The following is a 288,358-nucleotide window of genomic DNA, read 5'->3' on the forward strand; positions in this document are numbered from 1 at the left end:
ACTGGTGCCAGGCAAGGGTTTCGACAATGGATTCCTATCTTGAATTCTTTGACTAATTTGGTTGGTGATATTAGGTTAGCCACATACCTAAAATAAGGAGTGCAATGGCAATCTCTAAGGTCTCTTTCAGCAGTTCAATATGGATCTGTGCAACTGATTTTTAAAGTTAGTTCAAATGATCCAATTCTAGCCTTTCTCCAACCCGGACAGACCATGTCAAGCGCCTGTGTCTTTGTACAGGCTGGTTCCCTATCTTCTCCTGCTCCACTGAACGTCTCCTCCTCCATGCTCCTCAGGCCCAGCATCCTCTCCCACAGAATACCATCCTGGCCGTGCCACACGGGACACATCACCGTGGCCTCCTCTGTTGAACATTCTTTGCAAATCACTACTGAACACGGCACTTTGTATTTGTTTCCCAGAGCTGACCTAACAAAGTACCACAAGCTGGATGGCATAAAACAACAGAAATGTATTCTCTCACATTTCTGGAGACCGAAGTACAAAATTAAAGCTTCAGTGGGTTGGTTCCTTCTGGAGGTCCAGAGGAAGACTGTTTCATGCCTCTCTCTCGTGTCCGGTAGTTGCCAGCAATCCTTGGTATTCTTTGACTTGTGATGTCTTCACTTCAGTCATTGGATTCAAGGCCCATTCTTGTCTAGTACGGCCTTTTAGGGGGCCGAATTGTATCCCCCAAAATTCACAGGTTGAAATCCTAACCCCCAGCACCTTAGAATGAAACTGTATTTGGAGGTACGGCTTATAATGAGGTAATTAAGGTAAAATGAAATCATATGGGTGGGTCCTAATCCAACATGAAATAAAATTAGAGCAACATGATGACATCTTGTTGCTTCCCTGCCAGCCAGGAGGAGACTACAACCCTATGGTTATCAGACTGAATGTAAGACACTTAATTAAATTTTAGTTTTAGATGAACTACCATTACTTTTAGTATAAATATGTTTCAAATATTTAATTTATGATATATATTATACATATCCTATATCATATATATGTGTGCCCTTATGCATATGTATATACATGTATAAATATGAATACCATGCATAATAGAAAGAACATAGACATTTGATCCAGATAGACAAGTTACAAATTTAGGCTCTCCTTTTTAGCTCAGGGAACTAGAAGTTACTTAACCTCTTTGCACCTCAAATTCTTCATCTGTAAAATTAGAATACGCTTACCTAGAAGGGTTGTTGCAGGATTAAAATGCTTGGTAGGTGGTGCCTCAGTAATTAGAACACTGATATGCAGAGATCAATGGCTCAACAAATATTTTTGAAGAAGTAAAAAAATACTTTCCCCTCTTTCCTATATGGAGTTCTCTAGAAACTTGAGATATTTTCTGGTCAGCCCTAAGACAGGATCCAAGCTAGGCCACCATGCAATCTATGGAGTAGCCCAGACTTCCACTTGGAAAACCCGCTCCACATCCTCTGTTTCCCAGAATAACCTAGTTCTAGGATGCAGGGAATTCTTTATGATGAACAACCAATTTGATACAAGCATTGTTTTCCTTCTAGAAAATGTGATTGTTTGTTACAGTACAATGGCAGCAACATTTTACATTAAAATTGGAAAGTCACCTAACCTTTCAGAACCTGACTCCAACTGCTCCCTTCTACTTGTGGCGGTGATCCTAACTAATTTAAGTGAGTCTAAGCAGTTAAATAGCAATACAGGTGGACCCCATCTCTCTAAAAAATCATTTGAGTGGCACATTTATTACCTAGAGCTGGGATCAAATTTTTCTATCTCCTTTCACAGTATGCATTTTTGTGTAGTCACTTGATAATAGTGAAAAATAAAGATGGAAGTACTGTTTATGGACCTGAGGCTGTTTCTTTGCAGAAATAAAAATCATCGTAAAAGAAGATATTTTTTCTTCATGTTTCTATTGCAACGAGGGGTTTTGTTCTTGGCTTGGATTTCTAACCATGAAATTCACATCAGCTAAATGTGATGGTCTGGGTAGTGTCAAGAGGTCTGGATTCTACTTTCTGTTGGTGGGCGCTGTGACCTTGGCAGCAATAGGTAATAGAATCAAACTACAGCAATTAAAAACCTCCTTCAGCATTTTACAAAGTTAGATTTTACTTTAACAACTGCACAACGGAAATAAGTATACTGTGGATAATGTTCTTACAGGAGGCCCAGAGGAGTGCACACTGAACGGAAACTCCCTTCTCCCTTCCCTCAAGCAAATTATTCTTGACCCAGAGAATGTTATTAACAGTCCCGGGGTTGTAATTGTGACCCTAAATTAATATGCTTCTTATCCGGACCAGTAATTCAACATCCAATTCACACATCTTGGCTTGCCAAATTAGAATTTTGGTTTGCCAAGTTAGACGTGATTGCATACTTTAAGACGTTGTAAAGCTAGTTTCTCTTAGCTGATCTATTATTTAAATTGGGTACAGGAAGTGCCAGGATGAGGAGGACAGCCCCCAAGAAATCATCCAGGCCTTCCACGGAGGAGGTTGGATGATTTCCCCCTTTCCCCAGCGGCACAGAGGCCCTTTCAAGGGCCAGAAATAGATCCCCTATTGAGCCTCTGTTTATCTCCTCTGACCATAAAAAGCAGCTGGCCCTGCAGGAAAGGCTGGCGGCTGCAATTAACTCCAGGAGGCCGTAAGCCGAATCCGAGCAACGGAATAAAGACTGCTCAAAGAACTTTAGGAGTCATGTTGCTAGCTCCTTGCTAGAACCATTCAGTCCTCCTCTAAGGAAATCTGTGACCTAAACCCCACACATCACTGTAAAATTTCCTGTGGCCACCAGAAGCGCTCAGAATCATTCCATTATTCTTGGAGCTGCTTCATGAGGACTATTTATTGACGATCCACTACACAGCTAAATACCAATGCCATTTGGTTTGATGAAAAACATTTTTGAAAGACTCCATTGAGGGGTCCCTGGTTGGCTCAGTCAGAAGAGCAAGCAACTCTTGATCTTGAGGTCATGAGTTCAAGCCCTATGTTGAGTGTAGAGATTACTAAAAACTAAATAAATAAACTTAAAAAAAAAAAAGGATTGATCCAGTTCTCACCTTCCATTACTTGGTACTTAAACTTTGCTCAGTATTAGGCTGTAATTAATAATTACAAAAATAGAAAGCAGAATCAGGGGTTTGTGGTTTTTTTGTTTTGCTTTGTTTTGTTTTTTAGATTTTATTTTTTGAGAGTGCACACAATTTGGGTGGGGCGGCAGGGGGGAAGGGAGAGGGACAAGCAGACTCCCTGCTGAGTGTGGAGCATGACTCCATCCCAGGATCCTGAGATCATGACCTGAGCCTAAGGCAGATAGATGCTTACCCTTCTGACTGAGCCATGCGGGCAACCCCAGAATCAGATTTTTTAAGGCCACTGAAGTCAATAAGAGGTTTCTATTGGAACACTTCACACATTATTGCTAAAAAATTATCAGGTCGTTAAGACACAGCGTTAAATATCTCTCATATCTTTGCTAAGAGCCCTTAAGAACACTCTTCTTGTTTATATTCCATACAAATGAATTAATATAGGTCTGAAAAATTGCAATAATCCAATTCATTAGACATACGACCAGGAGCAGAACAGAGAAGTATTAATTGCAAACAACCTGAAACCTATTTCTAGGTGGCCTCTTCAACTTGGTGCTATTACTCTTAAATAAACCCAAAAGGGTTTATCAAAAACTGCTTTGAGGCTGAACAAAAGTGCTTAAAGCTTCAGGTAGCCATGTTTTATTATAAAATTCTAGCTCTTTGCATCATACTTTTATTCCATCTACCTAAAGTGTGTTTTATAAGACAAAAGTAGGGGTGCCTGAGAGGCTCAGGTCTGCTCGGGGTCCTGGGATCGAGCCCCACCTTAAGCCCCCTGCTCAGCAAGAAGCCTGCTTCTCTCTCTCCCTCTGTTGTTGCCCCTGTTTGTGCTCTCTTCTTTCTCACTCAAATAAACAAATAAGGGATCCCTGGGTGGCGCAGCGGTCTGGCACCTGCCTTTGGCCCAGGGCGCGATCCTGGAGACACGGGATCGAATCCCACGTCAGGCTCCCAGTGCATGGAGCCTGCTTCTCCCTCTGCCTATGTCTCTGCCTCTCTCTCTGTGTGTGTGTGACTATCATAAATAAATTAAAAAAATAAATAAATAAAATAAAATTTTTAAAAAATAAAAATAAATGTTCTGAGGGGTACTAGTGTAAACCCCCTACAAGGGATCCTTTCTCGTAGAACACAACAAAAAAATCCAACCACTTGAAAAAGTTGAGAATAAACAAGATCAATCAGAATGTGGTGGGGAGTCAAAATGTGGATATGCAATCCTCACGGTGGAGAGGGTCTCAGTTCTTGTCCACTAATGATTTTGCCCCAAAGGCATGCTTGTAGAGGGCAGCTGCTGGCATCCCAGTGGAACTGTCTGTCATCTTTATCTGCCTTCAGAACTACAGAAAGAAGACAGGGCAAAGGGGATCCCTGGAGGGAAGAAAGCTGGAAAAAGAAGAAATGAATGAAAAGAGGAAGTCTCAGCAGAGAAACAGAAATCGTTAAAAACAGAACCAAATGAAAACTTCAGCATCGAAAAATGTGGTATCTGGAAAAATCTGCTGGATGAGTTCAAGAGTGTAATGGAAATAGCAAAGGGTCAGTAAACTTGAGGATAGGTTAATAAAAATTATTTTATCTAAAGGACAGAAAAAAAAGAAGATTGAAGAAAAATGTATAGAATCTTAAGGATCTGTGGGACAATATAAAAGTTCTAATGTATATGTACTTGGAGTTCTAGGCAGAGAGAAGAGTTTACAAAGGAACATGACAAAACTTCTCGGAAAATGTTAATTAACATCAGTGGTAAATGATACACATGTGGAAACTCATTGACTTGTATACTTTATAATTAAATATAGGGCTTTAATGTCAATTGTATGTCAACGAACCTGTTAAAAAGTTTTTAATTTACATATACCCGTAAAAAAAAAAAAAGAAATGTCTTTCTTTTGCTTCAAATTCTATTTTTTTTTTAATTGGGAAAAATTGGGGGCATCCGGGTGGCTCAGTCAGCTAAGTGTTTGCTTTTAGCTCAGGTCATGATCTCTGGATCCTGGGATCTAGCCCCTGGTCAGGCTTTCTGCTCAGCAGGGAGTCTGCATTTCCCTCTCCCTCTGCCCCTCCCTCCTGCTCATTCTCTCTGTCTCTCACACTCTGTCTCTCAAATAAATAAATAAAATCTTTAAAAAATATTTTTAATTGGGGAAAAATAAAATTATTTTGTTCTATATAAGTAACTTAAATATGATATTACTCATCTGGTTATGTATTGGGGTATTTTCCATTAAAAGTTTAAAGATTTGAATTTTACATTTGTCTTCTTTATTTTGTGTGGTTAAAGTATTTCCTTTTTTAAATTTTATTTGAATTAGCATGCCTCAGTATGAAGTTTTTGATTCCTGACTATTTGAAAGAGAAGGAAAAACACAAAAGTACATCAATCAGAAATAACTGTCTTATACTTAAAGGGTTCAAACCTAAGTCAAAAATTATATGACCCAACCTATAATCCAGAATGAATATGGAGTAATTCAAATACAGATGTGAAAATAGGCTTAATCAAAATATTTTGCTATTATAATATTATGACAATTGTTTCCATAACCATTTAAAACACTGTTTAAGAATTTTGTGTGTTGGGGCACCTGGGTGGCTCACCATTAAGCATCTGACTCTTGGTTTCTGGCTCAGGTCCTAATCTTAGGATCATGAGATCGAGTTCCTCAATTGGGCTCCACACTCAGCACAGAGTCTGCTGGAGATTCTCTCTCTGCCCCTTCCCCAACCTGAGTGCTCGCACTCTCTCTCTCTCTCTCTCTCTCTAAAATAGATGAATAAATAAATTCTTTAAAAAAAAGAATTTTTTGTGTCCTTAAATGTATTACCTCCACGATGTGAAAATAAGAACTCATATTTTGTGGATGTGGGTGGGAAAAATACAGTGTACTGATTAAGCATATTTTTGTTTGTCTTTGATACTTTGCTGTTATATAAACCTTAAATAGAAGAAGCTCAAGGCAATTAATTTTGTATACCTTATATCACAAATATTTTCTCTTTCTTACAGGAACCGTTTGGATTTTATCACATTTAACTGTCTTTTTCTCTATTAGAAGTTATAGTCTAAGACAAATAATCTTCATTTTCTGTTAAACCAAAAAAAAGCAAATTTAATATATTGTAGATAAAAATTTGATAGCCTTGTCAGTATTGCTGGTGCTAAATAAAATTCATCAAATCATCATCGGGTAGCCTCGGTAATAAGCCTAGTCTCTCAGGCTATACCTGGAAAAAAAGCAGAGCCCAAGATTAGATCTTCGGTAAAAGTTCTTGAAGGTAATTAGATCTTGAAGGTAATAGTTTGAGAAGTAAATCCAAGAAACAGAGGTGAGCGGCTGGTGGGATGACACAGGAAAGAAAGGAAAGCCTCCTATTCACAGACGCGTTGTCAAGGTGGTCGCCTCTGCAGGCGCTGTGCTCAATCCCACAGGACACTCTAAGGAGCCATGAAGAATGAGTTTCAGAGTTGCCCACCCAAAGACAGAAGAGGAGATCTGAGTTCACCTTCTCTGATCCCGATTTGTCGAGGGTTGCTCTCTGGAACAATAACTCCTTTATCCTTTCATGCTTGTACATGAATCTCAAGGGCCCGGCAGTCTCCACAGAGCATCTAAAGTAGAGACTCCCAAGAGAACTCCCAAGATGGAAACCAGGTTACGCTTGCCAGCAGCTGATTCCCTTTGGGTGGTGGAGGTGAAAGATGGGCTAAGGAGATGTGGGAACATGAGAGGCATCGATAAAGAGTTATGGGATGAATATACCAACAAGAAGGGAAAGAAGACAATTTTTCAGACATTTTAGGCAAGAGAAACTACACTAACCTTCAACACACACTCATTTGTGTGTTTCTGTGTGCATGTTCTGGAGCTGGCTTCCATCACCTTGGGAGAGTCGATTATTTCACCTTTTCCAAACTCCATGTTCGGTAACATCAAGTAGATAATTGGAAATCAGCAAAGATAGGAGTGTTTATAGTACAGAATTGGCAAACTTTGCAAACCAGAGCATTTTGGAAGTTTTTCAGAGGGTGGGAGTAGGGAGGTGGTGCAGAGAGCTGGTTTAACAGCACAGCACTGCTGTGTGTGTGTGTGCATGTGTGTGCATTACACATAGACTTACATGAAAAAGATGTAACTTATTTGTACATCGTATCTGGTAAAATAATAAAAACAAAAATTTTAAAATAATGATTTCTTGGTTCTGTAATAGAAATTAGCCATGGGAACATTTCCGTGAATAAATAGACTTGAAAATGTGAATAAATAGTAATGCTACCACCCACCAGCCCACAGATTAAATAGGAAAGAGAACAAGAACATTAGTTCAGATAATAGTCATAATTCTTACCCCTTATTATGGGATTAATCTAATCATATTCCTCTGAAATTCATATGTTGAAATCCTACCCCCCAGGATCTCAGAATATGACTGTATTTGGAGACATGGCCTTTAACAGATTAAGTTCAAATGAGGCCATTAGGGTGGGCCCTCATCCAACATGACTGGCGTCCTTATAAGAAGAGGAGATGGGGACACAGGTATGCACAGAGGGAAAACCACCTGAAGGCACATGGAGAACAGGGCACTCGGTAAGTCAAGAAGAGAGGCCGCAGTAGAAACCAATCCTGCCTATACCTTGATTCCAGACTTCAGACTTCCAAAACTGTGAGAAGATAAATTTCTGTTGTTTGACCCAGTCTGTGGTTTTTTTGTATGGCAGATCTTCCCACCCTAATAAACTCTTCCAGTCCACGTCTGCCTTGACAGTTGGAGGTAGGGATAGCACTTCGGGGCCAGCCCCACTCAGCCCTGGAGGGAAGGCCTGAGACAGTCTGTTTCTGCCTGACTGGTGCACTCATGAGAGTTACCATCCCTTCAAGGTGGGGACCACACAATCCAACTAGTCCTCCAGTCCTTTCAAGTTTCTCATTATATAGCAAGCGTATTGGGTGCCTGGGTGGCTCAGTTGGTTGAGTGTCTGACTCTCGATGTTGGCTCAGACCACGATCTCGGGGTCTTGAGATCAAGCCCCACATTGGGCTCTGTGCTCTGTGCAGAGTCTGTTTGGGATTCTCTCTCTCCCTCTCCCTCTGCTCCTCCCCCAACTTGAGAAAGCATGTGTGCTCTCTCTCTTGCTCATTCACTCTCTCTCTCTCTTAAATAAATTAAATTAAACTTAAAAACCCAACAAGTGGGATCCCTGGGTGGCGCAGCGGTTTAGCGCCTGCCTTTGGCCCAGGGCGCGATCCTGGAGACCCGAGATCGAAACCCACGTCAGGCTCCCAGTGCATGGAACCTGCTTCACCTTCTGCCTATGTCTCTGCCTCTCTCTCTCTCACTGTGTGCCTATCATAAATAAATAAAAATTAAAAAAATTATTTAAAAAAAGCCCAACAAGTATATAATTAGAGAAATCCAAACCAAAACCACAGTGAGATACCCCCCCCATGCCTGTTAGAATGGCTATTACCAAAAAGATAAGAAATGCCAATTATTAGTGAAGATGTGTGGAAAAAGGAGTACCTGTGAGTTGTTGGTAGGCTTGTAAATTGGTGCAGCCACTATGGAAAACAGTATGGAGGTTCCTTAAAGCATTAAAAATAGGACTACCCTATTATCCAGCCAGTCTACTCCTGGAAATACACCCAAAGGAAACAAAAACACTGCATCAAAGAGATATCTGCACTCTCATATATATACCAGAATTATTTACAATAGCCAAGACATGGAGACACAACTTCAGTGTCTACTGACAAACGGATGGAAAAATAAGTTGTGGTATATATATGTACAACAGAATATTATTCAACCATAAAAAGAAGGAAATCCTGCCATTTGTGACAACATGGATGGAGCCTGAGAACATAATGCTACATGAAATAAGTCATACAGAGAAAGACAAACCCTGTATAATATCACTTTTGTGCAGAATCAAAAACAACAAGCAGGTCATAGAAAAGAGATCCGATTTGTGATTAGATGAAGGCGATCAAAAGGTACAAGATTCTTCTGGTTATAAAATAAGTAAGTCCTAGGGAGGTGATGCACAGCATCATAGCCATAGGTAACACCACCGTAGGATATATTTGAAAGGAGTTAACAGAGTAAATTCCGAGTTCTTGTTGCAATGGAAAAAACATATATTTTTTTTGGTGTCGAGGGAGAGGATCTACATGAGACGATAGATGTTAACTAAACCTCTGGTAATCATTTTACGAAATATATAACTCAAATCTTTATGCCATATACCTTAAACTTACACAATGCTGTAGGTCAATTATATCTCAATAAAACTGGAAAAACAAAACAAGTATGCTTTTCCTGTGCAGACATAACCATATTTGGCCTAAATTCAAACAACTGAACTCATCATATTGTTTATAACTTCTTATAGCTTGCAGGCTCTTGCTTATAACTTAGGATCCGCATATTTCAAAACAATTTAGAGGACAATCTCATTAGCAAAGGTAGAAAGGCTTGTTACAGGGAAATATTTGTTCAGAGCGCCAGAACACGCAAATGGGACAAACCTGTGCAAAGGCCAATGCTTCGGTTCTATAGTGATCTTTGCAGTCAGGAACCAAGGCTGCTCTAGTCACGTTTTTTTCCCAGGCTATTTATTACTAAAGTAAATATTCTAATGTAGGACTACTATCACATTTAAAATTTTTAAATTTAAAATTCTTGCATGATATTTCTACTGTAATATAAAATAAAATGGAAGTTTTTGTGGCAAATACCCAAGATTCTAGTGAAATGCTCTTAGCAGCATAAATATTGGCTGAATCGAGACATAGTTATTAAACCATAATAATTATAGCTATTACCCTGGAATCTCTCTTTGGTTCATTTTCTCTCTTTTTTTCTTTTAATTTTTATTTATTTATGATAGTCACACACACACACACACACAGAGAGAGAGAGACATAGGCAGAGGGAGAGGGAGAAGCAGGCTCCATGCACCAGGAGCCTGACGTGGGATTCGAGCCTGGGTCTCCAGGATCTCGCCCTGGGCCAAAGGCAGGCGCTAAACCACTGCGCCACACAGGGATCCCTCTCTGTCTTTTTTTAATAGAGCACTCACTTTCTTGGTCTTGAGGCAAAGGTATTTAATCCTCGCATCTCTAGAATAACCCTGAGTCATGTGATCAACGATGGCTTTAGGTTTGTTCCAGTAGGAACACCAGAGGGCTCCCGATCACAAGCTAGTGGCTCATTCTCTTAATTATTTTTTTTCTGATAAATATATATAAATACAGACATTTTTCTCACCAGCTCTAAGCACATGAATTTGTGATGTAAACTGTAAAATTACACTGCCTTAACCATGTAATCCTGGGCAACATTAGTCTCTCTAAGCCTCAGTTTCTTCACCAAAAATAAGGAATGCAATATAATCCACAGGGTTACAGCAAATTACAATTGAGATTTCCTATATCAAAGCCTTCCTTAGCACAGGGCATGAAACAATGTGGAATTCCAAAGATCAGATCAAAACAAAACAAAAAAATAAACAATGTCCTTTATCTGAATTGCTTACCCATATGATGGAGGTGATAACAGCTCATTTTAAGGGGTATTGTGAGGAATACATGAGTTTAAGTATGTAAATTGCCTAGCAAAATGTTTTAAAACAAACTAGTAGTCAAGGAAGTATAGCTATTAACCCCTGCTGGATTTGTTTCCCTTGAGGTAAGGCCATCTTTTACAAGCATGTTTTCAAGTGCTTGTGATTGGGAGCCCTCTGGTGTTCCTACTGGACACTACAAATCTTGAATAGGGAGGTGTTAAGCTGATTTCCATCAGTATTTCCTCAAGGCCTTATCATTTACATGCTATCTTGCCATAACCTAATGAGCCGTTACTTATTTACTATTTTTTTAAACACATTTATTCCCTAAGGAAAAAAAAATCAATATATTTTTTCAAAACCAGTTTTCTTTTATCATAAATGGAAAACCAGTGTGCTTTAAGCACGTATAATTACACTTCATATAGAATTATTAATATAGAAGATTTCAATTTCAGTAGCAACCAGAATAATATCTCTTACAACAGTTTAGGGAACCTTATTTTTTATCAATATATTTCATTTATTGACAAAGGAAGGCTTCACAAAAGGAACCAGTTTAAAAAAAAAAAACAGAATCCTAAACAATTATGAGACATTAATTGGATGGACAAGCAGACAAAGACCTTTCCCAACACAGATTAAAATACAAGTGAAGTGGCACCTGGGTGGCTCTGTGAGTTAAGCATCTGCCTCCGGCTCAGGTCATGATCCCAGGGTCCAGGGATCAAGCCCTGTGTCAGGCTCTCTGCTCAGTGGGGAGCCTGCTTCTCCCTCTCCTCCTGCCTGCCCCTCCCCTTGCTTGTGCTCTCTCTCTCTCATTGTAAAATAAATAAGTAAAATCTTTAAAAAAAATAAAAATAAAATACAAGTAAAGATACAAAGTTGTGGAAACACTGAGCCATCGGGGAAGCTGCAAGATGTTACAAATGCACCCAAAGTGCAAGGGCACTGCACTTTGGCTGGAAGCAGAGGGCAGGAAGAGAGGGAGGGCCTGACCATAGCAAGGAGGGGCCCCTGTGTCATGCAGAAGACTGCAGACTTATTTCATGTAAAGTCTCCTTTTCCCAAGAATAGAGTTCCATGAGATTTTAGTAAATGTTTTCCCTCACCAGCCCCTAAATATGTATGTGGCCGGTGGGAGTGGGTGGGTGTGTGAGTATGTGGTGTCAGTTTGGGGAAATTCTGAGTTTGTCCAATTTAAGCAGCATTTTCAACTGCAGGAATTGTCACAGCACTGTAAAACTCTAAGAGGGAATTACAATATGCAGATTTCCCAATATGTTTAATCTTGGATTAGTTTTTTTTAATATTGTCTTATTTGTATGTATTTTTTTTAATTTTTTATTTTTTAAGTAGGCTCCATGCCCAATGTGGGGCTTGAACTCATGACCCAGATATCAAGAGTCAATATTCTACCAACGGACCCAGCCTTACTTGTTTTTATTTATTTTAGGGACAATGTATATAATATCAGAGGGAATAAATTTTGAGAAATGCCCCTACATGTTGGAGAGTTTTTTTTTAAATATAAAAACAGTAATAACATGGTTAGATTTGCATTTTAGAAAGATCATTGGTAACACTATGTTGGCTGAATGGAAGGAAAAAAGAGAAAAACCAGAGGCTGCCAAATGAATTAGGTTATGGTTGAATCACCAATGATCCACGTGTAGAAAACAACACAATCACTACATGTCATGAATTTTAAACTAGGAGAGCTAAACAGTTTTGGGGCATTACAAATTTGAAGGCAGCAATTTGTGCCACTAAAAGGAAAGAATACTTGTGAAATAAAATAATGGACCTCACTGGAAGCAATGACAGCCTTGACTTCTCAGAATGATGTAGAAAGCAAAGAAAGCATCGTACCTTCTCAGCAGGATGGCCAGCAGATCTGAGTGACAGCAAATAGAGACTCATGATGATAGAAACGGAAGGTCTACCAAATGCTCAACGGCAACACACAGATAATAGACAAAAAAAATTATTTCCTTTGTATCTGAATAACTATGTTGTGTCCTTCAAAATCTTCTTGCTGCTTCTGGAGAAGATGACAGATGTAGTAGGGGCAGCAGTTTAGCTTCCGACGTAGAGGACCGCAGTTGTGAATCTTCCCGTTGTGAGTGACCAGAACGAGAGTGAGCCTGTGAGTGTGTGCGTGTGTCAGCCTGGGGCAGCGCTCTGGCACAAGTGGGTTGGAGATCGGGGAGGTGGAGTGAAAAAGAATAATAAGGCAGAAAGCAAAACTCCTTGAATATAGGAGTAAAAAGGGGAGGAAATCTTCTTTCTTTCTCTTTCTTTCTTTCTTTCTTTCTTTCTTTCTTTCTTTCTTTCTTTCTTTCTTTCTTTCTTTCTTTCTTTCTTTCTTTCTTTCTTTCTTTCTTTCTTTCTTTCTTTCTTTCTTTCTTTCTTTCTTTCTTTCTTTCATCTCCAGGATTGTTCAAGCAGTTTGACGAACGCTGTTTGTTCTGATTGATTTTATTCCCCAGCATTTAGAGGGGCAGCTATACTCATTTGACAGTTAAGGGGAATAATTGCCCGTTTTCCTTACTAAACCAGTTTGAGATGGCACATTGCTTGAGAACTCCTTCGGCTTGTCAGGCCGTGTTCATTTTTCAAAGGAATACTTTAGCTGTTGACCCAGCTCATGGACACAGCAGTCCTCTTCCTGCTTCTCTGAAAAAAAGTGATTGGTTAACAGATAGCAATCTGTTAGATGCACAAGAAGCGAAGAATCATAGTCCAGATGTAAAGTCAGCATTTTTTTCATCAAATTCTTCAGCTGATAATACGCAACCCTTATTTCAAGTGAAGTTAATCCATTCAATTTGGTTTTCAATGTACATTTTATTGAGTATTCCTTAATATTATTCCAGAATAAACTTTGATAGTAATGTTTTGACGGTCCCCAGGAACGGAGAGTAAGAAGGTTAGAGGCTGTCTGGTATGTGTGTTTAGAACAGAGGCTAAGGAATTGAAGCTGGGTTCATATCCCAGCTCCAGTGTTAGTAGCTGTCTGACGTCAGCCAGCCAAATAACCCGAGACTCCGTTTGTATGTCTGTAGGTGAGGATAATAATAGCAGAGACAATAGAAGAGAATTGGTATTTAAAATGATTAATGACTTAGTATTCTCCAGGCTTGACTGAAGAATAGCATCACAAACCCAACCATAAACATAATGAAATCCAAACAGAGACAAATATTGAGAAGTCTCAGAACAAAATGTCAAAGAAACAGAGATTATATCAAAAGAGGCCAGAATAAAAACAGAGGTGACTTACCGAGAAATAAAATTAGTGTAGTAGCTAACTTTTCAATTGGAGCAATAAAAGCCATAGACATGGAATAATATTTTAATAGGCTGAAACAAATTGATTTTCAACCTGGGATTAAAAAACAAATTTTCTTTCAGAAGCCACTGAGAAAGGGGCTTCTAAAAATGTACATGATCGCAGAGGTAAGATCTGAGAAGCAAAAAAAAAAAAAAAAAAAAGAATTAAAAAAATGAAAAAAAAAAAAAACCAGCAATAATGTTTAACCTAAAAGTTAAAAATAACAAGACAAAGCTAAAATAATGAAATACAATTGATATAAAGTGGATAGAATTGATGGGTTAAAGCTTTCTAAATTCTCTGTATTATGCGGAAGGATAAAGGTATTACCTAACATTAGTTTTTCTTAAATATACGTGTTAAAATATGAAAGATAATCTCTAAAAGAGTAGAAATGTTGTGTATGTACTGAAAATGACAAGGAAGTGGAATAAATAGAAACAGAAGATTCAGAACAAAAATTAGAATAAAATGTATACAATAAGATGACAGAAGTAAATTAAAACATGAATAATCACAATCAACATTAAGGGAATAGATTCTTAGGTATAAAGAGAAAAGCATTTGGCAGCTGGGACAGCGCTCTGGCACAAGTGGGTTGGAGATTGGGGAGGTGGAATAAGAAAAGAATAATAAAGATTTTTTACAAGACACGACAGCAAAAGGTTGAAACTAAAAGTTGGAAAAAGTTATATCAAGTAAATACAAACCCAAAGAAATCTAGCATATCAATATTTGTTAAAACAGATTTCTGAAGCAAAATAAAGAACACTTATGTCAGGATAAAAGATTAAATTCACTGGAAAGATGTAACAACTCTAAATAGGAGACATTGGCCACTATATCACGATAGTGAAAAGCTTTAATACACAACTCAGTAAATGCTTGAATGCACAGAAAAGAATCAGAATATAAAAGATCTTTACAACGTAATGAACAAGTTTGATCTAAAGAACATCTAGATATTAATGAATGAGAGTACATACATTCCTTTAAACATATGTGGAAAATTTACAAATATTGACTATACATTTTTAGGTGATATGGTATGAGACAACAAAATTTCAAAGCAGTCAAGTCATAAAGACTACATTTGTTAAACACAATATAGTTACACTGGAAATAGAAAACACAAAGATCATTTAATAAGACCCCATATATTTAAATTTTAAAAACATAATTCTGAAAAAGTCTTATGTCAAAAAAGAAATAAAAATTAAAACTTAAGGGGATCCCTGGGTGGCACAGCGGTTTAGTGCCTGCCTTTGGCCCAGGGCGCGATCCTGGATACCCGGGCTTGAGTCCCACGTCAGGCTCCCTGCATGGAGCCTGCTTCTCCCTCTGCCTGTGTCTCTGCCTCTCTCTCTCTCTCTCTCTCTCTGTGTCTATCATAAATAAATAAAATTTTAAAAAAAATTAAAACTTAAAATGACTTAGAACTGAATCATAATAAAAACACTGGATAGCAAATTTCGAGCTATCAGTATAGTGATGTTTAGAAGGGAATACACAACTTCATTTGTATGTGTTAGAAAAAAGAAAAGCAAGCATGAAGGAGCTACTCATTCAAGTTGAGAAGTCAGAAATACAACAGAGAATAATCCATGATGTGGAAGAAAGCAATTCCTACTAATAGCAATAGTAGTAATTAATGAGGGAGATCACCAAAAGAAACACTCTATTTAGATAAAAAATATTCATGGAAATAAGCAGACTGATGAAATTTGTGCAGATAATTATGAAGATCAATACTGATAATATTAGCTCATTCTATTACCTTTTACAATTTATGAAGCATTTTTACCTGTTGGCACAGATACAGAGAAGAGTCTTAAACACGGTTAGAGAACATGAGCAGAAGTGAAAGCAATCTTTAAAGGAATTTAGAGGGTTTTTTTGGGGGGGGATAGGGGAAGGGCAGAGAATCCTAAGCAGGCTCTATCTATATCCAGCACAGAGCCTGACTCGGGACTGGATCCCACGACCCTGAGACTGTGACCTGAGCTGGAACCACTTCACTGACTGGACCATCCAGGTGCCCCAAATAATTTGGAGTTTTATCATCAAATTGAATATTTTATATCCTTCTACTCCTGAGTATACACTTCAACAACGTTATAAAATTACACCAAAATAAGTTTACAAAAATGTACATAGTAGCCCCGTTTTATGATAAGCAAAAATAGGAAACAAATGACATTGGAGTGGAAAAGGAATATAAAAATTATATTACATATTTAACACAACCAATATAACACCTGCTTCTTTCCTTAATGTAATTTTTAAAATTTAATTTAAAAATTAAAATTTTGAATTAAATAAATTAAATTTAACAAAATAATGTTTATTTTTTTCAAAATAATTTTTAAATTAATGTTTTAAATTTAATGTAATTTTCTAAGCTTTACATTGAATTTTTAAATTGCATTTTTATTTATTTAGTATTTTTTTAATTGGAGTTCAATTTGCCAACATATAACATATCACCCAGTGCTCATCCTGCCAAGTGCCCCCCTCAGTGCCCATCACCCAGTCTTAAATTACATTTTTAAATTAAAAATTACATTTTTTAAATTAAATTTATATTTAATTAAAGTTTTTAAATTAAAAACGAATATGTGTTAAAGCATAACTAGAAAAACACAGAACCCAAAGCACTCATAACACAAACAATCATGATTAACATGGACTTCCTTCAGTTGTTTAGACACATAGTTTCCCCAGCTTTCAACATGGTTGGACTACATTTTGGTTATAATTTTTATGTTGGTTTTTTTATTTAGAGAATCTCGTATCATATTCTTTTGCATGCGACCATATAGTTTTTATTGTATTATCAATTCCTTAGAATTGTAATTTTAAAGGGCATTCCTCTTGCTCTTCCTCTTGACACCACTATCAGTAGATCCGCCTCCTCTTTTTTTTAAGATTTATTTATTTATGATAGACATAGAGAGAGAGAGAGAGAGAGAGAGAGAGAGAGAGAGAGAGAGGCAGACACAGGAGGAGGGAGAAGCAGGCTCCATGCCGGGAGCCTGACGCGGGACTCGATCCCGGGACACCAGGATCACGTCCTGGGCCAAAGGCAGGCGCTAAACCACTGAGCCACCCAGGGATCCCCATCTGTCTCCTTCTTAAGTTGGTTGTAGGTGCTGGACGTCTTGTTGTGATGATAATTTGCATTTCCTTGATTTCCAGTGAATCTGAATATTTTTTATTGATTTGTTGGTCATTTTTATTTCCTCTCCTTGAATTGCCTTTTTGTTATGTCGGCCCATTTTTATTGGGCTAATATCTATTTGTTCTGTCTCGTGGGTGCCTAAATCATTCATTCTAACTCTAAGGTTTGATGGTGATTTTACTCTCTTCCCAGACAATGTAAGAAACTTAAAATGCTGAAACTCCTGACATACATAAGATTGTGTGCTATTTTAAAATTCCATACATATGTTAAACCCTGCAGAACATTATTTTTTACTATATTATGCAATGTTTATTGTGCTTTATTACTCTTATTCACCATTTGATTTTCATTCCATTCTACATTTATGACCTATCATTTTGATTCATTTTCTTTTTTCCTTAATAGCATCCTTTCCTATTTCCTGAAAATTTGACAGTCAGCTCCCATAGCCAGTACAAGCTAGCTCCAGCACTCCACTGGTTTCATTTCTATATTTTCTTTTTTTTTTTTTTTATTTATGATAGTCACACAGAGAGAGAGAGAGAGAGGCAGAGACATAAGGCAGAGGGAGAAGCAGGCTCCATGCACCAGGAGCCCGACGTGGGATTCGATCCTGGGTCTCCAGGATCGCGCCCTGGGCCAAAGGCAGGCACTAAATCGCTGCGCCACCCAGGGATCCCCATTTCTATATTTTCTGAAGTCCAATCATCCATGGATTCCTGGGTTCAATCTTGATTGATTAAGTATTACACACACTCACACACACACATGCACCTAATATACCATTGAATTTTATTTGCCTTCCTTTTATTTATAACTTTTACATTAATAGTAATAATTTTGCATACTTTTCTTTCCTAGGACTGTCCTGTTGGGTTTTGGTATCGAGATTATAGCTATATAGATCTTTTCAAGTCTAGAAAGTTCGTACCTTTTCCTATTGTCCTTGTTGTTAATTACCAATTTGCTAATTTGGCTTATTTTGATGATTAGAAGTTTTAATTTTTGAAGCCAAATATGTTCCTCTTTTTCCTTATAATTTCTTTCACATCTAACCTTTGAAAGTACTCCACAAAACTTAAAAGTTAATGAGTAGTCAGTTATATTTTCTTCTAGTTTTTCTTTTTTTTTTTTAAGATTTTATTTATTTGAGATAGAGAGTGAGAGAGAGCACAAGCAGCAGGAAGGAGCAGAGGCAGAGGGAAAAGTAGGCTCCTTGCTGAGCATGCAACTCAATCCCAAAACCCTGAGATTACAACCTGAGCCAAAGGCAGATGCCTAACTGACTGAGCCACCCAGTCACCCTCTTCTAGTCTTTCTTAGCTTAAAAATATTTGGTATTTTAGTTTCCACAGAATTAATTTTGATGCATGAGGTGGAAAAAAATGTATTAGTTGAAATTTTCAAAGCTCCTCCTCATCAGAACCTTAAGAAAAATGATAAAAATTTTTGGATTCTTTTTTTAATTTTAAAGATGAACTTTTAAAAATGTACTAAAAACCATTTCACAGTTTTTCACAATAAAACAGGATTATTTTATGCTTAAACAACTTTTCCCAGTTATGAGATTAATTTATAAAAATTCTGTATACATGAGCAATAAAATAAAATGTACAGGGGCACCTGGATGGCTTAGTCAGTTGAGTTTTGGACTCTTGGATTCGGCTTAGGTCATGATCTCAGGGTGGTAAGATCCAGCCTCAAACCCTGTATGGGGCTTGCAGCTCAGTGTGGAGTCGGCTTGAGATTCTCTCCCTCCTCCCTCTTTCTGGCTCTGTCCTTGTGCATGCTCTCTCCCTTCCCCTCTCTAAAATAAATAAATAAATAAATAAATAAATAAATAAATAAATAAATAAATAAATAAATAAAATCTTTTAAAATAAGATAAAATTTACAGATTTTTTTTTAAACCTAGAATATGTGCTTGACTGGAATTAGTAAATGTAAAACGTAGATAATTCCCGAGTTAGTTATGACTTAATACCACATAGGATGTGTTTGACTTACTAATTTTTCCCATACAATTTGCTTCAACTTATTGCAGGAAAGTTCTCTAGAGAAATAGATTTCCTCTCCCATATGAGGAGGATTACCTACCAAAAAACGAGAACTTCTAAGAAAGATCTCATGAAAATATTTTTTTCTCTGCACAATTCTGTAAGCGCAGTTTCCCTGGTGGCCTTCATTTAAAAGTGTAAATATTGGAGTATTTTTAAAAAGATTTTATTTATTTACTCATGAGAGACACAGAGAGGGGCAGAGACACGGGCAGAGGGAGAAGCAGGCTCCATGCAAGGAGCCCGATGTGGGACTTGATCCCGGGACCCCAGGATCACACCCTAAGCCGGAAGCAGATGCGTAACTGCTGAGCCACCCAGGCATCCCAAATATTAGAATATTAAATATTAAAATATCAGAATATTCGAGGAATTGATATTTATGGAGTTTCAAAATGATCCTTTTGAATATGGGTTTATTTTCTCTTCCTCCACAGATAACGTGAGAATGTTGTGCAATATGCCTTTCTTCAAATTCAACTTTAAGTCGTTTCATCCCATTTTATAGATTGCCAAACCAAATGTTAACATTGTTCACTTACTCACATCCCTCGCAGAGCTTTCTGACTGGGTCTCCGTTGAGACACGCGTACCTACCAGGTGCTTCCTTGACCTGGGCCTAAGCTGGTATAACACAGCTTATGGTGGTGGGTTGTTATCGACCTCCAGCATAGTTGTTATGATGAATTTGTATTGTCTATCCTATTTACTTACGACCCAGTTTAGATTAGTTCCCAGTGTGAAAGTCACTTTGACGTCTTGGAAAATCACTGTTGTGGCCACTCAACACTCCTTTGCCTTTTGCATTGCTGCTTGTCATCTATCCCAGAACTGCAGACGATGGATGCGTGTGCTGTCAAGACATCACCCCGACTTCTGCTTACCAAAATAAATGAGCCTCCTGGCTCTTTGCACTATCCCTGAGGACCTTATCAATAATCTTGGGGAGGTTCTACTTAACCTTTCTCTAATTTTTCAATGTCACTCATACACAATGAAGCCAGGGGTGCACATTGTGTCTGAAAAAGAATTGGAGAGCACCTGACTTCCTGTTGTTCTTGAATGAGAACGGTGTGGTAATACCCACTGATCTAGAGGTCAGGCTCCACGAGGGCAGCCACTAGGAGCACCGCCGCTAACCGCCAGGGCCCTCTGCTCACCAGCGAGCTGGAAAGAAATTGCACTTTTGAATAAATAAGTCAAAAATCTTCGAAAGAACGAGCAAACCGAGTGGTGAGGGAATTGGCTGCGTGGTAGAGGCCTTCAGCTTCTCTTCCTGACCCTTTGTGCGTCTCTCTTGGAGTTCTCTTGTCTCCATCACGCCCGCCAAGTGCTGTGCTGGTCTAGCCCTGCTGACAGCACTTTGCTTTTCTTTCTTCCCTTAGTGCTACTGAAAGAGTCGAACGTTTCTGAAAGGAAACATACTACATGCTAAGCAGGAAAAAATACCCAAAGGTAAACCAAAGTAATGCAAGCAGCCTGAAAAGAGCCAATTTTGCAAACTATAGGTTCTGGAACCTATGAAAGCCACGTGCTATTGACAAGATGACTGGTGCAGGCCTAGGCTTGTTCCTACGCTCTCGATTCCTTTTTTTTTTTTTTTTAATTTTTATTTATTTATGATAGTCACACACACAGAGAGAGAGAGGCAGAGACATAGGCAGAGGGAGAAGCGGGCTCCATGCACCGGGAGCCCGACGTGGGATTTGATCCCGGGACCCCAGGATCACACCCTAAGCCGGAAGCAGATGCGTAACTGCTGAGCCACCCAGGCATCCCAAATATTAGAATATTAAATATTAAAATATCAGAATATTCGAGGAATTGATATTTATGGAGTTTCAAAATGATCCTTTTGAATATGGGTTTATTTTCTCTTCCTCCACAGATAACGTGAGAATGTTGTGCAATATGCCTTTCTTCAAATTCAACTTTAAGTCGTTTCATCCCATTTTATAGATTGCCAAACCAAATGTTAACATTGTTCACTTACTCACATCCCTCGCAGAGCTTTCTGACTGGGTCTCCGTTGAGACACGCGTACCTACCAGGTGCTTCCTTGACCTGGGCCTAAGCTGGTATAACACAGCTTATGGTGGTGGGTTGTTATCGACCTCCAGCATAGTTGTTATGATGAATTTGTATTGTCTATCCTATTTACTTACGACCCAGTTTAGATTAGTTCCCAGTGTGAAAGTCACTTTGACGTCTTGGAAAATCACTGTTGTGGCCACTCAACACTCCTTTGCCTTTTGCATTGCTGCTTGTCATCTATCCCAGAACTGCAGACGATGGATGCGTGTGCTGTCAAGACATCACCCCGACTTCTGCTTACCAAAATAAATGAGCCTCCTGGCTCTTTGCACTATCCCTGAGGACCTTATCAATAATCTTGGGGAGGTTCTACTTAACCTTTCTCTAATTTTTCAATGTCACTCATACACAATGAAGCCAGGGGTGCACATTGTGTCTGAAAAAGAATTGGAGAGCACCTGACTTCCTGTTGTTCTTGAATGAGAACGGTGTGGTAATACCCACTGATCTAGAGGTCAGGCTCCACGAGGGCAGCCACTAGGAGCACCGCCGCTAACCGCCAGGGCCCTCTGCTCACCAGCGAGCTGGAAAGAAATTGCACTTTTGAATAAATAAGTCAAAAATCTTCGAAAGAACGAGCAAACCGAGTGGTGAGGGAATTGGCTGCGTGGTAGAGGCCTTCAGCTTCTCTTCCTGACCCTTTGTGCGTCTCTCTTGGAGTTCTCTTGTCTCCATCACGCCCGCCAAGTGCTGTGCTGGTCTAGCCCTGCTGACAGCACTTTGCTTTTCTTTCTTCCCTTAGTGCTACTGAAAGAGTCGAACGTTTCTGAAAGGAAACATACTACATGCTAAGCAGGAAAAAATACCCAAAGGTAAACCAAAGTAATGCAAGCAGCCTGAAAAGAGCCAATTTTGCAAACTATAGGTTCTGGAACCTATGAAAGCCACGTGCTATTGACAAGATGACTGGTGCAGGCCTAGGCTTGTTCCTACGCTCTCGATTCCTTTTTTTTTTTTTTTTAATTTTTATTTATTTATGATAGTCACACACACAGAGAGAGAGAGGCAGAGACATAGGCAGAGGGAGAAGCGGGCTCCATGCACCGGGAGCCCGACGTGGGATTTGATCCCGGGTCTCCAGGATCGCGCCCTGGGCCAAAGGCAGGCGCCAAACCGCTGCGCCACCCAGGGATCCCAACGCTCTCGATTCCTTGTGTCCGATGGTCTCAGTCCAGCCTGAAGGCCCACATAAGTAACGTCTTCCCAATCTTCTTTGATGCCCCTCTCTCAGGAAAAGAGTTTGGGCTCAAAACACTGTCACTCAAAGGTCAAGTGTATCATTGCGGGACGCCTGGGTGGCTCAGTGGTTGAGCGTCTGCCTTGGGCTCACGGTGTGTTCCCAGGGTCCTGGGATCGAGTCCCACATCAGGCTTCCCGCAAGGAGCCTGCTTCTCCCTCTGCCTGTGTCTCTGCCTCTCTCTGGGTCTCTTATGAATAAATGAATAAAATCTTAAAAAAAAAAGGGGGGGGATCCCTGGGTGGCGCAGCGGTTTCGCGCTTGCCTTTGGCCCAGGGCGCGATCCTGGAGATCCGGGATCGAATCCCACGTCGGGCTCCCGGTGCATGGAGCCTGCTTCTCCCTCTGCCTCTGTCTCTGCCTCTCTCTCTCTCTGTGACTATCATAAATAAATAAATTAAAAAAAAATTCTTTAAAAAAAAAAAAAGAAATCATTTAAAAAAAAGGGGGGGTATCATTGTTGGCAGAACTGATAATGGATTGGTTTAACCTTAAAAATAAACAAAACCTTCCAGTACTTTCCTCGTACAGAGTTACAGGGCATTAAGCACATCATTCCTCCTGCCTTCTCCTGCTCTTCTTCTTTCTCCTTAGGAATAAAGTAAAAGCCCTCTCAGTCCTTTCTCAGACAATGCATCTGTTTAGGCAGTAAATTAGGATGACTGATGGACGGAAAGAGACATTTCTTTGTAGAAACGATGGGCAAAACCCCTTCCTGGTGAAGCCTGGGGGCAGAGCTGTACTGTAGGCCTCACTGTACCACGCGGGGCAATCACTTTTATTCAGGATGATTCTGCATCTTCAAGGGAGAGTTGAAGCCATGGTTCTCCTCTGGGGATGACTTTGGAGGAGAAATTCGGCATCTTCTGGAGCCACGCTCCGTAGTCACCACTGAGGAGTCACTGCTGGCATCTAGCGAGGGGAGACCAACGATGCTCCTATGCAAATTCCAACCCAAAAAAGTGGGTCACCAAGTGTCAGCCGTGCTGCGGGTGACAAGCCCTGCGCTGAGATCTTAGAAAACTAATAATACGTTTCGGGGTGTTTTAGAGATCGCTATTTAAAACTGAGTCTGTATTTTAAAGTTGTAAAAGCCTCAGGAGTGAGCTTTAGTATTCACGTGTGGAGGATCCGGAGAGTACGACGAAATACTAGGCCCCTTCATAGCGAAGAAGAAGCGTCTGGATCCTCTGAGCGTCCACGCATAGCTTAGGGCTCCAGGGCCTGTCTCCGGAAATCCTGGAGGAACTTGGAAAAAAGCAGATGCGTCCAACAGGTTTCTGCGAAGAATTTTATATGGCGTAAGCGATTTATTGAGGGGTAACAAGGTTTTTGAGGGATAAACACAAAATGTTTGTGCTTTTCCCTCAACTGGCTTGGAGATGGCTCCTTTACAGGCAGCTGGTTCTGGTTCCTTCCTCTCCGTTAGCTGCGGCGACCAGAGCGCTCCTATGTTGGTACATGATCTTCTCTTCTTCTGAGTCTCTAAGTAAACCTCTTCTCCCCCCTCTCAGCCCTGCTTGGACCCCCCCCCACCCCCCCGTGTTGGAGAGTTATAGGGGAAAAGCTGGTCTGATGTGCTTGCCCTCCTGTCTTCCAGGAACCAGCTCCTCTTCGCAGAGTGTGCGGTGGGGACGGACCGGACGACCCACAGCTCAGTGACTCCAGACTTCAGCGGGTGAGGCTGCCCCATCCCCGGTGGCCCCTGGCCGATGGCCTCAGGCCGCACTCCTCTGAGGTTCACTTCTGGGCTCCTTGCTTCAGGGGTCCTGGCAAGACCACACCCGCTCATTTCCAGTGGCTTCCACGGCCAAGCCCTGGCAGGTGGACCAGCATGGGAGCCACAGGGCAGCCCCCCTGAGGCCTGGGGCAGCACGACGAGGGGCCGCCAGTGCTCCTCCGGCACGCAGAGCCCCCCCACAGCCCCTGCCTCTCCCCAGGGCAGCCCTAGAACCTTCCACGGGGATTTGGCTGCACTGCTTCCTTCGTTTGCAGAGTCTCTGTCTCTCCAATCTCCTGGGAATGGTGGCTCACTAGCTAGTTCTCTCTCCCCCAGCGCACGTTCAGAAGTACTTACTGGGTATATTCAAGAAGTAGTCAATATTCACACCCCCCATGGCACTCACGGGGACCCCGAGGGGTCTTCCTATACCACTGGGGGGGGGGTTGGAAGTTCAAAGTGACACCCACTCTGTTCCTAACACTTCTCACACTATGTGGCCATCGGATTTCAAGGCCGGCCTTCCTTGCTCTGATGAGTGTAGGGAAGGGAAGGGAAGACACAGCCGGGTCGAAACTCTCCATCGAACTTCTCTTCCCCCCCCCCCCCTTCCCTGGAAGCAGGGAGCAGGGGAAAAAAGAAAAAAAAAAAAAAAAAAGGAAAAAAGTCCTTGCTCCGCTTGCTCACATTTCTTTTTCATCATTTTCTGTTGAGCTGGGTGGCAACTTTTTAAATTTAAAAGCTATGAATTTCGTACCTTTCATCTTTGCGCCGTGGGCATTTTCTAAAATGGCCATTCTCAATCTTGGAAGCATATTAATATTACCTAGACAGCTTTTCAGAAAATAAATCAGAATACCTGGGGAGCAAGGCCCGGCTCTTAGAAATGGGTAGGAACCCCTCAAGTGGCGACGGTGCACAAGACAGTGGGAACCACTGCTCTAGAAACACAGAGGTCCAGGGGGCTGGGAGGGAAAGAAGGTATCAATGAACAGCTCATATAGCGTCCTGCCGCAAAATGCAGACGCCCAGGCACAGAGAGGCTAAGAAGCTTGCTGCGGGTTACACAGCAAGTAATTTCCAGGGCAAAGGTCTAAGAAAGGGCGCCCCGAAGCCCACGTTCTCCTCCAGAGTAGTAAGTGGTAAGGGGCACGAGCCAGAGGGGCACACTCCATCTGTCCTTTCTTCCTCCCTCCTCCTCCACCGCCCAAGCCCCCCCCCCCCCCCAGCGTCTTAGGCAACAGGGGACCAGAACTGGATCAGGCAAGGACTGCTGAAGACGGCTTCCCTTTGGGCATTTGAGACCCCCCAGCGAGTCAGCAGAAAGATTCAATTCTGGAAGGGCAGGCCAGCACGTCACTGGCTTAATCCAACACCCACCCGCTGTGTTCCATGTGGGAGAGCTACCAGAGGTCGGGAACAAGAGTCAGGATGGCTGTTTCACTACGTTTTAAGGGAGTTAAGAAAATTCACCATCACGAGTGACAAGGAAATGGAAGGACAAGCCATACTGTCCCTTGGTTAAGCCATTACTTGGGGGCTAGCACGGCCCGACCCGTTCATTCTTTCATCCTTCGAGACACCGCTGGCGCAAACATCCTCACCTTCCTCCGTCTCCCCACGGGCCGGAGTTGGGGGAACTTGCTCACCGCCTACAAGCACACTGGCTGACCTCCTGCTCACCACTCACCACCCGGCCCTGCATTCCAAGGTATCTGTCTCCCCTTCTCACCAGACCATGAGCGCCCTGGGGAAAAGGGAGCGTGTCCTTGACCCATCCCCTTAGCCTCTAGCACAGTCCCTGGCATGGAGAATATATTCAATAAGTATTTCTGAGCAACTATCAATATGTTATGATCATGAACGTGGTAAAAGACATTAAGCGGGTAGTAGCTTCCAACCTGGTGAATCAGAAAAATGACTCCCAACTTAGATGAAGGTTAGGTGACCCAAGCTTTTGAAAAAGCTCCACGTCACAATTGGAAGTCATCCTAACCTGGTGTTTAATTTCCAGGGTAGAGAGGACCAGAACAACCGGATGGACCCTAAAAGTGATTTAATCAGTGGTGCTGATTACTTGTTGCATCCAGGGTCACTATCACCAGAAGCCTGTGCTTGGTGTTCTGTAGAGCGATTTTTGTGTCGACCATTACAAACCAGAGGCTTTTTAACAAACGAAAGACAATGACATATTTATACATGTGCCATGAAGTCATGAGTGTACCTTTTTCCAAGTAAAAATGTAAGACTCTGTGTCTATTAGTCTGTACTTTCACAGTAACTTGAGCATGGAGGAAATAGAACCTACTAGCGAGTTGCTTATTCAATACACTTTTTTTTTTTTTTTTTTTTTTAGAGAGAGTGAGCTAGAGAGTAAGAGAGGGGGTGGGGGGGGCAGAGGGAGAGAGAATTGTGAGGAGGCTTCACAGCCAGCAGAGAACCCCTCTTGGGGCTCGATCTCTCAGCCCTGAGATCATGACCTGGGCCAAAATCAAGAGTCAGACACTTGCCTGACCCAGCCACCCAGGCACCTCGATAAATCTTCTGTGAGCTATGAATCTGCACAACACTTTTCGGCAGGAAACGGGGAGGGGTTGGTATAGGACACATTCTTAGCCCTGACGGACTTCAAGATCTATTTCATGGGGGGAAAAAAAATCTGAAAAAAAAAAAAAAAGGCAAAGTATTCAAGAGCAAAGGTCAATAAATACTACCTCTCGTTTTACAGATGGAGATTGTGGAGATGTGAAGAGAGCTTCCTGAGGCCCAAAGAAAGACCTGAAAAGGCCAGACGTGAGCTGACACTTCTTCCCCGCCGTGCGTCCTGCTCACACTGCCAGGCCGGGCGTGCAACACAGCTGCCAGTGTGCAGTCTTTTCTCTGAAAATGTGACTGCTTCTTCATCGACCTACAGGAACGGCTTATCGGTTTCGAATTAGAAAATACGCACGGCCTTAATGCTTAGTATGTGCGGACTCCACATCTGTGGATTTGCCTCATGATTAAGATTCATTGGTGACAGTAAGATCCGTGCAGAGCTTTCACGGCCTGCCACAGGCCTGGGCCGCACAGCCGCCAGCTGGGGCCACGCAGGGCAGAGCCCTCCCTTGCTTCAGCCCCACGGCGCACAGGCCACAGGCACACCGTTTTTTGGTGCTTTTATGGGGGGAGTGAGCTGATTTTGCTGTTTGAAAAATGGCTCCTGTGAAATGCTGTTCAGTTAAATCAGCTTAATAGGTTTCCCTGGGGGGTCAGTTCTTTTTTTTTTTTCTCTTTCTCTATATATATTCAAAGATTTTATTTATTTATTCATGAGACACACACAGAGAGAGAGAGGGGGGCAGGGACACAGGCAGAGGGAGAAGCAGGCTCCACGCAGGGAGCCCCATGCGGGACTCGATCCCGGGACCCCGGGGTCACGCCCTGGGCCGAGGGCAGCTCAAGCACTGAGGCACCCGCGGATCCCGGGGGTCGGTTCTAACGCGTGGCCTGCGCCCCGAGCCCGCGGGTCCGCGGAACATGGACAAGGGCGCTCTGAGCAGAAGCCGCGGAAGACAAGGTTCCGTGTTGGTCGCTGGACACAAACGGGGCGCGGCGGGTCCCAGGAGCCAGACGCGGTCTGTCCTACCGGGAGTGACAGCTCAGGGCTGTAAAGACACGGTTCCTGCTCCCACCCGGGGCGGGGGTGCCCGGGGCGCGGGGGGAGCAAAGTGCCAAGGGTGCGGGGGGGGGGTGCGGGGGCAGCGTGGGGGGAGCAGGAGGCGCGGGGGGTGCCCGGGGCGCGGGGAAGGTGGGGGTGCCCGGGCCTCGGGCGGCGCGGGGTGCCCCGGGCGCGGGGTCGCGGGCGCGCACCTGCAGGGCTGAGCGCGGCTGGGCCCGAGTGGGCGCGGGCGGTGTCGCGCGCGGAGCGGCCGGCAGGTGGCGCCGAGCTCCCCGCGTGGCCGGGCGGCGGGCTGGGCGCCGGGGAACCGCCGGGCCGGCCCCCACCGGGTCCACGCGGGCGCCCGCGAGCGCGCAGGGGGAGGGCGGGGGCGGGGGCGGGCGGGCGCGGCGGGGCCAGCTGCTCCCTGGGCTCGGGCGCCGCCGCCGGCTCCTCGGGAAGCGCCCGCGCCGCGGACTCGGAGGCGGCCACGATGGAGGCGCAGGCTCGAGGTGAGTGTCCCCGCGCCCGCAACTCCGCGCCGGCCCGCGCCCCGCGCCCCGGGCTGGGGGCGACCCGGGGCCCCGCTGGCAGAGCGCGCCCGGCCTCGCGGCCCCGGGACCTGTTGTGCGGCGTCCGGGGTCGGCGACGGGGCCCCGGCCTCGGGGGGGGGGGCGGGGGGAGCGGGGGAGCGTCCCGGCCCAAGTTGGCTGGAGGCTCCGCGGAGACCCGGGGTCCCCCCGTACCCCGGGGTCCTACCCGCCCGGGGTCCCCCTCCGCGCCGAGGTCCTCTCTGCCCCCCAGGTTCCCCCCCCCGCCCCGAGGTCGTCCCCCTCCGCCCTGGGGTCCCCCTCCGCCCCGGGATCGCCCCCCCTGCCCCGAGGTCGCCCCAGGGCCCTCCCCGCCCCGGGGTCCCCCCTCCGCCCTTGGGTCGCCCCCCCCCCGCCCCGGGGTACCCCCCGCCCCGAGGTCGCCCCCTCCGCCCCGGGGTCCCCCCCTCCCGCCCCGAGGCCGCCCCCCCGCCCCGAGGCCGCCCCCCCCCGCCCCGAGGCCGCCCCCTCCGCCCCGAGGCCGCCCCCCCCGCCCCGAGGCCGCCCCCTCCGCCCCGGGGTCACCGGCACTGCCCCCGCCTCCGCCCCGCGCCGCCGCGAGGGTCGCCCGCCGCCGACCTCCGAGTGAGAGCCGCGTGGGCCGGGATTGCCCAGGTCGGGGTCCCCCCCGCGCCCCGGGGTCGCTGCAGCAGCCAGAGGCGGCGGCGGGGGGGGCAGCCCCGCGGCACCAGCCCGGAAGCCCCCGCGGGCCTGTGGGAGGAGGGGGCAGGTGCAGAGAGGGGCACAGGTGGGCGGACTGCGGCTGCGGGCGCGAGACGGCCACTGGGGGGCCCGCGGCGGACCCGGGCCGAGGCCGCCCCTCGGGCCGGAGACCCTCAGCGCCGCGCCGCCCGCACCGCGAGCCGTTCTGCGAAGGCTCTTAAAAGAAGTAAAAGCCCATTTACAAAATAAAAAAAATAAAAAAATAAATAAAGGCAAGAGAGGTTCGGGATCCTCTGTGCTTCGCCCTCTAGGGGCGGAAGCTTCCTGAATGGGAAGGACTTGGCGGGGCCCGGACCTGGGCCTGGAGCCACCCAACAGGTTTGCTGCCAGGATTGCAGTTGCCTGAACAGGACGAACCATCCGGAACCATCCCGAACCATCCCGAACCATCCCGGCTTGTTCCATCAGCCAAGTTCCTGCGCACAGAGCTGCCGCTTCCAGGACCCTCCCCCTCCATCCCCCCTCCATCCCCTCCTCCATCCCCCCTCCAATCCCCTCCATCCCCCCCTCCATCCCCCTCCATCCCCCACCCCCCCAGGAAGGGAGAATTCAACCCGGGGTGGGGGTGGGTGGGGGGCTGTGGATCAAGTTGAGGCAGCGGCGGGGCTGGAGCCCTTCAGTCCTGAGCTGAAGCAGGTGCAATAACCCTGGGGCTTGCAGCCTGCCCCACACATTAGAATGAGTTGCAGAGTGTCCATCGGGGATCAGTCACTTGCGGATCTCCGGGGCCTGGGCGCCCGATTCGAGGCCTCCCGGGTCATCGGTTCTATACTGAGGTTGGAGACAGCGAGGCTGCAGGTGGGACCTGCTGGTGTCATGGGGTGGCTCGCCTTTGGAGGTTGACTTAACACATATTCCAGCGCTTTCTCTGCTTTTGCCGAGTCCTGAGCTGGGGAGAGCAAACACAGACTTGACTCCTGCTTCCTGAGGTTTATAGAAGAGGAAGTGACCGCCGTGAACTTGATAGTTATTGATAAATAAAATGTCAGGTGGCCGCGGTGTCAATGCCAGGGAGGCGGCGCGTGGCTCAGTGAGAGCCTGAGTCTGGCCCAGTGGGTGAGCATCAAAACAGCGAAGATGGTTTACTTTGCCCTCAAAGTGTCTGTTCTTTGGGCTTCACGCTGGTTGAGTGGCTTCGGCCCTGGGGTCCCATGAGGTTCTCAGGCCCCTTTTCCGAGGGGAAGCCAGCAGGGTGCGGGAATTCCTGGTGCCACCAGGTAGGCGGGGTACATGCGGGGAGTGCCCCACTCCCACTCAAAGCCTGCCACTTACCCACCTCCCCATTTATCTGTCCCCTACCCCCTCGGCCACTCTTCCCTTCCCCTTAGGAGTGGGTGGGATCTGAGTGGGTGGGGAGCCCAAGTTTTAAAGGGCAAGTGAAGTTGCCTAGGGAGATTTGGGCTAGGGTGATGGGCAGCCAGGAGGAGGAGAAAGAACAGATTTAAGAAAGACTTAGGGAGAAAAATCAGGTAACTTGGAACAGTTATGTAGGATGACGGTACCAAGGCTGACTCTGATTCTCTACTTTTACAATCAGATGGATGATATTTGCCTCTTAAGTCCTCATTTTCCCTGTACTTGGAGTTCTTCATTTTCAGCCTTTTTTTTTTTTTTTTGCGGGGGGGGGGGGTCATTTAAGAAGTAGACCTATTAGGTTCTTTGAGAAAACTTTTCACAAAATGGTTTATGCGGAGGGGAAAATGTTCTTACCACTTGGCACGTGTTTCTGGCCAAATGAATTGCCTCTTAGATTCAAAGAGACTCCTATGGTTTCCTAAGTGCAAGTTTCTATCATCGGCACGGTTTATTTTAGAATTATCCAGTGTGGGAGTGGCTTGTTTTGTTGCCTCCTGACCCAGGAAAAAGCAAAATTGAGTGAGATTGAGTTGGCACTACTCCTGGGATGTTCCCTAGTACTTTCCAGAAGACCGCATGGTTTGTACGCATAGCCCGATAAGTGCAGCAGCAGGTTCTTTCAGAAACTTTTCCATGAGTGAAATTCTGCAAATATGTTCTTAAGACTTTGTAAAATAATAGATTACTTCCAGCAAAATAAGAAGACATTCTCGGAAGTTGACAGAACAGAAAACATAAGAGGCAGGGCTATGCACCGAATGATTCTCTATGAGAAGTTCCTGAGGGACAATGTGGAATGAGGAGCCCACAGGAGGCCACCATTCCCAGTTGCTTTCCTGGCAGGAGAGAATTTTGCATTAATAAACTTGGTATATTAGAAACTTTGGTTAGGAATGTGGCATTTTTGCGAAACCTTGTGGTAATCCTTTGAAATAAAAATTCCTGATCTTTTTAGACTACTGTTCAGTATTCCATTAGGAATAGGAAATAGGAAATAACTTTGTGTGTGTCTTTCTTAGTGTCTTTAATGTGAAAAGGAAAATTTTCTGTCCACTTAACACTGATCTATATTTAGATTAATAATTGTGTTAGTTTCGGGGCACCCAGGTGACTCAGTTGCTTTAGCGTCCGACTTCATTTCAGCTCAGGTCATGATCTCAGGGCTGTGAGGTTCTCTCCCTCTTCTGCCCCCTCTCTCTCTAAAAAATGACTTTTAAAAAATTGTATAAGTTTCCTGTGACCGCTCTACCAAATTACTACAAATGTAGTGGCTTAAAACAATAGAAATTTATTCTCAACCGTTCTGAGGGCTGAAGTCCAAGATCACTACCACTGCACCACAGTTAAACTGTCAGCAGGGCTTTGCTCCTCTGGAAGCTCTAAGAATGGATTCCTTGCGTCTTCCAGGTTCTGGTGGCTTCCCGTGTTCCTCGGCCACATCTCTGCAGCCTCGGCCTTGGGGGACTCATTGCCTTCTCTATCAGATCTCCCTCTGTCTTTTATAAGAGTGCTTGTGATTCATTTAGAGCCCACCTGGGTAATCCAGGAGACTCTCCATATCCCAAGATCTTAAATAATCACCTCTGCAAAGACCCCTTTCCCACGTGAAGTAACATTTACGGGCTCCGAGGATTGGGACCTGATACCTTTGGCGGGGGGGGGGGGGGGGAGTCATTATTCAGCCTACTACAGTAACATTTTTTTATAGTCAGTCTACTGAGGAAGATTCTCAGAAATCTGTAAATGATGTAAAGTTATAAATGTCAGAGTAATCTGACCTGTTTGCAAGTTCCATTCAAGCGACAACGTCTTGTGTAACTTGGTTCACAGGACATTTATTTACACTCACCTCATTCCAGCAGGAATGTGTGGCAGTTCCTACACGTATAAAAGACACAGCGAGATCATGGAAATTAGGAACAGGTGAATGACAATAAGGATCAGAACAGAAAATGAGGCAAGGAACGAAGCCGTAGAAAACTGAGTACACTTATATCAGTTTTCTTAAGATTGCATGAAAAACAAAGTCTTGCTTTATAAACAAAGTAAGTTATTTTGTTAGAAAACAATAGAATAATCCCTCTTCTCTGTGCCAAATGGCAACAGGTTAAGTCTCTTAGGTTGGAGGGATCAGCTTACTCAGGGAAAAGATTTGTTTAGTGTATTTCAGGGACAATAATCATAAACCTCAAACTATGCAAGGTAGGTGTTACATCTTTTGATTTATGATTTTTTTAAAAAAGATTTTTATTTATTTATTCATGAGAGATACAGAGAGAGAGAGAGAGAGAGAGGAGGGAGAGGCTCCATGCAGGGAGTCCAAATCGGGACTCGATCCCAGGACCCTGGGATCACGCCCTGAGCCAAAGGCAGATGCTCAACCACTGAGCCCCCCAGTTTCCCCTAAATAAAAATTTTAAAATAGGTAGTATTGTATTCATTATTAAAGTCAGTCATTTGCAGCATATCTTATACTGTTATTTTAATTAAAATTCTTATAAAATCAAATCATAGAAATGATAATTATAGTATATTGGAACCTTTTTCACATCGTCTACCCAAATATACTTCTTGTTTTCTTAAAACTTTGGGTGGCCAGATCTGAGAAGTTGCTTGAAAAAAACGTGAACGCAAGAGAGTCCATTTTTGTGACCTGTGACAAGGTTTGTTACTTAGTGAGATGCAGTAAATAATAAGTAAGTGCTTCGGCAAATATTGATTTGTTAAACATTTCAACAAGCATTTATTGATTACTGTAGTAATTGCAAATACTGGGCAAGCACTTACTACTGAGAGGCAACAGGGGATGGTGGTTAAGATTCCAGAATCAGAGCAAACTGCCCTTAATTTTGTCATTGTCGCTTATCATGAATATGACCCTGAACAAGTTGCTAGGTCTCTCTGGGCCTTGGTTCCCATGCATTAAGTGAGAATAATAATAGTGCCTCTATGTTAGGACTGTATGGAGGATTTAAGGAGCGAATACCTGCAAGATGCTTAAAACAGCTCCCGGCCCAGGCTAAGTACCATATAAATGTTGGCTGTTGCTCTTAGTGGCATATACCAGGCGCTTTGCGTGCGTTACCTTGTTGAATTCCTACAGGAACACCGTGGGATAGATACCATTACGTTGAGCTCCTCTTGTAGAAGGGAAACTAAAGGCAGAAAAAATTAAGTGTGGAAGGAAAAATTCAACTCCAGGTCTGCGTGAGTCCAGAGCATGAGCTTCACCACCTCACCATTACACCGGCTCCGCAGTTACGTCCTGGACAGCATATGCCAGCGGAAGACAAAGATGAATTTGTCATCTTTCCCGGGAGGATAGCTCAGAAGAGCCATCCCCATGGGTAATGCACACAGAACTGATAAGCTTACATATTCCCATCCCAATGGGATTTTTTTCGAATACTAGACTGCTGAATACTAGAACTCATTCACATTGCGGGGCGACAATAACTGTAATATTTTAGTGGGGTTCTTTTTTTTAAGATTTTATTTATTTACTCATGAGAGACACAGAGAGAAAAGCAGAGCCACAGGCAGAGGGAGAAGCAGGCTCCCTGCAGGGAGCCCGATGCGGGACTCGATCCCAGGACCCTGGGATCACGGCCTGAGCCCAAGGCAGACGCTCAACCGCTGAGCCACCCAGGTGCCCCAATGGGATTCCTTTTTTTAACGCCAGATGCCATGTTATACGCTAAAAGACTGTGTTATTTAATGAATAAAATGAAATCCTGAGGAAGATGGTGTTCTTTTCATTTTGCAAGTAAGGACGCTGAATGACAGAGGAGTTACTCAACTTTCTCCAGTTCGTACAGCTTGGATGTGTTAGAGCCCGGATTTGAAATCTGGAAGTTTGACTTCATACACTGGGATTTTAACCACTGTTCCGTGCTACCTCCTTAAATTGGCACGCGTGAGCAGTCAGTGTGCAGAGTTACAAATAATAGATTTTGCTTCATATTCATACAGTCTGTGGGGGGGGGTGTTAAAGGGCAGGATTTAATGGCACTGCCCACATATGGGCAGGATCTAGGTCTGAAAGAATAGGACCAGAATTCCTGAGGTCTGCAAGTGTAAGCCCCATAGGGGCACCTGGGTGGCTCAGTGCTTGAGCATCTGCGTTTGGCCCAGGGCATGATCCCGGGGTTCTGGGATCGAGTCTTGCATCAGCTCCTGCATGGAGCCTGCTTCTCCCTCTGCCTGTGTCTCTGCCTCTCTATTTCTCTGTGTCTCTCATGAATAAATAAATAAATATTTTTAAAAAAATATAATATGGCCAGCTGGGAGTGGGGGGTGGGGTGGGGTGGTGATGTGCTCATCTATCAACAAGTTGCTGTTTTCGTTCTGTTTTCAAGATGAATTCTCTTAAGTCGCGAGCCATGTGGTTCTTAGAACCACTATAGAATTTTAATTACTAGCTGCAAGGAAAAGCCAGTTCAAAGGTGGGACAGTTCATATATGATACTGCCCTTGGTGTTCCTTCATATCGGTGATCTCAGGACTGTAGAACAAATAAAAGATGTTAGGATGTGCATTTCATTTCCAGAAAGTAGGATGTTGGCTGAAAGGACTAAGCTCAATGAGTACCCCAAAAAGTAAGGCTCTTTCTAGTCTCATGAGTATTGTAATTCTGTGTTAGCATGAATATGTTTCATTTATTTAGCTGTCTCCCAAGCATATTAGTGCAATACCTACCTTAACCAGGTACCTGGTAGGGAAAAAGGAAGAATCGGTGGGTTTGTCCTTGAGCTACCGTAGCGATTTCGATGCTAATTTTTTGTGGTCTAAAGTGGCAAAAAGAGGGCATCAGCCTCAGTCCTCCCCCTGGCTTGCTCTCCATGTATGCAGATGTTCACTATTCCTGCGAGTCTGGACTGTCCCCAACACCCTGAAGCCACCTCTTCGATTTACTGAGGATTCAGTAAAGAACACGTAAAGGGTGATCCCAGACTGTGGATGTTCAAGCCCGTCATTTTACCTTTCGTTGGAATATTTAAGAAATGCAGTGCAATGTATTTAAGATGTGTGTATTAAATCAAGAGTCATCCTTAATGCACCAGGGAAGGCAGCGAAACATATTAAATGAATCTGAGTTGGCTAAAAGAAAGCTGTGGGTCCTCAAGGAAGGATAAATTTTAGATGGTTTCTCACAACACGAGTCGTTTACAAGTGTTGCATTTTGACGCAGAGGAAATGAAATCCCAAAATACAACCATAAATCTTCAAGGATACCCTTCCGTCGCCAACATCTCGCTTCATTCTTGAAAGACAAAAATCTGGCTCTTCGCTATTAGTGCTACGGCCAGATAACATGCCACACACTGAAAATGTATGCGTATGTTATGCTTCCTCTCCAAATTTACCTGCGGTTATTTGCACCCTACAAAGTACATTTTTCTGATGTGTATCTAACATAAAGAATCCTGCAACCCCTTGGAAACGGCAAAATGCATTTTTCTTACCATGAGACATTTATTTTGTCGGTCACCAGCAAGTGCCTCGTGAAGGACCCTGGAACGTGAAGCAGATTCATTCAAAAGAAAAAGTTTGGGTGGTGGGAGGGGATCTCTTCAAATCTCTTTGATTTCAGAGTCTCAACCCATCAGATATTTGTTTTTTTCTCTGATTTTCCCTCTTGTACACGAATGAGCTGAAAGGAGCAATAATGAGAGCTGAAAAGAAACTTGCCTGTTTTCCAACATGTTGGCTTCCAAGGGGGATTCATTTCTACATGAAGCCCTCCCAGAAAGATGGGGTCCCCTTACTTAAAAGAATTAGAGCAGGCTGCGAGCAAAGTGCAGTCCTTGGTCCCTGTTATTCCATTTTTGATACCCAGGGCCCCACCTGGAAGTTTCAACACATCCATGCTTCCTGCAAGGTTTATTTCAAAAGATTGGAAGACTTTTACAAGGACTTATCGCTTCTGCACATTTTTCCCAGTCCAGGAAGCACGTTACTGGCAAGGAAAATACCTATTAATTGTGGGCCCACTGTGTACCAGGCAGGGTTCCAGTCATTGAAGAGATGCTCGCTGCACGGATTCCCAGAGTCCGCTGTCGATGACACTGTCCCTGAAAGAGGGAGGGAAGCATATGGTGAGGATGAGGGCTTGCATTTGTTTTTTTGTTTTCCCCCAACCGTGACAGTTTAGAGCATGTGAGGAAATAAGAACACACAATCAGAAATTTTTTGAAATGGGATCTTGCGATTTTGAAAAATCTGCATGCAGAAGATGTGAGGCTTAGGGCCTACCTGCGGGAAGGTGGGTGGTTACATCCTGGCAACACTCCACACGTGCACTTGACAAGATTCCTTTTGCACTTTGGAGAAGAGCTTGGCCCCTCTGGCCAGAAACTTGTGTTTGTAGGCACCAGAGAGGAAGGCCTCGCATTTACTAATAAATAGTCTAATACATTTGAAAAGCAAGTATTGTATAGAAAAAAAAGAAAGTGAGGTGGATTGGGTAAACAGTAAGCAGATGCCAAACGGATACCTGGAAAGAGATTCAGATATACATTCGAAAAGTATTGGGGTCACAGTATTGCCAGCAGTTCCCCCACTTAACTTCTTATGGGTATTGATGATGCCAGGTCGTCGAGCACAGTGGTCAAGAAAGAATTTTATGGTGCACGAAGGTGCTTTCATCGTAGCACAGGACGGGACGTGGGCGAGGAGTGGCCGATTGCATGCTTTAGAGTCGGGAGAGAGAACGGGTCTCTAAGGGGATTTCTCCCCATCGAAGAGGAGCTCTAGGGTCCCGAAGTCTGGACCTATGTCGAGCTAAAGTGGCTTGTAGTCCTCGCTGGCGAAACAACATCACGAAGGCGGCCGTGGGTTCCATGAGGGGTGTCCCGCTCAGCCTGTCGCAGGGGTTCGTCAGTGGGCTGCAGGTTGTGAGGAAATTTAATTTTCGAGACATTCCTCTTGCCTTTGTCCTCCTCGTCGGTGATGTTACGGGGTTGCTGCCTTCAGGGAAGAGTTCCGAGCCGATCACAGATCAGTGGTGTCCAGCACCTACCCTTTATTATCTTGCTATTGACGTGAGATGTTGGAGTCTGGGAGCCCACAATCGAGAAGGAACTCTTGAGACGTCTTTGTTGCCAAAAAAAGAAAAAAAAAAAGGTTTTATTAATGCACAGAGATGGGAAGTGCACCACCCCTGCACTGGGTTGGTGAGGAGTGGCTGATTTTATACTCTCAAGTTGGAAGGGAGCAGGGATAGTGTCTCTAAGGACTTTGGAAGTGGGTTTCCAGGGCCTGGAGGGGTCTCGTTTTCTCTAGTAAACTCTTAAGTCGTGAGACCCTTCAGATGTGTGTCAATGGGCTGGGTGCTTGGGGGAGGCGATTGCTAACAGCATCTCTTGGGGGTGGGGTGGGTAGAGATAAAGGAAGTTTCCAAAGAGATTTTCATACGTTGAAGGAGACGCCCAGGGTCTTGGAGGTTGGCCTAACGTCAGGCTAAGGTTGTCATTTGCCTCTGGCCAGGTGTTAAGGTGCAGGCAGTTGAGTCCCTGGAGGAAGGCCACGCTGCCTGTCCCAAATACTTGTCAACAGGCGCTAAGTTGTAAGGAAGTTTAATTTTTTCCCTTTTTGCCTTTGTTCTACATATCACTATCCCCCCAATCTTATGATTAGGTCCAGATACAACTTTTGATGACCTTTGCTCACGGAGGCCGTTATAAAAGAAAATTCAACCGAGCAAATTTGAAGGTGTAAGTGGCTGTTTCCAACACTTCATGAATTAGGCTGTATCCCAGTTAGCGAGTAGAGAGGGGCTCCGAGGGGCTGTGTAAAAGCCTTTGGAAGGCTTTTATAGACATAAGGGGGGGGGGGGCGGAGGAAAAAGGACATTTCGAGCAAAGAGTGGATCGGTTCAGGCAAGGTCACCTTCCCCATCTGTGGGGGTCGGAAGAGGTCCATCGGGCGATTACCCCACTCACGTTGACGTGTAACTCCAGACTAACTGGTTAAAGGTTATATTGGGGGAAGAGGCTGAAAATGCAATTTAGGTGAGGTAGTAAGTCCTGACGTGCTGGTGTGGGGCTTGGTGAAAGCAACTTCATTGGCGTTGTCTCTCTTTTTTAACAAGGGTAAAAATGCATTTACATTTGTCTTCATCCCACATTTTATGAACTTAGAGTTAAATATGCTTGTTTGCAATGATCCAGGAATTCACGACATGTACAGGTATGAAACCTACCTTCCTGTGGACATCTGAGCTCTGGGAAAGAAAGAACTTGGTGCCAGTGTCCTGTTTGATTCATGAGGGCCTCGATGTCCTCTGCTTTCCGGCAATGCCCTGTGCCTGACGCCGCGGACCTGGACTGTGTCCTCCTTACGTCTTTGTCTCTTCTCCTTGTCCCTTTTCCAAGGCTGAGGGAAGATAAATATTTTAGATTAATGTAATGGGACCTATTATATTTGATGGAGGCATGATGGTCCCATAATAACTTTGAATTTGGGTTCCAGTTGAGTTGAAGAAAGAGAAAATCAGCTCTCCCTCTTTTTAAAAACAAAATCAGTTTTGATTTATCTTTCCTTTTTTAAGATTTTTATTTATTTATCTGACAGAGCACAAGCAGGGGGAGCAGCAGGCAGAGGGAGAGGGAGAAGCAGGCTCCCGACCGAGCAGGGACCCCAACTCAGGGCTGGATCCCAGGACCCCAGCCTTGTGACTGAACCAAAGGCAGACATTTAACTGACCCCGGTCACCCAGGCGCCCCTTATCTTTTTTAAAAATTATTTATTTGTTTGAGAGAGAGAGCACGGGTGCACACGTGTGCCAGTGTGAGCAGGGGAAGAAGCAGCGAGGAGGGAGACAGAGAGGAAAGATCCTCGAGCCCAAGACTGGGCCCGATCCCAGGACCCTGAGATCGGGGCCTGAGCTGAAACCAAAAGTCACTCCACAGACTGAGCCAACCCAGGTGCCCCAGTTAGCTCTCCCTCTTAAAAAAAAAGAAAAAAAAAATCCAGTGATCACTTCTCAGTCCTCATCTTAGTTGACCTACCAGCACCACTTTGCATAGATGCCCCCTGCTTCTCCTTGAAGCGCTTTGTTCTCTTGGGTTCCAGGGCATCCATCGACCCCCTTCCTACTGCTGCCCCCAAGCCCAGTCTCAGTCTCCTTTGTGTTTCTGTCTGTACTTCCCTCCCTTGTGAGCTCTTCAGGACTCACACTTCTAAACTCCATCCAGACACTACCAGCTCCCAAACTTCTTTCTGATTTCCCTCAACCTCAGACTACCCACTTGATACGTCCGCGTGAGCCTAACAAGTATCTGGACCTTACATGACTGACACTGAACTTCTGGTCTCCTTCCTCCAACATATTGTTGGTTCTCCCAAGGTTATCCCTTGTCCATGGATGGCAACTGTGTGTCAAAGGCAGAAGCCCAAAGCCCAAGAGGTTTTTGTTTTGGGGGAAGGGGGTGTTCTGATTGTAGCCCATCCAGTCTGTCTTGCCAGTTCCAATTCCAAATAGTTGAACAGTTTCCCACCCCTCTGCCGACATTGCCATGGCCCAGGCCACCATCACCTCTCATCTGGTTTCCATAAGAGTTTCCTAGTTGATCTCCCTGCTTTGGCCCTGGCCTGTCTCTCCAGTCCATTCCCAACATGGTAACCAGAGGCATCCTCCCAAAACCTTTGGTCCCATGCCCTTCCTCCCTCGGAAACCCTGTGATAACTCCTCATTTTGTTCAGAATAACGAGCAGAGTCCTCCCATTGGCTGGAAGGAGGGCTACTTCGTGATCTAGATTTCCCTTCCTCCCCCGGTTACTTCCCTGAGCGCAGGTCCCAGCGCCTGCCTTGGTATTTCCCTTTGCTTGGTCTTCAGCGCCTCTTAATTTACTGATCCATCTGCCTCAAAAACTCCTCCTCAGACACCGTGCTGACTTGCGTGCTCCTCTTCTGGCCAGCACCTGGCCCCTGGACCCCTGTTGTCAGGAGACAGTTCTCCATAGCTTGCTCAAGGTTCTGCACCGCTGGTCCTCTGAGCAAAGGCATTAACAGCTAATTTTCTCTGCACGGTCTTTGCAGGGATGTTTTGCGTAGCAGGCAGCCTCGGAGAGCAGAGGCTGTCTCCCGAGGGGCAGATTGATTTACCGTCCAGGGTACTAAGGATCAAGTCCGTGTCTCGGGACCAGGAGTTGGGCAGACTTGCTAGCAGCCACTGTATGAAACCAGGGCCTCCTAATCTCAGTGTTACCTTCCCGAAACACACCCCGCCGTGTAAACAGGCAACACCTGACCCCCATCCTGTCACCCTTCTGGAATTAGGGCTCAAGGAGCTGATGCAGCGATGTTACTATGGCTACTGCTGTGGCTGTGAGTAATTGTCTCTTTCCTGTGATCCAGGCGTCTTGGGTCTTCTGCCAAGATCTGTGAAAACTGGCAGGCCCATTTCCTTGCTTGTGCAAGTAGGGGAAAATCTGACCCTTCATAATCCTTGACCCCTGTCCTGAGCCATTAGTTCTAGAGGGTCCTGTTGTAGCCTTCGTCTGTCTGAGCCTTGCTGAGTATGTCCATAGGCCCACCTAGAACCCATGCTTCCTCTTCTAGACCGTACTCTGGATACCTGGGCCCCCAGAATTCTCTGTGCAAAGAGCCCTCCGTGTTGTGCCACCAGGCTTGCATGTGCCTTCCATGGGCAGACCACGCTGTCAGTATGTACATTCGTAATCCTGAGGGACTGGGAGATGGTGGTGGGAGGGGCTTGGACATGCAAACTGGGGTACAGGGTCTTAAAGTGTGATCCCTTGACCAGCACCATCCCTTTTACCTGGGAACTTGTTAGAAATGCAAATTCCCACCCTAGACCTACTACATTAGAAACCTGGGGGTAGGACCCTCTGTGTTTTAGCATACCCTCCAGATGATTTAGCATACCCTCCAGATGATTCTGATGCACACTCCTCAATACCGGTTCCGTTGCTAACTCACTGGACTAGGCCATCCACATGCCTTTGCATAAAGGGTCTTTATGGTGGACAGACCCTCAGATAACCCCAGGACTTCTAACTTCTGGTATTCCCACCCGTGTCTAATCCTTCCCCCTAGATTTCAGACAGGACCTGTGACTTGCTTCTAGCCGATAGGACATGACAGACGTGATGGCATGATACCCTCCTCGCTCATGTTATTTTAATAAGACTTGGTTGGGCAGACTGGAGGCAAGACTCTTCTTGTGTGTTGATGAACTAAGTAGCCGTGCATTAAGCTTCTGTTCCTTGAAGCAAGTTTGCTCCCATTTCAATGGGGAAAGTTTGCAATCATCAACGTTTTTAATCTCAAATGTCAATCCCTGAAATTTTACTCCTGGAGCTTGGTACTTTGCATTTAGTCAGTGACTGTGTACTTCTCCAGGCTGAAGAGGGCCTGTGGTCCATGACGGGGAAGCCAAGAGGAATAAGCTAGATGCAAGGAAAAGAAAGGCTCTGTCATAGAAAGGGACCCTAGGCCACAAGGATTGGGATTCGTGTCCCGTTTCAGTCACTCCTTAGGTACGTGCTCTTGGCCTCCCTCATATCTCCACTAGCTGGCTCCTCCACTAAGTGGTGGAGGTGGTGGCCGCTCCTTGGGCTTTGGGATGACCAGACACAATGCAAGTGAGACGGTAGGGTGACAGGTGAATGAGCCCCAGTCCTTCCTCTGCGAGCTGACCGTCCTATTTTTGTTGTAGTAATTAGGTGTCGTACCTTTCATGCATTCTTTTCCCGGAAAACTCTCTGGATTTTTGTACACCACCTACCACAAAGTTAAAAATAGCCTGCCGGAGCTTCGGAGAGATGAGTAGGTTGGAGATAGAAATAACTATACAAAGTTGATAGAATCCGGACATCTGGCCCACGTGTGAAATTGTTTTCTGAAGGAAGCATCAGTTTTGCCCCCCAGAGTGCACTGACGGATGATAAATATTTTAAATGGTTGCTCTTTGGGTCCTTCTGCATTTACTTGGATGAAAGGTTAATGATGCACGTAGCCAACCTTCAAAGCAACATTTGTTGTTTGGACACAATCTGAGGATGAAGAGGTTAAAAAAATTTTTTTTTTATCTTCCCCTTGCTTCTTTCGTAACAATTTAATAAATCTTTGGAGAAGATGCTGCAGAACTCGTCTGCTCAGTTAGCAGATCTTATTTCTGGTGTCTGGTAGCTGGAAGGCCGTGGCCTGCAGCACAGGAGCCGGAGGAGCGCGGAGCGTGGACACGGGCGTGCGCGCTGCAAGGCAGCGCTGAAAAAACCCTGGTGTCTGTTGCTTAGCAGCGTGGGGTTTGAGATGTCTCCATCTTCTGCAAAGCTTCTAATGACAACTGTAGATTTCTGCTCTTGCTATTTTAATGTTTAAAAAAAGGCACAAATGAAAACTTGCAGTATACATATGTGTGTGTATATATTTACACATATAATATATAATAATAGTAATAATAATAATTTGAGGAGGTGCTGCTGACCCAAGATTTTCAACTGCACTGAAAACTGCACTTGTGAACGTGGCCCATTACCATCTCCTTTACTTTGCCTTATTTTTCTTTGTAGCGCTGTGGCCTTTTATATTATGCATGATTCTTTTCTTTTTCTCCCAATGAGCATTAAGTTCTGTGCAGTCAGAGACTTCGACTATGGTCTTTATGGCCATATCACCAGTGTCTAGAAAAGGACTCATTCGTGGATGGCGCTACATAAATACTTAGGGGGAAACAATGAATGAATGGTGTTGAGTAAATGCCATCATATGTGACCCTGGCAGGTGGAGATGGGGGGGAGGTGAATATTATAAATGTTGTTTTATAAGAAATTAATGTTTAAAAATTTTTTTAAAGATTTTATGTATTTATTCATGAGAGACCCAGAGAGAGGCAGAGACACAGGCAGAGGGAGAAGCAGGCTTCCAATGGGGAGCTCCATGGGGGACTTGATTCCAGGACCCGGGATCACGCCCTGAGCCCAAGACAGATGCTCAACCACTGAGCCACCCAGGCACCCCAGAAATTAATGTTTGTTTTTTTTTAAATTGTATTTTAACTTCTCATCAAAGCTCCCCAAATGCAAGAAGTGCTAGGGCGATAATAAGAGGTCTCAGTACTGCTCCAAGGTCAGCATCATTCCTGATGGTGAAATCTTGGAGATGATACTGAACCTTGGGAGTTGGGCTGTGCCAACCTAAATACGGAAGCTGGGATAGAGCTAAGTTGCACGTCTTAAGGAAAGGGGAGTGAGGGGGATCTGCAGGGGATCAGGGGAACTTGGGGGCACAGGGTGGAAGGGGCACACAGAAACTGAATCCTTCAGGGTCAAAGAGAGAGAGAGAGAGAGAGAGAGAGAGAGAGAGAGAGACCGTGGGAGGGAAGGAGATGCCTGAGGGCCGAGGGGGAGAGACTTGGAACCAGAGCTGCTGCCTCTAATGATGTTTGCCCAGGAGAAGCTATAAATCCCCACCTGGCTTCCCCTGTGATGTCTTTAGTGAATTCTGCATTGCTCATTCAAATTTTCTGTGTAAATAAGACTTTTGTTGTGGGACAGCTCAAAAGAAAAGAGGTCACTGGATACCTGATGTATATTTTACCAAGAAATAGGTGTTCCATTTCTCCCAACCTCTACCGAACAAATGGGGAGCAAATATTGAGACTCCCAGCGTGAGATGTGCAGGTGAACCATGGCCTTTGGGTGTCTGTGTTTTCCCGGCTGTCCTGGGGTGGGGGTACCAACAAGGTGGAAGAAGGGATGAGGAGGAGAGCTTCATTTCAATCCCAATGGGAGTGGTTTGCATGAGCAGATGATTATCAGCACAGTTGAAACTCTCGGGTCAGCAACACCTGTTCAAATTATTATTATTTTAAAAGATTTTACTTACTCATTCATGAGAGACACAGAGAGAGAGAGAAAGAGGCTGAGACACAGGCAGAAGGAGAAGCAGACTCCCTGCAGGGAGCCTGATGTGGGACTCAATCCCGGGACCCTGGGATCACTCCTTGAGCTGAAGGCAGATGCTCAACCACGGAGCCCCCAGATGCCCCCTGTTCAAATTATTTTAACTGGACAGATGAACGTCTCCTTTATCGAAATAGAAGCGACAATAATTTGGTGGCGTTTTCTCTTATAATGCACACGTGGCCTGCTCTGCTTGGCTGATTTCTAAAGATCGAGGAGAAAATACATCTGTATTCTTGCGTTGCTTGAAAACATTATCCTGCAGGCTGCAAGTGGGGACCGAATAAATCTTGAAAACGCTTCCCTCCTTCCCTGCGTGTGCCACCTCCCTCCCCCAAGACCTTGCTGACGGCCTGCCAGGGTTTGAAATATTGATGACTGTGATGAATCCATTCATCTCCAAATTTCACTGACCTTTTGGTGGAGAGTATTTTTAGCTTTGTGGGGAATTTAGGGCAGAGGAAATCTACAGAAATGTCAGGTGATGTGGCGGTGTTCTCTCAGTGTTCTAGAACCCACGATGGATTCCGTAGGATGAATACTTGAGTCATCCTTCACCTTGTGCCGATGAGGTAGGGTGGCTCATTTTTAAGTAAGATGCCAAGAAATGACTGAGTAACTTAACACAATGTTCTTGTAAAATCTGATCTTCATACGAACGGATGTAATGATCCTGGTAACTAATTGTGTGTTTAGGTCCTACGGGAAGGCTGCCAATGTGCTGTTAAATGGCTTCTGACATCCTAGCACAATGGTAAAGGTTGCTACGAATACTGTACATTTTGGAGCCCTGAGCCATACTCAATAGCACGTTGGTGGGTGGTGGCTAGACCTGGGGGCTGGCTCACCACCGGCTGTTTTTCACTGACTCCCTCCTTTCCACTTCCCACGCGAGAACGTTCGCTCCCATTCGCCTCGAATGCTGGTTCCCCCACCTTTTGACTTGGCAGGTCCCTCTCCGCTGATGGCCTCCATGTGCTCTCCCCATGCCCGTAATCCCCTTCCTCTCAACCCCTGCAGTGTTTTGAATCTGTCTTGCGTCCTGAAGGCACAAGTGTCATAATCTAGGGTTCCAGAGACTGTCGTGCAGTCTCATCTTGTAGATGAAAGTGCTCCAGGGGATTAGGGGATTGATCGGCTGAGGCTGGTTTCTTTTAAGTGAGGGCACGGAGCAAGAGCTTGGGTGGTCTGTGCGCCATGTGGCCTGCCACCTTCTGTGGCGCACTGGGGTGACTTGTACCTCTGTCCTGTTGAAAAGACTCCTTTGAAAGTTTATTGTTAATGTAATAGTTAGTATTTTATTTGTTAAAGTCAGCTTCTGAAATCTTAATTTTATTATATTTTTAAGATTCTTAATGTATTTATTCATGAGAGACACAGAGAGAGGCAGAGACACAGGCAGAGGGAGAAGCAGGCTCCCTGTGGAGACTCGATCCCGGGACCCTGGGTCATGACCTGAGCCCAAGTCAGATGCTCAACCACTGAGCCACCCAGGCATACGAAAACTTAATTTTTAAGTACAGCTTGTAAAGTCTTATTCTCTTGATAAAATTAGCAAATGTCAATACATTATTTTAAAGGAGCTTTGTAAAAAAATAAAATAAAAATAAAAAATAAAAAACTAAAGGAGCTTTGTAACTGCTATACAAATTAAGCTCATGTGCTCCATTTCGTATTTAAGTACTTGAGTTTTCTAATTGACTAGCCTTCCCTAGTACTTAAACCTCATAAATCTAAAAATGCAAGCTGTCAGTACAGTAAATGTAGAATTCTCTTCAATGTTCTGACATTACTTACGAACGTAGCCAAATTTCCACTTAACCGTCACATTAAATCAGTTGACCTACTCAAACCCTTAAAATTGTGACTCTAAATCAGACGGTCTCTCAATAGGCCAAGGTCTTTCATACGTGATAGAAAATACCAAATGTTCGGATGCATTTCACAAAAACGCTAGTTCTTTTGGGATTTCATTCATCTTTTTTTCATCCATTCATTGCTTCATCCAGTAACCACTGAAAGGATCTGCATGCTGGCGTCCTTCTCGGCCAGGAAAGCATGGGCCAGAGGATGAGAATTTCTGCCCCCGGGAAGTTCCCCTTCCTGGGAAGAGGGCAGAGAACCAACAGCACAAACGAATGAAGGACGGAGTAGGACAGATGTCGGCCGACGCTAAGGAAAACGATAAATGGATGAAAGAGGGGCTGTGGAAGGGGGGCAAGCATTGGGGTGCTGTAGATGGTCCTGCAGGGCTCATGCTGGGCACCGAGCGGGGGGTCAGCGGAGCGACCTTTGCAGCCGAGCGAGGGGCCTGTGGGCTGGCGCAGGCCTGGGCTCCGCCGCTGGGCCCCGAAGGCTGGGGCTGGACGCCAGTGACTCCCCCAGGGAAGGCCTGCGACCCCTGCATCCCTTGATTGATGTCGCATCGCTGTGGCTCTTCCCGAACAGGTGACTTCCCAGCAGCCGGGGAGCCCTTTGACGTGGCCCCGGGCCCTTGGCGTTCCTCAGACCACCGTGTCCTAGCGGTGTCCCGATGGTACCCTGGTGGCCCTTGTGCTTGGGGCCCGCGGCCTCGGTGGGGGGGGTGGGGGGGGCTGGGGGGCCGGTCCCTCCCCCAGCGCCTCCGGGCCCCCCCGGCCCTTGGCCCACCAGCACTCGGCGGTGCTAGCCTTCCTTCGTGTTAGTAGTTGAAGATTCCTTGGAAGATCGCCCCAAACATTTCACGAGCAGATCATCCGTTTTCCCCTTTCTATTTCTATTCCTGTCATTTCCCTCTGTATTTCCTTTTTTTTGCCTATTTAGTTATTTATGATAGTGAGAATTCTGCTACTGTTTTGTTTTTACGCTGCTGATAACGTCATTGTCCTTTGATTGTGTGTATTTAAGGTTCGGGCTCTTTGTCACAGGATAAGCGTCAGGGTAGTTGAATGATCTTTCATTCCTTTCTTTTCACTCTTGTACTAACTTCTTTTTTTTTCCTATTCCTTCAATTTACCCACTCTGAATACCTGTGATCTTCCTATGGACAGAAATGCCGAGAAGGCAGCTCTTACTTAAAGTGAGTCTTGTCTTTCTTTTTTTTTTTTTTCTTTTCTTTTTTTTAAAGATTCTATTTATTCATGAGAGACCCGGAGAGAGAGGCAGAGACACAGGCAGAGGAAGAAGCAGGCTCCCTGCAGGGACCCCCATGCGGGACTCGATCCCAGAACCCTGTGATCATGACCTGAGTCAAAGGCAAATGCTCAACCGCCGAGCCACCCAGGGGCCCCTAAATGAGTCTTTTTTGCTCTCCTACATGATACTGTTAGTTAAGCATTCTAGGAAATATTTGTAAATGGTTTTAACAGGGCTGTGCTGCTCTGGGGAGAACCATCTCATGCACAGTCTGGTCGAGGTAGGATGTCTGAAGCCATTTCAGTAAGGAAAGTCACCTTCTACCTGGACTTTGAGCACACCTGAATCCACCACTGGCCGAAACTCGGACACCATCCTGACACCACCTCTGTCCCCACCTTGAGCCCATAGCTCTGGTTAGTGCTGTTCCTCAGTTTATCCTCCGTCAAGTGGGTGACCGTTATACTGAGGCTTTGAGAATCATCAAAGTCTCCCTCTGTCTTTTAAAATAACCACCGTACAACTCCTGTTTTATTCGTATGTAGTTATTAGTTCATCATATATAGTATTCTAAGCCAATTTGACTCCTTTAGGGATGAAAGGGAGAAAGGAGGAAAGGAAGAAAAAGAAAGCCAGGCTGTACTAGTACATTTTCAAAGATGGATTTATTTGCAAGTGAATATTTTTCTGCAAGTACCTACCACCTGCCACGGTGGATTGGCACAGTTAGTGCCAAGCGTGCTTTATAACTTTTTTAAATTGAGTATAATCTTACTTTAAATTTCGAAGGTCCTGAAATTACTGACACATTAGAATATGCTAATTAAATGTGGTACATGGTTTTTCAGTAAATAAACTTTGTGCGTGTCTCTCTCTCTCTCTCTCTCTCTCTCTCTATGTATATATATATATATATATATATATATATATGGCTATAACCATTCAGTTGTTTCTTGATCAGAGAACATTAAGGAGAGTGTTAATTACCATGTTCTGGATAATTCCATTTACAGCTGAAAATGCAAAATTAGACTGTTTAGCATCTACATAAGATTCTGTTTCCTGGTCCTCCTAATGATATATTCAGGTATCAAGAAGGTTTTGTATTTTCTTGCTCAGAGTTCTTTTAAATAAACAGAATCCAACCAGCTTCCTGCTCTGGGAGCCCACAGAGTCACAGCCAAATGACTAGCTGTTAGCATAACCCTTTATATTAGCTGAATGCTTTTTGGTACATCTAATTGTGAGTATTCCTAGTACCTTCTGGTAGAGTGGAGGAGGCTGGTGTTGCTCTTGTGCAAATGAATGGCTAGAACCAGAAAAGGGGAGAAGGATGGCTTAGAATAATCTTAGAAGTTGGGTTCAAGTCTACAGTTGGTTTTTCTCTTTAAGATCTGGAAAGGTGAGGAGCGCCTGGCTGGCTCTGTCCATGGAGTGTGAGGAGGCTCTTGATCTTGTCCGAGATCAAGCCCCACTTTGGGTTTAGAAATTACTTAAATTTTTTTTAATAATAATATTTATTTGTTTATTTATTTATTTTTTAAAATAATAATATTTAAAAAGAAGATCCAAAAAGGTGAAGAAGCTGATGACAGTGAACCAAGTAAATAAATAGGTCATAATTTTTAAATTTATACCCTGTAGCAATTAATTAGCAAACCTGATAATATATGATCTAAATGACCAGCAGACTTAATGATACCAAGCAGACGTACTGAAAGCAAGATCAAAATTCGGGAAAACAGGGAGGTTAGAATACAAGTATCTCTTCAGGAGATCTTAGGAATAATAAAAAATAACAAACCCATCTGTCTAAGAGACTCAAGAAACATTTCATTCAGTCAAGATACAACCAAGAACTAAGGCAGTTGGGGAGTCCAGCAATCGTGTTGAGGCCAACAAGCTATTTTTTTTTAATTTTTATTTATTTTTATGATAGGTACACAGTGAGAGAGAGAGAGAGAGAGGCAGAGACACAGGCAGAGGGTGAAGCAGGCTCCATGCACCGGGAGCCCGACGTGGGATTCGATCCCGGGTCTCCAGGATCGTGCCCTGGGCCAAAGGCAGGCGCTAAACTGCTGCGCCACCCAGGGATCCCCAACAAGCTATTTTTACCTAGTTATATACCTGCTGTGTAGTTTCTACAGGAAAAAGAGTGAGAAGAAACTGAACCAAGATTTAATCAGCATCATGGGATTTAAATATTAGAACATGGATAGCTATAGAATTTGGTATTTTATGCTAGCCCTGAAGGCAGACCTAGTTAGAAGCATATGTTATTTTATGATATTTTTTTACTGACAAACATTTGGTGAATGTCTTCTGTGTGCTGTGCAACGTCTAGATTCTGGGGAGATGATAATGAATTACAACAGATGCTAAAATGTGTCAGCGCAGATAACTGAACATCCAGGCCTTAACAGTTTACCTTGGAATCTTTCGACAGACTCTCTCTTCTTCCAACTTGACAAAGGCCAGGATTTTCAAGGAGAACTGGAGTGAGTCAATATTGGGTAGTCTACTGATTCCAGGGTCTAAGTCTCGGGGACATTAGGAAGTTGGGCTTCATTTGGAAAGTTGATTCTGGACTGCCACTCTCCCGGTGACTCCTGTGTAGATCACCCATTTGAGGCAGTTCTTATGGACAAGGCTGCCTCTAGGACACTGGTGTAGGAGGGCTTCGGAGCTAATGGCCAAGAAAGGATTCTTGAGACATCTTCTGTGCAAAAAGGTAGTTTCATTGAAACACGGGGACAGGACCCATTGGCAGAAAGAGCTGCCCTGGGGTCATGAGGAGTGACTGATGATATACCTTTTTTTCTTTTTCCTTTTTTTTTAAATCCACGAGAGACACACAGAGAGAGGCAGAGACACAGGCAGAGGGAGAAGCAGGCTCCCTGTGGGGAACCTGCTGTGGGACTCGATCCCAGGACCCCGGGATCACGACCTGAGCCAAAGGCAGACGCTCAATCACGGAGCCTCCCAGGTGCCCCTGCTTATATACTTTCAAATTGGGAGGAAGTTAGGGGGAGAGGTGAGTCTCTAAGGGATTTTGGAAGCAAGGCTCCCAGGACCTTGAGGGGGCTAGCTATTGTTAGGAAAAGGTCATTTATTAGCGTCTAATAAAACCTTAGTCATGAGGCCCTCCAGATGTATATCAGTCGGTCCTGTGTTTGGAGAATGGGTGCCAACGTGTATCTTGAGATGGGGATAAAGGTAATGGAAGTTTCCAAAGGAATTTTTATATGTTAAAGTAGACTTACAGGATCTTAGGGGGTTGGGATAATGTTAGGCTAAGATTGCCTTTTGCCCTTAGCAAAGTATTAACATGGAGGCCAGTTTAACATGTATCAACATTCCTGGAGGAATGTCACCCTGCCTGTTTCAAGGACTTACCAGTGGGCTGCAAGTAGTAAGGAAATTTGATTCTGCCTTTCGCCTTCTTTTTTCCCACATCAGACAGTACCGGGTTTAAGGAGGTACCGTGGTGCTCCTCTGCAGCTGTACCTTATGGAAACCAATTAAGCGTCATGACCAGCATCCCTCGGAAGGTTGGTAGTCAGAGATGCTGAGTCACTGCCAGGGACCTTTATTTAGCCAATATTTGCAAATGTGTGTTACTTGGCTGGGCGTTTTCCAAACCAAATTAAATAGCAGCTGTGACTTCTCCAAGGCAGATGTGCAAACATCAGAAGCACGTAAAGGCACGGGGGAAGTGTGTAAACCCTGAACAAATGCACAGTGCTGTGTCACTTTGGGCCACATGTAAGTACAAGCTGCCTTATTTTGGAAGTCGTGAGCTGAAGTCGTGAGCGAGGTGTTGTAGGAGTTGCATTTTTTAGAGAGTGAGGTGGAAAGAAGTGGCTCCCTCTGTAATAGGGGAAGATGGTTGAGGGGGTGGTTTCTGAGAGTTGGTTGAAGGTAGAAAGGGAGGGGACCTGCCATCTGGATACGTGATGTTGTTCCAGGTGTTGGGATGGGTGCTTCTTAAAGTAGCCTTTGCTTTGGGAGTACACCAAGGAGACATAAAATTCATCTGGCTGAGAAGAGCTGAAGGAGTGAGGGTGTGAGGAGCACTGACTTGGCTGTCAGGCATCATCAAGGTTTCCTCACCTCAGGGCCCCGGACAGTGGCTAAGTAAGCGTTGCCATACAGGATCCCATTTAATCTTCTCCAGAACACAGCTGCACGGTAGTTGACAGGGTCTCTGCTTCACAGATGAGTAAACGGAGGCCTAGAGAGTAAGCATCTTGTGCACCAAGGACTTCAAATCATCATGGGGATCCCTGGGTGGTTGAGTGGTTTAGCAGTGCTTTCCACCCAGGGCATGATCCTGGAGACCCGGGATCGAGTCCCACATTGAGCTTCCTGCATGGGGCCTGCTTCTCCCTCTGCCTGTGTCTCTGCCTCTCTCTCTCTCTCTCTCTCTCTCTCTCTCTCTCTCTCTCTCTCTGTCTCTCATGAATAAATAAATAAAATCTTTAAAAAAAAACCATCATGTGGGTACACATGCCACATGGAGTACACACACACAAATACATATTGTGGGGATTAAGCATGTAGGGAATGTTATATTTGAGTACTTTGTGCCTATCACCATGTTAACAACTATGAGCACAGCCAAAAAGACAAATTCCCCCCTTTCTGAGGAATTTCCAATAGAAGCCAGTCCTTATATGATAAGTGGGAATGAAAAGAGAATAGGAGTGAAAAGAATACTTGGAAAGTATTCTTAAAGGTACATGTGAAACAGTGGAGCATCCCAAAGGTGCAGGTTGGCCAGCCTGGGTCAGGACTGTGCAGGAGAACCTCTTGGAGGGGTGAGCTTGGACCCAGGTTATTTTAATTAGAAACGACGGGATATAAATACCTGAAAGAAGCATAGGGGAAGGGTGTCTAGTAAAGGGCCCTGAATAGAGAAGCACATCGTGATGTTGTTGAGATTTCTCTTTGTTGACTCCACTAGAAGATCTTCAGGGAAGTACTTTTGATGAAAATCATGGGAAAGTATCATTGAATTGTATGAGAAGGAAATTGGAAAGAATTTTTGAAATCCGTGAAGGTGATTATAGATCAGTAAGACAGGGATCAAGTCTTTTTTTTCCGCAAAGCCCATTCCCTGGCAAGTTGATTAACGCTCAACTGTTGGTTCAACGTAACAAATATTGATAGTGCTTGGGAATGTTTAATATGGGAGCTCAATAAGGATTCTCGACATAGAGGAGACATTAAAAAGGAAACTGTCTAAAACCAAAAGTACTAAACTAGCATTATCTCAGCAAAATTTGGAAGCTGTATGAGGAGAAAGATCCAGGAAGTATCACTTGAGGTCCAATTGCAGAAGACAGAACCCTTGTGTTTATTTTAAACAGGAAGGAATTTGCTACCGAGTCCTTATCAAGGGCCACAGAATCGTTGTACGGTTGAAGTAGTAAACTCTCGACTTTAGGGAACAACTGTTTAAGCTGCTCCCCAGGACTTGGGCCCAGTGTTGCTGCTGTTACAGCTACCGTTAAAAAGCAGCTGGGATCAAGAAACCATGGACATCGGGACCTGCCTTGTCGCCAAGCTGCAGCTCCTGCCATTGGTTCTGGAACTACTGCACCTGCTGCTGTCTATACCAGTAAAGTGGATGGGTCACTCCATGGCATTACGGGGGAGCACTGGGACCTCAGCCACAGAAAGCTGATGACTCCAACACTGTGTTTGGCTGCAGCAGCAGCAGAAGTGGCCAAAAAGTGGCGTCTCCCTTGCTGTTCTCACAAATCTCCCAAGAAAGTTTCGAACTGACTGAACCAAAGTTACAAGGGACCCTCTGGCTCTGAGATTGTCAGCTGCTGGGACTTTGCAATAGAGGCCGGCATATCCACATGCAGAGGGAGTCCGAGCTCTGTCTCACGAGAACAAGAGGGAAACAATGTAGGAACGATATGTCTGGAAGGAAGAAATAGTTGGCATTTAGTTTGTGTAAGATAGCAAATATTTGATTTTCCCTGATTCCCAGTATTAGGTGTTTTGTTTTCAGGTATCTGAAGGGAAAGCAACAACTTGCAGAATTGAAAAAATTAGTAGAACTTTTAGATTAACAAGGAAAAAAAAAAGGGATGAAAGAAATGCTATCAAGCCAGCAAAAGAGTAAAAAGAGAGAGAGAAAGAGAGAGAGAAAGGTGACCTAAATTGTAAATACAAAATAAAAAAAATCAAGCACACCGTTGTTATATTAAAAACTAAAAGGTCTAAATAAACCTATGTAAGGACTGTTGAATTAACAATAAAAGTGTGGATAAGAGTTGCAAGAAACACACTTAAGCAATATTTTTTAAGAGTTGAGAGGGAAAAGGGATAAATACATGAGGCAAAATATATAAGGCAAAGAACAAACAAAAGTATGAAGAACAATAATTATGTTGGAAAGAAAGCACGGAACCCTAAAAAGAGGCACAATTTGTAAGGTCACAAACCATCCCCACACTGCAGGGCAACTAGAAATACATAATCAGAAGCTGTACAATTGCAGAGAGAACTGCTTACTAGTTCTGTTTCATAGCGGTGTATTTTAATGAGTAGATAGTAGGTTATAGGCAAAGACAGAAAGCCCTGACCTAACAGGATGTATTATAGGACTTTACGTTCTTTCCCTAACTCCCTTAGTGCCACGAAACACTTAGAAAAATTAGTGAAGAAAAAGAAAATGAGTGAAGTACTTGGCCCAAAGAATAGCTTTAAAACTTAAGAGCTTTTGCAGACCATATTCTTTAATTACTGTCTGACAAAATGAGAAATAAATATTAAAACATAATGCCGATTTTTAACAGCTTGGAAATTAAGAAGCACACTTGAGTGAAAGGTAAAATCACAATGAAATTGAACTGAACTACCTAGAAAAATAGTAATTTTTTTTATTTATTTATGATAGTCACAGAGAGAGAGAGAGAGAGAGAGGCAGAGACACAGGCAGAGGGAGAAGCAGGCTCCATGCACCGGGAGCCCGACGTGGGATTCGATCCCGGGTCTCCAGGATCGCACCCTGGGCCAAAGGCAGGCGCCAAACCGCTGAGCCACCCAGGGATCCCCTAGAAAAATAGTAAAAGGAGAACCCTCCAAAATCTGTGAGACACAGTAACTACAAATAATGAAAGTTAATCGTTATGAAGCTAGGAAAAAAAAAAACATGAAAAGAGAGAATTTTAAAACGTGGAAGCAGAAATTAGTGAAATAGAAAACAGCTACACCAATAATGGTATGAAAGGTTAAATAAATCCAAAGGTGAATTTTTGAAAAGGTGAAAGCCTTTTGAGAACCTGCTTCCAGAAAAGGGAGAGCAAAGTGAGAAATGAAGAAAGAAACATAACTAAAATACTGAAGACATGTTAGAAGTAGGCGAATACGATGTCTCAATTTTTTGGAAACTAAACTTGAAACATAGAGCAGGGATCTGCAAATTTTTTCCATAAAGGGACAGATAGTACACATTTTAGGTTTCCGTGAGAGCTACTCTGTCCTGCCAGAGTAGCACAAAAGGAGCCACAGACACAAGTGGGTGTGGCTGTGAACCAATAAAACTCTATTGATAAAAAGAGACAGTGGAGGGCGCGTGGATGGCTCAGTCGGTTAGGCGTCCAACTCTTGGTTTCCGCTCAGGTCATGATCTCAGTGTGGTCAGATCGAGCCCAGCAATGGGCTCCTTGTTCAGCGTGGAGTCTGCTTGAGATTCTCTTTCTCTCTCAAATAAAATAAATAAATAAAATCTTAAAAAAGAAAAAAAGGGCAATGGGCCAGATTTGGCCTGTGAGCCATAGTTTGCTGAGCCCTGAACAAGAGAAAATATAGCAATATATAAATTACTGAAATCGATCCAAGGAGAATTTAAAACTTCAATAGATGAATGAATAACTGGATTTAATGTAAATCCATTGAAAGTCCCAGCAAAGATATTTTAGATTTAGAGAAGCTGCTCTTAGAGTACTTAAAAGAATGAATGTGTGAGGTTAGATGAAGCATTATGATAAAGACAACTGGGTGGAGGTGGGAGTTGCCTTATGGGCTATTAATATATACTATAGAGTCACTCTCATCAGAGCACCATGGTATTTTTTTTTTTTTTAGCAGCATGGTATTGACACCATAGATTAGCACCACAAATGGAGTCCAGAGTGGATCTTAGAAGATTCTAGAATTTCCTATATGCAGTTTCAGTGAGAACTATGCTTTATTTAATAACAAGTGCTTGTACGATTGACTGTCTCAAAAAAATGAAGCTTGGTGCTTATTCTGCGTTTTCCAAAATTTATAGAGATGAGAAGTTTTACTAGGAAAATAATATAATGCAAGTATTAAAAGGAAAGTGAAGTGACCGTGTACCATGTAATAACTAGAGAGGCTATTTTAACCAAGAGAGGAAACCTAGAAGGTCAAAAATAAAAAATTAAAAAAAAAACCCAGAAAAATAATAATCATTTTATCCCATATAAAATCTAAAAATATTTGCATGGCTAAAGATATCAAATTCAATAGGCAAAAGTGAGTGAGGGAAGAATTTCATCACATATAGCAGTTAATTGATTAATATAAAAAAATCTAATGACTTGATATGCCAATAGAAAAACAGGATGGAAAGTAATTGGGATGGAAAATTTATTGGAAAAGCAAATCCAGTTGGCCAGCTGCATGTTATAATGCCAATTATCGGTGCTTACGTTAATCATGCTAGGGAGGGGATCCCTGGGTGGCTCGGTGGTTTAGCGCCGCCTTTGGCCCAAGGCATGATCCTGGAGACCTGGGATCGAGTCCCACGTTGGGCTCCCTGCACGGAGCCTGCTTCTCCCTCCTCCTGTGTCTCTGCCTCTCTCTCTTTCTCTCTCTATGTCTATCATAAATAAATAAATCTTAAAAAAAAATCATGTTAGGGAAACGTGGACTTCGGTAATGTGGTACTGTGTTACATACCTTGGACAGGCAAAAAGTTAAAAGCACAGTAACGCGAATTGCTGAGAAGGGTGGAAAAGGGGAATACTTGCACGTGTCGCTAGTGGAAACGTGAATTGTTCCGTCTCTTTAGAAAACCGTCGGGCAACATCTACTAAAACTTAAATTCTTCTCTCTCAGAATTTTTGGAATTAAAACTCTTTCCTTACGTAATGATCCGTGATGCACAAATATATTCATTGCAGCACTGGCGATGGTAGGCACCTCCCCATCCAGAAAAAAGTGGAATGAATAGATGTCCGTGAACTGGGCAGTGATTGAACACCCGCCGTCTTTGCTCGAGATTGAATGTTCAGCCGGCGCGTCGAGAGGGAGTCACAGCTGCGCCGTCGGGCGCACATAGTCCTTATGAACCGTTGACGTAAACATAGCAGGATGCAGAGCATGTAAATCACGATGCTCTTTTTTGTCAGGCCCTTGGCCAGAAAGTGCATGTGTTTGTGTAACTGCATATATGCACATGCACTCACACACACACGCACATGCGCGCGTGCACACACACACTTAAGGTGTTACTGTAAGTCCAGAGACTGTGCGGACACCTTGGTATGTTCGCCTCCTCGTAGACCAAGGCTTTTGGCCGAGTCGAGGCCCACGGGCTGTTAGCTGGGCGTGGAGGAGGGACTGAGGGGGGCATCTCACATTTAAGAAAACGCAGTGGAGATTTTGCTCGGGAAGCTTCCATTGAGGACGTGGCCAAGGTTTCCCGGCCTCGCCTGCGGCCCGCGACCTCCCGGGTCCCCAGCCCGGGCCTTCGTGGCTGGGGGTGCAAACCGTGGCTGGGGATGCAAACCGCGGTGCCCCGGTGCCCCGGGTCCATTGAGTAATGCATGTCGTTGACTTGTCGTCTGAGGGGAGAGGCGCGGCGTTCATCATCTTCTCCTGTGGCCACCGGCCACCGGGCCGCCACCTCCTGTTTATCCCCACCCTTGCCTCGAGGGGCGGCGGGGAGCGGGTCAGGCGTGCGGGACACGCGGCTGAGGTGTGCAAACCCAAGAATTCAATGGCCTTCCTAGAAGTGTCTTCAAACCTTAGTGCAGAGGAACAGACACGTTCTGCTACGCTGGGGGTGCATGTGCATGTGTAGCAGGTCCATGTGTAGCGTGTGTGTGTGTGTGTGTGTGTGTGTGAGTGTAAGACGAACTGCAACAGGATTTCCTGAGACGTCCCTTGCCCTTATTATGTGCACGCCTAATAATTTTCACTCTGTTCTAGTCTGTTCTGTTTCTTTAAAAAAATGTTTAAAAAAAATGTTGGTCATGGCCCATCAGGCTGACTTAGCGACCCACCTGCAGTTTGGGAAAAAAAAAATTCCATCAGGGCATCGCTGCCAATCCTGCAGGCATGGCCTTCCATGGCCGGATTCCCCTGGCGCTGGGAGGCGGCCTCTGGGGGGGGGGTAGTCCGAGGACGAGCCTCCCCTGACTTTGTTCGCCGGTGGGGCTAGCTGACGCGAAAGACGATGGATTCCGATAGATTCCGTAACACGGTTGCACGTCTCAGGCAAAGTGTTGTGATAACTTGAAGAGAATTAGCTTAAAATGGGCACATTGATTTTTTTTTTTTTTATTATTGCAGTGAGAGATGCCTTAGGTGGCTGACTTGCCCCCAGCCGCTGGAACTGTCACGCGAAGGCTGGTCATCCTATTATTAATAGAAGTCCTCTCGGTTGATATCACCCCTGCCCTAAGCATTCTTAGGTTATCTTTGCCAACTGAGATTTTAAAATTCTCTGCTCCGATTAGAAAAAAAAAAGAGGAATTTCCCTATCAGACTGAAAAACAAATAGTTACAGTCTTTAAAGTAGCTACCCTAGGTGGGCCAACTGCTAAGTTAATCCTTCCTGGGGACCAGGAGAGAGCAGGTGTGTGCTCTGTTCCGGATGCAGGACTTACGTGCCCATGAGCACAGGGGTGGCTTAGGTGAAGGCACGTAGAAGCGAAAGCGTTAAAGTAAAACCTGACTTGTATTGTGACGGCAAAGAAACGTGTTGTTGCATCTACCGGGGTTGGGAGCAAAGAATTTCCAAAAGGAGGTGGAAAATGGACTCTGCATCCTATGGCATCCTATGGCTTCACCTGATCTAAGAGGGTAGAGAAAACATTCTTAGGGATCCATTAAGAAAGAAAGGCTGTCCTACAGCCGCGGCCTTGACTTTGCAATCTGCCTTAGGTTTTTTCCTCTAGTGGTTGCCACTGATGCCTTTGATTTTGCGGGTGTTGTCAACAGAGCAGAGGTGAGGACTGGCACCCTCCCTCTTCTTGGGACTTTTCCATGGTCTCCTCTCACCCGTGTCCCTGGTGTTCCCTTCTCTCCGTGGAGCAGCACCGCATCCGGTATGGCAGGAGCGTGGTTTTAACTCCTTACTTACATGAGTATTTGAGATACACTGAGCCACTTTTTTGCTTTGTTTAGTAAGCCTCGCGGAGAGAAGAATGTAAGGAGACGCGACGGCCGCAATCGTGTACGGCTGACAAAACACGGAACAGAAAGAGTGCGCTGAGTTACGGGAAGTCGCGGTGTAGGGCCTCCTAGAATTTCCCTTCCTCTTTCCTTCCTTCCCTGACTCCTTCTCCCGAGAGTGGGGGGTTAGGAGAGAAAGGACGTATAGAGAGAGCTCTCGGCGCCTGAGACATGCGGCACTTTTTTTCCATGGCTGAAGCCCATTAATGTCAAAGTCACTGAAAGTGCCAGACTGGAAATAGTGTCGGTGAACTATATATTGGTCAAGAGTCGAACTCTCTTCCAGCCGTGACGTTGTAAATGGCAAGAATTAATGTGCTTTCCTTGGTTGGTAGGGCTGCCAAATAATAAGACACCAAACGTGGGAGCCGTTCCAGGTGAAGCCGGCGGTTAGCCCCGGTGCTCCGGTCTGCAGGAGGAGTCCAGGTCTTTCTCTTGGAAAACAGCGCTGCAGTAGCTGGCACGTGGGGGTCACGGCCAGCCCCAAACTGACGGCAGGAAATCGATGAGACCGAGAGCCATCAGCGGTACATCAGCGTGCTTTAGGGTTTTCATGATGTACTCAATGTACTCTCTTTCATTGTACACCAAGGGGACAATCTGGAACCATCCATTACTGCTGTCTCCAGTCTACTTGTAGATTAGGGATTTGTATTATATGATGTAATATGGAATCTTGATAGGATTTTAAATCCAAATGTCTTCCAAAACTATAATCGACGTTTTCTTAAAAATCGAGTATTCCTCATTGACCTGGACGGTTTTGTTCTTGGGGTGTGTGTGTGCACGTGTGGGTGTGTGCGTGTGTTTGGTTATTTTGTTCAAGTTCTATTTTCTCCATTTCTTTACTCCCGGTAATACTCCTAGTGGGCAGTTTTGCAGAACAAATTGTCCTTTGACACTTGCATCTCACCCATTGTCCACTTGGTTCTTGTGTTTCTGAGGGCACAGGAGGCAGGTTTTCCACAGGTTCCATCAAAATATTGATTTAATTCTTTTTCTTTTGTTCCAAAAGAAAATGGGGAAGGGATCATGATGTGGTTAAGGCTGGGTGAATGGTATTATTTCTTCCAACTGAAATGGAGTGGAGGATCCCAGCTGCCATCGATATGACCGGTGCAGCACGGGAGGTGCCAGAGAACCGCAGTGTCTTCCATGCCGCTGGCTTGTTGTCAGATGTCGTTTGTCAAAATAGAGAAACAGGGTGTAGGTGCTCAGAGCGTGTCTCTCTCCCTGCCATCTGAGGAGGGAGGAAGTTCTGGACAAAGGAAGAAATGAACAACTGTGGGACATCTCTGTCGTTTGTCCTCTTGAAATAGCAGGTACCTGATTTTTTTTTCCTCCTTCTGTTCATTAGACGGTAGCAGAGCTCGTCGTGATGAACACTTTTTTTTTTTTAACAAGGCACGTTCAGAGACAAAAAGAGCCACTATTCACATGATAAAATAACAGATGGAACTTGCTACTCGAAGTCAGAATTGAAGTAGAATCATGAAAGATTTAAGGCGAATTATGAATGGAGGCGACTGTGTAGCCACCAGCTTTCCTGGTGACTCTTGGAGGAGAAAACCGTTCCTCTGGCCATTGTTCCCTTGGGGCCTCTGTTGTAGGAAAATAGTGTGTTTGTGGCAGAGTGGGCATGGCTTTTGACTCCCAAGTGGAAATTCTTGTCTTCCTGCTGAAACTGGCTCAGCTCTCAGGACACGAGACATTTAGCTCTAGGCATGTGACTGTCGCCTCGTCATACTGACATCTGGCCTTAGTGCCAAAGGTTTCAGGACACAGCTGGTCCTACCGCCATGAAGTTCCCTTGGGTTAATCCATAGCAATCAGAATTTTGAGAAAAAGAGAGAAAGAAAGAGAGAGAGAGAGAGAGAGAGAGAAAGAAAGAAAGAAAGAAAGAAAGAAAGAAAGAAAGAGAAAAAGAAAGAAAAAGAAAGAAAGAGAAAGGAAGGAAGGGAGGCAGGAAGGGAAGGAAGGGAGGGAGGGAGGGAGGGAGGGAGGGCAGTCCTGCTTTCCCTGAGCTGGCAGGGCTGTGAACTCTGCTCTCCCACGGGGCGGGGAGATGGACATGCCATGCGATGCGGCTCATTGGGGCTTTGGGGGGACCCCGCTGCCCGGGGGGGACCCCTGCGCAGCGCCCTGTGGGGAGGGAGGGGGCTCCTTTCCTCGGCGGCCCCCCTGCTGCCGTCTTCCTTTCTAAGGGAATCAGTATTTGTCTTCGCTGCCTTCGTGAGCCGCTCAGGGGGGCTCACCCCGCTTCTGCGCTTCCCTGGGAGCCCAGAGAGGGGGACTGTGGACGGCGGTGCCCTTGCCCCCAGCCCTGGGCCGCGGCGCCTCCTGCGGCCTGCACCTGCCACGCTTGTGTGCACGTGCCTCCGGAGGCAGCCGGCCCGCATGGCCACGGCGCCGAGAGCCACTCTGTCACGAGGTCCCACCCTGACTCCTGGGAACGTTTTATTAGTGTGCACGTTGCTCGTGGCAGACGTGTAAGGAGGAGGCCGCTGCCGGCGGGCGGCTCAGGGTGTCGCGGCCACATCTCCGCTGTCCCCGGTGCGGGGCGACGTCCTAGTGCCATGGGCCCGAGCGACCCTTACAGGTGCTTTCTGTGACCTCCTCCGTCTCACCGATGAGGGAAGGGAAGCTTCAGGAAGATCATAAATAAGATGGTCAGGATCATGTTGTTAGGACCCGATTGGGGCCTGTCGTGCATCCTCCGAGGCTGTGCTCTCCAGTCATCGGGGGGTGGCGGGAGGGGGCGAGGTATCCCCGGGCTGTGTGGCAAAAGGACTTGGGGGTGCTTTCTCCAGCTGCTGATGCTTACAGTGCCCTTCCCCGTGCCCCCCCCATTCCTCATGCTCCCCCGGGAGGCAGGCTGCGGGCCTGTCCCCGCCACCGAAGGTCACTGCCACATGGCGCCTCTGCTCCCGAGGGAAGTGGCTGAGACCCTTGGGCCAGACGACAGCCCACGAACCCCAGACCGGATTTCCTGCGGCCTCCTGGGTGGAGCCCCCTCTGGGATGGCACGACTTCGGGTGGCCGCGCAGCTGCGGGGTGACACAGCCGGTGGAAGGTGGCTCCCGTGGGCGTGGAAGCCACGTGGATATAAAAGATAGGAAACGTGTTTGTCAAATGCACATAGAGAGACTTGTCTGTACGACACGCATGCATGAGGACACATACGTGCGGGAGAAAACACGTGTTAAAAGCACGCTTACAGTAGGCCCTAGGCGTGCGGTGCCTGCCCTAGCTGCAGCATCAGTGCTCCGGGGGTGCAGTTATTCTGCGTTCACTCCTGGGGGCTCTTCCTGGAGCCCTAGAGCGAGCTGGGGGGCCTGGAGCGAGTGGCCTCCAAGCAGCCCGTGGCCCAAGGCCTTCTGCTTCTCCCGAGGATAACGTGGGCAGTTCAGTTGCACAGGAGTTGGCTTGGGTCGTCCTGGTTCAACGGACGGGAGAATTCTGTGGGGCAGGGAAGGAAAAAATTCCTACAAGGCCTCGTGCTTTTTCGTCCCCACGAGCTGACTTAATGCCTTGGCATTAAGGGCAGATGCCAGTATGACGAACTGACTCGGAACCACCTTTGGAGTTCAAGGCCATTTACTCCGTTCCAGGGTTCATGTGAAGTGGGCCGGTTTCCCTGCCCTCAGCAACTGCGAGGTCACCATCCATTGGAAAGGGCGGTTGATAGCGGGGAATGACTGGGAAGAAATAGTAAGTCTGCATTCTTGGCATTCCAGGGCTTTTTATTTAACAGGACAGAGCTCTGGAACTCAGTCCCTGAAGTCATCTGTTAAGTACATCCCAGCACCAGGAAGTCCTGGGGTTTTTCCTGTAGGCACACCCCTTATCCTGTCATTCCCCGGCTCAGAAAACCTCCTGTGCTTCTCCGTTGCTCCATTCTGTCCACTTGACATGGAATTCCAAGCTCTCCTTGATCTGGACCAAATGTCTTTTTGAGCACATTTCTTACCACCACCTTCTAGAAGCTTCGCTCCAGCTAGTCAAGCAACTCAAACCACACCTGAGCTTTCTCACGTCTTTTTTTTTTTTTTTTAAAGATTGTATTTATTTACTCATGAGAGACAGAGAGAGAGGCAGAGACACAGGCAGAGGGAGAAGCAGGCTCCCTCGGGGGAACACGATGTGGGACTTGATCCCAGGACCCTGGGGTCACGACCTGAGCTGAAGGCAGATGCTCTACCCCGAGGCCCCCCCCCCCTCCCCCGGACCTCCCAACCTTACAGCTTTGAACTGTTGCCTTTCCCTGGAAATTTCTTTCTTTTTTTTTTTTTTTCAAGTTTTACATGACAGCTCTTTCTTGGAGTCAGCACAGCTGTCCCATATAAGAGAGGTGTTGGTGGTCTCGTGTTTTGACAGAGACTCTGTTTCCGGTCACTGCCCCCCTGTTGTGCCACAGGCACGACCACAACCAGGGAAGTTGCTTGTCTGCCGTCATGGGTCTCAAGCTTCCTGAGAGCAAAGACCTGTCTGTTCTGATAATCATTGTATTTCCAAGGCTCAGAATGGTGCCAGACTTGGTGCCACTTTGGTCATACTATTTTATTTAAAATCAGTGGTTTTCAACGCTGGCTGCCCATCAGGGTCACCTGTGGGACTTGAGAAAAGCAAAGATGTGCAAGGTTGACCTCAAAGATTCCAACTCATTTGGCCGGGAAAGAAGCCCTTAAATTGGGCTATAAATGTATGAACCATCAAAGGCTCAGGAAAACAAGGAAAGATAAACTTTCCATAGCTTCCAAAGCTGTGGTTGTTGTAAGACTTTCTACATTTTATTTTAAATCCTCATCTCATGCCCTTAATCCTTGTGGCTGTCACAGAGAGATAATAAGAAGATCCAACATGAACTGACATGAGCCATGGGAACATCTGGGGCAGTTCCAAAGTTTTAATTATGGTTTCAGTAACGTGAGAGCTTAATTATAGTGTTAATGTTAAAACAAGTTTGGGTATGTTGCCCTACAAATAAAGGGATTGTAAATAACTATCATCTGGGCTTTAGTCTCATTGCAAGACCAACAGTTGCCAGATTATTTTAAAGAAACGTACTACATGTTACGTGGTTATTTTTCTTCTAGCTCGTATAAAGCACATAATATTGAATACCTTGAAATTATACTTATTTTATCTGTAATATCTTCTACTTCAGTATTTACCAAAGTCTATTAAAACTGTACCACAGATTTCCCTGAAAATAGAATTTTTCTTTTTCCCTTGTATTTGTGCTTTTGATATCAGACTTTACTCTTCAGCTCCCCACCTCCCCCCTCACCAGAATATCTTAACACATTTGTGACATGCTGTCCCTCTGATTTCACATATGAGACACCGAGGTGAGAGTGAATGAGAATCTCGCTCAGAGCCACATAGTCGGTTTGGTGGCAGGTTCCAGCAATGGAGTTCCTCCCCCTTCGTATCACAGGTGCTGTCATATTCCTAAATCATTAGGCAGGGAAGTTGAAACAACTGAATATCAATTTTCATCAATGTAGAGATAGAAATTAGGGACAGCGATACCCAACCATTCGAATTAATGTACCTAGAACCCCTGGCCTAGTGCCTGACATGGGATGAACGCAAGTGTCCAGTCTCTCCCATCAGCCAGAACTGTGGATGTTGACTGTGGTTTCCTCGTTCCCCACTGGACATGGTTTTGCCCTGCTGGGGACATTGGACAATATCTGGAGACAGGTGTGTGTGTGTGTGTGTGTGTGTGTGTGTGTGTGTGTGTGTGTATTTAAAGATTTTATGTATTTGAGAGAGCCTGTGCGCATAAGTCGGGGCAGGGGCAGAGGGAGAGGGACAAGGAGACTTCCCGCTGCCAACATGGGGCTCGGGGCTCGATCCCAGAACCCTGGGATCATGAGCGGAGCTGAAGTCAGACACTCAACAGACTGAGCCAGCCAGGTGGCCCTGGAGACAGTCGATAATCATGACTGGGGAGAAGGATCCTGCTGGCGTCTGTCTGGCAGAGGCTGTGTGTACTACTACTCGGGCCACAGTGCACAGCAGACAGTCCTCTGGCCCAAAATATCAGACAGTGTCGGGGCTGAGAAAGCCATCCAGCTGGAGGTCAGAGCCAAAAGGGACGAGGTTGGCTTCATCTGTAGGAAAAAGAACATGTTAACCTACTAACATAACCGACCTCTCCTGGCATTTAGAGACAAAGAGCCTGTAGAACCTAGACACTGCTGTGAAACTAAATCTTAGAACCTGATGAAAGAAGACGTCTCCTTAATTCTAAACAGAAAGTAAAGGGGTTTTTTTGTGTGTGTTTTTTCATTGAAATAAGCAATCCTAACCACTCAACTGGGGTATGGCGCTATGGATTGGAGGATCTACAGCTGGATTTTGTGGGCTTTAATCTTGACCAATAATATAGCCTAAAAACTATTTTTTTTTACTAGATTTGAATGATTTACTATAAATCATTATGATGGCTGCATGACACCCAGGACCAAAAGTCAAGTGTTAAATTCTGTGTTTAGAGACTTATTTCAATTCAACTGGAACTCTCAAGGAAAAAGACACCAAGTTGAGCTTGCCTTATATATACCAGTAAAATGTGCTGGACTCTCTTACGTCACAAGAGAGTGGAAATGAGATGTTGATGAAAATTTTAAAATGACTTAATTTATAAGAAGGCTTTGGAGTCAAAGGCCAGTTTTAAGGCTCGACTTTCATTGTGTTTTTACGTTGTTCTGTTGTTAGGGGAAGCCTCCTTGGTGGGGGGATCACCACCCAACGGCCTGGTCAGGCTACCAGGAGAGCCTGCAGCCCCTGCCAGGTGAACAGGTGCTGGTCTGTGTTAACTTCTGAGATCCCACCTTTCTAAAGGAACATACATTTCACAGCCACTGATTATCATTAAAACCCTTTTTGTTTTCAGACTCTAGTTTTTTAGTTTTGCTTCCCAACTGGGAAGGATTTTAAAAGCAGACCTGGGCCGCTTCATGCTTCTGTGTTTTTAGCATGCCATAAATTCCATTAATAAATTCTTAGAGTTTGATCTATTTCTTAAAAAAAATAGTCCTAGTTTTGTTCATCTGTTAAAAATATGTTGAAAATGGATTGCATGTGTACAAAATTGTACTGGCCACAGATCTGGATACATTTTCTTTGAAAAAAATGTGCCGTTATCAGCAGTGTTTTCAGAGAATAGAGACAAAAGGTGTACACAGTTTCTCAACATGACGTGAGCAATTCAACATGACCTCATTTTTAAATGCTCCTCAGTGATCCTACTTCTATTTCCAGAGTGAAAAGGCTGTGTGTGTGAGGGTAGGACAGTCCAGAAGCTTCCGGTGACTTATGATTACAGTGGGGATGTGAGCACTGTCTGAGACAGGAGGGCAGGAACTTTGGGACTGTGTGCCCCTACCTGGCCGGTCACCAAACACACTGTCTCCTGAGTCACCTTCTAAAATCTGGGCCCACTTTGCCTGGGTCTGTTTTGCTTGGTTTGCATAGGTTAAGATGTATCCATTCATTTTCCTTCACTCACTTTGTATTTTAAATAAAATCGCTCATGATTTAGAAGAGTGTGCATTTGCTCATGATTTATTTTTTTATTCATAAATTTATTTTTTATTGGTGTTCAATTTGCCAACATATAGCATAACACCCAGTGCTCATCCCATCAAATGCCCCCCCTCAGTGCCCAGCACTCAGTCACCCCCACCCCCTGCCCACCTCCCCTTCCACCACCCCTTGTTCGTTTCCCAGAGTCAGGAGTCTCTCATGTTCTGTCTCCCTTTCTGATATTTCCCACTCATTTTTTCTCCTTTCCCCTTTATTCCCTTTCACTATTTTTTATATTCCCCAAATGAATGAGACCATATAATGCTTGTCCTTCTCCAACTGACTTATTTCATCAGCTCATGATTTAGAAGAGTGTACATTTGCCTCCCGTTCCTACCAAAACTCTTCAAAACGAATTAATGAACAACTTACACAGTACACATGTTGTCCTTTGGTGATAACATTGAGACTTACAAAGACTCATCTATTCTTTCTACCCTTGTCTGTATATAAATCTATCTTTTTTGAGTATGGATTTTTTTTAAATGGCCTTTGACTTCAATTTTTAGTTGCAATTTATAAGATAGTTTCTCTTCCAAACCTGTGCTACTCTTGCTCAGAAAGAACGTACTGATCCCACGATCCTTGTTTTTTTCCTATATTTGGCTGGAGGGTCCAATAATACTCGATGAGTCACAGAACATAAAATTGTCCTTCATTTTATTCGATACTGTATTCACTTATTCATCAGTAGGTTTGAGCACCTATTACATGCCACAACTGTGCTAAGTGCTAGAGAATCTGACACGATTAAGATGGTATCTCTACTCTTGCAGAGTTATTTCATAGGTGAGGCCTCATCGGTGTTCAACTCAGTGTGGTACATGCTACAACCAGTGAGAACAGGTAAGACCCATGAGGAAGCAGTTACTTGAGAGAAGAGCTTCCCAGTGTAGGAACTCTTTGATGACTTTGAGCATGAAGCCAAATTGGATACATGAAGATGGTGGGAAAAGCTGTGACTTGCCAAAGAGTGACATGAGTAGAGGAATGGGAGCAGAAAGCCCCCAGTGCTTTGAGAACGATAGTGAACTGGTGTCGCTGGTGAGGAGACTCCATGGTGGGAAAGGCTGAAGGGCCCTGTGCACAAGGGCTCAGCCTAACATCAATGCTCTGCCAAGAGGGTTATCTTTCACACTTTGCCAAGTGAAAAGCCACCAAAGGCTCTACTGTGATGTGTTAGGCCGGGTTATCTTTCAGCAGGATAGAGGTGACATCGTGGCCCAAAGGATCCTGATCTAGAAAGAACTCCCATTTTTTTTCTTAACATGTTTACTTTAGAAAATTTGAAGTGTAAGGACAGGAGTTGGACGTGAATGAAAAAAAATCACCTATAAGTTCACTTGCCAGTTATGTTTATTATAAAGATTTTGTGGATTTTCTTCTTGTCTTTTTCTATGCATAGAAAAATATGCATCTTATATAATATTTGATACAAAATTTGAAACTACAGACTTGCATCCTTTTAAGTTGACATGATACTTTGAGCTTGTAATGTTATCATTAATTGTTTTTCTGGAAAATGATTTTTTTGTGATGCATAATGTTCCCGTTTGTGGACTTAGAAAGTATGTGAATAGTCCACCGTTTCGGGAGATATGACACATTTCACCTCTTTTGTCATTGTCTGTCTTCAGTGTTTGTCTTCAACGTGGTTAGCTGAACATCCCAGTTAATATGGGTAAAGCGTAATAATACCACATCAGTGATATAGTGTATCTGTTTACAATTCAAGAAGGTTATCTTCAGCTGAAAAATAATGATAATTAATAAATGTTAGTTGACTTGAAAGGAGATGCTTTGGTGGTTAGGGTAATTTGAATTAGTTATTAGGAAGGACTCCTTTACTATAATAATTGTGACACAGGGCACCTGGGTGGCTCAGTGGTTGAGCATCTGCCTTTGGCTCAGGTCATGATCCCTGGGGTCCTGGGATCAAATTTCGCATCAGGCTCCCCAGAGGGAGCCTGCTTCTCCCTCTGCCTGTGTCTCTGCCTCTCTCTCTGTGTCTCTCACGAATAAATAAATAAAATATTTAAAAGAATAATAATTGTGAGACAGTATTTGTGACCATGGGACTCCTGAACCTATAGTCTCATTTTGCAGATATTTTGAAAATAAAGAACCAGGCAGGATTTAAGTACTATCTTTCTTGCCATGATTGAAGTATGATAAGGCAGTATCTTACGGCTGTCCTTGAGATTTTCAACTTGTGTAATCCTTTACATTTTTGTTTATATTTAAAATTTAACTCAAAATAGAAATTTTGAAAAATGTCACCAGTTACATGCTTAGTGCTTTCAGGCTGCTGTAACAGAAATACCATAGACCCCATGTCTTAAACAACAGAAATTTATTTCTCACAGCTCTGGAGGCTGGGAAGTCCAAGATCAAGCCTCTGGCAGATTCCATGTCTGGTGAGAGCCAGCTTCTTGGTTCATGGCCAAAAGATGGCCATCTTTTCTCTGGAGAGCTCTGTAGGTTTTCTTTATAAGGAATTAGTCTCATTCATGAGGACTCCCCCCACATGACTTAATCATATTGGAGTTACGATGACAATGTATGAATTTTGGGAAAACACATTCGGTCCATTGTACATGCTCACAGTAACCAGTCAGGTAGTATAGAGGTCTGTAAAGCAGACCAGTCTGCTTTTCCCTATCCAGTCTCACCAACGTATCTTTTCTCACCATTCTCAGTGCTCATACAAACACAAAGACGGTCATGTTTACATGGATTGCATACTGGCTATTAGTCCCAAGGGAGCTAAATATTGTGCAACACTTTACCGACAGAAGAGACAGAGCAGGAGCAGCTTCAGTAGTGTGCCTTCCACCCTCAGGGCTAGCACCCTCCCCCCACCACCTGCCCACTGCAGCTGACTCAGGGTGTGTGGCCTTGTGTAACCCTCTTGTTTCTACCACTACCAACAATGAAGTGAAATACTCTAACACCCCCCCACCCCGCCCATGGAGTCTGAAATACTGAAAGCTCGGTGCACCTGAGGGTCAATGATGTATACAAAAGGGCACTCACTGAGCCTAAAATAGGGGAAGGTGATAAGCCCTGGACAGGCCTAGTGGACTATTTACGTCTTGGTAAGCAAAGGTTTCAGGCCCAAAGCCCTTTCTTAGGTGGACAAGTGGGGGTCCAAAGACTGTAAGAGACTGCCTTTCCCAACAATTTTTATTGCTCTCTCTCCCCAGATGCAGCATGTGTAAACATGACTCGGATGCTTGCTTTACACAGTTAGCAATACACAATGGGCATTCCTTCTGGTCAGTGCACATCCATCCAGTTCATTATTTTTAATGACTGAGAAATAGTACACATTGTAGGTCTTCTGTACGGGGTTCAGTTGTTCAGCTTCTGATAGATATCCACAGTTTTGTCTTTTTCTACCACTGCCAACAAGGCTACAGTAAGTTTTTGAAACCAACCTAATTAGGTCTGCTTTTCTTTTTCTTTTCCCCCTGTAAGATTGATTCTCAAGAGTGGGATGGTAGGGTCAAAGGCTCTCCCAATCAGCTGCACCTTCCAGAAGCCAGTGATGATTTAGAGGACCTAGGTCTCCACAACCTTGCCAACACAGGCTGTTGTCCAACTTTTGCATTTTTGCCAATCTCTTAGATGAAAAATGGCATATTTTTGTGATTTCAATTTGCATTCTCCTTATTCTTGTTAAAAGGTTGTCTTTTCATGCTTTATTTAGCCATTGTATTTTCCTGTGTGTGACTTCCCTTAAATTTTTCTAATTCTTGCATATTTTTGCTGAACACTGCATGACTCAGAAACACATATTTCTATCTTCTTTAGCATTTATTTTCCTACCCAGATTTCAGGAGAAAAAGATTTTTCTCCTGGACATTGTCAATAGCAGCTATTTGAAATGTTAAACATTTGATAAGCAAACTTGGAGAAATGTGGATGTTACTGAACTGGTTGCTTAAAGTAAAGGGCTGCCCATACCTCTGAACAGTGCTTTTTTAAATGACCAGGCTTCTAACAAGAATGTTCAGTGGGAAAAGACAGACTCTTCATAAATGCCTGGAAAGTTGGACAGCCATATGCAAAAGAATGAAATTAGACTACTTTCTTAAACTATATACAGGAAATAAGCACAAAATGGATTAAAGACCTAACTGTGAGACCTGAAACCATAAATCTACCTAAAGAAAACATTGGCAATAATCTCCTGGACATTGGCCTTAGCAACATTTTTCTAGCTATGACTCCTCAGGAAAGGGAAACAAAAGCAAAAATAAACTTCTGGGACTACAACCAAAATAAAAAACTTTTGCACAACAAAGAAAACCATCAACAAAACAAAAAGACAATGTCCTGAATGGAAGAAGATATTTGCAAATGATATATCTGATAAGAGATTAATATTCAAAATATGTAAAGAACTTACACAACTCAATATTAAATTTTCCAAAAATCTGACTAAAAAAAATGAGCAGAGTACCTAAATAGATATTTTTCCTAAGAAGACATATAGATGGCAAACAGACTCATGAGAAAATGCTCAATGTCACTAAGCATCAGGGAAATACAAATCAAAACCACACTGAGGTGTGACCTCACACCCTTCTGAATAGCTAATATCAGAAAAATAAGAAATAACAAACATTAGCAGGAATATGGAGAAAAGGGAAACCTTGTGGCCTGTTGGTGGGAATGTAAGTTGATACAGCCACTGTGGAAAACAGTATGGAGTTTCCTCAAAAAATTAAAAATAGAAATACCATATGATCCAGTAATTTCACTACTGGATATTTATCCAAAGAAAATGAAAACATTACATCAAAAGGATACTTACACACCTATATTTATTGCAGTGTTGTTTACAATAGCCAAGATATGGAAACAATTCAAGTGTCTACCGATAGATGAATAGGTAAAGAGGATGTGGTATATATGTGCGTGTGTGTGTGTATGTATAAATATATATATTTATGGGTATATATTTATATATATATACTCATAAAAATGAGATATTGCCATTTGTGACAACATGGATGGACATAGAGAGTTATTAGGCTCAGTGAGATACATCAGACAAGAAAGACATACCATGTGATTTCACTTACATGTGAAATCTAAAAAACAAATGAACAAACAGAAGCAGAATCATAAATACAGAGAACCACCCTTCTGGTGATTGCTAGAAGGTAAGGAGAGAGGTGGACGGGATTAAGATATACAGACTTCCCTCCAGTGACGTGTCTAGTAAGGAGTGCTGCGGCCAAGGTCAAAGAGGTTGCTGCCTGTGTTCTCCTCTAGGATTTTGATGGTTTTGCATTTAGCTCTTTCATTAATTTTGAATTTATTTTTGTGCTTGGTGTAAGAAAATGGTACAGTTTCATTCTTCTGCATGTCGTCATCCCGTTTTCCCAACACCATTTGTTGAAGAGACGGTCTTTTTTTCCCATTGGGTATTCTTTTCTGCTTTGTTGAAGATTAGTAGACCATGGAAGTGTGGGTCCATTTATGGGTTTTCTACTCTACACTTACAGTGGTAAGAATGACTTAACGTGGGTACCTGGGTGGCTCAGCGGTTTAGCGCCCGCCTTCAGCCCAGGGCGTGATCCTGGAGGCCTGGGATCCAGTCGGGCTCCCTGCATGGGGCCTGCTTCTCCCTCTGCCTGTGTCTCTGCCTCTCTCCCTCTGTGTCTCTCATGAATAAGTAAATGAAATCTTAAAAAAAAAAAAGGGTGACTTAATGTACACAAGTGCTGAATTACTAGGTTGTATACCTGAAACTAATATAGCAATATATGTCAACCATACTTCATTTAAAACTAATAAATAAAAGGTATATAAGTAAAAATAAAGACCAGGGCTCTGAAAATGACTGAGGTACCAACAGACAGGGGTCTAGCCTACACCCTAGCCTCACCCTCCTAACCCTCGTGGTAGACTTGATATTGTGTAAGGACTAGAGACCCTTAAGAAGCTAAGATCTGTCTGAGGAGGACTTTCTTACTCTCTACTCTTTTCTTTAAATATGCCTTGGGAATAAAAGTTATACTTGGCTCTGTCTCATGTTCATAGCAGATGTCTTCCATTGAAAAGTAATGGTTTTTACTCCTTTTCCTGAACTCATCCTATAAGATGTCCCAGCGCCTTCCAAAGCCCAGAAGACAATCAGAGAATGACGGAGGATGGGACTGTAGTTAGTCCAGCAAAGCTGTCCGCATGTGCAGCTTGTGTCGGCCTCACAGCCTCACGGATTGGAGGAGATGAGAAACTGGTCCCAGAGCGCTGACTGTCTCTCAGGACAACTCACCAAGTGAACGAATATTTCTGATGATGTAAGAAGAAGAGAGGGGGAAAGGGAGAAAAGGAGAAGAAATTGCTTCTGATTTTTTTTTTACATGAGTGTACCTTTCTGATGATGATGATGATGGAGACTTTCTTACTCAAGACAAAAATCTAAGGCTGGATGTACAGTTCGGAGGTTTATCTTCTGTCCAGATTGGCTTTCCTTTCCCACATTCCCTGAGGGGTAGATTTGAATATGTGTATATGAGTGGCAGAGGATGAAATGAGGATGGAGATACAGAGAAAAGGATGATTTAAAGCTTAAGAAAGATGGTGTACCAATTTGTGGTTTGTCTGTACACATTCCTGCAGTAATTTTATTTTTCCTCATGTAATGTAGGAGTTTATTCAAAGGAGGAAGCTCCTAGAGTCTCTCCATCATAAATTTAGCTGTGTTTTGCTTTTTCATAACTGTTTGTTTAGGTTTTTTACCCACAGATTTGTGGCTGCTGTGACTTTATTTTTGGATTGTTTTGGTCTGAGTTCCAGATTATCCTGGGTGCATCTATACTGTGGTGCGTCAACCTGTGCCTTTAAAGAGTAGCAAATAAAAGTTTGAAATAGGAAGAACTTCTCAAATGCCTTGATCTTACACTTGAAATGTAGGTGATTGGAAAAGCTGAGGTCTGTGATAAATATTTTACATCTTTTAATTCCAAATTGGCTTAATGTTTTCCTCTGTGGTTTTGAAATGCTCATAACTAGCAGGAGCCATTGGTGTGGACACGGCCATGTGACCTCATGTGAGGCATAAAAGCTCAGGTCTGTGCCGCTTACCCTTTGTGCTTCATTTTGGCTCCACTTGGAGTGAAGTTCAGAAGCAGCCGCTGGGAGGACCCCATCCACCCCGTTTTCTGTAAGGAATTTATACTTCTTTATTTCTGGCTCTCATTTCAGAAAACCTGATGTCTTCTGTACTTGTTTTCTTGATCTACTTACAAAGCAGTTTTTAAAACTTTTTCTACAGTAGTCACCATTAATAAAGTTTTCTTTCATTGACGTGCTCTAAACATAAGTGAACATGGAGATTGGAAAGTATAACACAACTGCATCCTGGTGCCTTGAAGAGACGCTGATCTACCACAGACAGTCCCAGGTATATATCAGTTTTCAACTTGTCAGGATGTTGGATAAGATTCTGCTCCGAGTGTCCGTTAACCAAATTCCAGCAAACATTCTGGCGTCACCTGTCATGTATTGAAGATCCTAATTCATCTTAATCTTTCTCACTTAACTCTACTGTTTACAAGGAAGTAGACTTAGACTTTCCAAGGCCTTCGGATTTGTTTTATCTGGAAATATAAAGGTATAAACTCAGACAGAACATTGGTAAAATGAAGGCTGGCCTTTGGCTTAATGTGTTCCTTGAAGGGACAAGATGTGATGACAAAATGGAATGACAGTACGGGTACAGCTGATGTGTGCTGATTGTGACTTCTCTCAGGTGTTATTGGCTACTCCTGTCAATGGCCATTGTGTTACTTGTAGGCCTTGGCCATTCTGTCTTCAATGCTACAAAAAGAGAGATGCTCCCCTGGCTGAGTGATGCCAGCTCCCCCTCCACTGACCTTGCAAGATCCATTACACTGAGAACATCTGTTGGACACATCCATTTATTGAGCACCTACTGTATGCCTAGGTATTGCTCAAGCTGGTGGTAAAAGGGCAATTCTAGCTATTGATAATGTACTTAAAGTAATAGTATTTTAACAAAGAAAAAAGGAAAAAAAAACAAAGAAAAAGGGTCTTTAAGAAAAAAGCTGAGGTCAAATTCTTAGATTTCAAATATTAAAAACTGCAGGTCTAATTATCCCCTCTTGGAAGAACCAAAGGAGTTGGGGTTCCCTTAATCTGGCCCAACCATTACTGTAATTATTAGTATTCATACTGGTCTGAATCAAAATAAATATTCATTGTACAAACAACTCCCTTTGTACTGAAAAAGAGTGAAACATTCCGGCCTCAGTCTATAGCCAGTGAATCTGGTCCTCCATCTGTCCTATTTCCTGCCCTTTTGTGCTAAAGCTGACCCTCCTCCATTGCTGTCTGTGGAGATTATGGCCCACCACCTGTTTTTGTAAATAAAGTTTTATTTTCTGGATCCCAGCCACAAAAAAAAAAAAAAAAAAAATCTAATTTGTAGGCATTTGAATAGTAAGGTCATGATAGCTAGTTAAAGTATTCCACAAACATTTGCTGAGCATCTAATAATAACAGTGTGTAAAGTACCTCATAATCTAGAGGAAGAGAATGACAATGAATCATACAATGAAAATACAGCATAGGAGCCACAATATCTTGAAGCCACAATATCTACCTTTCTTTACTCTTCTCAATGCTTACCAAATAATCTTCTGCTGTTCATTTGGTTTCTCAAGGAGATTTTGTTCTGAGGAAGTAAAGAACAAGAGATTTGTCTTAAGACATTGGGCCTACTTGGGAAGTCAGTCTTCCAAGTGATTTGTTAGTAGAGACTCCTCTAAGAGCCTGATCACCCACTATGTGAACCAGTGGAAAATTTCTGGACCTAACAAACCACAGATGACTAGAATATGACATCTCTAACTCTGCCACAAACCTGGGGATCCCAACCTGAATGGCCAGCTGATCTTACACAAGAATTGAAGCTGTGTGTGTCAGAATGCAGTGACATTTTCTGTAGTTAGCTCAGTAAAATGATGCCATGAAGCAAGCCACTCCCAGAACCTTAGATGGTGCCACCATAGCCATAGGACAAGCACATTCTGTCCATTGCCCCAAATTCCCACAGTTCTCCAGGCCTTCAGGAACACCTTAAAGGCATGGGTTGGGCATGAGACCAGGAAAGTCTTGGATAAGTGGGGCCAGCTCTCTGACAAGAGTAGGAGTCCTTGTCAGATCTTAGCCAGTAATTTAGGTTATGTGGATCCCTAATTGGTTTGAGTGTCTTGAAGATAGCCTGCCCTTCAGGGTCATGTACCTTCTATACTTTATGCTGTCTTTAGAATTCTATTGAATTTTGGTGACCTCATCAATACACAACGAACCCGAAAATTTTATATCAATGGTGTATTTCCTTTTGCAGTCAGCATTCACCTTGTATATATGGATGAATGAGAAATGGAAGGAAATGTTGCCATATACTTGTAGATTCTCTGTCTGTAATGGCATATCACGTCCATCTTTAGCCAAAGTTAGGTCTTGGCCAGTCACAAATTTTTCTTTAGAGATTGGAGCCAATTTTAATCAGCATCTAATTATGTGGATTATTAGCTAAGTAGCATATTAAAAAAACAATTCTGGAAGCATGAAGTAATAGGGATTCAAGTTACTACAACCTCAGAAACATCTTCAGATAAAACACTTAGTAAAAAGCATAAAATCCTTATGATTAGTAGACTCTCAAGCTGAGCATTACAGATGACTTCTTTTTTTAGGGACATTATTAAATGAAACTAAAGCTTTAGAAAACAATGCTATTAATAGTGGTGACTCATATGTTCTTCATATTTAAGAAGGACAGTAAACTTTTATAGGACAGCATCTGAGAGATTTTCTTTACAGAATTGTTTAACTATAATTATGATTAAAATATCATATTATGTATTTTAATGTAATTTATAATGCAAGTCATAATGTAGCTTATGCTTCACACAGTACTTCGTAGTAATTTATATATAGTGACATATAGAATGATATATATAGAATGCAAAAAAAGTCAACATTTGAGATCAATTTAAGACACACAACGTGTTACTTGTTCTCCTAGTGTTGTTGGCAACTTGGTAGGATTCTTAGAAGGGAAACAGAAAGGAGGAGAGAGAGAGAGAGGCTTTTGAGGGTGAAGGAATAGCACAAAAGTATAGGACTGAATAGAGTGTAACGGAGGGACACTGCATGTGACAGCCTGGCTCATTTCAAGGCCTTAATGGGAAATTCCTAGCCAGGCTAGTTGGAATCACCACTTGCAGCCAGCCGTGGGAGGCTTTGGATGCTAGCATAAGAATTTTCAATTTTAGGCTGGAAGCAGTTCCATCCATTGAATATTTTTTGAACTAAGTTTTGACAAGATGAAAGTAATGTGTTCAAAATATTAATTTGAGTGTTGTGTAGATTGGGTTGTGTTTAAAGAGTGCAAGCAAGGTGATAAAATTTAGCTAAGATTGCAGTAGTCTGAGTGTATAGTGATAAAAGCCTAAATCACTGTCATAGTAATGAAAGTGTAAAAGGATAGACAAACATGACAGACGATGAAGGATGTCGAAGGGGCATCTAGAGGACTTGATGGTTTGACTTTCTGTCCCAGGGGATTGATTCGACAAACATTAGTTGAGCAACTCCTCAATGAGAGGGTTTGGGAGATGAAAACCCCCTGGACTCTTCCCAGTGCTCAGCAGTGGGGTGCCTGTGTATTTTAAAGCTTCAGACCTTGGCCGTCAGCAAACCTCAGTCTTGCTGAGCAGAGGTTTTCTGGAGAGTTTTCTGGGATGGGTTAGAGAGACATCTTAGTTCCTGTCTGACTTGTGCGTGAAGAGTTGTGGTCAAGTTGCAAAAGCGTGAACTGCGTAAACTGATGGATTCACGTTCAGATCTTAAGTCCCTCACTCATCAACCATGTGAGGTTGGATACGTTATTTAACTTCCTGAACTATCATTTATTAATTTGAAAAATGATAAAGTACTACCTGTGGAAGATTCTCCATATGTCTTGCATTTCTGCCTGTCTTGCAAGCAGAGATGTGCATGTGGCCTTTTTTCTAGACGATTCTTTTTGGGGATATTTATAGGGAACAGTCTTGGAAGGTGGAGATGGTGTCTCTCTCTAGAGCAGAAGTCAGGTTTGCGCATTGTCCAGTAGAGTAAAGATAATGTCTCCCTCCAGGGCAGAGGTTGGGCAGGTTTGCTGACTGCCTATTATAAAAGATTTGGATTCCCTGAGCCCAAGGTTCTTTAGCTACAAACCCATGCTGTGCCTATTTTCCATACACGCCCTTCCTTGTCACCCCCCCTGGGGACTTAATGGCAAGTGGCACAAACCTGAACATGATGTTTGTGCTGCTTATTGCACTCAGAGCTTCTGATCAGGAGTCATAGGTCTCCTGCTATCATCTAGAAAATTAGCAGGCTCACTTGTTAGATGATGAGTTGGATGGCATATGAGACCTTTTTAATCTCAACGCCACCTGCCTAGTGTGTTTCTGGGGAGGATGAGACAAGATACAGCATGTAGCGCACCCAGCACCTACCATGTGGTTAAGAAGAATGCATTTATTCTACTTTTTCCCTTAAGAGAGTCATTGACCAGCTGCTGAGAGAAAGTTTTCGCAGTGACAGCAGCATTTATTGCCTTTTTGATATGGTTTCAGGGTCAAGGCACATCCTTCATGTAGTCTCAGGATACGTTTTGGTGTGATTCTGTGAGAGGGACCCAAAAGTGTTTGAGAACAGATTAGTGTGGTGCCTGGTTGCAGCTGAGCATCTGTTGTTATTCACTAACTTCTCTCAAGGCCAAGAGGTATCATAGAGAGCAACAAGTGCAGCTTGATAGCAGTTCTGTATACCTTTTGTTAGGATTGCACTGGGATAAGGAAGGGTAAATGTGGTTCATCTAAGATGGTTATCTGTGAGGAAGGAAGGGGTTGGGACGTGAGGAGGAGGAGAGAAACTGCTGGCTCCTCAGAGAATCCAAAGGAGAAGATGGAAGAAGGTGGCCCTGCAAGAAGAGTTGATGGTTCCCAAGAGAGGTTGGCCATCCTTTGAGCATCTGTAGTCACTTTTGCACGCATGAGTGTGATATTCAGTGATCGATCTTAAGTCACTCTTTTGAGAGATGTTCTCTCATCAGTGGCTCTAGGCACAGCTAGTACACTTCGCTCTTGGCTGTGGTCCACCGTCACATCGTCATGCTAGGAATGCAGGGCTGCCAAGGTGAACAAGACTGGCTCTCTGTCATTTGCTGGCTTACCTTCTGGTACAGGAGGTAAAACATGTAGCAGAATAGACCCAACACCGGGGGACAGTGGCGATTGCCTGAGGGAGGTATGGACACTAATACTGTGCAGTGTGATGACTAGACCAGTGCTGACAGCATTGCCAGGCAGGGGTGGTGCTGGGGGACAGAGCCCTCAGAGTCTTCAGAGTCCACCCTGACTCCTCCTCCAGGCCCTTTGGTCTGATCAAAGATGGCAGGATGCTGTACAGAGTCCGGCCCTTGGACCGTAGCTCAAAACTAGTAGGAGCTTGCACAGAGCTGCTGCGGGTCACTGCTGAGAACTTCCTCCAGGCTCTCAGAATCTCCTCTCTACCCTGTGCCAGCTTTTCTTATTTCCCAGACACAACCTTGAACTTTGAGACTGGACTTTACCTGTGTCAGGCTCCTTGGAAAGCAGCCCACTTGTTTTAGATACTTTCCTTTAGGCTCATCCTCTGGTAACCCCAACACCACCCACGGCCACATAACACAATGCAACCATGGTTCTGACTTGGCCAGTGCTGTCAGGAAGCACTAGCTGTGAAGAGCTAGGCATGGTGAGCCTGGCCCCAAACATTAGAGTAGAGAACACCCCTCTGTCATTTCTCAGGCCAGGTAAAGAGAGAGCACACTCCTAAAGACAAGCCCACAGTTGTGGGGTAGACCACTCAGGAAACTCTAGGAATCCAGTCCTGTACCCTCACCTCTGGGAAATTCCTCATTAGCCTCTCCAGTGTGTTTAAGTATTCCCAAAGATGTCTCGGGCCTTTCTGGTTAGCCCAGATTCTTGTTTTCTCTGTGCATGTATGTAGATGTTTCCAGATAGACTATGGAAAAGCCAAACCTTATGGACCAGATCAGCCTTCAGAACCCAAACAGAGACCCTAGTCCAACAGTTGCTAGTTACAGTTGCATCTATCTCAGAAAATCCTATTGCCTGGAACAATGCTGCGGGTCCGTAAGTGGGTTGAGTGTAGCTCTGTGACTGCTGCCCCCCCAACTCTTGCCCTTTGAGAGTGAAGGGGGCTGGGCTCTGGGCTTGCAGCATTTAGCCTCCTAAACCATTTACATAGAGAAGATCTTAAAGACTATACAAATGACAAAGTGACTTCACGTGTAGAGGAAGTTTGGGGCAAAAATGATTTATCAGACTTCTAATTAATTTGTTTCAAGGTCATTGACTGCACATAATTGAAGTCATGGAGTTAAAATTTGGTAGAGGGTTCATAATGATCTCTTTGTCCTGAATCTCATAATATCACTGTCTCTGTTTAACTTAAGTGTGTGTGTGTGTGTGTGTGTGTGTGTGTGTGTGTGTGTGAAAAAGAGAAAGAGACATTCGGGCTAGCTCAAATGGAACCGAAGTTTATTTTAATGATAAGGAGAAAGCTCATGGAAATTCCGAAGTCAAACAACTGGCCTCAGGACAGGTAGGTTTGTGAGTTCCATGAAAGCAAAGACCTGTACGGCATGCGGTAGATGTTCGATAAACATTTGTTATTTATTTATTTATTTATTTATTTATTTATTTATTTATTTATTTTTGATAAACATTTGTTGAATGGATGAGCAATGGACAAACATGGGACTGAAGGCAGCTGTGAGGAAGATTGGGGCCCACACTCTACTAATTCTGCTAGTACCTGGTGTAACCTCGTTCCACCAACCCATCCTTTGTCTCATAGTTTAAAATCTCAAGAGAGGAATCCAGAGGCTACTTCTGAGTCAGGAGTTCATCCCCGTCCATGAAGCAATGGCCAGACAGGGTAGAGCCATAGGAGCAGAGGGCTCCTTCTAGGGAGGGGACAGAGGATAAGCAGCATGAAGGTTTGGGTTTCTGCAGGACATCCGCTTTGCGTGTCATTGCGTGCTAGCTCTACTGGTGTTACTTCAGGTAGAGATGTGAGTGAGTAGTCTCTATAGTGAAATTCTTTTAGCATCTTGAGGACAGAGTAGTAGCTTCTATTTTTTTTTTCTCTGAGAGCACTTGAGTTTCATAAATAATTCTGATCAAGGAAGAATTCACTCAAGTGTGACCGGATTGGGTGCTATAAGATGTGCTAACCGATTACTATTTACCAGGCACTGTGCTAGTATTTTGCAAAACTGTAAGTCCTGACAACCTGCTTGTGTGTGTAGACATTATTATCCCCATTTCACAAAAGATGAGACCAGGTTTCCAATGATCATAGTCATAGAGTTTAAAAGGGTGGAGCTGGAATTCTTCCTAAGACTAGTTTCCCCCAAAGGGGTCTCTTCCCAATATGCTGTATTCTTGCAATCACCTGAAGAATTTTAATCAAACTCTTGGGATGAATTTGCCAAGACAAAGCCTGGGTTCTTCCACAAGCCATTAATTAGTCAGCTAGAGGTAAAGAGGCTTAAGGAGCATGACGAGCAGGTTAGTGTGCAGTTGTGGTTTGGATATGGGTTTGGGCAAACTAGCTCTAGACACATTACGGGATCAGCTGAGGACTTTTTTTTTTAAGATTTTATTTATTTACTCATGAGAGACATAGAGAGGCAGAGACACAGGCAGAGGGAGAAGCAGACTCCCTGAGGGGAGCCTGATGTGGGATCGAGTCCCAGGATCCTAGGATCACGACCTGACCCAAAGGCAGATGCTCAACCACTGAGCCACCCAGGTGTCCCAGTTGGGGACCTTTGATACAGTCTGGTTTCAGATGAGATTTTAAAAAGATGAGGAGGGAAAATTTTCTGGGGCACCTGGCTGGCTCAGTTGGTGGACTCTTGATCCCGGGGTTATGGGTTCAAGCCCCCACATTGGGTGTAGAACTTACTTAAAAATAAAATCTGAAAAAAAAGGTCTGAAAAAAAATCACGTTGCAAAATAGAATGATCTCATTCTTTTAAAAAATATTTATTTAAGGGATCTCTACACCCAACGTGGGGCTTTAACTCCTGGCTCCAAGATCAAGAGCTGCATGTCCCTCTGACTGAGCCAGCCAGGCACCTTTGATCTCATTTTTAATTATATGGAGATCTCTTATTTAGAGATACATATATAAGATATATTTGATTTTTTATATGTATATATATCTATGTATCAGATTCTTAAAATCTAAGATATCAAAGATTCCAAGATACCTATTGTTTTATATGCCACCACAGAAAGAAAATGCTGCTAACACTGATTGTAAGAGACATCCCGATTTCAGAGATGCTAACATGTGAGGGGGCGTGGGAAATGGGCTGCAATGGAGGAAGAGATCTGGAAAGATGTACATGAAGGTTCCACAGTGGTGATCTCTGGAGAGTAGAGAGTATTATTTGTCTTTCATCATTGCTTGTCTGTGTATGCAAGTTTCGTACATGCCACTCCGTCCCTGCTCCGTTCTTCACCCCTACTCAAGGGCTAGAAGAAGGTGGTCTCAGCCCCGGCAGAAGCAATTATAAAATCTATTGGCATATCACGCACTAGGGTTCAAGCCTTGGTTTTATGAACTGGGGGTATAAAGCTCCCATTATTCTTAGCCTTTGAGGCTACTGCCAAAACTCCAGGACAAGAGGAAAAAACACATGTAAAGCCTTATATACTGGATGTGTGATTCAGTAATAGGCTAGATGCAAGTTGCTAGTATATGAATGGGAAGCAGTCCAAAGATGGGGGTGCATAAGAAATATCTAGGTTTGGGCGGTAGGTCTAACGTGCAGAGAGGATTCTAATAAATAAACTTGTTTAATTTATATCTTTAATTTCCACCCTCCTCGAATTAACATGTGGTTAGTTTTTGTGCACTTTAAGATAACCATAAATCGGGGGATCCCTGGGTGGCTCAGCGGTTTGGCGCCTGCCTTTGGCCCATGGCACGATCCTAGAGTCTCGGGATCGAGTCCCGTGTTGGGCTCCTGGCATGGAGCCTGCTTCTCCCTCCTCCTGTGTCTCTGCCTCTCTCTCTATGTCTGTCATAAAATAAATAAATAAATCTTTAAAAAAAAAAGATAACCATAAATCCAAGAGTGAGATTAGCTCAGGAGTTTTTCCCAGAGAGAATAAATGGAGGTATTTTGAAGTTTTATGCGAAAAGAATGTCTGCAGTTATTTTCACCAAATGTCATGGTGAAAATATAAGTAATAAACATTACAGTCTTAAATTTATTTTGCAAACAAGGGTGAATTTTCATTTGTTTTATTGCATTCTTTCTTTTTTTTAAGTCCTGGAATAATTTTTTCAAAATTTTTTTAAGTCCTGGAATAATTTTGTATTCTTTTTGAAAATACACACTTTTCTTCCTTTGCTTGGTTCCACAGCCATATTTATTTGTTAATTCCTTAGTGTGGGTGTACACACCAATACCTGCAAGATTATTTTGCCATTTAAAAGAAATTCTGCGACTTTTATATATTTGCCACAATGCAGGATATGGGGTCATTCATCTGAACTCATGGTTTGTAACCATTTTAACTCCTAGCTGTCTGTGCTCCTTCAATCATGTGCATGAAGCCATAACCTAATCCACTGGAGAGCTCAACAGGATGCATTGAAAGTATATTGATACTGGGATGCCTGGGTGGCCCAGTCAGTTAAGTGTATGACTCTTGGTTTTGGCTCAGGTCGTGATCTCAGGGTCCTAATCTCAGGAATCTCAGGGTCATGAGGTCAAACCCTGTGTTGGGCTCCATTCTCATCACAGAGTCTGCTTGAGACTGCCTCTCCTTCTCCCTCTGCCCCACCCTGCATGCCAGCATGCTCTTTTCTCTCTCCCAAATGAATGAATAAATCTTAAAAAAAAGAAAAAGTATATGGATGCCAATGAGCAATTTCATTTCAAGGTTGAAGGAGGCATTTTAATCCAAAGCTCATTTCTTGATTTGTACTTGTCAGCATTTGTTTCCTTTTCATCATATGGTTGTAGGACAGGGAAGGATGTAGGCCCTGGAGTCAGACTAGCCTAACTTTGAAGGCAGCAATTTGCAAATGAGTCAGACCCTGAACCCGGGTTCATAAGTGAGGATCCCCATCAACAAGGCTGGGACCAGCCCATCGTCACTTCTCTGCTGTATCTGCTTTGGTATGTTGTGTCATTCAGCCCTACAAGTGGGACTTGAATGAGTCATCATGGCCAATTGAAGGTGAAAGCAGGCATTTGGTGGCATTTGACAACTACCTGGGATCTACCTGTTTCCCAGAGATGTGCCTGGCCAATGAGAAGCACAACTCCTGCCTTAGAGTCAGACCTGTGGATTTTCGTTTACCCTTATTAAATGTCTACATATTTTATTACATACAAATGAAAGTAAAATGGCTGTCTAGGTACAAAATACTCCTATAGCAAGATCACAAAATGTATTCACACTATGCCCTTCCCCCACCCTTTTTTTTTTAGCGAGCCTGAGGGAAGGGGGGCAGAGGGAGAGACAGGGTCCCAAGCAGGCTCCATGCTCAGCACAGAGCCTGACACAGGGCTCGCCCTCATAACCCTGAGATCCTGACTGTGAGCCAAGATCAAGAGTTAAGAGTCGGATGCTGAACCAATTGAACCACTCAGGTGCCCCCAACCCTACCCCCAATATGTCTTGGTGTACAGACATGTGCTCCTTTTTTTTTTTTTTTTTTTAAACCTATGCTTTGGGCTTTGGGTAGTGGAGAAGAAAAAAATAGGTTTAGTCCATTCCAATGGACTGCTTTTTAAAACCTCTTTTAAATAATATTCATCTCCTCAGTTAAATTGTCCTGCAGCTCAGATTTCTCCTTTTTCAGCTCCCCCTTTGCCTTGTCCTGATTAAGGAGGCATCTGGTATGTGGAAACAGGAAGGGTCCAGGTAGTATTTTGTTTTCTCTGCTGGCCCTTCAGCCAGGACTATGACGTCCTCTGATGCCGACATCTTCTGTGGATATTATTCATGAGCTTCTCTTCCCTCGGTTGGGGTTGGGCCCTGCAGCCCTTCCAAGCTGAGTTAGCCTCAGTTTGGTTCTCGGTGGCAGATTCTCTCCACCTCCCCAGCAACTCCAGCCCGAACTGCAGGGGTGCCAACCCCGTACCAAGGTGACAGTTTTCTCCCTGAGTCCCTGTGGGGAGTCCTGGGCCCCAGGCATGGTTAGCTGACTGCAGAAATGGGAATTGGGGAACTAAACCACAAGGGCTGGTGTCCAACCTCCCAGCCCCTGTCGCTTTTACAGGGATGTGGCTGTGCTCCTGGTTGGTGTGGGATGGCCTGAAAGATTTTTCTACCTAGAGCCCAAAAGGGAGATTGGAACAAGCTTCTCAAAGCAGATGAATGGCATGCTCAATGGGGGTGCTTCATTCAAGGGAGTTTAGTGAAGGCACCACTGGAACGACAGGAAGAGTTCAGGGAAACCAGGAGGGAGTGTTGAAGCACATCAGGACAACAATGGCAGGGAGTCCCCACAGTCCTTAGGTGGGAGGAGAGGGTCAGGTTCTGGGAGCTTGATAACAGCTGAGCTGTGGAGGAGGACCACCTAAGTGCAGGTGTGGTCCTTGGTCGTGAAAAAAGCCAAAACTGCACCATGCCGCCTCGCAGGGAGGGAGGCAGCCCCTAGCCCTTCTTCTCTTCTCCAGGGTCCCTCTGCGGTTCCCCACTGGCCAGTGCTGGGTGGGTGAGAAAATCATATTGATGTAATCCTCAGGTGGGTCTCCAGGGTGCAGAGCAGAGCGGAGAAGAGGAAGGAGTGGAGTGGGTCTGTAGGGGCAAACAGAACCTCCAGAGCCCAACAAGGAAGGCTGAACATGCACATCTCCCAGCATCCCTCTCCTTCCCTCTCCCTTCCCTCTCCCCACCATCCTCCTAGGATGGACCAGGAGGCACATACATCCTTGGTAAATCCTAATACACCGTGTACCTATGGGGAGCCCCCTGGCCTGGGTGTCCTGGGTGTCCTGGGCTTGGCTTCTGCTATGTGAAGAGGGAAAGGAAAATGTGAAAAACATCCCTTCCTTAGAAAATTGCCTTTGTTGCAAAGTATTTGTCTTTCTGACAAATCCAATTTCAAATGCCAAGAATTTCAATATAAATCCTTTTGTGTGGGAGTCTTTTGCTCCTCTGCCTCACCTCAGACAGGTGGATGCCTTAGACCAGCTAGGAAAATATTCTTGCAGACCCAAAAGAGAAGATAGCACATTAATATTTTTTTAAAAGATTGATTTATTTTAGAGAGCACAGTGGAGGGGAGGGGGACGGTGGCATGGGGAGAGGGAGAGAGAGTCCCAAGCAGACTCTGCACTGAGCGTGGAGCTGGACACAGGCCTCGATCTCAGGATGCAAGGTCACGACCTGAGCAGAAACCAGTAGACCGCTTAACTGACTGCACCACCCAGGTGCCCCAACACGGTAATATTTTGTAAAACGATTACCCCCAGTTTCACCAATATGCTACTGTGGTTTGTATGGAAATTGAAGACATTTAGGACATTTTCATATGTCTTATCTGATGTAACATATTTAATTTTAACAACAGTTCCACAAGGTATCAGTTTTACAGATGAGATCATTGAGATCAAGTGTATTCCGCCGTTAGTGGCAAACCCACAGATAGGTAGGAGCCCAGATCTCCTGCCTCCCAGACCAAGGGGGCATAGTTTGCACATCGGGAAAGGGAACCAAATTCATGAAGTTGCGTGCATGCATAGTGTACTGCTGTCTGCCAAAAATTTTGTCTCCAGAGTGATTTTTGCCCACTAATAATTGCTTTTATGAAAACTATGTTTTTAATCTCCTTGAGTACCTGCTTCCATAGGGACTAGGTCATGTTATATTGATTGTGCTGTCCTCTCACGTTCTTGTCTCTCACTTGGTGTCTCTTACTGGTGGCTTCTATTCTCCCTCCCCATCCTGACTGACTTTCACTGGTGAATCCCATCTTTCTTCAACTCCTCTTTCATCTGCTCCTTGATTCTGGAATTATCCTCTGACCCCATGGTTGGATGACTGCTTCCCTAACCCAGTGAGTGGAGCATATTCCGCTGAACACGGCAGGCCGTGTTTTCATTTTGTTTGGGTTTTTACGGTCCCCCCGGGCTGAGCTGTGTGACTCAGAGAACACTCATCAGAAGAGGCTGATGCAGGGAAATTGAGGTGTTAAATAGGAAAAGAAGATGGGGAAGTGGCATTTCATTTCAAGAATAAGAATGAAGAAGGTAACTGGTCCAGTTAGACCTCATCTCACCAGCAGCCTGGCCTCCAAGCAGATTTCCTGAATGGCTGCTTTCTGGGAGCGAGACTTTGCAAAGATCAGTGATGTTGCCTTGGAGGGGCACATGCGGTGGCACATCAGAGCCCCAGGTCAGCACAGGATATCTCACCTCGTAAGCTTTACGTTGTTTTCCCCTGAAAAGAAGTTAACCTCCTGGATCTGGGTCTCTGCCTTTCCCTAAATTCATTAGAAGTTTCCCAACTCACTTGTTACCAACTAAAATAGATTCTGAATTATTGTTTTGTCCTAGAATATAAGAAGGTGCTAAAGATGTTTGATGTCGTCTTAAGTAACTGCCCACGTCCTCTCACACTGTCAAGAGAGGGAACGATGGAGAATTTGCATACCAGCTAAGTTTAAGCAGTATTTGTTCAGTTCAGTTCCTGGGCCCAGCTGAGTTAGGGAGCCAGAGTACCTTAGAGCTTCCTCCCGTGGTTGGGGGCAGCCTACCTTCTGTGTCCATCTCTTAAATCTGTGCTTGGACACATGAAAAAGTGCTCCTCATCACTTGTCATCAGGGAAGTACAAATCAAAACCACAGTGGGAAAAATTAGAAAGACAAACCATAAGAGACCCCTAACTCTGGGAAACCAACAAAGGTTTACAGAAGGGGAAGAGGGCGGGGAGATGGGGTGACTGGGTGACAGGCACTGAGGGGGGCACTTGATGGGATGAGCGCTGGGTGTTATACTATATGTGGGCAAATTGAGTTTAAATAAAATATTTTTAGAAATCGGTGCAACATTATTGTCCTGAGTCTACAGGTAGTCTCACAGGTTGCTGATGTCTGCATAAAACTGACGCAGTCTTTCTGAGTGAAAATTAGGCAGTAGTTTTCAGAAATGTTCTTGCCCCTTGACTCTATGATGGAGTGTATAGGAAATCATTAAGATTTTGCTTGATGGTTTATTTGACAAGGCGATGTTTGCTGTGGCTTCCCAGGAAATGGGGTAAGTTATCAATCACACACGAGACAAAGTGACCATCAAAAATATATCAACGCGGCTGTGTTTTTAGACATAAGGGATGTTCACGATGCCCTATTGAATACATCAGATTCACAACAGTAAGTGCACATAAGTATATACAAGAGAACGTATATGTTTGCATAGAAGAAATAACCAGAAAGGACAGACCAAAATGATACTTGTTTCTGGGCAGTGCGATTAACAGTAATTGTAGTCCATGACGGATAATTTTATTTTTCTGTCTTCTGCAATGAAGAAGCATTACTCGTGGAAAAGAAAATTATCTTAGCATCGAAACTGGCCTCCGGAGTAGAGAGATGGGACAAGGTGTTGCTGAACTTGGATCAGCGAGGCCAGCAGGGTGCCGCACTCACTGATGTGGCCAGTGTATCAGCAGGTGCTGATGGCCCGTCGTTGCTCCAGAATAAGGATGTGCGAGCGAGGGACTCAAAAGTGGGGCCAGCCTGAGAAGCACTTTGCAGATTGGTTCATCTCCTTGCTCTCTTTACCTCGAATGTCCTGACACTGTAGGCTAATTGCTTACCTTTAATATTGACTTTAGAGAAAAATCTATTTTTTTTTATAATAGTCACACAGGGAGAGAGAGAGAGAATGACAGAGACTCAGGCAGAGGGAGAAGCAGACTCCATGCACCGGGAGCCCGAGGTGGGATTCGATCCTGGGTCTCCAGGATCGCGCCCTGGGCCAAAGGCAGGTGCCAAACCGCTGCGCCACCCAGGGATCCCGAAAAATCTATTTTTAATTGTCTTATCCCATAATATACACAGACAAAAGAATATTTACAAAATAAAAGGTAGAAGAAATACTCAGATGCAGAAATTCAGAGTCCCAGAAGTGGAGCGTGACCGTCAGATCCTGGGGAGGCGCCCGCTGCCATCTGCACCCAGCCCGGTCCTGGATCATTTTGATCGCAGTCTTGCTTTTCTTTATGATTTTATTTGTAGACAATATTTTAGTTAGTTTTGTCTGTTTGGGGTTATACCTTATGATTCTTCTGCAACTTGTGCTTTTCACTCTGAATCTTGTTGGTGAGTTCCGTCCCCGGAGCGTGTGGGGTCGTTCACTCCCTGCACGTGGTCAGGTGCTGGGAGGAGGGGGTGCCCAGGGGGCTTCTGTGCATCCTCCTGGTCCTGGGCTTCGGCTGCCATGAGAGTTCTTGCCGGTGACCTCGGTGCCGATTTATACGTAGGTGCGGATGGGCTGGATGGAAGGGGGTGTGCACCCCACAGATCACGGTAGCTTATTTTCCAAGTTACTCGTCTCTCTTTAGGATTCTTGCCAGCAGCGTATGAGAGTTTCCATCCTCCACGTACTCATCAAATTTGATAATGTCAGCCTTTGGACTTTTTACTAATCCAGTGGGTGTGAAATGATTTAATTTGTGTTTCCCAGAACATCGGAGAGGCTGAGCATATTTTCTTGGGTTTGTTAACCATTTACGATTTCTTCCTACAGCAAATTCTGTTTTGGGTCTATTGGGTTATTTCTGTGCTTTATTTTTTTTATGTTTCTTTTTCTTTCTTTCTTTTTTTTTTTTTTTTTACTTATGATAGTCACAGAGAGAGAGAGAGAGAGGCAGAGACACAGGCGGAGGGAGAAGCAGGCTCCATGCACCGGGAGCCTGATGTGGGATTCGATCCCGGGTCTCCAGGATCGCGCCCTAGGCCAAAGGCAGGCGCCAAACCGCTGCGCCACCCAGGGATCCCCCTATTTCTGTGCTTTAAACTGGTCTAAGAATTATTTTTTTTTTCTGGTAACTTGTCCTTTGCTAGTTATACACATGGGAGATATATTGCTTCTTCTAATTAGTAACGTGTCTTTTAATTTTCCAGTGGGTTTGATGAAAAGACATCTGTAATTTATTCACCCTACTTTTTTCACGATATGCCTTTTTTTGGTGTCTTGTTTAAGAAGTCCCTTCCGACCTAGTGATTCATAAATCCTGTTGTCTTCCTTTTTTTTTTTTTTAAGATGTTATTTATTTATCCATGAGAGACCCAGAGGGAGAGGCAGAGACACAGGCAGAGGGAGAAGCGGGCTCCCTGCGGGGATCCCCATGGGGGACCCGATCCCAGGACCCCAGGATCACGACCCGAGCTGAAGGCAGACACTCAACCACTAAGCCACCCAGGCGTCCCAATCTTATTGTCTTCTAAAATGTTTATAATTTAATCTTTGTGAATCATGTGAAGGTGTGTCCAATCTTAATTTTTCTACATGGAGGGCTGTTTGCTCCAGGACAGCTTACTAAGAGACCTTCCTTTCCCCATGGATGTGTAGATGCCAGCTCTGTCATAAGTCGTGTCCTGCAGGAAGCTTCCACGTATGGAGGCCTGTTTGCTGGATCCTCCAGAAAACATAGGTGTTTGAGTTCTCCAGATGCCAAGGGGCTCTCCTAGAGAGCATCTTTTTTTTTTTTTTTTTTTTTTTTTTTTGACCAAAAGCCATTTTTCTCACTGGACAAGTTAGAAGTTGTAGTGCCCCGGGGTTGGTCTGGGCCACAGTGATGTCCCCGAGCACCCAGGCACTTCCCTTGTTCCATCCGCCAGAATCAGCCTGCACTGATTCCTCACGGCTGCTGCTGCCCCAGGTTTCACATCCACATTCCATCCACATCCAAAGTGGGAAGGTTGACAATGCTGTGCCATCTCCGGGTCCTCATGGACCACCCAAGTAGTGTGCACTCGGGTTGTCAGCTCCCACGCAGTCTCCCTCGGGAGTAGGGACCCAGGGAGGCCCTTGCGGCTGCGCATTCAACAGCTGAGGCTGCTTTGCTTGCCCCCCGGATCCCCGTGGGGAGTGACGCTCTTGATTTTCTGTTCTCCTTGCTCTCAGGGTGCAGCCCCATGGGGATGCGGGTTTATGGGAATGTGGGTTTATGTACAAGTCCCCCACCTTAAACCCTTCTCCTTGGGTGGCCCGAGGCTTTGTCCTCTGCACCCCAGGGGCCAGTGAGCGCCAAAGCGGGAAGTCATCTGGGTGGCAAATGCGGAACCCATGAGAGCTTCTTCGGTTTGCACTTCTGGCTTCCCACTTGGACTTAGTTCTTGCGCTTTTTAATATTCCTTACTTGCTTGGCAGCTGATCACAAATTTAGATAGTCGGGTTGGGGATCCCTGGGTGGTTCAGTGGTTAAGTGTCTGCCTTTGGCCCAGGGTGCGATCCTGGGATCCTGGGATGGAGTCCCACATTGGGCTCGCTGCAGGGAGCCTGCTTCTCCCCCTGCCTGTGTCTCTGCCTCTTTCTCTCTTTCTGTGTTTCTCATGAATAAATAAATAAATCTAAAAAAAATAAAAAAGAAAGTTTTTTTTTCCTGGAATTTTTAATTATTTTTTTATTTTTTAAAGATCCCATTCATTTGTGTGTGTGAGAAAGAGAGAGAAAGAGAGAGCACACACAGGGGTAGGGGAGCCAGAGAGGGAGAAGCAGACTCCGGGCTGAGCAGGGAGCCCAATGCGGGGCTCCATCCTAGGAGCCTGAGACCATGACCTGACCCACAGGGAGACGCCTAACCGACTGAGCCACCCCAGTGTCCCAGGAGATTTTAGCTGTTTTTGAGCAGGAAGGTCGGGCTGGTTCTCCAGATTGTGGAAACAGGAGTCGGCTAATTTTTTTTAATTGCATTATGTTTTATCAATCTTGTCTAAAGGTTTGTTGGAGACCGAACCATTGCAAGGACGAGATGAAGACACGGTAGCCAGTGCTGACTTCTCTAGCATGCTGTCCGAGGAGGAAAGAGAAGAGTTAAAGGCAGAATTAGTTCAGGTATGTTTAGTCATCTTACTGTTGTTCTGTGTCTATCAGGATCTGAGGAGTTCATGTGAGTTTTGTGTGAGTCCCATGGTACAATTATGTTGTCTTTCCTGCATTTATTTGTTGAGGAAGTGCCAGCGGGGGTGGAAGGGGCAGAGGGAGAGAGAGAATCTTAAGCAGGCTCCATACCCAGCCCAAAGCTCCACAGGGGGCTCAATCTCATGACCTTCAGATCATGACCTGAGCTGAAATCAAGAGCCAGCACTTAACTGACTGGGCCACCACCGTGTTGTCTTTCATTTAATAAAATTTAATAAATGATATATTGTAAGGTGATTCATTTTTTTTCTAGGGTGTTTTTGTACTGCTAGTTGTCCATTACCCACTGGTTAGAGTAAAAAAACAGGATAGTAATGTTGCTTAAGCAACAGTGGCAAGTAGCTGTAAATATGCACCTCTTATTCTTTTTTATTTTAAGATTTTATTTATTTATTCATGACACACAGAGAGAGAGAGAGAGAGAGAGAGAGGCAGAGACACAGGCAGAGGGAGAAGCAGGCTCCATGCAGGGAGCCTGATGCGGGACTCGATCCCAAGACCCCGGGATCATGCCCTGAGCCAAAGGCAGATGCTCAACTGCTTAGCCACCCAGGTGTCCCTGCACCTCTTACTGTTTTTAATTTTGCAGTATTATGGGAACAGTACTCACTCACAGAGCTGATGAATTCCTCCAAGACCTTGGTATAGGTCCTGGTGCAAGCTCCTATTTAAGAGCAGTTCTTGCTTTAGGTCAGCAACTTAGCTCAACAAATACTTTGAAGTGGTTTATTTTTTGTAATGAAAAAAAATCAATCATAGAAGCAGCTGGATTTCTTACATTGTGTGCTTGTCTGCAGAAGAATCCAGCACTGGGGGCAGCAAGGAAAGCTGTGAGGAATCCAGGTTTCCTTAGATCTTGTGTCGTCGCTTCAGGCATCTGGACTTAGAGGTGGGGAGGATGCCTGGCCCACCAGGAATACAGTTGCTAAAGCCATTTGTTGGCAGCACCCACTAAGCCTTAAATACTTTGCTAAGGAACAGTTATGTTGTAGGAGGAAAGCACTGGATAAAGCAAGCTTTTCGAATAGGGTAAGCAGTAGGGCCAGAGAGAGGAGGCCCATATCCCTCCCCATTCTGCATCCCTGCATCCAAGGGCACAGAGCTCCTGGTCCGGCTGGAAGCAAGTCTCTGGGCTCGATCGCAGGCTGAGGATACAGCTTTGAGCATCACCGTATCCTCACCCCGCTTTGTCTGCTCCAGACTCCTCAAGCTCTCATGTTCCAGTGGTGTTTGTTTATGATAATATTAAAGACTTCTCAGGTGTCCTCGCAAAGCACACCCGAAAATAACTGCATTGTGAAATGCAAGAGCAGCTTGTTCTCCTGGTACAGCAGAAATGATTTCAGTAAGCGCAGGGCCTCCAGGCAGGTAGCCTGGTCCTTTGGCTGGCTGGGCCTGCAGCTGCTGATCTAAAACCACCCAGTGTACTTCCAGTTGGCCACACTTGCCGGCACATGCGGGCCGAAGTCAGCGGCGACGGACAGCATCCTAGCTCTGTGTTTTCATAAGGCCCGGAATTCTGGTTCATGCTGTGTGTGGTGTCCGAAGTTAGGCTCTGCTCAGTGGTGTGAGCTCACCGATGCTAAGCTAACATTTAATTCCTTCACTGTTACAGTCCAAGTTTAAGTTCTGTACTTAAATCTCTGTAGCAGGCCAACCTTTATAAAATGCCTTCGGTTTTCTGGGTTCTGGGACTGCTGGGGTCTGCATGCACATGCACGCACACACATATATATTTAAATTACAAATTTTTATATTTTTATTTTTTTAATATTTATTTATTCATGAGACACAGAGAGAGAGGCAGAGCCACAGACAGAGGGAGGAGCAGGCTCCCTGCAGGGAGCCCAATGTGGGACCGATCCCAGGACTGTGGGATCACGCCCTTAGTCAAAGATGCTCAGCCACTGAGCCACTCAGGCATCCCCACACCTCTGTTTTCTGTGTGCGTTCTTTATTTTATAAACATTCAGCAGTGAGCACACGCATTACTTTCTAGTCAAGAAAAAGTGAGCCTTGGTTTTAAGTGGATGCCTCTGTGATACAAAAAACCCAATGGTACTTCCAGAAAGTCCTGTCTGGTTTGGCCACATTATTGAGTTTCCAGCACCTCTCATTACTAGGACTCTTCAGCCTGACTTCTGAAAATAACACAGCCCTCGTTCCTATGTTTAAGCTACCAGGATGCATGTTCTCATCCTTTAGGATGCTTCCTGTCTCTTATTTCTGGGTTGTTCAGAGATGAAGAAGTACCGCATAGTATTGCCAGGGTGGCATCGTGACTTCCAGAGGCACGAGGGTGCAGCTGTGTGCCCCCAGGCCCAGTCCATCGCACGGGAAGTGTATCTGATGTTTTTTCTCTTCACGTTTCCACTGCTTCTCCCTCCGCTTCGGTCCACCTCTGCATATTAATTCTCATCCTTTCCTTGAGTTGGCTTTCCCTGCCCTCCAGCAAATGCACGCTGCAGCTGCTGTGTGTGTGTGCCTGCGTGCCTCCACGAGCGTGCACACACACACGCACACGTTCACACACATGTGCATGCATTCTCATACTCATATACCCACTCCAAACCAGGTTCTTTGCAGATCAGATATGCATTCAGACACGCTCGGATGCTAGTGTTTCATTACAACAAGGACACACAGAGAGCAATCTCGGCAGTCCCACAAGTGGCCGTCCAGAGACCAGAGCCATCTGTTGGATGGCCCAGCTCCCCTGCCTCAGCTCTCCACAGACATCCTTCCTGGGCCCCTGGTCGCAAGCAACTGCCCTCTGTGCCTGAGGGAAGATCCTACTGGATCCATTGGCCACTTGGGTAACAGGACACCTCACAGGCCAGCCTCTTAGACTGGCAGGCAGTCGTGATGGCCATGACCTCAAAGCGAGAGGTCTGCGTCCAGACCTCTCTGACTCCTTTGCTTACAAGAGGCCTTAGGGCGTGCCAGGGATCCAGTCTCCTCTTCAGTGTCCTCTGAGTCCCCCACCGGCTCGTGCCTATGCTGGATTCCTCCCCACTGCTTTATCCTGCACTGTTTTGTTGTTCGATTCCCGTGAGGTGGCCCTTATACTTGGAGCAAACTCACAACTCCACTCATCCACACAGCCCAAGTATTGTCGTGTGCTACCAAGTGTTAGCAAGAGGAAGATCTGTCCTTGTGTTGGAACCATAAAGTAAGCCAGTATTGCCCAAAAGGCTACATCTTAGATGGACTCTGTGTTGTGAAAGAGGAATCTGTTAACACAGTTTAAACTTTTATGATTATGGTCATGCAATATGTGTGTTTTTAAGTTTCTTCATTGTGAGGCCAGTATTACCTCTGATTTAGTGCAGTGGTCTGTGTACAGAAAGTATGCAATTAAGGTTTATAATTAACTTGAATTATTTTATACGTTAAAGAAATATTTAATTTTTTTAAGTTTATTTATTTATTTATTTATTTTTTTAGCAACCTCTGTACCCCACATGGGGCTCAAACCCATGACTCCAAGATTAAGAGTCACATGTTCTATCAACTGAGGCGACCAGGTCCTCCAAAATATTTACATTTTTAAATACTGGAAGTTGAATATGCATTCTTACACACCTTACCAGTATATAAAGAAGTAATATTTTGTTTCAGCTGTTTGTTCTCATTAGCTCCTGACATGACCTCATCATGACCTGAGCCAAAGGCAGATGCTTAGCCAACTGAGCCACCCAGGCGTCCCTGCAATTTGGCTGGGCTTTTGAAAAGGATGAAGTGCTAGCATTAGCACTGTAAATTTATGATTATATAACCACCAAACACTGCCAACATCCTCCAGATAAAATGACTCAAGAAAAATAAGCATTAATAGGAGTTGGAAAAATACCAGGCAATATTATTAAGTAGGCAAAGCCTCTTTTCAGGCTCTCTTCATCCTTCTTTGGGTTCGTCTCCCTTCCTGTGGCGTGAGGTGCCCTCAGAAAGAACACACAGTTCCCTCAAGCCACCTGTCTCATAGACTGATAGAGAAGTGCTTTAGGCTCTTGGTCTTTCTCTCCTAGTTCCTTCTTCCAAGGCCTTCATTCTTTCTGGACTGAATCGTGAACAACTGAAGTGTTAATAATCAGCAATGTCTTGCTGTAATACGCTTCTGTGTTAGAGCCCTCCAGAGAAGCAGAACCAATAGGGTATATGTGTATGGAAAGAGATTTGTTACAAGGAATTGGCTGATGTGATGATGGAGGCTGACAATCACCAGATCTATAGTCAGCAAGCTGGAGAACCAGGGGACCTGATGGTGTGGCTCCAGTCTGAAGGCCAGCAGGCTCAAGGCCTAAGAACAGCTGATGGTACAGTTTAAATATGAAGGAAGAAGAAAAACAATGTCCCAACTCAAATACAGTCAGACAAGAAGAGTCCCTATGAACTGAAGGAGGGTCAGCCTTTGTCTTCTATTTAGGACGTCAATCCACCCACTTTGGGAAGACAGTCTGCCCACCCAGTCTCCCAATTCTTCCAATTCAATTGATAATCTTATGCAGAAACACCCTCATGGGCACACGCAGCATGATATTTGGCCAGATGTCTGGGCATCCCACGGCCAAGTCAAGTTGACACATAAAAATAATCACTGCCCTCTCTCAAGGAGTATCTGGATTTTAATCTTAGTTTAGGAGTCTCAGCCAGAGGCATGATTACCCAGGAGAGGAAGCTGGCATTGAAGTAGTGTGTGCAAGAGACCAAATAGTCTTATTACTAAGCATCATACTGATGATTTAATAGTTTATGAAAGTATTTCTTTATCCAGATAGAAGATTTTTTTAATGTAATCTAGCATAAAATAGGAAGGTAAATTTTCAATCTTCTAACGTAAATTTCATTTTGAAGGTAATTCATTAGCTAATTCAGGTTAAGTCATATGTTTTTGCATTTTTTATTGAGGTATAAAATTAACTGTTTTAATATAAAATTAACTGTTTTAAAGTGAACCGTTCAGCGGCATTTGTTAAACTTACAATGTGGTGTAACTACCACCTCTAGTTCCAAACTATTTTTAACACCCCAAAAAGAAACCCCATACTCCTTGTGCAGTTGCTTCCTATTTTCCCCTCTGCATTCTGTATCTCTGCATTTACTGTTCTGTATATTTTGTGTGATAGATGGCCTTTTGTGTTTGGCTTCTTTCATGTAGCCTATGTTTTGGTTTTTTTTTTTTTTGTTTTGTTTGTTTTGTTTTTTATGATAGTCACACAGAGAGAGAGAGAGAGAGAGAGGCAGAGACACAGGCAGAGGGAGAAGCAGGCTCCATGCCCCGGGAGCCCGATGTGGGATTTTATCCCGGGTCTCCAGGATCGCACCCTGGGCCAAAGGCAGGCGCTAAACCGCTGCGCCACCCAGGGATCCCCGTGGCCTATGTTTTTGAGATTCTTCTGTGTTGTAGCGTGTCTCAATACTTCAGTCCTTTCCGTGGCTGAATAATACTCCTTTTTGGTGTATACTGCAATAGTTTATCTCTTCATCCTTTGATGGGTATTTCGGCTATTTTCACATCTGGCTGCTGTGAATGGTGCTGTTATGAATATGTGTCTATGTGTACTTGTTTATATCCTTTGGGGAATATACCTGGGAGTGGAATTGTTGGGTCATATGGTAATTCTTCGTTTAACTTTTTAAGAAACTACCGGATGGTTTTCCACAGTGGCTGAGCCATTTTACATTCCTACCAGCAGCGTATAAGGGTTCCAGTTTTGCTACATCCTCACCAACATTTGTCATGTGTCTGTTAATTCATATTTAAATAGCCAAGTCTAAATATGTAGTCTTGGGTGTAAATATTTGTCATACAAGGAGATCTTCTAGGGAGTCAAGAAACCAAAGAACCGGACTATTAGTTTATAATAAAGAAATGATTAATTTAAAATTAAGGGAGAAAGGATATATTCAATACTTTAGTTAATGACTTACCTGCACTCCACCTCATCCCAACAGGAATTCGATGTGGCTTACGGAGGTACTTACAGTATTGGCTTTCCATACCACCTGCATCACAGTATCTGGGAGCGCTTGTTGAATAATGTAGATAGCCTGACCCTACAACATTGAAGATACCAGAATCTTCGGGCATTAAAAGGGGCATATATCTGGAATCTGCATTTTAATACGCCCTATGAGTGACATTTATGTAAACTGAAATTGAGAACCATTGGTGTAACTAGGCCAAAAAAATCTCATTAGTCAAATGAAGGGTGGACTCTCACCATGAGCATCATTTAAAATATTTGTGATTAAAGACTTTGCCGTGAGGCAGAACTGTCTGCTCTGTGGAAAGAGATATGTGGTTCTCATTTTCATTCTTGCAAGCTAATATAATTTAAGATTATGTGTTTTTTTCAATTTCTGGATTTGCTTACAGATTTTTTTGGCATATATTTAGATTGCCGGTAATTATACTGAACGCTTCAAGAAGTGTGGGTCTCAACATTTCATTGAAATGATAAGAATTTCATTAAAGAACCTGAGAATAGACCCACCTGAGTAACTGAGTTCATGTTTCCATCATTAGAAGTCTGTTCCTTATAAATGCTTTTTAATCTATGCTTCTGTATTTAAAATATTAGGTGTGGGACTTCATTGTTCTTTCTTTAGGTTGGTGTTTGGTAAACTGGTCACTTCAGTGTTTCTACCTATCACTTTTTTGGGATCAAGGATTTCATTAGAAAACTCTGAGTCCCTTATTCACCTCCCTCAAATAACTAATGAATCTCCTACTGCTTCCCCCAATTTTGAATGAATTTCTAGGGTCCCCTAGATATGAGGTTGAGAGTGTCAAGATCTGTAAGCCTCTTTCCTTTTCTCTACATCTGTAATTTCTTTCTACCAGTTAAAAATTGTCCGATTATTTTTATTACACGGTGAAAACTGCAGTCATAACCAAGTCGTTAAAAAATCCAAGACTCTCAATAATTTCAGTCACCCAATACATACTATTTATGCAAAAGATAGCAGAAAAGGTCTTTTCTACAGAATTAAAAGGCTGACATGAAGCATGACATCTTCTACAGAAAGAGAGTCAGAGATGCAACCTTGAGAAATACTAGGCCACAGATTAAACACAAAAGGACACATTGACAAAGATGAAAAAGTGGAATGTGACATGATTGCCAAAAGAATAGAGGGTTTAAAATAACTGTGCGTTCTCATTTAATGGGGAGAGTAAAAGCACGACCCCCTTTGGTGGTCCCCGAGTAGACTCCTCTCGCAGTAATGAGTATATGTCTGCATACCGAAGCCCCGCGCAACAAGAAAGGGTGGAGCGCTCTTGACTGTAACATGTTCACCGAATGTGTAATTCATTTTAGAAAAGTTTCTGTGAAGCATTAGAAAACTGTCCCATAAATATAAAAAAATGAATAATGCTAGATTACTAGGACATTTGCTGATATTGAAAACTCCAAGAGATAGTTCTTTTCTACCATCCTGTTTAAGATGCTTCTGACTCCGAATTTTGCCCATTTTGCTTAAGTGATCATTTGTGTCTCTGACACTTCACAACGCTATTTCGATCTGTCCACCAGTGGGGTAAAATCTTCCTTGCACAAGTAAAAAGGCTAATATGTGCAAAGATACTTGTCTTTCTTGAGATGCTTTTCCAACAGCTATGTTTCTGCTGACCCAAGGAACACATTTGCATGATGACTGATGGTGTTAGTGTAAATGTGGTTTATGGTCAGAAGTAGAGCGATATTTTGAATGTAAATGAGACACAGCTGCCACGTTTTTAAAAATAAGAAATCTAGTAAGAATGTCAGGTTTTTTATGACCTCTATGCTTGTGGGATACTAAGGAAGTACTAGGAGTTCTCTTCTGGCTTCACAAAGTCACAGTCATTTATACTTTTCAGAAAACAATGATGTAAAACCTTAAGTAAAAATTTAATGATGTAAAAACTTATTACCAGGGCAGTACATTATAAAATCTGACAATAAAAAAAAAATGTGACAATTGGAATCGAAAACTTTGTGGAGTTTCAGATTGATTTTCACAGGTTAGAGTAGCACTCTCTAAAATCTGGGCATTTTACTGAACGGCTTTGTTAAAAATTACATTGCAAGAACAGTTTTTTTTGTGTATGACTTATTTTATAACTGTCAGTTTGTACCTTTTGACCTTCTTCACCCATTTCACCCACCATCACCCCTACTCCTTACCTCTGGTGACCACCGATCTCTTCTCTGTATCTATGAGCTTCTTTTCATTTGCTTTGGGTTTTTTTTTTTTTTTATTCCACATATAAATGTGGTATGTGGACCTAGAGAGAGGACCTACAAAGAGGACTTAGGAAACTTTTGGAGGTGATGGATACGTTTGCTTTCTTGATTGCGGTGATAACTTCACAAGACACAAGTGTCAAAACTCTCAGACTATACTCTTTAAATGTGGGCAGTTTATAGAAATCCATTACATGTCAATAAATTATTAAAAAGAAACAAATCACATTCTTACATATGTCCTGTCCCCCCTCGTCCCTCCCTTCCTGAAGTATTAGCTTGGCCAAACCGTGGTGTCTGGCCTGTCTGTGCCTACAGCACTGCAGCTATTGTGAATGTGTGATTGGCAAACAATAAACACACAGTACTGACTAGTGACACTTGAAGTTGCTTATGGGAGAAAGGAAAACAGGACAAAACCAATATTTTTTGTTCAAAAATTATATCTAAGTGCAAATTTTATTAAAAAAATAAAACACTTGGGAGGATGCCTGGGAGGTCCAGGTGGTTTAGCAGATGACTCTTGTTCTCAGCTCAGGTCTCAATCTCAGGGTTGTGAGTCCAAGCCCTACTTTTTTTTTTTTTTTTTTTTTTTAAACGTTTGGAAGATTAGAAGCCAAAAAAATTAAGTGGTGGCTATTTCCTAGTGGATTGTAGGTAATTATTCTTGTTTATATTTTGCTGTATGAATGAGTTTTTTTATAAGGAGCAGTGATTACTTTTATAATCATTAAAACTAAAAAAACCTAGTTTCTATTTTAAAATGTCAGACTGTCATCTCTATGGGATGCGTTTGCTATAGGCAGGCATGGGCCTGGTAATACAGGGGTGCAGGGGGTTGCTGTGGAGCACCGGGAACTTTTCAGGTGTATGTTTCAGCGGGTCTCACATCTTTCCACACCATGTTCCTTCCCACCTGTAGCTAGAAGACGAAATTACAACGTTACGGCAAGTTTTATCAGCGAAAGAAAGGCATCTGGTGGAGATAAAACAAAAACTCGGCATGAACCTGATGAATGAATTAAAACAGAACTTCAGCAAAAGCTGGCATGACATGCAGACCACTACCGCGTAAGTATATCAGTAGAATTTTTTTTAAAATCACTTAGCCTGCTGTCTCTCACCTCTTCTGTTTTTTTTCCCCCTATGAGGCTGATTCAGTACTTGTGACTAGGAAAAATATTTTCTCTAGAAGGAAAATAAATATGAATAATCATTAAATATGTTGTATGATGCAGACTCTACGAAGTAGCTTCCTGAAATTAAATTGTTCACAAGTCGGCTTTTAATGGGTTTGTTTTTTTTTCTCTGTATTGTATATTTTCAAACATTTGTTAAATATATGTCTTTTCTTTGTGTTTTCTCATGCAGTTCTAAAGGGACAGGTGCTTTTTCCTCAGGTTACTTGGCATTCACTATTCACTACAGATTCTCAGTTTCTAAAATGAATGGTTGGCAGTTGTAGTACAGACTTGTTTGTCCCTTACTTCGAAAAGAAGAGCTTGGGGGCAGCCCGCGTGGCTCAGCGGTTTAGCGCTGCCGTCATCCCAGGGCGTGATCCCAGAGACGCGGGATCGAGTCCCGCGTCAGGCTCCCTGCATGGAGCCTGCTTCTCCCTCTGCCTGTGTCTCTGCCTCTCTCTCTGTCTCTCATGAATAAATAAATAAATAAAATCTTTAAAAAAAATAAAAAAGAAGAAGAAGAGCTTATACTTTGGGGATGTGCTTTTCATCCCTTCTACTCTAGGGAATATTTAGAGCTGGGGTAAGGCCATGTGAAATGATAGAAAAATGTGTGTGTGTGTGTGTGTGTGTGTGTGTGTGTGTGTGTGTAATGCTCTCTGTCCCTGGTTCTTGATACCGAGTCTCTAAATCCCTTGGCATTTCCAGGGTGGTAGCAGTATCCTTTGTTCTACTGAGGTGATTCTCAATGGCTCTGGGATGGGGGCGCTGGTCACCAGCAAGACCATTCCATGATTAGAAGCTTGGACTTGCAGCCGTCTGCCCTGTCCTCCAGAGGGGGAAGAGGGTGCTAGAAATGGAGTTAATGACTGGTCAGACCTATATGATGAAGCCTCCATAAAAATCCCCCAAAACATGGTGTCCAGAGAGCTTCCGGGTTGAGAAACCCATGAAGGTGCTGGGAGAGGGCGCACCAGGAGAGAGCATGGAAGCCCCACAGCCCTCCCCACATGCCTTGCCTTGCCCTGTATCCTCTCGGGTCTGTATCCTCTGTCATATGCTTTCCTAATAAACCAGTCATCTAGTAAGTCAACCGTTTCTCCTGAGTTCCGTAAGCCGCTCTAGCAAATCAGTCAAACTTGAGAAGGATGTCATGGGATCCTCCGATTTATTACCCCCTGGTCAGAAGCACTCAGCTGACACATAATGGCATCTGAAGTAGGATGTGGGGGGGGGCAGTCTTGTAGGATTGAGCCCTTAACCTGTAGGATCTGACCCTGTCTCAGAAAGGCAGTGTCTTAAGTGCTAGGGCACCCAGCTGGTGTCACAGAATTGCCTGGTGAGGGAAAACCCATGCCCCTGGTGTCGGCCGCGTTGTGAGTGTGGTGGTTGGCCTGGGAGCAGAGGAGACACCGGAAGAGGGAGTTTTTCCTGCTCACACCCCCAGAAATGTTTTTGGCTTTCCCGTTATCTTTTGGTCTGATATCAAGCAAAGTTACAGAGTAACTTCGGGTGTTCTACAATCATACTTTTATTGGATTACTTTTTAAATTACATGAGATATTCAGCTATTGTGGTGCTTTTCTGATGATTTAGGATATTTTGCACGTCAGGTGTTCTTGTATCAAAGGGAAGAAGGTGCCCACATCATGATGTAATATTTCTTGTTTTTTTGTGAGGCGGGGGGGTGGGTAGGGGCTGCGGGAGAAAGTTCCTATCTTGGCCCTAACATCCGCCCCCAGTTTTTAGCTCTGTGTTTTGCGTTTTCTTCCCTGCCATGAATCCATTGGATGGTAAAGATACTACATTCCCCGTATTTTAGTGGAAATCAACTTTTCTCCTTGCGGGTCCTTGTGTCCCCGACGCAGATAGGCCGGGCGGTCAGCGTGAGTGCCAGTGATGGACAGCAGTGACTCAGGTTTGCTGGGGGCTGGCTTTGCCTGCTGGTTCCTGGAAACTAAGACCTAAGACCTTCCGTGAAGGTGTCCTTCGTTTTGGGAGTTCCATCTAGAAGGAACGTGACGTCTCCCCATTCTGCTTCCCCTGGCTTCCGTGGAAAGGAGAATGTCCTTTTCCCCTGTCACAGCCTGGTAGTCCCGTCTGCTCCTGTGCTAACCCGGGTGCCCATCTGGACGGCGTCAGAGCACGGCCAGGGAAGGGCAGGATGAGCCAGGAAGCCCATCACATGCTCTGCAAAGGCAAATGAGCCTTCCCCGGCCCGAGGGTGACAAGTACAGGAGGCGACAAGGGACCACACGGTGTTATCAACGTAGTAGAGCGCAGCAGTCTGTGAACGACCTCCCATAACGGACAGCTGGATTTTAGGCACTAAATTAAAGGAGCCTCCCTGTCAGTGTTGGCTTCCACCTTGGCCCTTGGGTGGCTTCTGTTGAGTTGACGGCCCTGACAGGGTGAGGCCCAGCGAGCTCCTGCACCCTGGCCCCCGGCGCCTCCTGTCGCACTGATCTGAGCTTCCTCCTGGGTGCAGGCCAGGCGGGGTCCTGTGCGTCGCCTCCCTGAGCTCGCTGCGGGGGAGTGGGCGGACCAGAGGGCAGGCCGACCCCCAAGGCTCTAGCTACTGAAGGGAGGGAGGGCAGAGGGCACGGCAGGCCTGCCTGACGCCCCAGGGGACAGGGTGGGGAGCCACTCACAGTCCTCCCGACACATGGAATCAGTGAGGAGGGAGGGTGGCCAGCCTCCCCTCCTCATGTCGTCTCTGGTTTTCTTATGTTTGAAAAACAAGTTGGTTTTCTAGTCAGAAGGTGTAGTTAGTGTCAAGCCTTTTTTTTGTTTTGTTTTGTTTTGTTTAAGATTTAATGTATTTATTCATGAGAGACACACAGAGAGAGAGAGAGGCTGAGACCCAGGCAGAGGGAGAAGCAGGCCCCATGCAGGGAGCCTGACGTGGACTGGATCCCCAGACCCCGGGGTCATGACCTGAGCTGAAGACTCAACCGCTGAGCCCCCAGGGGCCCCAGGGGCCAGTTTTTTGTCAAATGGACAGATTATTCCCCAGGGTTATGGGGCCGAGAGACTAGTCAGGAACACCGTTGGGTTTTTGTCTTCGTGGATTTTGCAAGTGGTCCCGGGGAGCGCCCTCCATGGCGAGTGTGAGGCCTGAGGTGAAGGACAGGCCAGTGGCCTGTGGTGGGGGGGCGCCCCTGGCCGTGGCCCCGGGGGTTGTTCGCAGAGCTCCGAAGGCCGAGTGGGAGTTGCATGAGCCCCCCGCAGGGGGCACCCTGTGGTGCCGGGGAGAGGAGGCCCCCGGGGCCTAAGGGTTTCTGTTAACAGAGTCACCAACTCCACAGGCGTGACAAGGCCGTCCCAAGGGTCATGCGGTCTCTACGAGTCATGATGACCCGGAGGCTCGCAGGGCCCTCGGCTGCAGGCTTCCCCCGGTGCATGGAGCTCCCACCTCTGGAGCCCTCGAAAGGAAAATGAGGGCAGCCCGGGGGGCTCAGACGGGGAATGGGCCTCCTGCGCTGCCAGGCCCCACCGTAGTGAGGGACAGTGAGGGGACGGGCCTGGAGGCCTGGGGTTCCCCACAGGTTGGGGGGTGGCAGATGAGGGCTGCCGAGGGATCAGGCAGGAGCAGCTCGTGGCACCTGCCTGGGATGGGCCAATTGGGACTGTCTCCAGCGGTGGGCCCATAGCATCTAGGCCGAGCCCAGGGCCTGGACCCAGTTGCTTGGATCGAAGTCCTGGGTCCCCGGCGTCAGTGAGGGGAGATCAGATTGGTGTCTGTCTCACGGGTAGTGAGGGCTCCGTGAGTTCGTACTTGGAAAGGAGGCAGAGCGGTGTCTGACACTTCGTAGGCCTGTTGGCTATTGTAGAAAACGAATGTGGTGGGTAGACCCAAGAGCTGCGTTTTGGGTTTGTGTGTCAAGAGGGCAACTTGGAGGAGGAAGAGCCAGAGATGAAAATGGACGTGGGGAGTCATCTGCATGCTGATGTCACTGAAAGCTCCAGGGCTAGCCTTCCTCAGAGAGAGTATTTAGTAAGTGGACCCCTCGCTCTTTTTTTCCTTTGTAAGGAAAAATAAGTCCTTCAGAGGGAGGCACAGGTGTATCAGTAACATAACTTCAGGGGCACACCTTTCCCCGCCCTCTTCGTGGCCACTGAGAGAGGAGGGAAGCCTTACTCCCGTGGTGGTGGTGGTGGGTCTTGGTTGCAGGATCTGTTTTCCCCCTTGAATTCACCAAATCCCTGCTGTTTGGGCCCTGGTACCATTCCAGGACAACGTCTACACCTCACAGGATGAAAATTGTGATGTGAGGGAATGAAGAGCTGGGTGGGGTTCGGTTGGGTAGAATTAAATTTCAAAGCACTAAAAAGAATTTCAGCTGTCAGAGGATTGAAGGTGATTCCCAGAGGCAATACTTTGCATACTGATTAAGCAATCATGACCTATTTAGTTTGATTTATACTGAAAAGAAAAATCTATGATATGTTAATGAAGGATCTTGGCATATCTTAGCCTGTGGTAGGATTCAAGTAGAAATAGGACTGTGTGAGTAGAAATAATTACACAGCATACCTCTTTATGGAAAAATACAGTAGCAGGTCCAAAGATTATCTGTTTCCAGGAGTTTGTTGTCGCCATTGTTTTTGTCATACTTTTATATTGCTTTGATTTGAAAGCAGCTAAGAACATACACTAAAAATTCCTACCACCTCCTTTTTTTATTGTTGTTTTTGGGGGGTTTTGTTGTTGTTTGTTCTCTGATGCTCTGTGTGTGTATGTTGTCTTTAGGCTTTAAAGAAGCATGGGGAGGTGGGTGACCTCGGGGTGTTACAGGTAGGGAGGCCACAGGAGGAGAAATGGAATCTCTTCTGTAGGTAGAAGGAGTAGGAATTCAGAAATGCAACATTCCCATGGGCTATTCAAACTGATAGGCTTCACTGTAGTAAGTGTTCAGCCTCTGCGAACCCAGGTCATTCCTCGACTAATTACCCCCCCCACACACACACACACACCCCGAGCTGTACCACAGACCACATGATAGGTCTGCCAAGGGGAGAACGTTTTGGAAAGGAATTTAAACCACTGCATCCCTTTGGAGCTATTAATAACTTCATCCTGTATAAAGAAGAGTAAAATGCAGCATTAAACAAAATGCACACGCCTTGAAAATGGAAGTTTCGCTTATGGTTATTTACCCTTTGATTTTTTTTTGTGCTCCTGTGACTTCCAAACCATTCTAGTCAGTCATGATTGTTACCTCCTTTTTACTAGAAGCCTGTTGCAGCACCGTTGAGTTTGGAAGTACCAGTGAAGATTAAAGACCTAATTTCAAAAGATGCACATAGTCCATCTCTCCTGCAGCTGCTTATTCTGCTTACCTTTAGGCTTTCATCTTACCACACAAGGCAGGAAATAGACTCTTCTTTTCCAGGTTCAAGACGTAAATCTGTTTTGGTAACATGTGCCGGGAACCTTCAGAAGAAAATAAGCCCAAATACTTGTGTATCTTTGGTGAGATGCTGCAGGGGCACCTGTTATAAAATAACCATCTTTCTAAAGTCCCTTAGCAGAAAATGGATTTGTGCTATAAAACATCTGCTCATAAAAAGACTTTGAATTTTTAATTTTTCTGTGTAAAAAAAGTTGCTTTAAGTCGAAACATCTTAGAAGATGTGCTTTCTCCTTTTGATTATTAACACTGCTTTCAAATCAGTAAGTCATGACAAGATGAGCTGCATGAAAAGTCAATAGAATGCCTTTTATTTGGCTTGCAGAGAACCTAACCCCTTATTCCCAAAGATTCCCTTGTCAGTGTGCCGGCCATATAGTTAACCTGTCCTGGCCCTTGAGTGGTATCCGTTCCTTAAAGAAGATGTGGCTTAGGGGCGCCTGGGTGGTACAGTTAGATAAGCATCCAGTCCTTGGTCTCGGCTCTGGCCCTGACCTCAAGGTCATGAGATGGAGCCCCACACTGGGCTCTGCACTCAGCAGGGCGTCTGCTTGAGATTCCCCTTTTCCCTCTGCCCTTCCTCCTTGTGCTTTCAATCCCTCTCTCTCTTTCTCTCTCTCTCAAATAAATTTTTTAAAAAAAGGAAAAAAAGAAAAAGATGCGGCATATGTACGCATATCATTCAGGCATGACCAGGAAGGGAATCCTGCCTTTGAACAGCATGGACAAACCTCGAGGGCATTATGCTAAGCGAGAGAAGTCATACAGAGAACAGATACTGTGTGGTATCGCTCATAAGTGGAATCTTAGAAAAAAAAATTTTTTTTAGAAAGTCAAATTCTTAGAAGCAGAGAGTGGAAGGGTGGCTGCTAGGGGCAGTGCACGGGGGCCGTAGGCGAAGGTTGAAGGTCAGTCAATGCAAACTTCCAGTTATAAGATGAATGAAGGTCCGAGGATCGAATGTATAGAGGGTGGCTCTAGTTGATACCTGTGTTGTATAATTGAAGTTTGCAAAGAGAGTAGCACTTAAATGTTCTCACCAAAGTATATATAAGAATGTGTGAAGTGATGGGTGTGTTAATTAACTAAGTGGGAGGAATCCTTCCACAATGTATGCATATGGCAAATCATCACAATGTACACTTTAAATATCTTACAATTTTGTCATTCATACCTCAGTAAAGCTGGAAAAAAAAAAAGAAATAAAAAAAAAAAAAACAGACTATCCATTCCAGCCAATCTCTGGAAAGTAAAGCCTAGGTTCTCATTGACTTTCATCGAAATGTAGGAAGTTTACTTAGGCCCTAAATAAAAAAATCTCCCAGTAAGAAGTCTTCAGTGAGTTCATGCATATAAAATAGTAAGTGTGAGCTACTATTAGTTAGCACAGTTAACACTTTTGCCAGAAAAAGGTTCAGCCCTGAACCAGATTCCAGCCTTCTTGGGAACTGCAGATGCCCGGAAAAGCCGACGTTTGCTGGAATTGCCTGTGAGCCCACAAGGACAGATTCCTTCCCTCGCCGCCCGGCTCCGTGGTGCTCCTGCAGAGTCCTCCTGCCTCTACACCTGTAGCTGGACTCGGGCAACCAGCCTGGACTCTTGTTTCCTTCCTCTGGCCTCCTGTGGCTCTTGCTCTGGCATATTCAGGCCCCGGGGACCCACAGATGATGAACGAGATGCAGCCCCTGACTTCAGGAAGTTCGGGCAGGTCACAGAGACAGACTCGAAAACCATAATTGCCACCAAGTGAAAAATGTGTCTGGGAAGAGCTGTGCAGAGTGGGTCACAGGAACGCAGAGGTGAGGCACACAGGGCCGACTCCTTGGAGCATCTTGTCCCATCGTTCTGCCTCCCCCTGCACGGTGGAAGCCACCTGAGGGTGCCAAAGCACTTTGACTTTTATTGAAGGAGAATGTGTCAGCCTCCTATTTCATCAATTATGTAACTTGGGCAATGGTGTAATTTTGCATTTAGCTTAAAAGAAGAGACATCATCGAAAATGCTAAATACCGTTTCCATTTAAGTGACAAGGTTGTCAGGTCCATCAGAAGGTGGGTGTCTAAGTTGTTTTCGTTATTTGAATATTATCCAATGTAATTTTATATGATAGGCTTGAAAAAGAGTTTTAAGTATTAGTACAGACCGTGTGGCAAATTCCATGGCACAATGAAGGGAGTAAGATGGAAATACAGTGACATCCTTTAGGGTCTTCAGTGGCCCGACTGGAGGGTCTTTCTTCACGACGTGGGCGCCCAGCCTCTAGACAGGGATGGTGGATAGTTCCTCGTTCAGTTTGCAGATCGAGCCCAATGAGAACGTCGCGTAAGGTTACACGGTCTGTGCAGTACCCAACTCCGGAGGGCCCTTCCCTTACCCCGGGATGTGAGTGGTGCTTCTTAGAGCTTTTAAGTGCTCTGAGCCCAGTGGCCTATTTTCTCATCGGATCCCCAGTTACTTTGTTCTGGGAAACCCACTTCTTCACACATAACCCTTTCTCATCACCCACCCCTCTCAATCTCTTTCCCTCGATGATTGGTCTGTAAGTGTTCGTAGGGTGGCTAGTAGTGGTTTTTGAGAAATGTGGTAGTTAGTCTAGGAGGGAGAGATGTAAAAATGGGGGAACAGAGGTGCATCTTAGAGATCTTAAAACGCAGTCCTATCACTTTTCTCGGCAAATACTCGAGCGAGAGACAGCTGACCTAACTCCCCTTCAGATGTCTGCCATCATCTCCAAGGCAAGGAGTCCCAGCCCTGTCTTTGTCTTGAAAGAGTCACACAGTTCTCCTGGGCCTCAGCCCCATCATCTGCAGTATGAAGAAATTGGACTCTAGCGCCTTTCCGATTTAACATGACGTAATTCTCAGAAATAAAGAGTCACCAGGCCTATAAATCTCTCTCTGACGCTCCTTTGAGCTCTCTGTAGGATTGAATTCACACTTGGAAATTTCACGCAGGCGTAGAGTTGGTGTTTTCCACAGTGAGGCCTTACTGACACTAATACTTGACCAGAGTAGCCAGATGCCTGTGTGTACCCACCACATACTGTGCTAGAGGGGTGTGTTCAAGCATAAAGTAGCCAGCGCTTCCCCCTTACCATAGGTGCTTCTCCCTGCCCAGCTGTTTTTGAATTAAGTCGTGGAACTCAGAATGTGCTATGCCCACAAGGGTTCGAAAGTACCTCATGTCAAAATTCACAGCACTCTCAAATATATGAAGTTAAACTACGGGGAACAGTTCACAAAGGAAATTAAATATTTGCTCTAATTGCAAGAAATTCCTTTAGAAATGCGAAAGCCACGCAAGAAGGATTTCTCTGATTAATAGCAGGTCCCAGTCTCATGCAAAGGTCACAGATGTTTCAGGGTCCTTTCTTTTTTTTTTTTTTTTCCTTTCCTTTGAGCCGCCTTTTAGGCCAAACAGAGTCAGCGCTGGGTGGATGCTCAGTGCACTGTCTCCCCTCTCTTTTCTGTGGTTCCGTTTTCTACCCACGTTCCCCCACCCCCTCCAGAGCTCACCTGGATTTTGCCGACACCCACTTGGCCACGGCTCCAGGCATCTCTGGCCCTGGTAGACAGCAGAGGGTGGCTTTCACAATCTTACTAGGGGCGCAGGCTTCGGTCTTTTTAATTTTTCAAAGTGGGGGGATTGCAATACAACAAAGCCCTTTTCTAGCCAGATTTGATGGGGGTCGAGTGACAGCAGCTAGAGCAGAGGTCTTAAGGCCGTTTGGGGCTGAGTATGTCCGTGGACTGGCGAGGAGGTCTGGGTGGCCGGAGCAGGGTGAGCAAGTGGGAGGGAGACAGAAGAGAAGGGCAAGAGGACCAGCCTGTGTGAGATCATCGTGAGGCCTGTCGTATGGACTTGGACTTTGACTCTGAGTCCTCAAGGAGTCAGTCTAGTGGGAACGTAGGCCTATGAACGGACAATGGCAGTACTGTATTCCTAGAACTGTTTTGAAAAAAGTCACTAAGCTAAGATCATGTGCCCTTCGTAGTCCCAGCCATAAATATTAGAAAAACAAGCTAAATACTAGTTATACTTGGCCCTTTTCTGGTAAATTTTACCCACTTGACCAGTAAAAGCTGAATCTTCACATTGAGATATACATTCTCTAGTTTCCACGTTACCTTCAATGGCTAAACTCTTTCCTTGCCAGTGTCTCTTCATAGAATTAAAACACTTCTTTAAGAATAACTGTGCTCAAAAAAAAAAAAAAAAAAGAATAACTGTGCTCTCAGAGCACTGCTGCTTGTGATTGCACATCTCATCTGCACATCGGATCTGCACATCACACTTGCGTGTGAATATCTTTCCTCATCAATTCAGATTTAATGGTCCGACTTTCCCACTGATGAGCAGCAGCCCACCCATCATCCCCAGACAATGAAATAGAACCAGTAACTTCTGTGGATCGTCTTCTTCCTAAATCTGTTTAGAAGAGGAATTTTCAAAGTAAGGAGGGAGAAGGATGGCGAACGCTCTATGGGTGATCGTGACATACAAACTGTGTTTCTATTGTTCTGTTTTGCTTCTAGCTACAAGAAGACACATGAAACCCTGAGTCACGCTGGGCAGAAGGCGACTGCAGCTTTCAGCAACGTTGGGACGGCCATCAGCAAGAAGTTTGGAGACATGAGGTACTGCGGGAGAGAACCGTGGGGATGGTGCTAGTAAGCCTTGGCCTTCTGAGGGAAGGGGAGCTTTCTCTATTGGCTGGTCTTCCTAATGTATCCTTTTTTCATTGGATTAAAATTCTATGTGGCTGATTGTGATTAGTGAACTGAGATAAATTTTTATGATGGAGAATTTTCTGCCAGCAGGTCTGCTTAGTGAGCCTGGTCCCAAATATGTGTCCTTTCCAGTAGGACATGACCTAGTAAAAATGGAAGATCCAGGGCTCCTTTAATTCCCAGTAATAAGGGGTGATCTCAAAAGAATGCAGCACATACTGAATTTTATTCATGAAAATTTAAACAGTAAGTTAAAATATGCATTCAGCGGAATATGCTCTGATAAACTATTCTAGGTTACATTTTTGTATACATCCACTTAGGGTATTTTTTTCTATGCTGAATACATACATATTTATTCTTTTATTCCAGAAAGCTTCCGTGGTATATAGTCCTTGCACATTTTGGTTATTTTCAGTATTTCATTATTATATAAAGTTAGGGTGAACATCAAGATTTTGAACTGAGAACCAAACGTCCTCATTATAAGTGCCCGAAACACAATGCACTTTTGGCCATTTTTATTTTTTATATTATGTTTTAGTAAGTTATCTCATATGGAAGTGTTAAATCTTTTTTTGCTTGTTTAAATACCTATCTTAGTTTATTTTGAATTTGGTGATATGCATAGGAGATTTTTTGTTACAAATGAACCTTATTTTTCTCTCTAGAAATCAAATTCATTTTTTTCTAAAGATTTTATTTATTTATTCATGAGAGACACAGAGAGAGAGAGACAGAGACAATAGGAAGAGGGAGAAGCAGGCTCCCTGCAGGAAGCCTGATGCGGGACTTGGGACTCAATCCCAGGACCCCAGGATCACCGGGATCACCCCTTGAGCTGCAGGCAGACGCTCAACCACTGAGCTACCCAGACATCCCTCAAATTCATTTTTTTAAAAACTTCTGAAATTTCTTCCTTTTAAAAAAACTGCATATAAAAAAAATTAAAAAATTAAAAAAAAACTGCATATAATTTCACTGGATTCTTAAACTATTTCTTTATTACCCTACAACTTTGATACCTAGAGGCAAATCTTTATATTGTGGTTATTTTGGGCTTCATAAATTACTGGATTGTGCCCATGTATTATCTTAATAAGTTGGCTTTCATGAGGCTGGAGTTAAGTAAGTACAGGTGCATGAATCTGAGTACATTCTTTTATCTTCATATTTATTAATAATACTATAATGAAAAGCAACTGAAATTTTTCAGTGGTTGCGTGGGATGAATAGGTAAACCTTCTGGATTATTAAATAACCCTAATTTTATTACAGATAAATTTGCTGTCATGTCAATGGCATTAAAGCATTTACCTAAACTAATAAAATAATATCTGAAAACAGAAAATACCCTATTACATCCTATTACCTCTTATATACAAGAAACTATATTTAGTTTCTTGTTATTTATTATATTATACCAATATATTTATATTTACCAATATATTTAAATACCAATATATTTAAATATGCCTTATTATACCCTATTACCTGTTATATCCAAGAAAATACATTTTGCCATGTTTATAAAACTTGCTCTCCACATGCTTGGTTGAAACCTTTCACTGGAACACTAGGACCACAGCATGATACTGAAGTGTTATTTCTCCCAATTTAGGGGACTTTAACAAAACATCTCTGAAGCTTTTTTAAAGTACATATTTCCAGATTCCACCTCTCTGAAATCGTGCCTCAGTGCATCTTGGGTGGAGCCTAGGAAGCTGCATTTGTTGTTTTGTGTGTTTTTAAAAATATTTTATATGTTTGGCAGAGAGAGAGCACGCAAGCACAAGCAGTGGGAGTGGCAGGCAGAGGGAGAGGGAGAAGCAGGCTCCCCATTGAACAGGGCGCCCGATGTGGGGCTCCATTGCAGGACCCCGGGATCATGACCTGAGCCGAAGGCAGACGCTTAACAAACTAAGCCACCAGGCACCCCTAGGAATCTGCATTTGTAACAAGCTGTTAAGTGGTTCCACTTCAGGTGGTCAGGTTATGAGGCTGCGTGTCACTTAGCTCACCTGTACCCAGGTGGTTTCAGTCATGAAATGGGGATAAAGCTAACAACATCATCAGGTTGTTATAAAAGTTGTAGAAGAGAGCCTGCCATTTATTAAGCACTCAATAAATGCCACTTTTTGTCCTTACTAAGTGACTGTCCCAGTTACAAGGTGACCCCACATGTTGGAAATGAGGGGAATGTCCATTAACAGGAGTGCACTGTAGTACTTCATAGAGGTTTTTTTGTTCATTTTCCTAAGTGGAAAAACGTGAAAGCTGTTTCACATATCCACTATGTTAACATATCCACGTTCATACACCAATTGGTTAGAACATCAAGATTGTGTTGACTTCTTTTTCCTTAGTTTTAGCGTGGCTTTATTTTAGGGTAATGAATGATCTATTTTCCAAAAGTTTCAAACTTCTCATTAATTGTTTCTCTATGTGGAGGATACAATACTTTCATTATAAACTGTAGCTAAAAATACTGAGAAGTGTAGCCTATGTTACTGGAGACTCCAATACGGTCTTGTAATATGTTGTAGAATTTGCAAAATTCAGACTTACATTTTTCTCAGACTATAACATCTAACATATATCACTAAGGATAGATCTCTGTGAAAGCAACAAGTTTTGCAAAAAATCTTTAGTTTTAAATCATGCTAGAACAAGTGATGTATCTGAAAATCAGATTTGAAAAGTACTTAAATGTAGTATCATAAAGATTCTTAAATGAGAAAACTGTAAGTTTTTATTTTTTATTTAAATTGATTGACCAGTTTATAAAATGTAGAGAAATTTTAAAATTCTATCATATTTTACTTCGAACTCCTTGTTAGTTTAAAACATCGTATTATCCTATATTCTACTATACTATACTATAAAATTATATACTATATAATTATAGTTATACTATAAAATTCTTTTGTGTGTTCTGAGAAACGATTTTTGAACTTGTTCAAAAAGATTGCCAGCAAAATTCAGGTACCTGGAAGGAAAAACCATACCTCCCAGTTTTTCTTTGAAATTATTACAAGTTAATACTTAACAGACTTTAAAACCCTAGAACTTGAGCCTTTTCATAAGTTAATGAAAAGCACTGTGTGAGAATTTAAACTGATAGGTTTTCTAAAAACACGTCGTATTTTTCAAGTGGAGTCTCATTTTCTCCTGATTGCCATTGACTGAAGTCCCCTTTGTCCTGTCAAGGGACTGCCCCCCTCTCTTTCTCTACCTGTAAAATCACATTTTTCACAGCTGCTGAACTGAAACTGCAAAGTTAAAACGAGGACACATGAAAGTACTCTGCAGACCTGCAAGCTCTTGGAATCGTTTTTTACCATAATACTGGCATCTTCTTGGAAGTTCTCAGGCATTTGTTCCAACCACGTGTGAACTAGTGGAGATGAGGGTCTTTGGAGGAGACAGAGACGTTTGTTAGGGACGCCTGGGGGGCTCAGCGGTTGAGCGTCTGCCTTCAGCTTAGGCGGTGACCCAGGGGTCCTGGGATCGAATCCCGCATTGGGCTCCCCGCAGGGAGCCTGCTTCTCCCTCTGCCTGTGTCTCTGCCTCTCTCTGTGTGTCTCTCGTGAATAAATAAATGAAATCTTAAAAAAAAAAAAAAAAAAAAAAAGAACCTTGCTAGAGTCCAGGCATCTCCATAGAGCCATGAGAAGGATAGTTAGAAGCACAGCTTATAACAGGTTGGTACAGTAATTATTAAGACACATTGAAAAGGAATAAGAAACGGAGTCCCGTCCTCTCTGCTCTGGGGCTCTGGGGGGCAGGTGCACCGCGGCCCTGCTGCTAACTCTGCTCCTGCTCTCTCCTGTGCTGCGCTGCGCCGGCTGCAGGTCTCACTCCATCGGGTAAGCGCTGCGTCTGCGGCCCGTGGGCCCCTTGCCGCCCCCTTCCACCCCAGAGCCCCCAGCTCCCTCCACTGTGGGTGTGCCTCAGCCAAAACCCTAGATCCCTTTCCCGGAGACCGCCCGTCACCAGTCACCAGGGAGTTACAGACCGTAGGCCATCGAATGTGTGTGGATTTATTTAAGCCTGTATCTCTCGCCTTTCCGAATCACGGATACCGGTTTCACTTGCTGAGCAGTCTCTTAGGAATCCCTTCCTACATCCTCAGTCCTTCCTGCATTGGCAGAGGTCCTTAGAATTGAAAGAAGTTAAAAAAACGGAAACCGGAAAAAAAGTTGAGAGTTGTGGGGTTTTCTGAGACTCGTGAAAAGTGAGCTGGAGACACAGAAAAATATTTTGTCTAGATTGTCGTGTTTTTCTGAACTTCTTGTAACTGTTTCTTAAGTTGGATGGTTCACCTTCCCCTTTCTGTACCGTCTGAAGTGGAAGAGGAGAAAGGTCCCGAGAAGACCACCCTTGTTAGGAAGTGTGCCATCGTCCTATTAAACCTGCCCTTTGCTGGAATCTTATTCTATACCTGGGGGTGGGGGTGGGGATTTTTTTTTCCCTAAGAAAATTGCCTGTATTGAAAGAGATGAATAGATTGATAATGCTGATGAATTTCTTTTAGTAATTCGTTTTTAAATGCCATTTCTGAGAAACATTTGCCTAGTGTCTGAGTAAGACCATAAGGACTCCCTGAATTTCTCCGGCCTTCTCTTTCTGAGTTCTAGTAGAGTGCTGCTCATACGATGACCTCAGTGGCTATGGCTGGGGAAGGGTGAGGAGTTTGATCCCTTGCTGTGAGCTTCTTGGGAGGAGAGAAGCAGGCATGGTGTTGGAAAGGGTGTTGGGGGGCAGTGCTCTCCCTGCATGGACCCCATCCGTGGTGCTTCCTCCCTCTGCCCGGCCTGATTTCTGACGGAATTCTCAAAGACATAGCAGGCGATCCATCAGAAGAGAGATGCACCAGCCACCGTAGGACTGGTACAGTGAGAAGGCTGAGCCTCTTAGGCTCCTCCGTAGCGTTGGTGTATTTGTCCCAAATGTCCTAGAGAGGAGAAGTGCCTGGCCCCGTGTTGGACTGCGTGGGTTGTGGTGACCTCCCTCCTGTTTCCTTGAATGTGTGATGTTAACTGCATGCATTTGTCTGGAGAGTTGCTCTACCCTGGAACGGCTAGCTCTTGCCTGCCAGGCTCTGCTTGGCACAGCCCTCCCCCCCTCTTCCTGAACATGAGGGAAGGGAGCGGGAGTGGGACCTGGGGAGGACATCCACGGGCTCCGGGGCACGCCTGGAGAACCCAGACATCCCCCCCACGTCTCCTGGCCTGCAGGCAACTCACAGGAAGTCACGTACCATCCAACTCAGACAGTGTGCTCCTCCTTGGGGCCCTCGAAAGCTGACCGTGGCCCATCCTACCCAACGAAAGCAATCGTCGCCTTGGTGGGGTGGGCGAGGACTATTTCAGTTGACACTGCTGTTTTAGAACTGCCACTGGCGAGTTTCTCGTGTACTTATGTTGTGCTGTCTTCTTTTTTCTTTTTTTTTTCCCTTCTAATCTGCTCTTGCCCTGAAGCTACTCCATTCGCCATTCCATAAGTATGCCTGCTATGAGGTAATGTGTACAAATTACTTTATCTAATATCAATGCAGAATGTGTATGACGTGTTACTTTGTTGATATTTACTTTGGGGGGTTCCCCCCCCCACCTCCCACCTGCAGTGTGAAAGGAAATGCAGTGACTGGAATGCCTTATTCTCTCTCCTGATGGCCTTTAGGAGAACAGGCTGACATTTCTGTCGCAGCAGGTATGATAGGCCTCAGCTTTTGACCACACACACTGGTTTAACTCCAGGGTCTCCTGTGACCAGAGACAAGCTACTTACCTGTCTCAATGTCCACTCTCTTACCTGTCATGTGACATCAAGTAACCTGTGTGAAGCACTTTCTTAGCCAGCACACCTGCAGACGCAGAAGTACGTGCCTTATCTCAGCAGAATTAAGCGCAAGCCTGGGAGAAAGGTTAAATGAAAGGAATCACAGACTCCCAGGATGACAGTCGTAGGAAGGATAGCGCCAGGATTTGTTAAGGTAGATGTTAGGGTGAGGTGTCTGTTAAGCATTGAGAATGTCGTTAAAATTACCAGCTGGATGAAAACTCCTGAGAAACACATTCCCCCCTCAGAGTTTGCATAGCTGAGTGAGGCCATCAGATCAAAGCACCCTAATAATAGTGATAGGATATGGAAGGATGAATGTCAGATGAGGGGGTCAGGAGATGCTGATGGTAGCCCAGCTGTGCCAAGAAGGAACTCTGCAGCCTTGGGAACGTCACCTCAGTGACATCAGTTTCATTATATTTAAAATAAGAGGCTAAAACCAGATTTATGCTCTTCCCATTGCTCCTGCCTTGGGCTGCTTGGGGGGACGCAGGGGGTAACTCATAGGCCTGCATCAAGCCTCCAAGGCCCTCCCGCACTTCAGTCCGACTTGTGCCCCTTTTCCCTGCTTTGTAGAATATAATTGTGCTGTGATGTGTTAGAGGAGGGGTTTGGGTTGCTCTAAATAGCCTGAGATCACTGCAGCCAAATTCTTTCTACGGTCATTTGTGGTTGTGTGTGATCTGATTAAATCTGAGTAAACAGCTTCTCCCTGTTCCCCAGCACACATTCTGGTGTAGTTTAATTCGAAGAATGTCTGTTTTATTATCCTGATGATGTTTCTTCCACCCTGAGGTTATATGGTGACTTTGGAAATTTAGCCACAGTATTTGATTCCCTAACTTGGTGGTAAATCAGGGAGCAAAGATTCAGGATTGCACCGCCCATCTTTGAATGACTGGCACCCCCTAGCATAAAAACACTCCAATTGAGTAGTGCAGCCTGCAGCTCTGAGCTTCTTTATTTGTGAGCTTTGAAGTCTGGGTGTCCAAAGAAGGGCTTGCAAAAAATTAACATGGTTTTGCTCTGTGAATCCATCTAGTGGCGTAGGAGTCAAATGTAGTCCTCATGATCTTGCCTGAAATTAACTTTAAAAAAAAAGCTTTTACTCAGCTAACAGAAGCCCATGAACCACTGGGCCGAACTGATCAGGGATAAGCAGGCATGTGAGCGGGCTTGCCCACATAAAACCTGCAGGGGAAGTAAAGGGCCAATACATATATATAACCTTGAGTCATTCAGGTGCAAATTCACTAATATTTCATCATGAAACAGGAATATTATGGAGGATCACTCATAGGAATTTGACTCACGCTTGCATTGTTGACAAGCTGTGATGTCATACGTGGGCTGTCTGAGCTCACCACTCATAGGAATCTGACTCACGCGTGCATTGTTAACAAGCTGTGATGTCATACGTGGGCCATCTGAGCTCACCGTTGTCAGTTCGTACAGAATAACGCAAATGCATTTCTGACCATCTGGAGTGTCAGAGTCTCTAGAGATCATCTCTAACAAAACCAAATTCAGTCAAAAAACATTACCTACCTTAGATCCTCTTGGTAGTGTTAGAACCGTGCTTCATTCCGCACCATACCAAGAAGCCCATATAGTAGAGCCAGTCTTCCTTGTAAAATTCCTCCAGGCCATTCCTCCTGTTTCATTTTGCCTGCACTCAAGAGAAAATAACAGGTGGCTTATCGAATATCATCACATTCAGTTGAATTATTTGACCTGAAAATGATGGCAGTCATGGTTGCTGAATGCTGATGAATGCTGATATGGATGCGAGATTCAAGATACAGTTTTAGTTCCTTCGTGGTTCCTGTTTCTTTTGTTGGACCCAAGGATTATCTATTTTAATGGTAATGATATCATTAAATCATGTCATGTGCCCAAATCCAGTATAGGAAACCAAAAAGCACCAGATGAAGCATCTAGTGCTTCAAGTAACAAGATGATGTACGTAGAGTATTTAACACAATGAATGAGTCACAGACAAAAATGTCAGTAGACTGCAAAGATTTTGTTTGGTAAGAGAACAAAACATATATCCTCTTTAGGAGGAAAAATAACATGTGCTCCTAACACCATTTTGATCAAGCATTAGACAAGTAATAGGTGTATTTCCACCTAAAATAATGAAAGTATTGACTTTCAGAAGCGCTGCTTCATGGAAATTGACAAAATGATTACTTTTTAAGGCATGGGAAAGAAAAATTTATGAACCTTTTTTTCCTTAGCTCTTTGGTCTCACATTTACTGAAATAAATAACTTTAAAATTCCAAGTGGGAAAACTCTAACATGACATTCTTCAGATAGACTTTCCATTGCTTACAAAATACAAAAACAAAACCACAAAACAAACGAGTTGGGAATGGAGTGATGTGATAGAAACAGTTAATTAGCAAATGACAAACGCAGCTATCATTCTTTTGACTCATTGGAAGTGATTTCCAGTGCACCTTGCAATTATTAACAGCTGTGTCATTAACAAAGGCTGTACTATTTATTTTATGACTATTTTACTTAGAAAATTTCCATGTCAGGTTATGGTTTGTGGATCTAACCTAGCAGAGATGAAAAATACACTTTAAAGTGTGGTTGGCGAACCGACAGCTGGCCCTGGTGCAGAGATGATGTTTACAAATAAGAGCAGAAAGCCAGGCAGCTCGGTTGCTAAGACAGCTGTGTCTCTGGAGCTGACCTCTCTTTTTTTGTTATTTTAGGAATTCTCCTACTTTCAAATCATTTGAGGAGAGGGTTGAGACAACTGTCACAAGCCTTAAGGTACAGATGAAGTGAATTTTGTGTCATGGGGTCTGTGAATCAGGACAGCTTAGTCATGGTGGTGGTTAGTTCGGAAGGCGGGGCCGCCAGCAATTGGTGCAGCCAGGAGGGCAGCCTTGCACAGAGTCCATCTGTTTCTTCACGTATACGTCTGTCGGTAAAACCAGTACTGGATGGTGTTGCTGGACCCTCACAGAATTGTTCACGTAAACCATCCAGGGTGATTACCTGTTGAGAATGAACTGGGATGTGTGTTCACATGTTCTCAGGTTAGAAAAACTCTCTTCGTGCTGTCCCCTGGAAAACATGGGGTATGTGAGAGAGGACTGTAGGGTAGGATCAAGGATATGGGAATTCTGAATTCAGAGTGTAGGTGAAGGGCCCGTAGCCGCTCACAGCCTCTCTGGTTTGCATGTGGGCTAGCAGAAAGCGAAGCCGGCTCCATGCATTCCAGCGCCCCCCTCCTCCCCTCAGCTGCCTGGGCCTGTTTACTCTGTGCACATACTGAGCACAGCACAGCACAGCATGACCATCGCCGAGGGAAAATAAAACTGAGTCACACCGTGCATTCTTTTGTAATAATGCATTTGATCCCCCAGGTTTAAACTGAAAATATGCCTCTTTGATGGGAGGTGCTAAAAAAATATTCATTGAATTTATTGTGTGAGTGTAGATATAGATGAGCTCATCTGCAGAAGAAGAAAGCCCAAATAAAACTAGTCTTAAAATGTATGGAACTTTCAAAACAGGGGAAAAAAATCCTTGAAACTACTAAGATAATGTTTTTGAAGGTATCACTTACACAGTGACTTAAATACATCTTGATGTTCTTATCCGTATTTTGTGGACAATCCATTTCTGTATTTCCCTGTCTGGGAAAATGAAAAGTGCAGATGATCTTTAACCAGATCAAAAGCAGGTGCACGCACACGCCGGGTCTCCAGCTGCTTCTGAATCCTCTGCGGTCATGTGCTGCTCATAAGTCTGTGAGGTTGTGAGGTATTCCTCACTAGAGGTCCTGTGTGCTCTTACTGATTTGGACTTGGAGAGTCTTTCCTCTTAGGGGAGGCTCTTTCACAGAGTCTCCTACTTTTCTACAGTATCAGGCCTGTGATTAGATGTTTAAGACCAGGAATGAGGTTCTTACTCAGCCCCTACAATGCCTTGCTTTCCTTTACCAGCAGTTTGTAGTTGTGCCGTTTCGCCAGCCTGCTGGTCAACACGACTAATTGAGGATTTAGGGACCAGTGGGAGGCACTGAATTGCCCCCGTGTCTAGGGAAAACTTTTGAGAAAAGGAGGGACATGCAGGGCCTCGAACACTTCTCCTGCTAGAAAATTAAGTTTCAAAGCTTGAGGGTTCAGAAAATCCTGCGAGTTAATTTCTCAACATTTGGTTCTCAGCCTTAGACAAAGGAAGATGGATTCTGTTGCTCGTTAGACCAGTTCTGACATAGGAGAAGTTGTACTTTTTAGCTTTTCTTTAGAAGAAGGAGATACGAAGAAGCAAAAGAAGAATAAAGAACAACCTATTTCCCTTTGCTTTTAGGAAGCGCTGGTAAGCTCACAGCTCACATGTAATTTAAGTGTTTGATCCACACTCTGAGCTTCTCTCACTTTTCTCACTTTGTTGGGATGGGAGGTATAGAGCCTGCCTCCTCCTTCAGGCATGCACTAAACTAACTCAGCTGAGCAGATTCTAGCTTGTGTCAAGACTTCCTTCAAGTGTCTGCATGATTGTCCCCGGGCTTAACAAGACTCACATCCCACCCACCTCCTGTGTCACAGTTGATGCCTACTTCCTCTTTTTCTGCCCACCCAGGCAATAGAGAATAAATAGCTAATAATTGTGCTTTGTGTAAAACTTCCCACTCATTCAGTAATTGCAAAGTTCTCATTTTTTTTCCTTCCAGACTAAATAATAGATGGTTAACCCTTCTTTCTATAGTTTATTTGCCGCATAGTTTTGTGTTCTAAATTTTCTCCAGAATTTCTATAAAGTTCTTCAGTTATGGGTCCTGAGGCCATTTCCAGCTGACACACACATCAGTGAGGATGAGTCAGTAAGGAAATGCCTCGCACCTACTGCTTTAAGCTTGATTTTTAAAACACTGCTCGCAAGGAATCATGTTCGTATTTGTGTTCCATTATAAATGATGTTCTCCGCGAAGGGAGGTCCGTTCTTGCCATCGTCTCACACGATCTGTCACACACCATGTGGCATTTCTACCCAATTGATTGTTTTTCCTTTATATCCAGTTCTGTGGATAGCTTGATGTTCCATGAAAAATTTTCCATTTCATCCTAATTACCTAAAATTTCATCCTTTTTTGCCTATATCCTTGGAATACATCACTGTCTTACCTGAAGGCATCTCAGCTGGCTTCACCTATACTATACCCCGTGAGCACACTTTCTATTTTATCTAAAACAAGCAACCACACTAAGAACCAGCTCCTGTCAAACCATATGTGTTATGTGCTACCATGTTCCAGGGAATCATCGATAACTACATCCTTTCCAACCATTCTGATCATTCAACCTTCCAGTCATTCTTCGAACCATGTCAAGCAGACCACATTTTAAGTGTGCCTCTTTTTGATGAATACTTTGCATGGCCTGATTTAAAACCTTAAGAAAAAGACAAGATACACTTAATTGTTCTTTGTGTCCTCTCTGCCAGCCATATTATTACGAGAGATTAGGGGGGCCAACTCAATAATTCAAATCGCGTGTTATGTAAACCACAATCATAGTTTTGGGGATAAAGTGACAAATGCTTGGATGAAGAGTCATTATGAAGGGAAGGGTCCAGAAGAGGTTTATTGTTCACATCTTTCCTGAAGCAACTCCTCACCTAAAGTATTGCTGTGTACAGTCATTCAACCCACATGGTTAGGGAACCAGGAAACCTCTTTATTCCACTCAACCCACTTGGCTAGAAAGCCCCTTTATTGCACTCACCTTTAAATTGCTTTATTTTAAAACAATTCCCTCCTTTATTCTTCCATTTTGATTTGAGAAAAATCAAGAACTGGGAGAAGAGAAAGCAACAAAGCCCAAAAGAAAACAACAGTAATTGGAATTCATTTGATTCCAAACTGTGTGTGGCTTCTGTTGCAAAACAGAATGCAATATAATAAAGAGAAGAATGGGGACTCTTAGTAGATTACATTGAATTAATCTTGTTTCTCTCTGGAAAGAAAGAAATATAGTGAAAAATCACAGAGTTGAAAGGAACCCCTGCTTCTTCCTGGGGCTGAGATGACACAGAGTGGAGGAGGAATCAATGCTCAGTGGCAGAGGTCTGCAAATTAAGGCCTGTGGGCCAAATCCAGCTGGTTGCCTACTTTTGAATGGCATATAAGCTAAGAATGATTTTTATATTTTTTTAATGGTTGAAAAAAAATCAAAGGAAGAATGCTATTTTGTGACGTGTTAAGTTAAAATTAAATTACATGAAATTCACATTTCTGTGTCCATACATACGGTCTTCTGGGAACACAGCCATGCTCATTGACTTGTGTGTTGTTTTTGGCTGCTGTGTACAATGGTTGATTTGAGTATTTGTGACAAAGACTGTGATTCCTAAGCTGAAAATATATATTATCTGTCACTTTCCAGAATGAGTTTTCTGACCCTAAGCAGAGTGGAAAATTCGACTTTAAGAACTGAATTTAAAGAGGCAGAGAGGGATTTTAGTGACAATCAGAGTAAAGTGTGTGCTTGTTTTTAATAAGACTTGCAGGAAGCATTAAATATTCTTTCGAAGGACTTTTTAGTAAGGAATTTTTCAAAACATTTTAACCGTATTCTTATAAATTGATTTCTTACTGATTCTAATCCTTATTACCAACGACAAGTGCACAAAAAGCGAGCCTCCTAAAGCATCATAACTTTGTATTTCAAGGCATATCCCTCCTTTAAGGGCAACTGCCTAGAAAGATCTCAACAGAGACCAGAAACTCTGTTCAATTGAGCCGCTCAGCCTTTTTTGAAAGACATTTGTCAGGAATCCAGATAGCCTTTCTAAGTCCCAGCAGAAATCCCAAATTGCAGTCGCTTAAGATGTCTACACCCTTTAAGCCGAGGGAATTTGTCGAAAATCCAGTTCTGTTTCAATTACATCTGTTCTCAGGGTCATGTGTCGACAGTGCAAATCCACAGATCTGGACACACTCACGGAGGGATCGAGATTTTTAGATGTAGGAGGCGTAAAGGGAGCCCGCCAAAATTGCACAGAATCGAAGTTTTGGATCCTACCCCAGATGCCAAACACGAATGGCATTCTAGCACCCTGCCTAAAGGAAACTAACTTCTCGACACCCTTTAGGTTCCCTTTCAAGAAAAGCAAAACTATCTCTGAACCTGAGAGCAGTGCGTCTTGCACCAGCACATCGGGGACCTGGGGAACTAATTGCACGTTTGCATCTCTGCCCTTTCAGACGAAAGTAGGCGGCGCGACCCCCGGCGGAGGCAGCTTCGAAGAGGTGCTCAGCTCCACGGCGCAGGCCAGCGCGCAGAGCTCGGGGGGCGGGCCGCGGCGGGCCGAGGAGGAGGAGCTGCAGTGCTAGGACCGCCCCCTGCGGCCCGGCCCCGCCCCCTGTGGTCCTGGCCCCGCCTCCTTGGCCCGGCCCCGCCCCCTGTGGTCCTGGCCCCGCCTACTGCGGCCCCAGCCCCGCCCCCACCCCGGGAAAAACCCAGGCCTTGACCTCGTTCTTCCAATGGCCTCTCCGCGGAGTTTAATAAAAGCATTTCCACTTTGAATTTGTGTTAATGATGGACCACGTGACCGTCACATGCAGCATCCGTAGACTGATGTCAGCATGTCCCCACCTGGGCAGGTACACAATGGGTCGGAGCCCTTGTCTGTGTGTCATTCAGCCTCCTACTTTCCTGACCGTAGCTATGAATGATCGGCTTCGGTGTTTGCTCGGCCCCCTCCAGGACGTGCTTGCCTTTGAAGGCCGAGCCTGGAAGCCCCCTTCCAGGCCAGTCAGTGGGCGGGATGGTGGTTTTTGTGACCCTCTTCCAGCACCGGGATGGGCTCGCTGCAAAGGCCCTCAGACTGCCTGTGGTCACCCTCACTTGCACCAGTGATGTGTGTTTGTTTGAGCAATTAAAGTAATCGGTTTTAACGAAGATTTTGAATTCTTCATTTCTGCGTGTCTTCAGGGCTGGTAATGACTTTAAAAGGTGGTAGCTATGAGTCTGCAGATGCTATTTTATGTTTTTAAAAGATTTTTATTTGAGAGAGCACGAGCGGGGAAGGGGAGGGTGCAGAGGGAGAGGGAGAAGCTGACCCCCTTGCTGAACAGGGAGCTCCCGCCCTAATGCAATGCTTTTTTTTTTTTTCCTTTTTAAGATTTTATTTATTATTTATTCATGAGAGACATAGAGAGACACCCAGACATAGGCAAAGGGAGAAGCAGGCTTCCTGGAGGGAACCTGATTTGGAACTCTGTCCCAGGACCCCGGGACCATGACCTGAGCCAAAGGCAGATCCCATCCCAGATCCCACTGGATCTCAACCACTGAGCCACCCAGATGCCCCTGCAATAATGCTATTTTAAATCAAGGTCTACTGCTAACTTGGTGAACATAAGAGGATGCATAAGTAACTATAACCTCAGCGACCCTACCAATTCTAAAATTCTAATTTAGGTAGAGTAGTAAACTCAGGGAAGGGAGATCTGAAAGGGGGTGGCCAGAAAATGGGAGAAACAGAATTCTGCATCCCCTTTCATTTTGCAAATTGTTCACATAAATAAAAAAGGCATCCTATTAGTACGATCAGATTTCTGTAGAAATTTTTACCTTCTACATCATATGCTTCTCTTTTCTTCTAAATGGGACCGTACATTTGTTACCAGGTAGTAGACACACATCCTATAGATGCAATTTTTCAATGAACACAGAATTGATCTACTAACATAAAGCACGATTTAATATATATGTTATATATATATAATATAATATATAATATATATATGTTATATATATATGTTACCCATGGAATATATATTAGTATTTATTCATTTTTTAAATTTGCTGTTAGAAATGGATAGGTAGTGAGTGATACAGTGAAATAAACCCAGTCTAAGAAATTCCATTCAAATTAATGGAGCAGACAATCTACACATCTAACTTAAAATCTAATTAGTTCAAAGCCACATAATCTCTGAGGCTAAGATTTTAACAGAGATAGGTATGTGTCTATAATCTTGAACCAGGGTGGACAGTGAAGCCCTGCCAGTAGGATCATTGGCATTCTCCCTAATTTAACCTTCCATCATGTTGGTGGAAGCCAGACCCTGTCATGCTGGCTTGTGACTTGCTCTCCCACTGCTGCAAGTTGGTGTCAGTATCTCTGTGCTCAATCTGAGGTTGCCTGGCATGCTGGAAATGGTCACCTTTTATGAACTCACTTCCCGATCGCGTCCTTTGTGACTCCACTCAGCACACCTCGCCATATAAAAAAAGCAGAGTCACGGTGCTGTGAACAAGTATCTACATCCACCAACTGATTTCTGCCCAGATAAGTGTCAGCCTTACCATCTGAAAACATAGTATTAACAGTGGATAGAAAAGCAGTCAAGATAATTAGTGCTAATGCCTGAAAGCTTCAAATACATTTTGGCCTCTTTATCTTAAACCATTCTTCAAAAGTTTGAATTTCATCAGTTTTATAAAAACGATACTCATGTCAGCTCTCTTAACCAAAAGGGTTTCATTGATGATTATACCCTCTGATCCGGGAGTGAGATAAAGGACCATGACATGAGTGATCTTTCATCCGACTACATGGAGAAGTCACATTCCTGCAGTTGCTGGTAGGTGTGTAGTCTTGGCGTAGACATTTCCTTTCCTCTGTGCCCGGTCACTCAACAGCTGCCAGTTTCTCCCCTGCTTGGCCTGTGTGCAAGCTCATCCTGATTTGACTGTCCCTAGAGTCTCCCTGTTATGTCCAGCTGGGCTCAGTTCACATGCAGTTTTAAAGTGTTTCCCCAAGTGCTAGAAGGTATTTGCATGCCACAGGCATAACCATTTACTGAAAAATCAAAATGACATCAGGTCAATACCACGTACCCAAAATTATTTCACACACACCCCCCCCAGATCTCAATACCCTAGAATTCCAGTGTGAATTGTGATTACAAAATGAGCTGGCTTAAAACAAACAACTAAGATCTGTAATGTAACCATTTGCTGCTTTTTAAACACCACTGTTTGACAGAAAACACTCGTAAATTTACGCTACAACTTTATCTTACAACTCACATCTCCCGAAGACTATGTCTATTGGTAGGTCATGTCAGCAAAGCAATCTGCCCCTTACTCTGAATTACACATTTTCTTTTTAAATATTTTATTAATTTATTCATGAGAGACAGAGAGAGAGAGAGAGAGAGAGAGAGAGGCAGAGACACAGGCAGAGGGAGAAGCAGGCTCCATGCAGGGAGCTGGATGTGGGACTCGATCCCAGGACCACTCGATCATGACCTGAGCCGAAGGCAGACGCTCAGCCGCGGAGCCACCCAGGCATCACAGAATTACACATTTTCTTATAAAGCTGTTCTTGAACCATGGAAAACAAAACTGCATGCTTTATTACAGAACGTCTCCATAGACCATGCCATTCAGTGGTCAATGTGAAGAAAACACTGGAAGTCTAAGCTGCTGCTCTGTCACTGTTCACTGTTCCAAAGTTACCTTGTTGGCCTGAAACCAACCTCACTGCGAAACAGTGCGTAAGGTGGTCGTGAACTTCAGCCACGACAGTCCTCCCTCTCACTTACCAAATGGAGTGTGGGTGGGTGCGTGAAAGGATGGCCTTAGGGTGAAAAAGTGATTTCAACATGAAATGTAAAAAAATGGCTCCGACCCTGGTGTTCAGATACAATTTCAAACAATAATATTTAGCAAAAGCTTATGGTTACTTTTGATAACCTCTAAAGAATGGTAAAATTCTTTATTTTTCACATCTGACTTTTAGTTCGTACCATGAAGAGTATGTGTCAAGATAATCCAAAAATAAGATGATCATAAGTCTCCCACAGGATTCATCCCAAGCTCACTTTGAGTATGAAGACTGGCAAATTACTTATATAAAACTGCTGGTAGGGAGGATGCTTTTCCACGAGGCACGTCGTCAGTCATCTATCCCAGAGCACTTAGCCCCACCAGACTGGGATGAACAGGTTGGACATTCTGTGAGAATCGACATTTTTCAAACGCAAGGGCATTGAGAATTGTGTTAACAGCTGATGAAATGCCAGACCCCGAGGGAGAAACAAGGAACTGTTTGAAAAAGAACACCCGCACCCCAATCCCAGCCAGCCCTGGGGCCAGACGGGGGGGGGGTGCCAGCCTGGGCTGTGCCCCCCTCCATCCATCCTTCCCTGCAGCCCGGCCTTTCCACCCTCTCCTTTTGAGTAGGGGATGGTCTCTCTCCCTCATTGCAAGGAGGTAAATTCTTTTTTGTGGAGTTCAATCCAGTAATATTTTTTTTGCACCACATCATAATTATAGGGTTTGTTATTCAGAAGCTCCATTCCAGGCAAGTAACAGGTATCTTCCAAGAGAAAAACAAAAAATTTTTAAGTGATAATGCGGAAATATTTGTGGACCTGGCTGGTGAATTCAATGGCTGTCTTTTTCTATTGATCGTCATTATGTTCTTTATTAAATGGTATTTACAGCACCATTACATTTTCTTTCTTTTGAAACCTATTACCCCAGTAAGGAAGGTTTAGATTTTTTTTTTTATGATTTTATTTATTTATTCATGAGAGACACAGAGAGAGAGAAAGGCAGAGACACAGGCAGGAGAAGCAGGCTCCCTGCGGGGAGCCTGACACGGGACTCGATCCTGGGACCCGGGGATCACACCCTGGGCCGAAGGCAGACGCTCAACCGCTGAGCCAACCAGGCGTCCTGGAAGGTTTAGAATTAACTCTGACCTTGGTAGGTAGATGGAAAGCTGAGATAATGACCAGTAGATGACCAGTAGTATTAAGTCTGACCCAGTAGAGGCTTCTTAATCTACGGATTCATGAAAATTACAGCGGCCAAAACATCCCAAGCAAAACTCTAGGGCCACAGGAAATCTGGTTATAAATATTTGAACTTTTATCTGTGATTATCTTAGGTATATTTTCATGCCAGGAGGGAAAAAAAAAAAACCCTGCAAAATTCTGATGGATGCAATGGTATTTTGAAGCAAAGCAGCACTGCTCATTTCAACACAGAGCAGCTATACGTACACGTGTGTTGCTTCTGAAGAGATCATGCACTTTGCTTCCTGCAGATTGGGTCTCCATGGATACTGTGAAGAGTTTCCAAAGAAACGCTGCCTAGAATATTCCCACCATGCCAAGCTAGCAGGTCTTCACATGGAGATTGACATTCGAATTAAAGGGACCGGACTGATGGCTTCCCACCAAAATACCGGGCAGGTTTGCCTGGATAGTGTTCTTCTCACCACCACTGAGTGGTTGTGCATCGTTGAAAGGCAAGCAGGGCAGGTTACTTACCCGATGAAAGGAAACGAAGGGGAGAAACTAGGTCTGATGTGGTCCCCACATAAGGTGCGGTGACCCCAGTAATACTCTTCTTCCGATTACAGATTTCTTACCTGGTGATCGATGTTCTTACAAATCGAGATCTGAGAATTTACAAATCGGGGAAAAAATGCACAGAGAAGACAAGAAAAATATACAGAGAAAGACACTGTATACCTGAATTTATATCCCCAAATGGAGAAAAGGATTAGGGGCAGAGGCAAGTTACCTGCTACCAGGTTTACAAATCTCTGATCAGGGGCCTGAAGCAGGTCACAGCGAAAAGAACAATGTGGCTCCGCGGATGATGCGTTCCTTTCCTCAGCACTGTGTCAACTCAAGAACCTGTTCTTAAAAGGAATCATAATTTTCCGTCATTCCATGAATCTGGCCTTCGGGGTGGTAGGTTATAACTTTAGAATAAAACGATTTAAAATCTCCAATGAATAGTCCAAAGTTTAAGGTTTTAAAGATGTATTTATTTAGTCCATAAACAGCTCCCCCACTGCCCCCCAGTCTTCATCCAGGGAATTTTCCAGGACCACATCCTGCTCGCAGCTTCTTTTATCATCCAGACTGTATCGTGTTTCTTGCTGGAGTCCAGGCAATGGAAAACAAACGGACTCACGTCTGCGGGGAATCAAAGCAAAAGCAGCAAAACACAACACGTGAGAGGGAAAAACACGACACCCGTCGCAGGAGGGCTGCAGCAGGGAGCACACGTCAGGAGCTTGGCTCACGGGCGGCAGCAGCTATGCTGGCGTTTCTTTCTGCCTCGAGTTCAGAAACCAGCTGGACTATCTCGGGGTGACTGAACTTTCCTGCAAGGCAAGAAGACAGGGAACGAGGTGTTGACACGGAAATCCATCCGTGCATCCAGCTCGATCCCAGGCTTGGCTCCACCCCGTGACTCAGTCCAACCATTCCAGGTCCCGGCGAGGGGCTCACTCGGAGCTGATGACCCCAGAGGCCACGGGGCACTGGGGATGAGAGCCCGACAAAGGAGTGGCCCATGAGGCAGAGCGAGGGGAAGCCTCCCCGGTCAGCCTGAGTGCTCCCAGTGGGGGCCAGACACTCACGGAGGACAGCAGCCAGAGCACCGAACGCAGCCCCTGCCGCACCTGTGGTCAGGAGGGACAAGGCACCTACATATAAAAAGACTAGCGGGAAGACAGACGGCCTAGGCCATGCCCGGATGCAAACGTGCCTCATGCAGACACTTGTACACGACAGCCCACGGATCCGGGCTGTCCCCGCCACTCAGTGCTCCCAGACTTCTGCCCCAGGCAGCCACCAACCTACGAGCCACCTTGGGTTGAAAGTAGCTGGCCCAGGGGAATACCAAACTCACCATCTCTCCCCTGGTTTGGATTTGGTTTGGGCTTTTTTGCCAGTGCCTTTGTTTAACTCTGTTCAGTTACTCCCTATGTTCGGCCTCCTCTGAACGTTCCCTTCACTTGTTTGTCCTGAGGTCTGGCTCATCCTGAGGACACGGCTCTCCCCGCAGCCTTGTCACACAGTGGCTCTTGTCCCTAGGCCTGGGTCTGCCCTCCGAGCTCCCCGCTGCCTCCAGGCTGCCCTCTGCCCCGTTCTGGAAAGGTCAAGCTATCACGACTATTCCCACGGTCCTACCAAAGTGGCTCCCATCAAGGACGCAGACTTAGCTCCATGCGGCTGAATCTGTGGACACCTAACTCCCTAACTCCCCCCATCCTCCCCATCTTCCCCATCTAGTGGCAATTCCACTCTTTTACAGGTGCTCCGACCAAAATCCTCGGACGTCTCTCATAAACACCCCCCCACAATCCTGTCCACCTTCATCCTCAAGATATATCCAGAATCTGACCAGTCCTTCCTTTCTCTACCACTACCATCCTGGCTCAAAGCACTATCATTTCTCACTAGGATACGCCAATGGCCCCCAGCTGGTCTCCCTGCTTCCAGCCCATGTGACCCTTCCAAGACACAAGTCAGATCACACTGGCCCTGTGGTCCACCTTCTCCAGGGGCTCCCCATCTCGCCCAGAGCACAGGCCAACCTCCTGAGCTGGCCGCCGGGCCTCAGCCCACTTCTCCGTGACCCTCTCTTCTCCTCTACCCTCACCAGCCACACTGGCCTCCATGCTGTTCCTCCACACAACAGTTTCAAAAAGAAAAAGAAAAAGAAAAAGAAAAAAGCCTTAAGTGGTGATTGAATTAGAAAAATAAAAATGTGTTATCAAACTAAAGCCTTTAAGTCCCCTTCAAAATCCTCAGAAGCCTGGCACCTGGCTCGGTTGGTAGAGCGTGCAATTCTGGATCTTGGGGTCGTGAGTTCGAGCCCCACACTGGGGTACTGTCTACTTAAAAAAATAAATCTTCGAGGGTCACAGTGTACATCTTCCTCTCTCCCGAACGAAGCTTGTTTTTTATTCAAGCGTTATTGGGATGACTAAGAAACCACTCCTTACACCAGCTGCATTACACGCAATTATTAATTTCCTAATAGAGGCGTGCACCACCGTGGAAAGTAAAGTGAATTTTCATCTCAACTCAGCGGCGGGCACATCACCTTCTTTCTCAGCTCGTTTCTTCCTCGATAAGATGTGGAGTTTGAACCAGAGGACCCCTCAGGCTCCCACATTTTTTTGATTCTTCTAGTAGTTTCACGTTTTATTTTTTTCTTTTTCATTGTGAGTGTGCCAAAGTGGAAGATGACAGTGTCAAAACGCAAAGCACCACGCAAACATGACTGGTACTTTAGTTACGTTATTGGTGACGTATGCTATCTTGGAACCCAGCCGGTGCCTACGATGGGTTGGCAAACCTTTTCTGCAGAGAGTGAGACAGTAAATACTTCAGGCTCTGTGACCTATGTGGTCTGTGTTGCCAACTACTCAGTTCTACTCGATTCTGTTGCTGTGGTTTAAAAGCAGTAGAGACAACACACAGAGAATGAGTGTGGCTCTTTCAATAAAACTTTACCTACACAAACAAGCAGCAGCCCAGCCTGGCCCATGAGCCATAGTCTGCTGCTCCCTTGTTCACAATGCTCTTCTATTTAACTGAGGTCAAATACTCCTGAGCACCACCTGTATCAAAGACAGAAGAGACTAACCTGGTCTTGGCCCCCAAACAGCTTACTCTGGGGTAGGGTGAGCTATTGGGGGTTTTGGGAAGGGCCCCAACAAGGAACACTGCTATGGAGAAGGCAAGTCAGACTGTCATGACCCTACGGCAAGTTCTAGACCAAACGCAGATTGAGCAAGTAGAAGGGAACGCCTGCCTAATTTCGACAGGGAGGATTAGAAAAGGAGACCGGAGAAGCGAGTGGCCGCAGACTGCAGAGCCTTTTGGCCACTCCAAAGTGTCAAGGTCTTACTTTTTAGGAAGGGGAAAGCCACAGAAGTTTAACAGATGGAGGTGTGATAAGACCTGTGTCTGCAGACATGCGGGACAGACACGGACGGTGAGCCTGGCTGGCTGAGTTAGGAGGTGACAACCACCATCCAATGCAGGAGTGACCGGGGCCTTATCTGAGGCAGAGGCAGGGGGCTGGAGAAGAGGGAAGGGAAATCGAATCAACCTCCCAACCAGGCGCATAGTATTCTGAAGCACAGTCTGAGCCAGGGGCCCTGCCAGATCCGGAGAGGTCCCAGACGGGCGCCCTTGGGCCATGCTCTCTGGGGACCTGGGGCCCGGGAGACACGGAGCTGTGCTCAGGGAGCAGCCCGCGCCTCTGCAGTGCGCTCAGCCTCTCTGGAGGCTCTCTGGAGGCTGTCTGGAGGCTGTCTCAGAAGGGAGACAGCGAAGGCCCACCGCCCGGTATTATTCCAGCCACGTCACAGGAGCCAACCCCCTGGATCTTCAAATGCCCCCATAAAGTAGATTCTGTAGTTATTCTTATTTTTGTTTTCATTTTATTTTTAAATAAAGATTGTATTTATTTATTCATGAGAGACACAGAGAGAGAGAGAGACAGAGACACAGGCAGAGGGAGACGCAGGCTCCATGAGGGGAGCCCAATGCGGGACTCGATCCTGGGATTCCAGGATCACGCCCTGGGCCGAAGGCGGCGCTAAACTGCTGAGCCACCCAGGCTGCCTGTTATCCTTATTTTTAAAAGATTTTTTGAATTTAACGTAATCTCTATACCCAACATGGGGCTCAAACTTACGACCCTGAGATCAAGAGTTGCATGCTCTACCGACGGAGCCAGCGGGCGCCCCCTAGAATTAGCCTTATTTTGAAAAAACAGGAACTAAGGCCCAGAGCAAGGTCAAGTCATTAGCTGGAGGTTACGTGGGTTGTATGTGGCAGAACCAGAACCAGCTGGGCTCCAGGGCCTGCTAGGGAGCACCATAAAGACAATGGTGGCCTCGACGGTGTGGGGTTCTCTACTTTTACATCTTTTTCTACCTCCGTCTTACATCACTTGGCTTCTGTAAAGCACTTCCATCTACATTCTCTCTGTCTCTGTCTCTCTCTCTCTCATCTCAAAATCCACCTATGACTCAAGTAGGGTAAGCCTTATGGTTTCTGTTTTCCAGAGAGGCCAGGAGGCCACCCGAGGGCACACAGGCAGGTGTCGATGTGAACCTGGCTCGCTGCTCAGGCCCCAGGGTGGCGACGCTCTCACCACCAGGCACCAGGCTGCCTCCCACCAAGAAGCCCACCATCTCCCTCTTAGGTGCTCCATGGGAAAGTGTCATTGGACGGCACCAACAGCGGATCTCACGAAGGCGACATCAGCCACCGTGCTAGGGGTCAGCCCAGCTACGATGGTGTTTACTGAAAATAGCACAGAGTACCTGCCGTGGAATCAAAGAAGTCCTGCAGCCTCCCAGGTTTGTTCTCGGCGTCTTCATACTCAGATGCTTGCAGGATCATCTCACATTGGTCCAGCTGCTTCACGAATTTAGCTTCTGCGCTAGATTGGGTCTCATACTCCTGAGTAAAGGTACAATGAGAGCAACATGATGAGAGCGGCAGGGCAGGCATTCCAGAAGATTCTTATTCTGGTCCTGAAGTCAGAGTCACAGCTAAGGGCACATTTTGTACTGGCCAGCCCTCCCGACCACACGCAAACCCTCCAGAGATATGCTCGTCTGTGCCTCCCCCCTTACTATCAGCACCCCGCTCAAGGATGAACTCCTGATTCCATAGAGTCCTCCAGATGCCTGGAAAGTCTCATCTGTTCACAGCAACACTCCCAGCATTTTTCTTCCCATCTGGTACTTTGTCTTCCTTGCAGGATCATTATTACTCCTTCCACCTGAGTTGTGGAGGTCTTTTTAACTTCAAGTTACTATTTCATCTCCTGCTTCTCCAATGATTTCCCTCCCAGTTCAGAAGGGTCAGGCTTCCTTTTCCTTTTTAAGTGAATGTCTAGCCTTCTCATTGAATTTGGGCTGCCCCTTTACACTGGAAATCTCTGTCCTTTCTTTCCAAACAGAGAAGATTTCACCAAGTCCCCCTGGGTCGTGATTCTGGAGGACATGGCCAGGATCTATGGGTTCTACGTGCAATGGCCTGTGTGCATGCACGTGTTGGTGACAGGGAGGTGGTGAAGGCCGTGGATGGGGAGCAGCTTTTTTACCTTTCCTCTTGCTTTTGGTCCCTCTCCCCTCAGTGCAAGCCTGAAACAAAAATCTACAGGAGGGCTGCTTCTTAGAGCGTGACACATGTCACATAACCGCAAGTCCCAATTAATACTATATAGAATCGTTTTTCTATTAAGACCAAAGTGTTCCCAACTGGCTTCCCTGCAAAGCTCTCATTTGTAATTCCACCCCAGATGTGTTTGGATAATGAACCTGTCATGCTTTCTTGGCAGGGGGATGTGATGTGAATCACTTAAGGTTTCTCGGTTTTTATTAGATGCCTTATTCTTATAAAGGCAGCTATTTGGATTTTGATAGAGCTGAAAATTGTACAGGGAAATCATTTCAATATGAAACCAAATACATTTTATTTCATTTCAAAGGCACTTAAAAATAATTGCTTTTATTTAAATGCTTATTCACATTTATAATTATATATTTATATTTAATAAATTCAAGTCCATTGCTCAGCAAAGAAGTGGAATATACTCTATGCATAGCAGCCCAGGATTTTTCTCTATTGAAAGTGAGAAAAAAAAGATTTCAAGACCATTAGGAAATGACCACACACTGTATAACAAATTCCAGTGAAATTACATGTTTCTTTTAAAAATATAAATTGTTGGGTTTTTCCTCAAAAAATAATGGTACAGGCATCTCCCAATTTCATTTTCCACCAGTGAGGCAGCACCAGGAAAACAGTGCGGCCAATAGAGTTCTAGAAGTAAGATGACCCCACGGATCTTTGGGGAACGTACTGCAAGTGGTTTCTCATGACAGGATGCAGAAGCAATGGCAGGAGCAAGAGGAGAGAGAAGAGGCTGAAGGGGGGAGGACGAGCCTTGCAGTTTGTGATCAAGGGTTTCAGCTCCTCCTGCAGCTACTGGACATCACTGAAAGGTTTCAGGCCAGAAGGGTCATGATCAGATTTGTACTGGGGAAAGATCATTCTACCTTCAGAGTGGAAAAGAGTAGACTGGAAGGAGAGAAATCAGGCTCTGAGACTGTAGCACCAGCAGAGAAGCCAGGAGAATCTGGGCCTCATCTCGTGGCAACGAAGATGTGACAAGTGGGAGGATCTAAGAACCACTAAGGAGGAAGAAGTGAACCAAAATGTGAACGGGAACAAAAGAAAGAGCTGAAAATGACATTCTTGTTTCTGGCATGCATAACTCAAGAGGGAGCAGAGGGGGGAAAGGGACCTCCAAAACTGACCGAGCAAAGAGACAATAAAACCAAAACCTAATGAACAGCATTTATAACAAAACTATGTAACATAGCGTTACCATGCATCGCCTCCAGCCCCAAGCCCTGGCTTCAATCAGCAGGAGCAACAGGGCATCTGATGGATTCGAGACTAGGAGAACCCCCCAACAGCCAGCAGGGGTGCTGCACTAGCTGCTGGTACAAGCCCAGCCCTGGTGGGTGCACCAGCCTGACCTGCTCTGCTGGGGCTCCCCCTGCCGGGACAGGGGCCCCCAGGAAGAGAAACTGCTGGAGGTGGAACCAAAATTGAGTAGGGTTGGGGATCCCTGGGTGGCGCAGCGGTTTGGCGCCTGCCTTTGGCCCAGGATGGGATCCTGGAGGCCCGGGATCGAGTCCCACGTCGGGCTCCCTGCATGGAGCCTGCTTCTCTCTCTGCCTGTGTCTCTGCCTCTCTCTCTCTATCTCTCTATCATGAATAAATAAAATATTAAAAAAAAAAAAACAAAATTGAGTAGGGTGAAGGTAACAAGAAGAAAAGAAAAAGTCCAGATAGAAGTGAGGAAAGAGGGGCACCTGGGTGGCTCAGTGGCCTTCAGCTCAGGGTGTGATCCCTGGGTCCTGGAATTGAGCCCTATATCGGGTTCCCCACAGAGAGCCTGCTTCTCCCTCTGTCTCTCTCTTGGTGTCTCTCATGAATAAATAAAATAAAATCTTTACCTCCCCCCCAAAAAAAGTGCAGAAAGAAGACAAAACCAGGGAAATCTCTGAAAGCAAGCCACCATACAATTTAACACCACATTTAAAAACAAAACAGATGAGGAAGCTCTGTGAAATTCAAAAAAGTTATCTGGGGGCGCCTGGGTGGCTCAGTTGGTTAAACATCTGACTCTTGGTTTCAGCTTAGGTCATGATCTCAGGGTGGTGTGATTGCGCCCTACGTTGGGTTCCACACTCAGTGCAGAATCAGCTTGAGATACTCTCTCCTCCTCCCCTCTCAAATAAATCTAAAAAAAAAAAAAAAGTTATCTGAACCAAGTTTTGTTCCAAAAGTTCAGGAATACTGATTAGGTATCAGAATGAGCAACAAAAAAAGATCAGAGGTCAGATCTCATACAAGCCTACCAGAAGATAAAGAGAATGAGGAACAAAATGACATCTCTACAGGTGATTCACATCAGAAAGACATTCTTAATTTTTTTAAAGGACCAAATCTGTAAGAAAACTACTTCAAAAAGAACTATAAGATGCTAAGCAAATGGGAAGACATGAAAGAACCATATAAAAAACATCAGAGATAAAAGACAAAGTCATTTTCACAGTGAAGGCTAAGCAAATACACAGGGACTTTTAAATATGATAAATAGTAGCTTAAGAGAAATGGAAATTGAAAAGGAAGTTAGGTTTAAAAGTTTAAAAGTCAAAAAGAAAAGATAATTTAAAGGATCCGAGGGAAGGTGACAAATATTCAAAAAGGCAAAGGAGAACCAACACACAGAGATGTTGGAGTTTTGGAGGAAAAAAAAAAAAAAGAAACCAAAGTGAAAGAAAAACTATATTCAAAAACATTTTCTTGAAATTAAAATTTTTTTTATATATATTGAAAACACACACCAAGTAGCTAAGGATACTAACCCAGAAGGACCAACACCAAGACACATTCTAATAAAATCATATCTATGAAAAAAGTCCTTTGGACACCTATGCAGAGAGAACATCTGACATGTAAGGGAAATAAAATTATCATCAGACTTTGACGATAACGCTTTGTGACCAAAGAGAATGGGAGTAATGTACTGACCTTGCAGTGTAGAGAACAGAGACAAGACTTAGAGCATATTGTTCCTGTGAGCCCTTCTTGAAGAATTTATAAGAGGACAAGTTTCAGCCAGACCAAACGATCAGGAAACCTGCCATAAGGACTGGGAGTGAGCATCAAAGGTGCTTGCAGAACTAAGACTCAACGAGGTATAACAAACAGTATATAATAGTTCAATGTCCTGACAATCTGAAGTACAATCTAGATAGAGTACAACTATAAAAAAATACAGGAAGAAAACAGGATAGGAAAAACAATTTTTTAAAAGATTTATTTCTTTAAGAGAGAGAGTGTGGCAGAGAGAGAGAGCACGAGCAGGGAGGAGGAGGAGAAGCAGATCCCTCCCACCCTGCGCAGGGAGCCTGATGCAGTGATGCGGTATTCGATCCCAGGACCCTAAGCTGAAGGCAGACGCTTCACCGGCTGAGCCACCCAGACAAAACAATTTTTTAGGCTGTTTTCAGTACCTGGAATTGATGATGGTGGCATATTCACAATTGTTATCCTGAGACAGGTACGTGTATAGAGAAGGACCAAGCCTACACAGTCAGGATTCCTTGAGAGGAAGAAAGGACAATATAGAAGAGGGTAAGACACACCATAAAGGAGGTTAATAAGTAAACCCCGTGCAGTACTGTATTCGAATTGGAAATGTCACCATGAACCCACGAGGCGTACACACAGATACCCTAGCTATCCCAGCTCTGTCCAGTAAAAAGCATAAAGACCATACCCAACTCAGTAGCAGCAAGGCCCCCGGGCGCACACCGTGGTCTTGAAGTAGCGCCGCCTACTGACACAAGGAGGCCAACCTGGACGTCTGGCCGAAGTGTGTTGGAGATGAACGAGGCTGGACTTATCCTGTCATTCCCACCATCGAGGAAGCAATGACCAAAGTCAAGCATGATTCCCTCATCTTTCCGATAGGAGCTGCAACCAAAGACTAGATGACCAAGAGGCCTCTGCTAATACAATTACTTCAGCTACTAAATGAAAACAAGATAAACACACGGGTATTTTACAATTGTGCAGCCCGAAAGGATGAAGGGACGTTAAGCATCGAGAAACCCCAGCCATTCTGTGGCTCGTGATGAAAGAATCCAACAGCATCTACAGTTTTGCCAGAAAAATCCAACATGAGTCTGATCCAGCCTCTGGATCCAAGTGCGCCAATCTGCAGAAAGTAGAACACAGGGACATGCCCTGCATCGTGAGTGTGCAACTGGCAAAACCCAGGCTTTGGACAACTCTGCGAGCCAGATGGTCTGGATTCTTCAATAGATAATTTGCAAGAAAAAGAAAGAGGTGGGGTGGGCATCGGGAGCAGGGAAGGAACTGGATTAAAGGAGATTCCAGGGGCGCCTGGGTGGCTCCATGGTTGAGCGTCTGCCTTCGGCTCAGGTCTTGACTCCAGCTCAGGTTGTGATCCTGGGGTCCTGGGATCAAGTCCCACATCAGGCTCCTGCAGGGAGCCTGCTTCTCCCTCGGCCTATGTCTCTCTCTCTCTGGGTCTCTCATGAATAAATAAAATCTTTAAAAATAATAATAGTGAAAATAAAGGGGATTCAAAAGGTATATTAAACTTTAAAAAAAAATGGGCAGGATTGAACTAAAATGTCTTGGACGACCGCTTGGGTGATAAAACCATAAAGAAGGTGAGGCTGTGCCTGTGAACATCAGTGGTTACCTTTGGAGGAAGGGAGGGCCTGGGCTTGGCCTGGGCACGGGAAAGGGCTTCTGGGCCGAGGGATCCTGATGCCAGATGGCAGTTACGAGGCCGTTATCCTTCCGGTAACTCACCTGCCATACACAGGTGTTGGTGTCCTCTCCTGTGCTTTATTTTTCAATAAGACAGTTTTAAAAATAATAAAAATGGCTGAAGAAAATGAGGATGTGATGAACCTACTGAGTAGGCTATTTAGGTGGCGCTGTCCGTTAGGCTGTGGGAGTCTAAGTCCGGAGCCCGGGGGGGGGGGGGGGGGAGACTCCCAGGAGAACATACGGCACTGTCAGAAGGTGACCAGTGAAGCCCGGGAGGAGCGCGTAGGGACAAGGCCAAGGCCAGGCCCTGGGAAGGGAACCTGGGCTCGGACCAAGTCAGCCAAGGAAGAGGAACCCGCACACAAACTCAGAGAGAGGAGCCAGACACTTGATGTCACGAGCACCGGGCGTTACATGCAAGTGAGGAGCCACTAACCTCTACCTCCAAAACTAGTAATACGCCCTATGTGAATGAATCGAATTTAAATTTAAAAAATAAAAAAAAATTAAAAAAAGGAAAATAAGAGCCAGAAAGGGACAAAGAAAATCAGGAAGGCACAATGTCACAGCCCTGAGGGATGAGAGAGCTTCACCAATGCACAGCCACAGGTGTCAGGGGCACCGGGCAGAGAGGGCAAGGGCCCTGGGGACAGTGGGGGAGGCCATCATCCTGGGGAGGCCGAGAACGGAGGTGGGTAATGTGGTATCCAGGGACATTTATTTCAAAACAAGGTAGGGAAACACCCTTCCAGAGGCTGAGAAAGTTCCCATCTGGACGCTTCTATTTCTCATGGAAGGAGGCAAGATTACCTGCCATAAAGTTGGGGGAGGAGAGGCCAACTGGTGAGTGAAGAGAGGGAGGGACAGTGGATGTGGGGCCCCCGAAGGGGTGCTGCGGGCCTGGGCGCAAGTCTAGGCCCACCTGGGAAGACCAGCAAGGAAGGGGGCCAGCAGGCCCCTGCAGCAGCCCTCTGCAGCCCCCAGCTGAGACTGGGGAAGACAAGGGGCCAAAATGGCTGGGACTGGGGTTCTGTGGAGCAACACAAGAGGGAGTTCAAGCAGCAGAGAGACACAAGTCTGGGTCCCTAAAGGGAAGGAAGGGACAAGGAGGCCACAAGCCTCCTCCCTCTTCCTTGGGGAGGGGTAGGCCCCACGAAGCCTTACAGGAAGTTTCTGCCTGGAACCTTCCACTGGCCCGGCCTCCCAGGGACTCTCCCTCCGTGACCCAGGATCCTCCTGTTGCTCTGCACTGCGCCTCAACTACAAAGTATCCTTTGTAGGGAGACTTTTTTAAAGGGTGCCTTTTTTTTTTTTAAGATTTTATTTATTTATTTATTTATGAGACACAGGCAGAGGGAGAAGCAGGCTCCATGCAGGGAGCCCGACATGGGACTCAATCCCGGGACCCCGGGGTCACACCCTGAGCTGAAGGCAGATGCTCCACCCCTAAGCCCCCCAGGTGCCCCTAAAAGGGCATCCTTAACCCACTGTGTCTCCAACTGGCTGAGCTTCGGGCAACGTGGAGAGAAGCTGCCGGGCGGGAAAGGCTCCCAGGCCAGGCGGGGTGCCAGGCATTCTGCACAGGGAGCTCCTGCTTTGCCTTGGGACTCACCGGGATGGTTCTTTCAACTGAAAGGCAGGTGGTGGGGGGGAACATCTTTCTGTGATACTCGGGAGAAAAATGAAAATGTTTTCTCTTGACTTGCTGAAATATGATTTTGCACTTCCATGACAAAGATAAATTATAATCAAGGATGTTTAAATGCATTAAAGAGACATGACCCTGGGGGCCGACAGCTATTTATAGCGGTGAACAGCTATGATTAACATTTCAGGAATCAATCAACTGGCATTTTCTATGTAACTGGTACTTAGTTCTAAGTTTCCTGGATACAGAAGGACCATATTTTCTTAAACCCAAATCAGAACATACAGACTGGAGACCGGAAGGATACAGCCTACCATGTGTCAGGCAATATTCCGAGTGCTTTTACATGTATGCATTAATTCGACTGCCATTCGACCTATAAGATAGGTATGTGTGCTATTACTGTTGCCATTTTATAGTCGAGGATATTGAGGCGCACAGAGGTTCAGTATGTTGCCCAAGATCATGCTGGCAGTAAACAGGGTATGTGAATCCTGGAAATTGGATATTGAAGTCCACATACTAACACCGAACATGAATTATAAAAACGCAGAAGTGAAAATGAGAGTCTGTATACAGGGTTGCACAGTGTTCTCCAAAAAACTTCATGTCTACCTGGAATCTACGAATGTGATCTTATAAGGTCTTTTACAGACGTAATCGGATTAAGATAAAGTCATACTGGATTAGGACGGGCCCTAACCCAATCAATGACTGGTGTCCTTATAAGAGGAAAAATCTGGGCACAGATACAGACCCAGGGATAACACCACCTGACTACAGAGGCTCAGGTTGGAGCGATGTGTCTATAAAGGAGTGCCAAAGCTAGAAGATGCCATAAACAAACAAACAAACAAACAAACAAATAAATATAAATAAAAACTGAAGAGGCATCTACCAGAAGCCAAGCAGAGGCAAGAAAGGACCCTTCCCTGGAGCCTTCAGAATATGGCCCTGCCGACACCTTGATTTTGGACTTCTAGTCTCCAGAACTGTGAGACAATAGATTTCTGTTGTCTAAAGCCATCCAAATTTCTGCAAATTTCTGCTGCACTGTTACAGCAGTGCCAGGACGCCAAAAGAGTCTCTTACTACATATAAGTAACCAGCGAGGTGTCCTAAACATGGTAAAACGGTAAATGTTTGCTCAGTGAACCACCACACCACATCACCATACGAAGACAATGCTGAACTAGGAGGGAGGCGTTGTCACCTGCTACCTAAGAGACCCTGGGCAAGGTACTACTCCTTAGGCCCTGTCTTCTTGTCTGTAAACTAAAGGAGTCAGACACAGGTTTTCTTCCAGTTTTAAATTTACAAAATTTTAACAGACACAGGAAAGAATCAAAGAGAATACAGAGATAATTTAAAAATAGATAAGAATACAGTAAAGTAGCCACTACATAGTACCAGAGGTATCAGAGAGAGAGGGAAAACAGCTACAGAGAAACAGAATTAGTGTTCTGGGGCTGCTATAAAAAGAACCACAAAGAGGGGCTTAGGGAACAGAAATTTATTGTCTCATAACTCTGGAGGCTACAAGTCAGAGATCAAGGTATTGGCAGGACTGGTTCCTTCCAAGGGCTGTGAGAAAGAATCTGCCCCAGGCCCTTTTCCTTGGCTTATAAACAGCTTCCCTCATGTTCACATGGTGCTCCCCAATACATATGTGTCCGACTTCCCCTCTTTTTTAAAAAAGATTTTATTTTTTTATGAGAGACACAGAGAGAGAGGCTGAGATGCAGGCATGTAGGGAGCCCGATGCAGGACTCGATCTCGAGACTCCGGGGTCATGACCTGAGCCAAAGGCAGGAGCCCAACTGCTGAGCCACCCAGGCATCCCTCCGACTTCCCCTTTTTATAAGGACACCAGTCATACTGGATTAGGACTCACCCTAATGATCCCCTTTTGAAGTGGTTACCTCTGTGTAAATCCTATCTCCCCCCAAAATTTTTTGATCCTATCTCAAAAAGAAAAACTCTTTGCAGTTACCACTTCCTATTTAGAGAAGACATGAAATGATATATTTCCAAAAAAATAAAAAATAAAAATTAAAAGAATTTAAAAAATTAAAAATTAAAAGAATTTTAAAAGATTTAAAATTAAAAGAATTTAAAAAAGAATTTAAAAAAGGATATATTTCAAGATGAACAAAGTCTGAAATAATGATAAAAAAAAAAGAAACCTCCTTCACAGTACCCATAAAGAAGTCCTGTCAATTCATGCAACAAATATTTATTGCCTAATTGTGTATTATATTTTACTAAATATTGAGAATAAACTATGGAATGGAGCAGGAAAAAAAATCCTATCTCCAAATAAGGTCTTATTGGGAGGTACAATGTGAATTTTAGGGGGACACAATTCAATCCACACTAGAAAGAGAAGAGGGGAGAGGACTATCTTCTGAGAACCACCCAAAGCTAGGCCTTTGTGTCAGAAGATACTGTGGGCTCTGAAAAAACATGTATTGTGGAGAGTGACACTCTCGTTCTTGAAATAGAGTCTTTAATAAGCACAGGACGGGGAGAAATGGCCAAAGAAGTTAGGGGCAAGTCTAATGTCTAACACTCTCTTTACAAAATAATACTCGATATTAGGGATGTACATTTTTTTTTGAGTATCTAAATAAACTTATATACACTCGTGCCCACCAGCATGGGCACACGTACATACTCATACGGAGACTTAAATATGTGCTCAGTCTGTGCCTCCGGGGCCCTGGTGACCTTACCTCTTGACCTGAAGCAGCTACTGCGTTCATAGGGGTGTACGAGCTGGTAAAGGAGTTTAAGAGCCAAGCATACTATTCTCTGTGAATCAATTTCTATACTTATGTCTGAAAAACGTGCTGCTGTTTATATGTATGTTCTTCTGCGCCCTCAGGCTCTTCATAGGAACAGGAGCTCCCAACCTTTCTGGAGCATGCAAAGATGACGTTTGTGTCAGAGAGTAAAGAAGCTCACAGTTTTCCTCCTGGGCACCAATCAACATCCCGCAGGATCACCAACAAAGCAATTTGATTCCTTGCTCTCTTCTTTTAAGCTCTAGGCCGCCAGGCAGCAACAATTCTCAAGGACAGTCGCATACCAAGGCGGCCAGCTGTGCACCTGTCCTGAGATCTTGGACTTTTACCAGATCATAAAACTGTCACTCGTTTTGGGGTTATCAAGTCTCTTCGTGCTCTGTATTTTATGGTTTGTTTTTTTGTTTTTTCCCAAATCCAAAGTCTTTCTGTAATGTTTTCACTTGGAAGCTAATTAATGAAATCAGAGAAGATTTTACGGTGAATTTCAAGTCAATTAATTTTTGTAAAGTAGATTTTGCAGCGTTTTTTAGCCGGTTATTGGTGGCTAACTGAGAAAATAATGTAAAAGATAATGCCACTGTGTTTACGATAATTCGGAGACACAAGGGAACCAATTCTTTTTTTTTTTTAATAAATTAATTTTTTATTGGTGTTCAATTTACCAACATACAGAATAACACCAATTCTTATAAAAGGTTTTCGAATTACGCAAGTCCCTCCTTAAAGACATGAGATTAGTTTCGTAAACTCAGGGACTTTTTTTTTTTCTTTCAATGTACGGCGTGCAACCCAACTCCACTCCATTATTCCTCAATTCATCGTGTTCCAGAAGTTCCCTTGAAAGTACATTCTTTGGCACAAGGGGCTCTTGTCCCTGAAGCAACCGTGTTATACCTGGTAACAGAAACCACCTGAGGGAGGCTCCAGCTAGACACCAGGTGTATTTTGCCAAATTTAATTATCACAATTATTCGGCCAGGCAGGCATTAACGGCCCATGATATTTTACCTTAAACCCTGTTTCAGTTTTCAGCATCTTTTTAATTTAGGAAAATAATATGGTATGTAGAGTACGTATTACGGAGAAGTCCTAGTGGGGCCTAGGGCAGACTCAGCTGCCAAACAGATGAATATTTCTAACATCAAAGCATATTGATTTTTACACCACGAAGGACAGGTCAGAGTGGGGGACAGCCTGAACAGCCTCCTGTGGACTCCGGTAAGATCCTGCTGTGTGCCGTCAAGTTAGAACAAGTGTTTTTGTTTTGTTTTGTTTAAACTGACTCCCTGAACTTTGCAGACTCCCTAACTGTGGCTAAGGGCCTGTGGAGCTTATTATTCTCATGTTCTGGGAGCAACAAGCCAACTAGAGCCAGGTACCTGACCCAAGGGAGCTGGGATTCACATCCAGGTCTGTCTGGCAGCAAGGCCTGCTCCCTGCATCACGGCCTCCTACTGCCTCCCGAGGGAAGGATGCTTCTTCCATCCCTGAACCCAGCGACGCCCCAGAAAGCACAGCACACCACAGAATCCGGCCACTGGGTAAACGGGCCATCTCAGGAGAAACGTGCATTCGGGGGTCGACCCCGACACTTCCCTACCTGGCCCTGGGTCTTCCCAAGTCAAGGGAAGGCCTGACCCAGCATGCCAGGCAGTGGGAAGGGAACTCTGGAGGCTCTGAGGCTCAGGGGAGAGCAAGGCTGGGTGGTGGGGGGACCTGAAGACTTGGAAGGAAAGGAGGAAGATCAGCCTTGGAAGGCAGCACGGGGGAGTAGGGCTGGGAGGGAACCCTGGAAAGTAAGCGTGTGAGGTGGAGATCTTCGAGGCTAGGGAGCGGGGTCTGGGGGCTCAAGTGAACGAGGGCCAGAGTGGACCGCAGGGGAAGGGAGAGCAGTGGGGGCACAATGGCTTTCTTTGCTCTCTCCACTCTTCTGCCCTTTCCGTCCAGCCAAGTGGCCTCCCGCCCTGCTGTGCAGCACTGGGAAGGGAGGGAGCACCCACAGGGCCCAGGCTCTGGCCCGGCATCACGGCAGCACTTCACCTGGCCCCAACTCGACTCCAAACAAGACTTCAGGCTTTCCCAGGTGGACAACAGACTCGGAGAGGGGAATACGCCCAAGGTCCAAGCCAGGGCGTGGTGAGGGCCCACGTTCTTCCCAAGGACCAGAACTGGGTGGGTGGGTGTGGGGTGGGCAGGAGAGTTGGGGGGGGGGGCGCGGGTAACAGCAAAGCGACAGGAAATCCAGGGGGCTGTGGAGTCCAGATCTGTGCCAGGCACTGTGGTGTCTGGGGAAATGGGGACATTAGGAGGGAGAAAATTTTCTTTTAGCATGAGCAATTCCTGCGGCAGCCAGGAAGCAAGAAACAGACACCCAGGGGAACCGACTAAGCTGGGGGCTGCCCGTCAGGGCGCCCTAGGCCACCCGAAACCTTGGTGAGCCAGGTGCAGTCAATCACAACACAAAAAGGTCAAAAAGCCACGCGTCCCACATACTTACTTCCCAAAGTTCATAAAGTTCCTTCCTGAGATCCTCGGGGAGGAGCTGGCTTAGCTGCTTCATGGCCTCCTGGAATAGCAAACAGTTCTTGGGATCATGAGCACATTTACCTCCTTAACAGCCCCTCTAAGAAGCCGAGAAATGGGGCTCAACCGCTTACAAATAGCAGCTGAGTGCCCGACCCCCCCAAAGGGCAGCTGAGTGCCCGATCAGCTCGCGGCTCCCAAGGCGGCGGTGGGTGCATGTGAGGGAGACGGTGTCAGGCCCCTGCGCTTCGCCCAGCTTCCACCCTGCGGCCTGCGGTGTGCGGGGCCCCGGACCCCGGACACCTACCAGGACCCCGGCCACCCACCCAGACCTCGGACCCGGCCACGCGGCCACCGGCCACCCACCAGGACCCGGGCGGGTGTGCGCCCATCGCAGGCAGCGGGAGCGAGGCGGGGGTCGGCGTCTGGCGGGAGGACCGCAGGGGCCCTGTGCATTTCCAGCACAGACACACGGAGGCCCAGGGGACCTGAGCGCGGGCACAGGTGCCACCCCCGTGGCAAAGCTCGGGAAACACTCTGCATACCGTCGCCCTCGTTTCCGACTGTCAACGTTCTGCCGTGGAACACGAAGCACCGCACGCAGGGCGCTTACTGGCCTATGGAGAGGGCCGGCCTGAGTCTCCCGTGGGCTGAGGACGCACAGGCGGGCAGGGGCAGGCGGAGGGCAGGGGGGGGGGAGGAGAGGGACAGGGGGAGGGGATGGGGCAGGGCAGGGACAGGGGAAGGGGAGGGGGAGGTGCACGGGGAGGGGCAGGGGCAGGAGGAGGGGCAGGGCAGGGACAGAGAGACAAGGGCAGGGGGAGGGGAGGGGCAGGGGAGGAGGAAGGGCAGGGAGGAGCAAGGTCAGGGGAGGGGCAAGGGCAGGGGCCGCACCACCCAGGGCGAACGTAAGCCATCCCTCGCCCTCCCTCGTCAGTCCTGGGGTGGGGACCTCGCACGTCCCGGGGTGAGGACCTCGCACCTCACACGTCCCAGGGTGGGCACCTCGCACCTTGCATGTCCCGGAGTGGGGACCCCAATGGGCGTCAGGCAGAGCTCGCAGGCCTTTCCCCAAGGAGCTGAAAACAGGTGCACGTCATCCGATCGCCCTGCCGGACCTCCCGGCCTCTCCTGCACACGCAGGCCCCATGGCCAGTCGGTGGGCAGTGGCCCCACTGGGCCAGGATCTCTGCGGCCACACAGCTCACAGCCGCCACCCGCGGGCCATCTGCATGATTTGTCCAGCAGACGTTAGGGAGGAAAATGTCACCAACCACTTCGGAGCAAACTGCAATGGCCAGTGTCACCAGGCTGCCCTCCTAAATGCGGTCACAGCCCCGGCAGCCTGTGTCTCCAGACCGCCCGCAGTGGTGTCAGACGGGCCGTGTTTGGTGTCTGCATCCACCCCTGTTTCCTTTTCGTCAACGGTGGTCAAACACTTCGAGAAAATCCTTGCACTTCCAAAAGTTAAAGGTGTCTTTACAAACGGATCGCCTTTCCCGACGTTATTCCAGAGACACGCGTCTGTCTGTTGCTTTTGTTTGAAAAGAATGAACTAATGTGTATTCGCAGGTATATGAAAATCTCCACGCTGGGGTGACTTTATTCCCTTTTGGGTGTCGCACTGGGCACCAAACACAGTGACTGGCGCGTGGCCTGACCACAGAGCAGGGATCGGACCCGCCACCTGTCGTGCCAGATACTCTATTTCTACAAAGGTAGCCTGCGGCTGAAATCAACTTTTTGGGGATCACAGCGGATTATGACTTACGGGCAAAGCACTCGTTGATGAAAACCATCACTTCGTTTAAAAAGAACAGGTAACGAATATGTCGTTGGTCTCTTCTTAAAAACCCTACGTGGATTTTCTGGATCTATACTCATTTGCCGCCGTTGGTTTGATAGGATCCGATGGCCTTTCGAGACCTGTTAGGTAGTCGACGTTTCCAGATTCCTTGTTTGGCAACACACGCCGCAGAACCGTGCCTACGTGTTTTACACGAACCATTGGAAAACGACTTTGCCAAATCCCAGGGTCCACGGCTGTTCTCCGGGCAGAGAGCCCTGCCCCGGCCTCTTCCTCTCTGTGGGGTTTCTCTCCTTGTCCACAGGGACCCAGGGTGCTCATGTTCCTTGCTGCCAGCATGCGGACAATCTGCCCCAAGTCCTGAGCTGGGTCCGCCTCAGCCAACGTCCTGGGGCGGTTTTGTGCAGGCAGGAGGCACCCAGAAGGCATCCCGCAGCCTCTCGTGAGGCCGAGCAGTATGGGACCTCTCTGCACGCCCTGGGTCCTGTGGGGTCTGAGGCCCGACCCACCGAGGACTGGGGGTCGGACCCTGAGCAAGTTACATGGCCTCGTGGCCTTCGGGCTTCACTTCTGTAAAATGGGGTCAATGGTGGCATCTCCCTGGAAGGGCTGGCGTGAGAATGAAAGAGGTGACCTATCCGGAGCTCGTGCCCCGGGGCCCCTCATCTACACTCTATTCATCGTCCGCTACCTTTTTCAGTTTCCCTATTTTACCACGTTCACTCCCCCAATAAAAGCTGGGTTCTTCTCCTTTTAACCTCATGGTCCTTCAGCGACCTTCAGGCAACTCGCACCCCGCAGACACACATCACCCACGATCCTGCCTCCAAGCACATGACCTGCTGCTGCTGCAGCCCCGCCTCGGGGCCCTGACGCTCCCCACGAACAGTCACTTGCCAGCTCGGGTTATAACATACAAGTCTGTCTTTTCTTGCTTAGGATGAGGATCAGACAATGGTAGTGCTTTGGCCCTAAATTCTCTCTGCCAGGCCCTCGTTTCCCTTTGCTCTCGCTACCTCCTCTCCTGCCCGACAATCAGCCTTGAGCCAAGGAACCCTCACTTAATTATCTTACTGCACGGTTCAGACCTCCAAGTCTAGCTCACAAACGCCGTCTGCATAAAGAGCTGTTCACTTTCCAGACCTTTCTCTCTGTTCCCAAATCCTAACACGTGGCAGGAAGAGGCAAGGGGGGTATCAACACTCTTCCAGGCCTTTGGTTTCCTGTCTCGGAACCTGCGCGAGTCCTCACGATGCTTCCCCTGTCCCACCAAGTCCCCCGGGACACCCAGGAGGTACGAGGAGGCCCGAGAAGTTCTCATCACTGCCAGGATGGCGGGTCCCTCTGTCCGGGGCCCCACCAGGCCCCTCCGTGAGGTGTCACTGGCCAGGCCTCACTCCTGTCCAGACAGTAGCCAGTCTTCTCTCATCTTCACAGGCTGGGGAGCCTGCCCACGGACTCTCTGTCTCTCTTTTTTTTTTTTTCCCCAAAAGGCTCTGACTTGCTCCTCTGTAGAGGAAGCCTCAAATTCATTATGAGCCTTCATGGGGCCAGTTGGTCTTCTCACTCTGTGTGTCACTTTACGGTCTCCGAGGACCCTCTGATACTTCACTGTACCACGTCTTCTCCACAAAGTCCAGATTTATCCTTGAAAAAAACCATCACGTGTCCTGAAATGAGCTGTATGATTAGGGAGTTTTGTCCTCATCCCTTTCTTCTACGTCGGGGCACCACTCAACACCCTCTGGGCCAGGGCTAATTCTTCCTGCCACTCAGGATCTTGAACTAACTGCGTCTTGCATTCATTCTGCCAATCAGTCTAGGGCCTCTTTATTCACCAAGAGTCTAGACTCCCACAGAGAAGCATTTCCTCAGCTTTCTCCCTTTTACAGGCTGTCGTGATGCGGAGCCTATATTCTGGGTCTGTACATTGGCAGGAAGAACACATTCCTTACACCGTTTCCCTTGTTCCCATAATGTCAGAATTCCTAAAGTGGAGGGAGATCCCTTGTCTCTGGAGGGATAAAAGTCCTGCTGCCTACGGAATGGCCGTCTCCCCCAGCTCTGAGAACAGCTATTCAAGCCCACCTGCCCTGTTAAACCATTTTGATGAAGGATCCGGCCACTTAGCAATTTAGGACCAATGTCCTATAATAAAAGTACATTGCAATAATCCCTGAATTGAGAACCAGCTATTCAACATTAAAAAAAAAAAAAAAGGTGAAACAAAAACAAAACACCTTCTTGGATTTTCCAACTTCTGTGTCAAATATGTCTTCCTCGTTGGCCCTGGGCTCTGGATTTAGAGCCCAAACTGATGCTGATTTACTTTTTTTTTTTTTATGTTCATTTCCTACTATTATAAATGTTTTTATTCTAACCAATATGCTAAAGGACTAATTGGAAACTCACAAGTAACTATAATAATGATTATATTTGGGATTTGCAGAACTTTCCTCCAAAGAGCTCAGCCAGCCTGGAGAATTCTTTCAAGTTCTAGCAACTGCCCTCGTGCTAATGAAAGCCGTACTATCTATGTCCGTACGCACGAGAACAGCAGCCAGCAGCTTCCTGACCCGGTGTCCCACGAGGCAGGCAGCAGGCGTACTTTCCTGATCTTGTGTTAAACAAGGTTGAGAACAACCCACACCAGTGCTCTGCTCACTTCTGGAAATCCCTGCTTCTAGAAGCCAAGGCTGTAAGCCACCCAGAAGAGAGTAAGCACCAACAACGGATTCCTCAACACCCTGGGGTGACTCCGCCTCACCAGTCCTACCGGTCCACTCCGAGGCTCTTTTGTCCTGACCTCTGTGCCACCTAACCAGCTGCCTGTCCCACGAGATCCATCTGAACGTTCTCCATCCCAGGCCCTCAAACCCTACAAATATCCTCCCCTGATTTCCCCTTTCTGAGTCACTATCAAAACTCTGTCAACAGTTTTGCATCAGGTCTAATCAACAGCTCGGTGTCACCAACGGGTCCCTCCGGTGGTCCCTTGCGGAACAAACAGCACTGACCTCTTCTCGCCTATGTTTTTCTTCCTTGGGGATGTTATCCGCTGGTGCTATGTCCCCCACGATGCTCTCTGCCATATCATGAACCAGGGCTAGGCGTACACATCTGGCCAGGCGAGAAATATTGAACGACCACACAGAGTTAGATTCACTGCCAGGACCTTCTCCTTTACCTGTGAAGCTGCAATTTCCTTTACCCCTCCATCCTCACAGGGTGTTTTAATGCAGTACTTTCTAGAGTAACTCTATCCCCCTCGCCCACAACAGCTCCGATTTGAAACTGCTCGTTAATATTCAACACCATAATACATGAATGCAGGAGAAACGGTTAGCATGCATTTTTTTTTTTAATGACCAGTTTTTCAAATATCACTTTAAAAGGTTGATGACTTCAGATTACAAAGCCAAGAGGAGAGGATCTGGTCATAGCATTTACTTCCTGATACAAAATTCAGAAACAATCATTTCCCCAGTATGCTAGCCAGATGTCAACATGAGGCTCCTCATAGAGAGATGCGTGCACTAGGACAGTTGTGGTTCCAAACCCAGCAACCACTCATACACTGTGTGACCTTTGCCAAGCTACTTAATTTCTTTCAAGGCTCCAATCTGTCAGCCTTCGTTTTATCATCTGTAAAAAAGGAATAGTAAGGGACACCAGGTGGCTCAGCGGTTGAGGTGAGCATCTGCCTTTGGCTCAGGGTGTGATCCCGGGGTCCCGGGATCAAGTCCCACATGGGGCTCCTTGCTTGGAGCTTGCTTCTCCTCCCTCTGCCTGTGTCTCTGCCTCTCTTTGTGTCTCTCACGAATAAACAAACGAAATATTTTTTTTAAAGAAAAGGAATAGTAGGGATCCCTGGGTGGCGCAGCGGTTTAGCGCCTGCCTTTGGCCCAGGGCGCGATCCTGGAGACCCGGGATCGAATCCCACGTCGGGCTCCCGGTGCATGGAGCCTGCTTCTCCCTCTGCCTGTGTCTCTGCCTCTTTCTCTCTCTCTCTCTCTCTGTGACTATCATAAAAAAAAAAAAAAAAGAAAAAGAAAAGGAATAGTAATACGCCATAAGGTTGGTATAAAACTCAGTTTGATAATGTGTGTTCCTGGCACCATGTTGATCAATAAGCAAATGGCTATGGTTACCGGTGATAATGATTAACTGATGAGGATAATCACTGTCAAAGTAACAAAGGCAGGTCATGATATAAATGCCCCGAAGGCCAGTCTGTTTCACGTGTCCACTATGTCATAGGCAGTTCACAAGACTGTCTCATCCTCAGCCTGTCTCTGTCATCCAGTTCAAACCTCCAGCTACTCTCAGGTTCGTTATCTCTTTCTGACACCACGTTCGTCTTGTACTTTTTGCCAAAAATCCCACTTCCACACCATCTACAGAGTAACAGGGCTCCTCAACTCTAATGAACCTTTGCTACCATCAAACTGACGATTTACGACGTATCATTTCCAAAACATAGCCTTAATTTCCTACACCAGGGCTTTGGTGGCTATACCCTCCTCTCTGCACTCTGTGTCCTCTCCTTTACCAAGTCAACTCTTCAGAGCTCACCCGAGATTCCACTCTCTCTATGAAGATCAGCCAAGGACACCTGCTCTCTTCTACTAGAATACCTTGGTGGGTTTTCTTAAACTCTTAATTTTTTTTTAAAAAAAAAGTAATCCCCAAAGGCAATGTGGGGCTCGAACTCATGGCCCCAAGGTCAAGAGCCACATGCTCAACCGACAGAGCCAGCCAGGTGCCCCAACCTTGCTAACTTTTGAATATAACTTCTGTGCTTTTTTATAGAAGCCAGTTGGGACCTGTGTCCTTCATGGGAGATTTATCTACTGTCCTATGTTGCTAGGAAACTTTGTCCTGTGCTCACAAAACCTTTTAAACACTTGTTGACTTTAAAAGGAGATACCTCTGGGATCCCTGGGTGGCGCAGCGGTTTAGCGCCTGCCTTTGGCCCAGGGCGCGATCCTGGAGACCTGGGATTGAATCCCACGTCAGGCTCCCGGTGCATGGAGCCTGCTTCTCCCTCTGCCTGTGTCTCTGCCTCTCTCTCTCTCTCTCTCTCTGTGTGTGTGACTATCATAAATAAATAAAAATTTAAAAAAAAAGTTTTAAAAGGAGATACCTCTTTCTCAGCTACGTCTTGCACATACCCTTCCGAAAAATCACCTCACAAACAGGTGATAGTGTTCATGAAAGGGTCTAGACTAAGGCACAGAATGTACTAACACAATGACAGGATTTGAGACTTATCACACTCACTCTCAGGCCTGGAAATCCTAATATCACACTTAGGTCTGCTGGAGACCAAGGCAGGCTTTATCACTTGCCAAAAGAAAACCAGAATGTTGTTTATAACCGAAGCAATCAACACATGTAATTCCCCTTCCTACCCCCTGAACCTGTATGGGTCGCTGCAAATAGTCTCTCATTTATTTTCTCTAAGTAACCTCCGAGAATTAGATACAGGCCCCGGTCACAAGAAGCGGTGCCGAACCCACAGACCGGCGGTCCTAACAGGTGTCAGCGTCCACAGCAGCTTACCTGTCCTTGTTGAGGTGTTCATCTTTGGTCACCAGAGCCATAACTGCCATTCGGTACATGTGATCCGATACACTCTCAGGCCTCTCGACGCTTCTGTATACCCAGCCGGTCCGGGGGACTCTCTGATGAAAAGAAGAGAAAGAAGTTGATAAAAATAAATATTTAACGTGTCTGCTGTGCTCTTCGAGAGAAATCTACGGAGTAGGGTACAGAAGTAGTGTGATGGGATCCCTGGGTGGCGCAGCGGTTTAGCGCCTGCCTTTGGCCCAGGGCGCGATCCTGGAGACCCGGGATCGAATCCCGCGTCGGGCTCCCGATGCATGGAGCCTGCTTCTCCCTCTGCCTATGTCTCTGCCTCTCTCTCTCTCTCTCTCTGTGACTGTAATAAATAAATTAAAAAAAAAAAAAAGGATGGTTTCAGAAAGTATTACAGGCGGCCTCACCACCCGAATGGTCCACATCTGGAATCAAATAAGCCAGTGGGGTCAGAGAAGGAGAAGGGGGGAGGGGAGTAAAAATAAAAATACAAAATACAAAAAGAGAAAGAGGAGAGGGAGAAATAATTCACATGTAAACACTGCAAGAGTCCAGCAGTCAAGTTAGCCCGTGTTACTGGGGTGGGAATTATGGGCCATACAGGAGTTCTTCAGGCATTAAAAATAAAACTGTAAAGTACTGCGTTTCTCGAACTCCCAGAGTTGGGACTTTTTGCATTTAAAGAGGCAGGACGGGGCCTGTGGGGAAAGCTGCGAACCTAAGGAGCCACAGGCTTGCAGATTTGGAAGCGCAGAGGAGAGGAGCCTTTCCGGGGGCTCCTGCTGCCCCCTGCGGGCTGCGGCGCGGCTGGGCGGGCGGAGGGGGCGCCGCGGGGCACCCCAACCCCACCCCCGCCCGGGCTCGCCCCGACACCCCGACCCCGCGCCGCCTCGGCCCCGCAGGGAGGGGGAGGCCCGCAGGCCCGGGAGGGGGGGAGGGGTGCAGCCTCCGCGGGCTGGAGCCCCCCGCGCCCCCGGCCCGCCGCTCACCTTGAGCTGCCCCACCTGCCGCAGGAACCGCAGCAGCGCCGCCGCCGACCCCGACCCCGACCCCGACCCCGACCCCGAGGCCATGCGTCCCGGCGCGCCGCGGGGCGGCAGCTCCTCCCCTCCTCCTCCTCCCTCTCTCGGGCTTCTTCGCCTCTCTTCCCCTCCTGACTCCTCCCCCTCCTCTCTCCTCCTTCCTCCTCCCTCCCTCCTGACTCCTACCCCTCCTCTCCTCCTCCTCCACCCTCCCCTCCCTCCTCTTCCCTCCCCTTCCTGACTCCTCCCCCTCCCTCCGGCTCTCTCCTCCTCCCCCCCTCCTCCCTCCCAGTCTTTCTCTTCCCCTCCTGACTCCTCCCCCTCCTCTCTCTCCTCCTTCCTCCTCCCTCCCCTCCTGACTCCTCCCCCTCCTCCCTCCCTCCTGACTCCTCCCCCCCTCCTGACTCCTCCCCCTCCTCTCACTCCTCCTTCCTCCTCCCTCCCTTCCTGACTCCTCCCCCTCCTCTCTCTCTCCTCCTTCCTCCTCCCTCCCCTCCTGACTCCTACCCCTCCTCCCTCCCTCCTGACTCCTCCCCCCCTCCTGACTCCTCCCCCTCCTCTCACTCCTCCTTCCTCCTCCCTCCCTTCCTGACTCCTACCCCTCCTCTCTCTCCTCCCCCTCATCCCTCCATCTTATGACTCCTCCCCCTCCTCTCTCCTCCTCCCTCCCTCCTCTCCCCTCCTCCCTGATCTCTCCTCCCCCCCCTCTTCCTCCTCCCTGCTCCCTCCCCTTCCTGACTCCTCCCCCTCCTCCCTGCCTCTCTCCCCTGCTTCCCCTGCTTCCCTGGGCCAGGCCAGGCGGCTCCCTGACCCTTCTAGGAAAGCCCATTCCCTCTTCCTGCCTCCGTGGCTGCCCTCCGGCGCGGCACCGTCCCAGGCGGATCTCGTGAAGCTGGACCCTCGGAGTCTATAGGGATTGCAGTTGGGGGGGAGGGGGCAGACCGGGGTGCAGGCGAGGGGGGAGCAGGAGGAGGGCTAGGGGCCTGCAGGCTCAGGTCTGATGCCTGATGCGGGAGGACGGGGACGAGGACGAAGTACTTGGGCAGGAGAAGCAAGTTAGGAGGGTCCCCGGGCCGGGCCCCAGCCGCCCTGAACCTCAGCTTCCCTAACATCTCCACCGCCAGGTCCCCTCACCCCAGACGCTGGTCTTGGAACACCTGGGAGCGACTCCCTCGGGCTCGGGGTGTGATCCCGGGGTCCTGGGGTCGAGCCCCACAGAGGACTCCAGGCCTAGTGGGGAGTCTGTGCAGTGGAGGTGCTCACAGAAGGCTCAGAAGGCCGGGGGGGGGGGGGGGGCGAAGGTAATGATGAGGGCAGATTACTGGGGCAGGGAGGAGGAGGGAGGCCCTTAGGAGACTACTGACTCAGTTCCGGAGGAGATGCTTGGGCTTGGGCCGCAGTGGTAGTAGAGCCGGGGGTTAGGGGTTGTTAGTTTTATGCACAACTCCAAGGTGGGACTAATGAGATTTGTGACAGATTGGACAGGGAGCATGAGAGAAAGAGAAGGATGACCCCACAGAGTTTGGCCTGCCCAACTGGAAGGATGGGGTTGCTATTTAGCGAGCGAGCGAGCGAGCGAAAGAAAAGTGCAAAAAGAGTGAGTTGCGGGGAATCACAAGGTTGGTAGCTGGGGTCACCCAACATCCAGAGTTCGGGAGATGGAGAAGAAGCAGTCAGTGAGGGGGGCCCCTGGGTGGTCCAGTGGTTGGGCATCTGCCTTCAGCTCCAGGCGTGACCCCGGGGTCCTGGGATCGAGTCCCCCCGGGGAGCCTGCTTCTCCCTCTGCCTGTGTGTCTGCCTCTCTCTGTGTATCTCTCATGAATAAATAGATGAGATCTTTAAAGAACAAGAAAAAAAGAAGCAGTGAGTGAGGTAGGGAGAAGACTAAGGGATCACTGTGTTCTGGGAGCCCAGAGACGAAAATACCTCGAGAAGGAAGAACTATGGTTGTCGCGTGTTGGTTTGTTATGATTTTTCAAATCAACTTGTTTATGACAAAAATGATTTTTTTTTTTTTTTAAAGAGTGATGTTGTTTTGGTTAAGAATGAAGTAAGGGCAGCCCGGTGGCTCAGGGGTTTAGTGCCACCTTCAGTCCAGGGCCTGATCCTGGAGACCAGGGGATCGAGTCCCATGTCCTCCCTGTATGGAGCCTGCCTCTCCCTCTGCCTGTGTCTCTGTCTCTCTCTCTCTCTGTGTCTCTCATGAATAAACAAATAAAATCTTAAAAAAAAAAGAATAAAGTAAGCAGAGACAGGATATTGTCATCTCATCTGCGGTTGTGTATAAGCCCTCAGAGCTCGGCTGCGGAGGGGCTGCCTGAGAGCTCCTCAGTAAAAACATACAAAGAAGCAACTGCGGCAAGTGGCCGCTGAGACCATAAACACCAAGATCCTGCAAGGACCCTCGGAGAGCACTTGGCCTGGGCAAGGTGATTTTCTTTGCTGATCTCACCAGCTCCTTAAGACCGTGGAACAATTAGCTCCTGCTGCTGTTTGGACAATTGTGAGCCTCAGTGGCAATAGCCATTCATAGCAAAACCTGAGCCAAGTGGCAGGTCAAGGAGACCCTCTTGCCCATCAATAGGGGCCTCATTGTTCCTAGCAACACGGTCTAGCAACAGCAGACATCAGCGCTTGGTTGAGGAAACCGGCTCTCCTGAGTATCAGCTGGTATAAAGGGACACTTCAGGTAAATTTGGGCTTTATTTCTTTCATCTTCACAATAGTGTGATTAACCAACCTATCATTGGTTTGGGGTATGTTGTTTCTTTATTGGGCTTTTTTTTTTTTTTAAGATTTTATTATTCATGAGAGACCCAGAGAGCAAGGCAGAGACACAGGCAGAGGGAGAAGCAGGATCCCTGCAGGGATCCCATGTGGGACTCGTTCCCAGGACCCCAGGATCGTGACCTGAGCCAGAGGCAAATGCCCAACCACTGAGCCACCCAGGTGTCCCTCTTTATTGGGTTATTAAGAAATATTATCCCATATGCTGTTGGCTTACAAAATTCCTACAGTGAACTTGTGATAAATGAAGAGCTGACACAGACAAGACCCAGTCTCTGAAGATAAAGTTGCCTCCCCTCCCCCCGAAGTGGTCAACCGAGTCAATGTTATGTCACAGAGGATTGAGATTTGATGACTAGACTTAGCAAATTCAGTGTCATTTGTGATGGTGATGAGGGTAGCGTCAATGTAGAAGGGCACGCAGTATCCTACCTAGAGATCATTCCAGAGAAAACAGGAGTGAGTATTGCGACTCACTTCAAATAGAATGGGGCTACGAGAGGAGACGTGGATCTTAAAAAAAGAATTTTTTTTCTTTTTTTTTAAGATTTTTTTTTAAAATTTACTCATTTATGAAAGAGGGCGGGGGCAGAGGCACAGGCAGAGGGAGAAGCAGGCTCCATGCAGGGAGCCCGACGTGGGACTCAATCCCAGGACTCCAGGATCACGCCCTGAGCTGAAGGCAGACGCTCAACCACTGAGCCACCCAGGCATCCCAAAAGAAATTTCTTAAGAAAGGAGATATTGTAGTATGTGTATTTACTGACAGAGGTAATCTGGTAGCGAGTGAAAACCTGATGATGTGAGAGACAAAGGAGAGAGATGCTGGAATGATGGCCTTGAGTAGATAAAAGAGGATGCAGTCCAGTGTACAAGTTGAAAGATTAGCTTTAGGAATGCGGAGAATTTTCCCAGTAGTACAGGAGGAAGGAGCGTATAAAGGGACTAATTAATGGCAGATGCGGTCTGGGGGGTTGTAGAGGTGTCTTCTGGTTGCTTCTATTTTCTCACTGAATTAGGAAGCAAAGTCTGTAACTGGGTTACGTTGTAGTAACACGAAGCCTCTGTATTGCAGCCCTTTGTCACCTCAGAGGCTTGTTTCTCTCTTGCTAAATATCTAGCCCTGCTGCTGAGCCCCGGGGGTGCTGCTCTAACTCATCCAGGAAGCTGGGGAGAGCTCCGTGCTCCTCTATGGTAGAGACTGGGGGTGGGGGAGTGTGCCGTCAAGCCTCTTGAAGCCTGTCCCTGGACATGACATAGCACCTTTCTACATGTCATCGGCCAAAATAAGCAACCCCGTATCTGACTCTAAAGTGGGGCTGTGGTGTGCAATCTTACCATGCTTCTCGGAGGAGAGGAAACCAGAATATCTGTGAATGGAGGAGAAGGCACTGCATGGTCATGAAGAGTGAGGGCATAAGATTCTTGTTGTGGAGAGTGAGGCACCAGGAGTAAATATGACGAAGCACCAAATGAATGCCAAGGCCAGTGGGGCGTGTATTGAAAGTGGTTAGGATGAGGAACGAGAAGCTGTTTTTATGGTGCTAGGTGGTGCTAAGTGAAGGAAGGATCGGAGACCAACCGGTCAGGTCCCCTGGAGGAGAACAAAGACAAACGCAAGGTCCAGAGGAATAAGAAAGATGAGGGTGTTTGACTTGCAGAAGGATGTAATGAGGAACATTCTAGAGATGGCACTGCAAGCCAGGTGGTAAATGTACGGTGAAACCTGTATAGTTTCTTTCCCAGTGGCCTTGTCCCCTTCTTTGGCCAGTGGTGCCTTGATTTCCCCATTCGTGCCAGCTTTATTTAGTCTTCATGGCTTGCTCTCCTGGTGTGTGCAATGTGCTTTACAAAATACGGGGCAGTTCTCTATACCTTGTGTAGTGAGCTAAAGGAATGTCTCCAGCTGCCAAAGTTTTCAGGAGTTAGAAGACATTAAGGTGATGAGAAATGATGAACTGCGGACGTGTAGTTTCTGAGAGGCCCTATTTGAGAGATGATGATGGGTTTTTAAAAATATTTTAAGATTTTACTTAAACTCAATTAATTAACGCAATGGATTACTGGTTTCGGGGGTAGAGGTCAGCGATTCGTCCGTCTTATATAACACCCAGCGATCAGATAATGGATTTTTGAGGGGCTTTCAGTATCCAAAAATAAACGGTTATGACAATTCAAAAAGTACTGTCAACGTGTTGCTTTTCTAAGCTCCAAAGATTGATCAGGACCTGTAACAGGGTTTGTTCTTTTCCTGTCATCAAAACTACCAGGAAGGAAGTGACTATAGCACATGGACGAGTGGCCTCCCAGGGATGTCTGTCCACTGATGCCCGGAGCCTGCGAATTACACGGCAAAAGGGGAATAGCAGCAGTTGGAATCCAGTTTGTTAAGCAGCTAGATCTGACATGGGGGGTCATATTGGATTATCCAGACGGGCCAAATGTAGTCGCAAGGGTCCTTGAACATGGGAGAGACAGAAGATTAAATACTGGAGCGATGCCCTGCGATTGTCTACTTGGCCATTGCTGGCTTTGAAGATGGGAGAAGGTCATGAGCCCAGCAGTCTGGGCAATCTCTACAACTCAGAAAAGGCAGGACCATTAGATTCCAGAAAGGAACGCAGCCTGGCCAACACCTTTATTTTAGCTCCGTGAGGCCTGTTTTGAACTTGTGACCTCCGGAGCTGTTAGATAATGAATTGGTGTTGGATTCAGTGTTCTAGGTTTGTGGTGATGCGTTATAGCAGGGATAGGAAACCGATAGAGCGACTAATCATGTTGGATGATCTTGACCCCTTTTTACCAATTACCCTTTTGCTCTTTCTTTCTTTCTTTCTTTCTTTCTTTCTTTCTTTCTTTCTTTCTTTCTTCTTTCTTTTTTTCATTAATTTTCTTGAAGGGAAATTGGCGAGGCTGTTTGCACGCTACCAAGCCAACGACTTGTTTTAAGGACCTGTTGGCCAATCTGTAGCATTGGGGGGAAATAGGCATCAATTTGCTCCTGCAGAAGGGTTGTCCATTTTAAGCCATGGGCAAGGAAAACTATTTGGCACCATGTGCCCAAGTCAGTTAGAAGAAGAGATGAAGTTGGTAGACTCTCCCTTGGGCTCAGTGCGCACTTGCGGCGAATCCGTGAATATCCTGAAATTGTCTGCCAAACTGGGTCACCTCTGAGGATGTTTCTAGCGATCAGACCCTTAAAGGGCAGAGTGAAGATGTTGCTTTGGTGTAGCAGCAGCACACGACCCTCCGGTCTGGGTGTTCGGCACAAGCTGCCGTGGGCCAGGCCTCCGCGAGTGACATGCGTGCAGCAGAGCTCACCCCGCTTCAGTCCTCTCAGCCTCCCTCCGAGACGAGTCCCACGTTGCCGATGAGAGCACCGCACTGTGCACGAGCTGAGCAACTGGCCTAAGGCTCGTAGCCAGTGAACAGTGGCTGCAGACTGTTGCCCTCCACATCTCTGTCCCCCTGGGACATCTGCTGCCCCCCCCCCCCACCGGCAGCAGGCCGTCGGTCCCTGCTTCCCATCACCGTGCGGATAAGTGAGAGCCTAGGTGTGAAGCAGCTTCTGCAAACCGTTATTTAGGTAAAATACTGGGGAAGAGAACGGATGGCGATGGATCGATTGAGAAAATTCGCCCTGACAACAATCATAAGGACGCGTTAGGAGCTGACAAAGAGCAGAGACACCAAAATCCAAGGTTTTTTGGTGCCCCCCCCCCCCCGGAGATATTCAGAGAGGAAACACTGCTTCTGCTTGCTGTATTTTTACGGATTAAAGGGAGTTAATAGTTGATCGTTACCAGCGATGCCAAGCCTCGGGGTGATTTTGCCCCAAGGGAACACATGGCCAAGTTCGGAGATGTTTTTTTGGTTGTCACAGAGTGGGGGTGGCATGTAGTGGGCAGAGGCCAGGACTGCTGCTAGATTCTACAAGCACAGGCCAGGCTCCCAGCACCAAGGGTCACGAGTGCTGAGGTTAGGGAGCCATGGCCTATGTGGCCAAGGAGAAAATGCTTATAAACAAATTCCTTATTCCTTTTCCAGTAGCAGAGAACCGATGGTATGTTTATATTAAAACAAGTAAAAAAAAAAAAAAGAAAAGAAAAGAAACAAGTTTTACATGTAACCCCTCTTTCTTCTTTCTCCCTTTCTTTCTCCCTTTTCTTTCTTTCTTTCTTTCTTTCTTTCTTTCTTTCTTTCTTTCTTTCTTTCTTTCTTTCTTTCTTTCTTTCTTTCTTTCTTTCTTTTCTTTCTTTCTTTCTTTCTTTCTTTCTTCCTTCCTTCCTTCCTTTCTTTCTTTATTCTTTCTTTCTTTCTTTCTTTCTTTCTTCTTTCTTCCTTCCTTCCTTCCTTCCTTCCTTCCTTCCTTCCTCCCTCCCTCCCTCCCTCCCTCCCTCCCTCCTTTCTTTCTTTCTTTCTTTCTTTCTCTTCTTTCTCTTCTTTCTTCTCTTTCTTTCTTTTCTTCCTTCCTTCCTCCCTCCCTCCCTCCCTCCCTCCCTCCCTCCCTCCCTCCCTCCCTCCTTTCTTTCTTTCTTTCTTTCTTTCTTTCTTTCTTTCTTTCTTTCTTTCTTCCTTTCTTTCTTTTAGTGGCATAGGAAAGCTCCTGAGTGTGGCCCTGACGGAGACTCTGGATGGACGGGGGCATTAGAGGAAGGTGTTGACCCTTGAGGTGACCCGGCAAAAGCAGAGCCAGAACCCAGCTCATGCCTGGAAGGTGTGGGAGCGAAGGAACGTCACAGAAGGAACGTTGATTCAGGAGGAGGGTGGGCTTCGTCCTGCTTTGCCGCTTCTCTGGCCCGTGGCCCAGGGTAGCAGTTGCCACAAAGACATCAGGGTGGGCTGCTTGCCCCGGAACCACAGGCCCCGAAGGCTTCCTGCTGAAGCGGCCTGTAGTGGCCGCGGGGTGGCCCTGACGTGGCCGGGGGATGTGCCTTCTTCAGCCTTCTTCCAGCGTGGCTCCAAGCCACTGGCCACTACAAGCCGTGACAGTCACCTCTGCATGTCCCCGGGGTGGCGAGCGGGGGGCGGGGGGGTCTCTACATGGCCTAGGACGACATCCCCGTGTTGTTCTGCTCTCCACGGTCGGAGCAAATGGTTCTTCCCGCTGGTCCTCCCGGGAGGCCGCAGGTCTCCACTGACGTCCGTCTTCAGGGCCCGGAGCTTTCCACAGCTCCACCGGGACCTTCAGCCGCTGTGTCGCCCCCATCTCGTCCTCTGCGTCCGGCTCGAGCTTGGAAATTCTCCGACTGCAGCAGTTTGGGCCTGAGCTCCTGAGCCGGTTGTCGGTTGGTTTTCTGAGGATGGGGACACCGGACGGAGGGGTTCCCAGAGAGGTTCCCGGAGGGGGGACACGGTGTGAGCCGGGGAGGCGAGGGGGGAGCCCGGAGTAGCGAGGCTGTTTGCAGGCTACCAAACCAATGACTTGTTTTAAGGACCTGTTGGCCAATCTGTAGCAGAGTGGCCCAGGCCAGGAGCTCGAGGCGTGACTCGGGGGGCCCGGGCCCGAGCCTGGGCCAGCGGTTTCCAGCCTGGCCCAGTGCCCTCTTGGTCCCCACAGGCTCTCTGGGCCGCGCGGCCTGTGCTGGGGGCAGGTGGCAGCGCGGCTCAGGGGCAGTGGTGGGTCCATGCGTGCCCGGGGGCTCCCTCGCTGCCAGGCCTGCTGTCCCCGGGGAGCACCCATCCAAGCATCTCTCGGCTCGTCCAGCCAGCAGGCCGACGGGGTCCGGCAGGGGGGTGTCCTGCCGAAAGACGGCAGCCCGGCTGTTGCATCCTCCCAGCGCCTCCCGGTCCAAGATGCTGAGCCACGGCCGACGTGGCCTCGAGGTTGCAGGACCCGTGGCCTGGTCCTGGGGCGCCCGGGTTCCCCCCAGGGCTGGGATCGGCTTGTCCTCCCGGATCCCACCCGGGACGGGCGAACAAAGGCCAGAAGGGTGGTGGCTCGGGACTTGCTGTGTCCCAGGGATGCGGGACCCTGCATCTGCACCACCCGACGCCTCCACCCGTTCCAGCTTGGGGATCCTCGGGGGCGCCTGCCCTCCCCGATAATCTGTCTTTCTTTAGGCTTCCACCAATGGTGATCCTGTTTTTCCTGATTTTGAGGAGAGGAAAAAAAAATTCTCCATGCAGGCCGAGGACTCGGTTCAACGTGCAAGTCTCAGAGCATCGTGGCGTGTCCTCTGCTGCTTCGGGATCAGCTCGTTCATCGCTGCCTAGGAGCCATTGAGCTGCTCTGCAAGCACAGAGGGCCTCAAGCAGCCACCTGGCCAAGGGCTGTTGAGCAGACCGGGGTGCACACCTCCTTGTTGGGGGCACGGGGGATGGAGGCCCATTTCCAGCCTCCGGGTGGACCCAAGGAGAGCTTGCTGCAGGTGCCTTTGGCCACGACTCCCCGCCTCCCACAGGTGTCACCTGTAGTCTCAGGGGATGGGCACCAGGGGGCACCATCCCACCAGTGTTCTTTCTGGTTCTTTCTGGATCTGGGAACCACTGTCCTGTGCTGGCTAGTTTCCACTGAGGGTCAACTTTCTGCTCTCCCCAGGCCTCCCTGGCTTTTCCTATCTCCTTTCCCGTGTTTTTCTTTGGTTCTTGGGAATCTGAGGTACAGAGTTGATGGCCTCAATGACGGTGGTGAACATAATGCTAGTAGAAAACCTACAGAAACACTGATAGTGACCTGATATTGGAGGCTTATTATGTGCTAAGGGCTTTCAAGATATTATTTATTTGTTTAGTTGTTTATTTTTATTTTTTAATAAAGATTTTATTTATTTATCCATGAGAGATGCAGAGAGAGAGGCAGAGACACAGGTAGAGGGAGAAGCGGGCTCCATGCAAGGAGCCCCATGTCAGACTCTATCCCAGGACCTGAGGGTCATGCCCTGAGCTGAAGGCGGACACTCAACCGCTGAGCCACCCGGGTGACGCTCCAGATAGTATTTAAAAGTCTCACTGCAACTCTGCAAGGTTGTCTTCATTTTATGAACAAAGAAGCTAAGGTTCAGAGAGCTCCAGCAAACTTCCCAAGGACATACCCGCAACAGGGAGGTAAAGAGGGGCAGCATGAAAGCAAGTTGATGCAATGTCAGGGCATTACTGATCTTTGGAGCATTTACAGAGCTTGCACATGGGTATAGTGGAGGGAAAAAACTAAACAGGAGTCCAGCCTTTGTGAAGTTCATGATCTAAAAGAGGATATGGAGTAAAAATAAAGGGGGAAAGAAGTAAAAGCAAAAATAAAGGAAATAGAGCAAGTTATCTGTGATGAGAATGAAAAAAAAGGGACACATATATATGACATTTGTAAGACTGTACATTTAAAAAAGGTGTGAGATTATTGGGAACATTTTCCAGGTGTAGAGTCGAGAAGACATCCTTAAGTCGATTCTTCTCTTGGAGTAGTTCTGAAGACAAGAGTGATAAGGTCAGAATAAAGAGCAGCTATCCTTGGGTTCAGCTCTCAAACTTGTGAATCCTTATTGTTAACTGTGGATTTTTTTCTTTGTTGTTTTTTTGTTTGTTCATGACACTCGAATTTGCTCCATGTCCTTGGAGGTGAAGTCTCAGCTACAGCTGTATGCATATGTGACGGAGACCTAGATAAAATGTTTTGAGAGTTTATACACCCAAATATTCCAGGTTATCTATCCCATAGAACCGTAAGAACAGCAAGAGTCAGGAATCTCCTCATACTAAAATACATGAAGGTTTATTTGCTGGGGGGCTGAGCATTCCACCTGGGACCTTGGATGTGTCGCTGCATTTAATCTTAACACAACCCCGTAAGATGTGCATTAATCAGTATTCCCTCAGGACGTCGAGCTTAGGCAGGTTGTGCAAATTCACCAGAGAGTAATACTTTTTTTTTTTTTTTAAGAAAAAGATTTCATTTATGTATTCCTGAGAGACACAGGTGACACATTTTCCATTACTCTTTATTATGCTTGATGTCTTATGGAAATTTTTGATGTTTTATGGAATTTTTTTCCATAGGTTCCCAGGAACCTAAGACCTGGGCACATCACATAAAACCAATTTCTGGCGGGGGCAAAAACAAAACAATCAAAACCCACAATAGGAAAAAAAAAAAAAAGAGGAAGTTAACACTGTCTGGGGCCATCATAGCAGAACCCAGAGAATATATTCTTTTAAAAAAATTTGGGGAGGACACTTGGGTGGCTCAGAGGTTAAGTGCCTGCCTTTGGCCCAGGGCGTGATCCTGGAGTCCCAGGATCGAGTCCCACATCAGGCTCCTTGCATGGAGCCTGCTTCTCCCTCTGCCTGTGTCTCTGCCTCTGTGTGTGTGTGTGTGTGTGTGTGTGTGTGTGTGTGCGTCTCATGAATAATTAAATAAAATCTTTAAATTTTTAAAAAAATATATTCTTTAATTGAGACATTCTAGGCACTTCCTAAAAAGATGGGACACTTCACGAATTTGCGTGTCATCCTTGCGCAGGGAAGATGCTCATCCTGTATTGCTCCAGTTGTAGTACGTGCACTGCAGAGGCGGGTACCCATGGACCTTATTATTTTTTTTAAGATTTTATTTACTTATTAATGAGAGAGAGAGACAGACAGAGACAGAGACAGAGAGGCAGAGACACAGGCAGAGGGAGAAGCAGGCTCCCTGCAGGGAGCCCGACATGGGACCCAATCCCAGGTCTCCAGGATTACACCCTGGGCTGAAGGCAGGCGCTAAACCACTGAGCCACCCAGGGATCCCAGGCACTCTACCCATGGCCCTTAAATGGGGATTCACAGATGGGGACAGAACATAGGGACAGAGGGAGCCCAGGCTTTGTTTCCAGAGCACCCACCTCCTGTGCGCTCCCCCTAAGGCGGGCAGGATGGGATGCACAGTGTCAGGGACTCTCCCGCTGTTGGTGGACAAAGTCATCAGATGCTGTGCAAACAGGGAAAGTCTGGTGGACAGACAGATCCACTGGTCCGGGGACAGGTCGTCAAACTCCGGCCCACGGACAGCCGCACGGGTCCCCAATGAGAGGTGGCGCTCTTCCCCAGGAGATCACCACGGCCACCTGCGGGCTGGGCCCAGGCCTGCCCCTCCTCCTGCCACTCGGCTACTTGCCTCTGATGGGCGGCAGATGTTCCGCATTAATGAGGGCGGGATGCTTCCCTCGGATGGCAAACTCCATTCAGCAGGAAGAGAAGAAGAAAGGGTGAAAAGGAGAAGAAGGAAGAAGGCAGAGGGTGGGGGGGAGGGAGAGAAATCCCTAGAACCTTCTGGTGTTTCGAGAAATGGTTGTACTCTCCTGGGGGCCGCCCTTAAAGCTAATTTGAACCGTTGGCTTCGGAAGGAGTGTGAGCAAGAGGTGCGCTGAGCTTTTGATTCTGCAGGTAGAAGCAGTTGGGTTGTTCGGCTAGGCTGCCGCTTTGGGCTTCCGTGCATCAGCTTCCTACGGGGCTCTAGAGGAGAAGGCCACATTCGTGGAGACTTTAAAAGGTACGAATGGTTTCTTAGTTTAAAAAAAAAATCTGGGAGTACTGTAAACAGAAATTAAAAACTTAGGATTTAATAAGCTGTGGTTCAACATCAACACAGAACTCCCAGAAAAAAAGGCACAAGGATTTGGTCCCCTGGTTTGAACGGATGATTTTACAGGATGCGTCTTTTTATACCTTTCAAGTAATGAATCTCTTTGTGGTCACGAAAGAAGGCTTGGAATTTTTTCCCTTGGCCTTGGAGCCAAGTTGGCTGCCGCTCTGTTGGCTTCCCAGGCCCGGTCAACTATCCAGCTGATGTATCAGAGTCCCCAGCTTGTGCTTGAATTCCTCCATAGATGGAGAACTCACTGTCTCTCCTGACGGCCCGCTTTGGACAGTGCTTCTTATTAGATCATTCCACTTCTATTAAAATGAAATTTGCTTCCTGAAGTCATTTATTTTTAATTCATAAAATAAAACAATACTTAAAAGAGCATTTTGGAGCATCTGCCGCATGTCAGGCCCTGTGAGGCCTTAGGAATAAAACGATAGGAAAATTATATATAGTTTAGCTGATCTTGTGGGATGTTTAGTCCCATCTGACGGATCTCAATTTTTTGCATCCTAATATTCCTAAGAAATGGGTCATGCTCCTATGGACAGCAATGGCGCTCAATACAATCAGCCCCTGGCGAAGTCGGTATGTGGTTGATGTCCTAGCAAGTGAGTGTCCCTGCAGGCTGGTAATCCTCAGCATCTCAGCAGAGAAAGGGGTCCCTAAATGACTCGACTTACCATCACGCCCTCATTGAAGAATTGCTGCTCTGAGGGTTTTAGATCTGTGGAAGTCCAGTCCCGCTTCAGCAGGAGGTCAGATCAAATATCTGAAGAAAACTGTCCTCTTCCCTCCCACCGTGATCACTTCTTCCAGCTAAAGCATGCCACAGAATTCAAACTATGATTATCGCATTCCTGAAGGAAGCTATGGGCTCAAAAAACGCAGTCGGTGGCAGCTGCAAAGGCATCCACACGTGTGCAAAGTGCAACTGGACCCATCAGGCCAAACCAACAGCTGAGGAATAAGAGAGGTGATGTGCAGGGGGAGGCCTGAGCTTCCAGTCGTGCCCCGTAGATGCGATCTTCCCCAGAGAGCATCGTCTCCAGTGACCAACCGAGAGCACAGGGAACACGGATAGAGACGGAGAGGTGGAGGTGCATAATGCCCCACCTTCTCACCTGCCTTCATTCTAAGGCACAACCGATTGTTCCTCGAGGGGGGTTAGAAAGCAGGTAGGGGAAAGCATGTCCTGTACCGTGGCAAAGTTAGGATTTAGAGACAGAGAAAGACAGAGGTTGGGGGGGGGGGGAGAAGAGGAAAGAAAGACAAGCTAAGATAAAAATCGTTCCAGCTTATATAGCTGGAATGTTTATAATGTAAAGAGACAGCTGCATTAAAGGATTAGACCCCACTGCCTGATTAACATCATTTGATCTTTTGCTATTGAAAAGACCCTGTGTATTTTCAAAGGCAGTGGGCTTCTTAAATAAAACCAGGAGTCTGGGCTAGCAGAGAGCTGTTAAAAAAAACAACTCACTTTTAGTTTAGCCATCTTTTTTTGTCCTACCTGCCTCATAATGTTTGGTTTCCTGCTTTTGTATTATTGGGGGGTTGCACCTAAGTCTGAAAATTGGGGCTCTGGGAAATTCGATATGGCAAAAAATAAGCATGAAAAAAATCACGATGACTTAAATTGGTCAGATCAGATTTTTCCCTGCCATGAATATCATCCTGGGGAGCTTCTTTTCGGTTTTGTTCTGAGTTTATTTTTTGTTTTTTATCCTTTTCTTTTCCATGGCCAACAATCACCACACAATTTCAGCGAGAGAGATTAGCACATCATTATACCATACCATTTTCATGTTATACTTTTTATACTTTTTATCTTGTTAATCTGTGTTTTTTGGTTTTTTTTGGGGGGGGAGTGAGTTTCTTTTTTCTTTTCTTCTTTTTTTTTTTTTTTTTTTTTTTTTTTTGCAAGTTTCAAGTGAGATCAGAACTCTTAGGGAATTAGAGACTGATCGTCAGGAAGCCAAAATTTTCCATTAGCCAACATGCGACACAACGTTGGTGGGAGGATTCGGAGCATCTCCACATCCACGCTGTCATCCCAGGGTGGCCGGGCAAAGAGGTGGGAGGGCCTCTGGTCATTTGAGAGGACCAAGCAGTCGTCATAACTGGTTCAGTCTCTGTGGCCCATTCAGCTCTTGGCATTGCTGCCAAGCCAGCCAACAAAGGAGCATTGTAATCCTGACAGTTTCCCAGCATTGACTGGACAGGCGCAGACCACCAACCAGCTCCCTACGCTTCTACTGTTCACAAGTGAGACCATGAATGGAAAAAAGTCAGTGGCAAAAATCCCACATCCTGCTGAAGTTGGTGTGTAGATGCTTTTCTAGCAAATGAGTCTCCCTCCAGGCTGGTAATCCTCATACCTGTTTCCTTTTTCTTTTGTGTTTGTTTGTTTTTGAATATAGAGTTAGCTTGAATGATAATGGATAATCTTCATTGAGGCCTACCAAAAAATTAGGTTTTGAAAAAATAAGCATAGGGTATGCAATAATATGGAAAGTGGGAAGTGTAACAAAAGTGAAATGTCATAAATGTAAAAAGGATAAATTGAGATGAGCTTCTGAGTTAAGAAGTTAGCGGCAGAAGCCACAATGATTCTTAAGAAATTGAATTTGAGGGTGTAAGAATATGGTTTTCAGGTATAAAATGGAATTGTTTTAACTCAAGTTCAAATTGTGACTACGCACCATACAGTCTGCCCTTTTTGTACACCAGGCCAAGGACATCTCCAACTCTGATTAAAAAAAAAAAAAAAAAAGAATAAAATGTTTAAATGCAGTGTAAATTCAAAGATATTATCATGTATTTACCACTGATTGTAAGTCAGGAAGTATTTTTAACAATCAGATAAAATGATCTTTTCATACATTCCATGGTAAATGTGGCAAAATTTTACTTGTTTAAATCACCTTTTCAAAAATGAGTACGGATTCCAGCAATGGGATGCCACGTTTACTTGCCAGTTATCATGATATTCAAAGAAATGACAGTGCACCATGCTGGTGGTGGAGGTGAAATAAAAATTTGGTGTTTAAGCTGAACCCACAGTTTTAGAAAGCAACGTAGTTGAACCATCGTAGTACATCTGTCCCTTAGATTCAGTTATCCTACCTCTTACAATATTTTTGTGTCTATTTATTATATACATATATGCATAATATAACATTGAAGGCAAAATAAGAAAATAAAGGCAGTTTTATTCATCAACCAAAACAAAAACAAAAACAAAAACAAAAGCAAAACAAACAACTGGAAGACACAAAGCCCACAAGCAAAATGAGAACAATAGAGTTACTTTGTAAGTGAATTGCTATCCCAAAGACCTTTTACATGATAAGATACTATGTAGCTATTAAAATGGATTGTGTCTGAGGATTCTTTTTTTTTTTTTTTTAAGATTTTATTTCTTTATTCATGATAGAGAGAGAGAGGCAGAGCGAGAAGCAGGCTCCATGCAGGGAGCCCAATGTGGGACTCGATCCCAGGACTCGGGGATCGCGCCCTGGGCCAAAGGCAGGTGCTAAACCGCTGAGCCACCCAGGGATCCCATGTCTGAGGATTCTTAATACTGTGGGAGAATGCTTATAGGAATGTTAGGTGCTGTGATTGAATAATTGGTAATGATCTTAGTGTGCAAAAGTGCAATGAAACACTGTTGGTCATTGTCTTGGTCGGCAGGATTATGGTTGATTTTTCATTGTGACATTTCCATATTTTGAAAATCACTGCCAAAGGACATAGACCATCTTTTGTAATCATTTAAAATCTTATTTAAAAAAACCAAAACACCTTTCTGCTACTGTAAAAAGACTCTCCAAACCTCTAAATGTCCATCTCCTTTATCCCTACAGATTATTTTACTAAAACATGATACAAATGACTCGATACTTTGACATGTTACCAGGAAGTCCTGCCCAGACAAATTTGGGTGCTGAGTAGACTGACTTTGCCTTCCTTTATTTTCTTCTTGAACCACCCCTAAAAATGTACAATAGGTTAAGCAACATAACCTGGGGTTATTCTTCTCCTGCTACCCCAGGATTGCCTCTGGGCTTGTTTGAGATGGCTTATCGTGGAGAGAATGCTGAATCCCACACTGTGATAAAAAATCCAGCATGCTGGAACCTGTGCGCTGGGAAATAGCTGCCTTTACGGACAGTGGAGCCACAAGATGCCCCTCATGGACGGTCTCAACAGATGTCACATGTTTGAAAACATGATGACAATCAGAGTGCTTTTGCTTTTATAACCCAGCCTTTTTTCAATTGTGTCTCATGGATAATATGCAAGTGTTTTTCTACTAAACTCCAACATGCAATCATTTGTTCAACTAGTAATTTTCAAACATTTGAAATGCTTGGGTTCTACGAAGCTATTTAGCCCAGTGGGTAAGAGCATGAGCTTTGGAGTCACATCCAGTCTGACAGCACTAGCCTCAGGCCAAGGCAAGGGGTGGAATGATCCCTGGGGATCTATACCAGGCTCTGCACTGAGGAGTGTGCAGGGTCAAGGGGCACATTCTCCTGGAGCTCGCGCTCTTTGCATCCATCCTGCAGTTTAGGCCATCATCCAGGTACCAGGGACCTTAGAATTTTCTGCCCAACAGCTCAAGCCTAATTCCATCCTGCTCAGGCTACTTGCCAGGTCTATTTCTCTGAAAGTGCTTTATAATGCAGGGGAATCGCTTGGAGGCTCCGAGAGGGCCAAAGGACACACCTTTTGGGGGGTGAGGATGGAGACTGGCTGTACAGATGGGCACAGAGTCATTGTGAAAGTGGAAAATGTTCAACACAGTCCATACCACTCAGCGGATGCTTAGCAAATGTCATTTCTGACATACTTCCTTAGTATCTTATTATGTGGCATTTCTGCTTGGGGCAGGGGGTGGGGGGGAGAACGCAACCATGAGAATACAAGCTTCTATAGGGGAACACCATTTTATTTTATTTTATTTTATTTTATTTTTATTTATTTATTTTTTAAGACAGGGAATACTTTATTCAAACCCATCAGAGAAATGGACAGCTTGGGTCTGTAACAAAGCGTTGTGTTTTAAAGCATAGGTCAGTAATTGTATATGAGAGTATACACTACTACATACAAATTAACTGATCAGAGCACAACTTTTCAATGTTCAAAACAGAATAAGCTAGGGAAACACCATTTTAATTTTTGGTATCCAAAATAGAATTCTTTCTTTCTTTCTTTCTTTCTTTCTTTCTTTCTTTCTTTCTTTCTTTCTCTTCTTTCTTTCTTTCTTTCTCTCTCTCTCTCTCTTTCTTTCTCTTTCTTTCTCTCTTTCTTTCTTTCTTTCTTTCTTTCTTTCTTTCTTTCTTCTTTCTCTTTCTTTCTTTCTTTCTTTCTCTTTCTTTCTTTCTTCTTTCTTTCTTTCTTTCTTTTTTTCTTTCTTTCTTTCTTCTTTCTTTCTTCTTTTTTTTGAATCAGTTACTTGACTGTTGTCCTGGCCCACTTCCAAAACTCTGTATTCAAGCTAATTACATTCCTCCCCCACTGGATAAATTATTCTTCACGTCCCCCATAAAAACCATCATGTTTTACTTGTGAAACAAAATAGCTTCTGTGTCCTACCACACAGGCAAAAAATGGTTGGATTTCAGTCCATACTGTATTTCTCTGTGTGACTCATCTGGGGGCTGCACTGGGATTTATTACTGTGAGATGTGAGTTCAGTTCGATGATGCGTCCGGATAACGATGGATTCCCTGCCTCACGGAGCACTATCACAGATGCGTCCTCCTGGTGACTTAATATGCGCCAGTTTTTGAAAGCATTATTTAGGTTGAGACGAAGCGGCTGTGAGCTATTGAGCCTACCTCTAAGTCCTTACTCTTCAATTTGATTTTTTTGATGCCAGAGGCCTGAGCATTTTGGGGAAACGGCTTACCAAGTGTTCTACTTTCATCCTGAATAATTAAGAGACGTGGTTTTTTAAGATAAAGCTGTTGAAACCGGAGACAAAACCACTGAGGATCCTTAGGAAGTCACCCTCCTCTTTTCCTTTGCTCTGAGCTCAGCACCACTTAGGTCCAAAATCCTTTCTTTGTTGTTTGCTTTAGGAACGCGAGCTTCATCTCTTGAGATCAGGGATGGGAGCGGCTCAGTCACGGTGGCACATTTTCACGAGGGCCCAGAGGCGGGGGACTCAAGGCAGCAGGGCTGAGAGCACAAGGGGCTCCCCTTTGAGGGACATCCCTGGAAACTCCATCCCTCAACCTAAACGCTTCTGAAGCCAGGTGTGTCCCCCCCTGTCCCCCACCACGAACTCTGCGCCTACAGCGTGTCACTTTGCTTTAACAAGACCTTTTGTCGATGACTTAAAGAAGTCTGCAGAGGATTTTCCCATTTAGGATTTCCCATCTTAGGGGGGAGAAAAGCGCAAAGCAGAAATATCACTCAGCGTTTGTTTTGCAGAGAAGCGGCGGCCGGGCTCCCCCAGGGACAGCACCCTGGGCATCTCCCAAGGACGCCCCGAGCTCTGAGCTGCATCTGCAGACATTGGCGCTTTATCTTCTTTTGCGCATCCATTAGCCACACGCTTCCCAAGGTGTCAGAAAAGCCTAAGGGGGATTATTTCTCGGGACTGAAAACACTTCACAATTTTTCCATCCAACGTAGTGGCAGCGACTGTCTTCACGTTAAGCCATGTCAGCTTGACAAGTGTGTTTACAGGGACCCTCTGCCTACGGGTAGTGGGGGGCCCATACTTGGTCTTCGGGCTTCAAGCAGGAGACAGCTCTCAGGAAGAGTTAGCCTTCCTGCGGGGTCCTGGGGGGAGGGGACCCTGATGTTATGAATCGGGAGTTGGGCCTGAAGATGTGATGGTGCAGCCCCGGGGTGGGGCGGGGACCACCGTGCATCTCCGCCCCCGAGGACCTACTGAGTTAGTGTCCCCGCTTAGGGCCGAGGTTAGCCGGCTCCGTGACCGTCCCCGTCCAGGCTTTACTCTCTACATGTCCAGTCTGAAATGTGGTCTGGAATGTGAATAAATCTTTTTAAAAAATAAAAAATAAATAAAGTCTTAAAGTTACTTAAAAAAGGAGCCACCGCTTCTCTAACAACTCGCTGCAAAACAAAGGCAATCACTTTAAGACTTTTTAAAAAAGTCTTAAAGTCTCTTTGGAAAGATTGGCAGTGGAAATAATTTACATTAGATTATCATCCCAGTTATTGGCATTATTTTGCATGCCAGATACAGCCATTTCTCCATACTGGACTCAAATTGGTGACTCCAGAATAGAATTCTTTTTTTTTTTTTTTTTTTAGGATTTATTTATTTATTCATGAGAGATGAGAGAGAGAGAGAGAGAGAGAGAGAGAGAAGCAGGCTCCACGCAGGGAGCCTGATGTGGGACTCGATCCCAGAACCCCAGGATCACGCCCTGAGCCAAAGGCAGATGCTCAACCACTGAGCCGTCCAGGGGTCCCGAGAATTCTTTACTATGGTCCCAGAGTAATTGGTCGTATACGCAATGATGTTCCACAGGGTTTGGAAATGCTGTACCTTACTTCGCAAGGTGTGTCTCCCCACAGATGATAGACCATAGACATGGAAGGAAAGTTTCTGTGTTCGGATTCTTTGGCAGATTGATGTGCTTGGCACATGGGAGGTCTTCAATCCACTTCATGCTTTACCAAGTAGAGAAGGGATTGGGTGCTTGGTAAACCAATCAGCAATCCACTTGAATGACCAGTGAATTAGGATCCAGGTCAAAGAACACCTGCTAATTTTGTGGCAACTACAGGAGCAACATGTGTGGCAGGGGAATGCTAGATCCTAGAAAAGTGAAGTCCGAGCCGGTGTGAACACCGTTTGTAACCATGGATGAGACCTGTTGAAATTAGACCCCAGTCTGGGACGCGTGGATTGATCACTTACTAGCCATGTCCTTTGGAATAAGTTTCTTAGCTCTTTAAACTCCGTGCCTAAATTTCCTAATCAGAAGAATGAGGATGATCGTAGGCTTCATCATGCTGTGGTGAAGATTTATTACCGCAGTGCGCACAGAACGCTTAGCATAATACTGGGAACAAAATAAATACTTCAGAAATAGAAACTTCTTTTTGTTTTTTGCAAGACTTTATATATATATTTGAGAGAGAGAGAGTGTGTGCTCAAGAGGAGGGGAAGGAGAGGGAGAAGCAGACTCCCCGCTGAGCAGGGAGCCCACCGTGGGACTCCATCCCAGGACCCTGAGATCATGACCGGAGCCAAAGTCAGACGTTCAACTGACCTGAGCCACCGGGTGCCCTGAAAGTTATTTTTATTAAGAAACTCATATCACATTCTTTTATACCTCATAAGAAGGAATATGAATAGATTGTATATACGCTCCCTTTCTAAAAAATAAAAAAGAACCTGAAGGATAACTTATATATTGTGTTTTTAGCATTTGTTCAGGCCTTCAAGGAAGAGCAGCAGGAACTCGAAATTTCATGAGTTTCGCTGTTCTGGGATGCTTCAGGAAGAGATGGAGAATAATAGTCTCTTCTGAGCAAGCATCTCTTTCTGCTTCCCATGGTTCTCTCAGGACCATGACTGTCACTGTTTGGGCTCCAAACTCTCATTTTTAATGGTCGCATCCCTTTATCCCATGACCTATCAGTCTCTGTGATCTCCTGGCAGATCCTTCCTTTCTGCTTGCATATCCACCACCACACCTGGGTGTTTAGATCACTTACATTGACCTGTGCAGTGGTGCCTGCTGCCTGCCGGTGCAGCCGGGAGCCCTCCTCCCCCCGGTCCCTGTTCCCGAGAGCCGGAGGGGGAGGAGTCGAAGTGGAACTATAGCATGAGGACATGTGCTAAACCCAGCTCAGGAGATGCCCTGGGCCCTCTTGCCCTCACAGCTGCTTGCTCTCACCTCCCTGTGCTTCCCTTCTCAGACTCCTCTTGCCTCACCATGAGGTCACTAGGCCACCGAGGGTTGAGGATTATGGGACTTCTTGGCCCTCCCTTTTTTCTTCTTGGCCCTTTTTCTTATTTAAGCTCTTGTCCTGATCCCAGTCAGGCAGACAGAGTTCTTCACACCATCCATTCATCAGGCTTCAAGCAGGAGACATTACTTGTTAGGAGTCAAGACTCCAAGGTATTAGAGGACGTGCTTTTGCTGGGCTTGGTCCCATGCACATAATTTTCCTTGGGAATGGCTCAGTGCTGTGGTCAAAAATAGTACTTGAGGATTCTGGTTCCCGGCTCAGTCATCCCCTTTAAACTCATCCAGTCTCCAAATAGATCTTCTGTCTTCATCTGCCTCTTTCCTCAACTTCCCAGTCTAGTTTATCATCATTTCTTAAACATGACTTTCAGCTTACTATTTGCTTGCTCAAAAGTGTTTGATACCTGCCACTGATTAAGGGTAGAGACCAGATATCAGATATGTGATTCACATGGCATTCAAGGTATTTCTGGATCTGACTCCAGTTTAGCCTCCTGACTAATCTCAAAATGTTGTCTGACCTTCCTCCTTGTCCTTGTAAATAGCTGGCGTGACTCCCAACTATCTTATACCACCACCACTGCCACCCCTGCCGAAGCAAACCCACAGAGAGTGGAACATTGTAAATTAAGGGTATGGACCCTCCTGGAGCAAGGCTGCCTGGGTTCAAATACCAGCTCTGCCACCAACTCACTGTGCAAGCTTTATTATTTATTTTATTTCTTTAAAATATTTTATTTATTTATTTGTGAGAGACAGAGAAAAGCAGAGAGACAGGCAGAGGGAGAAGCAGGCTCCATGCAGGGAGCCTGACATGGGACTCGATCCCGTGTCTCCAGGATCATACCCTGGGCCAAAGGCGGCGCTAAACCACTGAGCCACCCGGGCTGCCCAGAAACTTTAAACATATTACTGAACTTTGTACCTTAGGTTCCTCATCTGCCAAACGGGGAAATAACAGTGCCTACCTCTGAGGGTAATTCACAGGATCAAATTAATTCAATGAGTATAAAGTCCTCTAAATCATGCCTGTTGTACATAAGAGCCCCACAGTTGTTAGATATTGCTAGACTCAACTTAAAAGCTCACACCCTCGGGACACCTGGGTGGCTCAGTGGTTGAGCATCTGCCTTTGGCTCAGGCTGTGATCTCGGGATCCCAGATCGAGTCCTGTACTGGGCTCCTTGCATGGAGCCTGCTTCTCCCTCTGCCTCTCTCTCTCTCTCTCTCTCTCTCTGTTTCTCATGAATAGATAAATAAAATCTTAAAAAAAAAAAAAAAGAGCTCACACCCTCTTTGCAGGATAATTCTTTCCTACTTGGTTCTATGTTCTTTATGAGGCACTTATTAGATCCTGCCTTACGGTACTAGTCAATTTAATCAGTTTTACTAAATATTGAACGCACAATAGAATATTTCTGGTGTATTTGAGAGGTGTAATGATGAACAGCAACACAAACGTCTGTATCTCCATGACCAAGCTCCAGAGACAGAATTGCCCACCTTTTAGGGAGGTGCTTGGCTCTTCCTTCTGAATCTCATCCATTTTCATCCCTGTCCCCATCCGTTATTTCCCTTCAGACATTTTTTTTCTTGAAATAATAGTAATTATCAATGCTGATGATTCAATATAAAGTTTCAAGTTTCTTTTTTTCAGAAAGCCTTTCTTGATTTACATATTTTAGCATTTGTCCTATCCCATTATTTGTTTTCTTCCCCTGCCTTGGGGGTTTCTATCTGCCTGTCTTCCATATCTGTTTCATGTTCATGGGTCTTTTTTATCCTATCATTTATTTTTGAATTTTAAAATACCTTTTTAAATCTAATTCCCATAAAAATACCTTTCATAATGGTTTTATTGAAAGATAGTTCATATACCATATAATTCATCTGTTTAAAGTGTACAATTCAATGTTTTTAAAAATATATCTATGGAGTTGTGCCATCGTCATCAAAATCAATCTGGGAATCTTTCATCACCCAAAAAAGAAACCCTATACACAATAGCAGTCACCTCCCAATTTCCTTTCCCCTCCCCCATTTTCCTTAAGCATCCCAACCCACCCAGCCCCTAGGCAACCACTAATCTACTCTCTGTTTCTATAGATTTGCTTATTATGGACATATCAGATAAATGGAATCATAAAATATATGTGTTTTGACACTAGCTTCTTTCACTTAGCATAATATTTCCAAGGTTTTTCCATGTTATTATGTGTATCAGTTATTCATTTGTTTTTATTGCTGAATAATATTCCATTGTATGGATATACCACATTTATTGATCCATTCATTCAGCAATAAATGAACATTTGAGTTGACTCCATTTTGGTCTATTATGCATAATGTTGCTACGAACATTTGTGTAGTAGTTTTTGTATAGTCATGTAGTTTCATTATTCTGGGCTGTATACCCAGGTGTAGAATTGCTGGGCCATATGGTAAATCTGTAAAACCTTTTGAGAAGTTGCCCAACTGTATTCCAAAGTAGCTGCACCATTTTACATCCCCACCAGCAGTGTATGAAGATTCCAATTTCCCCACGTCTTCATTTACACTTGTATTATTTTTGTGATTATAACAATCCTTGTAGGTTGTAAAGTGATATGTCACTGTGGTTTTGCTTTTCATTTCCCTGATTGCTAATGATGTTGAGCATCTTTTCATGTTTTTTTTTTTCCTATTCATCTGTCTTCTTTAGAAAAATGCATATTCAGATCTTTTGCCCATTTTTTAATTGTTTGTCTTTTTGTGTTGAGTTGGAAAAATTCTTTTTATATTCTAGATAGAAGCCCCTTATCAGATATATGATTTACAAATTAACTTTTACTCTGAGTCATCATTTCACTTTCTTTTCTTTCTTTTCTTTTCTTTTTTTTTTTCATTTCACTTTCTTGATCGTGTCCTTTGAGGCACAAAAAGTTTTGATTTTGATGAAGTTGAATTTATGTTTTTCTTTTGAAATTTGTGCTTTTAGCATCATATCTAAGAAACCATTGCCTAATCCAGGGTCTTCAAGATTTATGCCTTTGTTTTCTTCTAGGAATTTTACATTAGCTCTTACATATAAATCTCTGATCAATTTTGAGTAAATTTTCATATATGGGGTGAGGGAGGGGTTCAATTTTATTCTTTTGCAGTGTAAATATCTAGTTGTCCCAACATCACTTGTTGAAAAACCTTTTATTTCCCCCACTGAATTATCTTTGCACCTGATCGAAAATCAATTGACTAAATGGGAGGGTTTATTTCTGGACTCTTTATTCTATTGCTCTGTATGATTGCTGTATATGATTATATATTCTTATACTGTTTTCATGTAGTTTTCTGGAAAGTTTTGAATCAAGAAAGTATGAGTCCTCCACATTTGTTCTTTTTCAAGGTTTTTATTTTTTTAATTTTATTTATTGTTTCCATTCTGGTCTCCTTGAATTTCCATATAGATATTAGAATCAGCTTGTTAATTTCTGCAAAGAAAAAGGTTTTGATTTTGTTTTCTGTGATTTCTTTCATCAATGTTTTGTAGTTTTCAGAGCATATAATTTGGATTTCTTTTGTTAAATTTATCCCTAAGTATTTAATTCTTTTAATGCTATTGTAATTACAGTTGTTTTCTTAATTTCATTTCATACTGTCCCTTGCAAATGTATAGAAACACTAGTGATTTTTGTGTATTGATTTATATCCTACAACCTTGGTGAATTTGTTTTTTAATTCTAATGGTTTTAAAATGGATTCCTTGCGATGTTCTCTATATAAGATCATGCCATCTGCAAATTGAAGTAGTGCATTTCCCTTTTTTTTTAAAGATTTTATTTATTTATTCATGAGAGACACAGAGCGAGAGAGAGGGAGGCAGAGACATAGGCAGAGGGAGAAGCAGGCTCCATGCAGGGAGCCTGACATGGGACTCGATCCTGGGTCTCCAGGGTCAGGCCCTGGGCCAAAGGCAGTGCTAAACCACCGAGCCACCCAGGCTGCCTGAGGTAGTGCATTTCCAATTTGGATGCCTTTTAATTCATCTTTTTTTTCCTACTTGCCATGGCTAGACTCTGCAGCACAATCTTAAATAGAATTGGTGAGAGCAGAAATCCACAGAAATCCTCTTGTTTCTCATTTTATTTTATTTATATTTTTTAAGATTTTATTTATTTATTCATGAAAGACAGAGACAGAGAGAGAGAGAGAGAGAAAGAGAGAGAGAGAGAAAGGCAAAGACACAGGCAGAGGGAGAAGCAGGCTCCATGAAGGGAGCCTGATGTGGGACTTGATCCCGGGACTCCAGGATCACGCCCTGGGCTGAAGGCAGGCGCTAAACTGCTGAGCCACCCAGGGATCCCCTTGTTTCTCATTTTAGAGGAAAACCACTCAGCATTTCACCATTGAGTATGATCTCAGCTGTGAGTTTTCTTTTTTCCTTTTTGTAAGATATTATTTATTTATTCATGAGAGACACAAAGAGAGAAGCAGAGACACAGGCAGAGGGAGAAGCAGGCTCCCTGTGGGGAGCCAGACGCAGGACTTGATCCCAGGAACCTGGGATCACGACCTGAACCAAAGGCAGATGCTCAACCACTGAGCCACCCAGGCACCCACTTTTTTTTTTAAGATTTTATTCATTCATTCATTCATTCATTCATTCATTCATTCATTCATTCATTCATTCATCTGTGAGTTTTCATAGATGCCCTTCATCAGATTGAGGAAGTTTTCTTCTATTCCTAGTTTGGTGAGTTATCTGATTCGTCCAAGACATTATCTGTTGTGTTTACTTGCTCCTGAATTCCTCCTAGCTTAGTCTTAAATTATATCATTTTTATTTTACTTCTCATTCTGTAACAATTTTTGTCACCTTTCTTTTCAAATTTTCCTTTTCTCCAATCACTTCATTTTTGAGTTTTCCCTAATTCTAATTTGTCATTCTTTTCTATCATTGTATTCATTTCGTTTATATCACTTCTAAATATATATATATATATTTTACCTTTTTGTGGGCATGTCTCTTTGACAATTTTTACTGTTTGTAGGGATCTTATTTTGCTCTCTCTCTCTCTCTCTCTCTCATTGCATAACTTTGTATGGGACTCAACTCTGCTATTTCTGATGTGAATTTTTAAGGGAAACAAATTTTCTAGTATTTTTAGAGTGGCAGTAGTAATTTTGGGAACATTTTCTAATTTTGTGATTCTTGTGCTTCTGTTCTTAGACCACTCGGCCAATCACCCCTTCCCTCTTCTGTTCTTTACATGATACTTATCTGGATCTTCTCTTTCTTTCCTTTCTGTTGTCCCTGCCTGTTCAAATGAGATTTTACCCCAATAATTTCTTCTCGTTGTGAAGCTTTGTCCTGAAAGAGTCCTTTGGTGGAACCCCCCAGGGTAAGCCACTCTCTCAGGTGGCTGTGGGGCCTTCGTTGCAAGGGTTCTTCATTCTCAGGGTGGCCAGACGCCTTGCTGACTTTTCTTCCTCTTGCACAAATGATGGTCCTATGTGGGTCTTACGGCTATGGGAGCTGTGCCTCCTCATATTTTGTGGCTTGTGGGGCCTGTCTTGTTACCTAGTTTGCTGCACATGTTGTCCATGAGTTTTCGGGTTTTGTTATCAGAGTTGCCCTACAAGTTCTTTATGAGAGGATTCAAGAAGATTTAAATACCCTGCCTTCACAACTGCCATCTTCACAGAATCATTGTGAACCTCTTACTATCCTTTCTGTTTTGAGGCAGGTTATAAAAGAAGCAAATAAGTAACGCCTAACATTCTTCAGATACTTTATCAGCTTCTATGTTACACATAAGTAAATTTATACAGATATACCCTCATCAAAAAAGAAATCTGGTTCTGTGTTTGCAGTTCCTGAGAGGATGCTAGCTTATTAATTAGCTCTTTAAAGACAGTATTTTGGTTTTTGCTTCTCCCTATTTCTAGGAAGGACAGCACTGTCAGTATTTCCAAAGATGAGACTTTGATATGATCTCAAACCAGAGAGGCATGTTTCATTTCTTGTCTATTCCTTCACTCAACTGCTTTTCCTCACCCATGTGACCTTGGGCCTATCCTCATTGGAAATAGAGAATGGTGGGGTGGGGTCATGCTGTCAATATCCTCAGGGACCACTTGTCAGTCTTCTCTTAAAAAAAAAAAAGATTTTATTTTATTCTTGGGGGGGGGGGGCAGAGACACAGGCAAAGGGAGAAGCAGGTTCCCCTCAGGAAGCCCGATGTGGGACTTGATCCAGGGACCCCGGGATCACGCCCTGAGCCAAAGGATGACGCTCAACCGCTGAGCCACCCAGGTGTCCCTTGCCAGTCTTTTCTAGGAGACTTGATAATCTTAATATCACAAATACAGACATATATGTGAATTTTTCTATCAGCTCCAGTGTTTCTTTCAATGGGTGTATCCCAACTGAGTAGTGTACTTTGGCAATACTGTGTGAATGAAGCAAGAATTAACCTTTGTGCTTCTAGAGCCTATTATGCATACTTTGAGAAATGATGATTCCACATTTCTAGAATAGTCCTTTTGCATTCACTGAGTCCATATTTTTCCATTATTCTCTCACATAAAAAGTCATTCTTAATAATTTTATTTGTATAATGTATTTTTTCTACCTCTAAGTTAGCATGCCATTTTTCCCTGTGATTTTAGTCTGTTTCCATCTGACCACATTCTCAAATTACCACGATCACATGGAATTCAGAGCATATCCTCAAAGGCAGTAAAAAAAACGGTTTTGGCCCTAAGGTATTGATATCCAGGCTTACATTCAAATATTCAATCATGCTACTGATGAAGTTAGTAAACAATGCTGAATCAGAAGTGTTCAATTTTCTAAATCTAGCATGTATATTTACAATTTAATGCTACACTCTTTTATGAAGCCCTTTGATGGAATAGTTGCAATACAATTGTAAAGTTGCTTCTGGAACCTGTGTAGATAGTGCCATGCTAAGCATGGAAGTGTTACTGGTCAATACTGTTGAAGGAAGGAAAGACCAAAGAAGGAAAGGGAGACAGGCACGTAGGAACAAAGGAGGGAAGGAGCTCTGGTATGTAGATGGGTGCTAAGTGATGATATCCTGGAGTCCTTGCAAAATGCCCTTAGGGGATCCCTGGGTGGCTCAGTGGTTTAGCGCCTACCTTTGGCCCAGGGTGTGATCCTGGAGTCCCAGGATCAAGTCCCACATCAGGATCCCTGCATGGAGCCTGCTTCTCCCTCTGCCTGTGTCTCTGCCTCTTTCTCTCTCTCTGTATCTCTCATGAATAAATAAATAAAATCTTAAAAAAAAATACCCTTAAAAAATTAATAGCTTATTTTTTAGGTGGTGCCTGGGTGGCTCAGTCAGCTAAGTGTCTGCCTTTGGTTCAGGTCATGATGTCAGGGTCCTAGGATACAGCCTCCCCCACCCCGCCCTGCATCGGGCTCCCTGCTTCTCCCTCTCCCTCTGCCTGCTACTCTCCTGTTTGTGCTCCCTCTCTCTGTCAAATAGATAAATAAATAAAATCTTTTTAAAAATAGCTTCTCTTTTATTCCTTTGTAGGAAAATGCTAAATGAAGGTAGCAATATTTCATTTAAGCAAACCGCTGAAGAACCCTTATGCTATACAAACAAGTGCAAAATCAGCAAATACCCTCTGCTATGGGGAAAAACTGAGAGAACCAGATTTTTTCAAAAGAAAAACTGAAGGGTTAAAATTGTGCTTTTATAGACTATCATGGTTTTAGATTAAAAGTAAGAATCGGTGAAAATATTTTATGAAGTTTACCATTTCCTTTTAAGTGGATTATGCAGATGTTCTTAAAGCTAACACATCTTCCATTAAAAAAAAAAAAAACTTTCCTGGGATTCTTTTATTTTATAGCTCATCTTTGAAGCCGAATTAAGCTGTAATTGCTGTGTCACACGGAACTCTTTTCCTGTCAACAAACATTAAATCAAAAGATAAGATTTTTTTTTCAATGACTTTTGTTTATTAGGATTGTACAAATATAGTCAAACCTCATTGGGTAATGGTTTATTCTCACATGGATTCGGATACCCTGGTGACCAAAGTAGAGGTTTTTTTGATAAATTGATTTCATAAGTCAGAAAGTTTGTTTCTTCCTGTTCCCAATGAGCATTACCTTACGGTTCTGCTATAAATATATGTGAGTCTGTCTTTGGGTTTTTCAAAATGAAGAGTTTAAATATAAACCCTGTAGATTTTCAAGTATTATATAATTTATTGCCCAATTCTCTTTCTGCTTGACTTAATAATTGTTGAGCTTTCAGTACTATTTAGCAAACCAAACATTCAGCTGTATGTGCTTCCTTGTCCCATGTGGCCATTCTACAAGTATTTTAGACGATCTTAAATATGATAGGTGGCCAATACCTGGGTTTCCCGTGCAGGTGCACACATCTCCACTGTGTAAATGTGTTTACTGGTTTGTCTCTTGCCTCCTTGAGGCCAGTGACCAATGTGCCCATTTCTAAGTCCCAAATGCCTAGGACTGTTCCTGGCAGAGAGGAGACATTCTATTAATATTTGTTGAGAGAAATAAAATTTAAACTTTATAGAGGACACTAGACCTTTCTTCAGTCATGACCTTGAGTCTCATTATTTTGTGCATTATGAATAGTATTCTCTCTTTCCCAAACAGTAAAACACCATGAACATTGAAGACACTAAATTATAGTAAAAATCCGAGATAAAAGAAAACATCTCCTGACTGTTGGTGGACATATTATGTGATAGTCTTTGTACAAGGTACTCTTTGTAACCTGGCATGCAGCATTTTTCATCAGTGCATCTTACATACTGATAAGTCACTGAAATGACATCAGGAGGATGATAGGGTGGAAGGATGACTCAGCAGGGAAACACAGACATTACTATGGAAGGTATCGATCCCATGACTCTGGAGAATGTCACAAATGGTGAAATCGTTGCTTTTGTCAGGCAGAGTTCACAATGGTTTAATAATATGTTAGACTTGGAATTATTGTATTCCCTGTGGTCATAAAATGGGTTGATCAAATTCATATCTTTATTTCCTGAATATTTTTTTTGTTAGGTTATATCTAAGAGTATAACTATGGTATTTTTTAAGCCCGTATCACTGTCATTTTCATTTTGAAACTTGGCTTTAAATGCTTAAAGAATGAGAAATAATTCGAGTATGACGGCTTTAACAAACATAGTTGCCTATGACTATGATGGGTTTGTTGTGCAATATGGCCATGTTCTGACCAAATATCAAAACAATGATCTGGTTAGTTTTATCTGGCCATTGGCCCAGAGAAACAGATCGGGCTTCTAATTTTTCTATGACTTGATATTTTTCAATGATACTTTACCAATTCTATGAAATTTTTCCTCTTCCCAGAAGTATTGAAATATGTGATACATTTCAACACAGAAATTCTATCTTAGGGAATTTCCTATACAGATACAAAGGTGCCTCTGTAGAAAGGCTCATGGTCAAGGAAGTCTCCTGGAACATTGCTTATGGTCAGAGCAGACTGCAAATATGACTGTCCATCTGCAGGGCTGTGTTTGTACAAAATATGGTACATCCTCACGATAGAGCAAAATATTTATAGACAAAATTAAAACAAAAATTGACATATTGTATATATCCTTCTTTTTCTTTTTTTTTTTAAAGAGAAGTTTTTTTTTTAATTTTTATTTATTTATGATAGTCACAGAGAGAGAGAGAGAGAGAGAGAGGGAGAGAGAGAGGCAGAGACACAGGCAGAGGGAGAAGCAGGCTCCATGCACCGGGAGCCCGATGTGGGATTCGATCCCGGGTCTCCAGGATCGCGCCCTGGGCCAAAGGCAGGCGCCAAACCTCTGCGCCCCCCAGGGATCCCCCTTCTTTTTCTTTTTAATGAAATATCTTGGACATTCCTTCAGGTTAATACATACAGTCATTTATTATTCTTTAGCATGGATGTACCATACTTTATTAGTATATGAAGATGAGATTAAAAGGAGAGAAGAGAATGAGGATTATTATTTTTTCTTTTATATCTCTTTGATTTGTTATAATGAGCATGTATCACTTTTGTTGTTAAGAATATAAAGTTTAAAATATGATAGTCAATGTTTTTTCAAGAAAGCTTGTTTAAAGGCAAAGATTTTGGGCAGCCTGGGTGGCTCAGTGGTTTAACGTCACCTTCAGCCCAGGGCGTGATCCTGGAGTCCCGGGATCGAGTCCCATGTCCGGTTCCCTGCATGGAGCCTGCTTCTCCCTCTGCCTGTGTTTCTGCCCCTCTCATTCTGTGTCTCTCATCAATAAGTAAATAAAATATTTAAAAAGAAAAAAAAGACAAAGGTTTTTAGAACTAGCTCTCTGAATATAATGAGTATTCATGATGTTTAAATAATTTGATGACAATTTTAGGATGTGATCTTTGTTTTTGGACTCAGATCCCCCAAAAATCCCCAAGACTGATGTCATGGATCTTACAACATACCTCTTCTTCTATGGTTTTATGTTCTCAGGTTTTGCATTCAAGTCATTCCATCCATTCAGAGTTAATTTTTGTGTATGGTATGAGATAGTGATCTAGTTTCATTTTTTTTCCCAGTGGCCCTCCAGTCTTCCCAACACCATTTACTGAAGAGACTATTCTTCCTCCATTGAATATTCTTGGCACTTTTGTCATAAATTAATTGGCCACCCATGGGTGTGTTAATTTTGGATTCTCTATTCTCTTCCATTGGCTTATATGTTCTGTTTTTAAGGCAATACCATACTGTTTTGATTACTATAGCTTTGTAATACAGTTTGAAATCAGGGAGCATGATGCCTCCAGTTTTGTTCTTTCTTAAGATTACTTGCTTTTTAGGGCATTTTGTGGTTCCATACATATTTTAGGATTATCTGTTTTATTTTTGTGAAAAATGCCTTTGTAATTTTCTTAGGGATTGCATTGAATCTGTAGGTTGCTTTGGATAATATGGACATTTTAACAATAGTAATTCTTCCAATCCATAGGCAAGGAATATCTTTCCATTTATTTGTGTCTTTGGTTTCTTTCATCAACATCTTAAGGTTTTCAGTATATAGGTCTTTCACTTCCTTGGTTAAATTTATTCCTAGGTGTTTTATTCTTTTTTATGCAGTTATAAATGGAATTGTTTTCTTAATTTCTCTGTCTGATAGTTTGTTGTTAATATATATAAATTCAACAGGTTTTTGTATGTTGCTTTTGTGCTCTACAACTTTACTGCATTTGTTTATTAGCGCAAATAGGTTTTGGTGGAGTTTTTAGGATTTTCCATATATAGAATCATGTTGTCCACAAACAATGACAGTCTTATTTCAGCCTTTCCAATTTGGATGTTTTATTTCTTTTTCTTGCCTAATTGCACTAGCTAGTATTTTCAATATGTGTTGAATAAAAGTGGTGAGAGTGAGTATCCTTTTTACTATGGAAAACTGTTTGGAAGTTTTTCAAAAAATTAAAAATAGAGCTCCAGTATGATCTAGCAATTCTATTTAGTGGTATTTATTCAATGAAAAGAAAAACAGTAATTTGAAAAGATATACACACACCTGTGTTCATTGCAGCACTATTTACAATAGTATATGGAAACAATCAAAGTGTTCCTTGATAGATGAATGGTTAGAGAAGATGTGATATATGTAATGGAATTCTACTCAGCCATAAAAAAAGAGTGAAATCTTGCCATTTGCAGCAACTTGGATGGACCTGGAAGGTGTTATGCTAAGTGAAATAAGCTAGACAGAGGAGGTGATATGATCTCACTTACATGTGGAATCTAAAAAACAAACGAACAAAACAAAAGAACACTCATGGATATGATAACAGAGTAGTGGTCACCTGGAGGGATGAGGTTGGGCGGTAGGTGAAATGGATAAAAAGGTAACAGACTCCCAGTTGTGAAGTGAGTAGGTCATGGGGATGTGGTGTGTAGCATGGTGACTGTAGTCAACAGTATAGTAGTGCATATTTAAAGTTTGCAAAAGAATAAATCTTGAACAGTTTCATCACAAGAAGAAAAACATTTCTTTTAACTTTTTAAGGTGTTGGATGGTGACTAGATTTATTGTGGTGATCATTTCATAGGGTATATGAGAGTTGAATCATTACATTGTACACCTGAAACTAATATAATGTTGTCAATTATACCTCAATAAAAAATTAACATGTAACTACAAACTAATGAATGAATACGTATTTGTTTTTAGTTTTCACAAACTAAATACAAAGTAGTTTCTAAAAATAACAAAACAAAACAAAACATAAAACCCAGTTCCATAAGGCTTTTAGGTAAATGCAGTAGTACTGCAACAAACACATGTTTCCAGGATTAAGGAAAATAATAATTGGGATATTTAAGTCCTGGCATTTTTTTAAGTCAGTCCCAAAACTTTATGGTCACATTTATTATGTACTTGTGTATATGGATGTATGTAGAGAGTGGTCTTTCTATAAGTGAATTGAGCAGCAGAAAAAGGAGAATGAATCCAGGAATGGCACATTGACCAAAATACCCACCATTGAACAGCTAAAAATCATTCTAATTTACGTTATTCTCTTCTAGTCTTTATTCATTACATTAATACATCTTTTTCGCTGTCATTTATTACTTTGGTAGACAGTCTTGTGATTTTTCACTATTCAGATGTCACTTAAAAAATCATATTGGCATACTTTCCCTTATCATGCTGCCCTTGTGAGACAAGCATTTTAAGTGTTACAAGGAGGTGCTGTTACTATTACAAAGGTTATTATAGAAGGATAAAAGTACTTCGTTGGGAACAGTAGCCCCATACATGAGGGAAAAATGTAGCACAGTTCCAGAAGCATTGTAACAAGAGTGGAGGGTACATAAATGATCTCAGGTTACCAGATTAGTGCAGATAATAGAAGGCAGCATGTGAACCCTAGTCCCCTCTATGGTTATAAACTGGGAAATATAGAGGAATCTGCAGCATGGTGTACTAGGAGCAGGACAGGGTGCAAACGTATCCTGTGACCTGGTTATCTGCAGAACACTGGGATTGGGTCCAGCTACTTTGATCCTCTAGAGAAGCAAGACGGCTTCCTCATGTAAGGCTAATTTGGTGGAGTTCATAGAGAGTACAGAGTTGGGCCCTAAAGCAGGCTGCCCAGGTGACCTCAGTGCAGGGCACCCAAGGGCTTGGGCGCCTGCCATTGTCCTAATCAGAAATCCTTGATATTGTTCGTATAGTGTTGTTTCTTTCCGAGATGCCATTTTGTCACTCATCCCCAGAACAATGCTAAGGCTAACAATACTAATAATAGTAAAATATACTGTGTTCTGATAATTTAGGGGATTCTGTTGCTGATTCTGATATCAGCAGTCGTAATACACAGCAGGATATATGCAGTAGTAATCCTCTGTCCCTCCCAGCAGATGGTACTGTGGTTGGAAATCCTTACAGCCTTCCAGTGGAGCCATTATGCCTTTGATGCATCACTATGCCAAGGCCCAGGAGCTATGGAACATATTACCTTACTGAGAAAGGCCTGCTTAATACTGCTCTGGCACTTGCCAAAATGGTCTTCACACTGAGAGTCCCTGAGTGTGCCTTACAGAGTAATAAATTACATTACCAACAGCCGTTATGACCTCAGTGAGAGACACATGCAGCCAAGAACAGCTACATGTTACTGTCAGTTAATTAGTGTTGGTATTCATTAAAAGTGGGAGTGAGAGCCCGGAAACAATCCATTACTCATTGTGAATGGAGTCATGGGACAGCATAAAAGCTATCCAAGGAACCAGTGAAAGCCAGGACCAGGAAGCAGAATAGAGATCGACGAGTTGGTTACTTGGTTATAGTTCTTTACTCCGTGCACGCACGCACACACACTCAAATGTTGCACATTTGTACACACATTTTCCCTAGCTCCTATAGTTCACACTATGGTTTGAATTGTGTACTCCCCAAAAGACATATAATGAAGTCTTAACTCCCGATACCTATGAATGTGAATGTATTGGAAATAGGCTCTTTGTGAATAGACTAAGTTAAGGATGAGGTCCTACTCAATTTGAGTGGACCCTCATCCATTTGATTGGGGTCCTTATAAGAAGAGAAAAAAGAGACTCAAGGACAAGAATGTTATGTGAAGACATGGAGATGCATAGATGCAGAGGGAAGATGGCCAGGTGCTGATTAGGGCAGAGATGACAGTTGTCCTGCCACATACCTGGGGCTCCAAGAGGCAAAGAAGAATCCTTGGGTGGGGATGAGGCCGTGGTTGGAGGGAGCATGCTCCTGCCAACACCTTGATTTCAGGCTTCTGGCCTCCGTAAGTGTGAGACAATACATTTCTGCTGTTTTAAGCCACGAGTTTGTCCTATTTTGCTATGACAACCCCAGGAAACTAGTATCATTCACTTCTATAAAATGAACACCCTCATAGGGACGGCACTTCATGTGTGTAACTCCTGACACACTTCCACACTCGTATTTATGTCTCACTTAAAACTATTGAAGCTTAAATGCAGTCAGCGTATGCACTCCTAACCCAGTCAGCTCTTCTCAGGCTGTCTGGTTTTGCATAAAATGAAAGGTGAGTCAGAATCACAAGGTGGGCAACGACTAAACTTCATGAACTACTTTGGAAGTAAGGAAAATGTGCCCTTTTCCTTATGATTCCTCAACCAGAAAACTGTTGTAATAGAATTATAGTAAAAATATTTGTTTAGAATATATCTGTCTCATTACTAACCGAGTTTTGGAACCCCAATAAACTTGCCCATAAAGGAAGTAGCCATCTGGGGGAATTTCTAAGATGGCAGATTTTAGCCAATTTGAAATTCTGGCCGGATCAAAATGAGAGTGCTCCCAGCAAAATTAAAATCTATGATTTTCCTGTCATTCACTGCTTCTTTGCTATGTCTTAAATAAGTGTTCCAAGCAAACATTTATTTATTATTTTTTTTAAAGATTTTATCTATTCATGAGAGACACAGAGAGAGAGAGACAGAGACACAGGCAGAGGGAGAAGCAGGCTCCATGCAAGGAGCCCGATGTGGGACTTGATCCCGGGACCCCGGGGTCACACCCTGAGCCGAAGGCAGACGTTCAACCACTGAGCCACCTGGGGGTCCCTCAAGTGAACATTTATTTTGCTTCTTTATGATAACCCATAGTTTGCCTTCATATATATAACTGATTCAAGGCTGTAGGAGCTTGCATGTGTGTGTTAGACTCTATGCTAAGTACAAATAATGCAAAGTGGCCTTCGTCATCAGAAACTTCATTGGCTGTAGCCGGTGCTCCCCAGCATATACTCCTGACCGTCATACTGTTCCTATGAGCTCCCCGCTACTGAGTCCCACTGCCTGCTTCTACATCTCCACTTGGCTACCTTAAGGGAGTTCAGACCTACAGGAAACTAACCTTTTGATATTTCTTGTCACTCTCATTTTCTCTCGTGTTCCCTTTGGTGCCACCACCCATCCAAGTATGCATGCAGGTCAAAAACCTGTACTTCAGGCTTACTATCTCCAGCTCTCCCGACCTACCATCACTCTGGCTTTGTCTAATTAAACACCAGTATTTATTTTACCTCCTAAACATCTCTGGAGTCTGTCCCAATCTCGCCATGTCCTCCACCACCGGTTTAGCCCCCGTACCATGAGCTCCCCTCTAGCTTACTGCAGTAGCCTCCTACTGGCAGGAAGGATAGTAGGCAGGTCACTTCCACCCAACCTCTTTACACTGCAGCCAAAAGGATCTTTTCAAAAAGCAAATCATAAGATGCCATCTGCCTGCTTAAAGGTACCATGGTTTCACAGAGCCCTCAAGTAAATGCCTAACTTGGTCTAGAAGTCTCTAAATCTCAATCTATACTCCTCATTCCTTGTACTGAGAACACACGCTCCCTTCTTATGGTGGGACAACTGTGCTGCGCTGTTCCCATGTCGGCGTTCTCCGCCGACTGTTTCTTTTGTCTGGGATGTTTTTCTCTCCTCTTCCCTTCCTTGAAAGCTTCCAGCTGACCACCACTCATCATTCAGATTCTGCCCAAACAACACTTCCTTAGGAAGGTCTTTCCTTATGTCCCAGCACAGATCAGGACCCCCGAGGGTATACTTATTGATCCTCTCTTTCATTAACAGCTCTCAATGCACACCAGACACTCTTCTAGATAGTTACGCTCATTACTGGCATGAAGATAAGGCCTCTGCTTATATAAGCTTATGATTTAGTTGGAGGAAAAGACAATATACAAGTAAATGAACAAGAAACCACCAGATAATGTTAAGGTCAATGCTAGAAATAAAACAGAGCGAGGCATTGTGCTTCTCTGAGAAGGTGACATCTAAGCTTAGACTCGAAGGTCAAGAAGAAGCCAAGGGTATGAAATTTCATTGGAAGAACATTCCCAGAAGAGGTTCTAGTAGCAGAGGGAAGGCTCTGGAGAAAAGAAAGATGACTAGGGTGTGGGAATGAAGAGGATTAGTTTATATAGAAGAGATGATCTGAGACAGGATTATGAAGCTCAAATTACAGTGTTTGGATTGACTTTCTAATGCACTGAGAAGGGAATTATGGGCTTTAAACAAGGAAATTATTTCCCCCCTTTTACATTTCTAGAAAAGCACTGTGGCTGCTGCATGCAGAAGGATTTTGGGGGTGTAGACATCTAAGTAGGGCCATTGATGGGGGCCCACTGCAAGGGTGCAAGTGAAAGACGGCGGCTGCTCCGACTGGGAGAGAGTAGCTCCAGGGCTGGAGGAAGATAAACAGAGGATGTTCACCAGAGATAGACATCAGAGGAATTGCTGGTGGATTGGACGTGGGAGATAAAGGGAAGAGAAAACTCAGGGACTATTTCCTGATGGAACAGCTCGATGAATGACGGTAACAAACCGTGAGCTAGGGATTCCGACAAGGAACACGTTTGGAGATGGAGAAAACAAGAGTTCTGTTTTAGGCATGTCAAACTTGAAAGGTCTATTAGATGGCCAAGTGATCTGTCACGTGAGCTGTGGTTTCGAAGAGTCTGGAATTTAGGTGACTAGTGATACCTGGAGTCACAAATTGGGAGACCATCAGCATATGCCTACTGTTAAAGCCACAGGTCTAGATAAAACATGAAGGACTCACGATGAGCTTGGGACATAATATTACTTGAAGGTGGAGCCAAGGATGAAGGACCAGTACCAGATGCTCAAAGGAGCTGCCTGCCCATGAAAGAGGATAAAGCAAACGATGTGGGGTCAAGATGGCCCAGAGTGAAAATGATCCCATTGACTTAATCCTGCTTTGGACATTCTATCATTGTTGCACGTTCAGCAAAGAGATCTAACCAACCCCTCTGTAATATATTTGGCAAAAGTGTAAATCCTACTTCGACTATCAAACTTATGTTAACTTTTGCTGCCAATAGGAGATGATCACTGCCTTTGAGTTAACGGATCTCATTCTCATTAGTTAATGGATATACTAGTAGGTTTTCCTCTGGCTCCCAATCCATAGTCTTGGTTGGTTCCTTCCTCCCTTCTTCTATATTTCAAACACTGATTAGGCAAAAGGTTAACTTCAAACATCTGAGGATCGTGGTCAACTATATTCCCAAGAACGCGTTGGACGAATCTAATGTTTGAAAGTAGGAAGCAGCATACCCAGGATGTGGTTGGTAGTTTCATAGCTTTTCATTGAATATGAGTGTAGCTGGATATAGTTTAAAAGGCTCAGGAATTGTCAAGAGATGAAATTGGGAAAGCAGGGAGCAAGGGGGGCTAGTTAAAATATAACATAAATAATTTGCGTTATCAGGCATTTTCAACCTTGGGGTGTGTGTTTGCATAAACCATTGTGTGTGTGCTTAAGGGTCAAGCCCCAGCATGCTCATTTGGGGTAGCAGAAGCTTGCATCAAAACATTCATCAAAACACAGGCTGCATTCCATTTCCACAGCCCAATATCAGGATTGCCCAGAATTACATCTTTATGCCATTAGACATCTAATGCAAAGCCATCTAGGCTTTCAGCTTTCCCTGGGGACCCCTTGGGAGGAATTTCTGCCCAGAGCCGGCAACTCAGACTGATGCTTGTCAGGAATGAACCCTGGTACAAGCTTCAGGGAGGGCTTCCGTTGTCAAAACAATAATAGCTGTAATTTTCTCTCCCTCTATTTACAGGAAACAAACTCTTCCTTCCTGTCCTCTGCCTGTAGCAGAAAATAGACAAGCCAAGCAGATGTCCAGGGATGGCGGAGGAGTACTTCGGGCTGTAGCTGCCTTGGACAGAAAACAAACCCTCAGGAGAGCCTTGGGGGTGGGAGGTTGGGGTGGGGAGAGGGAAGGTGGTGCAGTGTTGTGTCCCGATTCTGAATGCAGGCAGCCCTTCTTGCCTTCTTTCTCCCACTCCAATGCCCTTTGTGTCTTTCCAGCTCTTTCCTAACCACCATGAGCATGTGAACTAAATATGGCCAGGGAAGTCTCCAGCAGTCACGGTATTTTTAAACCCTTGTGCCTCCTGTGTGCAGACTCATGTGACGTAGATGAACCAGATCCAGAGAGTTTCTCATGGGAATCCAGGATGCTTCACCATAACCGCTGGCTTGGGTTGTGCATGCCTTTGGCCTTGGTTAATGCGGCCCTTGGGCTTTCATTTCACATCTTTGAGACTTGGGAAGCAGCAGACCCTGTGAGTGTGGCAGGAATGTGCTGGGGAGGCTATCTTCATGGTTCCCCACAAGGATGGCCACCTTGGGTCTGTGAAAACTTGCTGGCTGGGTAACTGGAGCCCAGCCTGGGAAAGGGGGATAATACCTGAGGCATCTTAATGCGAACGTGGGCCCTAGTGACAGGGAGGGGTTCTCACAACATTCGGACAGCCCTTGATGTTCAAACCCTCACTGTTGTGGTTGTCTTGTCTTGTTTTGTTGTCCTCACACATTATCCAGCTTTAGTTGTGATGTTCTATACATGCCTCATCCCTTCCCTTCCAGCATTACTGTTTATTTCTAGTTCTGATGCTCCTGTTCAGATCCTTTTCTCCACTGAAAACGTGTTTCACAATGTCCTGGAATAGAAAATATTTTTTTTTCTTTAAAGAAATATCTTTATTTTCAAGCAATCTCTTCATCAGCATTAAAGTATATTTGAGAATAAAATGACAGGGAAACCACTCACAAATGTACTGAGTGAGAAGGATGACCTTTAAGACAATGATAGAATAATGAAATTGTCACCACGCATGTGGTTTCATGCCAGAGTACGAAGTGCAGTTAGTCCTCAAAGTCACACATTGCACAACTCTACATGTCACTATTCACACTAAAGATTGAATTTGATGTGAGAATTTCCTGATGAGTGTCAGTCAAGCATCTTGAAGGAAGGGGCCTTTTTTTCTATTTTGTGCAAAAGAACCATATGGACTAGCAGTATCCACTTTTCCTCTTTTCCCTAGTGCTCTTTACCTGCTATAATCACTGCTGTTTACTGAGTGCCGACCTTGTATCAGATGCTAATATAATCAGTGTTGTGCTTGTAATCCCAACTCTGAAAAAAAAGAAGCTCTGGATTGCAGAGTTTGCCAATTTCCTTGGTGTAAATATACCCCCTTTGGCCAAGTTCAAGCTACCAAAGTTCTTAAGAGTAAATGCGGAATGAAAAGGAGATGACCACAGTTGGTTTCCTGAGCCAGAGGGAGTCAGCTCCAGCATAGTGCTGTCAGTTCGAAGAATCAACTGCCTCAAGGGTTAATAAGCATTAGTTACTCTAGAAAGTGATACTATTCTTATTCTTTTTCATCCAGATAAGGAAACTGAGGCATTGGCAAGTCATGTCACTCTGCCCAAGATGACAGGCCAGTAAGCTATGGAGCCAGGTTTAAAGCCCTGACAGCTGGACACTAGTGCCCATGCACCTCAGCCCCACATCATACTGCAAGTGGTAGTACAAACGCTCCACATATTATTTCTGGTTGAGGAAATGTTGATTTCAAGAAGTGTCTATGGCTTTAAGTATGGTATTTGTCAGGGTTCCACCAGAGGAAGAACTAGCAATATGTTACATATTACAGATCATGTGTATACATATATTAAGAGATTTATTGCAAGGAATTGGCTTATGCGGTTGTGGGGGCTGGCCGGGCAAGTCAGAGCTGCGGAGGGCAAGGCAATAGGAAGGGCAGGCCCAAATTTTGGAGCAGGAGCTGACACCACAGTCTGCGGTAGAATTTCTTCCTTAAGGAAGCATCGATCCTCTTCTTAGGGCCCTTCAACCGGTTGGATCAGCCTCACTCACATTATCTGGGATAATCCTCATTACATAAAGCAAACGGATTGTAGACTTTAATCACAGCTAACAAAAATACCCTCACAGAAACATCTATGCTCATGTTTGATTGAATAACCAGGGATGCTAGCCTAGCTAAATTGTCACATAAAATTTTATGAATTGAATTATGTTCCGCAAAAAGTAATGTTGAGGTCTTAGCCTCTGGGTGAATGTGACTTTATTTGGAAAGAGGGTTTTTGCAGATGTAAGCAAGTTAAGATGAGGTCATATTGGAGCAGAGTGGGCCCTGAATTGAATATGACTGGTGTCCTTGTAAGAAGAGGATAAAAGTTTGGAGACAGAAATATAGTGAGAAGGCCACGTGACAACGGAAGCCAACACTGGAGTGATGGACCAACAAAACAAAGAATGCCAACAGTTCGTGGAAAACACCAGAAGACAGGAAGAGGCAAGGAAGGATCCTTCCTTAGAGTCTTCAGAGGGAGCATGGACCTGCTAACACCTTGATTATAGACTTCCGACCCCGGGATCTGTGAAACAGTAAGTTTCTGTTGTTTGAAGCCACCTAGTTTGTGGTGCTTCTTTTTTCATGATAGCCCTAGGAAATTAACCCAGTAGGGATCTTAAAGATAACACTAGATGATAATAAATCCAAATAATGTCTACTTTACCAACATCCAAAACTTCAATTTTTTAAAAAAAGTATGCTTAGCAGGATGTGGCATTCTCAGAAGTAACATCTTTGTGGGTCATTTCAAGTTTGATGTGTATGTGTATGTGTAAACTAATTTGAACATTTTTTTTTAACAATATTGCATTAGTTTCAGCTATACTGCATAAAGATTCAACATTTTTATATATTATAAAGCGATCACCATGATAAGTCTACCAAATAGCTTTTATTTAATTAAATACATGATGGAATTTATACACATTTCTATCAAAACAATCACTTGAGGAAATATTTCACTTAAGCCAATAGGACTGATACTGTAAAAGCATCTTCAGCAGTGCACTGAAATAAATATTTATGGATAAATGAGGATTAAGTTCATTCAGTGCTTTCAGGGCCTGTTATTCATTCTTTGGACTTCTATTAGTGTCAACAATTCCTTTTAAGGCTAAATATGATTTGAGGGAATGGTCCGGATTGGGTCAAATTGATGTGATGGGGAACTACAATGGATTCAATTAATTTTTGCCTGTGACCTATAAACTGTTTCTGAGAGCCTTTCCTGAACAGAAGAAACAAGACCATTTTCAGTCATCATAGTAACATTAGAATAAATGTATAGAAACATCTCACAAGGTGATAGCTTTGAAGGGCAACATTCCTCGGCATAGCAAAGTTTGGGGGGTTTTTTGTGGGTTTTTTTGGTTTTGGTTTGGGGTTCATCCTGCAATGTTATAATCACATCTGTAATATCATGGCAGCAGGTCAAGTGAATTATCAGACTATTTGATGCAATCCAGTTAAAGACATTTCACCTGGAGAGTTCTATATGGTTGTACAAGATGGAATTAGACTTGTTCCAAAATCCAAGGCTCATTCGCCCCCAGAGATTAATCGTAACATTGGAATTCTGTGCACATGGGTAGCGATGGGTTTCCATTCTGCATATTTGATGCCTTCCACTGTATGCAATCAAGTTTCTTGAGCACTTGCTGTCTATCAACAGATACTGTTCTTTTCATTCCCATTTGTTACATAGGAGGGAATAAATACACCTGGGGGAAGTAACTTCCTGAGCCACGACTAGGCAGTGGCAGATCTAGGATCCGATCCTAGGCGGTCTGACTACAGAGCCGTTCCGTTCAATCTTCTTGGTAGGGGAAGAGCATGGAAATCACATCCAACAACATTTAGTGCACTTCATGTGTTTCTTTAAAAGTAGTTTTTAGTCTTTAGCATCAGACCAATAACAGTGATGGAGACTTTATTTGGTGAGTGTATGGGTTGATTGTCTAAAAGCAAAGTGAAAGATAAAAATGATTTTATCCAATTAAACTACTAAAAACTGTAAAGTAAAACTAAAAGCCTCACATACCCTTTAATGTTCCATCTTTACTGGGTGCCTGCTATGTGCTGTCCCCAACTACGCTATCACATCGGATCAAGGCCAAAGCAGCAACAAACGGCTAGGCCAGGTTCTGAGGAGGTGCCTCCTACTGAGTTTCATGGATGGGATGATTTCAGGAGCTCTGTAGAGCAGCGGAAGGCCTTGCAGGCTTACAGGGTATGGATAGAGACCTGGGTCCCCTTTCTTCAGCTAAGACTCCTTGGCCTCACGACTCGTTCCCTGTGAGATGCGTTGACACTACATGATGTTACAGACATGACTGATAACCATTTCTGTTTGTATGTCTCTTTGATTCAGAAGACCAGATCAAACATTTTATTTTAGAAATGAAGAGAGGAAGGAAAGCCCTGACAAGCTCTATAAGTGGGCATTTTTAGGACATTAAACATTCAGCCGACCTTCTCCATATTTGATGCCTTACTATCTTATTTGCTTCAGAAACATGCCACAGCACAGGGGTGATACCAGAAACACTTGGACATATTTCAAATTGAATTATCTTCATTCCTTTTTATTTGAATACAGCATGAGAAAATTGAGCTCCGAAATGCTCCTCCTGGGTATGCCTTGACAAAGAGCATTCTTGTTTCCCTGCAGCCAAGAGGACTGTGAGAAAGGGCAAGAAGCGCCTGCTCTATTTTCAGGAGGAGCGCTTCACTGCAAGAGTGGGTTTTCTCATGGCTGTCACTTGACAAGGGAATTCCATGGGTCAAGCCTATAGTTAAATCAATTGCATGCCTATATGGGAAAGGCTGTGCTTATCAAGCTTTCCAGTGTAAATAACATGAGTCTGGACTCTTTCACATGCATTCAGGTATTCCAATTATTTCAAAATATGTCTTAAGATTATGGCCACCAAATATTTTGAACTCTGCTAAGGATAAAATCAATTGCACACTTTTCTAAGACACTGAAAAATTAGTTACACCCAGACTGCATCTCTACCTGTTATGGTTCATACCTCTTAGATCTGAGATGCGTCTTTCAAACATTCCTTTTAGCTGTTATACTTAGAACTAATACACCCCCTGGGCCCTAGTGGCTTGCTGTTATGGTGTTGAAATGTTCTGTTTTGTGACTGAATTTTCACTTGGTCTTAGGATTATCAACTTGGAAAAGAAACAATTCAAAATTGATTTAGGAGAAGGTAACTGCTTGGACTAAATTAACTGGCTTGTTCAATCCAATCACTCTTTTGAATATTCTAGTAATAGATCTAATCCAGTCATCTACCTCCTCAAAAACAGGCTACCGAATAAAAATCACATGTCTCAGTCTGCTAAGATCCCATTTTTTCCTTTTTTTTTCTATTGCTCCAGAGAAACCCATTAAGCCATAGACATCACACATTTTAGTCATCATCTGGCCTCTATGCTTTAGGCAAAGGTAGACTGCTGTATCTCACATCCCCTGTAGAAAAACAAAGGCTCTGGTGTGCCAACATATGTAAAGTATTTTTATTTTAGAGTATATGTTAAGTTAGGATTAAGTGCAGCTGCTAATAACAGAGCCTCTGAGAGTGGACTAGTTTAAGAATCTGTTGTCTTGTATTTTGAAAGTCCAGAGGTATTTGGTGCAAGGTGGTGTGGATCCTATAAAGATGTCAGGGACCCAGGCTCCTTCTCTCCTGCTGCTCTTCTGTCTGTTCTCAAGGTCATCAGTGGGCTGAGGGAGCTGGGGCTGGAGCCATTCACCTCAAGTTAGAGGAAACAACAAGAAGAGAAGGGGTGCCCCTCCTTTCTAAAGAGCCTTGAGTAGGTGCCGCACAGCACTCCCATCTCCATCTCATTACCCTGGACATGGTCACAAGGCCACACACTAGGTGGGCTAGGAAACGCAATTTCTCAAATGAACACATTCAAGTTTCTGTTGTAAGTAAAAAGGAAAGATGGGTATTAGAGGTGATGAGCAAGTGCCGGACAATCAGTATTCAAACAAGAGTTATGAGAGAACATTTTGGCATCCATTCAAGATCCAATAAATTAATCTTCATTGATTAAATCAAGACACTGACCTATGCACTGAGGATTCAAAGACAAAAATAACATACTTCCTGTTCTTAGGGAAACTATATGGTCTAATGAAGAGGATATTCACGTTCACTTCCATAGATGCTCATGAAATAGAGATATGTGAAGATTTCTATGAGAACAACTAAGATAAGCTTCCTACTCAGGCAAAAGTGAGGGAAAGGAAGAAGTCTTTATGAAAGCCATGAAAGAAAACTTTTGGAAAGGGAGAAGTACTCTTCGGTGACAATATGTTGCTCAGGGATCAAAGAAAGCAAAGACAGAAAAGATGTCAATCAGCCTTATTAACAAAGGAGGTCTTCAGTGAGCTTGGGGAGCATTGTTTCAGAGGAGTGGAGAGAAGACCTTCTAGTAGGGTAGGGTTAATAATGAAAGAGAGAAATATGTAGAAAACTCTTGAAGAAACCTAGCTAAAAAGAGGGAAAGAGAGGGAACATGGTAGTTAAAGAGGTCCAGGGCAGGGAGAGGTTTTTAAGGCTAGGGAAAATAGGAGAGTATTTCAATACTACCAAGAAAGTGCAAATGGGCGGAGGATGGGGGAGAAGGGAGCTTAGTTTCTGAAATGGTAGAAATAAAACTAAAATCTAATGCCAAGCATGGCCATAAAACTGAGGAACATGTCTGGAGATGATTTCATATTTTCTGTGAAGTAGAACTTACAGTTCCAAGATACAGGAAGAGAGTCATGGAGAAGAGTGATACCTTTTAAAATAGCTATTACTGGCAACGCGACCAGCAGGAATGGATGAAGGAAAAGAAAGAGGAAGAGTGAGGAGTACAGAAGGTCATACTGTGAAAATCCCCTCCTGACCCTGTCCCCAGCCATCCAGAGCCTTACCACAAGAGGCAATTACTGTCATTAGTTTCTTGTGTATGTTTTCAGAGTATCTACCCCAACACAAGCAAATACCTATACTTATCCCTTCTCCTTTTTTACACAATGGTGCATACTGTACACAATATTTACCCTGCCTTCAATGACTTACATATACACAGGAGTCCTACTACTCCCCAAATCTCTTAGGTACAATCATTAACTTCTCTTCATTCCCTTCCAACCAAGGTGATCACGTTTAAAAGATGTTGTCGTGCTCCAGATCCATAGCTGATAAGCACCCAAAGCAGAAAAATGGATTCCAGAATCCACACTGGTCTTGTATTAAATTTGCAACTGTTTGGGCACCGGGTGGCTCAATTAGTTAACCATCTGCCTTCAATTTAGGGCATGATCCTGGAGCCCAGGAATTGGGCCCGTTTCAGACTCCCTGCTCAGCAGGGAATCTGCTTCTCTCCCTCTCTCTCTCTCTCTGCTCCTCTCCTTGCTCCTTCTCTCTCTCTCTCTTTCTCACTTTCTCTCTCCCTCAAATAAATAAATGAAATCTTTAAAAAAATTTTGCAACTTTTCTCCCAATCAGAAAATAAGTCCAAGAGAGAAATGCACTCAGAAATTATGAGTGATGTAAATGCTCCAACTATGCTAGAAGCACAAGTGAATGTCCTAGTGCTGTGTCCCATTTCTATTTTGAAATTGTGTCAAAGACCTATTGATAGCACAATTAGAAGATTCCAGTTATGTATGGCTTTCAAAAGCCACTTAACTCTGTTCTTTAGGAAGATAGCTTTCTTATGCTTCTTTCAGAAAGAAAAAAAAAGCTTTCTGAATCCTCTTTGCTCATTTTAGGTTACTCTCCCCCTCTGATTTACATGTCAACCTTACTGAATTACTTATCTGAATAGGCCAATGACCTTCTTCAATCGGCTACAAACTGGGTCTTTACACTTGAAACTGCTCCTAACACTGTCTCACTTAAATAACTTCTTTATCTTTCAAAACCCAGATCTAAAACTCAGATCTTAAAAAAAAAATAAAATAAAACTCAGATCAGTTCATTGGTTTATTCAACCAGTTCATATCAAGTGCCTGTTATGACCCAGAATGCGTCAGCCTAGAAGATAAAATGGAACAAAAGATGGGTAACGGATCTGCCTATAGGAACTTGCAGTTTAATATGGAAAAATAGAAAATAAGTGAGTAAATATATATATATATATATTTTTTTAAAAAACTTCTTTTTTTAGTGTTTTTTTTTAATTTTTATTTATTTATGATAGTCACACAGAATGAGAGAGAGAGGCAGAGACACAGGCAGAGGGAGAAGCAGGCTCCATGCACCGGGAGCCCGACGTGGGATCCGATCCTGGGTCTCCAGGATCGCGCCCCGGGCCAAAGGCAGGCGCCAAACCGCTGCGCCACCCAGGGATCCCAGTGAGTAAATATATTAAGTGGAGATTGTTTTGGTTGATTTGGTAGTGGAGTGAGAGTGGAGAGAAGAAGTCAAGAGTTCTACTTTTGGGGGCATCTGGCTGGCTCAGTCGGTATAGTATTCAACTCAATCTTGGGGTCATGAGTGTGAACCCGATGTTGGGTAGAGAGGTTACTTAAAGCATAAAGAGTTCCATTTTGGCTATACGAAGTTTGAGTTGCCCAATGGATAACAAATGAGTGATGTCAGATAAGACCATTTGAGATTAGAGGAAGAGCAGAGGACTATGGTGAATGAATGTGAAGTTGTTAAGTAGATGACATTACAAGTTGAAAAATGGATGAGATCACCTAAAGAGGGAAAGATAACACCAAAGGTAATGATCAGAGGAACTCTTAAATGTAGAGTTTAGATGCAAGAGAAACATCAAGAGTGGAGATCAAGAAGGAAGGGCCAGGGGGGTGGAAGGAAAAATCGTGTAGTAGAATGGCTCTAAATCCTACAGAAAAGCATTTCAAGAAGAGGGCAGTGGTCACCTGTGTCAAATGCTGTTGAAAAGCTGTGTTATATGAGGCCAAAAGAGCATCCAATGATTTGGCATCGCAGAGGTCACCAGTGACTTTTGCCAGAGTGGATTGCTTAGGACCAAGGCAGATAGAAGAAAGTAGAAAAGTAAGTAGATGAGGAAAAGAGTCTCCATGGACTGAACACTCTAGAACTTTTGTTCAGCAGAATAAAAGAGAAATGGGCAATTGCTGCAAGGTTTTGTAGAGCAAACAAGGGTGCATCTTCTGAAGACTGGAGTTGCCTGAGCACATCAACATGATGGGACTTACCCCACATTCCTTCCTCCCGAAAGGCTGATGTGACCCTCAGCGGCCAGGTGAGGCCCACATCCCATGTCCTCCCAAGGTGACTCAAGCAAATCTCCCCCCAGGATGAACTACATGACACTGTGATTGTTTTGAGTGTTACCAGCATTATGGGGCTTCTGACCGCCACTCACGAGTGGTTCTCCCCTGGGAGTGGCCATTAGTTGAGTTTCCACTTAGTACTGAGCTCACCATGTCCACAGAGGGTCGATGTTCATATTCTTAGACAAATCTCTGTGTTTGGTTCAAAACATAAGGAGGCAACCAGCCATTTACCTAGAAATAGACTGACACCCTCTCCACTGACAGCCTTTCCCCCCAACACTCTCAGTTTGATAGCACAGTTTGATCGTGTGCTATAAAAATGAAAAACATTTTCTTGGAAACTGTTCTTCAAAATAGAAAACACTGCTTTGGCTGAAAGGTGATTTTTTTTTTTTTTTTTGCACAGACACCATGTATTACATTCTCCTGGCGCCTTCACTTGTGCACAGGATGTGGGTCCAGAGAGCAAGCTCTTCCCTGGATAGACCTGAATGAGTGTGTGTGTGTATGTGTGTGTGTGTGTGTGTGTGTGTGTGTGTTTACCTCCAAGGACACCAGACTTTTCACAGGCTACTTTTTTTTTTCTTTTTTTACTGATTTCTTTGCTCCAAGAGCGAGTTTACTGGTTTTCTTTGTTCCAAGAGCGAGTCCACATCCTGACCTTTCATATGCTTGGTGTGTTCTTTTTTCTCTTTCTCCCAACAAAACGGGAGTGGCATCTTGGCAGGGCCCTGTGAGATTCGATCTGCCAGGAAGAGAAGCACCCACACAACCCTCGGTTTGTTTCTCGGACAACACGTCCTACGTCGTCAGTACGTAGGTCAAGTCTGGCCTCCTCCCAGCTGTGTATACTTGATGTCAGAGTATTCTAGAAGCCTGGCAGTGATCTCAGAAGGAAGGGCTGCCTGTCAGGTCTGAGGAAACGGAATCAGACAAATAAACTGCTCCCAGGCCCCTGGGTCAGCCCACTGTGACCAGTCACCGCTCCAACAACTAACCCTTCTGTCCTCTCTTGCTACTGATTGGCCAGGTCAGTGCCAGACCAGGTGAGAGAAGTGGCCACCGCGGGGGCTGCGTGCTGACAAGGAGAGTGTCACAGAGCTACAAGTGCCTCTCCATCGTCATGGCTTGAATTAAATGACTTCCTTCTCTGGGGCCAAAGGCAGGTCACGAGGGATAAAATTATCAACCCAGGAAAGAGACGATGTTTATAGCTTCTGCTACTTTTACAAAAATAGATGAAAGGAAAGATTGTTTTTTTCCACCGTTTGTAGCCTGTGAACTTCCTTAGCACTGTGCGTAACTTGCTCCTTCTTCCAGAACTAGGAGAGTCTCGTGGGGCATTGTGTGGTGCAGTGGGTGGGTGTGTTGTGCATGATGCTTATGAGGCAAAGCTCTCCAGCCTAGGGAACTGCTTCCCTGTAGCATCCTCCTCTTCCTCTCTTTCTCCCTTCCTTTCTTCTCTCTTTCCCCCCTCCTTTCTCTCTCTCTCCCTTTCTTTCCACCTTTTTTCCCCATCCTTTCGGCCATACGATTTATAATTTACATACCATAAATTCGCGTGTTTTAAATATAACTTAGCAGAATTGGGTAACCATCATCACAATCCAATTTTAGAACATTTGCATCACTCCCCAGACAGCTCCTCCTGTCCATCAGCAACCACTCCTCATTCCCAACTGCAGGCAACCACTAGACTACTTGCCGTCTGGCTGGCTTCACCTTTACTGAACATTTCACATAAATGGAACCAGACGTACATTTTTGTCTGGGTGTATGTCTGGCTCCTTTCACCTAGCACAATGTTTTAAGTCTCATCCGTGTTGCGGCATGTGTGAAGACTGTTTCTTCGTATTGCAGAGAGTATTCCACTGTATAGACATACCACATTTTGTTTATTCATTCATTGCTTAATTGACATTTGAACCGATTCCACTTTTTGACTAAGAATGGATGGTGCCGCTGTGGACATGTGTGTACAAGCATTTACGTAGACACATGTTTTGGTTTCTCTGGAGTCAGTATCTTGGAATGGTTGGGTCACGTGGTATATTTACAGTTAACATTTTGGAAACCACCAAAATGTTTTTCCAAAGTGTCTGCAAAATTTTCGAGTCCATCAGCAATGGATGGGAGTTACAGTTTCTCCACGTGCTCATCAAGGCTTTTGGGTCATGGCCATCCTGGTGGGTGGGAAGTGGCCGCTGCTACCGTTCTTACAAGAGTTGGGTTTAGGGGACTAGGTTTTTCTGGTTGTCAAGGTGTTGTGTGGTTCTGCTAGCCTGCCAGGGCATGTTCTGAGATAAAGAGACCAAACTCTACGAGGAGGAAGTGAGGATGAAAAATGAAGCTATGGCTACCACTCTGATAGACAAGTGCTGGGAAAGGGATTATTCCTTTGGCTGATCAGTAGTAATGAATGAGTCATTACACACCCTGATGCTCCTAGAGATGTGGTATAATCAATTCATCACACCTGCCTTCTTGCTTTTATACAACAAGCATTCCTTATCCCCCACTCAAGCAACACATATTGTCCATGAATGCCCCTCAGGACATCTGGCCTTAGAGCTGGGATACAGGGCACGCCTGCCGTCAGGTTGGGCACTCCACCACTCTGGAAGGTGAAGCGTGTGGCAAGGTTCCTCTGTACCAGTTTTTCAGTCTGTATGATAACCACGCCGAGATGTTCTCATTCAAGGAGCCACTTCAGAGCCCCACCTGCTTTCTTTTCAAACAGGTGGGAGACAAGGCTCTGAAAAATTTTATCAAAAGCAAACTGGTTTTCTTTAAAAACCTAGATGAAAAAAAAAACCTGATAAGCTAATCAAATGGAATGATTCACATTTCCATTTTTCTACATACTTCTAATTTCCTGCAATGAACATTATGTGCATCTTGAGTCATCAATAAAAACTTTAGGGTGTTTTGATCCTTTTTGTGACTCCTGGGGAAGTTTTTAATCTTCTGTTCTCTTTTCAGAAGGCTTTTTTTTTTTTTTAAATCCTCATAGTAGCTTTATTTAAAGGAGCCAAAAACTAGGAAAATCCCAAATGTCCTGTAATGGGTAAATGGCTGTATACAGCCCACGGAATACTACTCAGCAATAAAAAGGAACAAAGTGCTGAAATATGCAACAACTTGGATGGATTTCAAGGGAATCATGCAAGTGAAAAAAAATCCAGTGTATCATACTATGATTATATTGTTGCCAGGGGTTAGGGAAGAAGGTAGGGAAGGACTACCTGGGATTATAAAATGATAGCACAGGACAATTTTTTTTATAAGCGTTAATCGCAAAGCACCATTAATTTTCAGCCAGCTACATCTGCGTTGTTTATGCATTTAGGATTTCCTTACATTCTTTTAAAATTTTGTCTGTGGCTCCATGTAAATTGTTGAAAAACTCACTAGTTAAAAATGAATATTTCTTAACATTAGTTCATATATGTCCTGAAATGATTTGACCACTTTGAAATCAACCTTTCCCAAGCTAAGTAGCTTTAGAAAATTATAGATTTATTTCTGGCTACTTTATGTTTACATTACTTGTTTGGCCATATTTTCAACTGTTTTTCAAACACATGTTATTTCTTATTCTTTTATTTTTTTATTCATGAAAAGAAAAATAAAACCCTCAACGGGAATGAAGACCTGACCATTGTTATTGTGGTTCTTGATGGATATCACTGAAAAAAAGCATACATATTGTAATTGTTTTCCTAATATTGTAAAGAAAGCAAAACCTAGAAAAGTATTACCTTAATATGCAATTAAATGAATTATGGTCATTCATTCAGGAGAATGTCATTCCATCATTTTTTTTTATGAGAGCAAAGTTGTTATGTATAAGCATAGAAAGTTGTCTCTAGTACTTTATTTTTTTAAAGATTTCATTTTTTAAAATAATCTCTACACTCAACATGAGCCTCAAACCCACAACCCAGAGATCAAGAGTCTTATGCTCCAGCAACCGAAGCAGCCAGGTACATCTGTCTACAGTATTTTAAAGTGTAAAAGCAGGCTGCACAGCAGTGTGTGTAACATGATTCTATTTGCATGCAAATGATGTACACTTATATGTATTTGCTTATGCAGAAGAATTGTCTGGAAATAAACCCACCTGTCAACAGCTGCAACTCTTGGGCATAGAATGAGGTATTTGATATAATGGTCTCCTGTTTGATTTTACTAAAATGGGAATGCTGCTTTATAACCCAAGCTTCAAATGAAATCCCATGTTTCAAAAGAATGGGGATATGTGCTTAAATTTCGGGGTAGCTGTTGAGTTGAGGTATCCCTTCATATACTTTGGTTAGTGGTCATCAATGAAAGGGGACTCTGCTGGATTAAATGTAATTATGTCTTTTCTGAGGTTTATTATTGCTTATTGCCCAATGGAAATTAAATAATCAAGTGTCCATCCTAATGCTTTCCTTGGACTTGGCTACCTAACTTGTCTCATCTCTTCCTACATCCTAGGCCATGCCCTCTTCTCCAGCAATGCAAGCCTACTTGATCTGTTTTGTGACTCTGAGCATATTTCTCCATTTCTTTAGGTCGAAACTAGTCCCTTCCATCCTTCATTGCTCACCCCCCCCCCCCCAGGGAACATCCATGCCGCAGGTGGCTCTGGGCCCATGGTCTTCACTGTGGCTCACTGGGCTGCCTTGGTTCTTTCTCCTTCACTCATCACTTTGACCATTCAACCCACATGGCCTAAAGCCACACTGACAGCCTAAACTCAGAAAGAATACTTTTTAGAGCCATGTGGGTTTGCAACATCTTCTGGTTACAATATATTTTGGAGAATGAAATCTAGATTTTTGTCTTATATCAGATGTTTGGTAAGCAAATTAAGTCAAAAGAGCATTTCTAGGAGAATTTCATACTTAGGAAATGATGCTTGACAAATTCATATTGAAACATGTCTGTTTTTACTCTGCTTGTATTAAGCAAAGACTAAGTGCCGAAGAGAGTTTTATATGTCCCTAAATTGCTCTACTTTGGAACTAAAGTAGGTATTTTTACTTATTGACCAAATTAGAAACCCTTGTTACTTAGGCTTGGTTAGTTCATTTGGCTTCTACATAGCCCCACTAAGCCCAATATTCCAATATTAGCCCATCTCCTCAGTCCTTCCATGGCTACAGATGACACAAATGCATGCCCTTGGGCAGCAGTAGGTGTGGTAGGCTGCATGCCAGGGTCAGCATTGGAAGGAGCTTGGGAAACAGATGTAGCTGTTCCTTTGACACTTTAAAATGTCCTTTATTTTACTTTAAGTAGGTCATTCATAAATGAATAGTGTCAAAATACTATTGGACACTTCATGGGCACTTAATGGGTATTTTCAAGGCTGCATCAATTAAGCAGTCAATCATTTTGCCTATCTTTGCCAGGATATGTCAGAAGAGATAAAAGTGAAAGATATTTGGACAAATTACTAGCAATGGGTTATAATTGCCCAAGACTGAGATAAACAAGTGGTAGGTGTCTTAAGGAGGGAAACATCTTCTTTTCTCTGAGAAGTTAAAGTATTCATGGTGAGAGGGATTCTTGCCCCGGACTTTGACAGATGGGCAAAGTTTCAGCAAAGACGTAAAAGCTGTTTGGATAGGGCGCATGGTACAGAGGCAGAAAGAGCATGAGGCATTTTGAGGTAATTTTCAATGGATTATTTTAACTGTAACAGGGAGTTTGAATAGAGAAGAAGTAAATAATGTTGGTAAATAACAGGGTTGCAAAGCCTTGAATGTCCCACCATGGAGCTGTACATTTTTCCTATAAAAAAATAGGGAGCAGGGGATCCCTGGGTGGCTCAGCGGTTTGGCACCTGCCTTTGGCCCAGGATCGAGTCCCGCATCAGGCTCCCTGCATGGAGGCTGCTTCTCCCTCTGCCTGTGTTTCTGCCTCTCCCTCTCTCTCTCTCTCTCTATGTCTATCATGAATAAATAAATTTAAAAAATCTTTAAGAATAGGGAGCAGTCATCAAGAGTCTTTGAGATGATCGGCCTGTGACAATATGGCAACAGCATGTCCCCTGGACTGGGAGGCAGAAGGTCTGGAGAGTCAGAGAGAGCAGACCATGGCTATGGTCCAGGAGGGGAAGAGAGACCTTGCCTGAACTAGAGCCATGTTCTGGAAAAGACCAAGATGAAAGATGGGACAGAGACTGACGATGGGACTTCAGGGCTTGTAGGTGTGCAGAGCATGGGAGAGGGCAAAGTCAGGAGGACCCCAGACCTGCAAATCTGGATGGCCACGGCAATAACACAGTAAGTAACTGGAGCAGAGAAACCAATGACAGGAGAAAAAAAAACATCAAGTTCAATTTTTGACGTGTCTTATTTTAAGTGACTGGAAGAGGACATTTCAGGAGGCATTTGGAAATGCATTTGCCTCAGACCAACGAAGCCTCCTTTCAAAAACAATTAATTCAGTTTCATTGGCTTAGGGTCTTTCCCTTCCCACCCCGAGAAAGCAGGCTTGAGTGTCCCTCTGAAAAGCTCCTGCGGGACCAACCTCTGCAGATCCCACCTTGGGGGGGCCAGCTGTCTGCCCGCAGTAGGACAAACGAGGTCACTAGAACTTGTGAGGAGCATCCAGGTGTCTCTGTCCGCACCTGCCAGGTGGGAGGCAGAGGCAAGTGCGCGGGCCTGGGAAGCGTGGCAGGTGCCCTGGCTCCTCACTCCCACCGCCCATCGCCCATCGGGCTGCTTTCCATCCCACCCCCACCCTGGGGTGGCTCTGAGACACCCCCCCACACACACAAGGCAATAAATAGGAAGCCCTCCTGCCCTGGCAGCTTCATGCCACCAACAGACACTGTTCCAGCAGGTGCTGCTCTGAGTTCAGGGAGCGCCAACCACCAAGCCGGGGTTGCAGGAAGGGGGAGGGGAGGGGAAAGGAGGGAGGGCAGGGCAGGGCAGGGCAGGGAAGGGGATGGGGGGCCTCCAGCTGCTGGCCTCCCGGGAGAACAATGCATCTGTCACCTGGTGAGTAATGGAGTAGCCGGGGCTGAAAGGCAGGCGCACGTCTGTCCGGTCTTCCTACCAGGCCGCCCAGGGCACCCCCCGCTGCTCTCAGGCAAAGAGCCAGCAGCAGGGCCTTGGATGGTTCTCCACGATGAGGACGGGCAAGAACCAACAGAAGAGGAAGGGCCGGGGCGGGCTCCTGCCCCAGGAAGCCCAGGGGACGAATGCACCTGCAATTTCCCTGCACTGCTACACGCCTGGGGTCCCCGGCCCCCTCCACCTGCCCAGGGCACCTCTTCCAGGAGGGGATGCACCCTCCAGCCACCATCGAGAAGTTTGCCCTGGGTGACCCTGCCTGATGATGGCTCGGGAACCCTGCTAACTGTGCCTCTTCTGGGCCATGGCCCTAACCTGTGGGGGTTCAGGCCCTGCCCCTACCCTGGGCTCTGACGCAGACAGTCCCTTTTGATGGCCCTGTGGCTCAATTTCCCATTTTCATCGACACTCAGATGCCCTCCAGGACATAAAGCAGAGAGAGGTAGCAGCATCAGGGACTCTCACCCCCTGGGAGAAAGGTGAGGCTCAATTTTCAAGGACAAAATCCTGCTCATTACTTTTATTTTTTTTATTTTTTTAAAGATTTATTTATTTATTTATTCATGATAGACACAGATAGAGAGGCAGAGACACAGAGGAGAAGCATGCAGGGAGCCTGACGCAGGACTCGATCCCGGGACTCCAGGATTGCACCCCGGGCCAAAGGCAGGCACTAAACTGCTGAGCCACCCAGGGATCCCCTGCTCATTACTTTTAAATGTAGAAATACGCACGCATGCCCTGCGCACACCCATACATGTGCTGATAGGCTAATTTCACAAGTGCGTACATTTACTAATAAACTAGAGACAGCCTTTTAGGATCTGATTAAAATAAATAAACAAGACACTTTAAAACAACCAGGAGCAATTCATTTAGTGAATCTTAAGATTATTTATCCTTTTAAATATGGACCCACTAATCTCATTTCCACTTTTATTTTGTTGAACAGTCCCCAGGTGCTCTTCAATTCTCTTGAACCCAGGTCAGACTCACAAATCCTCTGTTATTGGGGTGGTGGGTAGGTTACGCAAAAGCAGCAAACCTTCATCAAGGCCTCAAAATTAAGTTAGGGACAGAACTGGAGTGGTCCCCAGGGCTCTGGATTTCCAATTCAGTGTTCTACTGAATGCATCACATGACTTATTCCACAAGGAGATTAACAGTTTTCCAGAAGGCAAGACTGCGCCTTACATCTTCATTTCTTTCAACGCTGAGAACCGCGCCTTGTAAACAATAGGTGCCGAATAAGTATTGTTGGTGGGTAGGTTGGTTTCGTAAAAGTCCAAGAAAGAAATGTGGTGAACGAAGAGAACTAAGGACTCATTTAGTGTTGCAAAGGGGGAAAGACATTCCATTACTCTGTAAAATACAAGTGAAGCTGAAGAAAGAGCCAGGCAACACCATAGATAGATCAGAATGTAGGAACTTGGGTTGTGTTGGGGCCTGGTGTAATTCGGAAAGACATTTCCATGACTGGCGAGAAGGTTGCGAGTGAGCGCACATGAGGTGAGCTTCAAGAGAAGGGTAATAGATGATGATTTTGGAAAAAATTTCTGGAAAAGAAAGAGAACTTTTGGCATGATTTTGCAGCACTCTTTTAAGTAGGTCACAGATAAAAATTCCGCATGTCCAGAGTATTCAGAAATAAAATGATTGCTGGAAGGGACTAAAGAAATGCCGTGAAATCGTACCTCAGATGAGTGAGACGCTTGACAGGTTTGGTCAGGAAAATGTAACTGTCAAGGAGACTGAAGTGGATTAGAAAGAACACTTCACTAAAGAGAGTTTTGGCGTGGAGAGCAACCTTATCCAACTTCTGTGGACACCCAAGGAGCAAATATCTTGGCGTGAGAGGAAGAATCTCTGAAAATTGCCTCCCAATATGGTAGGTAAGGCGTGGCCTGCGCCGTGTGGAGAACCAGAGACTACAGAAGCCGGTAAAAATACGACGGCCTACATTAAAGTTCTCTAGAAACTACCATTGTGGGCTGGAGAAGAAAGACCCAAAGGCAAAAACAGTGAAGAGGGAGAAGGGATAGAAACTGAGCGACAGAAACCTCTTAAAGAAGCGTGAAGCAACCACCACGTTCCACTTATGTGCTTCTTTGAAAGGCTCTCTCTCTCTCTCTCTCTCTTTTAAGATTTTATTTATTTATTCATTAGAGACCCAGAGAGAGAGGCAGAGACAAAGGCAGAGGGAGAAGCAGGCTCCATGCAGGGTGCCCCATGTGGGACTCAATCCCGGGACCCAGGGTCACCCCTGAGCCCCCCCGGGGCCCTGCAGGCTCTGTTGAGCTGGCCTCTCCTTGTACTACCTTGGCTCAGAAGCAAGGGCAGGCCTTCGGAGGTGGGACTCCTCCCTCTTCTTCTTTCCCTTTCACGAGAGGAGAGGAGGACTTGGACGGGACCCCGGGGCGGGCCTGGAGAAGGGGGGTCTCTTGGATGGTGAGTGCCACTTTGTGCTGGAGGCCCCCATTCACGTGCCTGTCCAAACTGGGGGAAGGTGGCACCCTTAGCCTTTGGGGGAGTCCGGATTCCTTCCTGCAGGAGCCCTGTGGGCCGCCCGGGGCCCTCTGTGTATGGACACAGAACCTGCAGAGCTGGGTCCTTTGCACCTGCTTTTCTGCACATGTGTCCCTGCTCTTCTCTCCCAGATACTCAGCCTCCCGTGCTGCTCTCAGACACTGCTAGCCTCGGCTCCCCTCATGAACCTTGGACACGACCTAAGGGCCTTGGGCACAACCTAGGGCCTTGGACACAACCTAAGGGCCTTGGACATGACCTAGGGCCTTGGACATGACCTAAGGGCCTTGGATACGACCTAGGGCCTTGGACACAACCTAAGGGCCTTGGACACGACCTAGGGCCTTGGACACGACCTAGGGCCTTGGACACGACCTAGGGCCTTGTACATGACCTAAGGGCCTTGGATACGACCTAGGGCCTTGGACACAACCTAAGGGCCTTGGACACGACCTAGGGCCTTGGACACGACCTAGGGCCTTGGACATGACCTAAGGGCCTTGGACATGACCTAAGGGCCTTGGACATGACCTAGGGCTTTGGACACGACCTAAGGGCTAGCCTCCCACACTGGCCCCAGGGCGGACAGAGCCGTGGCCTGCGTGGGAGCCCACCACTTCCAACCTCTAGCTCTGTTGCCTCCTCCATGACACAGGACAAGTCACCTAGGATGTGAGCATCTGGGGTCATCTAGGACATGAAGAGGACAATAAAGAGGGCCCCCCACCCCATCACAGGGCTGTCGTGGAAACCTGGGAGATGGTTCGTCAGAGGATCCATATCAGATAGTCCACAAGCAGAGGTAAATGATTTTCAGTGCCTTCCAAGGTTCGGGCAAAAAAGTCTCGCTTATATAGTGTAATTTTCTTTTATTGTCATATGTCATCTGTGTCAGAACAAGGAGACATTTTTAAGCATGTACAGTATTAAGTCACGAGTGATAAAGAAAAGACATGTGGTCTACATACATTCATGCTTAAAAAAAAACCTCATGGAAGAAATATTCTGCTTGCCAACCACATGGCGAGTCTTGTTCGGATGGAATTTTAAATTTTCTTTCTTTTTCTATTTAAACTATTTCACATTTATTTATTTACACGCGTGTGGTCAGGATCTTTAAGTTCAAGTAACTAGGTATGGAGCCCCTCAAGTCCCATTGCCTTTTGGAGCAGGAGGGTAGATACATTGCAAGACTCCCTAGTGCTTTTTCACCCCCGGGGAAGCAAAATGTGGATCATGAGTTCATGGCTTTCCTTTCTGGTGTCTTCTTGTTATTGTTGTCGCTTCCATTTGCATAGGGACAGGGGGAGGGCATGGTGCAAAGATGCCTTCCAGCTCTCCCTCTTCAAAATTATGAAGGACAGTTGACTCTTTTCAAAGGAAAAAGGGTGGGGAAAAGGGCAATACAGTAAAATAATCGCTGGTGGGTGATGAATATATGGCAGTTGCATCTAGACGTGGCAAATAACTCAGGCAGCTACTTTGGAGGAAATACATGCAAATAAGCTTGAATTCAGAAGAGCAAACAAGTGCAAATACATGTTGAGAAATCCTGAGAAGATAGAAATATAGGGAGGAATGCGTGTACAGTTGGAAATGAAGGACAAGGACTATGAAGGGGGAAAATAGTGCTGGGTGTCGATTTGCTCTATTGTTGGAAGGGAAGGAATGCCTAATGACTGAAGTAGGGGAATAAAGCACAGAGCCCCTGAGAACAGCAGGGCAATGGGAAGCACCTGGAGGACCCAAATATGGTAAAACTCAAATGCCTAAGTGGAATGTGCAGGGTATGGGTTCTGCTGGTCCTAGAGAGCCGAAGGATGGTGAGTTATCTGCAGAAGGTAATGGCTTAGGAAGGCAGCTGACACTATAAACATTCTTAGGGCAAAATAAATAATGGAATCAGAGCGATATTATTAAGAGAAAAGAGAAGACAACTGATAAGTAAGGGAAGTCATATCAAAGAGAGAATGGGAAATGATAGAAAAAATCATTATAAAGACAATTACGCATCATGGATTATTTGGTTTGGTTGGTTTGGTGGTGTGTTTGCAGATTGGACATTCCATATATTTAAAAAAGGAAGAAGAAAAGTCAGTGGCTAATTACAATGGAGAGGAGAGAGGAAGGCAACAGTACAACCAAATATGATTTAAAGATTTAAAATAGGTTTTAGAAATGGATTTAAATAATATCCAAGCAATTTCCACAAGCCCTAAGAGAGGACTCTCCTCGTTACTCCAAAGAGGAGAATCACTTTGTGTGACGTGTGGGCATTTCCCAAGTTGAAACCTGCAGGGAGATTCAGATGAATCTTTAAGTCTTAAAAACGGCCAAGATATAAAAGCAGGAGCACCAGAGCAATTTGTGAGTGATGGTTTTGATACGTAATACTTACCACGTGCCAAGCGCATCTCTTGTTTGGAAACAAGAAGTTTCAAAAATATTCAAATATTTAATGTCGTATAAAATCGTTGTTTTACAATCTGTGTTTCTATTTAAATAATTGTGTTTCTGTCATTATTGATTTTTAAGCTATTGGATATTGACTTTTTAGGTCCTGGGGAAGATGTCACAGGAAACTCAGTACAAAATATTACGCAACTTTTGCAATATTTGTTAAACTATCAAAGGAAATAATGATACATTTAAAAAATGTTTTGTGCCTGGTTCTCCTTTGTACTTAAAATCCCAGACCTAAGCGTCAGTTGACACACTTCATGTTAAATTATTTACTTCACAGATCAATGCTTCAATTGATTTGAGTCCTGTGTTTTTAGGGGAACATGGATTTAAAAAAAAAAATCTGAGAAGTATTAGCGTTAGAGTTGTCTCTTTCCTGGTGCTCTGAAGACGTGACCAATCTCTACGTGACAGGATCACACCACAGCTCGTAGCCACTCTGTGCAATAATCTGCAAGTGATAATGACTTTCCAGGGCAGGCCCACATGTGTACTTGCAGAAAGGCCCCTGTCAGCCACAGCGAGTGGCCGTGACATCCGAGAGGCGACCCGCACAACTGACACGTTCGGCAGCTCAGGAAGCCAGGTTCCAGACCCAGAGGCAAGGCCCTCTGCGTGTGACTCTGATGGGCAGGTGGTCCTCGAGGGTTCGCCAAAGCAAATGGCACCGGATAGAAGGGAGCGCCATTTACCCACCAAACCGCTAAGTGGCTTTAAGAAGAGGAATGCCAGGCATGGCCCACAACCCCAACGTGACAGCGATGCTTGGGTAAGAGCAAGCCATTTCAGAAATACCAGGAGGAAACACTTTGAGACCATTGGGAAGCATTTCGATGTAGAATGAACGAAAGAGTAAATTTGGCACATGAACGTGGGGTGTGTGGAGTGTTGACTTGTCTTCTTGAGCTGGCGTGCTTAAGGCCTTGTGAGCAGTTGATAGCCTCACAGACCCTGAACAAAGGGGGGAAGACTCTCTTACCTGGCATAAATAACGCTCATCTTTGCAAAAAAGAAGTTTTAAAACCTAAGAACTTATTTGGATGAAAACCTTCAAGATTCCATATAAACTTGGCCTTGGGTCATTTGTGTGGATAAACAGTGTTTTCTCACTTTACTCCCTTTTGAATTTTAAAGTTGGATATAGAGACCTTTAGGAGCAAATCTCGGAAAGGCTAAATAACGTAATCAAGAGACAGAGCTTGAACCCAAGTTCTGTGATTTCCAGGAAATTTGAGATTTCATAGGTGTATTTTCTTAACATTGTTATATAAAAAAAGAGAGGTAATATAGAACATTATATGCCAGATTAAAATGTAATAAATACGTTTGTCTTTGTCCTGTGTATGTGTTCAGTATATGTGCATGAATCTAAGGAGTTTTTTTTTTTTTTAAATACAAAGTATGAGCTATTCAAAAAAATCAGCTCTATCAGTTAGGAGATTTGTTTTATGTTACTCAAGACTGAGGGGTGGGGAAGGGTTGTGGAATTTGTTATTGTTTTCTGTTGTAACTAGTTATTTTTAACTGGAATAATTCCAGTCTTTTATTCATCCGTTTTGTTTTTTAATAACTTGGGGCCTATGTAAGAATCACAATAACATTTAAAATCTGAGTATCTGTCATCAGGAAGGCTGTTTAAACAGAAGGCTTTATGAAATGACAAGTGAGAAGGAAAAAATAAAAACCAGACATTCAGGGGCACCTGGGTGGCTCAGTAGGTTAAAAGTCTGCCTTTGGCTCAGGTCGTGATCCCGGGGTCCTGGGATAGAGCCTCGCATCGGGCTCTCAGGGCAGGGAGCCTGCTTTTCCCTCTGCCCCCCACCCCTACTCATGCTTGCTCTCTCTCTCTCTCTCTCTCTCACATGCTTTCTCTCTTTCTCAAATAAATAAATAAAATCTTTAAAAAACCAGACATGCAGCAAAAGCATCAACATTGATAGAAACTTGACTTCATAATTACTCTGGAGTTAAACCTTGTGACTATTCCCATAACCCTAAGTGAGTGGATGCATGTACGGCTGCACAAGAGCTTAGATCCAGAGAAATGAAATCACACCCCATTCTACGTGGCCCACATTTCCATCTTCTGTCTTTCTGCCCCTTTGCCAGTGACACGGATTGCTTCCAGTCCAGTTGGAGTCCATCCCAAAGAGGAGTCATTACACAAATTGAGGATTCTATCGATAACATTTACTGGGCACAACACAGTCTGGGCTGTGCTAACCACTGACCTGCATTTGCTCATTATGTCCTCATGATTCTAGCAGGCACCCATCTTTACTGCATTTCTAGGATTCAAATGCTCTCTCTCCCACCTCCACCAACAGTCTGACGTCTCTGAAACTAGGATACATCTTACAATGACAGGTCATTGAACTGTGCTTTCTTCGTTGTGCATAAATTCATGGTGCACCTCACAATTGATGATGTCATAGAATTGAAGACACATAGCACTTTCCTCATTTTACAGAGTTTCAAATTAAGATTACAGAGCGTGTGAAACTAGTCCAGGGTCACATGACCAGAGGAGTCGGGCAGACTGGCACAGGGCACACCCTGGAAGCCGTGCTTGTCTCCCAAACCTTTGGTCTCCATCAGTCTCCACAGCTCCTTTTGGGGACTTCAAAGTATCATAGCTCTGCCTCAGGAATAAGGCAGTTCATATATTCTGAGTTTAAGCTCACCTCTGAGTCATATGAAAAATCAACTCTAAAAATCCAGAATTAAAAAAAGACCGATTACAACTATTTTGTTAAAAAAAAAAAAAAAACAAGAAGAGGAAGAAGAGGGGCATCTGGCTGGCTCAGTCTGTGGAACATGCAACTCTTGATCTCAGGGTCATGAGTTCGAGCCCCACATTGGGAGTAGAGATTGCTTTTTTAAAAATGAATAAATAAAAGAAGAGGAAGAAAGAAAAAGCTGGGGGGAAAACCCAGAGTCAAACAATCACTCCTGACTTTATTTCATTCTAATTCAAACATTCAGTTTAAAGAGCTCAAATTTTAGACCAGCAAAGGTTCGCTAATCAGGAAAAAGACATTCATTTATTTAATCAAGCTCCAAATGGTAATTTGTGTTTGAGATTGTACTGAATAACCAAAAGCAGCAATTGTCTTTTGTTTTGTTTTATGTTTCTTCCTCCTTTTAACTATAAATTAAGTTGATCAGAAAGGCTTTCTGTGGTTTTGATGTAAATTTAAAATAAAAAGCACTGAGAACACGGTCACCATATTGTGGAAAGAGTGTGACTTGTGGCATCACCTCTGATAGCTCTCCATATGCTTTTATCACTGTTAAATCACTTCATTACGTGTCCAAAATATTTTGTAGACATATATACATTGAAACTTAAAGCAAAGACTTCATCATGTTTACGTTCTCTCTTTCTCTCTCTTTCTCTCTCTCAGTTCATGTTAAAACCATTCATAGGGCAAATATTTGTATTCTATAATAAACCTGCTACAAGTACATAAATAAACTTTGCTACAGTTTCAGACAATATGTTTACTTCTAAGAAGTGTTTGCATGCAAGGAATTTAGAGGGGAAATACTAAAAAAATAAAATAAAATAAAAATAAATTTAAAAAAAGAGGGGAGATACTGTAGACACATATTTACTCTGGTGTTTTTATGTGAGAAAGCATTAAATCCTTTAATGATAATAAACCTACAATATCGTTTTGAGGCCAACAATTATTCAGATAGTAATCATTTTTTAATCTCCTGCCGTGCGTTAGGAGATGAGCTGGGCAGCGATGTCCACAAGTGACTAAAACAGAAATTGTGCTCTCCCTGGACTCACAGCTCGGGAAACATGTAAATAGGCAACACTGTCACAGTGCTGCCTGACATCACAGACATAAAAAAAAAAAAAATACCACAGGAGACGTTGATTGCATTTACACTCAATTGCACATAGATGTAGATATTGTGCCTTATTTTCAGACCTCCCGCCTTTCACCAGCTTCATGTTACAACCTCTTACGAGAATCTGTAAACCACCAATTTGCTTTCTACTTCCTTGAAGCATTGTCCTTTCTTGAGTGTATTAATATCTTCGCTGATTGATTGCCCTTATTACTTACCCACCCCCCCACCAGAGCTGCAAGGGAATGACATTTACAACTTCATCTCTTTAGAGGCAACATGTTCAAATCTCAATAAAAATGACAGTGTCAGCAACATGATGAAAGAGAACTAGCCATTGCTACATTCATGCTTCACAATGCATTACGCTAGATGTGCCTGGCCATTCCCACTGCCCCCAGAGGGGACGGGGAAGTATGGCTACTCTCTCACCCTTATATTAGAACACTCAAGACCCTCATTTGGTTTAAAAACTTCAAAAGGTATAAAACATTACAAAATATTAAAAAGGAACAAAGTACCTACCCCAGCTACCAGTTGCTGTCCTAGGAGAGGAGGTTGGTTGGCAGGGATATTTTAAGAATATGCAAGCAAATATTCTTTCTCCTTTTGTTCTCTCCTTCTCCCCTTCCTTCCTTTCTTATTTTAAACACATTAAACACATTTAGCAAAATAAAACTAAACTCACTGTTCATGTCCTTGAATTTCTTTCAATCAACAATAGATTTTAGAGATCTTTCCACAACAATATGTGATTGACTTTGCCATTTCTTTTGACAGCTGTATGCTATTTCCTTGAATAGATATATGAGAATATATTGAATAGTCCTTGCAACATGTCCTTGTGAATGTACGTCATTTCACTAACGCACAAGTGTATTTGTGGGGCAAATTCTTTAAGGTGGAGATGCTGAGTTGAGTGACCCATGCAGTTGGAACTATAGCAGATACTTGGTTTGATCATTAAAAAGTGCCTTGGGACTCTAGTTAAAATATCCAACAGTGACAATATCGGAATGATTTCTATAGTAACAGGAGTATCTGGTTTTCAGTTTGTCACTTTCACGTTATTCATGTTTTGGTCTCTTTCCTTTGCAGACGTGATCAAAGGTTATCTGCTGAGTACAAAAGCAGAATGAAATCCAGGGAGTATGGAAAGATCTCACAATAATGGCTTCGTTTAAAGATATATAATTTGTAAATAGAAATGCCTATTGTACTCCACCTATGTCTTCTTTCATCTTCTTGATCATTTTGGCCACTGAAGTTCAAAGCAAATCTGTCTTCAATATAGTTACTAAATTCTGTAGGACTTGGATAATCTTTTTGCTTGCTTTTATAAGCTGGAATTAGAGACAGCAACACAATTCAGCCTCTTGCTGTGGAAACCACAAACTTCTAAAGGGCATCCTGCCTGGACATCACTTCATAGAGAACAAGCTCTGTCCCTTGGGCGCCTTGAAGACTACCCGCACAACTTGTTGCATCATGTGACCTTTGGCAGTAAACTTAAATTTAAACCAGAGACAAAATAGGGATTTTTTTTTTGCCTTTTACCAATTGAAATCCCTCTAATTTCTGTGTCAGCACTCTTCCCATGATTACCTCCAGTACCCCTTCTCCCCCAACCAGGTTGATCATCTAAACATTCCTGGTTTGAAACCCATGTGAAAAGAGTCAGCTTGCCCTAGAAGAACATTCGACATGGGCCATGTGGCCCAAAGAGTAATAGTTTTGCCTTAAGGAAAGAGGTGGAAAGAAAGGATATTGGTTGGCTCTTTGTCTTCATAAAGTCTATGTAATTTGCCAAGGATCATGGGAGCCTGCCTGTTTACCTTGTGGTGACCATCAGGCAGAGAATCCCCAAACGTAGATAGTTTCGTGGTGCTACGTGGTGTGCTGACCTGGGTCGTGAGGTGAAAATGTTGCCCAGGGATCTTCATGAACTGCCTTGAGGAAATGGGGGGAACAAGAGAGCCTATGTAGCAACATATTGTTATTCATACCTTTAACGCGGGAGCACACTCAGTGACTGAGCAGTGAAATCATCAATTTTCACCTCCTTCTACAGCTCACCATTTCCTTTCTTGACCAGGAAGACAGCTAATCTGGAGGTAATAAGAGACCTAAGTAGCTAGAAAAGTCAAATTGTTTTAAATAAAAGGCATGCATGATGGCACCCTGTTTACCCAGCCCTTACTAGCCAGATCTTGCATCAGCTTTGGCTTGGGGTTCATGGGAGTGAGGGTCAGCCTAGGCCTCAAATCTCATGTGTGATATGAGAGCTAAGGCTCCTCTGAGTGGTCAAAGACTGGCCGCACCGTAATAGAGCATGAAGACCATCTTCTGTAATCAATCTCTGCCCTGTGCAGAGAAAGAGGTAAGGCGAATAATGAATATGGTCCTAGGAAGCATTATCAAGGACAGAGAAACAAACACAAAGAAGGAAGGAAGATGAATCTAAAGCATTTTAACAGAAGAAAGGACAGAGGGAAGTGGCTATGATTGGACCAGGCGGGGCGACCAATGACAGGGGTCCCTTATGAGTAGGTAAAAGCAGAAAGGGGCCTGTTACGATGAGCCTGAGATAGGAGATTATTGTTTTTTAAGTTTTGTGAAGCCAAGAAGTGAGTGAAGGGCTTTGGCATGACGTTTGTGAAGAGTAAGGGAATACATGGAAGTAAGTAGATGGGGCCTCAGTGTCTCATGGGCATATGTCTGTTCACTGTAGTGAACATGCCACAGCCTCTCCAGAAGCCCCTGCTGTCCACAGAGCCTTATGGCTGACCAGGTCACATGACAGCGACAACAGCACACAACTGAGGCTGCTGCCCAGAGAAGAGGGACACACAGTCGCTACCCTGGAAGAGGAATGTCTTGCCCAGCCCCCCTCTCCCTACACACAGTGTGGCTCACTTCTCTGGCTTCTTCTTGGGCAGGGCAGAGGGATGCCTGAGTTACCTCTTGTTCTCTTTCTCATGGGCCCAAAACTGTTCAAGCTAACTTCTCCGGTAAGAGGGGCTCTGAGTCATTAGAAAATCACATATGGTTTCATTTCCAATGACATCTGGAAAGCAAAGGGTCAAATATCATCTCATAGAGATGTCCTGGTGAACACAGGGAATGAGCTGACTCTGAGAGATTAGTAGGGAGTGAAATAGGCAGGACTTGCTGGGGATGGAATTTTAGTGAGGAATTAGAATAATGTTTCTTTTCCTTTCCTCCCTTTCTCAAATTACCTCTAAAAGGAGGTGTAAGGACGCAGAAAAAAAATAGGAACGGAGGGCAGAAGGAGCTACCAGAGTGATCGCGAGAATTTAAATAAAATTACAACCCTCCAAAAAAGAACTGAAAATTTTGTCGACCTCATTTAACTACTTGCCTCATGTCTCAATGCCGAGTGAATTCTAAATTAGTATTATCCATTTAGAGAATCTAGAAAGAATGTCTATACCTTAACAGCATGATGTCTCTCGAGGCATAATAATTTCCATTTAATTTTACATGATTTAATAACATCAGCCTTGTCACAGTCACACAAGTGAACATCAAACTAGGGATAAAGAAAACGCATTCTTGTTAAAAGAGAAGATTTTATAGCCAGTTCCTACTCTTCCCAGAATTGGCACTGAGAAATGTGATAGCACGGTGGAAAGCTGAAGCCGAACGCATACTCTCCCCCTCCTAGACGTAGAACAAGTTCCTTCAAGTCCGATGCCCCCAGCAAGGGATCCCACAGTTTTCATTAATATAATACAAAAACATATGGTTAAGAAAAGAAAAAGAACATAAAGAAATGAGCAAAAGAGCTACAGAATTCAAAGAAAACACATTCCCTCGTTCATACCCACATCTAACTGCCTAAGAAATTTCAATGAAAATCAGATGTGATTTTCAGCATGTATTTTGCTTAAATAAAATATGAGCGAAATACAAGGACTTCTCTATGTGGTGGTAACAGAATTTTCTCTCCTTTTATTGGGTCATAATTGTATGCAGTTATGTGAGGATTTAAAATTTGATAACATTTGTAAACAGCTAAAGAACCCTATAAATTTCTATCCCCGAGTTATGAAAATTAATTCTTACTGTTCAGGAGATGCAGATATGATTACAAAAGAGGGAGGAGAGTAGATAGATTTTTCACCTAAACGTGTACCAACCTCAAGACCTAAATTGGAAGTTGTTTTTAAGAGGGAAGAAATTCCTATCACCTTTTTTTCTTTCTTGGAATTTGTTGTTGTTGTTTTAAGTAAATTCCAGAGAAAAGTAACCCAGTCAGTGTGTCATGGTGGAGGTCAAGTGTACAGAAACACAGTGAAAATAAAGGCCCTGCCCATTAGGCTCCAGATTTTTTAGAAAGCCCTGAGATCAAGAGAAAAGAATGAAATGAGGTAGGAGAGGAGGAAAGACAGGAAAGAAATAGAAATGGGAAGAGAGGAGAGAAACCCAACAAGCCAATGAATCTTGGCTTCTCACTAGTAGCTTGCTCTTCCCCCCGAACACAGCACAGCTCAGCATCACTATTTGGGAGATCGCTTGCTTTTTAATCTGAGGCTTTGGTTTCCTTTCATCTTTCTGAATTTGATCTAGTTCATGTTTACAAGGTGCTTAAGGACGGAGGACCGCAAAGACTCCCTCTAAAAAGATTAAGATCAAGAGCAGGTTGGGAAGGGTTTTCTTTTTTTTTGACTTCAGATCTTTGAGAATATTTTCACATTTAACTTATTTAAGGCAAAATATAATTCCTTTACAGGAGTTGAAATCCAGGATCACAATAGCAGAGGGAAAGAATATCTATTCTGCATTCATCTGCCTGTGACTCCCAGACACGTGGGGGTAAGAATGCCAAAGAAACCCCAACCCTGCTCTTCCAAATACAGTCATTTCTTCAATCAACACATGTTCACTGAGCACCTACTACTTGCCATGCATTCACTCTCCCAGGCCTGGGGATACAGCAGTAAACAAAATAGTTAAAAATCCCTGCTCTCCAAGAACTGACATTCTTGGGGGTAGGAAGTCTGGCCGCAAATTGGAGATGCCCAAGAGATCATTTACTTTAAATATTGTCATATATACTTACGTAGAATAAGTATAAGAGGAAGATGTAAGACATTTTTAAATTCTAGAATCCTGAAATCAATCTTTTAACCATTCTTGAACATTTGAGAAAATTGGCATGCCTATAAAATGTAAATTTCACTAGTTTTAAAACAAATCTAAAATTATGTTGTCGGTTTGAGGAACAAAAATATGTTATATATAATTTGATTGTTTTTTTTTTATTTTCAGAAAATTTTAATTTTCTTATCCGGTGATTGAAATCTCAAGTGAAACAAGGATAAGGAAGAAAAAAAATATTTTTCCAATCTATTTCATAAGCAGTGAGAAATTGGAGGGATACGTTCTTGAACTATTTCCCCCAACTTTTCTAGTTTTATTTTTTCACATTCCTATAAAGCCTAGCCCAGTATGTTGCCTTTCACAGCTTTTCTGTGAATAAATGTTGTACTATTATTTTATGAGTGTAACACAAAATTCTTGATTAAGAGAGCACCTTAAATTCATTTTGGAAAAAAACATTTTATTGGTTTGAAGATGAAAAATAACCATATCTTATGATTTACAAAGGACTCTAATCTTTGAATCCTCCAGAACTCAAACTTTCATTTAGGAAATGGGCAGTGTTTGTAGCTTATTGCTCAAAATTTATTGGAAATGATGACATTTTTAAAATTTATAACCCATTACAGAAGACAGTTATTATAAAATTGCTTTATTATTCTATTATTCCAGAAATTCTACATTATTAAATTACTTAAAATATGAAGTAGTCTTTTTTTTTTTTTGATGGCTTATCATGACTTAATTGGCAACACTTTTCTCTTTCTTTGTGGAACATAAAAATAGAAAGACATTTCATACTTGATGGCAGCTTAGATCTGAGGAATTTCAGTAACCAAAGGACCCAACCATTCCATGGCCCAAACAAGGTAGAAATTGTTCTCTCACTTAACAATCCAGAAATGAGTGTTGCAGGTTAGCTGGAGGCTCCATTGCTCTGTGTGATGATTCAGGGACCTGGGACTCTCCCACCTGGTTTGGACCTTCTTTGCCCCCCTCTTTGCACCGTTGAAGGTGGGTTGTTGGTATGTCTGAATCCTAGCTTATGAGAAGGTGTAAAGAGAAGAATTGGAGAGGAAGCAATTTTCCTTTTGGGCAAGTGAGACAGAGGGGACAAGTCTTTCATCCCATTGGCAAGAACACTGTCACACCCGTTGCTGATAGCCACGTCCATGTGGTCAGGTGAATGATGTAGGCATTGTGATGTAGCATGAGGCTGCTATCAACCTAATGAGATAACAGGGGAGGATCATTTGCCTCTGGAGACAGTTGACTTTTTGCTTTGCAAATGCAAACATGGGGATGGAGTGGGGTGGAAACTATTGTATACATTTTCCCAAAGAATTGCTAAGGGATTCAATACGATCAATGACTAAACTCGTATTAGGTAGCTGTTGTCCTGTGACAAAGTGACCGAAACTTGAAGCTTAAAACAGCAAACATTTCCTGTCTCACAGTTCCAGTGGGTCGGGAATCCAGAAGTAGCTCGGCTCAGGGTCTTTTGCAAGGTTGCAGTTAAGGGGTCAGCTGGGGCTGCAGGCAACTCCATTCCCAAGATCCTATTCCTGACTGTTGGCAGGCCTCATGTCCTTGCTGGCTGTGGGCTGAATTTGTCAGCTTCTTGCCAAATGGATTTTTCAATAGGGCAGCTCACAACATGGCAGCCAGGCTTCCCTCAGAGCAAGTGAGGAAGACCATGAAAGAGAGGAAGAGAATGAGCAAGATGGAAGTCACAGTCTTTCTAACCGAATCTCTGAAGGGGCTTCGCATCCCTTCTACTCTCTTCTGTGTCAGAAGTTACTATGCCAGCCCCCACCTAAGCAGAGGGAATCATAGAAGGGTGTGAATGTTAGGTGGGGAGGATCGGTTGGAGCCCTCTTGGAGGTGGCCCACCATGGTATTCCACAGAGAAATCTGCACCGTTGGATGTTTTTCCAACAGAATGGACAACAAGTGGTCATGCGAGGAACAGGCATTCACCTGCCTGAAGGTAGAAACTGATGCTATCTCAAAAGTTTCTTTACCCTGTGATTACATTCTCTGCAGTGAGATAGGTTCTTTCTATATTCTTAGTAAATTCCTCAGACATGCTATGGTAGTTCAACCATTATTTCTTTTATTTTCACACAGAGAACAAAGTCTGACTAAGCTTCCTCTAAGCAGTATATATAGTCATTTAGAGATACCCTGTGAGGCTTTGAATCCCATCCCTTAACTTACCAGCTTCTTGGTGTTTTCTCTCTGTTTTCTCATCTGAAGAATGGAGATTATATTTCTACTTACCTCACAGCATTGTTATAGGGACTAAACGAGCTAAGGGCTTAGTACAAATGAAGGTATGTATTATAAGATCAATAAATGTGAGGTAACTAAAGAAATTTGATCTGTACTTTAACTACTGAGAATTTTTTTTTGGAAAAAAGCAGTTGATCTCTCTTCATATGATTTCCTATATGTCAACCACCTTGACATTCTCTCTTCCCTGACTTCCTACAATGAGTCTACATCTAATGGTATGACTCGAACACCCAAGCTTCGTGGCAAGATCACGTAGGTGAGCATGGAGCCAAGCAATGAGATGGGAACTTCATTCTTCTTTTGTCATATGCTAGGGCTATAACAAGCCTTTCATCCATTTATACTATATTTATGTTTTGGAACTTGTTTCTCCCATCGTAGTCTTTTCAATCTCCATAAAACAGCTAGAATTCAAATTAGAAAATTCATTGGATGTCTTCTTAGTTTGTTCTTTGTAGCCTTTGATATTTTTATTCAAAAAATCATATTTATTCTAGAAAAATTAGTGAAAGTAAAAAAAAGAGATAAAGAAAAAGGTAAAAAAAATACACCCCAATCCCAATATATATATATATATACACACATATATATATATATTAAAGATTTTATTTATTTATTCATGAAAGATATATATAGAGAGAGAGACAGAGACATAGGCAGAGGGAGAAGCAGGCTCCAGGCAGGGAGCCTGACATGGGACTCGATCCTGAGACCACAGATCACACCCCAAGCCAGGGGCAGGTGCTCAACCACTGAGCCACCCAGGCATCCCCAAAAATCCCAATATTAATGATCTCTTCTTAGTTGGTTTTTATAGCTTTCTATTTTTAATTTTAAAAAAGCATACTTATTCTAGAAAAAGCAAAGTAGTTTTAAAAAAAGTAAATAAGGGGCCCCTAGGTGTCTCAGTGAGTTAAACATCTGACTTGTTTGAGCTCAGGTCACGATCTCAGGATCCTGAGATCAAGCTCCATGTCTGGCTCCACGCTGACCATGGAGCCTGCTTAAGATTCTCCCTCTCCCTCCCTGCCTCTCACCCCTGCTCTCTCTCTCAAAAAGAAAAAGAAAAAAAGAAAAGAAAAAAGCAAAAAAGTAAGAAAAATAAAAAAAGAAAAGGAAAGATAATACACTGATAATCCCTATATAGAGAGAAATATGACTAACATATGTCCTGGGCTCTTTTTATATATAGTGTACAAAATATAATAATATGCACTCAATTTTATAATCTGTGCTTTTTTTTCTTTTCTTTTCTTTTTTTTTTTTTTTTACTCACAGGCCCACTGTGAGCAAGTTGATTTACTTTAACAGAAGTAAGCCAACAGGGATCCCTGGGTGGCGCAGCGGTTTGGCGCCTGCCTTTGGCCCGGGGCGCGATCCTGGAGACCCGGGATCAAATCCCACGTCAGGCTCCCGGTGCATGGAGCCTGCTTCTCCCTCTGCCTGTGTCTCTGCCTCTCTCTCTCTCTCTCTCTGTGTGTGTGACTATCATAAATTTAAAAAAAAATTAAAAAAAAAGAAGTAAGCCAACAGATGGGAAAAACCTGTGTGCCACATAGAAGTGAAGGAGAATCCGTTCAGAGAGAACAGGGAGACATGGAGAATAATAAGACTGGTAATAGATGAGAGAGCAAGGAGGAGGGGGCTTTGGATACCTGGGAGATGCTGCTCTTCTTTCCCCAGGAACATGCAGATGCCTGCAACAGCTTGCTCTTTACCCTGCTGGGATCAAGAGACCCAGTCAGCATGGAAGCCAGTGGCAGACTTTCTCCATGCTTCTATTTTATGCACCTGGTGACCACCCTGTGTGTACAGAAGGGGACCCTCAAGAGTACATTCTGAACACCTAATATATATACTTTCAGAATTCATCTTCATAAAGATTCCACTGATGTTTCATTGGAGGACTGAATTGAAAGAACCAATACCTATTACAATATATCTTTTTCTTTTTTTTTTCTTAAAATTTTTTATTGGAGTTCAATTTGCCAACATATAGCATAACACCCAGTGCTCATCCTGCCAAGTGTCCCCCTCAGTGCCCATCACCCAGTCACCCCACCCCCCCGCCCACCTCCCCTTCCACTACCCCTTGTTCCTTTCCCAGAGTTAGGAGTCTTTCATGTTTTGTCACCCTCACTGATATTTTCACTCATTTTCTCTCCTTTCCCTTTATTCCCTTTCACTAATTTTTATATTCCCCAAATGAATGAGACCATATAATGTTTGTCCTTTTCTGATTGACTTATTTCACTCAGCATAATTCTCTCCAGGTCCATCCATGTAGAAGCAAATGGTGGATATTTGTCGTTTCTAATGGCTGAGGAATATTCCATTGTATACATAGACCACAGCTTCTTTATCCATTCATCTTTCGAAGGACACCGAGGCTCCTTCCACAGTTTGGCTGTTGTGAACATTGCTGCTATAGACATCGGGGTGCCGGCGTTTCACTGCTCTGTATCTTTGGTCTTTTTCTTCTAAAAATATCACATCTTGGGATGCCTGGGTGGCTCAGTGGTTGAGTGTCTGCCTTCGGCTCAGGTTATGATCCCAGGGCCCTGGAATCAAGTCCTGCATCAGGTTCCCCGCGGGAGCCTGCTTCTCCCTTTGCCTATGTCTCTGCCTCTCTGTGTGTTCCTCATGAATAAATAAAATATTTTTAAAAAATAAAAATAAAAATATCACTTCTCAAATTGAAGTCCATATAATCGGCTAATATGACATTTTTCCAACCTGAATAAAGACACTATAGACTAGTGTTTAATAGACTTTAAACTTGAGCTTAATAGTATATTTTCAATGAAAAGTAACTAACCCGACATTCACACTGGGCAATTTAATTTAATTTAGGTTGGCCAAGGAGAAAAAAATAGAAAAAAAAATCCTCATAACTCACTAATTTCAAGAATGAAAATGATGTTATTCTATAGACACAAAATGATAAGAAAATATTATAAACAATTCTATGCTGATAAATTCAACAACTAGAGAAGTTAATTGGGATTGATTCTAGTCAAAAATGGTAAATGTACAGAAAGGAGGGCATTTATTTGTTTTAAACCCAAAGAAACTTGAAAGGGAGGGGAAGACTAAAAGACCAGAAACAACGGAAGGATCTCATTTTGAATGACTTCCCAATAAATTAAACAATGGATCATTGGCCTGGGATGAAGTAGGAAGAGCGCTGGTAGTAGGAATTACTTTTCTAACAGCTAAGACTAGATTTCCTTCTTTAATGGAAAGGCAACAGATTATTGAGATAAAAAAAATGCAGGGGCATCTGGCTGGCTCAGCCCATGGAGTCTCTGACTCTCGATTTGGGCATTGTAGGTTTGAGCCCCACCGTGGGTGTAGAGATTATTATTATTATTTTAATCTTGAAGAAAGGGGCACCTGGGGGGCTCAGTGATTGAGCATCTGCCTTTGGCTCAGGTCATGATCTCGGGGTCCTGGGATCGAGCCCGCATTGGGCTCCCCACAGGGGCCTACTTCTCCCTCTCCCCGTGTCTCTGCCTCCCTCTCTGTGTCTCTCATGAATAAATAAATAAAATCTTTTTTTTTTTTTAAAAAAAAGCAGAAAAGGCATCCTTACATAATCCTTACAGGACTGATGATACAGAAATCTCAAAACTGGATGGGGAAAACCTTCCTCCCAGCCAGATATTACCAGTGATGTGTAGCAGAATCTTGCATGACTTCTGGCATCTAAGCAGCACAGTATCATATTGCAGCCTGATTTTTTTTCTGCTGAAACATTGTAGTTAGAGGTTTGGATTTTACAATTCTAATCTGTTTCTGAAATGATTTCTGAAGGATTTTTACAAACAAGGCAGTTTGTTAAAGGAGTCGGTGTCTGGATGCTAAAAGGAAAGCTAAAAGGTTATATTTTCTACATTCCTGGCCAGCTGGGACATTTCCGTCACCTGGTCTTCCTAAATGCCTAGTGGCAAGTGTATTTTAATTAACGGAAGCCAAAACTGGGACCCACATGACCCATTTCACTGAAGCCCCTCACTTACCTTACAGGTGAGAAAGTCACACATCTGTCAGCTCACAGATGTTGAGTGATCGGCACATAACTAGTTAGTGACAGACCCATAATTTAAAAGTCACATCATCTATACCTACTAAGCATTCTGTGCCCAATTTTGTGCCAAGTGCCTTAGTGTCACAAGAAACTCTGATGAGAAAACAGTTTCAACAAAAAGTCTTTTCCACTTTTCATTTCTCAGAGCCTGCACTGAGAGCCCTATCACAACTTGACGGGTAGATTCGTAGAAAAACACATGGGCAAGACCATGAAAACAGCCCACACTCTTGCACATCGGCTTCTGACTCTGGGAAACTCAACACTGGTTTAAAAAATGTAGGTTTTTCTCCTTGGTGGCCCTGCAACCCTACACTTCCTTTTTCTCAGGCAGCTCTGCCTTAAAAAATCACACATCTGGAGTACTCCCGGGCTCAATGCACCAGACCTAACTCGTTTCCCACTCATAAATGGGCTCCCATAAGACCCGTGTTTTTCCAACTGAGGATCGTGACCCATTAGTGCACCATGAAATCAATTCAGTGGGTCATAACTGACGTGTTTTTTCAATTATATAAAATAGAGTGCATTCTCTCCTCTACCATTCGACCTCCACTAATATTTTAGGCTTGAAGGGGATTTTCTTTGACTTATATTGGGTAGCCTCGAGGAAAGGTAGTCTCTTTTTGTCCTGATTTTGTGTGCGTTAACATCCATTCTAGGTTTAGTTTACTAGGATCCCCATAAATCCTGACCAAGAAAAGTCCCTTGTAGAGGGTCCTTAAAAGAAGAGACCCTGCTTCCCTATGCACTGTTTATGCAATAATTAACTCAGGGTGCAGTCCTTCCAACTTGCTCCTTGCCAGGGGGCCCAGAAGCTGTGGACCTCGCAGGTAAATCGCACCCAATTGAATTCCTTCCTCTTCTGTGCAAATCAGAGTCTAAGTGTCTCCTCAGAGCCTCATGGGCTCTTTGAAGCTTTAGCTGCCAGAAAACATGGGTCTGAGAGGATGAGAATCAGCTGGAGTTCAAGAGTCAGTCGCACTCCCTCCCCATTGGAAAACCACATTGAAATATTTGTCCTCTGTGCTTTGTTCCTAAAGCAAACACTATTTAGCTAAGTATGGTGTAAAGGGTTGCCATTTGCCACAACCGATAAATAAACTGGTAACCACAATGATGAGGGAGGAGTGGGGGTATTTTGTGGTCTTGAGGGGAATTGAAAGCTCTCTTTCACTGGAGACAGGCTACAAAAGACAAAAAAAATCATCAAAACAAGGAAATAAGTTGTTGTCTTAGAATAGAAGCTTTGGGGATCCCTGGGTGGCGCAGCGGTTTGGCGCCTGCCTTTGGCCCAGGGCTTGATCCTGGAGACCCGGGATCGAATCCCACATCGGGCTCCCGGTGCATGGAGCCTGCTTCTCCCTCTGCCTGTGTCTCTGCCTCTCTCTCTCTCTGTGACTATCATAAATAAATTAAAAAAAAAAAAAAAAAAAAAAAAAAAAAAAAAAAAAAAAAAAGAATAGAAGCTTTGTTGGCTGCTGTGGGGGAGCATATTTGTATTTTTAGATGATTGCTCATCAGCAGGTAAAAGAATGTGTTGCATTATTTTTCTGATAAAGAGATTAAAGGTGGAAGTATGACTCAAGTTTCATTTTCCCATTTTCTTTCATTTAATAATCTGTTTTAAAAAATTGTATTTTGGAGCCTAATACATATGGAAAAAATAGATGACTGGCTTTTCCTGGTCAAAGCAAATTTCAAAGGGACAAAACTTTTTTTTTTTTTTTAAGATTTTACTTATTATTTACTTAATATTTTACTTATTCGTGAGAGACACAGAGAGAGAAGCAGAGACACAGGCAGAGGGAGAAGCAGGTTCCCTGGGGGGAGCCCGATGCGGGACTGGATCCCAGGATTCTGAGATCAGGCCCTGAGCCAAAGGCAGATGCTAACTGCTGAGCCACCCAGGTGTCCCCAAAAGGGGCAAAATTTAAAAACAAAATACTAAATAAATGATGCTGTGGGCTCAGATAAATCTAAAAATTTAGCTGTGTATAGTAGTTGCAGGTAATCTAGAAGATTAGCTTGCAAGTCTTTTCTTTCTTTCTTTCTTTCTTTCTTTCTTTCTTTCTTTCTTTCTTTCTTCTCTTTTTTTTTTTTTTTTTAAGATTTTATTGATTGATTTGACAGAGAGAGAGAAAAAGCCCATACACAGGGGGAAGGGCAAAGAGAAAAGCAGACTCACCGCTGAGCAGGCTCGATTCCAGGACCCCGGGATCATGACCTGAGCTGAAGGCAGGCACTTAACCCACTGAGCCACCCAGGCGCCTCAAGTCTTTTCTATTTATGTAAACTGTTGGTTTCATGGGGATTTGGTGAAATTTGCTTTATTTGTACCTAGAGACATACAGATGAGTGCTAAAGAATTGCACCAAATAATTTTCACAGTATCAATGAATCGGGCATATCTAAATTTACATTCAGTTGTCTAAAATACAAAAATATGATCTTGGCAATATTTGTGTATTTTATCCATGTGTACCAGATATGTTTGAAAAGAAAAATAAACTGGAAAGAAAAAGTTCTTCAAGTTCCATTTATATTAAAAACTTTTTGCATCATCTACGATCGAAATATGATTGTAAACTACATGGGATTGTGGTAGCGTGGAGTAGCATGATTATCTCAAATGACCAGAAGTCATCTATAATGACATCTATAATACCCATAACTTAAAGCAATCTTAAATTTTTGTCCAAATATAAAATTCTCTAGGTTTAAAAAGGAGAAGTCAGCGCTGTGTCTATATATACCCTTCATAATTTGATAGATTTATTTAATTACTCCTTTCAGTTCCTTTTAATTGAGAGATTTAAGCATCTCATATTTTTGTCTATTTATAAAAATGCATATACAACATTTTGGTGTATATTCTCTTAGTCTTTTGTACTTTTAATATCTACATATTTGCATATGGAATATATATATTTATGATCATACTCACTTTATAGTTTCTTGAAAATATATCATAATTATTTGCCCATAACAGTGGAAATTGTCAGAAATGCAATTTTAGGGGTTATATTTCATCATGTAGATCCGCCCTAGTTCATTTAACCATTCTGCTGTGTTATTGGGCAGTTAGTTGTTTCCAATCTCTTTTAAATAATGTGTAACGAATGCATTTGTTTAAGAATTCTTGGATTTTTCTCCCATTAACTTTTTAGAAAGAATTCCAGACAATGAAAATACTGGGGCAAAGCTATTTTCCCCATTGATTAAAGGTACTTTATTATTTCTCAGCCTCGTAGCTAAGAGCAAGGGTAGTATCTGTTCTTATCAGTTTGATTTAAGATACTTTATCATATGCTAGATTCTTAGATATGATCAACACTAAGGCCTATACATTCTGTCACATTGATTTATCCATTGATTTTACCACTATGTTAAATTTTTATATAAAGTTTTAACATCTAATAAAGCAAGTTCCTGCTCAGTTACCCACCTCCCCTTTTGACTAAGTTCATCTCTTTAGTGTTTTAAAAAAAGTTTAGAATAATTTTTGGTGTTCTAAAACCATACAATTTTTTAAGGAGGTGGGATTTTTATTGGAATTTGGATTAACCATGGAAATTAATTTGGGAAAAATTAGTATTTCTATGATATATCTCTTCAAGTAACAAAACTTTCTTTTGCATATCAAGAAATACTTGTGTTTTTTTTTAACATAGGTCTCACACACTTCTTGATACAGTATTAGGTTGTTTTACTATTAGATTGTTAGACTTTTATGCTTCATATGTTTATTATCAGAATTATTTTATAACCACATAACTGGCATGTAGCTTTGTTAATTATTAAATTATCTTGGATTTTCTCAAAAAAATCACATTCTCTCAGGCACCTGGATGACTCAGTAGTTGAGCGTCTGCCTTGGGCTCAGATCATGATCCTGGGGTCCTGGGATCGAATCCCACATCGGGCTCCCTACTGGGAGCCTGCTTCTCCCTCTGTCTATGTCTCTTCCTCTCTCTGTGTCTCTCATGAATAAATAAATAAAATCTTTTTTAAAAATCCATATTATCTACAAATTATGATTTACTTATTCAATGACAAATATTAAGCATCTACTCTATGCCAGCCAGAACTTCTAAGCACTGGGCATCCAATACTGGGGAGAAATGTATAGATTATGGGGGTTATGTTTCTAGCAGGAAAGAACATTTATCCAAGTTTTACTAGAATAACATAGAAGTTAGGTTAGAGAGTGCTTACAGCAAGTGAGCAAAGAAGAGGCAACTAAAAAACAAGAGCAGGTACTAAAATTTTAGACAGAGCAAAAAGCCTGATCAAAAAAGGATCTACTACATAAAGAAGTTGAAGTAAGTCAGGAAGAGTAGTAGTCAATAAGATTTTCAAAATATATGATGAGAAGCCAGATAATTGGGGTCTTTATGAGCCATAGTAACACCCTGGAGTTTTTACGTGGAGCAAGTTGGAAAAGTATTGGAAGATTTTGAGTAATAATAATAATAATAATCTGAAATGCTTCAAATAGTTATGGTTTGGCTGCTGTTGTGAGAACAGGTTTAAGAGGAGGGAAGTAAGGAGATCAGTTGGGAAGCAGAGCAGAAGCTGTGGTTCTCCCTCCATGGAGTGTGTCTTGGTTCACTGCAAAGGCACCTGTGGATGGCTCTCATATATACTGACTACTTCCTGTTTCTTTGCTTGAGAAGGGCAGCAGGGAGTACCAGGGAGCTCTACTTAGAATTGACCCACAAAGAATGGGAAAGAGAGTTGGTGCATTAAAGATGCTGGTTTCTCTCAGTGGGACCGGTTTGAGGTGTGCTCTGCAGAGTCTCAGAGGGTCCCCAGCAGAACTGAGCTCCCATGTCCCAGAGTGGGATCTCACTCTTCAATGAGGGTCCATCCACTTTCCCTAGTCCATTTTCCATCTACTTGCCATGCTTCCCGGGAGCACCCTACTAGAGGTGGCTTTTAGGGGAATCCAAACGAAGATAGGGGTCTATTGTAGTAATCCAGGCAAGACAGGATAACAACTTGGACCACCGTGGATCCTTCAAGTGGGAATAACTGATTTCTGCTGATTATACTGTAAAGAAGAGCTGAAAGGATTTGCTGACACATTTAATGTCAAATGTACAAGAGGAAGAGGAATCTAGATGACTTTTTGTCTGAGCAATTGGAAGGATAAGGTATCCACTAACTAAAATGGAATAGTGCCATCCATCTGGACGAAACCTAGTATATGGTGTGAGGTAGCAGTAGGTTTTGTTTTTGTTTTTATATATGAGTTTCCAGTTGATCCAGCACCATTTACTGCCAAGACCCTCCTGTGTACATCGTCCTGCAGTATCTCTTTTGTCAAAAATCAAGTGACTGTAAATGTGGTTATTTGTCCATACTCGCTATTCTGTTCCATTAGCCTATATGTCTATTCTTACACAAATATCCCACTTTCTTATCTTCTATAAATTATAAGTCATTATATTCATCAGTGTAATTCCTCTAGCACTGTTCCTGAAAATTATTTTTTATGACTTTATAATATCTTCAAAATTCATAATAAATCCTAGTATCTGGCATGTAATTCCCTCAACTCTATCCTTTTTGAAGATTACTTTTATAACTTTATAATAATTTTAATAATTAATGGTGTAATCCCTTCTTTTCTGTGCCTCGTGAGGTTACTCAGACCTATTTAATTTTGTCAAAATTTAGAAGCAGCTTATCACCCCCCCACACACACACACAGAGCTGAAATTACCAGATTTATGTTGAATCTTTAAATCAATTTGGGGAGAGACACCTGGGTGACTCAGCAGTTGAGTGTCTGCCTTCGGCCTAGGGCATGATCCCAGAAGTCCCGGGATCGGGTCCCCCCTTGGGCTCCCCCCAGGGAGCCTGCTTCTCCCTCTGCCTGTGTCTCTGCCTCTTTCTGTGTATCTCTCAAGAATAAATAAATAAAATTAAAAAAAATCAATTTGAGGAAAATTAACAATTTTTTAAAATATTGCACTTTCTAAGCAAGAGAATTATTTTTTAAAGTATGGAGCCCAAAGCAGAACTTGAACTCATAACCCTGACCTGAGCCGAAATCAACAGTTGGATGCTTAACCAACTGGGTCACCCAGATAACTGCTTGATAGGGTGGCCAGAGTGAAGCACTGCTGGTGTGATAGGCTCACGTGTCCCTAAGAGGCAAATGAACTATTGTGTCAATTGTTAGAGCATCTTGACTGGGATGGGAATTACAGGTGTGGATAAGGGAGGAGGGATGAGCCATGGGAGTCAATGCCAAGAAAACAAGATGGAAACAAGAGATCAGTGTGAACTCGGAAATTAATGGGAAAAGAATGGGAAGCTGTGATAAATCCAGGAACCAGAGAACAGATGAGGGAACACTAAGAACTAAATGGATTTAGTCTACTGAGAAACAGAGCCAGTCAGACACAGAGCCCAAGAGAAAACTCAGGGGCTGAATTTGTCAGAAGAACCAGAGATGGGGATCCTCCTCACGAATTGAGTCTACCTGTGGGTCCGCAGGGCAGAGGCTCTTTGCAGCATACGCGTGACCTGAAATTCTAGCCAGTGTTCCCATGGTTCACAAGTCTATTGGAGTGAATCTGGCCTTTATTCGTTCCATTGATGAGTCATAAATGTAAGTTTGGGTGCTTCCCTGCCTCTAACAGGTCACCTAACTATTGCTCAGTTTCAATGACTATGATGTCTCTTCTGTGAAACGAGCAGTTCTTTTTCTTTAAAATGGTCCTTTCTCCAATCACGAGCCCTCCAATTGAGCACACATTATTAACTTCCATTTCCCCCATGTTATGCTCTGCAATAGGAGGGAAAAAAAATCTAGTGGGAAAGGCGAAAAATAAAGCTCTGGCCTATACTCCATTCTCACCATGTATTATTTTTATAAACAATGAAAGCAGACTTCCCACCCTACAACTACAAGTGTTTCAATAAGCAAACTCTTTTCCCTTTCATTTTTCAAAGTCTCTATGGTACAGGCTGTGGTGTGTCAGACACCAGAGGTAGTCCTGTGCCAGACACCAGTTTGGCCCACACAGGCTTCAGCTGTCAACTTGTCTACAAGGAGATCTTGGCACTCTATGCTCCCGTGTCAGGCCCAGTGTCACACCAGCCGCCTCCCCTTACTGGGGAGCAAGCTGGGAGGGAGCATCTGTCCTGAGCCCAAGCATGTGAGATGGAGAATGAGTGGCAAGGTGTGACACTCACTATAGCTTTCTCTCCCCCGGCTGGGGGCCTGCAGAATCCAAGACAGTAAATCCCACTATGGCGTGTGCATGGGACACAGAAGTCAACGCACTGAGGACTTCTCAGGTGTGTGCGATGTTTCACGTTCTTCAACTTGATAAAATACTTGAAAAGAATAACAAAACTTTGTTTTTAAAAGCTCATGCCACTAGTCAGGCATCCGTCTTCCATTCTTGCTGGAATTGCAGGGAAATAAATCACTCTTTTATCACTATTCCCCCAAATAATTGATATGTTTTTTAAAAAAACACAAAACAAAACTTGCATGATAGTTTCACTATTTCAACTACACCAAGGGGAAGGTCGCATGGAAAACAAATGTAATCCAGTGTTGATAGTAAAACTAACAGGTCATGTGTTTGCCAGAAAAACTATATAGTTTTAGGAACGATATAAAATAAAATAAGAGGCATTTTGAATGGTTCAGCCAACGATTGCATGAATTCAAATATAGTTCAGGTTATGTCATGTTTCCAAAATGGAAAATATTTGTACTTTTTTTTTTTTTAAGATTTTATGTATTTGAGAGAGAGAGAGAGAGAGTGAGTGAGAATGCACTCAGTCACAGGCAGTTGGGAGCAGCAGAGGGAGAGGGACAAGCAGGTTCCCCACTGAGCCAGGAGCCCAGATGAGGGGCTTGACTGGGCAGGGGGAGCTGGGCAAAAGAAGGCTTGAGGACATGGTGGTGCAGCTCCCCATGATTGTCCTGGAGCTCCAAGCGGGGTTCAATCCCAGAACCATGAGATCATGACCTGTGTTGAAGCAGATGCTTAACAAACTGAACCCCCAAGGACCCCAGAAAATCCTAGTTCAACAGAATTTTGAAATAATGCAATTTCCATGGGAAGTGGCTACATTCCTTCCCCATCCACAATGTGTTGATGACATTCCACTGCATCAGAACCGGCCATGACAGAGACTGAACAAAGGGCTTTCCATGAAATTTGTCCCAGTAGTCTCTTCAAAGTCCTCCCTGCTTTTGATCGTTCCTTTACCATCTTACCAGGCATTGGAATTCTCATTAGAATACCTTGTTTACACTAAGGTATTATCTCCAAACTCTTAAAAAATCACAGAAATCATGAAATCATGATGTCAGAAGCTACTGTCCAGAATGGGGAAGAGGCTTAGATCTTATCCTATTTGCATGCTAACGAGTTAGCCAGTCACAGTTTCTTGGATAATGGCAGAAGACAGGAGACTTGGGGCATAGACAAGGAACTCACAGACATAGCAGTGGTCGGTATTTGCTCTGGGTCCCTGAGCTCCAGTTCTCACCAGGCAATGAGAAGAGGGCCAAGTCCTACTTGAACATTCACACTGGATACATTGGAGATTCCCAAGCTTAGAGAACCAGAATATTTTATAATGGGCAACGACCCTGTCTTCCCTTTTCTATGAAAGGAGAAACCATTTTTATTATACGACAGTAAATAAACATACCTTGCTCTAGAAGGAGACACTACATCTGCTTGCCAAGGCTATTCCTGTAAAGGCAAAAAGATAGTTTTGAACAAAAGGGCCGGTATTAACTGTTTTGTGGCTTCTGTAACTTGATGCTTTAACATCTTCAAGATGAATGCCAACTACTTTAGGTAAACAGTTGAGATTTGGGCTCACCACCGGGACTGCCCATACTCTGAGCCCTACATGAGTTTGCAAAAGCGTCACTTTTAAATGTGATTCATCAATCCTGGAGCATCCTTCCTTGCTTTTCTTCCTCCTCCCTGTGGAAGTCACAGTAGAAGTGGTTGCCTGCAGTTCCTCTCTCCTTCCCTGCCTCATGACTGACCCTGGTGTTTCTCCCTGGGGCCCTGCGTGGCGTGCTACATTTTCCCTGGGGGAGAGCATCATAAACTTTCATGACTGCAAGACAGCTGTCTCTTTGATCTGTGTATGCCCTCACTATATACCTAAATTAAGACCAAGTTATGATTAAAACACAATCCATAACTGTAGCTCAAAACATGCAAACACATTAGATGTCCACGGAGAGCTGTCTTCCAAAAATTCCATCTTAAGGCTATTGATTCAAAGATGCATAAATGCCCAAATCCTTTCTAAGAGAATTCCCACAAAGCAACTCAGTATATCTTTTAAACACTTCAAACAGTCTTAATGTTATCTGCGATTCTTGCTTGCTTGGCCTTCTTCTATGCCTTGGGTCCGACGAGAATGTATATATTTGAAGGCCATTGACATGTACATTGCCCAAGCCTCTTCTCTGCTACTTTTCTCACTCCCAGAAAGTTTCTTTGCATCATTTGATTATCTCCAGTTTCCTCAACCATCCTGGTGATGTCCTGCTAAATGTAGTCTGCTTTGTCTATTTTTTAAATATACTGCTCCAAAAATATTTTAAGTGCACTATGAATAAACAGCTCTGAATAAGTAGAATAAGCTTCTAACTTATTTTTTTGCATTCGATATGGACGTGTTAACTTATCTAAAAGGTACATCACAGCTCTGATGATAAAGAATCAACCATTAACCAAAGTCATTAATTCAGTTGCCCCATAACTGATTCAATCTTTCTGTCTTTGCTTTATTGGCTCTGTATTTATCTCTCAAAATTCAGTCCTAGATTCATTTTTTCCTTTTCAGTCTCTGAAAAATCTCTCAGATTCTGAAAAACAAAATAAGTTATCATTCTAAATTCAAAGCATCAAAAAAATTAACAAGCAACTTTTATATAACTTAATCCAAGTCCTTGATTAAAATGTGGAGCAGGACAGAACTTAGCATAGGGTCCTGTGAACTCAGTGGGAACTTCCCATCAGGTTTACCTTGATGAATGCCCCCTTAAATATAGTTGTTCAACACAAGACCTCATTTAACAAACCTTCTTCCAGACCTCACTTGTTTAAAAAAATTTTATTTGGAGGTCTTTGGACTATTGCATTTCTGTATTTCATCCTTCTGTCAATTTTTCTAACTAAAGAAAAGAGGTTAGTATGCTATGCCTTAATCCTGTTGAATCCATAATGGCAAAACAGTGGTCACTACTTCATTTCATCCACCATCTAGAAATTTATTAATATGTATATTTTAACATATCATATTCTATGTAATTATTATGTACATATAATATCAGTCATATGTATACAAGTATACATATATGTATATGTACACATGTATATTATGTATGTATGCATATAATTATATATTATATATAAATATGTAATGTTATTAAATTATATCATTAGGTTAATATAATATATAATAAAACCCAGACAAGATTAGATTAGTCTACTAAATTATTATGTGTATATCTTTTCTGGTGCATAATCCTGGTAGACAGCAACCATATCTAATTCTTCAGGATTTTGAGCCCCTACAGGTCCAGGACATAATGGGTTCATCTTAGGTGCTCAGTGATTATTTTGGAATTGGAAATTTCAATTTTGGGGAATTATAAATGAAAGACTGTTAAAGCTGGAAGGAATTTTGGGCACAGAGAGCTAGAAAGATTGAACGACCCGCCTGGAATCGCACAAGTTTCTATGTACTCATTCACAAAATGCTTCCCTCTAGCCCTGTTGCCAGGATTGTCTTGCTTGGATATCCAAGATTGGTCTAAAATCTCTGTATGGGTTGCTAATAAGGCACCAAAGCCTATTATGATTGTTTGGCTTGTTGGAGCTGGTTTACATATTAAGGAAGGTACACTTTGATCCCAGAGTCTGAATAACTCCTTCTAAGACCATGTGTTGGCTCTTACATAGACACAGACATAAACAAATTCATCCCAGAGAGTCAGTGGAAGTTTTCCTTAGATATTGATGTGTATTTAGGGACTGATGGCATATATTTAGAAGGATATCTTTCCTAATTCTTTTTTATTAGCAATTGGGATAGTGCCAAAAGTCGCAAACTGGAAGTCAGCATTTCATTAAAATGACCCAAAGAGCAAATCAATTTTTTTCTCTATCTCCGGGAAGGACTAGCTGTGATAGATTTATAAGCACAATTAACCAGAAGGCACAGCTTCTTTGAGATGGCACTGGTCTAAGCTCTCTAATATGACTCATGGAAACAAGCAGCAGTTGTGGGCATGGCTTCCCCAGCTGGGCTTAAAAAATTCCAAGGATCTTATATGTCAACCAGACCACAGTGCTTCCCTGTCTTTTGATGTAATGATCATCGAGATCAGTGCATTCCAAATGCACTTCTCAACGTGATTTATTTTTTAAATAAATATTCATAAATTATTGGGATGTTTCGTTAGTTTGTATATTTTCAGAGATTTTGGGGATGAGAGTGAGAGAAAGAACACCATAACATCCATCCTTTGTCCGTATGCTGTTAAAAATTCTGGAAGTACACGGCTAAGGACCTTTTGATACCCTCTTTCCTTATGTTGACTACCCCGATTTTTAATTTGGAAGAGGAATTCTGGGTGATCTGGAGGTAGAGTAGCACAAAGACTATATTTTGCAGGAATTTTGTTTCAAACATCTCAGTCTAGCTCTGTAAATTTTCTCTCACAAAAATCCCTGGAGAGTCTTTTTTTCTGGGCTTTTCCTATTTGCAAATTTAATATTTGTCCTCTGTCCAGTAGCTATGAAAACAAGTAATATTTAAAAATATGTTTTGAATTTTTGGAGAAAATGATGCTGGACAAGTATGTCATTTTAGAATTGACTTTTTTTTCCTCTCAGAAAGAAGGAAGAAGCCTGGCAGTTCTTCGTACTTGAAAAACAAATGGGGCAAGGGGAGTGACTGAAATAGAAAAAATAGACCATGTCCTTATTTTATGGAAAGAAGTCTCTCTTACCTGGGGCCACACAGGCCCTAGAACACCCAGGTTTGAGGCAATTTGGAAATGAGGAAGATGTTTCCTTGAGCTAGCGCTGCTCGTTGCCTGATGGCCAGCATCCCCATGCAGATGTCTCAGAGGCTGCTTTTGGCTGCGACATCTGGAAGTTCAGCTGCTGCAGTGACCAAACCATTTTCTAGGACAGCCCAGATGGAACGGAAAAAATTAAACCCAATTTTATTTTTATTACCATAGAACTTCTGTTTCCTCAAGTTTTGATAAAGAGCCAACTAGATCTTATTTAAAATATAAGAAAACACCCAGTACCATGGGATGGGCTTTCATATTCCAAGATAGAACCTGGAACCCATCTTTTCAATCAGGTTATAAAACCTGAAACTCTAGTTCATAATGACAATGAGAGTGTAGGGGAGCTGGTAGGCATCTCAAAAATAATCCAACAGTAAGTGTTCATGTATTTGGTTTAATGGATTAAAATAGGAAAACATCAGGAAAATATATCAACTGAACTTACTTAATTTTTTTTAAACTTTGGAAAATTCTCTTTCATCTAGGCTTATGAGTTTTCTCAATTTTTATTTATGTCATTTTTTTATTTTTTTATTTTTTATTTTTTTATGATAGTCACAGAGAGAGAGAGGCAGAGGGAGAAGCAGGCTCCATGCACCGGGAGCCTGACGTGGAATTCGATCCCGGGTCTCCAGGATCGCGCCCTGGGCCAAAGGCAGGCGCCAAACCGCTGCGCCACCCAGGGATCCCCCATTTATGTCATTTATTAATCTTTGAAGTGTTGTGTGTTGTGTTGGAAGTGAAACCATTTTAGCTTTTGATGATTATTTCCATAATTTGAAGTTTGATCACTTGGGTCTTTTGTCCCACGTCGACATGAAATGTTGTACTCCAGTGGCCTGTCAAAGGACAAAGGCATAAACGTTCCTCCACTCATCATCCCGAAACCAGGCAAGTCTTTTGTATGATTTGCAAGGCCAATAACAATAGCAAGAGGCATTCTCCACTAGTTAATAAATCCTTTCAAACTCCTACAGCAAGCCTGTCCCTACCCTGTCAACAAGCCCTTGGCAAATTTTAATCCAATTAATAAAGTCAAGAATATAATCATTCCTTAGATTACCTATTAAATATTATTCATACCTAGTTATCATATGGCTTTTTGTTGTTGTTTATAAATTTCTTTCATTGGCACATCTAATTTGAACCTCTCAAAAGCCCCCTGAAATACAGTATCTTGATTCACATGTATTAGTCAGCTCAGGTTGCCATAGCAAAATGCCACAGACTAGGTGGCCCAACAGAAATCTATTCTGTCCCAGTTCTGAAGTTCTGAGACTAGAAGTCCAAGATCAAGGTGCCAAGACGTTGGTTCTTGGTGAGAACTCTTCCGGGCTTGCAGATGGCAGCATCCTTTTGGCTGTGCTCTCAGCCTTTGCCCAGTATGTATCCGGGGATAGAGTTCTGTAGTGCCTTTTTCTCTTCTTATACCAGTCCTATCAGATTAGGGGTCCAACCTCATGACCTTAACTCACTTTAATTGCCTGCTAAAAGACCCTATCTCCAAACAGAGTCACCTTGGGGTATAAGTGTTTCAACCTATGGATTGGGAGGAGGGGGCATGATTCAGTCTATGACATCGCATTTTGCAGATAAGACAAGAATGAAGACTAGAACTAGAAGTAAAGTGTCAAGCCAGTACTTGCTTCTACATTTTTGACTCCCTATTCCTTATTTTGTTGCAGTTCTTTTGTGATGGGAAACAATAATTTTGGATTTTTATAAAGTGCCCAGGGCTTTCCAGATACTGCAAATATTTAACTGTAAACGTCTAAAACCATAAAGGCACTAGGTTTTTAAAAATAATTATGAAATGGAGAAAGATTTGCTAAAGAACCATAAAACCAAGAATCCAAAATGGAAAAAAAGATAAATATCACTGTATAAAACATTAAAGGCCTGTAAGACATAAAATGAATAATAAATATGAATGTGAAGCACAGGAAAGACTGGAAAATATTTAAGACGCATATATGACAGGTAGGGGACTCATTTTCTTAATATACACAGACGTTTTATAAATCAACAGCAAAAAGACAACACTCCAAAAAATGAGCAAAGGATGTGAATAGGCAGCTCATAGAAAAAAAATATAGATGAATAAGAAACATATAAAAATAAGCTTAACTTCTCCTGTAATCAAAGAGATGCAAGTTGAAAGGACAACCAAACACTATTTTCTGCCCACCAACTGGCAGAGATGAAAATTGCACGGGAAAGGGATACAGAAAACTTATCCTTTTCATTACACGACTGGGGAAAATATAAATTAGTATGATTTTATAAAAGGTGACTTGGCAGTATTTGTCAAAATAAAATAAGCACATACCCTTTAATCCAGCATTTCCACATCTGAGAATAATTGAAACTTCATAAACCATCACGCACACATAAGGAAAGTTGAATATAAAAAAGTATTCAATGTAATATTGTTTGTATATTAGTTGCTTGGGCTGCCATAACAAAATGCCACACACGGGGTGGCTTAAGCAACATAAATTTATTTTCTCATGGTTTTGGAGGCTAGAAGTCCAAGATCAAGGTGATGGCAGGTTTGGTTTCTTCTGTAGTCTCTCTCCTTGGCTTGTAGATGGTTTCCTTCTTGCTGTATCTTTCCTCTCTGCCCATCCCTGGTCTCTTTCTGTGTGTCCTAATCATTTATTCTGAGGCCACTAGTCAGATTGGATTAGGGCCCACCATAATGGGCTCGTTTTAACTTAATTACCTCTTAAAGGTCCTATCTCCAAATATAGCCACATTCTGAGGCTGGGGGCTAGAACTTCAACATATGAATTTGGGAGGGATAGAATTCAATCCATTACAGTTTATAAGAGGGAAAAAACAAGCAAAACAATATATCCATCAACAGAGAGCCGGTTGTTATAGAATATTCATAAAATGGAATAGTATGCCACTATTAAAAAAGCACGAGTTAGAACTCTACGTGGGAAAAGACACCTAGAATGAACTGTTGAGTAAAAAGCAAATTCAGAGCAGTATGTAGAAGAATCCCTAAATTGTGAGAGGGGAAAAAAGGATACATGTTTATATATATCTGAAATTTCTGGAATGATACATAAGATCTTAGGTGCAGTGTGAAACTAGGATATCAGAAGATGTCTTTCTGGATTCTTTGAGTCTTTTGTAATGAACATGTGTTATTTAAAATTTTCAGAAACTACAGGTCAATGGGATGCAATTATTCCCATCCCTACATTCAAGCACCTTTGTCGTGTGACTTTACAGTTCTTCTCATTAAGTGGGTCTCTTTTTTTCAACCCTTGACTTTAGGCTACCATGTGGTGTGACCCGAACAATACAATACAGTGGAAGTAAGGCTGTATCTGTATGTACTGTTTTGAGCCGGGGTGCTTTCGGCCCCATGCCAGCTGACCAGAGACATGAATGAGCCTACTCAAGACTGAAGGAACCACCAAATGAATGCAGCTCAAATTACCAGCCTACAGAATTGTGAGCTAAGGTGGGGGGGGGGGTTGTTATTTGAAGCCGATAAATTTTGGGGGTTCTTTACTATGCAATAGTAGATAACTGATGTCCTAATTAATAACACTGAGCTAAAAACAACAGCATAAAGAAGTTGATGGCTTTTCAATATTTTGGATCTCCATCTTCTTTTCTGAATTTTACTGGGTTTAGTACTCAGGTGCTAGATAAATATTTGTTTAAAAACAGCTGAATAAATGGGATGAAAATTGGTAGCTTCATCCTCAAAACACACAATCCTTGACATGTAAATACGATATCACAACCCTGTTAGCCAGACTCTTCTTAGTCATAGTGATGTCTATAGATACCATAATATTTCCATTCTTCTCAGACGGAATTCCCTGAGATTACAAAACATACATAGCTTAGTCTGTAACATTAATGCAACACTGCAAATTATAGAACAATCTAGAAAATACATTAGATAGAAAGGGTGGCCTCGATACTTAAGAACCAACAAGACTATCTAAACCAACTCTGAAGCATATATATGAATAGATGGATACATAAGATTATACATAACTATGTATAACAAAATTGAAGTTTATGGAAAGATGTGCATGAGAGCCCTCGCGAGGGGATTAGGTTGACAGTGTGATTAGAGTGATCATCATGACCATATTTCTGACCAAAGTGAGGTTCTGATTAGACCTCACAGTATGCCCACCTTTCTTGACATCTCTCTTACCCCTTCTCCACCATTGCGATCATATGCACCCACATTTTCTAAGTCCCAGATTTCTCAATTGAAACAATGAAAGTATTTCCATGTAACAGACATAACCAGAAGTCTCGGGATCCCTGGGGGGCGCAGCGGTTTAGCACCTGCCTTTGGCCCAGGGCGCAATCCTGGAGACCCGGGATCGAATCCCACGTCGGGCTCCTGGTGCATGGAGCCTGCTTCTCCCTCTGCCTGTGTCTCTGCCTCTCTCTCTCTCTCTCTCTCTGTGACTATCATAAAATAAATAAAAATTAAAAAAAAAAAAAAAAAACAGAAGTCTCCTATGAACAAAAAGATCCTGGGTTGAAATTAACGTCTTTTCAGGCCATTGTTTGTATTTCACTGAGCCCTCTGTCTGATTGTCCTGTTTTACTTCCAAGAACTAAAGATTAGCCTTGAGTTTGCTCAACCCAAAGAAATCATTCTCCCTCATGTCCTTTTTATGAACTATCACTGCCAGAACTATCATTCTGGGCAAATACGGCATCCTGGAGAGATTATTGTTGATTGCACTAGCATTTTGGCTTCATCCTATAGAAAAGAAATGGCAAGAAGAGTGTGGTACTTAGGTCTAGGCCAGATTTTAAGGTTTTATCCCGAAGAGCTCGCTGGATGTCCTTTTGGAAAGTGATAGCTTTCTAAAGAAATTTGCATGAGATCTGTCAGGTGATTTCATTCAGCACTACTTCTGGTCAGGAGACTGAGGTGGCCATTCAAGGCATCCTGGAGCCCTGAGTCAAAGCAGTAGGGGAAACAGTGTGCCAGCTCAAAAAGCATCTGATATCAGAGCCTGAGACTTCTATGGGGAATGAGTAGATGGGGGTTGTTGACATTGCAATGCTTCCAACTTATATCTAGGGTTTGTGAGCTTCCCTAAACCCCATTTCCCACATATTCATAATGAGAGAATAAAACAAACACCACAAGAAGCCAATCTTAACATCCTATAATGTTGCAACTAAAGCAATCACTCTAAATTTTCTTTTTCTAAAAAAAAAAAAATTATTTATCTATATATTTATTTAATTATTCATGAGACACAGAATGAGAGAGAGACAGAGACACAGGCAGAGGGAGAAGCAGGCTCCATGCAGGGATCCCTATGCAGGACTTGATCCCCGGATCTGAGATCACACCCTGAGCTGAAGACAGACACTCAACTACTAAGCCACTGCAGGGCCCCTCTAAATTTTCTTTTAAATGCAAAAATATGGGGATCCCTGGGTGGCTCAGGGGTTTAGTGCCTGCCTTTGGCCCAGGGCTCCATCCTGGAGTCCCGGGATCGAGTCCCGTGTCAGATTCCCTGGAGGGAGCCTGCTTCTCCCTCTGCCTGTGTCTCTGCCTCTCTCTATGTCTATCATGAATAAATAAATAAATCTTTAAAAAAACACAAAAATATGGTAGCAATGTATTCTTGCATAAACTTTAGAGAAAACTTATCATATTAGAACTTTCCCCCATGATACAATTTTTTTATTCTTCTCTCAAATCTCCCTTTATATCGAATTTTCTTCTTTAACTTGTTTGTTTTGGGTTTTTTTTGATGTGCAGTTGTGAGTTGTTTGCTAATAAGGACTCCCCCGCAGCCTCTTTAGCTATTCTCATCCTGTCTCCTTCCACTGGTTTCCTGCTTCTCCTCCTAGTTTATTTATGAAAGAAATGTTTCCCCAGAACAACTTGTGATCAAAGTTGCATTACTGATACTTCAGACAATTGCAAATCTTAGGACTAAGAAAGTAGTCCATAGACTAGATGTCTATGATCAACTGTATTGAATCAGCACTAATTAGGCATTTAACTTACTTTGTTAATTGGACCAGAAAGGAAAAAATAAACAAACAAAAACACTCTTTACCTGCAAGACACCATGAAAGCCACAAATCAACCTGTGACTCTCTTGATAAACAAAGGAAATTAGGTTTTTAAAGAGCATTTTTGGCATTAGATCTTTTAAGCACATGGATGAATTCTAAGAGGTCCTCTAGTTCTTTTCCTTCCATCAGTACTGCTCTTGATATCACTAAGACAGAGAAGTCTTATCCTAATAGTTTATTCATTATTTTTTTGTTAACAGTTTTATTCAGAAAAAAAAAATGTTTGGAGCATCTATTAAGTGGCATGTATGCTATCAGGACAGGGCTAAGGTGAAAAAGAAGAAAAAATGACATCTACTCATGAGGAGACAGTAAGGAAGACTGACTTGTATTTCTGAATGCCCTGAGATGGGAAAACAAGAGGAGGTACAGGTTTGAGGGAGTAGGAAACAAGTGGTTTTAACAATATTGAGTTTGCGATGCCTTTGAAGGGGCCAGTAGGCAGCTGAGTATATGGGCCTGGAGAAGCTCTGATCTATTAATATGGACACTGGAGTCACTGCCATGGGGCTATTGTAGCTATGAGGATGGGCAAACCACACAAGAAGACCATATGGATTGAAAACCAGACCTAGGAGAGATGCTAATTAAAAACTCAGCAGCCATTATTATTGTTCTGATGGTCTTGGTGCCCTACCCATATCTACTCCTTTAGCTTAAGAATGCTCTTTTCTTTTAGGGGCTCCTAGCTGGCTCAGTCAGTAGAGCATGCAATTCTTGATCTCAGAATTGTGATTTCAAGCCTGATGTTGGGTATAGAGGCTACTTAAAAATCTTTAAAAAAAATGAAATAATCCTTTTTTGTTCAAACTTGAAGTAAAAATATGAATTTATGAGTTCATGGTTCTAAAAGTCCAGGATAGACTATCCTGAAGGTTGGTTGGATACAAATACTACAACACCAAGTAAGGACTTGACCTCTTTGTATCTTTCAGTTCTATTATCCTCCAAATTAGTTTCATTTTCTTTTTTTTTTTTTCTTTTAAAGATTATTTATTTAATTCATGAGAGACACAGACAGAGAGAGGCAGAGACACAGGCAGGAGAAGAAGCAGGCTCACCACTGAGAAGGGAGCCCGATGTGGGACTTGATCCTAAGACCCAGGGATCACGATCTGAGCCAAAGGCAGACACTCAACCACTGACCCACCCATGTGCCCTGGTTTCATTTTTAAATAGGCTCTCTCCATATGCATATCCCCAGAAATGCCAAGTCTACATCCTACAAGTATCAAACTCCAAAGAAAGAATGCTTGTCATTCCCAAAAATGCCAACTGAAGTTCCAGGATTGACTCTTACTAGACTTGCTTGGGTTATACAGTTTCTTAAACCAACAGGTGGCCAGATGGAGGGATTCCTCTGATTGGTCAGTTGAATCTCCTGGCTCCTCAGAGCAGTGCTATGAGGTCATCCCACCACTGGGACCAAGAGTCTGGGAGGAATGGCTCCCCAAAGGAAAATCAAAGAAGAAGAAAAGAAAAGACAGACAAAATAGAGATACCCTTTATTCCAAAATAGACCCTTTATATGTGCAAGGGATATAAGATGAATAAAACATAGCTTCTGGAGGTCAGAGAGGAAGATATGTAAAGAGACAAAGAGAAAGTGATGAGTACTCTAGGAAAAATACATGTGAAGCATTAGAAAGTACAGCCAGGGAAAGACATAGTTATATGTATTCTCTTTCTTTCTTTCTTCCTTTCTTTCTTTCTTTCTTTCTTTCTTTCTTTCTTTCTTTCTTTCTTTCTTTCTTTCTTTCTTTCTTCTTCTTTTTTTAGATTTATCCACTTACAAGAATGAGAAAGTTAACTTGAAACTTTGCCTTCCAATCTGTATTTGCTACCATTTTAGATATCTGAACCAGATTTGTCAATGAGCACCCAATGATGCTTATACTTTTCTTTTACACTTCCTCAAGGCATTGGGTCAAATGTAGAAGGATCACGAGATGTAATCCCCCTCCCAAGCCATTTATAATCCAGTTGGGAAGACTGTAAGTGAACTTTAAGTGATATTTTACAGGAGTTTAGAACGAGGATAATCAGGAAAAATTGGAGAAGAGTTCATAGAGAATACAGAACATGAGCCAGGTTGTCAAGATGGACAGGTTTGCTTTGTTGGAATGGAGAAGGGCACATCCTAGCCCAGCCGAGGAAGTCAAAGGAAAGCAGAGGTGAAAAGTCTAACAGCAGTCCATCCAGCATGAAAGCATGATCCTTTCCCAGGATCTTTAGCAAACAAATAAAATACAATGAAAATCATCTTTTTATTTCCTCACACACACACATCCTGACTCACCAAGGCATAATTTCAGGAGGAATAAACTCATTTTTTATATATTTTTATTATTTTATTTTTTTAAGATTTTTAAAAAAATTATTCATGAGACAGAGAGAGAGAGAGACAGAGACAGAGACAGACACACAGGCAGAGGGAGAAGCAGGCACCATGCAGGGAACCCGATGTGGGACTCGATCCCGGGATCCTGGGATCACGCCCTGAGCTGAAGGCAGACGCACCTAACCACTGAGCCAACCAGACGTCCCAAACTCATTTTTTTTAAAGCTGTTCTTTCCTTCCATTATTCAGCAGAAGTGGATTATCACAGAAATCAGAGTACATTTCATCCTTAAGCATAATGTGGGGAGATTTCAGGGCGTTTCCTGAGCTCCTGGGTGTAGACAGAGGTTTTATGAGGGGATCTTTGAGACATGGGGATTCAGAAATATATGAAACAGGGAATGAATCATCTAGTTCAAACTTGCTGGTTTACAGCTTAAAAAAAATGATACCTAGACACAGGTCAGGTGAAAACCTAAGCCTAAGATGAAAACCCAAGTCCTCTTGGTTTCTGAATTTCCTCTTCCGGAAGATCTAACTCTAATCTAGGATGAATTGATGTATATTCATTCACTCATTCCTTCCTTCCTTCCTTCATCCATTCAATTAATCTTTCCTGAGTGCCTGCTATGTGCTAGACACTACCTGGAATACGAGGGGTGATAAGGTATAAAAATAAACAAAGACAATCCAGTGAGAACAAACAAAGGAGTTTGCTCTAGCATTTAACACTTAACACGAGAGACTCTAAGGCATGTGGGGGAGAGGGAAACTATCTCTGGTGAGAAAAGGGGGAAGGCTTCAGGTGGGCTCTGATGAAAGGCTGTTGGCATGGGGAAGCGAGAGGTGCCCCAACTAGGAGGGGGCATCCTGTGTGATAGGTTTGGGGAGCAGATTTTACTTTCTCCGGTTGGTTCTGAGTTGGAAGTGGGGACCCAACTAGAGAAACTGACGGTCGTTGACCTAACCCTGACCATTCTGCTGACCTTTTGGACCAAGAGATTATATGGTGTCTTCCTGAACTGGTTGCCACAGAGATGGAAGGTCAGAGTGCGACTATCATACGCAATGTGGCCATGGTCCATGTTTATAATCCGGGCCCCTGGGAGGTAACCAGAGGAGCTAAGCCTCCTCTCATGGAGTTTACAGTCTAGTACAGAAAGCAGATGATGAATAATGGTTTAATCATGCCTTAGAAAATGCTAGAAAGAAAACATTCCCGGGTGCAGAAGGAGATGCCTGGCAGTGGACCTGACATATATCTAGAGGCAGGGGGTCTCCCTGAGGAGCTACTTCAGCCTGGGTCTCAGATGTTAAGGAGAAGTCACTCAGAAGAACCAAAATGTTATTGCTGCTACTACTTGTGAGGTTTGTCGGTTGTATCTGTCAACAGTAGACTATATTCTCACAAAAGGAGCATTAGTTCCCTTCTCCATCTCGGATCAGAATCAAAGGGTGACTTTTGGTTTCTCACACCAGAGCCACAAAATGAGGAGGGCTCTCATTGTGAGGGCCTATTGTGTCTTAAAACAAAACAAAACCGAACCAGAAAGAACAGCGTTTAACATGAAAATAGAACCCTGACCCTCCTTGGACTAAATGTTGTTAATCAAGTTTAAATTTAGCTCCCACACAGTCTCAAAAGAAAAGGAGACAGCCAGGCCCAGAGAGGAAAAACTTCCGAGCGCCTCGGAGGCAAGGAAAACAAGCATCAAGTCTACAAGGGCGGCCTGTAAAAACAAATGGAGGCGCCTCCAGAAAGCTCATTAGCAATCTGCAGCCCCCGGGCTGCCTCCTGGGGGGGTGGGCAGGGCCACCACAGAGCCTGGGCCCACCTGCACGCTCCTGATTGTGTCCAGGCGACACCCTGGGGGTGTCAGGACAGGCCAAGGGAGGGGTGCGCAGCCAGGAAACCCCACAGGCAGGTGGAGCAAAGCCAAGTGATGGTGTCCATCATCCAATAACCAACCCTGAGGGATGGCAAGACGTGGCCACCGAGGGCCGTGAGGACTTCAAGAAAGGGCCAGGGCATTGCCTTCGCACTTTTGCTCCAGCTGTCAATCCCCAAGCTGTTCCCATTTCTCAGAACTTAAAGGACTTCTTACTGCCAACCGGTTGTGTGGCCTTTTACGTGAGGAGAGATGAATTTTAGTTTTTAAGTAAATTATTTTTTTTTCTTTCTAAAAAGAGGCTACCTTGAAAGTCATACAGAACTTTAAATGGATTTGTATTTTCTTTGCTCAACCGCAGCTGCGTGCTGGGACCCACTGGGAAAACAGTGGGTACCTGTGGTTGACAACTAGTGGCACAGGCCTCCCTGTCTCAACCCCACCCCTGTGGACTCCCCATCCCCGTGGGCTCCTTCCAGGAAGGGCAGGGCGGTGCTACAGGAATGCAAAGAGTCAAAAGTGGAAACAATGGGCATTTCTTGAGTACAAGCTACTTACCATTCTTGGGTAAGAAAGGTACTGTTTATCAATCCTCTCTAATGGGATAGGAAACAGCTAACGTGGGAAGTTAAGCCACTTGCACCAGGTCCTACTATTGCAAGTGAGAGCAAGGACTTTTTCAAATACAGCACTCCCCGCCTCTCTCGGCTCCTACTTGTTAAATTAATTAAACAGCGAGGCCTTTAGACTGAAGCGGGTCAAATGCCTCAGCAGCCTATGTAAGCAAACCAAAACCTAAGCCCACAAACACCTGAAGTTAAGAATTGGAAACATAAGGACAACCGCTCCCAAATAGCCACCTCGACCTTTTCAAACAAGGTGAATGCTTAAGCATTTACTTTGCTTCGCTTTCTCCTCTGCTCCATTCAAGTCTCTCCCCTCGCTCCTGTCAGTGGAGTGTTTCTAAATACTTCCAGTTTGGTACCATCTGATTCCAGATGATTTGGGCTTAAATAAATTCTTAAAATGTGTAATATGCCTCAATTTATCTTTAATGTGCTCAAGTCTGTCCAGCCTCAAATGCTCCAGCTTTGGGGATGCCGTAGGGCCTGGGTGACTACCTCTCATGCACCTTTGGGAAGGGGTCTTGCACCTTGCAGCTGGTGGGATTTTTGGTCCTTTATGTTCTAGATGCTATCAGAGGGATGCAGCAGTGATGAGTGGTTGAAAGGGAATGGGGGTTCTTGCAGACAGAAGGTTCTGGACAGCTGTGTGAACAGGACATTGTAGGAACTTTGACTAACAAGGCACATTAAGTATTAAAACTATAAAGGGTTTGAAATGTAATTCACAATCCCAAAATATCTTTTATAGGCAAAAGAAGGAAGAATTAACATTGAGGTCATTATCCCCAAGTATTTTTTTTTAATGTATTTTTTTATTGGTATTGAAGACTATTGAATCTTCTCACCCCGGGCACTCGTTTGCAAATGTGCTCAAAGTTCTCCAAATATTTCAGGGATCCCACTGGAAAATAATGGCCAATCTGAGAGGCCCATCTCAGGCCTGGGACCCATCATTGCTTTCACCAAAGGGGCTTCATGTTGGTCCATGTTGCACTGCCTTGATGGATTTTGTTTGAAGAAAGTTGCTCTGCCTTCAAAAAAAAATTTTTTTTTTTTAAGTTTAAAACCACTGTACTAAATAAATTTAATGCCTGACTGGTGATGGCCCCTCAAAAAATATTTGTTGGCCAAGGATAGACTGCTTGAATCACAAATTATTATTCTAGACCAATCATATTTAATTATTATTTAAAATAACAACATGAGATAATATTAGAAACAGTCATGTGTTTTCATAGAAGATAAAACCATGACATTATTAATTTGGTTCAAGGTAGAAGATTAGGGAAAACATGCTGCTGTTGCCTGACTCATATGTGGGATTAATTAGATCTCTTCAGAGCCAGCAGGAGCGTATGAGTTGTCACCCTACCCAAAATGCTTACTCAACTCACATTTTCATCTTTGGAGTCGCTATTAGACTTTTAGATTTTTTTTTGTTTTGTTTTTTTGGATTTTTTTTTTTTTTTAAATTGAAAACTAATGGTCCTTGTGGTTCCTTCTACTCTGATAGAATAGGATCATTCTCAGGCCTGTGGGAAGCTGTCTTTACCATGTAGGTGTCCTCTAGAAGCTTCCCACACTGCACACAGCAGCAGAGGTGGCTTTTGCAGACTCACCAGTTGACCCTGACATACAGGGCCCGAGAGATGCCCTGTGGGGGGAATATGGCACTGATGAGTAAAGAACGATGAAGTGGGAGCACTTTTCTTTTTCAAATATTTTATTTATTTATTCATGAGAGGCACAGAGAGAGAGAGAGAGAGAGAGGCAGAGACACAGGCAGAGGGAGGAGCAGGCTCCATGCAGGAAGCCCCATGTGGGACTCGATCCTGGGACTCCAGGGTCACACTCTGGGTGCTAAGCCGCTGGGCCATCAGGGCTGCCTGGGAGCACTTTTCTTATTCAGGAAGGAAATGGCAACAGCTGCGATTTACTGAACCCTTACTAAGAACTAAGCTCTCTAAATTCACCCCTGTGAAGTTGTTACCCCAACCACTTCACAGCAGGAGACTGTGTCTTGGTTAAAATGTTTAAATGGCTCTCCAGTCCAATTAAAAAGAAAATCAAGCTCTTTACTCTGGATCCAAGGCCCTGAGTAATCTGGTTCATCCTTCTCTCTGACCTGATTTTTCTCTTTCCACCCTCCCCTTTGCCTGCCCTTCTCCCATCTTCCTGGCCTTTGGCTGAAGATGCTTATTCTGAGGTTTGCTGTCCTGTTGCCCTTCAACCCTTCCCCCACATCTTTGCATGGCTGGCTTCTTCACCTCACGTGGGTCTCTACTCAACCCCACCCAAGAGGCCTCACTTGTCCATCTAGTAAAGCAGCCTGCCCCTCCCTGCTCCCTGGGTCATTCTCCATCTCAAGATCCTGTTTTATTTTTCTTTTAAGTTTTTCTCAGGAATCTCTGAAATTTGTTCATTTATTTGTTTATATGTTTGTTTGGCTTCTCCACCGATGGCAAACTGTATAAGGGTCTGTTCAAAATTTTATGCCCAAGACCTTCATTCATATTTGTTGAGTGAATAAATGGACAGTTGAATGTTAGGTAATTTATGCTAGATCCCACAGCTAGTGCAGGTTGAACCAGGCCATAAACCCAGGTTTGTCTGTCTCTATTCTTAGGATAGTAAACTCAGAGAAAGGGGATGCCAAGAGCGTTGGAATTCAAGACAGGATAATGCCAAGTGGCACAGCATTTCCTATTCCGGAATTCAGCTGGAGCCAGAACTACCTGGTCTAAAGTAGTTTTTCTTAAAGAGAGAGACTCAGCTCATTACTATCAGAATCACCTGAGAAGTTATTAAAAGTGTGGTGTTTGGAGACCCATCCTAGACCTTAGACTCTGGAGGTGCTAACACAGAGGTCAGCATTTTTAACAAAGCTCTCAGACTGTAAATTTTAAGAACCATGGACTTAAAAGAAATTTGCTCCTGCCTGTACTACTTCACTTCTGTAGATAGCTGCCCACGTACATGGATATACATCACTCACATATGTTGGTTATGTGACCTCGGCAACCACCTATTTCTCAGGACAACTCACTCTTTTGGAGCAGGAATGACTCTCAGCTGGGTTAGGAAGCTGAGCCTTTCATCTGTGAGGCAGTCTTCTCCTTCAGATTTCTCACCTTCTACTAGTAGAGGCAAATGTGTTTACCTCTCTTTTCAGCAGACCAGCATGGAACTGGGTCCTTTGTGACTGCAAACATGGCTAAGGAAAGAATAATTTCAATTCAGAGTCTTTAAAAGCCTAGGAGACCTCTTGGAAAAATTGTTATTTAAGATTCTCTTACTAGTCTTGAGAGCAGGTAGGAACCAATAAACCCAAATAAGAGATTTGGCCTTTAAAAAAAAAAAAAAAAAAAAAGGCTCCGCACCCAATGTGTCACTTGAACTCAAGACTCTGAGATAAAAATTGGAAGCACTACCAACTGAGCCACCCAGGTGCCCCAATATTTTACTTCCTAATAGACTAAAGGAAAAGTCTACAAACTCCATAAATAATGACTGTGTTTTAACCACCTAAAAAGAGCACCTTAAAGCTTGCTTTGATAATTTGATATTGAGATCCTTTTGCCCTAAACTTTCTAAGCTCTGGATGAGTTATCTCTTCTAATTTATTACTTTAACATTTCACTTATGAACACAAACGAAGCAAAGCCCTTTTGTCTGTGGAGAATCATAGCTACCAGATGGAATGATCTAAATAACAGAGCTTTTTCTATGCAGCTTGGTGCTTATTACAGAGATGGAAAATCTTATATCTGAATTCCTGTCAGTTGACCTTAATAACTTTTACTTTTCATGGAGTTGGAACGTTGATTTTTGCTCAACTTGAAATCATGGGGAAAAAAGAAGTTTCACCTGAAACTTGGTCCAGAATTCTTTGTGCTTTGTAAATCACGAATATACAGCCAGGTTGGGATAGTGTTTAGATAAAAAATCAGACAGGAAAAGTTTTACTTATTTTCATGTTTCAGAAAAAAGTTTACAGTGCTTTACCAACACCCTATGTGTTACAGATATCAGAATGCACTCCTGGACATTTGAGTGAATAAGAATATTTTAGAGCAGAAAATCAAAGAGAAATCTTAGATATCTTGTCTGAATATAGTGGATTTGTTTCAGGGGTTTGTTAGCAACTTTTTGGAGGAGTTTTCAAAAATGCAGTTCTGTGTGTTCTGCTATCAACTATATAGTTTTAAGATCTCTCTTGACTTGTCACTTTTTGGAAGAGATGATCTATGTCTGTCTGCCATGTCCCAGCCTCGATCCCTTCCTATGATCGTCTCCTGGTGATTCAGGACCAGCCTTTTAAAGATTTTAATTGTTTATTTGACAGAAAGAGAGAGAGAGACACACACAGAGAGAAAGAAATCGCAGGAGCATGGGATGGGGAGGGGCAGAGAGAGAAACAGATGTCCCTCTGAGCAGGGAGCCCAACTCTGGGGATTGAGCCAAAATCAAGAGTCAGACACTTAACGGACTGAGCCACCCAGGCGCCCAGGTCCAGCCTTTTAAGTGATGCATCCATTAGGCTATTTGGAGTTGCAAATACAGAAATTATTTCTGTTCTACCCTTGTATTAGCTTAGGTCTCACACCGGCTTTCCACACAACAACAAAATGTCCTGCAGTGTTACCTGGAACTGTGTGCTCCCTTATTTACGTCCACAGTCAATGGTACATAAGTACATAAATGGTTTTTTTTCCTTGTTTTTTTTTTCACCTAATATCATGTCTTGGAGGTCATCCCAAATTTTATATCTAAAGCTGCCTCACTCTTTTTTTTAAAGGACTGCACAGCACTCCAATGTATGGAGATACAGTAATTTATATAGGGAGTTCCATAATGATGGACATTTAGACACTCTAGTTTTTTGATATCATGACACTGCTACAATGAATATTCACAAAGTCATGCTGTTTAGCACAAAGGCAAATATATCTCTAGGATAAATTCCTAGAAGTACAATTGCTAAATGAAAGTATATGCATTTTATATTTTCTTAATATTTCACTATGGAAAATTTCAAGCACATACTAAATTGGAAGATTACAACGTGTAGAGAATGACATCCTTGAACCCACCCTCCACCATCAACAGTTATTAGCACATGTTCAACTTTGTTCCATATCTACTGTTTTCTTTTAAAAATATAAACAAATCCATAATTCTTTAGTATCATCTAAAGTATTCACACTTCCCCAATTATCTTATAATATTTTGTATAGCTGCTTAGTTCAAATCAGGAATCAAAAAAGGTCCACACATTCATTTGATTGATATGTCTTATAAGTTTCTCATAGTCTATAAGTTCCCTCACTCTCCTTTTCTAGTTCTTTAAAGTTTTTATTAAGGAAACCAAGTTGTAGAATTGTGCCCCTACTGTGTCTTTGACATATTCCTTTGTCTCTAGTGCAATAGCAAAGTGGTAGTTAGAGCTAGAGGCTTGATTAGGTTTCACTTTTTGGTTTTGGTTTTGGGTTTTTGGCAAGAATATCTTATAGCTGGCACTCTGTACTTCCTACTAAATCACATCAGAAAGTACATACCTTTTTGGTTGCCTCTCTTTTTGCAACATCATTATAATCAATCAACTGATCGATAATTGATATTATTAGCCTAATCCATCTATTACAAACTGTTCACTAACTTTCTACTTAATAATTTTAGCAGCCCTAGATTATAATTATCTAAGTCCACTATTTCATTAAGACTTGCAAAATGATAGAATTCTAGTTCTACCATTCTTTCTGCATTTATTCATTGAAAATCTGTAAATCTTTATAGATTTATTTGGTTACTCTGAAGTAAGCAGTATAACTGTTTATGGAAAGCAATAGAACTGTTTTATTCTTTCTCATCCTTTCCCAGTTATTAGAATAATGGATTGGTTCTCCAATATCATTAATAGTATTCTGAATATGTGCGCCCTTGGCACATAGACTGTGATCTACGTACTATTTTCCTCTTAAAGAATCTAGGGCTTGAAGAAATGTCTGATTCCAGGTTTGGGGCAGGCAGTACCAGATAAAGCCAGAACATGTCATGCCAAAAAGCATGAAAGCTTTCTAAGACTACTGAACTTGTATCAAAGGGCCTCAAGAGTCAACTTGAACGAAATCCTACTGGCTGAAGATGGAAACATTTGAATATAAAAAAAGAATGATAATTGTAATGAATAGATATACAAAAATGTATTAAAATCAATGAGTTTATAAAGCTGCACTTAAACTCATGTGTTATCTTTGGAGGATGCTTTTTTTTATTTTCATAAGCACATTACAGGCTTCCTAAATAGGACAATTACCAATAAAATCTCAGCAAAAGTCAAGCAAATAAATGGAATTTTATGGAGAGAGCAAAGCAATATAAAGATTAGCAGAATTTAAAGCTTTCCTAGCAGTCTAGGTGAAAATCTTTGACATGTGTTTGTTTTCTATTGTATATGTCATGATTATACTCTTATAATTTATCATTTAACCAGAAGAGCAGACTCTATTCTTGAATGGCAGCTCCTAAAGTTACTGAAAAGAGAACATTCTTAGGCCCTTTTATTCTCCAATTCATTGAAGTCACTTTCATTGGTTGAGAAAACTCACCTGTCTTTCTTCTGTAGCTTATGGGTCAATTATAAATTTAAAAGCAGCTGAATAAAAACACTGAGATGGAGAAGTCCTTAAGCCTAGATCCAGGTGGACTCCTAGAAGCTATACAGCTTGGTAAAGTCAACTCAACCTCTTGGCTTCCATATGATGAGGAAGGAATTGGGGTAAATTGTCTCTCATGTCCCTTCCAAATTTTAGGATGTGTCGGTTCCGTGATTGTGCCTATGCAGGGTGAGATTGTAGAGACAAAGCTTTGCCAGTTGTCTAGAAAGAAAATTATTTGAATCAACTATCCACCTTTTGGTAATGTCTGCCTTCTGCCAGGTAAGACTGGGTTTCAGGAACTTTTCTTTCTCTTCTCTACCCCCATTCCTTTACACAGCTGCTTCCTGCCCCCCTCAAGAAGTCACTAACTCCCTTTGTGTTCAAGTTTCTCCATCTGTGAAATGCAAGGCTGAGTGCCCATCAGCCTCCCAGGGGTATTCTGTGTCTGACTCCATTACAGAGCATTCACTATGCTGAGCATTATCTACAAGCTAAGTTTGGCATTTCCTTCCTTTCCTTTCTTGATCATAATTTGATCCTAACTTCCTTGGGAGCCTCTTGTCTTTACAATTTGTCAGTAGTTCTAATCCTGTTTTAACATAATTTAGAGCTATGGTGATGCTAATGATGTCATTGATAATGAGCTGGGGATTGCCAAGAGCCTTTTAAGAAGTGTGTTCTAATAGTGAAGAAAAGAGTCCAAAAGCAAAAACAAAACAAAACAAAAAACCCCACAGCAGTAACATAGGAAAAAGGACTCATCTACATAAAATAATTTACACAAGACAGAGTCGCCAGATAAAATACAGGACACTCAGTTAAATCTGAATTTCAGACAAACATAGAATAAATTTTTAGTGTAAGTATGTCTTATGCAAGGGACACATCCCAAGTCCCTACTAAAAGGTTTTTTGTTGTTTATCTGAAATTCAAATTTAACTGGGTGTCCTGTATTTATATTTGTTAAATCTAGCAACCCTAACAAGCTTTCTGTTCAGCAACTTCTGTCGGAGATAAACTGAGGTTCCAGTGTGCAGCTGCGCTTTTTTTAGATCTCCCAATGTTAAACAGTGAAATACTCCAAAGTTGACGAGGGGAAGAGGTTGAAACTTCCCCCCTAGTTTTACTGTTAAAAAAACATGTGGGAAAACAGTAGATACCATCACACTGAACTTTGAGTGTCCGTGGATATTGGGTCCTAGGGAAAACAAAACAAAACAAGCAAACAAAAAACAACAGTTGGCATTTTGAGAGAAGTTGCAGTTCTTGTACTTTAGTAGAACCAGTGCAAAAATGTTCTGAAGGTCATAAAAATTGTAATTTTTGAGAGATTCCGGAGACAGTACTGACAACAATGAAAGGTTGCAGTATATTTCAGAAAGACTGGCTTTAAAGCACTTAGCGCCAAGATAAGGCTGCACAATAGTGGACACAGACTCTGTGGTCACTCTGTTGGGGACCGTGTAATAGTCACACAGCAAATATCACACGGCGGGTATTTGCTTGTACACATGCTCACTGATGTTCACATGCCCCTCAGAGCACCATCTGGGACATCTGTACCCTCAGAGTTGAACTATGAGAAATGCTCAATTCACTAATGAGTGTGACAATTAGAGAATCAACTCCTTGCAAAAACACGAACGATTTTTCTCTACTGTTCTTCGCAAATAAAATTATCAGGGAAAAATGCAAAAAAAAAAAAAAAAAAAAAAAGGAAAAAAAAAAAGAAACCCTGAGAAGTATGACTGTCATCCAATCGAGTGTAATTCAAATTCCATTGTCTAGTGCTGGTCTGTGAACTATTTGTCACCATTCGGCACCAGAAAAATTACAGAAATGAAGAGTAAGCATTTAGAAACCTTTATAGTATCCCTCAGAGTAATATCAAGTCTGTGGAATTTAGTAACGAAGAATCAGGGCTTGCATTTTGTGTATCTTTTTGTTATTGCTGGCTTCACTTGCCTAGAATTTGTTTTTGTTGTATTTCCCAACATATCAGTCATTAAAGGACTATCACATTGCAAAAAATGAAAGCCATACTACTTTCTATGTCCTTTAAGACAATAAAGAGGGCACCTGGGTGGCTCAGTGGGTTGAGCGTCGGCCTTTGGCTCAGGTCATGATTCCAGGGTCCTGGGATCAAGTCCCACATCAGGCTTCCTGCAAGGAACCTGCTTCTCCCTCTGCCTGTGTCTCTGCCTTTCTCTCTGTATCTCTCATGAATAAATAAATACAATCTTTAGGGGGAAAAGAGACAAAAAAAGAACTTCTACAATAGTGTAAATTAAAATCATTATATTCCTCAAATCAGACAATAGCTTAAATCAAAATCATATTCATCAATTCAGACTTTCAATAAATAGTCGATACCAACCAGTAACTTTGCTGGACGTTGATGACTGAGACAGATACAGTTCTGGGCTTCCTGCTTCACAGAGTGCATTCTGGGACAGGACAGATAATAAAATCACAACGAAGTCGGTAGAAAAATACAAGGTGAGGTGAGAACACACTGTAAAGGACTCCAAGCTGGTCAAAGATTCTGAGAAATATTCCCAGAGGAAATCACACATGTTCTGTTAGGTGTAACTGGTCTGAAATTCAGAGAAGAGGTCTGAGCCAGAGCATTCAAATGGAACGTACATCTGGAGATGTTACTTTAGGATTTAGGAATGGATGAAATCGCCAACGTGGGAGATATTAAGCAAAAGGAGGGGAGAACTGAACCTTGCAGGTCTAATAGCTGAAGATGGATTTGCAAGGGATATGGAAATAAAGTAGCCAAAGAGGTGAAGAAGTGAGGAGTTTGTGGAGGGTCTGAAGCAAACCAAGAAGATTCAGAGAAGCAAGGACTGATAGGGAACATTAAATTCTGCCAAGAGAAGAAATAAGAACTACAAGTATACATAGGGTTCACCAAAGTGAAAGCCATGGTTCTGGCTGGGGAAGCTCCTGGAAGCTGGTGGTAGAGGTAGGCAGGTGTTTCAGAAGCTAAGTGGCAAGGGGAAGTAAGAAGAAAAAATAGAGTGATGCTAAGCAACTTTTTCTAGAACTTTTACTGTGGATTAGAGGACAATGTAGGACTGTGTTTGGAGGGAAATATGGGATAAAGGAAATTTTATCTTACTTTTAAGATGAGATAGCAAATATAAAGGCTGACTGAAGGGATGTTACAGGAAACAAATCTTGGAGATAGAAGGAGGGCAGTAAGCGGCTAATCAATGCCAGTTTCCAAGGAGGCTGGAGGAGAGAATTCCCGTCACTTACTACTCATCTCGTTTATAATTACATATACCTGTTCTCTGCTAGATTCTCACCTCCTCAAGAATAGAAACCATGTTTGTGTGGCTCATCACTGTCTGCTCAGTGCCTGGGCTACGGCTGCAACATCCAGATGCTCAGGAAATAATTGAAGAGAACCAGACACCAGTAGAGCGTGTGTGTCTTTGACACTTGGAGAGGCACTTCCTCCTCCCTGAAGAGAAGGCATGAAGGAAGATTGAGGGGGAAGGGAGAAATGTGAGGGATTTTTCCATCTGATACCTTTTATTTTCTCTCAAAATCAAAGAGTGAAAAAAAAGGAGGGGGGTTAATAGGGTAGAAGACTTGAAGAGAATGATGTCTTGCCACTGCCGTTATGGAAAATAAGACTGACAGAGAACCAATGACCAGTAGCAAATGGCAGTCTGTGCTGTATAACTAAGTTGTGTTCGATGTTCCTATATGGGGCACACTGCTTCCGGTCAGAAGTATCAAGGAAGTCGTGAAGGAGAACAAACTTCTGGTTGACCCTGAAAAACATGTGTCAGAGAAGGGTCAGGGTTGTGAGATGGGAGGAGCAGGGTAGGGGGCAGAAGCTCAATGATGGCATTTGGCCTTTAGGAACCTACAGGAATAGTGGCTATAGTGGCTATATTGAGCTGAAGTTCCCTTTAGGTATTGAAGGAACGGGGGGGAGGGGGGGGCAAGGGGTGAGGGGTCAGGAAAGGCAGTGGAGGTTTATGAGCACCCTTGACCATTTTATAAAATGCTTATGTTGCCTTAATGAAAGTTTCCCAACTTAATGTTAAATTCTTCTTGTTTGTTTGAGACCCACTGGCTTAGATGATGGTGATTTGATCTGTTAGCCATTAAGGAAGCCCCAAGAATGTCTTCCACAGTCTCCCATTTCTCTTTAATTTGGGCTTTCCTGTCAAATTTCACACCTTTCTTTACAGCCACCTATTTCACGTTTGTACTGCTGGTATACCAGATGCTCCCATAATTTATTGGCACTTCAGTTCCCGTGACCTTATTTATTTATTTATTTATTTACTTACTTACTTACTTACTTATTTTTGTGATTTGATCCTCTACTGACCAATTTCTGACTAGGCTACACGTCACTACAATCACCTCAACTCCTTTCACCGGTAACCCCAACTTCTAGACTACTTACCACTCTCTACCTACAAATTTTAAATCTTGCCTCAATCCAGCATTTTGCCTTTTTCTGTGACTGCTGAGAACTGATAAAGAAAATTGCTCCTCTATAGAGGATGAGAGCATTCACATTCACATTCACATCCAAATGCTGCTTGGAAATCTTCCCATCTTGACTCTCTCTGACTTCCCATGATATTTCTCATCCTCATTACTTTCATCTCCATTCTTGCCATACTGCTGTTTTCCCTCAGAAAATAGTCATTACAATTTCAGTGAAAAAAGAAAGAGGTGATATAACATCTTCCCACCTTCCTTCAAGAAACTCCTCTTCCCTGCCTCTATCCCTGCCCTGCTCTAGGTATAGTACACTCATGCACACAAGCACCTCATACCTGCAGAAGTATCCCTATCCCAACCATCTTTCCTTTCCCTCCTTTCTCTGTGGAAGGTCTTTCTTCTCCTGACTTCCCAGAGCCAATCCTTATGTTTGCTTTTTGATTCAATCATTACTGCTTATATCCATTTTCTCTTTTTGCTGTTACAAATTACCAAAATCCAGGGCTCTAAAACAACACAAATGTATTCTCCTCATTTCTTAGGAAAAGGCTTGAAATCAAGTTCACTAGGCTCAAGTCAGGTTTCAGCAAGGCTGTTGTTTCCTTGGGGAGGCCCTGGGGGAGAATCCACTTCCTTGCCTATTTCTTTCTTTTTTCTTTTTTTTTTAATTTTTTTTATTTATTTATGATAGTCACACACACACACAGAGAGAGAGAGAGAGAGAGAGAGAGAGAGAGAGAGAGAGAGAGGTAGAGACATAGGCAGAGGGAGAAGCAGGCTCCATGCACCGGAGCCCGACGTGGGATTCGATCCGGGTCTCCAGGATCGCTCCCTGGGCCAAAGGCAGGCGCCAAACCGCTGCGCCACCCAGGGATCCCTTCCTTGCCTATTTCAATGTCTAGAGACCTCCGCACCCCTTGGTTCCTGGCTCCTTCCTTGCCTCAGTGCAACCTCCCGTTTCCATGGTCGTGTCTCCCATTATTCATTTTGAGCCCCCTGCCTCTGTTTTATAAGGACGCTTGGGATTACAATGTACCAATCCAGATCATCCAAGATCATCTTACTCTCAAGATCTCTAAGCACATTTGCAAAGTCCCTTCTTCATGTAAGGCAACACGTTCATAAGTTCCAGGAGTTAGGACAGGATGTCTTCGTATTTTTCTGTCTATCCCACTATCTCTTCTAGAAACTTGCTTCATGGAGTCCTATCTGCTCTGCATCGTCGCTATTTCCCTCTCTGCTGGATCTACCCTCTCAGCTAGTTAACCTGCTTAAATCTCTCCTGTTTTACTTAAGTACCATCATTGACCCTCTTTTCTTTTTACTATGATGATCTAGTTGCATGATCTTAGTCCCTAATTATATCTACTGCTTATGAAAAAATGACCTCCAAGTTTTTAGCTTTCCAGTCTATCCAACTGCCTTCTGAGAATCTCCATCTGCATGGCCTCAAGGTATCTTAAACCCAGCATGTCCAAAACTGAATGCCAAAGCTGCTCTTCTCCTTCCCCTAATTCCTGGCTCAGTTACTGGTCTCTTAGTCAGCTAAATTGAGTGAGAGAATCATTTTTAAACTGTACTCTTCCCCCCTGCATTTTATTGTCCACTGTGGTGGATATAATTGTGGATCTTTGCTTGCTCAATATCTATTCCAATCTCCTTTTACTGTTTCTTTCTGTACTAAAGAAGCTTGAAACCTAAACAACGACATTCCCCAGAAGCCCTTGAAGCTAGATCTGATGGTGATTCACATGCATGGTGTGAAGCTTGATTAAAAATTGAGTTTAGAAGGAAGAGAAGAAAGGCACTAGGCATACATTTTGCTGGTGCACATTAAAACAGATAACATGATTGTTCTAGCAACCTCCAGAATCATCGTGTGATTTTTTATACTCTGAGCAAGAGAAACAACTTCCTTGGCAGCCTAGTTCTGTTGTGACAATGAGAATTATTCCAGGAAGTTCAGGCTGGAATCTGATTCTTTAGTCCTTCTAAACATTCTACAAACCATTTAAACCCTGTTTAAAATACAGAAACAACCCTCCCCCCAAAAAAAAAAATCTCCTTTCTGCTTAAACCGGCCAAAGTGAATTTGTTTTCTACAACTGAACCCTGCCAGATATAGTTACAAAACAATGTGGATGTTTATTCCTAAATATATGTGAAATTGATTCATGCCTATCCATCGCCTTAGTTCAGGCCTCACGGTTTCCTGTCTGGGCTATTGTAATGACCTTCTAACTGGATGAACCAATCATATCTTGCCATATGCTTTAACTACTTCAAAGATGCTTCCTTCACTGGGATTACACCCCAAGGTCTCTATTATGGTAGGCAAATTCTTCATATCCCAGCCCCTGCCGATCCGTCCAGCCTCACTTCCTACCAAGCTTCCATGCTCATTTTATGTCCTCACCATCAGACTCCAAACACAACTCACTGGGTCATGCCTGTGTGATCCCCCCTCTGTGCCCATCTTGCAGATACTTAAGTTGCCTTCAAGGTCCAGTTCCGATATTTCTTTCTTTCTTTCTTTCTTTCTTTCTTTCTTTCTTTCTTTCTTTCTTTCTTTCTTTCTTTCTTTCTTTCTTCTTTCTTCTTCTTTCTTTCTTTTTCTTTTCTTTTCTTTTCTTCTTCTTCTTCTTCTTCTTCTTCTTCTTCTTCTTCTTCTTCTTCTTCTTCTTCTTTTTTTTGTAAAACCTTGGCTCATTTTGACAGAGGGACCTCCTCTTCTGTGCACTACACTAAGGTATACACTGATGTATCCACTACATCAGCTTCCATCTGTCTTCTGAAGGCCTCGTTTAATCCTGGAACCATGTATATTCATCTTTGTATTCCTGCACCCACCCAGGGCCTCAGTCCACATGGGGGATACACCCTCAATAAAGGTTTGAGGATTGCAAAGATCAGTTAGTGAAAAATGGAAGAGAACAGGAGAGCAGCAGTTCATTCACCACTATCAACAAATATTCATCAAGTGCCTCCTAAATTAGAGTCTAGAAATACGATGGTAAAAAGACATTCTTTCTTAGAACTTACAGTCTAGGTGGGGAGACAGTTAAACAAATAAAATAAAATAAATAGTGACAACTGGTAATAAGTATCCTACAAGAAGCAAACAAGAGATAAAGAGCTGAAAGTGAGATTATTAAAGGGCATTTCAGTTTAGGAGGGACCAGATTAAATCTGTATGCATCCATGGTTTAAAGGGAAACCTCACTAGAGATGAAATCCTTTGCAAGGTGTCTTGTATCCTCCCTGGGGCTGAATACTCTCAACGGTTGCCTTATTCCGCTGGCCTTGGGCTCACTAAGTCCTCATAGACTGGGATCCCTAGATGGCTCAGCAGTTTAGTGCCTGCCTTCAGCCCAGGGCGTGGTCCTGGAGTCCCGGGATCAAGTCCCACATCAGACTCCCTGCATAGAGCCTGCTTCTCTCTCTGCCTCTGTCTCTGCCCCTCTCTCTCTCTCTGTGTCTCTCATGAATAAATAAATAAAAATCTCAAAAAAAAAAAAAAGTCCTCATAGACTATGTACTTTCTCCAGCTTGTCATCCCTTTTTGGTAAACCCCTAACCTTTCTTTGGAAGCAAGTTTCCTCCCTGGTTCCCTCATGCTTGAATTTACTCATTCCAGAATAATGTCTTTGAGCTTCTGTAGGACAGGTCAGCATGGGGGCAAGTCAAGTCCTGACCTCTTTCAGATTTCCATGTCTGTGTAGATTATACATAAGCCTCTCAACTTCTAGTTGCTTACTGGATGTTGGCTAAGTGGCTTTCTCCCCTTCTCTCTCTCCCTTTTACACACACACACACACACACACACACACACACACACACATCTACCAAAGTTAAATATTAATTCTTAGAGTTTAAACCATAAACTTAAAAAAAAAAAGAAACTTTTTGCTCAAAGGCTTATAATTTGCAAGACTGTCTCTCTCACAGTAAAGCTAGGATTTCCCATTGTTACCGAGCATCTCAACATCCCAGGTATGTGCTTCATGCTGAGGATACAGAAACCTACTTTCAGATACTGAGAGTCTCATCTACTTCAGAAAGATCTTTTGCATGAGTCTTTTCTCTCCACCTCTACTCCCTTAAGAAGCTGTTCTTAAGCTTGTCTCATTTTCTTCTTAAAATGCTTTTTTATTTTAATTTTAAAGTCTGTTTCCCCACCTAACTATAAGTTTTTTGAGGGAAAGGATCCAGTTTTGCTCACCTTTTCTAAACCTAACACAATACTCAGCAGATCAGAGATGTTCGATAGATGTTTTTTAAATCAGCATCTCTTTAGCTCAGAAAAGACCAAAGGACAGTGAGTGACTTTCCAAACCCCTGTTAAATATTGAGACAAATATAAACCATCTCTTTTGCTGTTGGGATAAATGGATTTCTAAGAAGAGAAGCACAGTAATCACTTGCAATTGCAGTCTTCCTTTCAGAGTCCTTCCTTTTGTGTGTAAAAGAACTTTGTAAACAGTAAAGAGTGATCTCTATATAAATGACTATTATTATGTTATCCCTGAGACATAGCTGTGGGATCACTTGTGTCTTAAGTATCCCCCATTTCACAAACGCAGATCCTGAGAGATACATTAGTGAATAACTTTTGGCCAAGCAGCCACTCAGACCAGAACTTAATTCTTTTGATAGTAAGCATGCATGTGAGAACTAATTTTTTTTTTTGAGTTGCTAATGGCTTTCCTTAGGCTCCCTACCAAGGCCTAAAAGAACCCAAGGGGAGGGAGAAGTCAAGTGACTAAGGCTTGACTCCACTTCTGACTGGGTCTGGGTTAGCTCAAAGTTCCAAAGTCATGATATTTTTGGTGCCAGTCGTTGATCAAGTGAAATAATACATGCCACATCCTGCAGTCTGTGAGAACTCTGTATGATGCCACTTCCATTTTGTCCGCAGGCCTTGTAGATCACTTGTGACAGTCACTGGGACTTCTCCTGGCTTTATAACACAAATTGGAAAGGATTAATTTATGAATGTTAAATGTATGCTAAATATATATTTAATAAGCTAAATATGTTTACAAATTCATATACTATATAAATACATATTTATAATATATATCATATGATGAGTTATGTTAAAGTAAAAAGATAAACTAAGTAGAATACAAATACGCCAAAGGGATGAGGAATTCCTCTATTCCATGTCTCTCAATAGTAGAAAAGGAACTGGGTCACCTGGATGGCTCAGCAGTTGAGCATCTGCCTTTGGCTCAGGGTGTGATCCTGGGGTCCTGGGATCGAGTCCCGCATCGGGCTCCCTGCAGGAAGCCTGCTTCTCCCTCTGCCTGTGTCTCTGCCTCTCTGTGTGTCTCGTGAATAAGTAAATAAAATCTTTGAAAAAAAAAAGGAACTGAGTATTTTTGTAGCTTCCTTCCTTCTCATCACTCCAAACATAAAATAAATATAGAGGTCTAAATGCATGGCTACAGAAGGTCATTAAAACCTGAATCAAATGCATTGTACCAAAAATAACAGAACCTTTGCCTTGCAGTTACGTAGTCCTGCTCGACCAGTTCTCTCCTAAAAAGATCTGTGCGTTAACTTGATGACACTTGAGTGGTAGCTAAAGCCAGTTTTGAGCTGCACTTCAGTTCACATTACGATGCTTAATTATGGCTTAATAAGCGAACAACATCAAGTGAATCCTTTCTCAGAGATTTGAAAAATCCCAGACATCGGTCTCCCTAACCTAGTCCATCATTTCTCACCCCGCCAGCGATGTACAAAATCCTGACCTAACCCAGAATCTCTTCTCCACAGTCATCCCGGGAGAGACCCGGCGCCGAGGGTTTCTAAGCTGAAGCTTGGAGTGCATTTGGATAAAAACCCAAGGAGCTTCTCCCCAGGGGTCCTTAAACCCCCTGCTGCCTGTTTGCAATGTGGCCCCGTACAACCGGTGTGTTTCCAAAGCTTTAGGAGCGGCCGCAGCTTCTCTGCGAGGCAGAGAGTCCCACTGCCCGGCTACACTGCCCGGCTACACCACCCGGTTCAAGGGCACGTCCTGAGGCAAGGCCTGTGTCCTCTCGGGCCTGAGCTGAAAGCTTTATTTGTCTTCAGTTCTGCTGGGACCCCAGACACAGAGCTGCTTTGACAACCACCCACTCTCGGAGGGGGTCACCTGTTGCTTCACCCAGGTCACGGGAGGTCAGCTTCTCAACAGGAATTTGTAAAAAAGAGGCAGGCACGGGTCTGTCCATAAAAGGATCTCTTTGAGGGTGATGGAAAAAAAGAAGAAGAAGAAGAAGAAGAAAAGCAGGGCATTCTGTGTTCCCGGTTGGACCCTCTGGAACGAGGCCGCCTGAGAAGAGGCCTGTGAGCAGTGCTGACTGGAGGCCGGCCAGCAGAGGCAGCCCAGATGACTTTCACAGGACCTCTTGCTGCCACCGCTCACCCACGACAGCCCAGATTGCAGTCGGGGCGGCCACCTCCCGGCCCGGCCCCCCGCCCCCAGCCCTGGCGGCTGCTGAGCAGCCCAGGGCTATACTGGAGCAGCTGCCTCCTGATGGAATCAAGTAAGTTAGGGTCAAGGACAGGAAGCCAGACTTACACAGATGAGCAAGATGAAAAACTGACATTTGCTGATGACCTTGTGGAGCCTTGGCTCTTCTCTGCGGCCTCCACTTGAACTGAAGAGGTCAAGGAATCTACCCAGAGCCCCTTCCCCAGCAGGCTCCCTTCAGCCCCAGGTACCTGCTGAGTGAGGATCCAGGCACGTTTTGACACAAGCAGCGGACCCGTGGCATGCCCGGACCTCAGCGGAGGAGGACACTGTGCCTCCTCCCTGCCTTCTGGAGAGAGCTGGGCCCGGGCAGGGCGGTGGCAGGGTGGTAGGGATCAGGGGCCAGGGCCATGGGGGCGCCCCTCCCCGGGGGCAGCTGTGTGAGGAGCCCCACAGTTGCTGCAGGCTCATTCCTAGAGAAGAGAAAAGAGGCCGCCTTCTCCGCCCTCCTCCTCCCCAGCATCAAAGGGACCCCCGAACAGAGGAGGGGGCTTTACAGCTCAATGGGACCCCAGGGCTTCCCTCCCCCTGCCCCACTAGAGAGCTGTACACTTAAAAAGATCAAATTTGAGACAATCCACGAGTTCAGAAACCAAAAAAGTAAGAACAAGTGAAGTCAGAAAGAGCTTCGGGGCCAGATTTTCAGGCCAATCCACTCATCTTACTCTCAAGTAGCCAACCCTTCCCTCACCTCTGAGAGTTGTCTGAAACGGGAAGATGTTCTCTACTTCTCTGCCTGAAATGTGATGTTTCCACTTTTATATTAAAAAAAAAAAGAAAAGAAAAGAAAAGAAAGAAAAGAAAAGAAAAGAAAAGAAAGAAAAGAAAAGAGAAAAGAAAAGAAAAGAAAAGAAAAGAAAAGAAAAGAAAAGAAAAGAAAAGAAAAGAAAGAAAAGAAAATGTGACTACTTCTAGAGAAACCTGAACATGCCACAGGATTTCGTGCCTCAGTCTTTGGGCTCGTGTTCTGTTTCTGTCCCCACAGGGCATGGATGCTGCTATCTTGCCATCCTCCAGACCTGGTTCAAATCTCCCCTTCTCGGTGAAGCCTCTGCTGCCCCCAAATACTCCCTCTTCTCTATACTCTCTAATACAACCATCCCATACTCTGTATGTAACACCACTACTTAGTTCTCGTGCAGCTTTTTAGCTACTACCCGCGAAGCATGGATTTTAAGGCTCTTCTCCAAGCACTGCAGCGGGGAAACTTCACCAGCATCCTTAACCCATTGCTCCTGTGGCCAAGCCCAGGCATCTGTGGGGTGGCTGGAGGACACTGAGGCTACCAACCCCATGGGCGGGAGCTCCCAGTCTTGGCTCCGTTTGGTCTATACTCTAACAAGCCCATGAGTGGCTCTAAATAGCCCAGCTCCAAGCAGCCAAGAGGCAGCACGATTAAAGGCAAATCTACTCACTATCATGGGGAGGGTAGATTTGGGACCATGGCTCCCAGAAGCAAACCTAACCAAGAAGATCCAGGAGGAAAACAAAGGAACCCCAGCATCATCCACAACACAGCCCCTTGTGGCACCAAGTCTTTATTAGATTTGGTGTGTGTTCTTTCGGAATCTGCACATGTTTTATTGTTGTCTCTTCAAGCCTGAAGCAGTCTTGTCTCTCTCGGCTCGCTCGCTCATCAGAGGCTGATGGATGCCAGTTACTGTTTAGCTGCTGGTAGGATGCTATTTGAATGAACCACATCTGAAGGCACTGGTGCTGGTAAAGCATCTTTTTAGTTGAATAATGTAAGACAGCACATTTGGGGAGGTGGAAGTCATGCAGTGGTAGTTCAGAAGGAAGACAAAGAGGAAACAGACCACTGACTCTGGTGGGAACCAGGGTGGTATGTGGCATCCCTCACATAGAGACAAAGATCCCAGTAAATTACCACAATGCCAAACAGAGGGCCCTGACAGACATAATGGAACCGCGTCCCTCCTTTGTCCAACATCTGAGAGGAAAATCAGAGGATGTGCTTGTGTCGTGCCCGGCCAAGAGAGTGAAAAGACATGTTTAGTCTCTCGTTAAATGCATTTGAAAAACTCCTCAGGTGAAGGCAAAGAGGTCATACCCATCCACAGTGCTGCGGCTACTACCTCCAGCTGTGGAGTCTTTCCCCTCCAGACTTCTTTACCTCCCACTGCACTCTCACTGGCTAATTCATCCAACCCCTGAAAGGCCACCTGGAAGTCTCCAAGTTGCTCGTACCTCTTCCTTCTTTAAGTTCCAATTTCTTTTCAGCAGGCCTATCTCCAGTGCCAGGAGCCTCCAGGTGCTCTGGAGCCTGCCAACTCCCCTTGGGGATGGTTGCTGCAGGGACGCGTTCCACCCCCCCTTCCACCCACAACCCACGTAGTCGCATGACACCACCCGGGGAAGGGAGCACTCTCCGGGCATGGTTTTGTGCAAACTTCCTTACCAGTTGCTCTTTGTCTTAATCAAGAAAGAGGGAAGTCAGGGTAGGGTACATCTGGACTTGTCTGTGCTGCAAGCTCCCAGATATTTTACAAAACCACATTGCAGGAACCAAGGGACCTTTTAGGCTATTGGATAAATTGTGAGGATCTCCTGAGCTTGTTCTCAGCCCCAATTCCCTCTTCTTCTCCCGGAGATACCTATCTCCCTGAGCTGTCTCAGGTTCAGGCTGAACTAGAGGTCAGGCTAAAGAGAGATAAGGAATCGCCAAAGGTCACTTAAACGGAACTCACACAAGGGGCTTAAAATCTGCTGAAGAAAACAGTATTCTTTCCAATGTACAAATGAAAAGATTTTGAAAATGCTTTATGAATGAAAGGAGGTTAATGTCTTGTAATGATGAGAAACGGCCTTTGGAAAAATTCAAGTCATGGCTTTGAAATATATACGTTAGACTTCTATACGTTAGACTTATGATATCCCATTGGCTCTCCGTAGGAGGTACAGTATGCATAAAGAGCCAAATGGATGCAGGGCTTCCCTCAAATGCTGGAAGTGGAAAAGTACAGAATATTTCTCAAAATAGAGCTTTGTGTTACGGAACTCTGGGGTGGTCTTCCTCAAAGCAGCCCTGAAAAGGCTCAAGATGACTTTAGGACATAGTAAAACCTAAAACAAAGGAAACCAAATAAAATCTGCAGAATCATTACATGGTAAGAAGCCAATTTCAGGCTGGGAATTTAAGAGCTGTGACCTCTGGCCATCTGTCATGCCATCCTCTGCCCTTGAGACCCCAAGTCTTGTCCTCATATAACATTGCATCTCTGACGTGCCTTGGTGACACTCATTCTTTCATTTTTGTATTCCATTTTTTCAAAAAATGTTTGAGTGCCCACCACTTCAGCGTCCTGTACTAGGTATCGTTGGATCCACACGCATTTCTCATGTGTTCCTTACAATCCCACCCAAACGAGGGAGGTACTGTTGTTGTTCCAGCCTGCAGGGGAAAAAAAACAGATTTCAATGGGTCAAGCTTCCCAAGGATACAAATCAATTAAAGCAATTTGTCTGGGATACAAATCCAGGTGCTCTGACCCCAGAGCCCAGGTTTTAACCACCGCATATTGAACAGAGGCATAAGCAGCCCTCAGGAACTTAGAGTCTAGGGGAGGAGACACTCCACGTCATTGTGCTGTGCCACGGGAGCTTGCGATTCAAGGAAGCGGGCGAGGAGGATGACATCACCAAGAGCTGAAGTAACTGTAGGTAGCTTGGGTGGGAGGTGGGATTTGGGCCCCGCCTTGAAGGATGGGTGAGATTTTACAACTGTATTGCTATCATACCACAAACCTAAATAAAACAGAATGACCTGTGCCCACCCTGCTCTTTCTTATGACTCAATCATGGAGTGATTTTTCAGCTGCCTTCACCAAGTCTTTGGCTAAAACACTTGAAAAGACTCCTGAACTCATTTTCTCCTCTCTTCCTATGATTGCCAAATCTGTTCAAGGCCTGGTTAACACTTACCTAGAATACCTCTGCATTAGAAATTTCCTTTCCTCTGTTGCAGTGTTCCTCACTGCTAGGGCGGGAGGACGTGACCTTCCTACTCCAAGCTGGTCCAAGGACCAGAAGAGGGCCTGTCAAGGCCAATAGGAAGGTCATGAGATGTGCCAGGCATGTAGGTCACGAGGACATACTATGACCCATCACATGATCTTTGTCTGGGTAAGTGATGGAAATAAGAGCAACAGGCTGGGTTACTGACCCTCAAGCCATCGTTTGGGGCCTGAGAGGTACTCAGAGCAGACAAAGACTCAGTTTGCATCTCCCTATGATTTCACTATTGTTGGGAACCACGGCCTGGACACACAGTGAAACAATACTGCGAGGTCTGCAGAGGCTGAACGAGTGCCATGAGTTAGACCGGGCATTGCGATCCTGAAGAGAGAGGTACCACTCACAACGGAGGTGGCCCATTCCCAGAAATTCAGGTTTGAGCAAGAAGCTGAAAATGATCAGTTTTATTTTTTTAAAAAAAATATTTTATTTATTTATTCATGAGAGAGAGGCAGAGACACAGGCAGAGGGAGAAGCAGGCTCCCTGCGGGGAGCCCGATGCAGGGCTCGATCCAGGGACCCCGGGGTCATACCCTGAACTGAAGGCAGCGGCTCAACTGCTGAGCCACCCGGGGTCTGAAAACGATCAGGATTTAAACAGGTGGAGAGAAGTACAAAAGGCATTTCAAGGGAGAGAATAACATACATATTCTAGCATTTCTCAAAGTGATATCAGTAGATAAGTCATTAAAAGAGCGGTAGGAGATTTTCTTTAAGATTTTATGTGTTCATTTGAGAGACAGAGAGAGCATGAGGGGGCGGAGGGCAGAGGGAGAGGGAGAAGACTCCCCACTGAGCGCGGAGCCCAACGTAGGGCTCGATCCCAAGACCCTGAGACCATGACCTGAGCCAAAGGCAGACACATGACCAACTGAGTCACCCAGGCATCCTCAAAAGATGTAGGAATTTAAATTTTCAAGGGACCAAACACAAAAGTAAATGGATAGCTTCCCCACAGGACCTCTTAGGAATACTAACTGGTGATGTGTCCTGCGAGGGAAAAATATAACATGCAAGCGTCTGCATCGTGGAAACTAGTGCTAAACAAAATGCTTTGTTTCTTTCATATATATAATATATGACGTCTGAACCTATATAATATACATGTGATAATAGTAAGGAAGGGACTGCTGTGGGCTGCAGGCTTGTCCTCCCAGATGTCATGTGTTTAAACCCTAAAACTTCAGATGTTAAAATCACCTCGGGACGAGATGGTGTCTGGAAGTGGGGTCTATGGGAGGTAATGAGTTCATAAGGGTGGAGCCCTCAAGATGAGATTCCTTCTACGAGGAACCCTGAGAGAGCTTGCTTTCCCCCTTTCTCTGCTCTCTGCCATGTAAGGACCAGGCAGGATGACGGCCATCTGGAAACGAGTAGGAGGGCCCTTCACAGAGCTCAGCCATGTGGGTACCCTCCTCCTAGTCTTGCCAGCCTCCAGAGCTGTAGGAGGTAACTTTCTATTGTCTCAGCCACCCAACCATGGTATCTTGTTGCAGCAGCTGGCCCGGCTGAGACAGGAACTGAACCAGGATTCGAGTCCGGGGAGGGCTAGCTCCAAAACACACACTCGTTTATGCAGTACTGTATTTTTCAGTGAGAATGGTGAAGGGATTTTGAAAATAAAGAAATGCAGCATCAATAAAGGAGGAAGTGAGAGACTGAAGTGTGGACACCTGGGCTGAGGAACTGGAAGTGTGATGGAGAAGCTCACACCTAGCTCAATAGCACCAGCTTTATGTCTATTTTATCTTTTTTTTTTTTTTTTTTGGCTATTTTATCTTTTACCAAAGTTTTAAGATTGTGTCAGCTGCTGTCTGAGGCTCTTCTTCTCTTCTGATGCAAGTTTCACACCTTCTCTGCAACTGTTCAGCTAACCCCAGGCTTGCGGGTTGGTGCTTTTTCCTTCTGTTACTATGTCCCCTTCAGATGGTTTGTCTTGCTCTAACTGTAAGCATCCTCACGTTCACACCCCTACGCATCATGCGTTTGCTCCTTATTGTTTCATTCTCTGGAGACAGAGTCAACAATCTAAGCTGGAGATGTTAGTCACTGAGCTCAGAACTCGTGGCTTCTAGCCCGGTAGGTTATAATTTTGGATGCACATATGAATCACCCAAGAGCCTTTTTAAAAAAATGCAGATTCCTAGTTCCCACCCCAGACCTCCTATGTGAATCTCTAGAGATGGAATCCAGATACTCCTATTTTTAAAAGTTGCCCAGGTAAACCCATGCAACCACCCTGGCACTGGCCCAGGGCCTGCTACTAGGAGCCATCGCTCTAGCTTCTGAGTCATTTTCCTATTATTTAGACTTTGCTATTTTCTGGGCTTTGAGCTCAAAGCAGAATAATCCTTGACCACAGATATTTTGTTGCTGTATCTCTTTGCTTACACAGTCACCTCCCATGGCTTGGGACCACTGTGGAAAATTATCTTAGCTTGACCCTGTAGTTACTGCAATTTTAAAATCATATCATAATTATATCTCATCTGTCTCCTTCACTTCCCTTGTCTGGAGCCCAAATATCTTGTCATTGCTCATGACAAGACATAAACTGCTCATGTCTTGAGTTAATCCAGAAAGAGGCACTCTTCTGTACTGGTCGACTCTTGCATTCATTTAAAACCAAAGTCAGTTATCTCTGCCTTTATTCATTTGGTCTTAACCATCTTTCTCATATTCCAAATTCACATGCTTGACTCTACGAGTCGTCCTGACATGGCCCACTCTTTGTCACTAAGTTCATCTTGTCTTCATCTGGGCTATATATGGCTCCTACCCCCATTACCAAGGATACAGACTAGAGGCCTACCGGGTATGGGTCTAATAGCAAACGTTGGGATAGTGGAAATCTGGTAGGTGAGGATGGGAAGTAGAATGGCTACATGATCCTGGGGGAGCCCAGGTCTTTTCATTACTTTCCAGTGAGAGTTCTTATTTCATGCAGATGATGCTTTGGGGGTAAGGGGTGGGGTCCCTTTTTGAGATCTCTAGTGTGAGGGTAAAGGCCTGGAGTCATTTCTTAGGGATGAAATGGGGCTAAACTGGAGCCTTGGAAGCTTCACTGTGTTTGACGTTCCTGGGAAAAGGAGCCTGGACTAAATTTTGTCATTTCTGGGCCTGTAAGAAGGATCTATGAAACACTAGAACAAGGAGATCTATGAAACATTAGAACAGTGAGAGAACTGGCATTGTGAGGGGGGAGGCCCAGCGCTCTGATAGAACACAGCAATCTAGGTGAAAGTTTAGAGGCCAGTGGCATGTGTAGAAAAACTAAATTCCAATTCCCTATGCACATGATACAAGATGAGTTTAGTGTTTGTGTAGCTACTGTGTTTCGAGGGAGTATAGTGGGAAAGACCAGGTCTGGGAGAAGCAAGAAAAGGAAACAGTCTGCAGAACATGCTAGGAAGATCCAGGAAGACCCCAAGGACTTTAAGGGTCTTTGGTTTTTGAAGTATTGTCTAGTCAGTGCTTAGTACATGTGGAAACAATGGTTGATTAGACTTTGCTCAGTTACCCTACTACTAATTCCCAATCAAAAATTTCTCTTTCAGGGACGCCTGGGTGGCTCAGCAGTTGAACGTCTGCCTTCAGCTCAGGGAGAGATCCCAGACTCCTGGGATTGAGTCCCACATTCGGTTCCTCACAGGGAGCCTGCTTCTCCCTCTGCCTGTGTCTCTCCCTTTCTCTGTGTCTCTCATGAATTTAAAATAATAATAATAATAATAAGTTAAAAGAAAAGAATTTCTCTTTCAATAGTTTTTTTTAGTTTATTTTTAAATTTTATTCTTACATTTTTTTTTCAATTTAAGTTCAATTTGCCAACACATAGTATATCACCCAGTGCTCATCCCATCAAGTGCCCTCCTCAGTGCCCGTCACCCAGTTACCCCGTCCCCCCAACCACTTCCCCTTTTGCTACTTTTTTTTTTGCTTCCCAGAGTTAGGAGCCTCTCATGATTTGTCTCACCCTCCAATTTTTTTCCACTCAGTTCCCCTGTCTTTTTTAAGTTATAGGAGAACTGTACACAAGACTTTTTGGGTGTGAAATCCATAGTACACTTGCATTTCCATATTTGCATTTTATATATTATCCTTTTGTGGAAACTCTTTGTGACCACTCCATTACAGATGTCATTTCACCTACATTTTCACTTCTCCTGGAATTATTTTTTCCACTCTCCTTGATTTAATACTAATTTCAATGTACAAGACATGCAGTGTCATCAACCAAAAGAATATTAATAAGAAACGGTGTCATTTACCTGGTAATGCAAAATGTGCCAGATCAGTGTTTATATACAAATAAAATATCTTTAAAAATATATTCCAAAACTCCCACCTCCAAACTCAGGACCAGACCAGAAATGATTCTTGGTTTCAGCACATCAGTGCTCTTAAGATCAAATAAAATGTGGCTGAAAATTGAAAAATTAAACATCTAAAATGAAAATGTTTCCCTTTTCCCTTTTAAGAAAATGCTTTAATTCATTCAAATGGAATAGGGAATTTCTATCCTCAACCACCACAATGCTCCTAATTTGTTAAAGATGTTTCTTCTTATGATGGGGAATCATCAGATGCAAGAATGTCAAAGCTAACCTAGGGTTTATTACAAAAATAAAAATTGCCCAATGACCTCCCCACTTCCTCTCCTTTTGGTTTCTTTATGAATGAATTCTTTAGAGAGGAACATTGCAAAGATGCTCTCAGATCTCTTGATAATATGGAACCAAACCACAGAATTAAAGTGTTTTCTAGTCCATAATCATTTTCCTCTTGATACCTTAAAACTTTAGATCAAACCAGCGAATCTTTTGCATTCATTTAATAAGGGATGTAAGAGTCTTAACAGTTTACAATTTACTAGCAGGAATTCGTTTTTACAAAAGACCTTTATTTTAAAACTATGGCAAAAGTTAGTCATTTTCAATTAGGGGAAAAAAGTAGATTGAACACAGCTTTAAACACATTCAGCAACTTGAGCAACTCAGTTGTTTGAAAACCATGTAAATCCACGCGGCTGAAGATGAAATGTTTCTGGGATACTCACACTGGTCAAGTCACTGTTACCATTATCACAGACATGATTTCTGAGGAGAAATTTCTATGGGCATGAATTTCATGACATCCAGCAACAACCACTCAACCCTCACCTGCTGTTAACTTTGAGTGAATGTTCGTAACTATGCATCAGTAATAAGGAACTCGCAGCCTTCAATAATTATAGCAAATGTCTTGCTCGACCACTCATTCAGTATAATAATTATTATTTAATTAAATAATTAATAGATTAAATAATTAATAAATACATAATAGATTAAATAATTAAATCATCTTATTAACTGGTATAATCAGTGCGTGATTCTCCTAAATTGGTGGACAGTTCCGTGACTATTGGTTCAGTTACATTCAGCATCTAAGAATATCAGATAAAATTGTTCTGTTTTGGTAGAGCTCATGTGAAAAATAGAACATGAAGAGAGGATACACTATATCCACATCATTAAGGAATCTAAGTAAGCATCATTAAGGCAAACCTCCTTTGGTTGATTCTTCTGGACCCACAGTAATCTTTAGGTTGAATGGATTACCATTTGCTTTATTTTCTTATGGAAGCTCTTCAGTGTCGAAACAGACTTGTGCCCATTTGTTTTTGGGACTACAGTCCGGTGCTTTCTGGGGGACTCTCTCTAGCACAGTGCTCTTCCCTTTTCCTGTGGCCTTCAACAATCTTATCCTCTTCTCATTACATTTTCGTGAGATAAGCACGTTAAGTATGTGACAGGATACTCTCCCCCAGCATGCTAATAGTTGAGAGCAATGAAAGATGTTACACATCGATTTTTTTTAAAAAATTTATTTGACACAGAGAGAGAGAGAGTAGTAGTGGGGGGAGTAGCACACAGAGGGAGAGGCAGAAGCTGACTCCCCACTGAGCAAGGAGCCTGAGGATATGGGCCTTGATCCCAGGACCCTGGGACCATGACCCGAGCAGAAGGCAGATGCTTAACTGACTAAGTCATCCAGGTGCCCCCAAATTATTTCTTTAAAAAGCTAAAATTCAGTTCCACTAGGTTAGTAAGAACATGCAACATGCCCACCACTAATGTAGATGCTGAGGGAAATGGAGAAGGCAGGCTCCTGTCCTCCAGGAGTTCATCAAGTAGAAGTGAAGATTCCTATACAGTGGTGTGAGGAATAGCGAAAGAGTTATGGGCCCCCCGTTTTACGACAAGACCACAGGGAGTGCTGGTTATTCCACCTGGCAAGGACAGTAAGAGTATTTGGATACACAAAGGAGAAGACATCACCTAGCATCTCAGAATGTAAAAGAAGGTCACCAAATCCAGAGGTTCTTATGGACCTAGTCTCATAGAACCAAAAAGTTAAAAGAGGGAGAGAGAGAGAGAGAGAAAGAGAGAGAGAGAGAGAGAGATGTCAGGCTGTCCATTTCTATTTTGCCAAGAGTAGACACTAAAACAAATAACCGGATAATAAGTGGGTAAGCTCTGTTGCCACCATGTGCTTTCATGATCTTTTGCTATATAACAAAACTTAATGGCTCACAGCAAAAGCAGTTTGTTATTTCCCCCAGTTTTCTAGTTTGGCATAGAATGCATGCTTCACACGGTGTCAGCTGGGATGACTGGAAAATCGAAAGGGGCCTCACTCACAGGTCAGCTTGGCGATTATCTGGGGCTGCCAGCCTAGGACACGACTTCCTCCACGTGGCAATTTGGGCTTCCTCACTAGATGGCAGCTGGGCAACTAGCCTGTGAGATGAGAGTGCAAGCTACAGATCTCTTAAATCCCAGCCTCTAAAGTTAAAAAGTATCAGTTTTGCTCTGTGCTGTTCCTGAATACAGGTCACTGGGCCAGCCCAGATTGTGCAACGGGAGAAAAAATAGATTCCACCTTGCAATGGGACAGTGACAAAGTCACATTGCCAAAGATCATGTGGGATGGGCAGTACTGTTGTGACCGTATTTGGAAATACTATCTACCACCCTCATTTAGACAGGACACTTTAAAAGTGATGTATTTAGAAGGACATAATCTCAGACTATAGGGTAATCATTTAAATTGAATAAATCTAGCTGAATGAAAAACACTATATGGGTTATATTTTGTAGTCACTAAATACCAGAGATAACTTTATTAAGGACTACCACAGGTTCAAAGACCAGCCAAGACTTAGAGACCAATTATTTAATGACTTAATGACTCACAAGAAATGCATCTTAACAACCCAGTGAACACTTACACGGGCATAAAACCAATCAAAATTTTCATGAATGTTGTACTTCAAGTAATTTCTTTTCTACTTTTTAAAAAAAATTTATTCATGAGAGATGCAGAGAGAGAGAGAGAGAGAGAGAGAGAGAGAGGCAGAGACACAGGCAGAGAGAGAAACAGGCTTCATGCTGGGAGCCTGATGTGGGACTCAATTCCCCGGACTCCAGGACCACGCCTGGGCCGAAGGCAGGAGCTAAATCGCTGAGCAATCCAGGGATCCCCTCTCTTCTACTTTTTACATTTCATTAAAAATAATGATGTTAATGTTGCATTAAATTAATCTCATGATTTAATAATTGGGAAATAACCACAGTCTGAAGAAAAATTTTTGTTTTTGTTTAAGATTTTACTTATTTATTCATGAGAGACACAGAGGAGAGAGGCAGAGACATAGGCAGAGGAAGAACCTGGCTGCCTGTGGAGAGCCTGAGGCAGGACTTGATCCCAGGACCCCGGGGTCATGACCTGAGCCAAAGGCAGATGCTTGACTACTGAGCCACTCAGATGCCCCTGAAAAAAACAGTTCTAAACCATTCCCTCCATATTGTCTCTACTGAGCACTTTGAGTAGTAATGATAGAACTGTTTACCAAGGCAGGCTTTATTACCTTCAGTAGTTCTTATTGTTAGAAAATCATCCTTTTAGTTTACTTTTTTAAAAAATTTATTTATTTTTTTTAGTGATCTCTACACCCAACATGAGCCAGCCAGAAGCCTCCATCCTTTTAATTTGGGTGAAATTTGCTTCCTTGTGGCTTTTGCATATTCTTCTTTGGGCCCAAGTTTAATTTTTCTTCCATCTGAGAGATCGATCTTCCAGTATTAGGGAACAGCTATCATAACCCTGAAGTCAACTTGTCTTGTTACTCTCCTTCCTTTATTTCATCTTCAGAGAACAGCCTACTCTTCTTTTTTTTGAAAATATTATGATTTTATAAAACATAATTTTTTTCAGTGGCTCATTAGTCTTTTTTTTCTTTCTTTTTTTTCATCAGTCTTATATAACACCCAGTGCTCCTTCCATCACATGCCCTCCTTAATGCCCATCACCCAGTTACCCCATCCTCCACCCCTCTCCCCTCCAGCACCCCTCTGTTTGTTTCCTCTGATTAAGAGTCTCTTATGGTTTGAGACAACAGCCTTCTAAGTTCCATAGGGACATGGATAAGAGAGTGAGCCCTGAGGTCAATCTGCCTGGATCTAAATCCCAGCTCCAACTTTTATGAGTTGTGTGACTTTGTGTAAAGGTACTAGACTAGAGGATAATTATAATGCCTAGATCATAAGTGACTATGAAGACTAAATGAGAGAATGTAGTAAAATGCTTAGCATGATACATAGAGAGCATTAACGTTTAAAAATTATTAGATACTGTTTTCATACTTATCGCTGTTTAGTTTGTCCATACTCCATTTAAGATGTGGTACTCAAAACAGATTACCATATTCTGTGTGTTATGATCTTGTTAGATTCAGATTCCTGCTAAAAATCTGTAAAATAATGTTGTTATATTCTAATCCTGTCATCCAGGGAATTACAAACTTTTCACCTCCCAGTCATCTGTAAAAAAAAATAGGCTATCTTCTGCACCTCATGCTGGTATTTATCATGGATAAACATGTAAGAGGAACAGGATCCAGCCAGAGCCCCCACAACATGGCACCAGAAACACTTATTGAGATACCAAATGGCAAGTCAGGATTCTCTGTATCTAATATTTTGACTCTGTACCCCGCCCTCTCATTTTACAGGCTCTAATGAAAGATGTCATATGGATAGTCTGGAGCCCAATTATTCTACATCTCCCACATTTCCCTGAAATAACATTTTGGTTATAAGCCCACTAACAAAAGAAATGGGAACATCTATGTTACAGTCAGAAGATGTGGTTCTGTCTCCTGATTGTGAAATTTTGGGCAAAATCCAATGCAGTTTCATGGACCAGTGACTGTTCATTGATCACCTGCTGTGCATGTAAGTGCCAACTTGATACTTCCACCTTTGTGTTTAATAGGTATCTCAATATTTATGTCTTTGTATTTGTTAGGTTAATTCTATCTCTGTATTACTTAGATTAATTCTAAAAGGAGAAAGAAGAAGGAGAAAGGAGAAATAAAAAGAAACCCAAAACATCAGCAGCTTAATACCACTGAGTATGTCTGGCTCATGTAACTAACACATGTGTTCCTGGATTGTTGGGGAGCTTTCTTCCATGTGGTGATTCAAAGAACCAGGATCACTACTGCTGGTGGTCGCCGTTTACTAGGGCGTCAGTGTCTTCTGCATCCAGCCAAGGAAATGGCAAGAGAGCACACAGAAGGCATATTTATTCCTTAAATGCCTTGCCATCAATTCTACTCACATTGTACTGGGAAGACTGGCCATGTGGCTGTACTGAGGTGCAATGGGGATGGTGAAGGGTGGCCTCTGACTGGGCAGCTGCTTCCCTGATACAACTCTCTGAAAGGAGTACGGGCCCCACAGGACTCCTTCACCTCCTGTTACTCTCTGACCTTATCTCCTAACCTCTCCCCCAAGCTCCTCGGCTTCCCTTCCATTCCTTACACTTCCCTGCTGCCACGTTAGGGCTTTGCCTTGACTTTTCTCTCTGTCCAGAATCTCACTCCCTCACTTCTTTGACATGTTTACTCAAATGCCATTTCATCCGAGGGGCCTTCTCCAACACCTCCATTTAAATGGCACCACCCACCATTCTCTATGTCCAAGTCCTAATTTATTAACTTATTCCCCCCTTTTATGTATTTTTGTATACAAAATAGTAAATGTATTTCATAAATCTTTCCACACTAGAATTGTTTTCAAAAAAGTGAACTTCTTTGTTAACATTTCCAACACAAATTGTTTCATCTCCTGACCAGGATGGACGCCAATTTTGCATTTTGTGGGTTTTTTTTGTTCTGTTTTGTTTAAATTTTTCTTTTCTTTTTTTTTTTTCTTAAAGACCCAATTTATTTATTCATGAGAGACACAGAGAGACACAGACAGAGACATAGGTAGAGGGAGGCAGGCTCCTTGTGTGGAGCCTGACACAAGATTCGATCCCAGGACTCCAGGATCATGACCTGAACCAGAGACAGATGTTCAACCACTGAGCCATCCAGGTGCCCCAATTTTGAATTTTGGATGAAAGACTTCAAACATGTACCAATTTTAACATTGTAAAGTTGTAGAGTAAGAATCCCAGCAGTGCCATTTTCAGAAATAATGGAAGGCTGCCATGTTGCCAGGACAGTATTTTTGGGTGAGAACTCAAGGCAAGCTGCCATTGGGAGGTTGAAGGAGGACAGTCTGAGGCTAATCCTCATTCTCTTGACAGTGTCTTCCATGGTGCAGAAGTTTTTAATTTTGATGAAGTCCAGCTTATCATGTATTTCATTCATACACCATGACTTTAGAGTTGTATCTAAAAAGTCATCACCATGCCAAGGTCAACTAGATTTTCTCCTATCTTCTAGGAGTTTTAGCATCTTGTACTTTCATCTAGGTCTATGATCTACTTTGAGTTAATTTTTGTGAAAAGTTTAAGGCTTATGTTTAGATTCTCTTTCTTTCTTTCTTTTCTTTCTTTTCTTTCTTTCTTTCTTTCTTTCTTTTCTTTTCTTTCTTCTTTCTTTCTTCTTGTAGATATCCAGTTGTTTTCTTTTGTTGAAAAGTCTATCTTTTCTTCATTGTATTGCTTTTGCCCTTTTGCCAGTGATCAGGCAACTATATATGTGTCTATTTGCAGGCTCTCTATATTTTCCCTTGTGTCCCTCTATATTTTCACGTGTCTATTCTTTCTCCAATACCCATTCCACCATGATTACTATAGGTTTATAGTCAGTCTTAAAGCTGAGTAGTATCTGTCCTCTGACTTTCTTCTTTTTCTTCAATATTATGTTGGATATTTTGAGTCTTTCACTTTTTTGAAAACAATTCTAGTGTGGAAAGATTTATGAAACACAATCTTGTGTTAGATATTTTGAGTCTTTCACCTCAATTATACTTTTTTTTTTTACTTGTTTTAGTGGTTGCCTTAGAGTTTGCAATAAATGTTTACAACCAGCCCAGATCTACTTCAAATAACATTATCCTGCTTCACAGGTTATAATCACCTTATAATAATAAAATTCCTAATTCCTTCCTCACATCCATTGCTGTTATTCATCATATATATGAATATATATATTCATCATATATATATATATAGAAAGAGAGAGAGAAACAAATACATGGTTGCTATTATTCTAACTAAACTGTTACCATTAGATCAATTAAGAGTAAGAGTAAAGTTTTTATTTACCTTTTATTGTCTTACTCCTTCTCTAATGTTCTTCCTTTCTTTATATATAAAGTTTCTGCCTTATATTAGGGCTGGTCTATGGGCAACAAATTCATGTTTGCTTCTTTGTTTGAGAAAGCCTTTAATTTTCTTTCATTCTTAAAGTATA

At 43.7% G+C, this 288,358-nt stretch overlaps 2 protein-coding genes, 1 non-coding gene and 1 pseudogene across 12 annotated transcripts; 2 read left to right on the forward strand and 2 right to left on the reverse strand.

Moving 5' to 3' along the window:
• The first annotated feature begins 28,355 nt into the window (after positions 1–28,355).
• On the forward strand, positions 28,356–145,062 carry TPD52L1 (TPD52 like 1). Of its 10 annotated transcripts, none has more exons than XM_055310451.1 (8): positions 28,356–28,463; positions 91,803–91,918; positions 101,162–101,310; positions 111,370–111,471; positions 115,419–115,433; positions 117,048–117,086; positions 120,142–120,202; positions 124,647–125,343. In XM_055310451.1, exons 1-8 carry the CDS (start codon positions 28,445–28,447, stop codon positions 124,773–124,775), a joined length of 630 nt encoding a protein of 209 aa, XP_055166426.1. In that variant the 5' UTR covers positions 28,356–28,444; the 3' UTR covers positions 124,776–125,343. The 10 variants fall into 10 exon arrangements, with proteins under 10 accessions (XP_055166426.1, XP_055166434.1, XP_055166427.1 ...); XM_055310453.1 differs by lacking the exon at positions 28,356–28,463 and adding an exon at positions 73,813–73,896; XM_055310454.1 differs by lacking the exon at positions 28,356–28,463 and adding an exon at positions 74,063–74,136.
• HDDC2 (HD domain containing 2) lies at positions 130,222–155,620 on the reverse strand. The gene is made up of 6 exons (XM_055310462.1): positions 155,508–155,620; positions 154,483–154,604; positions 151,935–152,037; positions 147,085–147,153; positions 134,555–134,693; positions 130,222–130,585 (listed from the first exon to the last, which is right to left on the reverse strand). The coding sequence occupies exons 1-6, from the start codon at positions 155,589–155,591 to the stop codon at positions 130,488–130,490; spliced, it is 615 nt and encodes a 204-aa protein (XP_055166437.1). The 5' UTR covers positions 155,592–155,620; the 3' UTR covers positions 130,222–130,487.
• Positions 155,621–166,737: 11,117 nt separating this feature from the next.
• On the reverse strand, positions 166,738–166,840 carry LOC129501078 (U6 spliceosomal RNA). The gene has a single exon (XR_008662647.1). It is a non-coding gene; the product is annotated as a U6 spliceosomal RNA (small nuclear RNA).
• Positions 166,841–235,080: 68,240 nt separating this feature from the next.
• Positions 235,081–235,186, forward strand: LOC129501091 (U2 spliceosomal RNA; annotated as a pseudogene).
• Positions 235,187–288,358: the final 53,172 nt, after the last annotated feature.

The sequence above is a fragment of the Nyctereutes procyonoides genome, unplaced genomic scaffold (genome assembly GCF_905146905.1).
Source record: "Nyctereutes procyonoides isolate TBG_1078 unplaced genomic scaffold, NYPRO_anot_genome, whole genome shotgun sequence".
Taxonomy (NCBI): Eukaryota; Metazoa; Chordata; class Mammalia; order Carnivora; family Canidae; genus Nyctereutes; species Nyctereutes procyonoides.

What these genes read in the sequence shown, in the direction of transcription:
- TPD52L1 (XM_055310451.1), top strand. An exon ending in GACATGCAGACCACTACCGC is followed by an intron (nt 101,311 to 111,369) that starts GTAAGTATATCA and finishes TTTTGCTTCTAG; the next exon opens with CTACAAGAAGACACATGAAA. An exon ending in ATAAGTATGCCTGCTATGAG is followed by an intron (nt 117,087 to 120,141) that starts GTAATGTGTACA and finishes TTGTTATTTTAG; the next exon opens with GAATTCTCCTACTTTCAAAT.
- HDDC2 (XM_055310462.1), bottom strand. Translation starts at nt 155,591, where the DNA reads ATGGCCTCGGGGTCGGGGTCGGGGTCGGGGTCGGGGTCGGCGGCGGCG. An exon ending in GGCAGGTGGGGCAGCTCAAG is followed by an intron (nt 154,605 to 155,507) that starts GTGAGCGGCGGG and finishes TCTTTTCATCAG; the next exon opens with AGAGTCCCCCGGACCGGCTG. An exon ending in GAACACCTCAACAAGGACAG is followed by an intron (nt 152,038 to 154,482) that starts GTAAGCTGCTGT and finishes TCGCCTGGCCAG; the next exon opens with ATGTGTACGCCTAGCCCTGG.